A 288358-nucleotide genomic window follows, 5' to 3' on the forward strand; every position below is an offset into this window, starting at 1 on the left:
CGCTTGTGCAGCTGGCCCAGGGATTTCTCTCCATGGGCTCAGTTCTCACTTTCATTCTTCCTTGTTGTGACATGTCTGTGTACCCTTTCCTGATTTTGGCTACCCCAAGTCCTTATGTCATTTAAGGTCTAGTGGGTAGAAATTTCTCTGACCTTCCTATATCATCTCGGAATTTGGAAGTAAACACTTAACACTTTGCATAACTTAGCATTTTCTTTTTCAGAGCACAGGGACTGGTGTATGGGTGTGTGGGTGCGCATGCCATTTCTTGTCTTCTTAGGACTCCAGTGGCAGACACTGGGCTCCGTTCATCTTGTTCCTTCCTTATGACATGCACCGTAGGCACTAAAGTCCTTAATGGACACGGAGAAGGACACATAGAAGATCCAGGAAGGGAAAGACACAGAGAATACCATTACTGCAGACCAAAGTAGTGGTGCACAAGACAGAGATTAAATGGCTGAGATTAAATAGGGAATCCCAGTGGGCAGCAGATGCCAATGCTAATGAAAATGGCTGAAGGATGTGAGAGGCTTGAAAGGGTAGCAGCTTGTCCTGATGTTTGGTTCCTCCCTGTTCATCCTCGCTCCAGCTCACATTAGAATGCTTTGCTGCATTCTAACTCTGGGTAATTTGTTAGAAACATTTGTTTTTGAGTAATTTAAGTGGCATCCTTGTTTGGGGAGAAACCTATTTGTGCTAGAAAACTATTTTGCTTCAATCAACACCTCGAGTTCTTCTCTCAGGCTTCCCTATTTCTCTCTTTCACTCCTTCTCAATTGAAAATAACACTGACATGTCAGGGGGCATGAGGAGACTGCAGAATATGATCCCTTCTTCCTCCGCAACTGTTGTACTCACAGAAACATTTGTATCTTGGCATGCCTAGTGGTTTTTCTCTGTGAGAAGTCTTTGGCTTCCAACCCCAGGAGTCATGGCCTATGTGTCTCTAGCATAGAATGGATCTGTTTACCATGGTGACACAGTGGTTTGCCACTGTGTCAGAGTACACTCCACACTCTAGCCTGCATGAAATAAGGTTACTGCCATCATTCTCCGTCTGATTCAGCACTCAGTGTCTGCTCCACACTGTCCCATTAGATAACTGTGGATGGCTGGGTTGATAGCATAGTCCAGTGCTTTGTAAGCATGAGAAACTGAGTTTGATCCTTCAGAACCCAAATAAACACAAGCCAGGCATGGTGGCACATGCTTGGAATCACTGTGCTGGAGAGATGGGAATAGGTAGTTTCTGGGCTCACTAGTCAGCCAGGCTACACAGGTAAGTGAGCTGCATGTTCAGTGAACTCTCTGGCTCAAAGAACAAGATAGATGGTACCTGAGGAGAGATAGCTGATGTCTTCTGCTGCGTACACACACACACACACACACACACACACACACACACACACACACACACACAGAAAGAGAGAGTACAAGCATAAATGGATAAATAAATAAATTTATCACTCTATTTTAATTTGTTAGGAAACTCTTAGCATCTCTTGCTCTTTTTTTGACTCCTGAGAATTGTCAACAAATTCCACTAAAATGTTATGACTATTCTAAATAACAAACACAACTGGAGTTTTATGAATATTTAATGAGGCAGTGTCACTACCCGCTGGTTGTATTGCCAAGGGCATTCAAATTTGTTAACATCATCTTAATTTGCTTAAATATTTAGGATCTTTACTTCAGGGGGTCCATGTCTGGGGTTATTGCATGCCGTTCATTTTGGTGTGATTTCAACTGGTTGGTGGTTTGTCTTATTTTGTTAACTCTGCCAGAGCCATCTGTAAAAAAAATGTGTTCTGAATCCCAGTATCACTTGCTCCACCTTCCAGCACTCCAGATTAGATCAGAGTGTAAGCCACTGTGGAACTCATGTTGCAACATTCAGGCCTGCAGTCCGGATCACAACTCATCGTCTTCTGATATAGAATCCAGGTAATCTGTATCAACATAGAGGAGAAACCCGGAGAACAAGCTGTCTGCCCAGCCTGGATCTGAGAAGAGGCCATTCTGGTCATTGAAGAAAATCTCCAGCCAGACCTCATCTTCTGGCTGCAGGTAGATGACTGTGGACCCTGAAGCCACATCGTGGTTCCCTGTGTTGGCATCAAAGGTCCTTATCCGGTACTGCCCATTGTGCACCAGCCCGATGGCTAGGTGCTTATTGGCCAACGTGATATCATAAGAAAAATAATAGATCCCTGGGAAAGCACAAATGAACTTCCCTGTTGCAGGGTTGTAGTGCTCCCCCTCATTGAAGAGGACTTTGTTAAATATGATGGGTAGTCTTTCTTCTGGGTAGCTGGTTGTGATGCCAACTGAAAAGGCAGATTTGAGCACGATGCTTCCACATCTGCACACTCCAGGCAGTCCTGGGTCCCCTTGATCTCCTCGGTCTCCCTTTGGCCCAGGAGGCCCAGCTGGACCAACTTCTCCTTTCTCACCCTCTGGTCCTATGGGTCCTTTCTTCCCAGTCTCTCCTTGGTCTCCTTTCTCACCAGCAAGGCCCAGGGGTCCAGTCTTACCTTTTAGACCTTCAAAAATAATCAACAGCTAAATTAATAGTTCTTCCAGAGAGTCACAAACAACATACCTATCCATTGCTAACATACCTTAGCCATGTCTGAAAACAGTCAACTATCTATAGCATTATACTAATTAAAAAGCCTTTGAAAATCATTGATATTCTAAAAATGAAAATTAAAAAGTTCTCATAGATTTCCTCCAGTATTGGAGACCTTGATTAGACCCTAACTAATTAAACTAATTAGATGTTATTTTGAAGACAGATTAACTGGTGCATATTAGTCGTACCCTGGTACTTGTTACTACAGAATGAGTCCCGGGGCAGATAGAACTCGATGATGCTTTGGAGACAGCTTAGTCTTTGTCCTGCTCTATTCCTGTTAGACTTCACGATAAAGTAATTAATCAAAATCAAATCTGCTATTTGTCAACTATACCAGCGTCGATATTAAATGTTTTATTCAAATGCATTATCTTCTTTAAATCTCATAAGAATTTTACAAACTAAAAATTAACTCCATTGCAGAGAACAGAGCCAGTGAGTGATGGAGCTGCTATCTCAACCTGAGCTTGTCCAACTCTGTAGCCTGGGTACCCCACTTTCTAGGAGAATATGTTGGGTCGATCCTGGAAACTGTAAGTACACCTGAAACATTGGGCTTCTTATGTTGCTATAACTGAAAAATAATGGCTGCTTTCACCATGCTATAGGTTTACTTTTGGAAGGGGAAACTGAGTCCCAAGGGGATGAAAGCACTTGACTGTGTATCAGGATTAGAAGGATCCCAAGCCTTCCCAGCCTCATGGTTGTTTTCTCCCTTCCATCTAAATGCCTCTTTCTTTGTGGTTGATTGGCTCTGCCATTGAATGGATCACTTTAGATTTGTCTCCTAATTTCTCCGAGTCTCCTTAGATATAGAAAAAACAATGGATGCCAAAGAATTTCAATGAATTCTAAGCCACTGTGTGTTGAGTATGCATTATTTCTGTATGTTCAAATCTTTACATACATAGGTTAGCTAGAGGCTAGATATATAGAGAGAATGATCTTGATCTGAAACTATCAATAAAATTGACTTTTTAAAAAAAAACACACCAATTGTTATTAATTTTGTGACTGAATCCATGTCTTAAACACACTTACATAATAGTATTTCCACCCAAAGTATCCAAATTGTTATTATCTGTTATTATTATACTTTTTGTCATCTGGGAAAATGTATTGTTAATGCATGGTTTCACTTGCAGCCGTGGTTTTCTTCCCAGTAATTTTTACTCAGCTAAGCCTTTTATCTCTTGGTGCTTTGATATCAATTATTGGAGTGCTGTACATACTTCAATGCATACATGTGATAACCTGATTCCTTTTTTCCAGTTAATTGGCAAAATTAACAAGGAAATATCTTGGTAATGTAAATTTTAGGAGAATTAAAACTTTGCCCTCAAAATGTCAAGTATGCCCTTTAATCGTGAAAGTGGCTGTCTAACAATTCACAGCACAGAGAGGTTACTGCCAATGAATATCACCATTGTTTATGAGATGAGATCAGTGTTTTTATCAACAACAGTTGTGTCCCCTTAATGCAGTTGGTCCTTTTAAGTTGAAATTCTATTGGTCCAAGTGGAACACACATGATAGATGTTTCTTGAAACAAGGTCAAAACCTTAACTTTCAATGCTTGATTCATTGGTGTAGAAATGGCATATAAACTTTCTTTTGCTGGTAAGAAATCAAAGACTACCATGTCTGGAATTTGTATTTTAGCTTCAATAGTAGCTTAACCTTCTCTGCCTTTTCTGTATTGATCTTCAATACAGTAATAAAACTGTTCTTGTCTCAGTAACAATTTTAACTACAGGATCTTGTTACAAACACAAACCATGCTGCTTAGAAAATTCTGGATTAGTCATTCATTCTCTGGCTTCAAGGGCTCCATTTGTAACCCAGAGACATTGGATATTCGTCCACTCTGAGCTTAGTGGGTAACACAGTTAATTGTGACTCACCATGTCTCAGATAAAACCCACTTCAGCTGTGGACAGGGTAGTGAATCTGAAGGGGTAAGATCCTCCTAACTTAGGCTTCCCAAGCATTGAACAAAAGGTTTGAAGTAGGTTGCTTGAGGGCTCATTCCCTTGCAAATTTGTTGAGCACAACTTAAGTTGAGAAATTTAAATTGAAAATTTGTTGAGAACAAGTACTGAAATGCAAGTTATAAATACAAGGAGCTCTTTACAACCTCAGTGCTTTCTTTCTCTGTTGCAATACATGTAATACCCTGAGCTGCTGCACTCACTGGGGTAAATGTAATAATAATACAGAGGAATTTTTCCTTTTTATGTGCAGAGTTTTCCCATGTATCAGAAGACTACATACTCAGAAGAAAAATAAAAGAGGATAAATCATCATGCATTAAGGATTAAACTTTGTATTACTGAAGCTTAGTCATACAGAGTGGTTTGTTTCTTGTAGTTCTCTCTCAAAGGGGTCTACCTAGGTTTCCTCTTTAGAATCATTTCCATACATTATCCATCTAACAAACTTTCCTTCCTTCCTTCCTTCCTCCCTCCCTCCCTCCCTTCCTTCATTCCTTCCTTCCTTCCTTCCTTCCTTCCTTCCTTCCTTCCTTCCTCCCTTCCTTCCTTCTTCCTTCTTTCTTCATTCCTTCCTTCTTTTTTCCTTCCTTCCTTCCATCAATGCATTTATATACTCATTCAGCCATATATCTTATGTTAATTTCATTTATTATTGACTGACTATTCACTACATGTAAGCCTTCATGATAGAAGCTTGGTATGATAAGCTATGGATACTGTAATTCACATATCAAACTGGAATAAAGACTGTTCCATGAGGGCTTCAGAGATGGCTCAACTGTTAAATGACAGTCTCTCAACCAAAAATATTAAGAATGCTTTGTGAGGTAGTTCTAGCAATATTCAAATGAGCACACTCTCAGATTTAATTGAATGCTATATTATGATAATTGTTACAGACCAGTGAGATGTGTTTTTGCAAAGAATTGATGATTTGGTGTAATAATCTCCTCCTTTCTAAATTAGAATAGGACAGTTGAAAAAAGCACACTGTTAGTTCTGCCTAGACTTGGTTGAGGGCAAGGCAATCTGGTATCTAAGAAGGGAGCACATACAAAAAGACCCTGTGCAGCCTTGGACTCATCTGCAGCCACACTACAAACATGGTTTCTGAGGGATATGTGTGCCTTTTCACAACCAGTCAGGCTTATCTTTCCTTTCTGAGCTGTGTATAGCCTTCAGTGTGGCTGTTGGATTGATAAAACCTCAGATTGGAAAAGTCACTTATTTTTTTAATCCCAATAATTTCATTTGTAGCATTATTTTATTGCATATTACAGTTATGGCAGATTATAATGGTGAATATTAGCATAAATGAGTTCCTGACACATAGTGAGCTCTTCTTAATATATGGTCAGCATTTGGAGCTCCAGCAATGACGAGCTTAGATCATCTTTTTCCTTTACCTTCTGACAAATACCTGTGTTCCTGGAGACTAGAGCATATGTAGCAGTCGTGTCCTTTTTGACAGTTTGCAATGTCTAGAGCTGTTCTTGTTTGTCACAGTTAGGGAAAGTGTGCCACTGATATCCAGGGAGATGCTGTCAAATACCACACCAAACACTCTACCCTGCACATACCATACCTGACCCTAAAAATTATTCAGCACTAAATGACATTGGTGTGGAGGCTGGGGAGCACTCTCCAGAAAGTTGATAGTAATAGGTACACAAAAATGTTTCCAAGTAAATAGTTACTCAGAAATAGATGCATAGAGAGATGAATAGATTGTATACAGGACTAGCCCTAACCCTATAGGGATAAAATTGTAGCATTTAAGAATATTACATCTGATATGAAATAACGGTATTACTACCTCATAGATATATTAATCTTTTTTGTTTGTTTACTCTGTGACTTTGGATAGCCACAGATTTATTTTTTGATCTGTGGATCAAAATTTAATAATGAATAATACCTAACATTTCCCAGTACTTAGCACATGGCAATTAATGTATGGGATATTCTACATATATAACTATTCTTAAAATTCACAATTTCCCTTATTATTGAGATTTGCCCAGGGATGCTAAGTCTTAGCTGAGCCAAGATTTGAATCTGTTTTTCTTCTTGTGTGATTAGCCATTGCACTCTTCCTTCCAGACAGCGCAAGATGAAAGGGTCAGTATATAGAACTATAATTTGTGTGTCATAGAAATGTAAGGATATTCAAAATCATGGCTCTGTAATAATCTGATTCCACATGAGCTATTTTATAGACAGACACCTTTGAATAACTATGTTTAAGCTCCAAATTCAAGGTTGCTTTTTTGACATTGAATCTTTATGTAATGTCCTTTAATATTGAACAATGCTCTTGTATTTGACAGATATTGATTTGTCCAATGTTTTCTGCATGGAATATTTGGAAATGATGCATTAGCCAATAATCTGGATATATACCATGGCAGTGACTCACAGAACCCCAGTAAATCAGGTCTGGTGATTGGGGAGCGGCAGATTGTTTTAGATCTATGTATTTTTCCTTCTTATCTTTTTCACATGTGCACTCACAAGCTTGTTTTCAAAGATTGATTCCCAACCCCTTTCTCTTGTGGAGTTCACATAACTTCTGTAGAATTTCAATTTGGTTTCCTCTGAAGGACTGTGAAGCTTCCCAGGGTAATCTATCTGCAGAGGGGAAAGCCTAAACACCAGCGAAGGACTAGAGAGCAATTGTATTGTCTCAAAGAGCTAGGTGAAGTCTACATGGTAGCTGTTACAGGATAGCTGTGAGAGGGCTGTGAGAGGAAAGGCCACCCATAGGACACTCTTGTCCTTTTAGCTGTACACATAGAAAAATCTAGAAACCCTTGAGGAATACTTGTGTAGAAAATTAGCTCTGAGCAGGGTGGCAGCTGAGTTTCTGCATGGCAATTCATTCCCTTCTCTGTCCCATCTGCTTGTCTACCTAAGCTTCTGCGCATCCAGCTGTTGTCCAGCAGTCCCAGTCCCCAGTTGTTGGGGGTCCAGCTCTAGCAGTCATGCCCAGTACCTGCCCATCTGTGCTCATCTCCCACAGTGCCTTTAACCAGGACCAGTTTTCTTACTTTTCCAATGTCACAAACATCCACGAGAGAAAGTCGTCATTGTGGCCAGCTAAGGTTGGAAAGAGTTTGAAGCATAAGTGTCATGGTGGAGCGAATGGAAGTGGAGAGGTGATTGAAGGAATAGTTCCCACTGAGAAGAAGCAACAGAGGGAGCGGTTTAAGGAGGGTGGAGGAGAGTGTTGGCAGAACCTCCTGGTGATTCCTTACCTGCAGTGCCCTTTTCCCCCTTCTCTCCTTTTCTGCCATCTCTACCATCCCTTCCAGGAAGGCCAATGCGACCATGGGGTCCAGGGGAGCCATTTGCTCCAGGAGGACCTGGGGGCCCAGGTAAGCCAGGGATGCTGCAGATGTACCTTGGAGAGTAGCTCTCCCCCTTAGCCTGATTGCCCCGAGGTTGTCCACTTGCACAGATGGCAAGACTTGTCACGTAGAGCAGGACAATCATCTTGGGCTCTAGAAGAGAAGTACAGACATCAGTGTACTCTCCTGGGAAGGGCTTTGGTGCAATGGAGTTAGGGTGAGCAGAAGAATGGGCTGTGCTTAGCTGCCCTCCAGCATTTGCTTTTCCTCCCATTTAGAACCCAGCGCCCTCTTTTGATTTAAGAATCCATCAATCCACTGTTGACAGGATCCTGACTTCCCCACGGTCTAATGTAGATGAAGGGGGAAAAGATTCTAAACACATTTCTTCGCTGTATTTATTCTGAAAGAATGGATGGTCTTAGCAAAACATACTTTCCTTCTTGCAAGACTAATTTATTATAAAAGGAAAATGACATATTCAAATGACTTAGATAAATACCAGCACAGTTGCCGCTCTGCTGGGATAATTAATTGCCCTTGACAGGTTACTATATAATTATTTTCAGTCTTCTTGTATGTGTCTGTGTTGTGGAGAAAGGTGATATTGTGCCGATCCTGTGATTTAGAATTTTGCTTTTTTCACTTAACATTGATTTAAGCTCTTATAGGGACAGTTACTTATAAATTAACCTCTCTCTCTCTCTCTCTCTCTCTCTCTCTCTCTCTCTCTCTCTCTCTCTTCCTCTCTCCCTCCTCTCCTATGTGTATAAGTTGCTTTCAGAGTTGTGCCAATGTAACACACACTATGTCTCATCCCCCTCATCTTTGCAGGAATCCATCCGTTTCTCAGAATTCATGGGAGAAAAGACACATTTTTAGAAAACCCATGTTTTTCACTTGTTAATCATGTATAATGCCAATTAGTGTTAATTGAAGTACTGTTCGTATCCTAAGGGAGTCTGAAACTTTAATTTAAAATCTACAGGCTATAATGCCTCCATGTCCCATTAAGCTGTTAGCACTGGGGGTCAATTAAAGAGCTGTGTGAACTTAAACCAGGCACAGTGCCACATGTGCCCTGTGAAGCCGATACGGGTCTCTTTGACTCTAACCTCATAGGACTTGGCTTCTTACTCCACAGAGCCTGGATGCAGAGAGCAACAAATGATATATTAGCATGACAATCCTGGCATGTAGGCAGCATAAACTTGGGAGATCTGAATTTTCAGGCTATGTCATCCGGAGGGCTGAGCAGTTTCTTCAGTGGGAGAATTCACACAGTGTTTCTTTGGGTTGTGTCAATGAGCTTCTGGAGAGCTAGACCTGGGTTATCATATAGAATCTTCATAGTGCTTGATCTGGACAACATTCTCTTAAGGGGAATAATAATACAAAGAGGGAAGAGTGATCAAATGTTAGTTTTGATGGACATCTCAGAAAATTTAAAAGGTATACCGTACACCATACCACTTTTTATGGTGCTCATGCAAAGATTGTAACATCTTGGAATTATACCCAGAAGTTTGCCCCAGCTCAGGAATGTATGTGAGATTTTAGAATCATTTCAGGTCTTAGAAATCTTATCATCATCATAAAAAATTAGCTAAAATCATGTATTCAGTGTTACTAGACTCCTCTCCCATGAAAGGATAAAAACACTTTTGTCATGTTTTGTGTACTGGATCTGCCATACAATATTATATCAATCTGTGTTCTGCTACTATAATGAAACACCTGAGGCAAGGGGTTCAGAAAGGAAAGAGGTGTATTTAGTTAACAGTCTGGAGGCTGAAAAATCTGGAGACTGAAAATGCTGTGGCCCAGACTCTCCAAAAGCCTTGACTGCATCACAGCGTTGTGTATGACATCGAGGCAGGAGGACTAGGCCTACTGGAAGCTAGAACAATGGAGAGTGCCTATTATGTAACTTTGCTCTGGGGCCGGTTCCTTAAAGCTCACATTGCCTCTCACAAAGATCACAGTGAGACCAAACTTCTAACATTGGAACCCTCATGTTAAATCATACCTCCAGCAGGGCAAATACCAACCCTCAAGCAAATGATCCTAGTGTTCAAATGGGCCTAAGGCTATGGTTCTGATAGCAACATGAGCTCCTCAGGGAACTTCAAGGCAGAGGACTACTACAAAAGAGTTTCTGCTGGCAAGGCAGGGATGTTGTTCCCACAGACTCTCAACATCTATAGCTGCCTGCCAAGACCTGCACAAGAGCACACCAGTCAACATTCCAATGTGAATAGGGGCAAAACTCACAGCTTCCCTCCCCTCCTTGGTTGAGAAGCTACAGGCAGTCTATGGCTGCTGAGGGAGACAGAGTCTTTTTTTTTTTTTGGAGACAAGCCCCATGGTAAGTTGTCTAAGCCCTAGTGGTCAGCCTAAACTCATGTATGTATAGACAACACTAATTTATATATATATATATATACATATACATATACATATATATCACATGTGCACATTCATGTGCACACATGTGCATGTGCGTGCACACACACACGCGCACACACATACACACAGCATTACTTGGAAAAGGAGATATGGGGGATCATGGCAGGAATTGGAATACCTATGATCAGAATGCATTATGCTCATGTATGATTTTTTTTTTGCAAAAACAAGTATGAGTTGATCTGAAGAAAACTCGGATAAAAAATAATAGAATTGAGCATTGATTAAAAAACCAGTTCCTCTTCCTCATAGGAGGATGCTCAGGAGGAGGTTTTTAACTAAGCACACAGAGCGCCAAAGGCTGTGGACTGAGGCCAAGAGGTATTTCTATGAAAGGCTTGAGGATCTTGGGAGAAAGGGAGCTCAGGCACCAATGGTGGTGTGGAAGTCGTCATAGGAACATTAGGGAAGAAGAGTCAGTTGAGGATCTGGTATGTTGGAGTGTGTTTGGAAGAAGGAAGAAGTCACCACTATCAAGCAGTATGTACTCAAAGGGGGAACAAAATAAGCAGTTAAAACAGTCTTATCATTATATGAATGGACTGACTGTCATTGTCAAAAGCACTAGAGAACTGTCCAGTACATGAGCCTAAATACTGGCATGCAGATTCAGTTAGGACCTTTGAGCATTGCTCAAGATGCTTATTTACTAGCAGTCACCAGCAGGGAGGAACAATGTCTTGTCATACTCACTGCATGACATGGCATGATGTTGAGTGTTGAGTCAAGTCTTGGGACTCAGTTCATGCATGAAGATGATAGAATGTGAGTTACCATGGAAAACCACAGTGGTTTCTCACCAGGATGACCCTTAGTTTCCTTTACCAGTCAACATCGCATGTCTACAAGATCTATTTGATCCTCACAGCTCTCCTATGTCATGTGACATTATCTTTGATTTTCCTGCTCAGTCCCAGTTCTAGCTGTAATGGTGTCCATCAAAGGCACCTGGTACAACTTGTCCAAGGATCATTGTGGTTTCCTTCTTCTGGGTAAAATTCCTGCACCAACACATCCATGTGGCTTAACTTCTCACCTCTTTCTTGAGTTTTTTCTCACTTGCCATCTTGTTCAGTTCAACCACTGTCATCTTATTTAATATTGGGAAGTGTATTGATTATCTCCAACCCCTTCTTCCTGCTCTATGTTTTCTTCCCTCTCTTGCATTATCATCTCAACTCACTAGAGATGCCTATCTTTATTTTATGGTATGCATTTTTTTTTCCAGATAGGACCCATAGCATCTAAACTCCACAAGGGCAATGATCTTTCATTTGTTGATGGGTTCAATTGTCTAAAACAGCATTTAACATAAACCTCCAATTTGGGAGAAGAGACTTTGTGGAGAGTGAGGCATGATTTCTGTGGTGAAAAAACTATGATAAGTTATGAGAATATTATAAGACAAAGAAGGTTGAAAGGTTTTCCCTGCAACCATGGGCTCCTTTTGCGGTGTTTAAGACTACACATTAAGAACTTCAATGGTTTAGTTTATGTAGCCTACAGTGCTTAAATGTATTAAAATACTTTTGCATATATAGCTAGTGTATTTCCAAAAATGGAAAGGAAAAGGGTGCAAAGTTATAGGTAAATCTATTGTTGTTTGTCTGTCTCATAGATAACTGGTTTCTTCCCTAGTGATGAGTCCTGTTGCTTGTGTGTTCTTCCCCAGCTTGGCTTTATGAATACAGCATTCTCAGCTTGTTCACAAACCTCATGTGTGAGGGATTTATCCCAAGACCATCACCACACCATAGGTACTAAGATTTAAAGAGGCTCAAGGCCAAGATATGAGTTGTGTTGTTTTTGCATATAGAGTCACTTACCTCTAGATTATTTATAATGCCTAACATAATTTGAATTGTACTGTTCACAACATAGTAAGAAAAAGCCTGCACTCATGCAGTAGATAGATACTAAACAATCATTACTTAATGCTTGATCTGTGATTCATTGGTCGCAGTCATGTGGAACCTCTGGAGAGAGCGTCTGGGCATCTGGCTATATTGACATCTCTTCACAAAGAGGCACCACAATTCTTTTGTTTCAGGAACTCTAGGATGTCTGTCATAAATATTTGTTACATTAACTAGTGTCCCACTAATGGACACTTGGGAAGCTTCATTACTTCGTTATTATAATTGCTACTATAATGAATATTTATATTTACTGGTCTCAACATGCTTTTTGACAAATACAGGAACTATTTCCTAGGTTTTCTTACTTTATTTTTAATTATGTGTGTCTATGTGTAAGTGCACATGTGTGACTACAAGAGCCTGACAAGGCTAGGGATGTTAGATTCCGTGGAGCCAGAATTATAGACAGTTGTGAGCTTAACATGGATGGGTATGCTGTAAACTAAACCCAGGTTCTCTGAAAGATCAGAAAGACTCTTAAACACTGAGATACCTCTCCAGCTTCCTCCTATTTTTTTTACATACATTTAAAATATTTTTACCATTAAAGCACTTTCTAAAGTCTAATATTTTATGTTTAGGAAAATTTTCCAACTCTATGATACTAAAAATAATTTAACAATGATTTTATCCTCACATTTCATTTTATCATATACAAAAAATTGATCCACTGGCCTTTTTCTAATTAAAAAATGGTGAGGTAGTGATACAAATGCACAGTTCCAGCACCATTTCCTGAACAATCCATTTTCATCTAAGCCACAGTTTAAAGCATCACAAAGCATTTGGCTGTTTTGACTGAGAATAAACCACATGAGTCAAAACTTTACATTATAATGATTTTGGACAGCTTGAAAAGACATAATTTGCACAGCATAAAACTAATCAAAGTATACAACTCAATACACATTATAATCCAACCTTAGAATATGTTTTAAATCCTCAGGAGAAAACATCTCCATTAGCAGTCCCCTCTCCTGCAAGGTGCTTTCATGCATTGGCTTGAATTATGCAAATTTATGCAGAATATGTACTGACATGGTTTTTTCCCCCTCCTGCTTTTATGCTTCTTTGGTCTTAGAAAATCAAAGCTCTGCATATAATGCTAATCTCACACAGGTCCTGAATGCTAAATGTGAATGATTTCCTATCTTAGCTTTTTCTTTAGAGATAACGAAGTGACAGGCTTTTAGATTTTAAATCATGCATTTAAAAATATGGATATAACAAAATTTTCATGTAAATATGTACTTTGACGCCTTAAGGCAGGATATGGCTTATAGTAGCATGTGATTCTTTTAGTTATAAAATTCTTTCTCACCAAACTATCTGTAAGAAGTACCTGGAGAGACAGACCAAGTCCATGTAGACGCTGAGCCTCCAGAAAGTGTCTATGTAGCTTGAGATGTACTTATGAATAGTGTGATATTTTTGTTCTAAGAGTAGAGAATGTTATTCATGAGAACATAGATGCTGGAAAACAGTTCAAGGGTCACTTCTGGGGATAGACCACAAGGAATTAGACACAGAGTTGTAAACTGATATTTACACACTCATGTTTAAGACAGCGTCATTCCCAACTGCCCAAAAGAGCAGCCCAAGAATTCACTAACAGTTACATAAACTATAGCACACAAATGCAATAGCCGTAAAAATCAGAATGCACTTTGATGAATGCTACAACATGGATGGACTTTCAAGGCATTATGCTCATAAAATGCTCCAGTCGGAAAAAGGTCTGATACTAAAAACATTTCTTTTATTCGACTTCCCTAAACAAGTCATATTCACAGAGACAAAACTTTTATAATTCACAAAATGGCACAGCCAGGATTTGAACTGACATCTTGTTGGAAACAATGAATGTTCTTTTATTGCTTCACGACAGAAGACTGGATTTGATTAATTCAAGTTCAAACTGCGTTTTGCCTGGAATTCATTTAGACGATGAGAGGTGACTTAGGAGGGCCAAAACAGGACCTCTTCTTGGCTTCTGAGGTGGACATTGCTCAATATCAGGATCTGTTTTAGCTTTACTAGAAGGTGGCAGTGAGTTTAGGATTAGATCCGAACTTTCTACACTGCAGCTCCTTCTCTGGTGAGCCCCTCAGCTCCTTGTACCTCCCATTTTCCTGTCCAGGATTGATTTTCTATTTGGATGAGGTCCCCTCTTCTGGACCTATTCAGATCTCCTCAAGGTCACATAGCTGGTTTTAAACCTATTTACTTGCTCATTTCCCTAACAAAACATAAACTCCATATTCCTGACATGTATAGCAAGCTAATCTACAGTAGAAACTCAACAAAAGTTGAATGAAAAAAGTACGTACTCATCAGGGTTTTCTACATCAGTTCATGATTTATAGTTCTGGCTGCTCTGTGTAAAGTGCTGTGATGGCCGGACAGTGAAAAAAAGAAATTTGGACATTTGCAAATATTTTTATAATTTCCAGATTAACCCCTAGTCCATATCACCCACCCGAGGGTTCCTTTGTGATAGGCTGCAAGAAGAGAAATGGGCTACAAACCATTGTTCATGGCCAAGAAAGCTAGTGTCAGTCAGAAATTCGGAGGTAGGTCTTCACTTCCTGGATTCTTTCTATAGAGCTACCTGCTTACTAAGTCAAAACCTCCATCATAAATGAAGATGGGCCATGATATTGACATTTGCCAAAGTTCTGAAAAAGAGAATAAACACCATACCGTGCTCTGGGAGGGTAGGTTGCTGCAGGATTCCCAGTGTACAAAAGTCAGGATCTTTCCTGAGAGCTCGGTGAAAAACTTGCTTTGGTACCAGACAGAATAGCGGGTCCAAGTTCTCAAAGATTTCCAAATAGTTGAGCTAAAAATAATCTTCTCGTTTAGTCCCAAAGAGCCAGAGGCCCTGGAAGTCATTTATCCAGTGAAGCTCAACTCAGGGATCAGTTAAAATTATGGTTTTGTTTGGGACAAGCTGTAAGTGCCGGCTTTCCTTGACTGGTGAGGTTGGAAGATTACCATCTCTCTTGCTGTGGCCTCTTTTAAAGATTGCTTATTTAATTTTTTCCTTTTTTCATTGATTTTCCAATAAGATGGTTCCGGGAAAAAAATTACTCACTGACTGGAAATTGGTTGTTAGTGTTGAAAAACGAAGCATTTACTGCTTGGGGGATTTTAGATGGGGTCCAAAAACTATCATCCCTATTCTTGGTAAATATGGCAGCATGTTGGCCTTTCATTCTACTGCAAAAGAGAAGGGCTATGCAATTGTATTGAATCTTTGTTCTTTGCTGAATAGACAAATGATTGCATATTTTGCGAGATGGATATATCTTTGTTCCTATAGACATTTCCTAACATATCCAAAGGCATAATGTGTCTCCAAAGCCCAACTAGTTCATCGTTGCTGCAATCAATGTCCTTGTTACCATTTGATATGTATTTCTTATATCTCCTTGGCAACAGGAATACATGATGTCATTTATGGAAATTGTGTGATAAAAAAAAATCTTGTCTTTAATCTCATTTTCCTCCTAATTCTTCTTAAGAGTAGCAATTCTAAATGAAGGAATTTCCCCCCCCCCCCCTAGAGTCTTGGTAGTGGATACGGATCACAGATTTGACCAAGAACATGAGTGACTCTCACTCCGGTGCAATTTGTATTACCTTCAGCTGCCCATCCTCCAGGCCAAAGGGGAGGTTTCTTTAAATTTGTTGACTTTCAGAAAAGGAACATCATCATAGCATGTGCAAAGTCTTAAACCTCAAGCCAGCTATTTAATTTTCTAGATCAGTATAGAATCCTAGTCATAGAGTTTCTCTATGTTTGCTTCTCATCATCAAATAAAATGGTTGTTCTTAATTATTTGCAAGTTTTCTTACAGTCCTCAATATGTAATAAAGGGCATTGAGTGTCAGCCACAGAAAGCTTAATTTTAGGTAGCCCAGCCTCTTAATTAATTAGTAGTTAAAAAAAGTGATGACTTTAATGGACTTTTTTTTGCTGCCCATAAAGTAGAGTAATCTCTGCTGGGGAACCTGAACTAATCTGTTGACCAGTAACTGGTGTTGTGTGTTCTTTTCCATTTCGTTCCTTTGTTCACTCATTTCTCCTTCCTTTCCTTTCTTCCTTTTTCTTTTTCTTCATTCTTTTGTTTTGTCTTAATTTGAGACAAAGTGTCACTATGTAGTTCTGACTGTCCTACAAATCAGTATGTAGACAAGGCTAGTCTTGAACTCACAAAGATCTGGCTGGCTCTGCCTCCCAAGTGCTGGGATTAAGGGGGTGTGCCACTATACCCAGCTAGTATTTACCACACTTTATGTGCAAATATTTTTCATATCATTGAAGGATCATAGTATTTTTAATGCTCTCCCATATTTGATTTTTGCCCTTTCTAAAGTCACTTTTCATTTTAGGTAACTCAATACAATCTATATCTTTCTTCACTTACTTTTCTCTTCAGAGAGAATGAGCTTTTGAAATGCCCTCTTAGCATGTTCAGAACTCAGATGTGGATAATAGTTTTTAGGTATATTTCATGCAGTTATTGTCGCACTTATTTCAGAAGCACTGGCAAAAAATGTATGGGTAGAAAACAGGCTGAAGGGAGCCTTGGCTTAGATTAATGCCTAAGATTCCATTTTGCCTGCTATTTGCTGCAAGGCTAAGGTCTCACTCTGTTTTTTCCTAAGCATATATTTTGTTTTCCTCTCAGCTCATGCTATTACTTTCCTGAAGTTTTTACTTGGTTTTCAATTTAATTCAGTTCAACTCATTCAAGTCCACCCAATGTTCTGAGAATACACAATAGATTTCTGGGAACCCAAGCTCTCAAGAAAGAGAACATTAAAGTCCAGGACAGACTACAGTTTTCTCCATTCCACAGTCCAGTATAGCTAGTTAGAAGCTACCAACATGACATTTGAAACATACAAAATTGGGAAGCCATATGCAGAATTGGCCCTTAGTGGTGGGTTCATTACCACACTGGACACACACACACACACACACACACACACACACACACACACACACACACAGAGATGGACACACACATAGACACACACATATGCACAGTCACACACACACACAAACACATACATACATTTTATTAGTAACTAGAATTGCTTTTAATATATGGTTCTGGCTGGGATTAAGTGAGCTGATAACAAGCTGCAGGGCCCCCAGTCCTCACTGTATTCTCTTGCCCTACTTTTACAGGTACATGCCGAAGGGAGTGTGATCTGTAACTAAGATGCCCCGCCCACCATGATACAGATTTTTTTCCCTAGGGTGCTGCTAACTTTAGAAGAGCAAGTTTCTGTGCACACAGTTTGCAGTCTTGTGGGCTTCGTGGTTACATCCCCCACTTTCTCTCCACAGGTGCACTGAGATCAATCAATCTTAGAAATCAATCTTATCACTCTAGCCTCAGTCTTGTGCAAAATAGTCCCCATGGACAGTTTCCTGATCACTCAAGTCCTCTCCAGCCCCTTTCTCCATCTATTTGTCTTTGTTCTGCATCACTGCTTCCTTCAGAATCTCTCCCTGATACTCTGAAACTTCTACGAAACTCTCCCTTGATCTCTCCTCACATGCTTTTTGGACCTTTTGATGCACCAATGGTTCTAAACTAGGTCTACTGAACTAACAAACCTATGTATAAACTTTGTGTTTTTTTCTCCCCATAGTTCCCTGGGGTGATTCTGATGGGAATATAGGCTTTCAGAACCGTCGCCTGTCACTTATCTTCTTTTATTCATGACCTCATCTTGTTGTTCTGGTACCATATGGTAGGTACCAGGATCAGAATGCTTAATTTTATAAAAAACACAGAGAATGCTTATAGAGTTAAATTGAATGGAGAAGACAGCATCCCTCAAGTAGTCCCAGAACTGTGCTTGGCGAGATGTTAAGCATCCTGTTATCCTGGAATTTCAGTTGAAGAATTAAGACAGAGTAGAATGGACCACCAGTGAGTGTCCAACTACTTTCTGAGATCTGATTAAAAATGAGAATATTCTAACATTCACTCTCATTCATTTTCAATGTACAATTGACAAGAACCCAAAAGAAATCACTGAACAGGTTAGGGGTATGTGGGAAGAACGTTGCTGGGAGCTCTTTCCTTTGTCCTATTACCTGGGCCATGAGTGAGAGGCTTGTGGGTGTCTCATCATGGAAATGTACTAAAATAGCCATAGGAAGTTTGACTCCCAGTCTGAAAGTTTGGAAGGTAAAGGTTGAATTGAGAGAAGAGAGCAGAGCAGGGCCAGCTATGGAGCAATGAGTACTCTAGGAAATAGAGTCACTAGGAAGCTAGAGGGGACTGGGCCATCTATACCAGCCCTTTGGTTTTCACAGGGAGTTTCCTCCAGGACACAGAAGCTGATTTGCTTTGGGGGGCCTCACCAGACACCAGCTTGGGAGTGAGTTGTCCATGCCAGGATGTTGTAAAGCATGAGGGTCCCAAGGGACCCTGATGACTTTACTTGATAGAGTTGATATTTGAATACTTGGGACAGGTAGCAGGTGCTAACAGCAGGGGAAAAGGGGTGTACAGGTGTCACTTAGGTAGTTTGATTGTTTTTCTCTCACTCTCTTACCTTCTGAGCTGACTGTAAGCTGACACGAGTGAGTGAGAGTTGTGGTGGGGATGAGGTGATGGTAGCTGAGTATTCCACATCGTGAGCTGAAGCCATGGAGAAGGGGCAGGTTTTGTACTGGATGAGAAATAGATGTTTTTACATTATTTTCTTTAGAACCTGAAGATGATTCCTATAGACTGACCGAAGTATTTGTGTGTCTAGTACTACCAGAAATCTGAAAAATTTGCTTGCTAAGTCATGAAAACCTAGGGGAGAATCAAATAGCTGGTGGGAGAGAGATGAGCTTGTTTCTTATTTAATCTTTAATAGATTAAATAAGATCTTTAATCAACTTAATACATTTTGGAGAGTGTTCAAAAGAGACAGAGAAGGGATTAGTAGGTGTTTCATAGGTAATACAGTTGATGTATGGTTCAGAGTATGTCTGTCTAAAGGAATGATATGACCTAAATATGAAGCAAGAGGAAGAGTTAACAGCAGAGGAGCAGGAAAAGACTTCCAGACTGAGAGAACCCTACATCAGAGCAACCAACATAGGAGAGGATGAAGAGAGGGCACTGAACAGTAGTGAGTGTGATGGTGTGCCTGGACCATGTGCGGCTCTGCTCAACATGGGAGGTCTTGCTCTATATTTTGGGTTAGATAGAATCCCAGAGGGCGGCAAGCAGTCACTTTGGGCAGATGGTTGAGTTTTTCCCCTGCTGTTGCTGCTGCTGCTGTTGCTGCTGAGGGTGATGGAGGCAGAGCTGGTAGCTGCTGCCTCTTTCTGCCTTTACAAAGTGGCATAAAACAATGAAATCATTCAGCTTGGCCTCTGACCTGGAACTACTTTTATTATAGGGAAGAAGTAGATTCAGATGAGAAAAGGGGTTACATATTTTTTAAAAAGGGAACATGTCGGCTCATTGAAGGAACAAGTATGATTGGCCCCTCCTATGTGTCAGGCACTGTTCTAGGCCCAGGCATACAAACTTCAGAGGAGAAAGCAAGGCCCCAGTTTGAACCCAGTGGGGATTTTACATTCCCCCTGCCTTAGAAGATAGCTCCCTGCTTTTCTTAGACCAGACACAAATAAACAGCTTCCACAGACGTGAATTTTACATACTTTTGCTATGCTATTATTCTAAGCCAGAATGACAGCTTGGGTCTCTGCCTCATGGCCAAGCTTTGTCCACTAAGTAAAGCGTCACCAAGACCCTACTCCTCACTTTTCTTTCTTCTTTTCTTATCTTTCTTTCTTTCTTTCTTTCTTTCTTTCTTTCTTTCTTTCTTTCTCTCTTTCTTCCTTCCTTCCTTCCTTCCTCCCTTTCTTTCTTTCTTTCTTTCTCTTCCCTTCTTTCTTTCTTTCTTTCTTTCTTTCTTTCTTTCTTTCTTTCTTTCTTTCTTTCTCTTTCTTTCTTTCTTTCTTTCTTTCTTTCTTTCTCTCTCTCTCTTTCTCTTTCTTTCTTTTTTGAGATATAAGAACATTCATTATAGGAAATATAACATCTATCTAGGGCTATAATGATTATCTTTGTACAAAATATCACTTTTCATATTCAAAACATAAGGATTTTATTAAAAAAGTACAGGAAAATTCAAACACACTCAAAAGATGAAGGGTGTGTCCAGTGAGTTCATGCTTCCACCACCCGTCTTCAGTGGTTTCGAAGGTTGATGCTGTTGGCTTGACACCCTTATACTCCTAATTGCCTTCCCCCTTCCTGTCTTTTAGTTATTTCAAGCAAATGTCTGACATCATAGTATTTTGCCTGTAATTATTCATATGAAGCCCAGGAGCATTCATCATCTTGCATATCAGTAGACTGGTTGACACCACGTAGCTCTCTTGGCTCTTGAAACCCTTTAACCAAAATTGAGCATGTCCTAGTTAGGTTCAAAACATCTTAAAGGCACTTTCCCCCTTACAGCCCACTATTTGGTGCACTGAAAATTCTGAAGTGTGACTTTTATGTAGCTATCAAGATTTTTTCCATAAAATTTTCTGTGTGCTGGAAGAAGGAACTCTCTGATGACTTATTACAGAAATTTCAGGAAAACCTAGATTCACTGCAGGCCTTATTATGGGCTGTGGGTTCTGGAAAGGAAAATGGCTCCAAGATTTCCTTCAGTGACTTGACATGTTGACAGTGGGTTAGGCTTCAAACAAGTGTCCAAGTGTATACTTTACTAAGAAAAGATGTCACATTGTTTCAAGAGAATTTGGGAATCACTGGAAAACAAGTTGGGCTAGAATCTTGGAATGTAAAAGCCAACAGGGCAAGCAGCATCACTCTGGGAGCCTCAGGTGTAGATAGCTACAAACTTGAGCATGTCAGTTTGGGAGTGTGTCCTTTAGTGCATGTATGCACTTCCATGTTCAAGTGTATGTGCATGTGTGTGCAGGTATACATGGGAACAGCCTTAGATCATCAGGCATCATCCACCTTGTTTTTGCAGACAGGATCTTTCATTAACCTGGAGCTTCTGAGTACTATTGGCTAGCTGGCTGGCAAACCCCAGGACGGGTAAGGCAAGTGATAGAACCATTTGATGAAGTACCAGTCAACCATAGAGTGATAGAGCACAAGGGCAGTGCCATGGGAAGGAAGGCAGCTTCCAAAGCCCACACACTGAGGTGCTGTCAGTCTGCCGCCATTCCACCGAGGGCTGGAAGGGGCCAGAGAACTGGAGGAAGACATTTGTACATTGCCTGTCTGATTGAATTGGCTCATTGATCTGCTTCTGCCCTAGGCTCTGCTGGCTTTCAAACGTTGGGACTTGGTCTGGAATCTTCACTATCAACTCACCAGAGCTTTGTAATTCAAGCTCCCTGGCTTTCCAGAGTCTTCCACTTGAAGGTGGTAGACAAAGAGGCTTCTTATCCTCTCTCTATGGACATAAGCCCATCTAGGAAATCTTTGGAACTCAGTGTTAGGCACCGAGACATTATTTACTTGGATATGTACCTTGAGGTCTATGTCTACATAAGTCAAATTCTAATGTGGAGATTGAGTTTCTACTTGTTGAGAGATTCAACATTGCAGGGTACATGTTCAGCCAAATCAAACGGGATTATCAGTACAATGTTCTGGAAGTAACTAAATGCTTTTGTAAAAAACTGAATTTTAATTTTAATTGTATGTAGTGAGCTCATTTATGACAGTGAATGGGTACATGTACCTGAGTGCAGAGGCCAGAAGAAAGTGACAGATGCCCTGGGTGTGGGTGGGTGTAGGGAATCAAACTCAGGTCCTCTGGATGAGCAGCAAGCACTCTTAACCACTGAGGACTCTCTTTTTTTCTTCTTTTCCCTTGAATTTGCTATTAATTTCTTGTGAATTTCATATCACGTACTTTCCTAACATCATTGTTGTATACATAGACCAGTAGATTGCTCAACCCTTATCAGAGAGATTTCTTCTGAAAGTAGGTAGTAATTAATGCAGAGACCTACAACTAGAAAATGTGCAGAAAGTGGAACTCAGTCATAACTGGGGTGTCTTCATCAGTCCCCTCCCACCAAAGTTCAGGGATCTATGCAGAAGAGGAGGCAGAAAGACTGTAAGGTCCAGAGGTTGTGGATAACCTCAAAGAAATAGTGTGTTCCAGACACAGTAGGGCCTCTGCTAATATGGACTCACCAAAACTATGACAGCACACAATACCTGCAGAGATTCAAGCCAGACAACAGCCCCGCCCCACCATGGAGAACGGGAAAAGGACACAGTCCCACTCCTAACTAAGAAAGTACTGGCAATTGATACCTTCTTAGAAAGAAACAATCAAGTTTTCTCCGGTGCAGTTACACTGAGTTTATCAACCACACTGCAGGCAGGACCCATGCTCAGAAGTAGCTGATTAACACAAAATGGACTCAATGGTGTGTGTGTGTGTGTGTGTGTGTGTGTGTGTGTGTGTGTGTTCATGCTTTGTTATTGCTTTTGTTGCTTTTTTAAAAAAATATTTATTATATGTAAGTACACTGTAGCTGTTCAGACACACCAGAAGAGGGCATCAGATCCCATTACAAATGGTTGTGAGCCACCATGTGGTTGCTGGGATTTGAACTCAGGACCTCTGGAAGAGCAGTCAGTGCTCTTACACTGAGCCATCTCACCAGCCCTGTTTGTTGCTTTTTAACTTTTGACTTTTCTTTTTTTGAGAAAGAGAGAGTGAGAGTGAGAGAGAGGGAGAAAGAACATGAAGTTGGGTGGTGGGGAGGACTTGGGAGGACTTGGGGAAGAGTAAGAATATGATAAAAATATGTATTGCATGAAAACTTTCAAAACATAGTAAGTATTTAAAAGAACAAATAAAACTACTTGCATACAACTAAGCAAATCCAGAATTCGGACCTACAAACTTCTCAGGATCGTGACTCCTTCTCTACATTAACCAACCTAGAAAGGCAGCTCGCAATAAATGAGAGTTGCCCTCTAACCAGTCACACAAAACACTGCACAGCTTCTCCTCACTGCAGCCTCCCACCAGGGAGTCCTTGAAGTTAGGTTGTTCTTCATGACACCTTTCCACTCAGCTGTCACCTTAGAGAAGTCATAAGTAACACTGAGCTATCCGTGCGAAGCTCTGAAGACCCTCCACTTTTCCTCAGTCCTTTGTCTTCACTTGTCTTCCCATGACGTCAGTGTGTCTTTTACTTCATCTCTTAGTTTGTGTAAGTCTCTAGCAGGGATGCTGAAAACGATTTATTGGGAGGAGCCTCAGTACAAGTGAGACAACCACTCTCTGCTTCGAAAGGGCTTGAAGCTGAGTATGGGAAGCCAGATTTTTGGGCATAAGTTTAACTTGGTATAGATCCAGGTAAAAGAATATGCACTGTACAAAGTGGAGCCTTTTAAAAATATTTGTGTATGTGTGTGCCTGCCTCTGTGTGTGTGTGTGTGTGTGTGTGTGTGCATTTGTGTGTCTGCGTGTGTGTACAGGTGCAAAGGGAGGCCAGACTAGAACATTGGATCCCTAGATGGAATTACAGATGAGTATCCATCCAGATACGGGTGCTAGAAAATGAACTCTGGTCTTCTGTAAGACCATCAAGTACTCTTAAGTACCGAGCCATGTTTCCAGCCCTATCTTTGAAAAATAATCCTGATTTGTTCATCCTTACATAACCCATGATTCATTTCTAGCCAAGGACGGGAGTTCAGAAATTCTCAGCACATGTTGGCTGAGTTAATGACTAAGTCTAAGCAAATGTGATAATACAAGCAGAAAAATTAGTTGTTGATGCTGGCTGCAGTTTCTAGGAAACCACTGATGAACATGTATGAAGAATGAAGGAAATGACTTCCTTCCTATAGCCAACTGCCTGTTGTCTTTCACCTGATGCCTCTTCCCTGTCCTTTCTGTCTTGGCAAGATTCTGCCTTCCAGTCTGTGGCTAAATTGAAACCATGAGCAGTCTTTAGATGAATTAATTAGCAACATCACTTACCTGCTTAAAAACTGTCCCCATCATTCATTATACTTTTTGATCCAAAGAAAATGCAAATCTATGATGACGAAGACTACACAGTGAACAGAGGTGTTGAGAAGGTAGTATTGGCTAGGCACCTGTCTCCGTCATAAGTGGGTATAGCATTCACTAGGCAGTGGCTGTGTTGGAGTGCTGTTGAAATTAGGTACCTGATTTGGAAATATTTTGACTGAAGTTTTGGTTACATTCTAAGGCTATAAAGCACCTCACAGTGAGGATGATAACCGTAATGTGTTGATAATGAAGGCGAATGGTCTCTTGCATTTAGTGTTTGTTGTGTGCTGGACATTGTACCCAGGACTTTGTAGGGAACCAGGGCCTGATTTTCGTCTTGTTTTCCTAAAAGCTGGATAGGTCAGTGTAGCCCATTTCCACCTCCATGAGGACAAGGAAAGAGGACTTGTTTACCAGTTTAGTGCACAGATGAGAGGAGGCTGGCCTGGGATAACCCACAAGTGAATATTATTATTCCTATTGCCCATCCACGTAAGCTGCAGCTTCAGGAGGGTGACTGTTGGGCCAAGATGAAGAGTTGAGCTTCAAGTGAAACATCCTACGGCCCCAAGTTTCCATCATAATTACTTCTCCTAAGTGTCCAACTAGATGGTGGGTGGGACACAGACTGCCAAGAAACGCTTCTGGGATTTTCATTCCGGCCATGGCTCAGTAGCTACATTTAAGGTGAGGCAAAGAGGAGGGGGTGCCTCCCAGGCCAGCAGGAAAAGTCTGGCTTCAGAATGGCACCTGTGGGCAATGTCTCCCATTAAAAAAATGAGAGAAACCGAAAGGGATGAGGGACCTGGGATCTCACCTCAAGCTGGGCCAGGAAACCAGCAGCTCCTGGCATCCAGCTAACAAAAACCTTCAGCTTGTTAAGAATGAAAAGGAGTTGGCTGAAGAGCCTCTCATTATGCAAATATGGCCAAGGGGCCAATGCAAAGGGAAAGAACTAAAAGTGCAAATGGAAGAAGGGTTACTTTCCAGTGTGGAGGTGGCATTGGGCGGAATGTTAGACCCACTTTGCACTTGGCCTCCCAGAATACTTCAGCAGCCAGAAGTCGGCTTGCACTTCCAGTGGGTGAGGGACAGCTCCTCCACTCATAGGCAGACATAGTAGTCACTGCATTGCCCATAGGTGGCTTCCAGAGAAATATGTCTATGGGCCAGAATAGGATCTATCTGAAGGGGTTCAGCCACAACTCAGTTTTCAAGTGGATGAGTGAATATTTATTGGGGTTCCTAATATGAAGACACATAACACTCGTTTATGTAGCACTTCATTTATCCTAGCCACAGTGAATCCTGACCACTCAGAGAAGTAAGAAGTAGGCTTTATTATCATTTTGCCACAGTCTAGGAACTGAGGGTTCCAAATAAGAGAAGCAGTTCACTGCCTCGAAGCTCTGTAGGGATAGATGTGACACGGAATCCTCATCTTTTCAAAACCTGCTCTTTAGTTCAAGATGAAGGCAGTGATGACTTAAGACACTTCATGAAAAGTGGCTCACGTGATGTACAGCACACAGTGTGTTACCATTGTACTAAAGCTTTGGCTACTAGCCTTGGCTAAGTGCTATTTTCAGTCTGTGTTCTTTCTGCCTCTCTCACTCTTCTGAAAATCATTCAGAGGCCACTCTTCTGCTGCAGAGTTACTCAATGATAATACCTAGAGTCTAGATCCTATACGATGACAATTCATGACAGTATGCATAAAGAGAGTAGCAATAATGGTGATGGTTTAAGTGTATTGTATTGTTTTTGATAATAATAACAATAATATTTCACTAAACTCATTTCTTTCCATCAATCTCAGGTCTATTCAAATGCTTTTGTATTTCTACATGTCTGTCCCCATAGTGGGAGACACATGTTCTCTGCTTGGCTTCTTGCTAAAAACACGTGAGGTCTCTTGGCACATGGGCCTGTGAATAGCAGCCAAGCTGTCCTAGACCCAACACAGGCACATTTAGCAGCATGCGGTATCTCTTGCATGAACAACCTTTTTAGCCAAAACAATGTCCTCACAGACTATGTCATCATGGGGGAGAGCTGGGAAACCCAACAAGCACTCACAGTATGCCAGGGAAGATGACTGGACATCACAGTCTGGCAGAGACAAAACCAAGGAATGTTCTCTTAGAGTCTGGTTTAGCAGACTCTTCGTGCTTTGCTCCTGGACATCTCTTTGTGGCAACGGGTAATGGAGTAATACCACTTGGCCTTAGGCCAATGTTATTATCATCAGCCATGACACCTAGCACAAAGGATTCACGTTATGGCTCTCTCTTCTGGGAATAGTATTCTTTCCCATAAATTAAATGTTTAAAATACCCAAACCATAGTGGTTTGTGTGTGTGTGTGTGTGTGTGTGTGTGTGTGTGTGTGTTCAGCCATATAGAAGATTAAAGATACATTGTTTGTAAGAAAATCGATACAACTGTAGATAATCATATTAACTGAATTGAGCTAGTTTCTGAAAGACAAATACTTTCCCCTCTTTTGTGATCCTAGGTCCTATATAGATAAATAAAATCACGCATGCATCTGTGACGTGAAAGCAGAAATAAGCCTGTCCCAGGGCACAAAGGTGGCTAATACAGATAAAGAGAAAACGGAGTTACTGCTGGCTTGTGAACAGAAGATGCGAATGCTGGGAACTGAATTCCAGCCCTCAGGAAGAATATGTTCCCAATCACTGAGTCATCCCTTTAGTCCCCACTTAGAAAAATCTTAATCCATGCTGGGGATCCAACCCAGGGTCTTAGATAAGCTAGGCAAGCAATCTACCTCTGAGCTTGTTCAAACTTTAAGTCAGAGGCATCCCTCTATGCCCTTGGTAGAAATAGGGCATGCATAGCTTTGGAACATTCTGTATAGAAGTTAAATGTGTACTTTCATGTCTGTGTTCAAAAGTAAAACTTCCCAAGAGATAACCTCTTAATTTCTTGAGACCTGAAGGATAGTGTCTGGATGTGCCCAATGGTCTTTCCAGGTAGAACTAACAGCTTCAAGAGCCTGGGGCAGTCAAGGCACCCAGACAACCTGGCACATTGGCAAGAGTGAGGGGAACTGGGAAGGCTGGAAAAGAGTGGATGCAGGTAGTGAGAGACTGTGGCGCATGGGCAGTCTTTCCTGGAACTCAGTCTGTTTGTATTGAAAGGCTGTAGGGTGTCCTGGATTCGATCTTAGGGACTATAAGAAACCAGTAAAGAGTATGCCTGAAAGACAGAAGAGCATATCTATACATTAGAACCATCTGGGGCTGTATCGACTGTAGGAATTGGAAGAAGAAGGGGTGAAGGGGACAGAGCTCTTGGTAGGCAGTACTCAGGCAAGGATTGGCAACAAAACTACACAACTATCAGGTATGCTTCCAAAGTTACTGCATCCTGCTTGACAGGCTGCTTTGCAGACTGTGCTAATTTGATGATGATGATGATGATGATGATGATGATGATGATGATGATGATGATGATTATGTGTTTGTGTGTGTTTTATTCCTAAAACTTTTTATTAATATTTTACAAAGTTTTTGATAAAAAATACATGCATCGCCTTTTATCTCAATGCTTTATTTCATGTGCACACAGATCCAGCATAATTGCCATAGGGAACTAATCACATTTTAAAGACATCCTCTTTAAAGCCACTTACAGTTTTATCTTTCAGATAACCACTATTGTCATTTTGTATTTTTTGTCTATTTTTGTATGTGTCTCTCAGTGTGTGTATGTGTGTATGAACGTATGTATGGGTGTGAATGTGTATATCATTCATTCACAAACTTTTACTAGCATTGGCACACTGTGTTTTCCTACTCTTTAACCTAATCGGAAAAATCATAAGGATTCTTTCCTATTAGTTTCGGAGCCAACCAATATCCATACAATTGCCATTTTATAATTTATTTAATATTCTTTTCTATGATTGCACAGTGAAGCTGTTTCTTTCCTAGTCTGAATGAGATTGCAGTAAATGTTTTTGTGCACAAGACTTCATCCATATTTAGAATAGTTTCTTTGGGATAGTTTCCCAGAAGTTGAATTACTGGGTCAAAAGGTTCGCATGTTTTATGTCTGTCTTGGTACATGCTGCCAAATGGTGTTGCAAATAGCTTGTGAATTCACACTGCCCCATTCCTGCACAAAACCAAAACCCAGGAGATTGTCTGTCCACATCAGGTCCCCTTGGCCCTGAAGCACTGACAGAGCTGTAGCATGATTAGGAAATCACTACCACAGCGACACCAATCCTGACTGAGGTGGGCATCTAGACTTGTTCCATAGGACTCTGGCAATTGTGCCCTCTCTGGGTTAGCATCTCTTAAGTCATTTCTCCTGCATGTTTCCTATTCCACACAACCTCAGTAGAGGCCAGGCCCCATTCATCTGTAACCTCACACAGCTCATACAGTGCCTGTCTCTTGGCAGGTGTGTAGGAAGAATTGGACATAGGTGAGGATGGGACTCCCCACTTAGGGCAGTGGTTGTTGACATTCCTAATGCTGGAATCCCCAACCACAAAGTTATTTTTGTTGCTACTTCATAACTGTAATTTTGCTGCTGTTATGAATCGTGTTGTAAACATCTGTGTTTTCAGATGGTCTTAGATAGTCCCTGTGAAATGGTCATTTGACCCTGAAAGGGTTGCAAACTACAGATTGAGAACTCCTGGCTTAGGGGATATTACTGTGTTGTTCTTGGATCTGAGCCACAGCTTGACGGTTACATAGTACATTGAACACAGCTGGCCTTGTGTTATGTTATGTTATGTTATGTTATGTTATGTTATATTGTGTTATGTTGTGTTGTGCTGTGTTGTATAGCGTAGCATTGTGTTGTGATGTGTTATGTAGTAATGTTAGGTTATGGCATGCAACTTTGTGTTGGAACTCAGAAGATATCTAGAGAGGTCCTATCATAAGAGCATCAATGCACTTTAGCCCATGAGTTTTCATGTTTTTCTTTAATTTATCTTTATTTTATACACACAGATTGAGTGTGTGAAGGAGTTGGATCTCCTGGAACAGGAGTTACATGTAGTTGTGAGCTGCCACGTGGGTGCTGGGAATCGAACCTGGGTCCTCTGGAAGAACAGCCAGTGCTCTTAACTACTGAGTAATCTCTCGAGCCCCTATATGTTATTTTTTCCTTAAATAAAAATGATTTACTGAGATGAAAGTCATGGGAGTGTGTGTGAGGATGGGAGGGTGCAGGTTCCCATTGAGGCCACAGGTGATGGATTCTGATGGAGTTGAAGTTATAGGAGGTTGTGAGATGCCTGATATGGGTGCCAGGAAGTGAACCATAGTCCTCTGGGAGAGCAGTATGTGCTCTTAACTGCTGAGCCACCTTTCAAAGTAATAACCCCACACCATTCCTTGTGGTCCAGCAGTCACATGGTTGCTCATGATCTGATGTCATGCCCTCCCCACAATGATGGACTATATCCTCTCTGGAACTGTAAGCAAAAATAAGCCCTTTGTCTATTGTGTTGTTTTATCAGAGTATTTTAGCAAGTCAGTGTAGAGTTGTGCTTTGTTTATCAGCGTGGGTGCCATCTACTGTATTATACTGTAAATCCACGTGATATCATTTCCACTCTATCTCCCTTGTAAAGATGAAGAAACACAACATAACAAAACACAAAACAACACAACACTGCACAACATAAACATATTAATATATTACATAACACGACATAACACAACACTACATAACATAACCATAATATAACATTGCATTACATAACATAGTATAACATGACAGAACACAACATACTGCATACCATAGTATAACATTATATAACACAATACAACGCAATACTGCACAACATATTATATAACACAGCACAACATGATATGTAACATGATATAACACTATATAGCATTACACAATATAAGCTAACATAACATCATATAACACTACTGCATAACATATCACACCACAGTGGAACACAACACAACACAATACAACATAACAAAGCCAACTGTGTTCAATGTACTATGCAATGGGAGAGCCCTGGCTCAGGTCCAGGTATGCTGAAGACGAGCTCCTGTGTAAGCACCCGTACCTTCCTCTAGGCTTGAACACTATAGAAGCCAGATTGTTGCTTGTAGTGTCACAGGACTGGAGACAGTGCATGCGGCAATAGGCAGCATGTAGGTGTATGTGAACTTCAGCCAAAATTAATACATTTTTGTAGTAGAATATGATTGAGTCACAGAAAGGAACAGACTACTGACATATGCTGAACAGTGGATAAAACTTTTCCTATTATGTGACCATTCTAGTAAAATAATAAACCATTAAGAATGCATAGGAACAAAACACTTCAGTTTCAGATTAAAGGTTATCTCAGATCAGGGAGAGAGTACAAGGTGGACCATTTTCAGCAAATGCCAGTCTCTCCTTCCTGGCTCCTTTGCTTTCTTCTGCCCTCCCTTCCCCTTCTCTCCCCACCCTCCCCTCCTCTTTCTTCAGCTCCTCTTCTTTCCTATTCTCTTCCCTGCTCTATTTTGTTCTTTGTTTTGGTTTTTTGAGAAAAGTTCTTGGTATGGAGTCCAGGGTGGCCTGGCCTTGTGCCCTGGCTTTCTAGGTACTAGAATTAGAGGTAGTACCACCATGCCTGGATCAAAAGAAGTAATTTTAGCAACTTTTGCTTTGGTAAAAACCAAGAGTCTGAAAAGCATACAAGCCTACTATTTATACTCTTAGAACTTCATTTTAAGAACACATTAAAGAGGCATGGTAAATGCTGTGTGTACCAGTGTGTTGACCACACTGAAACCTGTTTGTGTTGTTTTTTTAACTGTTGTAAATGATTTCTGCTTCAATTCAGGATTAAGTCGAAGAAATGTCAATAAAAGAGTTATCTTGCGTCTATGAAAAGTATATTGTCAGGACATTTAATGACAAAAGCAGGTAATTATAATAAGCATTTAAGGAAAAGTGTTGGTTCCCACGGAATTGGGGGCATTCATTTTGGCCTAAAAATAATACGTCTGAGACATAAAGGTGAGAGGGACCAATGTCAGAATGTTAATGTTTCTCTATTGCTATGATGGGTGATGTCTATTTCTAGTTTCACTTCAATTGTATTTTTCTTGTTTCCTGCAAGGAATAATAAGCACACTCCTTTTAGTCTTAGAAGACCATCAATAAATGCTCTATAAAATGAGAACCAATTGTACCCACTCAGTAGACAATACTCCGAAGGAAGAAAAAAGTAAATACTAATAACACTAAAGACTTTGAAGTATTTTCCTAGTGCTTTCCTGTTCTTGACCTACCCCTAACCTTCCTCCCTGCTTTGATTCTTTTCTTTTCTTTTATATATATATCATATATATACATATATATATGATATATATATATTTATTAACTTAAGTATTTCTTATTTACATTTTGAGTGTTATTCCCTTTCCTGGTTTCCGGGCCAACATCCCCCTAACCCCTGCCCCTCCCCTTCTTTATGGGTGTTCCCCTCCCCATCCTCCCCCCATTGATGCCCTCCCTCCAACAGTCACATTCTCTTGTGGTTCAGTCTTAGCAGGACCCAGGGCTTCCCCTTCCACTGGTGCTCTTACTAGGATATTCATTGCTACCTATGAGGTCAGAGTCCAGGGTCAGTCCATGTATATTCTTTGGGTAGTGGCTTAGTCCCTGGAAGCTCTGGTTGCTTGGCATTGTTGTTCATATGGGGTCTCGAGCCCCTTCAAGCTCTTCCAGTTCTTTCTCTGATTCCTTCAACGGGGGTCCTATTCTCAGTTCAGTGGTTTGCTGCTGGCATTCGCCTCTGTATTTGCTGTATTCTGGCTGTGTCTCTCAGGAGCGATCTACATCCGGCTCCTGTCGGTCTGCACTTCTTTGCTTCATCCATCTTGTCTAATTGGATGGCTGTATATGTATGGGCCACATGTGGGGCAGGCTCTGAATGGGTGTTCCTTCAGTCTCTGTTTTAATCTTTGCCTCTCTCTTCCCTGCCAAGGGTATTCTTGTCCCCTTTTAAAGAAGGAGTGAAGCATTCACATTTTGATCATCTGTCTTGAGTTCCCTGCTTTGATTCTTAAATGCACAATTTTAGTGCCTTTTCTGACTGATGCCACACTTAAGCATTTGGTTCAAGACCAAATTCCCTCCTACACTTTCTCATTGAGGAATTTGAAAGCAATGAGTCTTGGATCATAGGCATCTTGGAATAGTCGAGAATTTAGACTTATTTTGTGAAAGGATGTATTTGTTCAGTTGAGCAAGTGTGAAACAATGCTTTCAGCACGTCAACTCATCTTAGTGGCCGGACTGATGTAAGGTTTCTCTTGTTCATGTTTTATGATGTTTGGTTTCAAGGCTTTGACCCCTGCTCTCTGTCAACTAGGAATCTGGAGTATGGAAAACATGTTGAATTTTATCCCAAGCCCAGTTTGTTTTTTAATCATCAGCTGGAATTCCAGGATGGTTATGTCTAAAGTATTTTGCGAGTTCATAAAAATATTTATGTTAGTAGAAAAAAACCAATCAGAACAGTAGACAAAGTGACTGACTGTGTTTTGTTAAAGAAGTCTTGGTAGAGCAATTTAATGGTGGCTATAAGACTCATCACAGCTCATCACAGTGAGGAAACAGGGGGGTTCTAAATTTAGGGCACAGGTTACAAAAATCTAAAGGAGGCAAAATGAAAGGGTTTTCCAGTCAAGTTGAGGAACTTCAGGCTGATTTATAACAGCTGGGATGTGGGCACAATTTTCTCCTAATCACTCCAGAGCTAGAGTTAAAACTACACTCACTGAAGGCCTGCTAAGATGTTCTTTGGCTTTAATCAAGCTTCGTGAGTACGGGATGTCATGGGCCAAAGATTATAGTATAATGTCCAGCACAAAACCACACACAGACACACACACACACACACACACACACACACACACACACACACACACACACACAAGAATGCATGCAACTTTATATGGAAGGTAAAACACAGGACAGAAAGAAATATAGCAATATTACTTATTATTTTGTTATGATTCTGGAAATGTGCTGGGGCTCTCCTCTGTTTGCTGAAATTAGTTTCGATTGTGATTTTTCTTCTAAAGGATTCACCCACTCATTCAACACATGGGTGCCAATAGCTCAACTTAGAGGCTGAAAAATAGCTAGAGCACTTGCCTGCCTAGAAATCTCCTGGTGCTCTAGGTGAGATCCACAAAACAGAAGTAAATTGGTGCCATGAGTGAGCTGAGGTCTAAGTACAAAGGGCAAAGGCAATGATGATCAACATTGTTGGCCGACGGTCAGAACTGAACAGCAAGTGGATGCTTATACTTACAGCATTACCTGCACATAAAGAGTATGGTGTCTTTCTGACTCTCTGTCATTTCTCATAATTAAATGTGTATTTGAGAATGGGCCTAAAATGTAGACAAATTGACTGTGAAGGTCAATCTCAACTGTCAATTTGTTAAGGTCTTGAGTTACCTGGAAGATGAATCTCTGGACTATTGGGAATTGTCTTAATTGTGTAAACGGAGGCGGGAAGATCTTCCCACTGTGTCACCATTTTCTAGCCTGTGTAAGTAGAGAAGGGTTCACTCTGCTAACTAACTGTGCTGCAACATGGCTGTTGGCCAGCTTTTTGAAGCTCCTGGTGTCTTGATCTTTTTGCCTTTGAACTGTAAGCTGGAATAGGTCCTTAACCCCTTGTGTTGCTTTTCTCAAGGCATTTTTTATAACAGTAATAGGAAAGGGAATTGAGATGCCCACTTTGCAGGGGCTAAGTAGGGAGGACATAACATTAGGGTTGTGGTTTTGCCGCTTGTCACACTGAGAAGTATGACCAATCTTCTTTGTGTCCTTATATCCATCCACAGAGCTCCTAAGAAGGTGCATCTTAGAATTCTGCTAAAATGGACCAGTGTTATGTTGTGCCACCATTTAAAATAAATAATCTCTCGAGACCCTTTTGGCTTTGGCTGATGTGTGTTTATCAGAGAGTAATGGAGCAGCAAAATGTTCACCACACAGGTTGGAAACCAGTTTTTAAAAAGTAAATGCAGGCTCTGGATTATGTCTGGAGGGCTTTTCCAAAAATTATGCATGCGCTTGGCCGTGTTGCTGTTTGGTTTGGCTGTTGAGGAAACTTTTTTTCTTTTCCCAAGCATTTATTCATTTTTAGCATCAGTCCTCCCCATGATGCAATGGTTGTGTCTGTTTGCATTGGTTATTTCTGGGACAAAGGAGTGTTTCTGATTTCTTACATAAACATTTATTTAGTTCTTTTGCAGTGCCTCTCCTATACTCACAGCTGGCATAGCAACAGATGAAATCTTTTCCTTTGTGGGAAGGAGCATGACAGACCAGACAAGTAGTCTGGAGATGACCAACAAGCTGGTACTTGCTGTAGTTCAAACACTGTGGATCTCTTGCTCCCTTGGCTTTGTGTGTTTCCCATGAGCCTACTGCTTCTACCTCCTGAGTGTTTGCATTACAGGCCTGACCTGGCTCCTCAGTGTCTTCAAGAAGTGTTCATTTTGATCAAGTTTGGTTTCTGTTTCCCTGGCAGGGTGGACAATGCCTGCACTTTCGAGTTAAAGCTTTGCGGGTCCTAGTCACAGGCCTGATGCAACCCCAGAGAGTCACTGAATGAATAGGAGCTCAGGCTTCCTCATCTCCGTTTTGGGAACAAGGCTGTTGTAACCTTGTTTGTGTTGTCATGACAATAAATAATGAGCTAAGGTAAATTATGCATGTGGAACCATCAAGAGTTTGAATGCTAAGGGTATTAACTCATGTCCTTTAAATGAGTCCTCTTTCCCCTGCTTCTGGCTAAGGTGAGAATCAGAATTCTAATTGTTGCATTGCTGTTTCTGTTGTGAACCGACTCTTTGGGAAAGTGGTCCTGCAGGGACACTCTTATAATTGCAGGTTGTTCTTTTAGCTATACTTGTTCCTCAGCTCTGAAAGACCAGGTAACAATGCCTCAAAGTTGTCTGCACAAAGCTGGCTTCATCCTAAAACACAGCCCTTGTAAATATATGATCTTATGGCAAAAGGGTCCTCACATGGACTGTCTGAGTTGGCCCAGTGATGTGGACACAGGGATCCTGCTAAAAGGGAGTAGATAAGAGAGTGTGATGGATGTGGAGAGAAGAGAGGAAAAATGCTTCACTGTGAACTTTGAAGATGAGGGAAGAGCCATGCATAAAAGAGTGCAGACAGCCTTATTTATAATAGCCAGAAGCTGGAAAGAACCCAGATGCCCTTCAACAGAGGAATGGATACAGAAAATGTGGTACATCTACACAATGGAATATTACTCAGCTATCAAAAACAACGAGTTTATGAAATTCGTAGGCAAATGGTTGGAATTGGAAAATATCATCCTGAGTGAGCTAACCCAATCACAGAAAGACATACATGGTATGCACTCATTGATAAGTGGCTATTAGCCCAAATGCTTGAATTACCCTAGATCCCTAGAACAAACGAAACTCAAGACGGATGATCAAAATGTGAATGCTTCACTCCTTCTTTAAATGAGGAAAAAGAATACCCTTGGCAGGGAAGGGAGAGGCAAAGATTAAAACAGAGACTGAAGGAACACCCATTCAGAGCCTGCCCCACATGTGGCCCATACATATACAGCCACCCAATTAGACAAGATGGATGAAGCAAAGAAGTGCAGACCGACAGGAGCCGGATGTAGATCGCTCCTGAGAGACACAGCCAGAATACAGCAAATATAGAGGCGAATGCCAGCAGCAAACCACTGAACTGAGAATAGGTCCCCTATTGAAGGAATCAGAGAAAGAACTGGAAGAGCTTGAAGGGGCTCGAGACCCCAAAAGTACAACAATGCCAAGCAACCAGAGCTTCCAGGGACTAAGCCACTACCTAAAGACTATACATGGACTGACCCTGGACTCTGACCCCATAGGTAGCAATGAATATCCTAGTAAGAGCAGCAGTGGAAGGGGAAGCCCTGGGTCCTGCTAAGACTGAACCCACAGTGAACTAGTCTATTGGGGGAGGGCGGCAATGGGGGGAGGGTTGGGAGGGGAACACCCATAAGGAAGGGGAGGGGGGAGGGGGATGTTTGCCCGGAAACCGGGAAAGGGAATAACACTCGAAATGTATATAAGAAATACTCAAGTTAATAATAAAAAAAAAAAAAAAAAAAAAAAAGAGTGCAGACAGCCTCTGGCAGACTGAGTAGGTCAGACATTGCCTTCTTCTCTAGAGCTCCCAACAGGAGCACAGAAAACCCATCAAGCATTGCACATTGACTGTAGTGCTTTAAGCTACTAAATTTGTAATTTTTTGAGCTTTGTAGGAATTAGGCTGGGTTAGAACTCATTATGGAGCCCAGGTTGGCACTGAACTTGCTATAATCATCCTGCCATATCCTCTCCAGTATTGAAATTATGTTTGTGAGTCACCACACCTAGCTACATTTGGTATAGTGGTGATAAAAACTGATATGCCATGTAAAACTTAGCCAACAGGAGACCTTGCCCGAGCTGTAGTCAGCAGCATGCTAGGGTTTACTAAGAATTTTGTTTTGTGCAAATGTGTCTATGTGTGGTGCAAGGGACTGGACTCAGGTCCTCAAGGGTTTTAGGTAAACATTCTACCACTGAACTAACTGCACCTAAAGGCAAGGTATTCACCAAATACCAATAGTCATCAATGTATGAACGTTCTTATGGAAATGAATTTACCATTTCCCTTGGATAATGGAAGACAAATAAATGATTGCTACTAAAGCATGGGTAGAAATTGCTGAATAGCCATCAAATGGCATCATGGGAGAATTTTAGATGTATACATATTCAATTTGCATTGTGGAGAGTTTCTTTCAGTGAGATTCAATGACAGTGTGTTGTCCTTCTGTTTATACATGGGATGAGAAATGCAATTTGTATGACAGAAAGAGATTGTTTCCCAAAACCAACTTTGTGTGTTGGTTATAATTAACCATAGGTAGAGAAGTTTTAGCAGCCAGATCAAGTGCTGACCTTTGAACCCTTGCAGTTCAGTGTGTCTCTGGCAAATTTTAGAGTGTGTATGACTGCTCTATGTAAATTACTTGGCTGATAGTTCTGAAGGAGAAAGCACTTTCACATGAAATATTTGCTGTTTCCCTTATGTAATTTTTAAATCAAACGTAAATCTAGACTAAGGGATTAATTCTTAATTACCTAGACACACAAATGTTGATTACAGGATTATTGAAAAATAATAGAAAAACATTGGAATAAATAGAGTACTGCTAGATAATTGGTCATTGGTTGTGGATCAGTTGAGTATTATGCAACTAGTCTAAAGTGTTGGTTAAAATGACTTTGCCACAATTAGGAAAATATTTGAAATATAATGTGAAGAGGAATGGTGGGACACAAGGTTGTAATATTGATGCCTATAGTTCACATATAAACAAAATATACCAAAATACTGACATCCACTTTGTTAAGGTAGCAGAGTTATGAATCATTGGTTTTCCTTTTCTTTGCCTGCCAAATATTTAGCAGTCTGGTTATTTACATCTGTGAGGGGAAATTAACTAAATGAAAACATAAAGTTGTAAGTCAAAGCTTCAAAACTATGTGGAAAGTATCCAGGAAAATTATAAATGTGCCCACTTGTAACTTTAAATTAAAATGCCTGCTCTAACTTACTTGATATATTGTGGTGATGGGAAGGCCAGGGGAGGAAGCCTGCCTTCAGCACTCTAATGTGGCATGTGGATGCTGTTCTGGTGCATAAGCTTTCTGCCTTTCAGTAGACTGATTTGGTTACATAAGACACGGAAGATTTTAGCATCCCCAAAGAGTTCTGTTCTGGTCATGCTCTTTTCCAGTAGAGGGATGAGGAGAAATCCTGTCAATGACTTACTGAATATTTGGTATGTGTCATGTTGTCTGTGATGCTCACGTACACCATCCCAATTGGCCATGGTCCATACATTGCTTCCTAGGTATTATGGTTTCAATCCAGAATGTTCTCTACAGGGTAACATTTTGATTGCTTGCTCCGCAGCTGGTGAAGCCAATTTTGAAGGTTGTGGAGAATTTGGGAGGTAGACCTTGTAAGAGATACTAGGTCTTGGTCACTGTCCCTGGAAGTATGCTGGCTTTGGCTTCTTTCTGTTTCACTGTTCACACCCTGGTTGGCTGCTGTGACATAACTAGCTCCTGTGGTGACAAAAGGAACTAATATAGAAATTGTGCTTTGGGAGCAAATCCTCAATGTGATAAAGATGACCAAGCAGTATTTAAGGCTTTGGAACTACTTTGTGGCAGAAATGTGGGAGATTTGATAATGTAGTCTAGGAAAGCACTTGTATGCTGTAAGCAGTGCTTAATGGGCCATCTTCATGAGAGCTTGGGATAGCAGAATGCCTGTAGATGAATGGGCAGAATGTACTCACAGGTTCCAGACAGTACCACGGACTCTATCAGAAGTATCCTTGGATCCTTCCTGCTTTACTTTCTGCTTCCTGATTGGCTATTACAATGTGATCTGCAGTAACCTCAGTGTTCTGCTGCTTCTGTGGATGGAGTCATTCCTCCATCCTCCTGGTGATGGTCTACATCCTTTAGAACTGAGGTCAGATAAGCCTCTGATCCTTTAAGTTGCTTCTGTCAAGTACTCTGTCACGGGGATGAGAAAAGAGATGACCACGGTGCATTTTATTTCATAGATCTCATGCATGAGATGTTTATGAAAGTGAACAAAACATGCACAAGGTCAAGGGCAGGCTCAAAAGGCATGTTGTCTGGTTCTGCAGCTCACTGTCTCATGCAGGATCTCTAGATGATTAGAGCGCCCCAAGTCCCATGTGGAATTTGTATGGTGCTGTGTTATTGAGAGGACCTAGAGGTCTTGCCAGAGTCATAGCTCCCTATCATGACTGTGCACATACACAATGATTTTTGTTGAACAAAATCTATGCCATGAAAGCATACACAGTCTGTTCACCTCATCTCTTGTTTTCTTACTGAAACTTACTGAAAGAATACTAGTGTAAATGGGGGCACCAAATAGATACAGGTAGATACCAGGGACTCATGCACAAGAGTTAAAGACTTGGACTCTATTGTCTTCCCAGCAAGGGGAGTTTTATTTTTATTTTTTAAAGCAAGTTTTCCAGATAATTTAGACCCAGAGCCTGATGCTGAGAACCACTGTGCCAGATGTCCCAGTGACTGAAACAGTCATGCCATGTCCATGAGCTGTATTTTAGGTGTATACAACCACTTAGGGATATATATGTTTGGTAAAAAGAGAGAATTTTCCCTTGGATTTGGCCAAATGTATAGTTTTAGAGTGGTACATTTTAACTGGAGTGACTGTGAGTGTGATCTGAGGAGTCTGTCTGGGAGGCATGCTGGAGAGAGATGACATCTCACTGGACTTAGGCTGCTGGGGTCAGTTGTCATAGTCAGGATCTAGGAGTCCAAGATTAAGGTGCTAAAAGAAAAAAACTCTATGTAATTGGCAGCACCTTTTGAGGATAGGGAGTTGGGTACTGGGTATTGCTCCAAGAGGCATTCTGACTGTGGATAACACTTCCTAGATCTATACTGTGTCTTTGTTCTTCATAGTAGAGGCTGTTTAGGCCTCATGACTGTTGTACTGTGGTGATACCCTTAGAGTATTTTTAGCCCATACCCCACTGAGCCTTTCAAATATTTGTGTATTCCTGGACAAATATGTAGTTTCATCCCTCTACTTACAAGGAAAGACTCTGATGTGTAGGATTTTGATCACACTAGAGAGATAGACTTTAACATGTGGGCCCCAATTTAGTTGTTTAAATTTGAAGAAATCTTGCCCAAATTAAAGCATTAATCAGGGAAAAATTATATAGATAACAAAAGGAAGATAACAGAAGCCAGCTGTCACCAGACCACCCCTGAATGGCCTCACTATCATTTGGGGATCTGCATCTAGATCGATATGTTATCTCCTGCACATATCACTTTTCTGGGTTCTGTCCCCTTTACAAATCTGATCAATTATGCAATAAGATATAGTTTGTAACATAATTTTAAAATCACATCAAATGAACATATTGGAATTGTTTTCACTAATCCCTGTTTGGGGATGTTCAGCTGTCTTTAATTTTTGACTTTTTACCAATAGCGTTGCACTGAGCATCCCTCTGGAGAGATGTACCACTTTCAATTAGGAAGCTGGAAGCTAGCAGCTCTCATGCTCAACCCCACCCTCTTTCTTCTAACTTCCCTTGCCCCTTAATTTGTTTTCCTAGATGGAAAGGCTCAGAGAATTGATGACAGTGAGCATCCATGGTTGTTTGTTTGTTTTTCATTTCCTTCTATGTGATGTCCAGGCCTGAGGAGGGCAAAGCTGTATGTTTGCATTCTGTTACTGTGCATTTGCATGGCTGTTACTGGTTCTGGGCTGATAATTTACATCTAGGATCTTAGCTCTGCTCCTTTCCCTCCCTCCCCCTCTCTCATTTAACTGAGCATCTGGCATATGAAAGCAGGTATCCAGGTGCTCGGAAAATAGTGGAAAATACAACAAGTAAAAGCATCTTCTTTAGAGAATAGCCTTCCATGGTGATAACAGATATAGATAAGAGAGCCAGATATAGATGCGAGAGTTCTGCAAAGACTAGATAGCTGCTTTGGTTACACAGGGCAGAAAGAGGATGAGCAGCTAGTGTGTCTATGGTGGGATGGGGTTAGAATCAAGTTTCTTTGAGATGGGAATCTGTGAGGAGACATCTACATCTGGCAAAGGTGTCACCAATGAACGTCTGAGTGTGAAGTCTCTGCAGAAACTTACAACTGGAGGTCACAGGGCAGGAATGATCACAGCAAGAAAGAGAGAAAATCAGAGAGAGAGTCAGGGAGAGGTTGTCAGAAAACAGTGGGCTGGATGGAGACAAAGTTGTATATGTCTTCAAGGCTGTGGGGGAAGTTCAGTTTTTATTAGATGTTTGATGGGATCATCTTGAATGACGCAAGAGAGGCCTGGGTCTGGGTTTTATTTTGAGGAAAAAACTGCCCAATTTTTATCTTCCACCTTTAACGGGTAAAGAACAACTCTTCAGGAGACACCTGTTAGCAGATTTGTAGACCAGGATGGCTTTGAACTCATAGAGGTCTACCTGCCTCTGTCCCCCCCAGAGCTGGAATTAAAGGCATGTGCCACTCTACCCAGCTGGTCAAGATTTCTTTTCGTGGCACATCCTCTATTAAATTGACATTCACTTCTTCGATCTTTGCCTGAATCCTGACTTTGTTGAGTCATAGCATATGCCTGTCTGTATCCTTACTTTGCAGAATCCTTTCTAGGAGACTGGATGCTATCTCTCAGACCAAAGTCCAGTCACTCCATAGGGGGTTCTGGGAGGCCTTTGTTTTCCTGATGAAAGGACCCGTGCCTCCTCCTCTGCCTGCCTTTGACACAGATACGCTGTTTGAGGAGCAGAGTCACCCTGCTAATATCTGATGATCATCATGAACATGAGACAGGACATTCGAAGGACAGACAATGGAAGAGAGAAGCAACCTACGTCTTTAGTGGCCTTAATGAGTATCTGATCCCATGTGGTGACCACTCACTCTGTGTCATGAAAAAAATGTCAATGCCAAATAGTGTCAGCCTCTGCTATTCACAGCAATGTCCTTTGGTAATTCTACAGAAAAGCATGTGAATCATTGGAGTTCTGAACACCTCAATATGTATTAAAATTGACATGTCTGGTGATCTCAATTTAAGGCACCGTGTGTTGTGGAATTAGGACTTTTGATCTCAGATGCTTTGGGGACATGCCATTAAAATGGCAGCTAACGTCAGACTGGTTTCTACAGACATCCTTTGCCAGAGATGAGCCATGCTTTGGTGCAGATAATTGGGACTTCTTTTTTCTCTTAGTTTGGTTTCCCATGATCTTGGTTCCCATTAAGATGGAAACGACTGTAGCCAGCCTCCTGCAACCTTCTCACCTTAAAGTCCCAAGCACATGTAAAAAGATCAAAGAATGTGTGATTTAAGTGGTCCTGGTCATGGAACCACGGAAAAAACCTTTAGATTTTCTCTTCTGCTTTCCCATGGTGAGCTCTCTGAAATATAGTCTGTACTAGCATGATGAATGTCTGCTGTGCTGCAGAAACTTTACGAAACCCCACCTTTAATCTACATCATGTTTTACACGCTAGAAATTATTTTCTTGATGAAAATCAAGACTCAAAAAAGTTAAGTGACTTGCTCACTATATCTAATTAAGAATTTAACACCCTATGGACTAGTTATTTAATTTTTAATCATTGTGATCATATTGCTGATAGAAGCAATATAAGGGATGAGAATATTTAATTTGGTTCATAGTTTGAAAGAATATAGCCCTCACAGTATGGAAAAAAGCAAGGCAGAATGAATGGGGTAATTACCCACATTTCGGTGAGCAGGAAACAGGTAGCTTAGGTTGGATTTGAAGCTGGCTGTAACTCTCAGGCCCAGTTCATATAACTCAGGATCTACCAGTTATACCACACATGTAAAAACTTCCACAACCGCCTAAAACAGAACTATACACTGGAGTCCAAGGGTTCAAACACATGAGTCTGTGGAGTAAATTTTGCATCCAAACCACGTCCCAGGCAGGCTTGGTTCCACACTATCTGTGCTCTCCTGAGATCCTTGGGCTCAGATGTTAGCTGAAACCTTCAGCTACTAAATGATTCTTTGCTTCCATGAACTTCTTCAAGGAAGCAGCTCACAGTTTGTGTTTACGTCATCCTGGAAGCTCCTGTACTGGGTCTTCCAATGCAAACATTAATCCCCCAAATGGTGAACTTGACCTTATTTGGAAGCAGAGCTTTTGTGAACACTGAGATAAGAAAGTCATGTATTAGTACGTACTCTAGATCTAAATATGTCTTCAGAACAAGGGGAAAGACAGGAAAGAAGGCAAAATGGAGTAGACAACCACAATCTAAGAACTCGATGACCCTTGCAGACATCCGAAGCTGAAAATATCAACTTCTTCATTCCCCCGCCCCTATATAAACTTCAGGCATTTCTCTTCCTCCTTGAAGACCCCTCCATTCCTGAAGGAAAGAGACTTCCCCTCACTGCACAGCCCCTCACTGTATGCATAATAAATGTATAATAAACTATAATCAGTTGAAGTCAGACTCTGGTCTTTTTCCTGCTTTTTGTCTCTATTCTACACTCTGAAATCTAACAGTGAGTCTAAGAGTCTAAAAGGGAACCAACATTGCCCAAACCTTGAGTTTGGACTTCTGACTTCAAGAACTTTTGTTGTGATCATGTTACAGCAGCAATGGGGCACTAATAAAGCATCCCTGAACTTGTAAGAGGATAGATATATTGAGAACAATATTTGAGGGTTGGAATGAGAAGCAGAAAGCTGAATATCTTGTTTACTACAGTAGGAGAGATGGGGCGGGAACAGATACATTTTTCTTGGAAATGCAGGGTACTGGCCCGGCCTGGGATTTTATGAAAGGGTGGAGCTCAGGCAATGGTGAGTTTCAGGGCTGGATCTTATATGTAGTAGCATGTTTATATCAATGGGATTGTGTTGATTGCATTTGTAGAAATGCAACTGCTTAGAAAAGTTTCATAGTTTCAGGAAAGAACATAGAAATGGAAACATAAAGGAAAAAACAAATTTGGAAATCCTTTTGCCAGCATTTGTGAATGTTGTTATAGATTCTCTTTAGGCAAGTTTTAGAGAAGATGAGTTTATAAGTAGGTTCATACTGTGCACACAGTGCTTCTATAAAAAGGATTTCCACTAAGTCTACTAGAGTTTATCAGAAGAATAAAAGAAGTAAGAATCAAACATAAGAAATTGCTAAACTTCAGGTTAATATTTAGGTATAACAAGAGTTATTGGTTTCTAAAAGGCTGTTCTCAGGTTCAAGCAGTTTCAATATGTTTTTACATTTATTTTATTATTTTATGTGTTTGAGTGTTTGCCTATGTATACGTTTGTGCATCATGTACGTGCCTGGTACCCAAGGACACCAAAAGAGAGATCGGATCCCCTGGAACTGAAATTAGAGACAGCTGTGAACAGCGGCGTGAGTGCTGGGAAGTGGATCCTGAATCTTTTGGGGGAGCAAAAAGTGTGCTCTATCAAGCTATCTCTCCAGCCCCCAAATTTCATCTTCAAACATTATATATTTCATCTTTAGCTAACATTTGCTCTCCTCCATGAAAGGAGAGCATGCATCCTTTCTGTCCTTTTACAGCTGCTCCCCCCCCCCTTTTTTTTTTGTTAATTACTCCATGTCTAGGACAACTCAGCAGTCACCCCTGCCTTTTTACAGTGGCTTCTCAGTTGCCGAGTGTTTAATTTTGATTCATGTTTGTTATGTTGCATTTCATTATCAAATTCTTTCAAAAGGGCGTTGGTAGTGCAGTACTTGGATTCTTGTGTGTTTGAGAATGCTGGCATGCTTCTTTTAGTAGTATCAGTTGGCTAAAAGGAAACCCTGGGTTATGTTTCCTTGCCTTTTGGGACTTCTTGGATGCTGCTTGTTGTGTTTGAGTGTTGAGGGTTGTAGAGGGGATGGTGAGGTCTGGTCAGTGCCTCTGTGGCTCATGTTGCTTCAACCTTCTTTGAATGTCAGAATCTCATGGAATAGATTAGTTCTACAGACTGTGCTTCATACAGTTCCTGCTGGACTCAAGCTCACTGTGTAGCCTAAGGATGACTTTGAACTTCTGAGTCTCCTGCTTGCACTTCCTGAACAGTGGGATCACAGGTATAAGCCACCAACCCCAGGTTGATGAGGTGTTAGAGATGAAACCCAGGGCTCTGCAAATGCTAGGTAAGCACTCTAGCCACAGAGGAACTTTCTCCACACTTGATCTTGACATTATCAGTTTGCCTAACTTTTACTGGGACAGGGTGTATGCTGCTGGAATCCCAGTCTCTCTTGGCTCGAGAAACTTTTGATATTAAGGATTTTTTTCTTCTTGCTCTCCTTTCTTTCTGTTCAGAATATTAATGTGAGCTCTGTACCTCCTCCCACTATCTTCAGTCTTCATTGCCTGCTCTCTTCAGCTCTCGTTTTCTCTGATTCACTGTGTGATTTTTTTCAGCATTCCTCAGACTCGGGGTGGCCTGTGTCTGCTCTCTGTTATTGCTGAGTTGTGAAGGAGCATTTCTCGAATTATTTTTCTTTCATTATCTACTGATTTCCTGAGCCTCTCCAGGCCACTTTTCGGTTGGTCATCTACTTTTTTTCTTTTGACCATTTCTGTTTCTTTTATGAATGGATTTTTTTCTGAGAACCTTTGTTGGTAACTCATTAAAGACTGTTGAAAACTAACCCCTTTCCTCATGGTGGTCAGTCACTGAAGAGAAACCACTTATTATTATTATTATTATTATTATTATTAATCATTTGCCTTCTGTATTTATTTCTTGCAATATCTTGGCTATATTCCTTTATATAGCATTGCTCACACATGAACAGATGAATCTACCTGTTTTATAGTTTGTGTGTGTGTGTGTGTGTGTGTGTGTGTGTGTGTGTGTGTGTGCATGCTTGCACGTGTGTATTGAAGGCATGGCTAACAAGAGTCCTGTGAGGTTGGTGGTCTTCTGTCCTTTCTACCTAACCTATGTGGGTAAAATGTGAGGTTCTGGCATTCAGAAGTCAGTGTAAATCACAAGGCATCACTTAGAGATACAGCTTACATCACCATGGTAGTTAGGATCCCGTCTCCCCATTCTCTTCAACACTTCCTATTCCAAGTAACCCAATAAGAGTTACTTTATAAATAGCACAAGCCCACATAATTTCCTGCTTCTTCCTTAGTCATCAGTCACTTCCTTCCCCATCACTAGTCTGCAATATGGGAATGGATTTTAATAGAAACAGTTTGACTGCTTCTGTACATGTTTTGCAGTCCGGGCTGCATGCCCTCCATTGCATCCAATTTTCTAGTCTTTGGAGGTACACAGAAGGGTCACCTTCTCTTATCCCTGAAGGCCAGGTCTAGTCTGGATTGAGGAGCTGCTTAGGTAGGGGAATGTAAACAGGAATAGCCTGAATCACACATGAACTCTACTCCTCTACCAGTGAGCTTTTGAAGCATATTGCCACACCAGTGACACTAGAGAATGGTAAAGGAAGTCAGTCAGTGAAAAACACAGGGCGCAGCTGGTTCTCCATGAGAATGTAACATCAATACACAAATGTATTCTGTTGGAACCCACTGAATTTTGGAATGTGTTGCTTTTTGCTGTTAAGCGTGGTCTCTGTAGCAAACACAAGGAAGCCAGAGAATAGAGGTAGTCATGAGAACTGGCTCCATGTGACTCAGAGGAGACAGTCCATTATGTATCTGGGATGGACACACTCCAGTTGTTTCTGCAAGTGTTTGGAGGGAAGTGGAGACGATCCAAAGACAGGGTTTCAGGTTGCAGAGATCTTCAGATTTTCTGTCTTCACCAGAAAAGAAAAGAAACCAATCCCTTTCTGCTTCTCCTCTGCTTCCTTGACCTTAAATACATCTTGTCAAGCTCTGAGCTGAATGCTGTTGACAGTGTTATTTAGCACCGTGAGCAAATGTGGCTGCTTTATGATAGATTACAATGATCGTCTATATCTCCCAAAGAGTCATGGGAACTGCTCTGTCCCCCCGTTGCAGTTTATAGTCTATAAATGTTTCCCCTTTTCTCAGTCAAGTTTAAAAAAATCTTTAACTGAAATGTGATTATAATCCAAGGCACTTTGTGTCTCTGAGAGATTGTCAGACCGAGTAACAATGGAAGCCATTTTAGCGTTGGTCTTGTTTTTTTCTCAAATGTAGCCCATATGTTAGAGCCACAGTGATGTCCCTTTCAGAACCATATAAGGTGGTTTAAATATTTGTCCTGCCATTCATAAATGGCATGACTTTATAAAATCACTGGAACTTGATCAACTATAAAAATATGAAAGAAACAGTCGCCATTTTGTTCCTATGGGGATAATGGCATGAAAAAATGAGTTAACAGAAGGGGAAGGTTCTGGGATGAGACCTGGTCTTGAGCCTCACTCAGTATACACTACTAGAAAGAGCCTTGTAAATTCTGAGTGACACCTCAGCTCTCTCTCTCAGGCCATTGGTATCAATACAGCAGGCTTTTTGTGTGACCGCTTGGTTTAGAGTTATACAAGGTAAGATGTGGTCAGTTCAACTAAACTATCAAAGAGAAGAATTTGAGTGTTACTTCTGGGATGTAGCTGCTGCTGTGACTTCACAGGGCTATTATCCGCTGATGACAAAGACTTTACATTCATTGTTATTGTCCCCATTCTAGGCAAGGGGGAAATAAGCCCCAGATCCAGGATGGAACTAACCCAAGACACAGGACCACAGAGTTGGAATAAGTACTATAGGGTCACCTGGAATTTGCACTTCCTCATTTTCTATATTGCTCATCTGACTGGCAAGGACACCCACTCAGGGCTAGACATACATAAGAGATAACAAAAGGCTTACCCAGGAACAGTTCCTTTTTGTGCAAATCTACCAACACTGTTTACCTTTGGCTGTCTCTTCTGCTGAACTTGGGACAAGTAAGCCAATACTCATTTTGTTTCCTCTTAGTCCAAGGCCAGAGTCAACTCAGGGCAGTTCTCATTCTCTGAGCCTGCTGCAATTATTTCGGTCACTCGACTTGGCTCTGTGTTCAGCAATAAAAATTCCGCCACATCCTTTTGCTCTCCTTGTCCTGTCCCCTCATCAAAACAGTGTGTGTTTAAGTGTAGCACCATGTGTCTATCCCCTATTCCAGGAGTGAGAGTACCTAAAACATTACATCAGCATTATGCTGTGAGAGTGGTCACTCCACACACTAAAATCTCCTGGGACATAGTTTCATTCCAGTCCTTCTGTAAAACACAGGGGTTAGGGGTGGGGGATTCAATTTGCTATTAATGACTAGAATCTTCTGGCATAGGGAGGTGTTACCTAAGGGACCTAGCTGATGTTGTTAGTAAGATGGTTCCAGAACCAGGATTTATGGTTCAAGATCCTCTGGGATTCTCATTGTCTCTACCATGATCCCCAGATGTTAAGAGTGTTAAGATGTTAAGAGTCTAGTTCATGGGTCCAGCATGTATTTTATACTTTTGTAAGTAATAGAATTTATTTCTCATGAAAGTCAGATGTTCCTCTGTAAATGTCATTTGTTGACACCCATTAGCTGCCTCGTGTGCACATTCCTCCACACTATTTCCACCCTGCACACACATTTATTTTCAAGATGGCATCCTCACATACCTTCTTTCTGTACAATGCTTCTGCACTAAGAAACACATGCTAGTTGGTCATCTCTGCCCTGACTCTTTAGTAAAAGTGGAATAGTTTATCCAGATATTTTCAACCAAAGGATGGTTAGGTTGTCTTTAATTCTAAAAAGTTCATTGATTCATTTTGAGCAGGGAATTTCTAGGTTGCCTAAGCAAATCTTGAGCTTCTAAGCCTCCTGATTCAATCTGCAGACTATGTGGCACAGTGCCTGTTATATGTTAGCTTAATTCTTATTTTTTGAAGCTGTATTCTGCAACCTTGGCTTATTCTGACTCCGCTGCATTAGCTGGAGGAAATCTCCAAATTTACTTGGTCTCTGCAGCATTCCTGCCGTGGGGCCTTAACGTAAGGCCTTCCCTCTGCCTGCAAGGCTTATGACCTACAACCTCTCAGGGGAGCTTTCTCAAGCACTTCAGAGCTCCATGGATCTGCCAGCATCCCTTCTCTAGCATTTGGTACAAAATGAGTCATCCAGTCTTGGCTCTACTTGTCCGTTTACTCTACTCTGCTTTTTCAGTAGTGCATATGACTCTCACTTCAGCAGAGGGAAAGGTAACGTAGCAGCGTTTTGGTCTTAGTGCTGTTTCCATTTCTAGACAAGTCTCAGAACATAATAGGCTCTCAATAAGCATGCACTGCATGAGTGAATTGCCTGTCTTGGCATAATGTCACCATTAGTGTTCATTGGGCATATTTACATATGTTATCTCATTTGATCTTAAATAACACTTAGGGATATGAGAACATGATAAAAAGCTATTATACCTCCCCAGAGAGGAAGAACAGCCAGGATAGATGGCTCCATGAGATTATCTTTTTCCATGCTTTGGTCTATGTGGCTCAAGCTGTTGCTTCTGGATGAAAGGCATTGGCATTTGTCAGTTCCTTTCATGCTTTTCTGGAAGAGTCTACCCTATTGTTCCTAGTGACTTTCCTTTTTCCTTTCCATAGACTCTAAGTTCTGTTACGGTCTCATATCCAGCAGCTCCAGGCTACTCCATTCTTGGGTCGCACTGGTGAATTTGGGGTGGGGAGATCAAGCGTGACAACCCCCTGAGGCACAGTCCTGGGGCTCTACTCAACCCTGAGAACCAATAGTCTTCTTTAGTGAGGTGGCTGAACTATAAGAATATAGACCTGAAACGGTAGGTGATTCTCCCTGTCTCTTACCGCTGAGAGAGATCTGGATAATAATGATGTTAGCCCAGGGACAAGCAGATCTAAGAGTTCTGGAGAGATGGTATTCAGAGAATGGATATAGAATGCTTGGGTTCACCAGAGCCTTCAGTCAGACCTACCCCACCATACAGACCTACCCACTAAGCGGTCCTCCTTTTGTCTTGATCTGAAGAATTTTGAATTGGGTCTCTTACTTCTTCCAATAGAAACATGCTAACTGGATTTCCTAGACCCACCCCTAAGAATGGGGTCATAATTATGAGCATTTTTTTCTCCCTATTTCCAAAAGAGGCATTGACTATGTGTTCATAAGTGTTTGCCAACTTCTAATTCATAATTTCAGTGGAAAACTAGCTAGGGGATCTTGATCCATTACTTAAATATCCTGACATGCTGGACAAATAATTTTTTGAGATGCACAGGGAAATTTAGAGTGACTCTTCTCTGGGGTTCTGCCCAACTTGCTTTATTTCCCATTGAGATCAGCTCGAATTCACATGGGTTTCTGATAAAGGAGGTCAGATTTTATTTTTACTAGTTCCTTCTATCCTTTTTTAAGAATGCTCAACACGCAAGCATGCAGATGTAATCGCTCCCCATTGTAAGGTAGAATTTCTCTTCCTTCTCCCCTCATGTGTCATAGATACTTCTCTGTCTGTGAAGAGAGTCTCCAGCAGAGCATCTACAGGGTTTAGAGAAATCTCTGATGTCATAGTTTGTTTTATAGACCCATTTTGGTAGGTTTCAGTCCTCAGCCATTCATTAAACCCTCATCTAAGTTTTACTGCGAAGACTACTTGTTCTTGTGATTGCATCCATAATCCACTCAGTTTGCATAATGTTTCAACATTCAATCAGTTGAAAGGCATTACGAATAGAGCTGTGGCCTGGCTTCCCCAAAAGGAGAAATTCTACTGGTTATCTTTGGTACCAGATTCTGCCTGACAATTCTAGTCAGTCCTCCTTCATGGAGGTCCTCTCTCTCAATTTCAGTTCTCTAAGCAGGCGCCACATTCACAGAGTCAAAGTCTTTGCAGTGGGTCTCTCAACGTCTCTCTCCTGTGGATTTTAGGTTTCTGCTTGAGTGCTATTGTAGATAACGTAGAAATTGTAAGCAGAGCAGACATAGGCAGAGGAAGGAAGTCCATAATCTTTATAGTGGCAGAGGAATTATAGCACATCACTAAAGTTCTAGTATGCTGGATACAAAGATATGACACACGGTTTTCTCCATCACCTGTTCCTGCTTCTTTTTCTCCCCCCTCAACATTCTTATATTTTACGATGAGACGCTACCAATATGCCTACCAAGGTTCTAGGGTGGCAGAGAGAACTCTGGTCATTTATATAATTTATATATAATTGCTCCAAACAAGACACCATTTCCCTGCTTCCAATCTTCCACGGACAGGAGTGAAGAGAAGCTGTGGACCTTCCATGGCTCCTGTGAGCCTGGCTTCACTCCTTCCTTTTATGTACTGGTTACCTGGCAGGCTTAACTATGGGCCAAAAGGGAATCTAGGCACACCTTGACCCTACTTTGTGACATTTATGCCCATCTAGGCTATTGCTGGGAAAATGGGCTATTATCTCTTTTGGCCATTTTCTTGACCTATCCTGCACCCTTCCTGACTTCTGGCCTCTTACTGATGTACTTTAGGCCATGAGGTAAATCACCAGAAAAGTCATCTCCATTCTGCTCTTCACGTTGAATATCCCCTGCCTCCCAGTTTTGCCTAGTGTCTGCCTTTCTTCCTTTAGTGGCATCTTTGTATTGTGAAGCCCACTGAGATGGCAGCTTTTTAATCCACACCTCTCTATTGCACGAAGTAGGTAGCCTCCTTTTTCTTTCTTGCCATTGTCAGACCACCATCCCCTAGTGTTGAATCCCATACATACAACTCACTGCCCATCCTGGTGGAAGTCACCCACTGATCCCTGCCACCCCTTATTATTTGTAGAATTCAGCTCTTTGTGCCTTGCCATTCTCTCATTAGCACAGTTCTTTGTGATTTTAGTGTCTAGTTGGAAGACATTTCCAAGTGCCCTGGTCTCAAAGTTCCACTATTTTTCTTCTAATGAATGTCTTCCATCAGCTGCACGTTTACAGTTACGTGATCACTCCTTTGACCTTTTCCTTACCAACACCTAGTCTCTTTATATATTCATGTTCAAGGTTTTCTTCTTTGTCTTTCACAAATTTCCTCTTCTTGAGAGGGTCATTTACGTATGTGTGTAGATACAACAGTGTGGAGAGTAATGTACTATATAAGCAATATATTTATTTATAGTAAACAGTGCCTATAGTAACATATATATTAATATTTTAAGATAATGTATAAATGTAATGTAGTAATGCATTATATTTTCTCTCTATATATACACATGTTATCATTTCTTCCTTGGTATTTAATTTGGTTGTTCCCGTGTATAGAGAAAAAAAATCCTTGAACATATGACCTTACGATTTAGTTTCATCCTTCCATTTTCTCTTAATTCTCTTCCATCTGTTTTCTGCTCCACCCTCCATTAGCATTGCTGCTGACTAGATCTCCAGTGAATGCCTGAGTTTAACTTCGCGCTCCATTCTCAGTCCTATGGCTCGACTATCATTCTTTCTCTCCTCACTATCTCTTAGCTTTCCTATGCAGCTAATCTCCTTCTTAGTCCTTTTTTCACTTTTTTTCTCTTCTCTACTGTTAAGTCTCTTCACTTCACTGTCTGCACCCTTCTTGTGCCTGTAACCTCAGTTGGTCATGGGGCTGGGAAGATTCATTTCCAGCCTAGCCCACCCTTGTAAATGTCACACTGACATTTACCCACCCACCAGTCATCTCCATGTGCTTCTCTAGTCAGCACACACCCCACATATATGCTGTGTGACCCTCGATCTTCCTCCACCTGTACCTCATATTTCCTAATCTTGTAGATGCTTAGGCTAAGCTCTCCAGAATCCCTTTGATTCCCTTTTTTGAAGTTCAGGTGTTAGCCATCTTCTTTTATTCTTCTTAAACATGATCTCAAATATTTTATTTTCCACCATCTCAGCTGTCGCCACCTTTGTCTCTCTCAATGTTGTCTCCTGCTTAGGTTACTGACCTAACAAAATCTTTCTGTTTCTGTCCTTGAAGAAGCCACTGAAAAGACAGCATTCTATTAAGGTCTCCAGTGGCTTCCCTGAGCTAATACTGCACCACTAGAATGAACCAGAGGATGCCCGAGGACCTTCTTTTCCTTTTGAGTCCTCTTACTCCACTTTCCTCTTCTCCTACTCTTCAACTCTGCATGCTGTCTGCACTGCTCCTCAAGCACACCAGGTACCTTCCTACCACCGGCTATCCACACGGTCTTCTTCTGGCATAGGTTCTCCTGATGTCTGTATCTAGTTTGTTCTGTGTCATAAGCTACATGCTATATTATATGCTGCCACTTCACCTATATATTCAAAGTTTAGGTTCCTAGTGAAGCTCCTTAGCTGCTCCTTATTTGGTTGCAAGCCCAGCCACTCAGCACTCTTCCTTTCTCTATCTCCCTAGCACACACATCATTACCCATCATGCTTCAAATTTGACTCATTTATTTTGCATCATTTGTATTTTTCCAAGAAAGAAGCTCTTCAAAGTCTAGTATTTTTGTTCACTCCGTTGTTGAGTTCTGAGTGTGGAGAATAGAATTGAGTCTTCTGAGACATGTGTTTACTAAATAGAACAACGAATGAAAGGCTGGGAATGACGATTCTTCAACGGTTGACTTGAGCTTTTGTCTTCACTACTCAATCTCCTAATAGTTTCAAGTCAGGGCCTCCACATTGTCATAAGATACCACAGGCTCAGTATCAGTAAGTACATACAGGGGAACATCTTTTAATAGTCAGTCACCTTTCTGTTCCAAATCCTACAGAAGCTGCTCTCCCCACCCCCGCCCATGTATAGAGTTCACTATCCTTCAAGGCTACAGATGACCTTCTTTTGCTTCCTTTGACCCCAAGTCTCTGCTTTGACTATAAACTCCTGAGTGGGACCTTAGAATACCGTTGAGCAAGACTGGGATGGGACACTCTCCCTGCTTTCTGTGCAAAAGCTTTGTGACTGGGGGAAGGGCATGTCCAAGGGGAAAAGGGCAAATGTCTGCTTTTCAATTCTGTTTTTGAAATGGCTTTCTGATATGTGAACTTTCCCGCTGAAATGAGATGTCACAAATAGAATGGTCCTTGGTCACATTAGTTTCATTTTATTAGCATACTGTGACACAGTATGTCAGTCATCAAACAGGACTGTGATTTCTATGGTTTCACCTTTCTAAATGGATTATCACTTGATTTGGTCCTGTGAATTTTCATCTTGAAGGGTGCTGTTGAATTGCCCAGTCAATCTGCTGAGTGTGAGGAAGATGGACCCACCTTGCCTGGCTTCCAAACAGCGGTCAGACTAGACTTTTAGACTCAAGTTGGTATCCACCTGCCATTCCTGTGCCTCCAACCCTGGAACAACTTTCCATCTCCTCACAGGTAGGGCTCAAAGTTACTCAAGATGACAGATGACCTCCTTCTGACCTTAAGTCTCTGCCTCAGGCAACTGGACTCTCTGATGCCCTTGCATCTGTCCCCGGTCAAGCACAAGCACAGCCCATGATGCCTAGTGACTCTGGGACCCAGAACACTATCCCAGATGCTGTTCTCACATCACTCTATGCTGCCAGCCAATGTTACCCTTCTGTAACTAGCCTTCTCAAGCCCATCTAACAGAACCCTTGCCTACTTCAAGGTCCTCTCATTTTTGTGCTCGTTGTTTTGTTCCTTTTAATCTACTCTTCAGCTGGACTCTGAGGCCCAGGAGAAAAATGATCCTGTTGTGACCCCAGCTCTGTCCTAGATAACCACAAGCATGCTGGCCCATGCACTTCTTAAGTACTTAATCCGGTGAATATTCTAATCTTGTGGGTCACTAATACTTTTGAAAGCCCAGCCAAAGAGGTCATGCTTGCTTATAAAAAGAAGAGGCTGGGAAGGAGGGGAGAGAACACAAATCAGTTCTAGAAACCCCAAGCTCTTAACCACTGTAATCTCCTGCAATCCTTGAGAAACTGGCTGAACCTGCATTCAGTCTAGGCACAGTCTTGTTTCTTCCTTTGCTCCATGGCTGAGAGGTGAAGGGGAGAAGGGTAGCAGACTCTCCTTGAGGTCACTACCTGCTGAGTTCTGTCTGTCAGCTGCCTGGGAACTTCCCTAAACAACCCCATGATTTCAAACAATCAAAGGAAGACAGTGTAAATCTGAAACATTTGAAGCCAACGACCTGATTTGGCTCATGCTTATTAAAATCTTCAAAGGCCAAACATGAAAATCACTCCTGTTTTAGATTATCTCCCTCCCACATGTCATGTCTGGAACCATTTTTATAGTACCGATACAAAAGCCCAAGATCTCAGTTCTCTTTCTACACACACCTCTTGCTGGCAAGGATCCAGGACTCTCTCTAGGCCTGTGGGTCACCAAAGAGTATGTGTGATCAGAGAGCTTCCCCAAGCGCCTCTGCATCTAAGCCAAGTGATTTTCAAAACTGAGATGAGTTGGAGAAGTTGTAACTAACGTTTAAGAAAGGCTCATGTGTTTCCCTTAGAAGACAAAACATGTGGGTGGTGTCCTGGACTATTTTTATGTGAAGTATTTTGTAGATAAACACTTGTTCTAAATCTCAGCCTTCCAAGGGAGGTGGGGTTGTGATGTTCTCTTCTCCTGCAGACTCTGGCACACCCCCGTGAGTTCCTTCAGTGCACAGAGTCAGCGCACTAGCCTAGTCTCAAGCAATGATTGTGATGTGAGCAACCTGAAGAAAACACTCTGTCATTCTGTCTCTATAGCTCCCTGCATCGGCAATTATACTTTGTCCTTAGTTGCTTCTCTCCTGGCCAGGGGACACAGGTATCCGGCAGAACCTGGGTACTCAATACTAAACCTCTCTCTCTCTCTCTCTCTCTCTCTCTCTCTCTCTCCCTCAGTGACTATTTTAACGCACTTTTGTATATGTATGTACCCTTATAGGTATGCATACAGAGGTCAAAAATTTCACTTAGTATTTTCTTCTATTCTCTATTGTTCTCTGCTTTGGTGGGTAGTTAAGGGGTAGGATCTCTTCCTAAACCCAGAGCTCACCCTTTAAGCTAGGCTGGCCGTCCAACTAGCCACAGCAATTCTCCCGTCTCTGTGCCCCTAGCCCTGGAGTAGCACATGTATACCACTGTTCCTGGCTTTAAGTGCAAGCTGAGGATCCGAACTCAGGTCCTCATGCTTGCACAACAAGGACTTTACCCACTTAGCCATCTCCCCAGCCCCTGACATAACTTTCATCTCTCCAAGGTCACCTGGAACACCGATCACCCCTCAGTCTCTGATATCTTTAAATTCTACTGTGAGTGATTGTTTTCAGCTAATATAAATGTTTGGGTGTCTGAAGCAGGCCTGACTTGGCTCCTTCGTCCATCTCTAGCCCACACACACATTCCTATTTACCCAAAGAAACGTAGACCTGGCGTGTTAAAAGCAGCCTCTAGCATAGTATGGGGTAAAGAAAGCAAGGTATCTCTTTTTAAGGATGCTGCAAAAGTTGGTACCAGAAAGCATTCAGATGTCCTCGCTCAACAATCTCTGCCTTCAAAGTAATGTGATTTAGAGATAATTTTTCATATCCTTCTTCCCATGAAGTAGGTTATAATGCTTATTTCTAAACAATATCAACTTAAAGGCATAAGGCTTTAAACCATTTCCAGATTTTCTTGGTTTCTGGAATATTCTACTTAAGGCAGGCTAGAGATAGTCTGTGAAAGTGAGACCTGTGAGGATGCAGGGTGCATAAGCCCTGAGTGAGGAGCTGCCAGTGAGGCTCTAAGTATTTCTGTTGTCCTCTAGTGATGGGCTTTGAGGACTGGGGGAGGCAGTTGTTCAGTCGGACGGTGCAAGCAATATTTTCAGAAAAACCTTTCAGTAACGGCTTGAGTTTCCACATACAACTTGTGCATGCGTATGTACTCATATGTATGAGTGGAGAAATCAGAGGAGAGCATGAGAGGGGAGTGCTATTGATTATGAGGGACAGCTGGTGTGCACTGTACGCCAATAGATGGGACGTGCCAATGTAAGTTCTACTGAATCATGTCATATCTACAATCATGTTTTGTAGGTGGAAATTATATCAATAATTCATATAGGCAGGCATATTACATCAGTACTTTCTCATATCAACCAGGAGAGGTGTGTGAGACACGAAACGTTAATTCTTGGTTGTAGATAGGAAAGGAGACAGGAAGGTCAAATGGTAGCTCACCGGAGGCAGAGTTCAGAAGAACACCTCGTGACTTTGAACTGTACTCTTGAACGTCTTCACCTTGCTATCTTTCACAAATGAGAGTGTAGCTGATAGGTAGAATTTTGAGTATGTAAATCCCGTGGGCTCTTATTTATTTATTGGTTTGTTTATTTGTTTTTCTTTTAGACTCCTCAGTCATGACATGAGGTGATAAGCTTTCAGCATCCATCTTTGAGTGGAACTATTCGAGTGACAAGGGAGATAATTAAAATGGAGAGAAACCCAATTGAAAAGCTGGCTTCATGGGCTGGGATGAGGACAATGCATTGCAATAGCCCAGTGGCTCTGTGAAGGCTGCATTTCACATCCCAGCAACATGGAACAAATTGCACAAATGCGAGGAATTAGATCCCTTGGTAACAAACATCGAAGTCACTTTTTAAAATGTCACCAAATGGCTCTGTTAACTCTGTTTTGTAACAAGTCAGAGGCAGATGGCACTTTGAAGTGACTGATGGATCTTGGAAAAGCAAAATTGCTCAGGCATTTTTGTCCTGTTTGCTAAGATGGGGTGACGGTGCCCCAGACGAAAGGCTCTTGCCTCACACAGAAGCCTGGGTACCACTGAGGCACTCACTGCAGCTGTAAGTTAGGTTTCCGGAAGGCTTACAAATTTGCAGACTAAAAGATACAAAGCAAGGGGGGTGGGGAGGAAAGGTCCCATTTCCTGAATGCTTCCTGTGTATTTCATGTGGCTTGTGACAATCATATGGCTTATTTAATCTTATTTTATTGTTTTGAGATAGCGTCTCATACAGTCTAGGCTGACCTCTGCTCCCTTTGTAGCTAAGAATGACTCTGACTTTAGGAAACTCTGACCTGCTGAAGTTACAGTGTGGACCACACCACTCCTAGTTTGTGTGGCTCAGGGAATGGAACCCAGGGTCTCTTTGTTCTGGACAAGCAGTCGTTAGCTGGGCCACAGACTCACAGCCTTCATCTTAAGTATTAAAAAAAATGAGTTTCGGAAGTACCCCCTACAGAGTGAGGTGGACATCAGACCTTGACCTGACACCCCAGATCTTTCAAGCTTATCTATTCCAGGTCAAATTCTGACCCTGTCTGCCTTTATTGCTTATTCTAAAACTATTCTCATTCTTGGAAGAATTGTTAAATGTTAAAATAGACGCAAAAAGTAAATATTGACATAACGTCTCATTTTTGTGTCAAATTCCGAATTTACTATTTTCAGAAGTAGGAATTTATAACATGCTTTGATAGTTTTTCAAAATCCACTTCAAAGCCTATTTCACTTGCCTTTCCTCCATATCAAGGACTGTAATGTAAAACCTGTAGACTTCAGAATTATTGTATAGCTGGGGAGGGGTACCCGTATTCCATACATTGTTGGGTAGACAATTAGCACATTCATGTCTTGAAAGAGGGTTCCTATCCCAAATTAAAAATCAGACGAAGAAGATAACTTTTACTTTCCTGAATGGAGTATGAACTCAACACTGGAGGAGCAGTGACTACAATTGCCATTATGAATATGGAAGCCATGCGGTGACATTGATGGGACAAGAACTTGCAGGGGGATTGGTTTACTGATGGCATCCTGAGCAGACACATACCCTGGACCACCTACATATGAACATCTTGTTACGTGATGAAATAAACTCCCTAGTTGCTAAAGGAACCGGGTTTATGATACCCACAGGAAGTCCAATGTTACGTGATCCTTCATAATAGAGTTTTAAGAGAATTCCAGTTTTCTAACATAGCGCTTTATCTATGCCAGTCTTTTAAATCAAGATTAGTGTCTACAAAATATTGGAAATTTAACAAGAGAGTTTTAGAGATGGTGCTTATTTTGTTGGGTACAGACTAGAGCAGAGTTGGGGGCGGGTGCACTTCCTGGTTGTGGGAAAACCGTCCCCAGAGTCACAAGCCAAGAGATTATCATCCTTTCTGGGTCTAGGAAATATGAGGGAGTGGGCACTGGACTCCACGTGACCCACCATTTTCTTTGTGTGGATACAGATGTGACCTTTGGAGAGCATGAAAGGATCCAGAGGGATCATTTCTTCTACGCTATTTTTTACCTCAGGGAAGGACCACACTGAAGCCACAGCAGACATATATGATAATCAATGTGGTTTTAATAGACCTCCAAAGAAGACACTTCCTCTTCCCTCAGGAGACCATATCAACCCTGAAAACCTTGCAGTAACTCTTGTTTTACGTAAATAGATGTGAAGAAAAAGCACTCTCTATTTGTCTAAGACAGAGTGAAGAGTTAGTGGGCTGTAAAAGGTGGAAGTCCTCGGTGAAGCTGGACTTCTGTTACTAGCTCGCTATCTGATCAACTTTCTTATGACTCCATTCAAATAAGCTTAATTCATAGTGCAATAGCTGCATTCCATCCCTGAAAGTCATAAGGAAGAGACAATGCATAGGATACACTGCTAGGGATATTGGTTTAAACCGTGCTTCGTAGCAGTACCAAGTCCGTTCCCACTCTGCAGCAGCACCGCATCCATTTCACAGCAAAGCTACCCAAGTGTGTACGTCTCCTGCACTGCGGGCTGACGAACCACAACTCCTCCCTAATTGCATCCTCTTTCCTTAGATTTTTTTTTCTGCCCTAAAATCTTATCTTTGAAACATTTCTAAAACAAAAGTTTGAAATATGGTTTGCGTTTCGGGAAGATTGCAATTGTTGTAACGTAGAAGCCAAATTAGAAAACAAAATCAACCATTGAAAATCCACCATTCATTCTGCATCTGTACTCATCTGGGCTGTGGGTCCACAGTTGAGATTTGTATTCTCGAAACAAAGGCAAAACGCAGCAGCGAGACAATTGTCTGGATCTTTACAGCTAAGCCTATTCTGGCTGCAATTGTTTGGGTAATTGAAAGACAATGACTCCTCTGGGGCACGTCGCTGCATGGGGACCTTCCCTTTGGGTAGATGCTGTTTCAGACCTATGAGGAAATATCCCAGACCAGTTGTTTCTAAAAGCTGTTACAGGACTCTTGGTCGGTAGAACTGGATTGGCTGATTGCCTGCAGTGCTGACTGTTGGCTTTATGAACATATGTATGCTTTCAGACTTGAAGCCACACAGGGAGTCACCATGAAGCCACACAATTCAACCATTCCAAAGTCTGCCATGTCTTGGCTCTCTGTTCTCTAATGATTTAATCCCTAGAAATGGTGATGATTAAAGCTTTAAAAAGAGAAGTGATCATTTAATCTTCATTTAGAACCTCCAAAGAAGCTCTGATGAGAGAGAACATTATTTTAGAAACCTGGAACATAGAATGAGGAAGCAAATGACCACTGTGGCAGAGACTGGTTTAGTTTTTGTGTGTTTGTTTGTCTGTTTTTATTAAATCTTCACATACTTACTCCTAGCATGATAGTAATCAAGAAAAGGAAACTCCAAAACAGGATTCCAAGGCTAAAAAGAAAACCTTTCAGATTTATCACAGCTCTGCAGTTCATGAGTGATAGATGAATCAGGTCTAAAATGTATTTCACGGGGGCTGGAGAGATAGTTCAATTAGTCAGGTACCTGCCTGGAAAAAGGCAGGCTCCAAGTTCAGTCCCCAGGACCCATGTAAAATTAGAGAGGCACAGACAGGTGGATTTCTGGGGCTCGCTGGTAGCCTGCCTAGCATAGTTGACAAGCTCCAAGCTAATGAAAGACCCCGTCTTAAAAAAATAATTGAAAAGTTGTACAGAGGCTGCAGAACATCTGAGTTTGTCTTTTGCCTTTCAGACACGCAAACATGGGTACCCATATGCACATGAATATAAACATGATAATATATTTTTAAAGGGTTCAGTGTATTCTGCTTCATCCTGGATTTAGTTCTGTGTATTTCCCTATGACCAAGTCTGTGCTAAATACCCCTTTATTAGCAAGGAGTCCCTAAGCATCTAGCCAAGAAGTGCCCCTTTCCTGTCTCTCCACTCCTTCTTCCAGCCCATTAACTTACTTGGTTCTTCACTTAGTCTCTGAAGGGATGTTTGGGTCTGTGGTTCTTTTGTTTGTAGTTTCTCCAAAGCAGAGTCCACAAGAGCAGGCACTTTGGTTCTTGCTTACTGCTATGTCTAGTGAAGCAGTCCTCAACCTGTGGGTCACTGTGCCTTTGGGGTTAGACAACGCTTTCACAGGGGTCATCTAAGACTATCAGAAGACACAGATACTCACATTACAATTCATAACGGGAGCACAACTGCAGTTATGAAGTAGCAATGAAGATTTTATGGTTGGAGAGTCACCACAAGGTGAGGAACTGCTTAAAGGGCCACAGCATTAGAAGAGTAGAGAACTACTGGACTAGCGTAATGATTGGCACATGTTGGGGGGCAGGACAAATGTGGGGCCGTGAAAGTACCCAGGATGTGGAATTAGAAAAGCTGTTTCCTAGTTCCTATTCCTGTTAACATGGAGCCAAGTAGTGCTGGGTAAGTTTCTTCATTCTCTTGAGCTTCAGTTCCTTTGCATGCATTCAAAGTCAACAGTGCTTTCTCAGAAGGCCACTACCAGAATTACTAAGGCAGCGGTTCTCAACCTGTGGATAGTGATCCATTTTGGTGTCACATATTGGATATCCTGAATGTCAGATATTTGCATTACAATTCATGACAGTAACAAAATTACAGTGATGAAGTAGCAATGAAGAGATTTTATGATTGGGGTCACCACAACACGAGGAACTATATTAACATGTCACAGCATCCGGAAGTTTGAGAACCACCGTACTCAGAGGGAAGTTATGTGAAGGATTCCAACCACAGGAAGAGATGAAATCTAGAATTTTTGCAATAATGAAAGCAGATCTTTTTCTTTCTAACCCCATGGCCTGCTGCCCATGTGACCCTGGCTGGCCACCTCACTAACCACGAGTTTCTTCTATATAAATGAACGGGTGAATAGACCCAAATAATATAAAGTACCTCGGTGTGACTTTAACCATGCAAGTAAAAGATTTGTACAATAAGAACTTTAAGACTCTGAAGAAAGAAATTGAAGAAGTCCTCAGAAGATGGAAAGATCTCCCATGCTCATGGATTGGCAGGATTAATATAGTATAAATGGCCATTTTACCAAAAGCGATCTACAGATTCAATGCAATCCCCATCAAAATACCAATCCAATTCTTCAAAGAGTTAGACAGAACAATTTGCAAATTCATCTGGAATAACAAAAAACCCAGGATAGCTAAAACTATCCTCAACAATAAAAGGACTTCAGGGGGAATCACTATCCCTGAACTCAAGCAGTATTACAGAGCAATAGTGATAAAAACTGCATGGTATTGGTACAGAGACAGACAGATAGACCAATGGAATAGAATTGAAGACCCAGAAATGAACCCACACACCTATGGTCACTTGATTTTTGACAAAGGAGCCAAAACCATCAAATGGAAAAAAGATAGCATTTTCAGCAAATGGTGCTGGTTCAACTGGAGGTCAACATGTAGAAGAATGCAGATCGATCCATGCTTATCACCCTGTACAAAGCTTAAGTCCAAGTGGATCAAGGACCTACACATCAAACCAGATACACTCAAACTAAGAGAAGAAAAACTAGGGAAGCATCTGGAACACATGGGCACTGGAAAAAATTTCCTGAACAAAACACCAATGGCTTATGCTCTAAGATCAAGAATGGACAAATGGGATCTCATAAAACTGCAAAGCTTCTGTAAGGCAAAGGACACTGTGGTTAGGACAAAATGGCAACCAACAGATTGGGAAAAGATCTTTACCAATCCTACAACAGATAGAGGCCTTATATCCAAAATATACAAAGAACTCAAGAAGTTAGACCACAGGGAGACAAATAACCTTATTAAAAAATGGGGTTCAGAGCTAAACAAAGAATTCACAGCTGAGGAATGCCGAATGGCTGAAAAACACCTAAAGAAATGTTCAACATCTTTAGTCATAAGGGAAATGCAAATCAAAACAACCCTGAGATTTCTCCTCACACCAGTGAGAATGGCTAAGATCAAAAACTCAGGTGACAGCAGATGCTGGCGAGGATGTGGAGAAAGAGAAACACTCCTCCATTGTTGGTGGGATTGCAGACTGGTACAACCATTCTGGAAATCAGTCTGGAGGATCCTCAGAAAATTGGACATTGAACTGCCTGAGGATCCAGCTATACCTCTCTTGGGCATATACCCAAAAGATGCCCCAACATATAAAAAAGACACGTGCTCCACTATGTTCATAGCAGCCTTATTTATAATAGCCAGAAGCTGGAAAGAACCCAGATGCCCTTCAACAGAGGAATGGATACAGAAAATGTGGTACATCTACACAGCTATCAAAAACAATGACTTTATGAAATTCGTAGGCAAATGGTCGGAACTGGAACATATCATCCTTAGTGAGCTAACCCAATCACAGAAAGACATACATGGTATGCACCCATTGATAAGTGGCTATTAGCCCAAATGCTTGAATTACCCTAGATGCCTAGAACAAATGAAACTCAAGATGGATGATCAAAATGTGAATGCTTCACTCCTTCTTTAAAAGGGGAACAAGAATATCCTTGGCAGGGAATAGAGAGGCAAAGGTTCAAAGAGACACAGAAGGAACACCCATTCAGAGCCTGCCCCACATGTGGCCCATGCATATACAGTCATCCAATTAGACAAGATGGATGAAGCAAAGAAGTGCAGACCGACAGGAGCCGGATGTAGATCTCTCCCGAGAGACACAGCCAGAATACAGCAAACACAGAGGCGAATGCCAGCAGCAAACCACTGAATTGAGAACAGGACCCCCGTTGAAGGAATCAGAGAAAGAACTGGAAGAGCTTGAAGGGGCTCGAGACCCCATATGTACAACAATGCCAAGCAACCAGAGCTTCCAGGGACTAAGCCACTACCTAAAGACTATACATGGACTGACCCTGGACTCTGACCTCATAGGTAGCAATGCATATCCTAGTAAGAGCACCAGTGGAAGGGGAAGCCCTGGGTCCTGCTAAGACTGAACCCCCAGTGAACTAGACTGTTGGGGGGAGGGCGGCAATGGGGGGATGGTTGGGAGGGGAACACCCATAAGGAAGAGGAGTGGGAAGGGGATGTTTGCCCGGAAACCAAAGAATTATTATTACGTATTAAATAAATTAAAAAAAAAAAAGAAGGGGAGGGGGGAGGGGGATGTTTGTCCGGAAACCGGGAAAGGAAATAACACTCGAAATGTATATAAGAAATACTCAAGTTAATAAAAAAAAATGAACGGGTGGGGGGATTTGTAATATGAACTCTAGTCTTTATCTGAATGCTGCTGATATATTACAGACAGTAAGCTGAGGTGCAGGGGCATTACATAAACACACATTCACACAGAAGCCCGTTTGTTCACTTCCCTGGTCCTTTTAGCTTCACATCCTGTAACCCTTGGCAGCCACCAACCTTCTCTATGGAGCAGGGGAGATAAGCCAAAACCATTCTAAGTGCTCAGTAATATTTCTCCCTGAATTATCTCCTTTTACATTCTGAGTTCAGCTTCCTCCGTCTTATGACACGGCACAGCAGACATGTCAGACTGCAAGCATCCAGCACGGTTAGCTACCGCCCGTGAAATGCAAGCTGGCTCGTGCTGTGTTACGACCACTCACGTGCTTGTCCTAACTGGGTTGACATTTGTTGTGTCTTTCAGTCAATATAGTAGACAGATGACACCTATGTAGGTGAGGGGCTCGAGATCACCTCACTTTCAAAGTCAAGATGGTTTGTTCACTAGAGGGGTGAGTATGGACTGGACTATTAGGAAGTTTTGATAACTTCTAGAATCTCATTAACTTTTATAATCTCTTAAGTGTGTGCTGACAATTACTGTTTGCTAACAGTGAGACCATGTTCTCTCACCATCATCCTCGTTGGATGCTAAGCCCAAATTAGACGAAGGGAAAAAGGAAGACATATTTTATCAGCTAGCATTAAGAGTGCTTATTCTTGTGAGTTTGGGAACATTCCAGGGAGTCTGGAACACATACTTTAAACAAGGGTGGGGTACCTTACAGATTTAAATAAAAACATGGTGGGACACTTCTGGTAATGGGGCAGGTGGTAAGATCTTGGGACAAAAGTCCCATATAGCCTCCAAACCATGATGAGGACCCTATAAAAGGACACTGGATTCTTGAAGCTGTCTAGTCTTCTGGCAAAAACCATCTGTTGGAAACAAAATGATTCCTTTGAAGTTTGTTATTCTCTCTCCATTTTTCCAAAGTCACAAACCACAATCCAACTTAAAATACTGGTAAAAAGAAATGCATGCTGTCACTGCATGTCATTTATGAGAGCATACATTCTATTCTCAGAATTGCTATTAACAAGAATCCATCGTTTCTCCTACAGATGCTTATGCTCCTGTCCTGAATTATACCCCCTCGCCACGTGGAGTGGCACATTTGTTTAATCATAAAATGGACAATAAATAAATCAGCGCTCTTAACAAAATATAAATCAAGCACACGATCTATCTACTACAAAGTACTCTAGATGGAGCAGCGTTGGCTCAGAGGTTTTCTTTCTCCTCTATTAGATTCTAACAGCAAATCAAAGGAAGCATTTTCACCCTGGGTTCAGCAGGAGCTGACTCACAGGCGATCCTGTCATTCAAGGGAGGTCAGAGGGCTGCTTTGCTTGTTCCCAAGGTTTCTGAGTGATGCTCCCTCTAAGAACTGATCTGAAGTAGGAGGAAGGGAAGCCCGGGGGGCTTTTCAAAACTAACCCAGGCAAAGCTGAGCCCCACTTTCACTTTCTCTCTTCGGTTTGGCAACAAGTGTCTCGCAGAAATGTTTAATTGACTAAGCCCCAGTCAGTAAACACCCTGAAGCACCAGAGAAGCACACAGAGTGTAAGACAACAGAAGCCAAGAGTCTTCTCCAGGGTGGAAATAGCCTGAAGATGTCTGCATGGATGAGGAAGAGGGCTGTTTACTTACAGTGTTTGCAAGAATGTCCAACAGCTGGATGCTTGGAACTCTGCACAGATGTGAACTTTAGCTCAAAGCCCCTTTTCTCTGGCAGCAAGAAACACTCACTCCTCCCAACCCCCGCACACACACACCCGCTTGGCTCCAGATTAAAATGTACTTTCCTGATTTGCTTTTAAAAGCATACTCCTAGGCTTCAAAGGGTGGCACATAGAGGGAACCTAAAAGGTTAGGGTGTCCCCTGTGCAGGGGTCTCTGCAGAGTGACTGACTCTTTTGAAGGGGCTTCACAAGCACAAACAAAAAATAAAACAAATATCCTTCTCTATCTGATGACTTGCTCCCTAAATCATATTTAGGAAAGAGTGCCAAGTTTTCATAATATCTAAAGTTCAGCTGAATGTCTCATGCTTCATATGTGGGAAATCAGGGATCTCTGACAGATCTTTCAAGACCGGCTGCTATTGTTTCTTAATTGCTGCTAGAGAGAATATTTGTGATGGCCATCAATGTCATCACCTTCAGTTGGCCGTGGAAAGATGTGAAGCCAGGGTTTGCAAAACTCCACAAGGACCACATAGGCAGTCGAAGATCTGGAGCCAAGGGCTTCCCCAGCACCCACTAATCTTTATCACTATGCCTATAAGGGGAGGCAGAAGCAGATGCATAATTTTGAAACTGGAATTAGACCTTTAGGAATTATATCACTGATCAAGGTTCTTTATGTCTCTGAGTTATGCTCCTGAAAGCTCTAAAATGGGATGGTAATATTAGTGTCCTTTGCTTGGGTGTATAATATGTTGATCCTTGAGAAAAATGTTTCATCAAGGATACAGACAGTTGCACCATGGGATGGACCCCATGCTTATGTCTCTGTTCTCCTGTGCTCTCTCACATTCTGTATGGTGTTATTGGAAAGAGGCACAGAGATACTCTCATGTGGGAAAAAGGTGAGTTTTGGTCGTAGAGTCAGATAAGATGTAGAGAAAGCATGCCATGCTAGACAAAGAGGCATAGCCTGTCTAGACACTTGCTCAGAGAGTACTGGATATGGGAAGAGAAAACTCAAGATGAGCCACTACCTAGAATGTTTATCAGTAAAGGGCAGCCTAGGGAGTCACTTAAATATTCCAAACCAGTTTCCTCACTGGAGATATGATTCCTTTTTCTGCTGTGGTGATGATTTTAAGGGATGAGTAAGTCTTGGGATGGAGTCCATACTAATCAGATTAGTGACCCTATGAAGTGACCTGGGAAGTCCTTTTTACCCCTCTTCCATATGACTATATAACCATTGACCTCTCTGGAGGATGCAATGACATCTCATAAACAAAGGTTGGGTCCTTACCAGATGCTAAACTGCCTTTCATTTTGATCTTGGACCTACCAAATTTCCAGATCTGTAAGGAATAAATTGTTTATAAGTTACCTGGTCTGTGGCATTTTCCCAGAGCTTGAATACTGAGCTAAGACAGTAATGTCTCCAGCATAAAACACAGAGAAAGTCTTGTTAATGAGCTGGAAGTGCTTCTGTTTTCCCACTCCATCCATGGCACTGGATCAAGTCCTGATGCTAGGACTCCTGTCCTGCCCCTCCTCGTCTAAGGAGTGCATCTGACTCCATCTTCTCATCCACCTCTTAGTAATTGTCTCTCCATGATTGCTACTGTTTTTTCCTTCAGTTAAGTCCAAATTGTCTTTCCATTTATCTTTATCCTTATAATAGGCACAGATGCCAAATAACAGGAGACCTGTTTTCCTCTTGCAAATGTACACTGCCCAGACCTAACTCATATGTAATTATGTCATTGGCTCCTAACGCCCTTTTACAAACTCATTTTTAAAATGTCATTTGAGTTAAGACTCATGCCTTGTCTTTTGCAAGAGCAGTTTTCTAATTAAACCTCGTCTCACAGTGTGCTGAACTTGACATGGGAATGTTGGCAGTATTTAACTGAGCCTGAGTGAGGCTGGAGAGAGGCAGAACAGAGATAATTTTGAGGATGCTAACTTATGTTCTTCCCATTATATCCTTGAAACAACTTTTTGAAGTTGGTAGTGAGTCAAGAAGATAGTTAAGTGGCCACCAATAACCAATGATGGCCTGTGACATCTGTCTGCCTGCCTGACAGGAGAGATGTGCTCTTATTGAGGATCTCTCCATCCACTATACTGACACATGAGAGTCTGTAAGGGGGGAAGAGAGGGCTGTGTGAGGGCTAGCTAACAAAGAAGATAAACAGTAGAAAGGTACCACAGGGTTCACTGCATCACTGGGACTAGCCAAAAATATACCTGTCAGAACAATCTAATAGATCCCTCTAAGTTCTCTGTGTACTACTTAATGCATTTTTCCATCTTGCTTTGCATAAAGCTGTTAATTTGGCTATTCAAGGATAGTCCTTAGAGTGAAAAGAGGCAACCAAGGACCTGACCTCTGGCTTCCTCTTTCAATATTCTCAGCAGCTTACAGATTCCTGAGAGGGCAGTTTAGTCCAGGTTCTCCATGGGAAGAAGGGGGTACCTGTGTAACATTGCCAAAGGTTTCTTTCTAGAAAGGGAGGGGTTAGGACTTTGAGGGAACAAGATGTGAAGAGGTGTAGGAGCATGAAAGAAGGAATTTTAACAGGGAAAGATGTTCCAGCCCAAGTGACTACACATATAAAGAGTTAGATTGCACAATGTCAAGCCCAGAGAGCTACGGAACAGTTTTATTTGGTTGGCTTCGGGGAAGACAGATTATAGCAGTGAAAGTATCATACGTATGAAATGTTTTATTAATATCTGATTTCTAGTGTCTAGAGAACCAATGAGAATGCACATATTGGACTGTTTAATGAACTGAAAAGATCTTTTAAAAATATTTTTATTACAAATTCTTTTTGGATGAAGATAACCAGATTACTAGACTAAGGTATCAGTCTTAGAAATCAAATTATTTATGTGATTCTTTAATTTGTAGTCTGAAAAGATTGGTTAATTTTCTTTTGATCTCTCTTCAAAGCTTATATCATAAACTCTGAGGATATTAAATATCAGTGAATTGGAATGTTACTCCTGCTTGGTTCCCCCTCTCCTTTTGTACTTTCCTCCCTCCCTCCCTCCCTCCCTCCCTCCCTCCCTCCCTCTCTTCCTCTCTCCCTTCCTCCTCCTCCTCCATTTCTTCTCCTCTTTGCCTTCTGTTCTTTTGCTTCCTCATTGCTTTCTACTCTTTTTCTTTCTCCTTCTTCCTCTCCCTCCTTTCCCTCTCCTTCCCTATTGTTCCAGGAACTGGCAACCTGGAGCCATGAAGCAAATTCCCAGTCTCTAACCAGTAAGAGGCCCAGAAAGATGTGGGAACAGAAGAGATGTACATGACATTTTAAGAGCAGTCCCCAACGCAGAAATTTCTGTCACCTCATATGATCTTTGGGGAGTTTCAATGTGGGGTTCTCTTTTGGACCATGTTAGTGTGGGTGCCCAGTTAACTTGTGCCTCTGGGATTACAGCCAAACAACACCAGTTTTTTTCAGTTGTTCTTTCACAGCCCCTTCAGTTACAATGCTTTATTTAGAACCAGTTACACACTCCTAGGAAGCTAGAGTAACAATTTTAAATACTAACAAATAAACCAAGCTAACTTCCCTACCAATGACATCCTTTATTATCTGCAAAACCAAAAATGGTTATGAGCATAAGGATTAACGGGGCTGTGGGCCTTATTGAATTTGGGATAGATTCACTTGTGTGTTGTTCTAGTCAGTAGAATTTAATACATGCATAGATTTGCTGTTCTTTCAATGTATTTTTTAAGACTTTGATTCCTTGTATTAATCCCTTCCTAGAGTGATACTTATTTTTTTCTGATTGGATGCTAATAGACAGGATTAATAGTTTTTTGGCATATCTCACAGTTCAAGCCTTTTAGGCATTTTGTTGCTTATATCCAAATGTGTTTGTTAATTTTCTCAAATAAAATATTTCTCATTGGTATTTTTCATCTCCATTCCTTTCTTTGCCATTGCATTCTATATAAATGGCTTCAGTAGAGTATAGCATTTGTTCAGCTTTAATTGCTCCATTCCTGAAGCCCTATGTGAAGGTTTAAAGATGGTTTGTTTTCTCCGAAGTTCATGCTGAACTTTTATAGCTGTTGTGGCAAGGTTGGGAGGAGGAGTTTTTATGAGGTGGCTATAAAATAAAGAAGGGGCAGCCCACTTCTTGTTGGATTATAATAGGTACCCCCTTTAGTCCGGCTCTTCCTGTATCAACCCGCTCATTCCCGTGTCTTCTGTGGATTATAAGGAAGGCTAAATTTCCAACAAAATGTGACCATTTTTCACTATGCTGTAGAACTTTTAATCAAAATGTAATTATTTCTCTCATAAGTGACTTAGTTTTAGATATTTTGTTGCAGCAATGGGAAATGAAGAAAGATAACTCTTAAAAAGTGGAGACCAAATATTTACAGTTGACAAGGGAGGAAGCAAAAGTAACAGGTCTTGTTATTGGGTTAGAGAAGGCAAAATTATCACTGTTATAAAATAAAAATTTATACATTTATATTTTAATCCAAGAACTGTTTGGGGGGGATCAAACCCTAGGTCTTACAGATGCACACTATCATGGAGTCTAATATAAGCAAATTAAAAAAATAGTATATCTTTGAGAAGAAACAAAAGCAATCTCACTGCCATTGGGTGAAACCCTATTAGCTCTGCAAAACAAACACACAAAAGTTATTTTCTCATAAACAACAACACAAAGAATCTTAAAAAGTAACAAGTAACATCTAAAGTCCCAAATGCTTCTGTTTTCTCTGAAGAAGGAAATTACGATTACCTTGTCTGTTTTTCTGTTTTGTTTTGTTTTTATTTTTTCCACTGACACTGAATCAGCTCAACTTGTGTGCAGAGACTCACAAAATCTTCACGAACAATTATTTTCTTTTCTCATTTTCCCTCTAAGTCTCTGGCCACAAGTAATCCTTTGTCCCTTTCTAATTGGGACACATTTCCTTTCAAGTATCCCAGTCTCCAGAAAGGAAATCACAACCCTGTCAGGTTTAATTTTTTCACATTATTTTCATCAATGCAGTATAACCACTTAAAATCATGTATTTCAGAAGGTGACCTTGAATGCACATTCATGATGTGGTTGGCTTTTCAAGGATAAATAGACTCCTCCTTGAAGAACTATGAAAATCTCTCTTGTAGCCAGTGGGCTTAAGAAGGAAATCATTGCCAATGCTGGAATGTACTAGCTCAGTTCCCTTATTCTTCTGGAATCACTTTAATTACTCTTTACTGTTGTACTAGTAAAAAATTTAGGTCACTTTTTATAAAATCGTAAGTATATCAAAGGCGGAAACAAGATGGAAAACACACAGTGTGACTAAGCCTTTCCTCAATGCCACTCAAGAACACTGCTGTCATTGTGGGGCTACATTAAATTTATTTTAATTAAGTTTCAAAAAGTTTAGGGTCTAAAAATCAGCACAGACCATCTAGGCTCTGCTAGGAATGTGCCTCAGTAAGCTGCACTAGCTGACTCAACTAAATTGCCTGTTTAAACATGTGTAAACCAAGAGAGAGTGAATGGTGTAGTGGTGCTGGGTAAGGACAAAAATCATGAGTTGTTGAAAATTATGTCCTAGGGGTCATTAGAATTTGGAGTTAATTTGAATAGAGCAATGTCATTCATATTACTACTATCTTAAACGTTTACTTATATGTGCATCTCTCTCTCTCTCTCTCTGTCTCTCTCTCTGTCTCTCTCTCTGTCTCTCTCTCTCTCTCTCTGTGTGTGTGTGTGTGCATGTGAATGTACCATGGAGAATGTACACAGATTAAATTATAGCTTGATTCAGTTAGTTTTCTCTTTCTGCCACATGGATTTAGGGGTTTTGAACCCAGGCCCTCAGGCTTGGTGGCAAGTGCCTTTAGCTGCTGAGCCATCTCACTGGTCCCATATTATTCTTTAGATTATAAATTAGAAAGCTGTTTTCTCCACTGAGAGCTCTTCTTTTATAGACTATAAATTGTTTTCTCTCTAATGTTAAGATTTTGATCGAGAAATTTCAAAGACAGGCTTAGCTTCAAAGCATAGTTTGTAACCAAAAAACATTTCCTGGTTTACTTTATAAATGATGACTTAAGGTCCCAAGTCTCAACATTTAACTTTATTAATAATTTGTTTCCTTTTCAACAATAAAACTAAGAATGCCTTAAAAATCTGGTTTCAAGTCCTTCCATTTCTCCTCATCCTAAACCATCAGTATCTTCTCTTTCCTCTCCTTTCTTATTTTTCATTGTCACATCCAACACTGTGAGCACACTGTCTCAGCAAGCCCAGCACATGCATTTTTTTGCCTTAATCAACAATTAAGATCCCACTTATTTCTCAAATGATTTTGGATTCTTGTGTTTATTGAGACCTGGCTTAGTTTTACAAACAACGCATAAGAACTACTTTGCAGAATCCAAACAAAATTCAAATCACATGTTACTTGAAAGGTAAATATGTGTGCCAAAAAAGAAAATGCAAGAAATGATTTACCCAGGACTGAGGGGTTTCCCAGAGCATGGACTTTCAGTGATAAAAACCAGGGAACTCTCAGGCAAAGTTTGTTATTTGATCTTTGAGTCAGTTAATCTAGTGTGTGTACCATTCCCTCTGAGCTTTGTGCAGGATCCTCTGTAATGTGAGCCCATGTTTCATGTGGCTGGGCATGCATGGTGTTGTCCTCACTGTAGGGAATACATTTTTTTCTGCCTGCACAGGTCCTCCTTTTCTATGTGTCTCATGCAGTGTTCTTTACAGTCTTCTCCTAGGTGAGCAGGTCAGACAGGTTGAGCCATGAAGAACACAGGTGACACATCTGGCCTCAAAGGCATGACTCAAGAGACATAGTCCTTGGAAACATATGTCCTTTTAGTTATTAGTCACACACACACACAAACACACACATACACACATGCACACACACATGGGGGATGCGTATCCTGCCACACCTCAAGTTAAGACTATTCAATTACATGGAGACAACACACTCCCATTTTTCTTAAGCTACTTTGAGTTAGGTAGCTGTTGTGTGCAAACAGAAGAGTTGAAATGGATAGACAGATGTGTCATTTTCCCCTGGACTCAATTCAGCAAGAGACATTGCAGACTGAACCATATGAAATCACTAACTTCCTTTAAGTATAGGATGTACATTTTGCTCAATGGAAGTGTTGGTATTTCTATTTCACACACAAAGATCTGGGGCAATAAGCACTTACACATGGACACTTACACACTTACCACTGGAAGACCTGGGTACCAAACTCACTTTCTAATTCTAGGCTCACAAGTAAATTTCTAATGTTTATAGTTCTGGAAAAAGAAAAGAAAGAGAAATCTCTTGTGTTATCCTAGTTAGCATGAGATTTTGACATACATCCCATGTGCAGGCATTGATGATGCCAAACACCTGCTGTTTGCTTCCAAAATTCTTGTTTCACTGGATGCTTCATAGAAAGAAGACAGATATATCAGTGTAAAGATAGAATGTGATATCCTGCTTTGTAGCAAATTTACATTTTGCAGCGAGGAAGCTTCAGGCAATGCTGTCAGGTTGCCAAACTTGCTTTGGTGTTCACTGACAATCAGAAGCAGCCTCACAAAGGAGAGATTCTTCACCAGCCCCACTGACAGCACAGAGACACTTTAACTGCTCTCCATAACTCAAACCTAACATATTTACAACACCCTGGGTCAGTGAGATAAGCAGTCTGGGAATTTTCCTTTATCACGTCCTCCCGTATGCTTGGCTACTGATGCACCTGAAAGATGCTTGCCTGGAAAGTATTTCTTTTCTGTGGTGGTATTTTCCGCACACTATAAAAGTCAGAGTCTGATTCTGGGAAGTTCGTGGGTCATTTTTGTTTTCAGTGTATTTTTAAGTGTGAGGTTATTACAATTCAGGATGGTTTGTTGATTATAATTAAAAACCAGAAAAATAACATATCTCTTATAGTATACATTACTCTGTAATAAATGCATTTGAACCAGGCTTGGTGGGATAGGCCTGTAACTTCATCCACTCAAAAGAGTGAGGCAGGAGAATCACATGTTCAAGGCCAACCTGGCCTACTTAGTGAGACTGAATCTCTAGACAGTGAAGAGGGAGCTATGGATATATAGTTCAGTAGTTGACCTCTTGCCCAGCATGACGGTGTGTGACCCTGGGTTAAATCCTTAGCATTACACACACACACACACACACACACACACACACACACACACACACACACACACACACATTCATGTGCACCCTGCCTTGACATAATTTCATGCACATCTCTTTTCCCCAGTACATGGTAGGTAGTTCGATCTTCAGCAGTTGCTGCTATCATTCTGCGGCAGAATGGACAACTGTAAATGTTTACAAGCTCATACATTTCTTTTCTCATCTGTTGGAGATGTGACACTTGCCCAGGATTGTACCACTGGTAAACAATGGTAAAGCTGAGATTCACTGGTTCACTTCATATCCACACATTTTTAAGGAAGAAAACTATTTAGACAGGCCACAGGGGTTGATATCTTTCCCTTTCCCCCCATGAACTCAGAGACAAGTGTTAAGCATAATGAATAGATTGATAAACCAACAATGATAGGTTAACTGAACATGAATACAATGTCCCAAGAGTTCTAGAATAAACAGAAAGACACAACCTAGGAGGCAAAAGAGATTTGGCTGCCTCAGTGCATCAACAGTGCTGTGCTTGGTGGGTTGGGGGTTATGGACAACATCAACCAGAATGGCAGCCATAGCGAGATCTCGAGAGATTAATTAGATGGAGACCATTTAAAGCTACTCCAAGTGGAAATCATCATGGCATCTCTAATTTCATTTAGGAGACAAAAGTGGAAGGAAGATTCTCAATCAGTTTTTAAAGTGTGTGCTGGGTCAGTCACTCATTGTCTTACAATAAAATAAAATAAAATCCACAGAAAGATCTTCTAAGAAAAGTACATCTTCCTTCACATTTTACAACTCTCTGGATTTCACTTCTGGAAACCTAATGCAAGAAGAATATTCTTTCTTCTTGGGACAATTTTGGCTTGTACCCATCACATGGCAGACCTTCAGTGAATGCCAGGTTCCTATATGTTGTTCAATGTCTACTTCCTCTTTCTTTCACACTACAGAGATCTTGTTTAGGGAGGCAGTATAAACAGCTCATACATACTTCCCCACACTGCCCTGTGGCCAGCAGAGGCCATTTGACCCTCCCACTAGGGAGCTTGACACATGAATAGAGTTTACTGGGAAAGAAGCAAGGCTCAGCCTGTACTATCTGCTCAGATTTGTTTCTTTGTAGTTTGGAGTAACAGGAAACTGCTAGCTAAGATAGAAGTGTAGAAAGGTAGACATTTGTGGCCTTTCCCCCACAGTTCATGTGTTGTAGTCTTATCCTCCCGTTTCATGATTGAAGATTGGACTTTGGCATGCAATTAAGTCATGAAGATGGAGCCCTCATGAATGAGATTACTGCCCTTTATAAAAAGAGACCTGAGAGCAACAATCTTTCCCTCCCTGCCAAAAAAGAGAATTTCAAGAATGAAGGGTAGATGTGGCCATCAATGGATGTGAGATCTGCCTATTCTTAGGTCATTAACTAAGTCTCCAAAGCTGATGGTCAAATGTCTCTTAGGCTACCCAGTCAATGTTATGTTGCTATAGGAGGTCAAACCAAGATAGACACCATTGCATCAACTCTTGACTACATATCCACAATTTCTTTTTAAGCAGGAAAACCATTTGGCCAGCCTACGGAGGTTGGTTTTGTTTGCACAAAGTCAGACACTCTCTCTCACTACTTATCGCTCCTTCCCCTTTCCATCCTAAACTCATTAAGGAATACTTTCAGAGTTGTGTATAATAGTTCATTGTTGCAAAAGATTTGGCTCCTTTGTGAACACATTCTCTGGAATAGTTCATTTTTCTTTTTAGATGAGGCATCATTTGGCTATTAGAGCAAAACTGTGCTCTAACAAAACACCAATCAAACATGTCTCTCTGTCTGTCTTTGCTTGACACTCTCTCTCTCTCTCTCTCTCTCTCTCTCTCTCTCTCTCTCTCTCTCTCTCTCTCTCTCTCTCTCTCTTTCTCTGTCCAGGTCACAGATACAGCCTGCAGGGACAGCTCCACCTGGCTGAAGGACTAGGCTATGCCTGCGCTTGCTCTTGTCAATCATGGGAACATCAGACAAAAACTAGAACCTCAAATAAACAAAGACCATGCAGAGAGGAGGTGCAGCAGAAGAGTCCCTCAGATTACTTTAAGTGTTACAGTTGGTAGTCCTATAATTTGATCAGTGAGGTTTAATGGAGGGGAGAAAATGCACAAATTTAAAGGCAAGGAAATCAGATTCCATTCCTACTAAATTTCTTACCGGCTTTTGACTTGGGACAAGGATTCTCAATTTCCCAGATTTCTGTTTTATATATTGCCATGTGGTAAGATAGTGATGATGGTAATAGTGATGTTGTTGTTGTTGATGATGATGCCAAAACCTACTCACACAGAGTTGGTGGGTGTAAGCAAGGGCTTGCATGTGAAAGCAGTGTGTAAACTCTGAGTTTGTGCACACTTTGTTACTATTCAGAGGTGAAAGGCAAGCCAAGCATGAACAAGCATGGGGCTTGTGCTGTTGCCATCTGGCATCCACTCATGCTCTGGAGGTGTGAACCGAGCTGTTGAAGGATCTACTGGCTGCAAATGCTCTGTTAAGGGTCAGTAATGATGACCTTTCATAGTTGTAATTGTTCCTTGTAAACACTGATGCCAATTACTGATAAGGTCACAGGGTTAAGAAAGAAGACAATGACCAACTGTTGAGCATCTTGGAAGTTCATAGACTTGATCTTTAAGTTAATCAGAGGTGAAAGCCACCCCCACAAACTGTCTGAGGGCAGAGCATTTGTGGGGTTGCTTCTGCACATCTGACATTGGGTAGAATGACATGGTTCAAGCACACAGATCAAGAATACTATGTCCAAAGGAGCCAAAACCATCCAATGGAAAAAAGATAGCATTTCCAGCAAATGGTGCTGGTTCAACTGGAGGTCAACATGTAGAAGAATGCAGATCGATCCATGCTTATCACCCTGAACAAAGCTTAAGTCCAAGTGGATCAAGGACCTACACATCAAACCAGACACACTCAAACTAATAGAAGAAAAACTAGGGAAGCATCTGGAATACATGGGCACTGGAAAAAATTTCCTGAACAAAACACCAATGGCTTATGCTCTAAGATCAAGAATTGACAAATGGGATCTCATAAAACTGCAAAGCTTCTGTAAGGCAAAGGACACTGTGGTTAGGACAAAACAGCAACCAACAGATTGGGAAAAGATCTTTACCAATCCTACAACAGATAGAGGCCTTATATCCAAAATATACAAAGAACTCAAGAAGTTAGACCGCAGGGAGACAAATAACCCTATTAAAAAATGGGGTTCAGAGCTAAACAAAGAATTCACAGCTGAGGAATGCCAAATGGCTGAGAAACACCTAAAGAAATGTTCAACATCGTTAGTCATAAGGGAAATGCAAATCAAAACAACCCTGAGATTTCACCTCACACCAGTGAGAATGGCTAAGATCAAAAACTAAGGTGACAGCAGATGCTGGCGAGGATGCAGAGAAAGAGGAACACTCCTCCATTGTTGGTGGGATTGCAAACTGGTACAACCATTCTGGAAATCAGTCTGGAGGATCCTCAGAAAATTGGACATTGCCTGAGGATCCAGCTATACCTCTCTTGGGCATATACCCAAAAGATGCCCCAACATATAAAAAAGACACGTGCTCCACTATGTTCATCGCAGCCTTATTTATAATAGCCAGAAGCTGGAAAGAACCCAGATGCCCTTCAACAGAGGAATGGATACAGAAAATGTGGTACATCTACACAATGGAATATTACTCAGCTATCAAAAACAACGACTTTATGAAATTCGTAGGCAAATGGTTGGAACTGGAAAATATCATCCTGAGTGAGCTAACCCAATCACAGAAAGACATACATGGTATGCACTCATTGATAAGTGGCTATTTGCCCAAATGCTTGAATTACCCTAGATACCTAGAACAAATGAAACTCAAGACGGATGATCAAAATGTGAATGCTTCACTCCTTCTTTAAAAGGGGAACAAGAACACCCTTGGCAAGGAAGAGAGAGGCAAAGATTAAAACAGAGACTGAAGGAACACCCATTCAGAGCCTGTCCCACATGTGGCCCATACATACACAGCCACCCAATTAGACAAGATGGATGAAGCAAAGAAGTGTAGGCCGACAGGAGCCGGATGTAGATCGCTCCTGAGAGACACAGCCAGAATACAGCAAATACAGAGGCAAATGCCAGCAGCAAACCACTGATCTGAGAATAGGACCCCCGTTGAAGGAATCAGAGAAAGAACTGGAAGAGCTTGTAGGGGCTCGAGACCCCATATGTACAACAATGCCAAGCAACCAGAGCTTCCAGGGACTAAGCCACTACCTAAAGACTATACATGGACTGACCCTGGACTCTGACCTCATAGATAGCAATGAATATCCTAGTAAGAGCACCAGTGGAAGGGGAAGCCCTGGGTCCTGCTAAGACTGAACCCCCAGTGAACTAGACTGTTGGGGGGAGGGCGGCAATGGGGGGAGGGTTGGGAGGGGAACACCCATAGGGAAGGGGAGGGGGGAGGGGGATGTTTGCCCGGAAACCGGGAAAGGGAATAACACTCGAAATGTATATAAGAAATACTCAAGTTAATAAAAAAAAAAGAGTAATTGTGACTTCATAAAAGGAAAAAAAAAAGAATACTATGTCCAGTAGGGGAACTCAGGGGTTGGCCAGGTTTAGAACTGTCTATGATCAGAAGGTAGCTCATTAGTCTTTCTCAAAAGCAGACTCTGCAATCAAACGTTAAAGGCTGTTCATCTGAACTTTCCCTGCCCTGGAGGACCTCCCTTTCCATGTATTTTTTTTAATTTATATTCGGTTTATTGTATACTTAAGGAAAGTAGACTCTGATCTGTCAATTACAATATGACTTCTTTTTTTTTTTTTATTAACTTGAGTATTTCTTATATACATTTCGAGTGTTATTCCCTTTCCCGGTATCCAGGCAAACATCCCCCTCCCCCCTCCCCTTCATTATGGGTGTTCCCCTCCCAACCCTCCCCCCATTGCCGCCCTCCCCCCACCAGTCTAGTTCACTGGGGGTTCAGTCTTAGCAGGACCCAGGGCTTCTCCTTCCACTGGTGCTCTTACTAGGATATTCATTGCTACCTATGGGGTCAGAGTCCAGGGTCAGTCCATGTATAGTCTTTAGGTAGTGGCTTAGTCCCTGGAAGCTCTGGTTGCTTAGCATTGTTGTACATATGGGGTCTCGAGCCCCTACAAGCTCTTCCAGTTCTTTCTCTAATTCCTTCAACGGGGGTCCTATTCTCAGTTCAGTGGTTTGCTGCTGGCATTCGCCTCTGTATTTGCTGTATTCTGGCTGTGTCTCTCAGGAGCGATCTACATCCGGCTCCTGTCGGTCTGCACTTCTTTGCTTCATCCATCTTGTCTAATTGGGTGGCTGTGTATGTATGGGCCACATGTGGGGCAGGCTCTGAATGGGTGTTCCTTCAGTCTCTGTTTTAATCTTTGCCTCTCTATTCCCTGCCAAGGGTATTCTTGTTCCCCTTTTAAAGAAGGAGTGAAGCATTCACATTTTGATCATCCGTCTTGAGTTTCGTTTGTTCTAGGTATCTAGGGTAATTCAAGCATTTGGGCTAATAGCCACTTATCAATGAGTGCATACCATGTATGTCTTTCTGTGATTGGGTTAGCTCACTCAGGATGATATTTTCCAGTTCCAACCATTTGCCTATGAATTTCATAAAGTCGTTGTTTTTGATAGCTGAGTAATATTCCATTGTGTAGATGTACCACATTTTCTGTATCCATTCCTCTGTTGAAGGGCATCTGGGTTCTTTCCAGCTTCTGGCTATTATAAACAAGGCTGCGATGAACATAGTGGAGCACGTGTCTTTTTTATATGTTGGGGCATCTTTTGGGTATATGCCCAAGAGAGGTATAGCTGGATCCTCAGGCAGTTCAATGTCCAATTTTCTGAGGATCCTCCAGACTGATTTCCAGAATGGTTGTACCAGTTTGCAATCCCACCAACAATGGAGGAGTGTTCCTCTTTCTCCGCATCCTCGCCAGCATCTGTTGTCCCCTGAGTTTTTGATCATAGCCATTCTCACTGGTGTGAGGTGAAATCTCAGGGTTGTTTTGATTTGCATTTCCCTTATGACTAACGATGTTGAACATTTCTTTAGGTGTTTCTCAGCCATTTGGCATTCCTCAGCTGTGAATTCTTTGTTTAGCTCTGAACCCCATTTTTTAATAGGGTTATTTGTTTCCCTGCGGTCTAACTTCTTGAGTTCTTTGTATATTTTGGATATAAGGCCTCTATCTGTTGTAGGATTGGTAAAGATCTTTTCCCAATCTGTTGGTTGCTGTTTTGTCCTAACCACAGTGTCCTTTGCCTTACAGAAGCTTTGCAGTTTTATGAGATCCCATTTGTCAATTCTTGATCTTAGAGCATAAGCCATTGGTGTTTTGTTCAGGAAATTTTTTCCAGTGCCCATGTGTTCCAGATGCTTCCCTAGTTTTTCTTCTATTAGTTTGAGTGTGTCTGCTTTGATGTGTAGGTCCTTGATCCACTTGGACTTAAGCTTTGTACAGGGTGATAAGCATGGATCGATCTGCATTCTTCTACATGTTGACCTCCAGTTGAACCAGCACCATTTGCTGAAAATGCTATCTTTTTTCCATTGGATGGTTTTGGCTCCTTTGTCAAAAATCAAGTGACCATAGGTGTGTGGGTTCATTTCTGGGTCTTCAATTCTATTCCATTGGTCTATCTGTCTGTCTCTGTACCAATACCATGCAGTTTTTATCACTATTCCTCTGTAATACTGCTTGAGTTCAGGGATAGTGATTCCCCCTGAAGTCCGTTTATTGTTGAGGATAGTTTTAGCTATCCTGGCTTTTTTGTTATTCCAGATGAATTTGCAAATTGTTCTGTCTAACTCTTTGAAGAATTGGATTGGTATTTTGATGGGGATTGCATTGAATCTGTAGATTGCTTTTGGTAAAATGGTCATTTATACTATATTAATCCTGCCAATCCATGAGCATGGGAGATCTTTCCATCTTCTGAGGTCTTCTTCAATTTCCTTCTTCAGTGTCTTGAAGTTCTTATTGTACAGATCTTTTACTTGCTTGGTTAAAGTCACACCGAGGTACTTTATATTATTTGGGTCTATTATGAAGGGTGTCGTTTCCCTAATTTCTTTCTCGGCTTGTTTCTCTTTTGTGTAGAGGAAGGCAACTGATTTATTTGAGTTAATTTAATACCCAGCCATTTTGCTGAAGTTGTCTATCAGCTTTAGTAGTTCTCTGGTGGAACGTTTGGGATCACTTAAATATACTATCATATCATCTGCAAATAGTGATATTTTGACTTCTTCTTTTCCGATCTGTATCCCCTTGACATCCTTTTGTTGTCTGATTGCTCTGGCTAGAACTTCAAGAACTATATTGAATAAGTAGGGAGAGAGTGGGCAGCCTTGTCTAGTCCCTGATTTTAGTGGGATTGCTTCAAGTTTCTCTCCATTTAGTTTAATGTTAGCAACTGGTTTGCTGTATATGGCTTTTACTATGTTCAGGTATGGGCCTTGAATTCCTATTCTTTCCAGGACTTTTATCATGAAGGGGTGTTGAATTTTGTCAAATGCTTTCTCAGGGTCTAATGAAATGATCATGTGGTTTTGTTCTTTCAGTTTGTTTATATAATGGATCAGGTCGATGGTTTTCCGTATATTAAACCATCCCTGCATGCCTGGGATGAAGCCTACTTGGTCATGGTGGATGATTGTTTTGGTGTGCTCTTGGATTCGGTTTGCCAGAATTTTGTTGAGTATTTTTGTGTCGATATTCATAAGGGAAATTGGTCTGAAGTTCTCTTTCTTTGTTGTGTCTTTGTGTGGTTTAGGTATAAGAGTAATTGTGGCTTCGTAGAAGGTATTCGGTAGTGATCCATCTGTTTCAATTTTGTGGAGTAGTTTGGATAATATTGGTATGAGGTCTTCTATGAAGGTTTGATAGAATTCTGCACTAAACCCGTCTGGACCTGGGCTCTTTTTGGTTGGGAGACCTTTAATGACTGCTTCTATTTCCTTAGGAGTTATGGGGTTGTTTAACTGGTTTATCTGTTCCTGATTTAACTTCGGTACCTGGTATCTGTCTAGGAAATTGTCCATTTCCTGAAGATTTTCAAGTTTTGTTGAATATAGGTTTTTATAGTAAGATCTGATGATTTTTTGAATTTCCTCTGAATCTGTTGTTATGTCTCCCTTTTCATTTCTGATTTTGTTAATTTGGACGCACTCTCTGTGTCCTCTCATTAGTCTGGCTAAGGGTTTATCTATCTTGTTGATTTTCTCAAAGAACCAACTTTTGGTTCTGTTGATTCTTTCTATGGTCCTTTTTGTTTCTACTTGGTTGATTTCAGCTCTGAGTTTGATTATTTCCTGCCTTCTACTTCTCCTGGGTGTATTTGCTTCTTTTTGTTCTAGAGCTTTTAGGTGTGCTGTCAAGCTGCTGACATATGCTCTTTCCTGTTTCTTTCTGCAGGCACTCAGCGCTATGAGTTTTCCTCTTAGCACAGCTTTCATTGTGTCCCATAAGTTTGGGTATGTTGTACCTTCATTTTCATTAAATCCTAAAAAGTTTTTAATTTCTTTCTTTATTTCTTCCTTGACCAGGTTATCATTGAGTAGAGCATTGTTCAATTTCCAAGTATATGTGGGCATTCTTCCTTGATTGTTATTGAAGACCAGTTTTAGGCCGTGGTGGTCCGATAGCACGCATGGGATTATTTCTATCTTTCTGTACCTGTTGAGGCCCGTTTTTTGACCAATTATATGGTCAATTTTGGAGAAAGTACCATGAGGAGCTGAGAAGAAGGTATATCTTTTTGCTTTAGGATAGAATGTTCTATAAATATCCGTTAAGTCCATTTGGCTCATGACTTCTCTTAGTCTGTCTACATCTCTGTTTAATTTCTGTTTCCATGATCTGTCCATTGATGAGAGTGGGGTGTTGAAATCTCCCAGTATTATTGTGTGAGGTGCAATGTGTGTTTTGAGCTTTAGTAAGGTTTCTTTTACGTATGTAGGTGCCCTTGTATTTGGGGCATAGATATTTAGGATTGAGAGTTCATCTTGGTGGATTTTTCCTTTGATGAATATGAAGTGTCCTTCCTTATCTTTTTTGATGACTTTTAGTTGAAAATTGATTTTATTTGATATTAGAATGGCTACTCCAGCTTGTTTCTTCTGACCATTTGCTTGGAAAATTGTTTTCCAGCCTTTCACTCTGAGGTAATGTCTGTCTTTGTCTCTGAGGTGTGTTTCCTGTAGGCAGCAGAATGCAGGGTCCTCGTTGCGTATCCAGTTTGTTAATCTATGTCTTTTTATTGGGGAGTTGAGGCCATTGATGTTGAGAGATATTAAGGAATAGTGATTATTGCTTCCCGTTATATTCATATTTGTATGTGAGGTTATTGTGTGCTTTCATTCTCTTTGTTTTGTTGCCAAGACGATTAGTTTCTTGCTTCTTCTAGGTTATAGCTTGCCTCCTTATGTTGGGCTTTACCATTTATTATCCTTTGTAGTGCTGGATTTGTAGAAAGATATTGTGTAAATTTGGTTTTGTCATGGAATATCTTGGTTTCTCCATCTATGTTAATTGAGAGTTTTGCAGGATACAGTAACCTGGGCTGGCATTTGTGTTCTCTTAGGGTCTGTATGACATCAGTCCAGGATCTTCTGGCCTTCATAGTTTCTGGCGAGAAGTCTGGTGTGAATCTGATAGGTCTCCCTTTATATGTTACTTGACCTTTTTCCCTTACTGCTTTTAATATTCTTTCTTTATTTTGTGCGTTTGGTGTTTTGACTATTATGTGATGGGAGGTGTTTCTTTTCTGGTCCAATCTATTTGGAGTTCTGTAGGCTTCTTGTATGCCTATGGGTATCTCTTTTTTTTAGGTTAGGGAAGTTTTCTTCTATGATTTTGTTGAAGATATTTACTGGTCCTTTGAGCTGGGAGTCTTCACTCTCTTCTATACCTATTATCCTTAGGTTTGATCTTCTCATTGAGTCCTGGATTTCCTGTATGTTTTGGACCAGTAGCTTTTTCCGCTTTACATTATCTTTGACAGTTGAGTCAATGATTTCTATGGAATCTTCTGCTCCTGAGATTCTCTCTTCCATCTCTTGTATTCTGTTGGTGATGCTTGTATCTACGGCTCCTTGTCTCTTCCTTTGGTTTTCTATATCCAGGGTTGTTTCCATGTGTTCTTTCTTGATTGCTTCTATTTCCATTTTTAATTCCTTCAACTGTTTGATTGTGTTTTCCTGGAATTCTTTCAGGGATTTTTGCGATTCCTCTCTGTAGGCTTCTACTTGTTCTCTAAGGGAGTTCTTCACGTCTTTCTTGAAGTCCTCCAGCATCATGATCAAATATGATTTTGAAACTAGATCTTGCTTTTCTGGTGTGTTTGGATATTCCATGTTTGTTTTGGTGGGAGAATTGGGCTCCGATGATGGCATGTAGTCTTGGTTTCTGTTGCTTGGGTTCCTGTGCTTGCCTCTCGCCATCAGATTATCTCTAGTGTTACTTTGTTCTGCTATTTCTGACAGTGGCTAGACTGTCCTATAACCTGTGTGTCAGGAGTGCTGTAGACCTGTTTTCCTCTCTTTCAGTCAGTTATGGAGACAGAGTGTTCTGCTTTCGGGCGTGTAGTTTTTCCTCTCTACAGGTCTTCAGCTGTTCCTGTGGGCCTGTGTCTTGAGTTCACCAGGCAGCTTTCTTGCAGCAGAAAAGTTGGTCTTACCTGTGGTCCCGAGGCTCAAGTTCGCTCGTGGGGTGCTGCCCACGGGCTCTCTGCAGCGGCAACAACCAGGAAGACCTGTGCCGCCCCTTCCGGGAGCTTCAGTGCACCAGGGTTCCAGATGGTCTTTGGCTTTTTCCTCTGGCGTCCGAGATGTGTGCACAGAGAGCAGTCTCTTCTGGTTTCCCAGGCTTGTCTGCCTCTCTGAAGGTTTAGCTCTCCCTCCCACGGGATTTGGGTGCAGAGAACTGTTTATCCAGTCTGTTTCCTTCAGGTTCTGGCGGTGTCTCAGATGCAGTGGATCTGCTGCTCCTGGGCCCTCCCCCACGGGAGCCCAGAGGCCTTATACAGTTTCCTCTTGGGCCAGGGATGTGGGCAGGGGTGGGCAGTGTTGGTGGTCTCTTCCGCTCTGCAGCCTCAGGAGTGCCCACCTGACCAGGCGGTGAGGTCTCTTTCCCACGGGGTCTGGGAGCAGAGAGCTGCTGCGGGCCGGGATCCGCGGGCGTGGGACCTCCGGCAAACACAGGACGTGCCCGGTCCTAGATGAACTCTGCCTCTGTGTCCCATGTATTTTTTAGTAATAAGTACAGCTGCTTTGCTGTGTGGCCAGCACCGTAGTAAGGAGTGCCATGAAGTGTGGGCACTGTGTTCATTATCACGTGACAAATGAGGAGACAGAGCTCTTCCCCAAAGCTAGCCCACTGTAGGGGAACCCAGGCAGCCTGGATCCTACTCTCTGTACTTTGCCATGGTGATTGTCTCTCATGGGGAAAAAGAAAGGCAGTGCACATGTCAGACAGCTGGGCTGTGAATCTCAAGAGCTCAAGAGTTCAAATATTTTTTGGGGGGGAGAAGCCTGAGGAAAGGCTGAGGACCTTTGGGGCTTTTCAGGGAACTAAACGTAACCATTCATACACAGCGATGTCTCTTTCTAGTCTAGTGTGAGATTTAGGGATTTGAGAGGACATCTGGAATTTATTTATGCCATTTGGGTTTTGTAATTCAATATTAAATTCTTATAATGAAACACAGTAGACTGTATTCGTGATTCTGACTATGCTGGGCATATGTTTGCAAACTGGACTTTAATATATGGCTACACTGTTGCTCTGAAGAGCCAGGGTCATTCTCTCAAAGGGAAGACACATATCTGGAATCATTTTTACTATTTGTAGACATGGCAGGAGTGACTATAGTTCAGACTATTTTCACCCAGATAATGTTGTAAACAATGTACGTGATTTGCCTTTGCTATGGTCATAGCACAAAGATAGAAACATTGTGTTGTACAATCCTGATCCTGGGGAGACAGAGACTTATATCAGACACGCAAAGCCTTGGATTGGTATTGCCTTCTTGCTAGTCATGTGATTGAGAGCAGTTTCTCTGGTGTAATTTGTTTTTGTTTGCATGTGTGTGCTATACCTGTTAGCATGTGTGTGTGTGTATTCTTGTGTTGATGTAGGGGCAAAGGGCTGATGTTGGGTTTCTTTCTTGGTTGATCCCTGCTTTCAGTGAATGGGGCAGGTTCTCCCACTGAACCTGGAGATCCCTGAGTTGGCTGGTCTGGTTATATAGCTTGCCGTGGGCTTTCCCTTCTCAGCCTGAAGAGTGCTGAGGTTGCAGATATCTGCCATGCCTGCCAACTTTTTAAATGTGGGTGCTGGGATCAGACGCGGGTTCCTGTGCCTGTGTGACAAAAGCTTTATTTAGTGGGCCATCTCCCCAGTCTCCAAGCTAGCTTCTTAACCTTGTTCTAGAGGACAAATTCATCAGCATGTGCCAGGTGAACAGCAGGGGTAGAGAGTTGGGGGTTTGGGGTGATGTGTCGGGATAAAGTGCAAAGTGGTGGTGTAAGAAGAAGTGAAGTCATGGGCAGTGCCAAGCTCCATGTCAGGGTTCTGCTCTCTATCCTTAGAGCAATAGAAAACTAACACAGGTTACTTTTCTTATTATGAATAACGTTGCTTATTGAAGAAAAAAGAAACAAAGAGAAATAATTTAGATTAAATAAACCATAGAGAATGTATGATATGAATATGAAGTGTCCCCCACCAGCTTATGGTTTGGAGGGTGGCACCCATTGTGGTGCTACTTTGGCACCTATTTGGCAGATGACAAATAAAAGGAGTTAGAGCTTACTTGGAGGAAGTAGGTCCCCGAGACAATCCCCGAAAGATGTCTCCAACTTCTCTCTGTCTCTCTGTTTCTGGACACTCTGAGCCACTTGGTACTGCCATACCCTGCCACTGTGTCATTCAACTTTACCACTTCAGAGACAAAACATTGGGGCCTGTCTACCAGGGACTAAATTGACCCTCTGATACTGTGAGCTAAAACGAGTCTCTACTGTTTGAACCTGTTTTATTTTTATTTTGAGTATTTGTCACAGCAATAAAGGGGGCTAATACAGAGAGCTACTATTAGGCTGTGGGGAATATTTTTCTCTGTATATTATGAATAGTTGGCTATTTTAATTAAAATATAACCGGCTTGTACTCATTATTCTATATAGTTCTCCATGATTCTACAGATACCTATGTAGCTCAATACAGGCTTTCTGACACCATCTTTCATGGCTAAAATGTAATTAGTGGTTATATTGATGTGGCATAAATTCTTTAGTATTATAATTTTTGATGTCTTAAGCATATCCACATGTTGGAGCAGCAAAAATCTCCATAATGAACATTCTTGTAACAAATTAGTGCATGCATGTGTATTATTGTTTCACAGATTTATTTATTTATTTATTTTAGTTAATGTGAGCATGCATGCGTGCATGCATTTGAGCACGCCTGTGTGTGTGTGTGTGTGCATGCGTGCGTGTGCACATATGTTTGCATAGATGCATACATGCCATGGTGTGCTTGTGAATGTCAGTAAACAAGCTGTGAGAGTCTCTCTTTCCACCAGGTGGTTCCTAAAGACTGAACTGAGGTAGTCAGGCTTGGGAGCAGGTGTCATTACTTTCTGAATCATCTTATCACTTCTCTTCAGGGTTCACTATGAGACATGGAAAGAGTCTCCTTTTAAAAAGTAGTCTCATAGATGTTGAGAAATCTGTCCTCAAGAAAGTCCTGTGGATTAATTTGCCTTGCACAGAGAGTTTGATGTTACTAATGGTATTCTAGAGCCCAGTCATGAGATGACCATTAATTTTGATGGATTAGAACATGCCCGAAGAAAGTGACCAAGATGTTGAAATTGGGGAGGTTGTGAGGAGAGATTAGAGTAGGATGCTGGCTGTGGAAAGCTGTTGTCTTAGAAGACAGCTCCAGACTATCTGATTTACATGTTCTGGAGGACAATATGCTATATAAAATAAGCCAAAAGCAGAAAGACAACTGTGGCTTGTTCTTCCTCACATGTGGAAGATAAATCATTGGTCCAATGAGATAGAGATTGGAATGGTGGTTATGGAAGCTGGGAAGGGTAAAGAGATAGGACAGAAGTAGGAGGCACTGGCTATGTGGTAAAACATATTCTGGTCAGAGAGTTACATTATAGGAGTCTGTAGTTACATTAGGGCAACTGTAAATAATAGTTATGTTTCAAAAAAGCTAAAAAAGAAAGTTTTGAATGTCCCTAACACAAAGAAATGGCAAGTGTTTGAAGTAATATACCTGCTTGTGACTCTGTTGTTTTCAGTGTGTGTTGTCTACCTATTTGAAAATACCAAATTAACACACACCATTCCTTACTGTCCCCTGGTCAGTGTGCAGAATTTTCAGATTATTGTGTATCAATTAAAAAAAAAACAGGGCTGGTGTGTGACTCAGGGTAGCATGCTTGCAAAGCATGTAGGAAGCTCTGGGTTCTATCCTGAGTAGAGTATTAACTGGCTGTGGAGGCATGTGCCTATAATTCCACCATTAAGACGATAGAAGCAGCAGGGTCAGAAGTTCAAAGTCATCCTTGGTTACATGAGGAGTTCTCAAAACAAAATGAACCAAAGCAAAATCAAGCAAAAAATTGACATTCAGAGTTGTAGAAAAGGTTGTAAAGAAAGAAGGTCATTAAGAAAGAGCACTGACTGCTCTTCCAAAGAACCCTGGTTCAAATTCTAGCACCTACATGTCAGCTCATGACTACCTGTAACTGCAAAACTTGGCACCCTCACACAGACATACATGTAGGCAAAACACCCAAATGCACATAAAAATAAACAAAAAGAAGTTAAAGTTCAATTAGAAAAGGAATTTGCCTTCACTGGAAAAAATGATTTCTCAATTTAATGCTGAAGTATACAAATGGTTTGTGTGGTATATTGGAAAGGTTTGAAGACTTGAGGTCTTCATCTTTTCAAAGCAAAATAGTATGTTGTAATGGAGTGCTGTGCTTCCCTTTAGGCTAGCTAGTAGTACACCTTAGGTAGAAGCCTACCTGTGAGTTCACTGCAGACCTGCTAAGATGAGTTAAAGAGAATGACTTTTAGATGTAGATAACCACTCCTCATCATTTGCAGATTCTGGTAGCTTGAATTCACACTTGGATAACAAGTCTGTAATTCCCACATGAATGTTCTCAGCACTTGTAGTTATCTTATTTGCAGGTGTGCATGGCAGAAGCTAAAGACAACATGTTGCCTTCTCCTCTCAGCCCTTTTGTTGTGAAATGCCTATTTTCCCTGCTTCTGCCCCTCCTCCTCTTTTTCTTCTTCTTCTGTGAGTCTATTAATATAGTGTTAAATTTCTTTCATTTTATGGTCCCACTATTTACAATGAAAATGGAGGGGTTAGAGAGATTGCTCATCAATTAAGAGCACAGGCTTCTCTTCCAGAGAACCTGAGTTCAATTCCCAGCACTCACATGATATCTCACAACTGTCTCTAATTTCAGTCCCAAGGAATCAGATAATCTCTTCTGGCCTCCAATGACACTGTATGCATATTTTGTGTGTGTGTGTGTGTGTGTGTGTGTGTGTGTGTGTGTGTGTGTGTGTGTATGCATGCAGGCAAACCCTCATAAACTTAAAATAAAAATAAATAGGATCAACACAATAATGAACATGGCCAGCTTCCTCTCTAGTATTTCTAGTTGCAGAAGGCTGTGCTTTACAGAGCAAGTTGTATGAAAGAAAAACCTTGCTCATGCACAAGCTTTAGTGTTTTTGGCAAGAAGTTCAATGTTAATGATTCAACAGTACATGAAAAAGACAATCTGAATCCTGAGAGTTCCAGGGAGACAAACACTTCTGGTCGCATTCCTGGCCCAAGAGGAACTAACCTAGAACCCTGTAGACACAGGAACCTAGGAGTAGTCACAGTCAGGATCCTTCCGATCTCTGCCTGCACCCAGAGCTGAAAGCCAGGCCTCAGGAGCCCTGACACACCTGAGAGAAGAGGTAAAGCCACCACTTCTGCTTCAAGGGACCCTGGAGCCCTCAGGACACAGGAACCCAGGAGCATTCTGGGACAAGATCCTTCTGGATTCTCCCTGTTCCAGGAGCTGACCCAGTCCCATGTCGCTCTGAACCCAGACCCTGCTAGGAGAAAGCTAGTCTCCAGCAGTGCTGGCACATAGGCTTACAGGATGGTCAGAGACAGCAAGACCAGCTCACACCATGAAGCAAGCACAGGAATGTAAGCTACAGGAACTCGGCATCATCAGAGCCCAGCTCTCCCAGCAAAGCAAACACTAGATATCCAAACACACTGGAAAATCAAGACTTGGACTTAAAATCTATGATGATGATAGAGGACTTTAAGAAGGACATAAATAACTCCCTTAAGAAATATAGGACAACACAGGTAAACAAGTAGAACCGCTTAAAGAGGAAACACAAAAATCACTTAAAGAATTAAAGGGAAACACAACCAAACAGGTGGAGGAACTGAATAAAACTATCCAGGATTTAAAAATCAAAATAGAAACAATAAAGAAAGCACAAAGGGAGACAACCCTGGAGATACAAACCTAGGAAAGAGATCAGGAGTCATAGACACAAGCATCATCAACAGAATACAAGAGATAGAAGAGAGAATCTCAGGGGCAGAAGATTCCATAAAAAACATTGACACAACCATCAAAGATAATGTAAAATGCAAAAAGCTCCTAACCCAAAGCATCCAGAAAATCCAGGACACAATGAGAAGATCAAACCTAAGGATAATAGGTATAGAAGAGAGGGAAGACTCCCAACTTAAAGGGCCAGTAAATATCTTCAACAAAATTATAGAAAAAAAGCTTCCCTAACCCACAGAAAGAGATGCCCATAAACATACAAGAAGCCTACAGAACTCCAAAGAGATTGGACCAGAAAAGAAACTCCTCCCATCACATAATAGTCAAAACACCAAATGCACAAAACAAAGAAAGAACATTAAAAGCAGTAAGGGAAAAAGGTCAAGTAACATATAAAGGCAGACCTATCAGAATTACACCAGACTTCTCAGCAGAGACTATCAAAGCCAGAAGATCCTGGGCAGATGTCATACAGATCCAAAGAGAACACAAATTCCAGCCCGGGCTACTCTATCCAGCAAAAACTCTCAACATAGATGGAGAAACCAAGATATTCCATGACAAAACCAAATTTACACAATATCTTTCCACAAATCCAGCGCTACAAAGGATAATAGATGGAAAATTCCAACACGAGGGAAACTACACCCTAGAAAAAGCAAGAAAGTAAGTTCTTCCAACAAACCCAAAAGAAGAGCACCATACAAACATGATTTCACCTCTAACAACAAAAATAACAGGAAACAACAATCACTATTCCTTAAAATCTCTTAACATCAATGAAATGAATTCCCCAATAAAAAGACATAGACTAATGGACTGGATATGAAAAGAGACCCAGCATTTTGCTGCATACAGAAAACACACCTCAGTGCCAAAGACAGAAACTACCTCAGAGTAAAGGGCTGGAAAACAATTTTCCAAGCAAATGGTCCCAAGAAACAAGCTGGAATAGCCATTCTAATATCGAATAAAATTGACTTTCAACCAAAAGTTATCAAAAAAGATAAGGAAGAACACTTCATATTCATCAAAGGAAAAATTCACCAAGATGAACTCTCAATCCTGAATATCTATGCTCCAAATGCAAGGGGATTTACATTCATAAAAGAAACAGTAAAGCTCAAAGCACACATTGCACCTCACACAATAATAGTGAGAGACTTCAACACTCTACTCTCAGCAATGGACAGATCATGGAAACAGAAATTAAAGGAGACACAGACAAACAAACAGAAGTTATGAACCAAATGGATTTAACAGATATCTATAGGACATTTGATCCTAAAACAAAAGAATATACCTTCTTTTCAGTACTTCATGGTATCTTCTCCAAAACTGATCATATGATCTGTCACAAAACAGGCCTCAGCCATAATCCCATGCATCCTATCAGATCACCATGGACTAAGGCTGGTCTTCACTAACAACAAAAATGGCAGAAAGCTGCATACACATGAAAGTTGGATAGCACTCTACTCAATATGACTTGGTCAAGGAAGAAATAAAGGAATGAAAGACTTTTTAGAATATAATGAAAATGAAGGCACAACACACCCAAACTTATGGGACACAATGAAAGCAGTGCTAAGAGGAAAACTTAAAGTTCTGAGTGCCTCCAAAAAGAAGCTGGACAAAACATGCATTAGTAGCTTGACAGCACATCTGAAATCACTAGAACAAAAAGAAGCAAATACAGCCAAGAGGAGTAGAAGGCAGGAAATAATCACTCAGGGCTGAAATTAACAAAGTAGAAACAAAGAGAACTATACAAACAATCAACAAAACCAGGAGATGATTCTTTAAGAAAATCAACAAGATAGATAAACCCTTAGACAGACTAATCAGAGGGCACAGAGAGTGTGTCCAAATTAACAAAATCAGAAATGGAAAGGTAGACATAACAGCAGAATCTGAGGAAATTCAAAAACATCATCAGCTCCTACTACAAAAGCCTATATTCAACAAAACTGGATTATCTGGATGAAATGGACAATTTTCTAGAGAGATACCAGGTACTAAAATTAAGTTAGGATCAGATAAACCATCTAAACAGTCCCATAACTTCTAAAGAAATAGAAGCAGTTATTAAAAGTCTCACAACAACAACAACAACAACAACAACAACAACAACAACAACAACAACAAAAGCCCAGGACCAGACGGGTTTCGTGGAGAATTCTATCAGACCTTCCTAGAAGACCCAATACCAATACTGTTCAAACTACTCCACAAAATAGAAACAGAAGGAAAACTACCGAATTCCTTCTATGAAGCCAAAATTACATTTACATCTAAACCACAGTAAGACCTAACAAACAAAGAGAACTTTAGACCAATTTCCCTTATGAGTATTGATGCAAAAATACTCAATAAAATTCTCACAAACTGAATCCAAGAACACATCAAAATGATCATCCATCATGATCAAGTCAGCTTCATCCCAGGGAAGTAGGGATGGTTCAATATACTGAAATCCATCAATGAAATCCACTATATAAACAAACTCAAAAAAAAAATAACACATATCTCATTAGAGGCTGAGAAAGCATTTGACAAAATTCAATATCCCTTCATGTTAAAAGTCTTGAAAAGATCAGGAATTCAAAGCCCATACCTAAACATAGTAAAAGCAATATACAGCAAACCACTAGCCAACATCAAACTAAATGGAGAGAAACTTGAAGCAATCCCACTAAAATCAGGGACTAGACAAGGCTGCCCACTCTCTCCTTACTCATTCAATATAGTACTCAAAGTCCTAGTCAGAGCAATCAGACAACAAAAGGTGGTCAAAGGGATACAAATTGGAAAGGAAGAAGGCAAAATATCACTATTTGTAGATGATATGATAGTATACTTAAGTGACCCCAAAAGTTCCACCAGAGAATTTCTAAACCGGATAAACAACTTCAGCAAAGTGTCTGGATATAAAATTAATTCAGACAAATCATAGCCCTCCTCTACACAAAGATAAACAGGCTGAGAAAGAAATTGGGGAAATGACACCCTTCACAATCATCACAAATAATATAAAATACCTTGGTGTGACTCTAACCAAGGAAGTGAAAGATCTGTATGACAAGAACTTGAAGTCTTGGAAGAAAGAAATTGAAGAAGATCTCAGAAGATGGAAAGACCTCCCATGCTCATGGATTGGCAAGATTAATATTGTAAAAATTGCCATCTTGGCAAAAGCAATCTACAGATTCAATGCATTCCTCATTAAATTTCCAACTCAATTTTTCATACAGTTTGAAGTACAATTTGCACATTCATTTGGAATAACAAAAAATCAAAGATAGCAAAAACTTTCCTCAACAATAAAAGAACATCTGGACCCCCAGTGAACTAGATTGTTGGGGGGAGGGCGGCAATGGGGGGAGGATGGGGAGGGGAACACCGATAAGAAAGGGGAGGTAGGAGGGGGAGTTTTGCCCGGAAACCGGGAAAGGGAATAACACTCGAAATGTATATAAGAAATACTCAAGTTAATAAAAAAAAAAGAACATCTGGGGGAATCATCATCCCCGATCTCAAGCTGTATTACAGAGCAATAGTGATAAAAACTGTATGGCATTGGTACAGAGATAGGCAGGTAGATCAATGGAATAGAATAGAAGACCCAGAAATGAACCCACACATCTATGGCCACTTTATCATTGACAAAGGAGCTAAATTCATCCAGTGGAAGAAAGACAGCATTTTCAACAAATGGTGCTGGTTTAACTGGAAGTCAGCTTGTAGAAGAATGTAAATCAATCCATTCTTATCATCCTGTACATCCACATAAAACCAGATAAACTCAAATTTATAGAAGAAAAAGTGGGGAAGAACCTTGAACACATGCGCACTGGGGAAAATGTCCTAAACAGAAGACCAATGGCTTATGCTCTAAGATCAAGAATTGACAAATGGGACTTCATGAAATTGCAAAGCTTCCGTAAGTCAAAGGACACTGCCAATAAGACAAAATGGAAACCAACAGATTGAGAAAAGATCTTAACCAATCCTACAGGGCTAATATCCAATATATAAGAAGAACTCAAGAAGCTGACTCCAGAGAATCAAATAATCCTATTTAAAAATGGTGTATAGATCTAAACAAAGAATTTTCAGCTAAGGAATATTGAATGACTGAGAAGTACCTAAAGAAATGTTCAATGTCCTTAGGCATCAGGAGAGTCAGACCAGTAAGAATGGCTTAGATTAAAAAAACTGAGGTGACAACAGATGTTGGCCAGGATGTGGAGAAAGAGGAACACTCCACCATGGGATTGCAGGCTGGTACAACCATTTTTGAAATCAGTCTGGAGGTTTCTCAGAAAATTGGACATAGTTCTACGTGAGTACTCAGCTATACCACTCCTGGGCATATACCCAGAAGATGCTCCAACATATAACAAGGATATACGCTCCACTATGTTCATAGCAGCCTTATTTATAATAGCCAGAAGCTGGAAATTACCCAGATGTCCCTCAACAGAATGGATACAGAAAATGTGGAACATTTACATAATTGAGTACTACTCAGCTATTAAAAACATCGACTTCATGAAATTCATAGGCAAATGGATGGAACTGGAAAATATCATCCTGAGTGAGGTAACCCAATCACAAATAAACACACATGGTATGCACTCACTGATAAGTGGTTCTTATCCCAAAAGCTCAAATTACCCAAGATACAATCAAAAGACTACATGAAGCTGAAGAAGAAAGGATGACTAAAGTGAGGATGCTTCAGTCCTTCTTAGAAGGGCAAACAAAAACATTCATAGGAGGAAATATTGAGACAAAGTTTGGTGCAGAGACTGAAAAAATGGTCATTCAGAGTCTGCCCCATGGATCAGGCCCATATACATGCAGCCACCAAATCCAGACAATATTGCTGATGCCAAGAAGTGCATGCTGACAGGAGCCTGATATAGCTGTTTCCTGAGAGGCTCTGCTAAAGCATGAGAAATACAGAGGTGAATGCTCGCAGTCAACCATGGAACTTAGAACAGGGTCCCCATTGGAGGAGTCAGAGAAAGGATTGAAGGAGCTCAAGGTGTTTGGAACCCCATAAGAACAACAATACCAACCAACCAGAGCTCCCAGCGACTAAACCACCACCCAAAGACTGACTACACATGGACAGACCCATGGCTCCAGCTGCATATGTAGCAGAAGATGATGGCCTTTTTGGGCACCAATGGGAGGAGAAACCCTTGGTCCTGCCAAGTCTGGACCCCCAGTATAAGGGAATGTTAGGGCAGGAATGAGGGGAAGCAGAAAGGGGTGGGTGGGTGGGTGGGGGAACACCCTCATAGAAGAAGGGGGAGGGTGATGAGATACTGGGTTTATGGATGGGAAACCAGGACAGGGGATAACATTTGAAATATATCTAATAAATATATATAAATAAAAATATCTAATAAAAATGATCTAAACATAAACACTGGCAAGATGAGGTTTTAGAGTGATCAATTACCGAGACCGTTGTGAAGTCTTTCAGGAACAGAGCCCTAGACTTCCCACCAGCAGTAGTTCATCAGTGGCTCAGTGCGGCTAATTCAGCATCACCGATAATTTTGGATACACACCTGGATTGGGCCGGGAGTACTGACTGTTTCTGAATAGTCCTCATTATTTACAGATTCTACAACGGCAAATTCACGTAACAGTTTAAAAGACTTATGAGTTACCCTTGCCCTCAGAAAGGAACTCTCAGTGCCTGACTCTCCACTGCACCTCAAAACCTTGGTTACTCAGATTATCCAAGTGGAAGCCTCCTCAGGCCTGTTTCCATGGTCAGGCCATTATTATCAGGCCTGCCAGAACTTTGACAGATTAGGCCAAACCTGAGGACAATATCCTGTTGTAACCGAGGACATTAGGGCTGCTAGAATGGGGGAGGATACTGCCAGCCGATATCTGCCCCTGCCTGAATAGAGGTGGGACTGTCACCTGGCCTCCCAGCTTCATGTAGGGTAGGGTGTCTATCTGGTTCTTTTCTCTTGCCTTCAGCGTCTGGGAGTGGGTACTGCCTCTTGCTTGGCCTTGCTGTGCTCTTTGAGGATTTTCCTGGGCAGACTCATTCTTTGGAAGGGACAAAAGCCTGCATTAACAGGATATCTGGACCTGGGTAGCAGACTTGATGATGAGCCACCAAGAATTCTCAAGGAGGTGCCAGATATTCTGTCAGTGCTTTCCGAAGTCTGAATGACAACCTGCAATTTATCTTCCATGCTGAACTTTATTGTTTAATTCCACAATTCAGTTTCTTCCACTAACATTTCTTTTAGCAGTCTAGTATTCTTTGTATGTAGTATTCTTTGTGGTAAAGCACTTTCTTAGAGGTTTCTGAGATTGTCCCATTTAGTTGGGAGGCAGGAAGGAGCTGCGCTTCACAATGCCCTATGGAGTTCTCTGTGAGCCTCATTTCTACCCATCGTATTGGCAGAAATTCCTCCTCAGCTTCACTTCTAGGGATCAGCAACATAATATGGCCCTGGGAATAATTAAAATATGGAGTTCGTTGTTTGATAAGCCACAGTAAATCTTCCTTCTTTTCATACTCTGGTCTCTCTCAGCTGGTCTAGGTGTTTATGAATTATCCAATGTGGCTACCTTGTTCATGAGAATACCAAGTAAGGCAAGTACATAATGAGCTCTGAATTCTCGGGAATCCTACAAGATTCATTTGCTTTTCCTGCCTGGCTCTGCCTACATTGATATCTGACTTGGCTCATTCCTAGGCCACCTCCTTGTTTTGAGTGAGATGTTGTCATCATTGCAGCATCACTGGACCCTTGTCTTGCTATCACTATTCAGTGGTGAGCAAACTTGTTCAAGGTCAAATGGCTAAGAGTGATTGCAGGTTCAATTCTTGTTCCCTAGCATAGCATTCTTGAATTTTTATAAGCTCTACCCAATGTGAAAGAACCTTTTGCTTCCAAATTGGAGTCCTAGTTAGGATGCCCCTGGTGCACTGGGCTCTGTGGATTGCTCTGTAGAATTCACAAAGCCTCACGTGCATGTATGAGTACGCAGAGGGTAAGGCAGAATGTCTGCGGAAAACCATTCCTCAAACACTAGCAGCATTCAAGTGAGATAAATATTGTTTCTGCACTGGGACTCATAATTTAAATGTATGTCCTACTGCATTGGGAGAGAGATCTCATGTTTTCTCCAGTCTGGTTTTTCTCTCATTAGTATCCCTCTGCTTGTCGAGGTCCACATGTGTGTTGTGCGTGGCCTCTTGTATTGCATTTTCTCCCCCGGAAGACCTTCTGGAATCCACTCAATGTCCCGATGATATTTCCACATCAAAGGCCAAGGGTACTTAGAGCCTTCAGCATGAAGCACATTAGGCCAAGCTCTGGGCCACTGGCTCATCCTCTCTGGGTTTTCCTGTGCCCAGGGCATGGATCAGCAGAGCTGAAAGAACTCAGAGCCTCACATAGCTTTGACCTTCAGAGAGCCTTGGAGTGACAGGAAAGGCCCCCATCTGGCCTCAGACTGCAATCCCTCCCCTCCCGCACTGCAGTGGCTTAATCTTCTCAAATTCTGCTTCCCACATGTCTCTCCCTCACACCAGAGCCTTTGATGGCTTCCAATTCCTTTCAGAAGAAAGTCAGAATCACCTCCCCTCCATTTCCATCCTTTCACAGTCCAAATCCTTTTCTAATCTCTTTCTTTCATCTTACAATTTTTCTTCTAGAACATTCTTTACTGACTGAACAGAGCTAGTTGGCCTTCAGGGAAGATACCATAGGCAAGTCTCCCCTTTCCTGTTCCTGAAGATGTATGTGGGTTTTTACATTCCTTTAGAACCCTGTGCATCCTTTTCTCCTGTGACTGCTTTGCCTCATTTTTTTTTCTACCTGCAAGTTGGGCTTTGATGGTGATTAAATACACACATCAGTCTTCCACAAAAGCTTCACTTACAACCAACTGTGGACAAGGCCATTGAAACCTGTTATCTTGGCTGCGAACACTAGGATGTGCCTTCTGAAAGCTTTATACTCCAGAAAGTTTGCCTCCAGATTTGGAGCCTAGAGATTGTCTCTCCCTTGGTTTTTGTTACCTTCCAAGGCATATTTAGGTATGGATTCTAACACAGTTTGCAAAACTAGAGAAGTGCAGCTCATATGCTAATCTCAAGCACGTATTGGTCGTGCTGTCTATTTCATCTCCCTCAGCTTCTTTTTAGGTAAGAAGTGATGATAAACGACTATGGGAGGCCAATAGTGGGGGATGATACTAGTCCCACACCCAGTTAGAGCTGAAGTCCCACTGCAGGCAGAATGCTGAGCCAGTACCCACTTTCCACTTCTCCTTATAACTGTTGCAATAAACTGTGGATGTCCTGGACAGCAGCCATGACCAAATTGCCATAAACTCCCTGAACCAATTTGGTCTGAGTCATGTGTTCTATCAGAGACGGTTGTATTTATGGATGTACAACGTGACTTCTTTCAAAATCTTGTTAGAATAATATTTGAAAAGAAATTGAAAATGCAAGCTGTAAAAGAAGTAAATGCTTAGTTAGTTGATCTTTGCTTTATTGGACATTGTGGCATTTTTTTTTTTCTATCCAAACTGAATAAGCCAAACTACAGTCTTATTAAAATTTATTCTCGAGGAACTTAAATTTGTTCTGGAATGAAGTTGCAAACCAGTTTCCCCCTTTAAATGTATCATTAAAGTATATTTGTTTTTATTAAGGCAATATAAAGTGCCATTTACTCCTTCAAGGGGATATTGCATCAGCCTTTCTTATGAGGAGGAAGTGACATTTTGCTCATTCCCCTCATTGCAGAGGGGAACTCACAGAAATCTCCGTCCGCATTCTGCAGACCAAAGGAGAGCATCTCGCTGCCCTGCATTACGCGGCTATTTAGAGCTAATGCTATATTTTTATTAGGTTTAATTCTCTTCTAAGTTAATAGACCAGAAATCAAAGCTCTGTGGATCACAGACACCTGGAGGCATGAGCAGGAGACTGTGGCTTACAAATGGGCACTAATCAGTTTTTGGAGCAATCAAAGGCTGTGGAGATTCGGTCTCCTCAAGAGGAGATGGCCAAATGAGTTGGCACACATGATGCTTTGGCAGACAGAGGTCAGCAGGGAGTCCTTGTCCATGGAGGAGGAAGGAGCAGATGGTAGAGATGAATGGTGTTTGGAGCAATCATTCCTGTCGAACCCTGACTGTCAAGAGCTGAGGGAGTGACGTTTCCTGATTAGTGGCAGTTATGGGCAATTTCTATTCTGGCTTTTCCTCTACCAACATTCTGGGCATCTGTGTCAATGAAAGCAGAGACCTCACACCCTTCCACTTTTCTTTGAAATGATTTGGACCTGAAAAGAGAGTTACAGCCTTGGGCATATTTTTTTTCCTTTTATTCTGAGACTCTTTGCCCCTTTGGGGCAAAGTTGTCTTTTTTTTTTTCAGGTAATAAAATGGACACCCAGTTTTGCAGGAGTTGAGGCTGTGTTTTACATCCAGACTATCAGGGTCAAAGACAGTGGGCTTTAGAGGCTCATAACGACCCAGGCTTGAGTCTTAGCTTGGCTCCTTACTGCCTTTAGGCGAACTCTTGTGCTCCGTGAGTTCTGTTTACTCATGTGAAGATTGTTCCTTGTGGGTAAAATGGAGGGTAGACACTTTGTGAAATAATTGAGAAGATAAGAGAGGTAATGAAGTGACACACATCTGGCCAGTTCCACAAGCAGCAATTAAGAAGGAAAATACAATGAGGTGTGGTGGAGGGAAGCCACTTGGTCAAGACTCTCTGATAAATCTGTTGGATGAAGGCAAACGATGTCTCACTATTTAAAAAAAGTTTAACTGATAAACTTAATGTGATTTGGTGAGACTTAGCCTGGCCCAAAAATGCTTAGGCCTTGCATATTCTAAAAATCAATTGTATTCTGAAACTGAATTGTGTTATTTTTGCTAATTCCTCTAGCCCCATTCCCTCCCGCCCACCATTTTGTTGTTGCTGTTGTTGTTGTTATTGAAAAACCAGTATACTTGCTGTAGACATTTCGTAGCCATCTTTCCACAGCCTGGCTTCCCTTTCTTCAAAGTTCCTAGAAGGGTTTTGCAGGCGCTAAAGAATGATCAGTGCCTTCAAATCAAGGGAGAGACACAAAGCCCTGGGAACTCAGCAGATTTCCACACCATTGGTTAACACAGTCCTTAAATTGGCGATTCTTCATAAGGATTGCACTTTACAGTCACTGGGGGAGCTCTAAAAATTATGCATGCCTCACTTCCACCCTCCCCACCCCCCCCCAGAGCTCTGATGTAAATGGCTGTGGGTAAAGCCTGCACTTTAGGGACTTTTTGAGGCTCCCTTACTAATAGTTAAGGTGCAGCCAGGTTTGAGGCTATGGCTGTAATGCCCACATTCTTAAGATACATGACACCATCACGCATGCTTTCTTCTCTCACCAGGCACCTCAACAAACCTAAGTCAGGCTCAGAATATTGCCTCATCTAGAAGAGAGTTCAGGTTTCACAATGAAGTCAGTTTACAGTTGGAACTGTTGCCGTGAAATCTACAGACTGTGTTAAATTAGGATGCTCATTAAATGTGTGTTCACACTGGGGGCATTAAAAGGAGAGGAAAGAAGGAAAGGGAAAAAAGAGAAGGACAAAGGAAGGGAGGGAAGAGAACACGATGTACCAAGATTCAGTCCATACCCTGCTTGCTAATAGTTTCTATTCTAGTCCACTCCCAAGAGTGAGGACAGGATTTTAACAGTAGCTGTGGTTTATTTAAATAGCACCTTACTATTTCATTGAAACCCTGTTACCAATGGTTTCTGTCTGGACTGGGTGTTAGCAGGTCCTTGGCATCTTGTTGAAGAACCAATAAGTAGCACAGGATGGAGGGGTTTTATTCCAAAGTGAGGTGGAAGTACAGACAGACAGAGAACAAGAGAGCTTCAAGCACAAGTCCTTCCTCAATGCCCATGGTTACTGCCAGGAGTTTCTTTGTGTGGCTTTGGAAGGAAGAGTTAGTGGTAGGGGCAGAGTATGGGTGATTTCTATTTTAATTGATAGGTTTGAGTTATGTAAGCCATCGGATATGTTTTGCCTATGATGCATATGATTTTAATATTGTATAATTATGCATATGTAATCACATGCTGATTATGCATAGGCTTAAGATGGTAGTAGGGTTTTTTTCCTCTCCAAATGTTTATGTTGAGGATAGAGTCTTCCTTCCTGTAGATGCAGCCTAAACCAATCTAGGCTTAGTATCAGGATATGTTTTGGCCACTAAAGGAGTTAGTTTTACTAAGAGTCATTGGGGGTGGAATATAAAATGACTAAATTGCTTTGGAGAAGGGAGGCTTGCAGGTGCCGTCCCGTGTGGCTAGAATATTGTTGGGAGAGTGATGTGCATATGGCTTGAACCAAGCAGGGGTCTGGGTTGCTTGTTTGCTTCAACCCTATAGTGAGTCTAATGGATACCCCTAGCCTATTTTTTTTAAACAAAGAGATGCCGATGAAAAACCAAGTGACCAATGATACCAGCTAGAAAATGCAAGAACTGAGTTCACCTCTGGAGCCAGTCATCACCTTGATGACTTTTTGGATTAAATAACAAGGCATTGGCAGTAAAGTTTGAGATTCTCACTGGAATAAGATATTTAACCTGAAATGGGTCTCAGAGAGAGGGTGATAGGCAAGAGGCAAGGAAGGGAGAAGCACTAGGTGCCTTTGAAGAAAAACGGAAGAATCTGAAATGCTGTCGTCCCTTCATTTATATTTTTCTTTACCCCTTAAACCAACACCCTGCACCTGGAACCTGCATCCAGGAAGTTCATTAACCAAGACTTACAGGTCTCCTTTCAGAAGACCATAGCGACAGCATCTATAAAAATGGCCTTCATCAGAAGCCTTGTATTTTACCATATAGAACATCCTTCCAAACAGGATGTGAATGAGGCTTTAACACGACGGAGCTCTGGGTGTACAGTGAAAGATTAATGGATTGCTGAAAACAAAATGGAGTTATGGGGAATAATATGTGCTCCAAAAGCAGGGCTGGGTCAAGGCAAAAGGAGAATTCATTTCCTCTCCTTTGGCCCTTCACCTCCATACGCCAAAGATTTCATGGGTCTAAAAATTCGCTGGTGGGCTGCCAGGAAGCAGGATTTCATGGTCAATCATTCTAACCAGGCTGAGTCTTTCGGGTCACATATTTTATTTCTCCTCCTTTTCATGGCTCTGATTTTATGTTTCCACTTCAGTTTATTTTGCATATTTCTTTCCCTTCACTTAAAATCACACACAAAAGGACTGACTGGCATTTATGGAATGTTTGCTAAAAATCCGGGTACTGTGCTGGAAACCTCAGTTACCTAGGGACATAGAAACTGAAGGAGACAGATGCACAAACAAAAACGAAGAGAAAGACTCCAGATAAGAGCCGGTGTGAGGAAATGCAAGAGGAGTGGACTTGGAGAGAAAGGAATGGGAAGGGCAGAGACTGAGGGATGACAAAATGGATAAACAGAAAGCAGAAAATGAAAGACAGGCATGGTTCAAAGAAGAGAGCAGGAAGAAAGCAATGGAGGAGGCAGCCGTCAGACAGGGACCTGGTTAAGGATCAGAAAAGAGGGGGATGAAGGGGAAGCTGAGTCGCTGCAGAGGAGCGAAGGAGTATAGAGCCTGACGCTGCCAAGAGCACATGACAGAATTATCTGATTGTTGGCTCCACTGTCTACCCTTTTGGGAACGGGCAGTAGAACATATTTTACATGTAACCCTCTGAGACTTCTGACTGAGATGTGAAGATACTAGCTCTCTTGGACAACACATTATGTATCACTTATATTGCTTCTGATGGTCATAAGGCTTTAGGTCCTACAGGGGCGGATGTACAGTGTGAGCTGTGTAGTGTGTGGAACATGAAGGGGCTTCACGGGCTGTTGCAACTTCTGTAGGGTGAGTGTTCGCTGCAACATATGCTGCTACTGGGAACATCTGCATATATTTAGATTTCTTAATGAAATTTTCCTGAGCAGGGAAAATGGCTCTTCCAGCAAAATGCTTGATAAAGAAGCATGAGAAACTCAGTCCAACGGCACAACTCACAAAAACAAACAAACAAACAAACAAACAAACAAACAAACAAACACAGAAACAGACATGGTAGCATGTGTTTGTAAATCCAGCCCTAAAAACTTGCTGAGTGGCATGTGCTCCTGAGATTTCACATGACAATAAAATAGGACTTTAAAATATTTCTATATAATAATGAGTTGAACCATATGAAAGTGCCGTTTCTGTAGGTCAGACACATCACAAGTATTTGTGTGTGTGTGTGTGTGTGTGTGTGTGTGTGCATGTGTTGTATACATTTTTGTGTGCATTTGTGTGTGTGTGTGTGTGTGTGTGTGTGTGTGTGTGGTCAGAAGTATGACTGTTAGTCCTCAGGAGCTACTCACCTTGTTTTTGAAGTGGTGTGCCTCTGACCTGAAACTCAGACATGTATTAGACTAGGCAGGCTGGCCAGTGGAGCCCCAGGGATCTCCTTTTGTTTGTTTTTGTGAATTGTGTCGTTGGACTGAGGTACTCATGCTTCTTTTCATTAAGAAACCTAAACATGAAGGTTTCATTAAAACATTCTGAAGATCTGGTACTGATAGGCCACATTTTCCTTGGATACCATCCCCAGAGCATCTGCTTCAGCTAAAGATGCCCTGGGGGGGTCTTCCCTGTACATATGCATTTGTGTGTAGCCCCTGCTTATGCCTGTAGGTATATAACTGTGGCCTCTAACTCAGAGTATTGCTGGTGTCCCACTGATATGTATTTTTGAGAAGCAGTTATATTTTCTTTCATTGATAGAAACCAGGAAGGAGTTGATTTATGTATGCAAGTAGCAAGCACAAGTCATCCCAAACCAGACATTCATATGCTCTTTTCTCTACAGAGATAACATTGGAAAATCCAGTGGATATTCAAAACCTCACATAGAACTGACTTCCATTTACCATGGATTTTAAAATCTGCAATACATATATATGATAGTGTTTAATTGATACATCTGAGAAGACTCAGTTTGATCACTGGAAAAGCTACCAAGTGACTAGGACATAGGTGGTACACACAGAAGGGACAGAGGACAGATCCATGTTCCTGGGAGGAGAGTGCAGCATGCTGTGAGGTTTACTATAGTTCTCTGAATGATGTATAACTTAAAACATGAGTTATTTACTTATGGAACTTTCTCTTTCATCTTCTCAGGCCATGGATGACTACAGAAGGGGGCTGATCTACAATGAAACCATAGAAAATGAGACTGTGGATACCTGCCCATGACATAACGGAAGCAAGTCAAGGCCAGCCCACAACGTCATGGAAACATGTCCAGCTTGGCTGCAGTTATCTTCCTCTACATGTTTACACTCCCACAAGTCTCTTCTCGAGTTCCTGGTATGCTTAGGTTTCTCACTTGTATTTTGTTTGCATTCATTAAATTAGGTGTTCATTTGTTCAGCGGGAAGAAATCCAACATAGTAAAGGAGTAAAAGGGGAGGTTATCAAGTTGGCCTTAAGGATGAGGCTCCGGGAAAGAACTCGTTTGTGGTTTACCTCCCAGCCTCCACACTTTCCCTTATGTAATGTATCAATGCATCCACTGAGCCAGGGCAATACAGGTAGACATTCGTCCCATTTTCAAGGAGGAACAGAAACTCTGACAGGTCAAATAGAGTTATGCATTGTCACAAAGCAGGGAAAAGTCAGGGCTGAGACTGGCATATAAAAAGATCATAATTACAAGCTCTTAATTTATGATTAATTTTAGTTAACTAGGAAAAGGAAAAACCAGAACTCTAATAAATCCATGAAAACAAGCTTTGTTAGAAACATTTTAAGATGCAGACTATCTTAGTTGTTTTTTTTTGTAATAGGATTTTGGGTACAAATTTAGAATTAATAGAAATTGGATCTTTGAGTCCCATTAACAGCTCCCCTGTTCTGGGAGTGCCAGACAGTATCCTGAGTGGTAGTTAGGGATACCCTGAGAAACATCTGATTTTCCATTTGAGATCACTAATTGATTGTCATGCTCTTTCTTCTAACTCAAGATTAGGGGTAAAGTTCTGGAGGCTGAATCAAAGAGCCCTTATCTCATAAGGGAGGGCCTTGATGTTTTATCTTGTTAGAAAGCAACAGGACACAAGCACAAGTGTACAATGGAACTCATCACAAGGAATCCCTGTGCAGAGGGCATCGATATGCTCAAGACAGTGGAGTCCACATGACCTAAATGCCTCCCACTAAACTCTGCCTCCCAGCACTGTCGAATGGGACTTCTGCTTTCAATACCCACATTTGGGGAACACATTGAAAACATAACATCCCCTAAATTCACACACAGAAACATGATCTTTATTGTAGAGTGTACAAGGAAATGGCAGTGATCCCGGAAACTGATGGAACGCCTGGTAAACAAGTCGATACCAGGTTAATGCCAAACTAGAGTTTAGAATGGTACAAAATAGAAATTACTTCATAAAGTCTTATGTAAATAGGTTAATGTAGAAAAAAGCCACAATACTCTAAAAAAATTCTCAAATTTAAAGGGATAAGCTGTTTGGAGGATGTTGGCCATTAGCTAGCAAATAGTGTTTTAATGTTTGCTCTCGAATTTTGTCTGAGACCATCTGGTAGCAATGTGTTTCAGGGCGACAGTATCAGCTTTGGCTTTACATTATTGATAGAATGCAGAGGCTCAAAGCTGAACCAGTCTGATGCTTTTCTGTAAGTTAGCCATTCATTAATTAGGAGGTATTTTCTTCTCATGAGTATGCAGGCAGAAGACAGAAAAATGGATGAGAATTTGGTCTCTTTTTCAACTCTGCATGGAACAATATCATTTATTTTATCACACTCTCTTCAACAGGAATGCATCATCCATCGGCCTTCATTCCTGTGAGTTAGGAGGCAGGGTAATAAGCCATTTTAGATGTTTCTTACCACACCAAGTAGAAACTATATATCGACAGAAGAGTTCCATTTAAATTGTGTTTCAGAAACTATGGAGATGGCTCAGTGGTAAAGAACACTGACTGCTCTTCTAGAGGACAAGTGTTCCATTTATAGCTGCTTATACCTATCTGAAAGTCCAATACCAGGGCACTCAGTGGTTCCTGAGGCACCAGGCATGCCCCTGGTACACAGACATACATCTGGGCAAAACATCTATATACATAAAGCAAAATGATAAAACATTTCATTTTAATTGGAGGTAGTTACTGAGGGATTAGCCAAGATCAGAGTTCTGCATTGCTGAACAAAAAACAAGGCATTTCTTCTGGAATTCTGTGGGACAGAGTAGAAAGTATGTGGCTGGTTTTTTGAGATAGACCTGAGTGGAAATACCTACTTCATGGGCTGGAGAGATGGTTTAGTTGGTAATGTGTCTGCCATACAGACACAAGGACCTGGGTTCTAACTCTAGCACCCGCTCATGTTTAAAAATCTGGAAATAGTACTCGGTGAACATGGTAGTGTGCTCGTGAAGTCCCAGTGTTGAGGAGGCAGACACAGATCCTTGGAGCACAGTGGGCAGTCTCTCTAGCCTACTTAGGCCAGTGAGAGACCCTTTCTCAAAGGAAATAAAAGTGGATGTTTCCTGAGGAACAATATCTAAGTTGTCCTCTGGCTTCCATAGGCATATGCACATGTGCATGCAAACACATGCACACACATACATACCTAGAGGTCCTTAGGCAAGTCTCTCACCTTCCCTTACCTAAAAACAAGGCTAGTGTTGACACAGTATGGGTGCAGTGCTGGCTATGTAGCAGGCACTTAAGAAAAGAGTACTATTAATGTGAACACAGTAAACACTTCCTTGGTGAAAGCTTGTAACTTTGAAGAATTTGTTTTATTAACTAGTGAGGTGCCCATTTCCTGGTGGTTATTTAATATCTAAAAGTCGCACGACAGAATCACGTCCTGAAGTGTTCATTTATGTGCTGTTCTCCACACGTCAAGGGTGCTGACAGACCGTTTGCGCTTCCTTGTTTCAAGGAAAGAGAAAAAAATTTTGCCTTTCTTTTCAGAGAGTTCTGGCTTCACAAGGACGACACCAAGCAACAGTCTAAACTGCAAAGGGAAAGGGGCCCCTGTGGGGCTCTAAGCCTATACAGAGAACTCCAGGCAACTGAGAAAGATGGCAGCAGGAGAGGTGGGCCTCCCCAGGGAAGAGGCCCTCTTAGTTGTCCAGTGTCAAATGGTCAGCCTTGAAAACACACATGCAAGTAATAGTATTATATAAAAGTCAACTGGTTTTATTTAGGAATATATATGTGTGCATATACAAATGCATGATGTTGCATACAGTAACAGTTAATGAAAGAAAGAGGCCATTGAAGGAGAGTAGGGAGGGGCATATGGGAGGGCTTGAAGGGAGGAAATTAAACCACAATCTCAAAAATTTTTTAAAAAAATGTATGCATGGGGGTGGAGGAAGTGAATAGGTTTAGATGAAAGGTTTTCCCAGATGTGCCAGACTTGGGTTGAAGAGTCTATGAGGAATCAATATGTCATCCATCACAGTTTGTCATAGCTCAGTGGACAGGGCCGATTAGTAATGCTCACATACTAGGCTTCCCCATCTTTTCAATGAATCCTAGTCTCCAGCCAGGGTTTGGAAGTGAGATTCAAAGGCCCAAGGGACATGCAGTCAATGAGAGCTGTCTTAACTGGTGTGAACAAGGTTTGCCCAAGGTCATTGCCTGATCCTGGTGCTGCAGATGGTGCAGCTGGCAGCATCAGTCATACTCCAAGTTCAGGCCCTGCTCGTGTGGATTTTTGGGATCAGATTTCAGTTGATTAAGACAGTACAGGAATGTGACATTTCTTGCAGACCCCCACTTGTAAATTAAGATTCTGGTCTGTTCCATTTGTAAGGCATTGGGAAATCAAGGGGAGTTGAATCCTGATCTCTGAATGCCATCACCTGGGGTATTGGACATTGTAGACGCTCATAAAGCAACCCGGTGCATATCATTCAAAACTCAGAGAGTGTGGCACAAACTGCTGTCAAAATCCTCAGACACGGGAGAGTTTATTTTTGCAAATGGCAGACAGCCAGGAGGAGGGACTTTAGTCCTTCCTGAAGGGATATATTAAAACAAGCACCCCCACCATTGCTTGCCAATATTATTATTATGTAATGGCTATAGCTGTAAACTCCTAAAACTTTTGTAGAGTCAAAAGTTGTTTTGGAATTGTGCCTGCTTGATATGAGGTAAATGTCTGGAACCCAGTGATGAAATAGGGAACTGTATAGTTCACGATTTCCATGACTGCTGAAAATGTCATCTTCATGAATGTGGACTGGGGGTGGGGGGGACTCTCCTGGGTCAACTTCTCATTCTTTACCCCAGTTCACTGCACTGGATTTGAGAAGGACCGCAGGGGATGTGGATCAGTGAGGCCTGAGGGTTGCCATTTCAAAGGCCACGGTGATGGTTTGGACTCTGTAGACTGAGCCTAGTGTACCCTTCTCCACATAATGTCTGCAAGAGCCTCCTTCAGCCACTGGTGTCTCACTGTCTAGTTTCTAGCAAGGTTTCCCCTTTGTTACCATCACATTATTTTCTTATTTGCAAACATTTGATGGTTATTTCATGAAACAAAACAAAACAACAATACCCAAACCTTGTGTTCTGGCCTTCAAGGTTTGCTGTGATTGCAATGGATGTTCGCAGTTTATCTTCCCTGGTACTCCACTCTGTGGCTGCACTCCCATTCTGTCAGGACTGCTCTCTGACACTCTCCAGTTCTCTCCTGCACTCTGTTGGTGTCCAGTGCCCCACCCACCGGTCTGTACTAGTTCTTTAGGGATCATATTACATGTTACCTGATTTGTGGACTCCCTTTGCAGACACCCCATCCCCCACTCCTTTAGCACGTAGACTCTGAAAGATTAGGAAGTTTTCTAAGTTCCTCTGGGTCTCTCTCAATTTTCTCATGTGTGGAATGAATTCCTTCTGCCATCCGAGGGGTGTAAGTTATGCATGTTGTGTAGGATCAAGCGGGATTAAGGAACATGACTGGCCCATCTGATTACTGGGATCTTCTCTTTTGAAGTTTCATTTGCTTGGAATCTCTGCTACATTCTCTATTACAGCGATTGAAATTGGCATTTCCGATCTGTACAGCACATTGTCTTCTGTCCCTTTGGTTGGGAAGTCCCTGGATGTTAGACAGAGCTTTCTTAGCGTGGACATGCTGCACAGTGGGGTCCTTGGCCAGGAGGTGGAGGCTGAAGCTCCCAGTTTTCACTCACTGACAGCATTTTTACTTTTCTGCCCCCCTTCTATCTAAAAATTGAAAAAGGGATATTCTAAGTCAGTCCTCTAGGACATGAGTTGGATCTCAGGTGGGCTTCTGAAGAGGGCAACCTGTGAAGTGGCCATTGAAAATCAGTACATTTCTAGTAAGCCTGGGGAAATCTCATACTCATGCATACGCGTTCCCAGCTCATTAGGTTTCCAGTTGCATCTTTTAAGTTCGGACAACACTAGATTCTAATGATTGCACTCCTGGAGAGCCAGATAACTTCCTAGTCAGCTGAAATAGACAGGTCCGGCAGGAAACCCAAGTCGGAATTGCTGATCATAGCTGATATTATCAAGTGTCACGCCTAGGCCCTCATGTGGACTCTCTAAGGCCATCCTCAGAATGCCCTCAGAAGATGAATATATTTGCTATTCTAATCTAACAAGTGAAGACCCCCATATTTGAATGGATCCAAGTTCATACACAGGTGCATGCTGGGATTTGATGTCCAACATCTGGGAAGTTGAAACCAAATGCCCTGCTTCACTGTGGTCCATAGCTTTCGGCATTCCGGAAGTTGTCCGGCCAAGCAATGCTCTGGACTGTCCTCTCGCTAGTGGCCCTAAAATCCGGGAACAGATTCACCACCCACATATTTCCCCATTGGAAAACCGGGGTGACCTTTATACCTCTGTGCCCGGGTGCAGCACCCTTTGGCTTTATCGTGGTAAAGGGCTCAGCCTCCGAAGTCTTATCCGGAGGTTCCAAAGGCCGTGCTGAACGATTCTCTCTTTGACCCAAGTGGACTGTTGTACGAGACATTTCTTGGTGTCCTCATATTATCTGCACTGCTGCTGATGTTAAGATTGCTTTTAAAGCACATTGGTAAAGTGCCTGGCACACAGTGGGGCCTCTACAAAGGCTTGTCGAAGAACATGGAGTTACTTTTCTAGCCCTTTGGTGGCCTCTGATACCCTAAGCCTCTTTTGTCAAGTTTGGACTACTAACTTGAGGCCAATTCTATATCCCCACAAACTTGCTAAGCCTGCTTCCCACCAAAGCAGGTCAGACAGGTAGCTGGTCTTCTCCTGGCAGTTCAGCAGTTAACTTTATCCCCATCCATACCCCAGTTCCTGGAAGAGGCTGTTTCTCTCTCCCAGATTCTGTAACAAGGACACAGTTAGGTCACCTTGGGTTTCTCTCATCAAGACCCTTTCGGAGACAACCCTGACTGGTTGCTTCCAAAGCCCCTGTGGCCGAGTCTCAGATGAGTCAGTTGGCTTGGGGGAATTTTGTTAGCAACCCTGATTGCCTTTGTTTTCATCTTCATGGTGTGTGCGCTAGGGTGGGGGTGTGCTTCTTGGGCTCTGGGGTGGGGTCTGGCAAGTTTGGCTTCTAGAAACGCTGCCAGCCTCCATGGGAGCCCGTGATGGGAAGCCACGTCATGCCATACTGCGCATTTTTAGGCCACACCCATCCCCAGGGCCCACTCAGGCGCCATGCAAGCCCTAGCCATCCAGCTCTCTAAGCTGCCTGCGATGAGGTCATGGGTGGGGTACTGGAGACCCCCTCCAGATAGGGTGGGGGCTTCCTCTACAGTCCAGGGGTGGACCAGAAGGACTTGGAGAGAGGCTATGGTGATAGTCCAACCCCCTGCTCCCTCGTAGTGGTCTGTAGGCTGGTGTGGGTAGAATGGAGGCAGAAAAAGAAAGCAGGGAATAGCTGGAAGGGAGGTGTTTATGAATTAGCCATCCCACTAGTTACGGGTGGAGGGATGGAGCTCACAAATGTTGTCTCTTTACTACTTCACCAGGAACTAATAATAGTCACCTCCTTGCTTTTTATAAAGTTTCACCTTTACTCTGAACTTAATCACCAAGATCTCAACACAAGGGAAGCTACAGCCATCATCATTATGTAACTAGACTTTGGTGCAGAAAGAAAAACATAACAAGACGGTAAAGTGCTTTCTTAGCTGGAGACAGCGACTGTAGCAAGACCTCCCATTCCCTCCCAGACCTAACTGCCTTAATTGCTAATATTTCCACACCAGTGGGCCTTGCAGACTGAGGTCACCCCCATGTCCCAACCACTCCAGCTCAGTCGAACCTACACTTCTTTAACCTCTGCCTGCAAGCACATATGTGTGCACATAAAGCAATGGGTGCAGGGCTCGGCTAAAGATTTTAGCCTGCAGGATCCATCTTCTGATCGCAGTGAATATCTGGCGATTTTTCTTTTTTTGCACCTGGAATTCTGCCTTGAGAAAATAGGAGCTCGCTGATAACGGAGTTTCTCCCGGAAATAGAAAGCAACACAGAATGTTCACATGTCCCTCCACCCCAAGATGTAGATGACCGATGCATAGAAGAAACACAAGAGCTATCTGAAGGCATAATTGACAAGGCAGTCACCCTACTCAGATAAAGACACCCTCGGCCGACTTTGACTTCAGCTAAAAATGTCCTGTTCGACTGTTTTGTTTTGTTTTACCCTCCAGGGAGACAAAAATAATATAAGTAACATTTTCATAGGATCTTACGAGAAAGAGTCAAATCGTTTACTTAATTATAACAGAACATATTCCACAAAACAGTAAGTCACAGGAGCCACAACTGAGAGACATTTTAGGATGTTAATATAATCTATGAGAAAGTTTTCAGAGTTCTAAGACTCTCAGCTTTGGAAGTCAAGTTTTGTAGGAAAAAATAAATACTGAAAGTAGACCATACATCATCCCACTGCCCACTGGACAGCTTATGCTCAAAGACTGGGGTTGTTTTTAGAGAGCCCTCCGACCTTTCCTAAGAGAAACAGCATTTCCATACATAGACGTTTACTACATCAAGCGGAACAGAAAGCAGGAGAGACTGCTGTTGAGTCCATCCTCTGATTTATCATTTGTTGACTTTCTATCCACACGTCCCTCCATCTCCTTACAAGTAGCTGTCTGTAGTTCTTCCTGCAAATATTTTGATAAAGCTGAAACAGGAGGGGGAAATGAGGAAGGCTGTAGTGAAAACGATATCTTACCTTTCCTGGGCATTGCTGGGTTCAGACGTCCTCCCCAAACATCAGACTTCCTTGCTTTGGTTCTCCCATGAATTTAGAAACCATTAAAAATTATTCAGAGCAGAAATATGTTTATTACCCAAGCTGCTCCACAACAATGCAGAGAAGTGTCTTGAAGAAAAGTGAAGGATGTGTGTGGAGCGCGAGCTCATGCTGTCGTACGAAGTTCTGCAACCGTCTTTCTCAGTTTAAACAACCTCCCACTCCTTCTCCCAGGCACTTGCCAACTTCTATAATTTAAAGCAACTGCGATCCTTCCCATAATACTCACATTTCAAAGAGTTTACTATATACACTCGTTACGAATGAGGAGGAGTGGGCAAGGTTCTTCTGCAAACCGCAGACAGAGGCAGACGCAAAGCAAGAGCCTCAGGTATCTGGAGGATTTTCCGTCTCTCTGCAGCCATCGCTGGGTGCACTGTGTGGATTTGAGTCCCCGTGGCCTTATAAAGTAGTATATAGAGATTGACGGGCATCATTTCCTGAAGCACTTAGGAAAGTTTATTCAGCAAGTTAGGAAAGGGGCTAAACCTGTGGTGTCAGCAGGATTGTTTTTGTGTCATTTCGCCTTCATCTATCACCACTGTTTTCACGAAACAGAAAAATACTTAAGGTGATGTAATTTGCATTAGTTGTATTTAAGCACCAGTCCACATGTGTATTATATATCTAGGAAGGACACGTACTTTGGACATTATGTCTATGTAATTGAATAAATCTTCTGAGATTTTAGCCTGTAACCAGGATAAATCTTCTGGCATTTTGCTTGGTGACTATATTTTACATTTTACTACCCAGTTCTTCCCACTGTCTAAACACGCACGCACGCACGCACGCACGCACACATGCACACCTGAATTAAAACTATAACAAACTTTTAAATATTGATTTAAAAGTATTTTATGGTATATATCAAAACAGGTCCTGCTTAATGTCTGCCAACTAACCTGTGCTTGGTAAATACTAATGGAGTGATGTTTATCTTTATATCAATAAACAATTTTTTCCATTTTGATTTACATAGACAGCCCCCTTCAAAATGTTCTATATTTCATAATTCGTGTAGGAATCAACACAGGGCAATGTGTGACTTTGACAAACTTAATGACGATCTGTGCGATAAAACTCCCTCAATGAAGAGAAAGCATCTGTTAGACCAATAGACCATTCAAGAATGAACTGAAACATTGACGCAGACACATTCCATTACGTATGCTCACTGCCCAGCATTACGGAAACTAGTTCATGGATAGAACCTCATTAATTCGAAAGCTATTGATCCCTCCCTTGTGTTTTAGAGTCCTGTCAAGTAACTATTACACAATAGTTAGCATTTAAAGTATTTCATAGTATATAAATAATAAGTACAAACAGAAATGATCTAAGCCTACAGAGAAATGAACAGGCTTTAAGTTTTCTGTACTGAGAATCAGAGGAATGATAGGGCCTCCTTTGCTTGCGTTTCTTCTGGGGAGTGATCTGCAGGCACAGAGCACAGTGTGGGGAACTGAGCTCACAAGCTGGATCCACGTTTCTTGTAATCCTAAATGTGTTGCTTTAGTTAAAAAAATGAAATTAGGAAAGTATAAGTACCAATGTGTCAAACAGTGGGTTTTTTGTATATATGTATACATCAAATAATTATTTAATAAATGCTAATTAGATGCCGTTAAATGTATTAGGGATTTAGTAAGTAATCTTATGGTGTTTATCATAGAAACTAGCATGAACATCCTGACCAATGCCAAGATAGACGATAGACACGGATGCTGCTCTATCAAAACTCTTAACTCAGGGCCATTAGGTGGCAATAGATGAATGTGGCAGACTGGATTCAGGGGTGAAAAGTCAACAGTCCATGGCTTAAAGTGGAAAGGCTTTGGTGACCTTGAAGAACAGTAACTTGGAAGGCAACGTGTGGTAAATAATCTTTTAGCTCTAGAGAAAAGGGATGGGAGAAGACACATATTGTGTGACTGGCCAGTGCTAGGTGCAGTGGGCAAAGTGTTTTGAGAATGAGACCATGCCAGGGAAGAAATGGTCAAGATATAAACCCAAATGAAAGGGGAAAGGGAATCTAGGGAGGGAACACCATTTTATGGTTTAAAGGAGCCTACCAATATCTTGATGGTCTAACATGCCTATGTTACAAATTACGTTGCTGTCAGTTCCGTAATTCTATATTCACAATATCTTTCATGTCAGAAAACAACTTCTGCAAGCTGGATATGAAATTCAGGCTTATAGAGAAAAGGGGCAATTGAGGGTGTTAACAAAAGGAAGTGACGTCAGCAGCAGAAAGCAATGTAGGCAGCAATAGACTTCTGAATGTCCCAGTGCCAGGTCAACAACTGTCTTTTGTCCATGAAGAGTCTGGTCCTTTACTAGCTGACTGGTCAGCTGGGTATCACTGTTGCCTTCGATCTCACCTTTTGTGAGTGAGAATTTTTCTAGTGGTTATACAGTTACTCCTGTACCTTTTGTGTTGTGTGTGTGTGTGTGTAAGAGACAGAGACAGAGACAAAGAGACAGAGAGGCAGAGATAGGCAGAGACAGAGACAGTTTTGCCTATAGACTTCTGTTTAAGTTTCTAGATCACTAGATTAGGACCTGTACGTGCGGGAAGTAAAGCCTTTGATCTAAATGTAGTGATCAGATGAAATTCTAGGCATATTTAAGATATGCACCTTAGTAAGCTTGGAAGAAAATATAGAACCATGAAACCATCACCACAATTTATACAACGTCAACAACAATAATAACTAAGCATCTTTTTCAAAAGTTTTCTTTTGTCTAATATATCATCTATTATCTAGCAATCTATTAGCTTTCTATTATGCCTCTTTATTGATATCTACTTATTTATTATGTCCATAATCTACCCATCTTTAATTTCATTAACTTGTTTTATTCTCTTGACAGTCTTGTGAGGCAAATGCTAACATAATCTTTGTATGGATGGACAACTTGAAGCCAGAGAGGTTAAGCAATTAGTTCATGGTCACAGGGCTAGTAAGAAGTCGGGCTTCAGGGGTTGGGGATTTAGCTCAGTGGTAGAGCGCTTGCCTAGGAAGCACAAGGCCCTGGGTTCGGTCCCCAGCTCCGGAAAAAAAAAAGAAGTTGGGCTTCGACTTTTGTCTAGACTGTCTGGTTCCCCCAGTCCATCCAAACTCTTGAATGCTGTCTAAAATTTCTCCAGGGCAAGTGAAGAGAACCTTTGTAGGGCCTTCGTTTCCCTTAGCCTGGTTGCTGGGAAGATATTTGAGATAAGTTCTGGTTCCTTCTGAAAGCTTTAATAAAACACTGAAGGTTGTTTTTACTCAGAAAGCACATCTGCCCTTCCCTGAATGTGATTATAGCACTCAGACATTTTTCATGTCTTAAGTTTTGAGCTCTCATGGTTAACTTTGATTACCCTTGGCTCACATGCTGCAGCCAGCCAAGTTTCCAATTATGTCTTGAAACCCAGGTGGCTTCACCTGGATTTTCTAATAAATCTCTGCCAAGTCCTATCAATTACCCACAGACATGAAGAAAGAGGCTAGGAGAAGGTACATATCTTGTCAAGAAACCCCAACTTCCCTTTGGAAGACATTGTTAAGTTTGGAGATCAGAGATGAACTACATGATCTGTGTTTAGAGTGGTAGAGAAAGACTTGTCCTAGTGTCAAGAGAGGGCACTCAGGAGATGCAGCCTCTTCTTCATGTCTGTCCAGACACAGATGATGATGTAAGGCTTGACCACTGAGGACACGGAGGGACCAAAGTCATTTCTGGGTCTGTGGACTCTCCCTTTCCCATCATGGATTTTAATCTTGATGGGTGTTGTAGTTAGGATCTGGAATGATCCCGCCAAAATCTCATTACCTAATTTTGTCCTCACAGGGTGGTGGCTGGACCTTTAAGGAGTGGACACTCAAGTGAGAGCTTTATGAATGCTACCCCAAGAGAATTGTGGAATCCAGAAATTCTTCTCTCATGCCACTTCTTAGCTATGAAGTGGACAGTTCTGCTCTACTATATGTGCCTCCCCTACATTCTGTCAATCAGGCATAGCATGAAACTTTCTAAACTATAACGCAAAATAACCTATTCTTTTTGTAAGTTTATTAACTCGGGTATTTTATTATAGTAATGGAAAACTGACTGGCAGAGAACTAATGAAGGTAACTTTTTCACTATCATGGTGATCAAGGGTAACTGATTAACTTATTGTAGAGTCAAAACTATAGAGCAAGATTAGAAAAAAAATGGACTGTAGCCTACAAGACTACGTATTTGGAAGAAATCTTGAGGATATTCTAATTTATCCCTTCACTAATCTCACGGTCATTAGCAAAGTCTTGGCAGGTGTCCATACTATTTCTGCTTAACGTTTCTCAGGGGAAGTCGGTGGAGGGAGCACACAATGTCACAATGCCTCAAAACATCTCTGAGCAACACCAAATATGCCTGCCCCTTTCTCCACATATACATGACTTTCAAACACTCACAAGTAACTCTTTGCTGTCTCTCCCGACCAACTACATCTTTCCTCAAGTCCAATGAGTCTGGCTTTGCCATCTGTTCTTCAAGAAACATGATTTCAATTAGGCTGCCAGTTTGGTTGGCTGCACTCCACTGAGTCGATATCCAATTAATGGCTAAATGTCTCTTGAGGAGTATGGAAAAGTGATCAAAGAGTCAACATTGGAGCTACAGTTCAAGTCTGTTCTCATCCTTGAGAAGGCACCTTCTCATCCTTGACCTCTGGGTATGTGGTCATGTAGATTCATCGCTCTGAGGCACCCATATGCCAAATCATTTTTCCAGCCAATTATCTGTGATTTAGAATAGATAGGACCACCCTACCCTCTGTGTGGCATGACTCCTTTCTGTTGTCTATTGGCACTCACTTCCTGAAAATAGTTCAATCCCTCGGGTTTAATATTCAAGGCTGAACTATTGCCCCAAAAGGGACTCTTCCAGAATGTCACTGATATGTCATTAATAACATCCTCCCAAGTGCTTAAGTCTTTAACATCCATTTCTGGTTTTGTTTCCTTTTTATCAAAACACCCCACTACCAAATCTTGGTTGTACTTTTTTTGTTGTATTTCTAAAGCCCGTGTCCTTGTGGGACTTGCATTATCATAATTTTTATTATCCCAGTGTTTCCTCGGGTTATTGTCTGTGAAACCAAACTTTGAAATGTTCCATGATAAGGGATATATAGTAAAATAAATACAGGAATTTCCAAGGAGGGTACATCAATTAACTATTCCTAACAATAACTTCTTCAAAAACTTATGTCACAATGCCTCATAGGTAACTTGGGGTTACCTATGGATTATTCTTCATAAATCTGCAGATTATCTGGGCTAGTCTGGTGATTTTGTCTATCACAGCTTAGGCGATTCCTCTGGAATTTGATGAGTCCCACCTATAGCTGTTCTGCTGTAACTGAATTCACAACGTTGTGGTAACTGACTCTGCCTCATCTGTTGCTGCCATCAGACACTTACATGTACTCTACCCCCGGGCAAATGTACAAGTCTGAGAAGATTCCTAGGTAGAAATAAACAAATGTCTCTGTGAGACTGCTTATGTAAGATTGTTGATGACTGGTTCAGATCACTCTTCTGCTCAGAGTCAATGTAAAAAGGATACTAAAGACATGGTCTAGGAGTCTTTTTTTTTTTATTGTCGTTATTGCAATAACACAGTGAAGAAGGTTGGGTACTTTATAAATAGATTTATCTGGTTTGTGATTCCCGTGACTAGAGGGCTCATATTAATATTCTTTCCTTGCCACAATATGGTAGATAATCAAAAGCGGGCAGGTAAATGCAAAAGCGATCAATTATGTGGGGTGGGCTTGACTTCCAATAAATTACTATCATGAGACATAACTGGGATCTCATGGGAGATCGTTTTCCCAGATAGTGCTATCGTCAGTGAAATAGTGAGTCGTTTATCACTTCTTCCACTAGGCCTCACAAAGCTTCCAGTACCTGCAGAATTATCACACCAGGAACAAGGTTCTAGCACATGGTCCTTTGCTGGGGTTCCATTCAAATGACACAGATGCAGGAGGGATGCGTTTAATCTACTGATAGGGTAAAATGCTCCAAGTATTTCAACAAACCCTTGATTGACAGAATGCAGTTCCGAGAAGCTCTTCTTTATAGAAAGACCATGAAAAGCATACTCAGAAAGAGGTTGTGCTATAGGAAGAGGGAGGGCAGTTTTGTGTCTCTTCTCACAGCTCATCTTCAGCTCATTGAGAGGAAGCTAGGCTACCTACTGTCCTACTGTCTTCTCTTTGCATTATATTCTTGCTCTTGTCCAGTTGTCCTCTAACAGAGGAGCATTGTGAGTGATGTCAATGGGGAATCCATAGTTCCTTTAGAGGAACTCTCTTTCTGTATGGGCACGCCAGGCAACAGTGTATCGTTCTTGTCATGTTTATTCCAGAATTGGTGGGTTTTAACTTTATATTTTCTTATTAGTACAAGAAAGTCATCTTTGCAGAGGAGGACCCCATCATCCTTTCATTCAGTTTTATATCTCTGGTGTTCCTAGCTTATTACAAAACTAGGCTTGGCATCTGTACACACTTTGGAATGTGTACTAGGGACAGACAATGCTTATTTCTAAGTCAAAGCACAGGTCCTGTGTTTCAACTCTGTCTCCAGAACAGCTCTGCTCTCCAGCCCAAAGGTGGTATTAATGGGCACCATCTCAGTTAGTAATAGAAACCTGACTTTCCTTCTTATTTTGATACTAACTCTTGCTTGCATAGCTCTCTTGGCAGAATAAGCAATTGCTTACAAGGACACTCCATTCTTTCAAGCTGTGGTCATTTGTCTCGTACAGAGGGTTCTTACACTTCCTGCTTCAGGTCGTAGCTCTCCGTGTGTGTGTGTGTGTGTGTGTGTGTGTGTGTGTGTGTGTGTGTGTGTGTTTGCAGTGCTAAAGCATGTGTTTTTCAGGGACTAGGCTCATTTTTAAACTTTCTTATAACTTCTGATATCTATGATGCCTCACATAATACCTAGAATTTACTGATTACATGTATCCCCCAAAAGGAGAGTGTTTGGAAGGTTATGCTACAAAAAATGTGGTCAAACTTAGGAAACAGAGTTTATGTATGAGGGCGTGTTTTTATATGTTTTTCAGACGATTTCCAAGTGCTACCAGATAAGATGTTTGGGACAGGAAGTTGGTGGGTTATGAATACTGACAAGGCAAGAGATAGATGATGAGAAAATGAGATGCTTGTGTTCTGATGGCAGCCTGCTGCCAGAGTGAAGGCGGAAATGGGAAGAAAGCCAAGAAAACATTTTTTTCCTTGGATTTAGTTTTAGGGATGGACAGAATCTTTGGCTCAACTCTTATTTTGTACTCACGAACAAAATTATTCCTGATTATGAAGTGTGAATCCTTGAGTTCATAAGGGGCCAAGACATAAGGTTATATAAACCTGTGAGAGGATAAATTTCCAAATTTGTTTTGGAATAAGCCAAAACTTGACATAATACATTTTCATTGATAACAGTGGCTCTTTAAGTTTACATCATATTTTGTGAGGTAAGCTTGATTCTTTAATCCAAAGCACTAAACTGCATTTGGAAGAAAACTTAGCAGCCCCAAAACATGAGGTATACAATAATGTATAATTTTGAATGTCATCAAAACTTACAATAGCATGAATATTGTGAAGCCTTCTCTGGTAACTTTTGCTCTTGGGACTTGTCAACATAAATTCAGCCTCCAACACTGATGAGAGGGGTAGCTTTCTAGAAGGTTTTGTGAGGAGATGGAGGTGATGAACACCACGGAGAGCTCTGGGAAGGACATGGATTGTGTCTCAGTTATGTATCTATGTATGGTAAGCTTTCTCCTAAGGCTGATGATAGCATTTGGAGGGGATAGAAATGAAAGAGAATCTGAGTCTCTCAGAGCTCCTTCACTCAACAAAGATTGCTCCAGTAGTATGGGCTGCTTTGACTCAACAGAAAATGGATTAAAGGAGTTTTATGTAACACCTTGGTGTTTCTCAAAAGAGGAGAATTGCTATACATACATACACTATGTATACACATACATACATACATACATACATACATACATACATACGTATACTAATTAACAATATGATTTGCTATGATGAAACTATTATATTTTGAATTATATTTTATCTCAAACTCTGATGTTGAAGCCTTAATTCTCAATGGGAGAGAATTTAGAGATTGGTTCTCTGTGAGATAATTAGGTTTAGATGGGGCCATGAGAATAGGCCTTCGGGTAGGGTTAGTGCCCTCATAGGAAGAAGTTCTTCATATCCAAACCATAACATTACCCAAAACAATTGAAAGAATATGAATTTAAGAAAGTAACTAAAGATATTATTAACAGCCCAATTAATAATAGAAAAATCTTGAAATAATATCCATCCACAACAGACTATATTATATCTATCTATGTTAACTATTCAGCTAGAACACTGTCAAAAGCCCAAATTCAGTAATGGATGAATGAATAAAGAAATTGTGTCAAGCCTCTGCAATTAATACTCCAGAAAGAAGTCAGATAACTGCCATATGTTACACAGATAAATGAAAACACTAAGAAGACAGATACAAAGGAGACTTTGCTGGAATGATCCAATGACATGAAATCCTAGGAAAGGCAAGATTGGTCAGTCTTACATAATGGATCAGTGACTGACTGGACTTAGGGTAGGGGAGAAGCTGGGAGCCTCCAGGGAAAGTGTGGAACTCCTGGGACATTCTATGTTTTGATTGTCGTTAGGGTTACAATGATAGAGACTTGTCACAACCCTGATCCATCCATGTGACAGGATTGTGTCTTTTGTTATAATGCATGCTGGTTTGAATATGATTGGTCCAGTGCCGGGAGCCTGCCTGGCCTGGAATGGGCTTGAAGTGGGGCACAGCATTGAGGACTGATGATCTCTGGCCATCTAGCTCTCTAACTATACTGAAAGCTTGCTGATAACTTCTAAAAGATTCTAAAAACTTTCTTGCTTATTCTATGGGTAAAAATTGCTGGCTTCTTGTCTCTTAAACTCTGTACTTTATTAAGCATTATAACTCTCTGTGCTTTATTTAACCCTTTATGCTTAAATAAGCACTAAGGAAACTTAACTCTTATTGTTCTGGGCTAAGAACTTACTGTTCTCATATACAGCCATCCAATTAGACAAGATGGATGAAGCAAAGAAGTGCAGGCCGACAGGAGCCGGATGTAGATTGCTCCTGAGAGACACAGCCAGAATACAGCAAATACATAGGCGAATGCCAGCAGCAAACCACTGAAGTGAGAATAGGACCCCCGTTGAAGGAATCAGAGAAAGAACTGGAAGAGCTTGAAGGGGCTCGAGACCCCATATGTACAACAATGCCAAGCAACCAGAGCTTCCAGGGACTAAGCCACTACCTAAAGACTATACATGGACTGACCCTGGACTCTGACCTCATAGGTAGCAATGAATAGCCTAGTAAGAGCACCAGTGGAAGGGGAAGCCCTGGGTCCTGCTAAGACTGAACCCCCAGTGAACTAGACTGTTGGGGGGAGGGCGGCAATGGGGGGAGGGTGGGGAGGGGAACACCCATAAAGAAGGGGAGGGGGAGGGATTAGGGGGATGTTTGCCTGGAAACTGGGAAAGGGAATAACACTCAAAATGTAATAAGAAATACTCAAGTTAATTAAAAAAAAAAAGAACTTACTGTTCTGTGCTTCATAATGCACTAAAAACTTAACTCTTTCTTAACTCTTTCTTACTTGTGCTTTAATAAGCACTAATATCTGGTAATTAACACATACTGTTTAACAGTAGGGAATTAAGTGAAAGAATTTATTGCTAGTGCATCTTTCTCTGGTAAATCAGGCAGAAGCCCTGTCTAAGCTTGTTAACTCTTTGTGAACCAAAGAGGAAGGAAAGGAAAAGAATTAAGATGCTTTATATAGTTAAATATTCACAGACACATATACATTCAAACATTCATACACCCATACTGGCTGGACCTGACTGTCCTGTCTGTCACAATCAACTCCACAAGTATTCATGCATGTATATGTATATGTATATGTATATGTATATGTATATGTATATGTATATGTATATGTATATGTATATATATATATTCTACCTATGCACAAACATACATACACATTTGGATGGATGGATTGATGGAAAGATGGGCAAAGCTCCCCAAGCCATACCATTCAACCAACAATGTTATTTCTTTTCCGTGGTCTTGTATACCTTCTTAGACAAAAAGTTCTTTAGAAAACTACCTCAGAGACAAAACGTTACATAGAATGGGAGTTACAGAAGGATGGTGATATTAAGTTCAAAGCAGTGCTTCATTATGACATTCTCATTGTAAGATCAAAGCAACAGTTTTTACATGGCTTTGCCTTCTCATAGGGCACACCTGAGACTTTATCCTTGGACCTAAACATTTTTCTTCGAACACAAAATTGTTACAAATCCTTTTATCTTTTTAGTGTAATTATGAAAGCTCATTGTATTTCTTATTATGCAGCCTTTACTTACTATTCTGAGGAGTGGGCACATACTAGTCTTGAGTCTAACTTTATTACACCTTTCAAGCAACTAAGACCATCGTTAAAAACTTTCTTTCTAAAGTTATTTGAATCAATTCTATAAAATCACTTTGTCTATATAGCATCACTACAAGATAATACATCTTCTCAGGACTGTAGAAATCTGCTCAAAAGGGTGGGTCAATACTCAGTAATTGTATACATTTAATAATAACAGGAAAATCATATTAATAACAGAAATCTTTCCTCAGATTTAATCTTTTCAGCTTTGCCTAGAGAAGCAAATTCATTGTAGATTTTAGTTCATGACAGAAAGATCCCAGGAAGATCATGTGCTAAATTTTAGCTTCTCTTTGATGGCTTTTGGCGGCCCAAGGAGTGGCACTGTTAGGAATGCTTGTCCCTGGGATTGGCACTATTAGGAAGTGTGGCCTTTTTGGAATAGGCATGGCCTTGTTGCAGGAAGTGTGTCACTGTAAGAATGGGCTTTGACCCTCCTCCTGGCCATGTGGGAGCCAGTCTTCTCATTTGTCTTTGAAACAAGATGTAGAACGCTCAGCTTCTCCAGCACTATGCCTGCTTGGATGCTGCCATGCTTCCTTCCACGATGATAATGGACTGAACCTCTGAACCTATAAGCCAGCCACAATTTAATGTCCTTTATAAGAGTTGCCTTGGCCATGATATCTCTTCACAACAATGGAAAACCTAACTAAGATATAATGTGAAACAAAGTTAATTTAAAATGGCTATGCTCTCAAAAACAATTTCTGCAATTAGCTTTAGGATTTGGATTCTTTCATTCAGTTTATATGTGCTCTTCAAAATAATGCATGCTGCAATAGTTGGCAAATATCAGACTCAATTGATTTACAAGCATCAACTGGGATGAGTTCAACTCAATTGCATGCAAATATGTTTCTGATAAATTCTAAAAGTCCTAAAATGGGCTGCAATTTGGTAGTTGTTATAAATTATTACTTGTAAGATGGTCTTATTTTATATACTTATTTTAATTTATTTACTCTAGGAACAGTGTTTTAAATAAAAAATTATAAAGTTTTGTTGGCTGCAATCACTTGGCCCTCAGGAAAGTCTCTGGCCTCACCTTTACCTTAAGGCTTCCATCGTCCTACATTTAAATGTCACATAACAGTTCAAGTTCAGCCTAGAAGTTGCAAAGAGCCAACTTCAGTGAGGATTGGTCATTAAATTACCCCCAGGCTAAACTGCCAATGTGATTCAGAGAGTGGAGACTGGCATCTGGTGGCCAGATGCTCACACTCCAAAAAAAGAAAAAAAAATAGAAAAAGAAAAAAGACTGGAAAAGAGCTCCAGATGAAATGAAGTATGCAGGTGGCATCACTTAGCTTGATGACTTGTCTTGCCAGGCTTTAGGAGTTGGGTCCCCAAGAATTTTCCATTTGAACTGTTAAAATGTCCAAGAGAAAGTGGCTCACCAGAGACTCAGATCTGGTTCAGGGTCTAAGTCCTGTGGCTTGCATGGGTCACATCATTACCAAACCCAACTGGCCTCCAGGCATGAGGTGGGACTCAGCAAAAAGTTGGCAGCATGGAATTCCTCCAGGCTAGCTCTTCTTGGCCCATTCTGAGGTCACCTGCTTTCCTAGATTTTTCTCAGTGAGCTGACAACAGAACCTGGGGTCATGAGAGAGAATTTAAGATTATTTCTGCACAATGGCTTGCAGGTATCTGGTTTCTCCTTTCCTGAGGTCATCCTTCTGGTGTCTTGGTGTTACTTGATCCTTGAGTAGAAGCATCTAGAAAGTACCTTATTCCAGTTGAGGCTCCCCAAAACCAAGCTCAGGGTTGGTGTGTGATGTTTCCTGTGACGTGGTGGCTAGGTCTAGAATCTGTGTTTCCTGCTGTTGAACTTCCAGGGTTAGATTGAGACGTTTCAGAGAAAAGGCCCTTGATCTACGACTTTCTCCATAAAAGTGATTTAAAAGTTACTTGGCTGTATTTGGGCTGCAAATTGCAAAGAGTTCTACAGAGATTTCCTAAATCTTCAGACCATACACTGTCACCCTGGGCTGCCAGATTTTGGGTGCTGAGCTGCATCTGACTACTGACGTGCCTCTCAAGCAGGGAGAGCAGTTTCTTTGGTCTCAGCCACTGAAGAGCAAGCCTGTCACTGAGCAGCAGCGAGTTCCCCCTTGAATAATTACTGAATAAATTAATGAATCATTCTATTAGACCACTGTACTTCAGCAAAAATGTACTTAGTGACAGAGTTGCTTTTCTAATAATCTACCCAAGATTGGTCTCTCAGAAATACTTAGACAGATCATTTAGCAGAAAGAGAAGGAGAAAGTGTGTTTGCTTTTAATTAGAGGTCTGGGTTTGAATATTAAATTTGTTTTTTGTTTGTTTGTTTTGGTTTTGGTGCTTGTACATTTTCTATCTGACAGCTGCATCCTTTACCAACACTAATTTGGAGAATTTAATGAGACAAAGTACACAGAAGTGGAAAAAAAAAGTCAAATGAAATTATTCCTGATGACATTCTGCTATACTTCTAGACTGAGCCTAGAAAATTTGTCATCAGAGAGGCTTCATGTAGCAAGTGAAAAGAGCAAATTCAGAGACCCACAGCTAAGCAATAGGTGGAACTCAAGGAACTCCACGGAAGAGAGAGAGGGAGGATTGTGGGAGCCTGAGAGTCAAGGACACCACAAGAACACAGCCTACAGAATCAACTAATCAGGACTCATAGGGGCTCACAGAGACTGAACCAACAATCAGGGGGCCTGTATGGTCTGACCTAGGTCCTCTCATATATGTTATGATTGTGTAGCTTCTTGTGGAACTCCTAACAGTGGGAGTTGAGACTGTCTCTGACTCTGGCTGGCTTTTGGGACTCTTTCCTCCTACTTGTCTTGTCCATCCTTGATGTGGGTATATGCCTAATCTTATTGTAACTTCTTATGCCACGTTTGGTTGATATCCCCTGGAGGGCTTCTCTTTTCTGAAGTGAAAGAGAGGAGGAGTGGATCTGGGGGAGTGGGAGGATAGGTGGACAGGAGGGAAGGAAAACTGTGGTAGGATGCTATGATGAGAGAAAAACAAACTAATTTATTTAAACTAATAAATAAAAGTGTGATCTAAATATACTATATTAACCAACTTTGAAGAGCGTCTTGTGTCACATGACTTGTGTTACATTGACTGTGTGCCAACCCACAATTATACTGTAAAATGTGCTTAATGGAACCACTGGTAAGGAGCAGAGAATTTGCCATTGGTAGTGATGGCTGATCTTGAATGATAGCTTGACAGGATTTAGAATCACCACACAAACTCTGGGCACATTCTTTTAGATTCGGTTATCTGAGGTGGAAAGAGCCACCTTAAATGTAGGCAACACCTTTCCATGGACTAAAGTCCTGGGTGAGGAGTCACCTCAAGCTCCTAACATCTTGACTCCCCTGGGACAGTACTTCCAGATAGGAAAGTAAACCCTTCCTTCCTTAAGTTACCTTTTAAAAGTATTTTTTTCTCCATCTTTATCAATTTAGGTATTTCTTATTTACATTTCAATTGTTATTCCCTTTCCGGGTTTCCGGGCCAACATCCCCCTAACCCCTCCCCTCCCCTTAAATGTATTTTGTCATAGCAACTAGTAAAGTGTTTATACAATAATCTTCTGGAATCCCAAATATGCACAGCTTTAATCATAGGAGCCTGTGAAGATGGTGTCTGTCTTACAATTGACACAGTCAGTTTCCAAAGGTAACTGATCTGGGGTGGGGATGATCTCATCATGTAAGTCCTTCAAAATAGAGCGCTTCCTCCAGGTAGTGGCAGAGACTGGAAACAGATGAAAGTTTACAGCACTGTGCTAAATTTGAATTGCTATTTGTGACTGGAGACAACATCCTAAGAGGGAGTATGGGCAGCCTCCAAGAGCAGGTCAGCTTACGATAGACGAAGAAAGAAAGATCTCATTTCAACAACGTCAATGAAAAAAAGCTGAACGGACAGCCACGCTGGTAAGCTTGAAATGCCTTCTTCTACCAGGCCTTCAAACAAGAGCCTCACTAGTTTCATACCATGTCAGAGTTGTTAGAGTGTAGAATCCAGCTGTCTCCCACTCTATCCTTCCTCCAATTCTTACCTACAGAGGTGTGAGCTCAGGACTTGGTTTGATTTGTGTGTTTATGATAACTCATTCCACAGATTTAGAAAATGGGTTCACTGGAGATTCCCACTAGAATGACTCCCACTTAGCAACTGTAGGTGGAATCTGGGGCCCTACCTTTCTAATAAAACCCCAAATAATGGCAGCATTACTGGCTAAGGATTACATTTTCTGTAATAAGACCAATCATGTCCATTGCAAGGAAATCGGTTGCTATGATTTAAATCTTGGTCCTGAGGGTGGGAATTTGGGGATGTGATGGAACCTTTAGGAGGTGGAATTTAGTATGAGGGTGGGAGGGTCTTGAGATCATTGGAGGCAAATCCTTAACAGGAACTAGGTCCCTGGTCTCCTTCCTTTTATTTCTCTCTTGCTTCCTGAGGCACAAGGTGAGTTGTCTTGTTTTGCCCTCATAGCTTTCTCCCAGTGGTGTCCTATCTTGCCACAGTTCCAAAAGAATGGAACCATGGGATCCTGCAATAGAAGCTTCAAGGCCAGGAGCCAAAAGAAACACTGTATTTTATAAATTAGTCATCTCAAGTATTTTTTTAGCGTGATGAAAGCCAATTAATACATCAAGTTCTCATCACACCCACCAATGATACGGCATTTAAGAAACAAGGGAACTCTCTTTAACCAGGCTTGCCCTGAATTGTGTGTGTGTGTGTGTGTGTGTGTGTGTGTGTGTGTGCGCGTGCATGTGTATGTGTGTGTGTGTGTGTGTGTGTGTGTGTACTTTTATTACTTTAACAAAAGATTCTGTCTATCCATAGCATAGTGAGCAAGAATGCTAAAAACAACTTCAGTGTCCCTCCTTGGGGCAAAAGGCTCAGTTTACACACTGGTAGGTCTATGAAGACTTTACCCACAGGACGTGGTAATCTTCCTATGTCAATCTGGCTGAGCTGCAGTACCTCTCATTTGACCAAGTCCCCATCTCAATTCTGGTAAAGTACTTTATAGACAGAATCAGCATTTATATAAGTTCACTATATCAGTGAACCTTATCAGTAGCCTTTACTCCATCAATTAAAGGCCTTGACTGGAGAAACAGATCTCCCCAGGAAAAAAGGAAGTCTGTCTCAGGAAAAGAAGGAAGTCTTGCTCAAGCTGATAGTCCACAGGCCTGCTAAGCAAAATTTGAGCTCATTTGTCCAAATTATATGAACCAATCTCTTAAAATAAGTATTTGATGGTCTCTTTCTTCTCACCTCTCTCCATTTATTTGGTTCTGTTTCTCTGGAGAACTCTGACTGGAACACAACAGTGAAAAGGAAGTGTAGACTGAGTGGCCTGGAATGACCAGAAGTATCTTGATTATGGAATATTTGTGTATATAATGAAATAACCTGGAATGAACTCCATATCTAGACATAATTTGGCATCTACCTTATGAAAGTAATTTTATACAACACTCTGTGTGTGTGTGTATGTGTGTGTGTGTGTGTGTGTGTGTGTGCCTGCTACATGTAGAAGCCAGAGGAGGAGGATGTCAGGTATCCTGCCTTATTATTTTCTATTTTATTTTCTCAAAACAGGGTCCCTTACTGACCCCAGAGCTGACTATTTTGGCTAGACTGACTAGCCAGCAAGGCCCAACTATTGTGAATCTAGCTGCACCAATCTCCAGGATACGAGTTGAAGTTCTGCCTTTGGTCCTTCTGGCCCTTTCACATGGGTGGCTGGGATCCACACTCAGGTTTCATGCTTGCACAGCAAGCCTTTCTTACCCATGCAGCCATCCCTCCGGCTCCCATCCCACATGTTGACCTTTGTTTGGAATGTGGTCTGCCACATGAGGTCAGACCAGGTGTGGAATTTTCCACTTGAAACATCACGACTGTGTCAAAGTGTCCAGCTTTTAAGCATTTTTGCTTTTGGATATTTGGGTTTTGAATGTTCATCTTGCGTTAATAAATGCTCATTTTATATTGTAATGTTGCTCTGTGTCATAGTAGAATGGATTAATAGATATATTAAGCAAGTGTTCCTTTTGCAGCCTAGCCCTTTTATCCCCCTGTGTGATAATATGAGCCAGCAAAGTGTTTCATTCTTCCGTGTGTTTTGTATGTATATATTCATGTGGGTGTATGAATGTGTGGGGTAGAACAAGGAGTTGCTTGCAGATATATGTGGAATCTAGAAATCAACACTGGGTATCTTCCTTTATTATTTATTATTTATTTGGACAAGGTCTAACATTGAAATTGGCATGAACACTTAGCTAGAACAACTGACCAGTAAAGTAGCCATGTGTTTCCTCGAGCACTACCATGCTGGAGTTCCAGGAGAACCCCTTGGGGTCTGCAGGCCTGAGCTCAGGCCTACATGGTTTCACAGTCAGTACACACTACCCACTGAACCATCTACCAAGCCCTGGTGTCTTTTATTCCTTTTCTTACTTTGAAGATTCAGTTCTGATGTGTATAACATGCGCCTGCCTGGATATATGAGCAGCCGAGGAGCTCAGAAAAGGGCGTCAGATCCCTTGGAACTGTAGTTCCAGTTAGTTGCGAGCCAGCATGCGAGTGTTCTGGAAAGACAGCAAGAACTCTTAACTGCTGCACAATTCTCAAGCCCCTCCCATCAGAGGAGTGGGTGGTGCTAGGGTTTGATCAAGTTTCAATGATTACAGATGGCCGAGGGAATTATCTTTGATACAAGCAGCCAAGTGAGGGATCATTTTGGACTTGAACCTGAAGGCGCTTGCTGGAGGGGGTAGGCAGGAAGGATGTGCTCTTCCTGAAATACCACCATGCAGTATGATAGTGATGCTGCTGCTCTGCCTTTGAAGTCACCATTGCTCACTGTCCACACCTGCCTTCCAGTGTGCTGTCAACAGCTTCCAGACCAAAGAGGCCAAGGACTGTGTGGAAGTTTGAGTGAAGAGGGAATAATCATTTTCCTGTGCAAGTGTCCAGTGGAAGAGCAGCAGCAATCCATGCATTTGTATAGTTTCTGCAGAATAATTTCATTCCCGTCTTTCCATCTAACGTCTATGAATAAAACGTGGCTGTCTTCATTGGCGCACGAGTACGTGGAAATGCCTTGGGCTTCTCTGTGCAAGTTTACTCAGCTTGACAGACAGAGAACCTAACTTTGTCTGGCCTCGGGAATGGCCTCTTTTCCTTTGCCACAGCCACATGGCCAGGTTATCAGTGTGCTCTAGCGAGTTGCCCAAATCACTAGCACCTGCAGGTATCAGAGACTTTTCTTTGATCTTCTTTTCTGAGGCAGGGGAGAGATGCAGTGATTGGACAGAAACTTCTAGGATGATGGGAGTGTCTTCAGATGTATCTGATCAGAACAAGAAAGAGGGGTGGGTTTGATGAGGAAGATAGAGACTGGTAAGCACATTGTAAAAGAGATGTTCTTAGTGTTTTGAAAATTAAGTCAATTGTGTTAAGAAGATTATGCATTTTTAATATAAATCAGAGGATTTTTTTTTATAATGAAACGATTCTCTTGGTGAAATATATTAACATACCCAGGAAAAGATCAAATTATCGTGTTTGGGGCAGGAGAACGAATAATAAGATAGACGAACCCACTTGCTGTGTACAGATTGGTGGAGAGTCAATGACAGGCTAGACAGCTGGTGGCCAAACAAAGCACCAGTAAGTCAAGTTCTGTAGGATAGTAGTTCATTTGCTTAATTTTCGGACAAAGTAGTGATGTCTTCCTCTGTCAGAAGACAGGGATTGATGTCCCCCATATATAGGGAAGTTGTAAGGTAGAGACTGGTTGAAAGAAGCTAAGCCAGCAATACTCTACGGATGCTCATTGTTATAAAAGTTTGCCCAATGCATGGTGGGGTGGTGGGACTGAAGTGGACTGAGCTTTTGTTCCAAAGAGAGAACTGGAAAGTTTTGCTCTTAATAGCATTGTTGACTGGATTTTCGTAACTGAGTTCTTCACCTGTTTCTTTCCCCTCTGAAAATAGCATCCTTCCATTTGCCTGAAGTCATGTGGGTGGTGATTAAGAGAGGATGACTATGTGTAAAGTGTTGATTAGTGGAGTGGGGCACTGATGCACGAGTGAGGTAGGCTCCATTTTTATATGCCAGGAGAAATCCCACCTTCATTAATCAAGAGGCCACTGTATGCCAGCCACTGCGCTAGGAACTGGAGATTTGTCAGGGTTCATAAACTCCCTGGATTTGCCTGCTTAGGGTGGTTGAGAGGGGAGTTGGGAGAAGGCAGCCTGTATGTTGAATGACCTCACACAGGGTTCTGTTTACACATTGGAGAGAGCAGTCCGTTAAATTCAGGTTTGACCAGAAGTTAGGATCCTTTGCTTGCCTCATCCTAACACCATTGCTAAATAAGGAACCTTTGAACAGTTCAACCAGGATGGTTAGTCATTTATTTCTTTTGTTGTCATTGCTGCTATTTGGCAAGTTATCATCCCGGCACTTTATAGAAGACTCTATTCTAGTCAGTAGATTCAGTGAGACAAGAAATAAGAACGTCTTGCTCTTCTTCCCCTCCCTACAGAGAATGTTCCAGAAGATAGAGCAGACAAGCCAGAAAGACGTGAACCAAGACCACATCCCAAAAATTCTTAGACATTTCTCTTCAAAGCTCTGCATTTTGACCTGCCCAGTTATTGCCTAAGCCCACTGGTATGACACTGGGAACTCTGAGCTCTGTGAGAAGAGACAACACTGTGGTTGTAGGGTTAGGAGAGGATGTGATGCAACAGACAAAGTTCCTGAATTGGGGTGGGGGTGGGGTCTGTGATTTACTGTTCTTTGCCTGCTGTAAGTTCATCTTCAATAAGGTATGGTGCAAAGGCAAAATCCCTGAAATTCAGGGTTCCAAACAGGAATATTCTCACTTGTGATTTGCTGACTGTGAATGTTAGGGCATTCCAATAAAATACAAGACACCAGTTAAAGGCCAGCAGACCAGCAGATAGCCATCATTTTTAGTCTGAGTACATCTAAAATTCTGTATATAGCATTTTATATGGAAATGGTTTTTTTCGTGTGTGTATGTGTGTGTGTTTGCCATTTCTATAAAATATGGACATGCATGGTCATGTACACCCAGTGACATTTTGCATGCTACAGCATGCATGAACCTTGAAGATAAGATAAATGAAAAAGCTTGAGTCAAAAGAATGAATACTGAATGGAGTTCCTTTTTATTTGTTACTCAAGATAGTCACAGTTATAGAGACAGAAAGTGGAAAAGTGGCTTTCAGAAGCTGGGGCAGGAATATGAGGTTATGGTTGAGAAGACCTGAGTCTGGTAGGGACGACAAGTAGTTCTGGAGACGGATGGTGGTGAATGGTGACACAGTTACTTGATCCATCTAAGGACACTGACCTCTTAATCCGTGAATAGTTGAAAACAGTGAGATTCTATGTTGCATATTCACAATAAAAATTCTAATTCCTGGCTTGATTTGACACTTTCCCTATGTTTCACTTTCACATCCAAGTGAGAGCAGGGGCTTTCGCTGAACTGGCAGATCAGCAAGCCAAGGTGGAATTATGGCTTCTGGCCAGCTACAGAGTGCCTGCGGTCTATTTGCAAACCTAAGCTTTCCCCCATACATATCTGTACCTCCACTTCTAATTCAGTAGGAGCATGAGATGGTGAGGTGCCTCCAGCTTTAATTAACTTCCTGAGTGGATTTCCAAGTGCAGCAAAGATTCATGAGAAGAACATAGAAACTTCCACCAGGCTACAACTGAAATAATTAATGAATCTCTTGCAACCTCACTGTTTTTCCCTGCTCCCTCCTTCTGTAAGAAAGCTTCAGAAGTCGTAAAGACAAAAAATCCGAAGCCATTGAAATTCAGCTCAAACAAGAGAGTCAAGAGGCTTAAATAAAATATGTCGAGGTTGATTTCCTGCCCTGGCATAGACTTTATTAATCCATTTTTTTCTCTTTGTAATCTTTTAGCTTTCTTCTTGTGTACTTTGCATATTTTCTCCCTGAAGTTTTCAGCCTTTACTTTGAACTTAGCTCTTTGAGAAATTCCGCCACACACAATATTGATCGTCGTCTTACTTGTCCCTTTTATTGGGGTAAAGAATGCAATTTCCCACTAGGTGTTAATCTGTAGATTAAAGGGGATTTCAAATAGTCTTCGGGGAGATGGTTTAGAAATTCATTACTGGCAGGAAGTATGCAAAGCAAACTTGTAGACTTTCAAAAGTCATTTTAAGGAAACAAGACAAAATTATGTCTACGTGCATTTCAGAACAACGGAATGTCTCATTGTTTGGCATTAAAATATACAGTGAATGTCAGTGCTAAGGACTTGAATCCTGGTAGGGTAATCAAAGTACACTGCCTACCATAGAAGGTCTTCCTTTGTTTTATTCAGCGTTGTTCTGGGCTCTATGCAGGGCTCATGAGGTCATCCTGGGAGTAAAAATTCCAGAGATACTGCTAGTTCACCCATTCATCACTGCAAATGCAGGAAAGCCCATTTATTAAGAGCTTAGATGAGTCTGGGAGAACAAGCCTATCATATAACTGTTGATGCTAGTCAGTGCCCGGAAAATAAATTTTTCTCTAGGGTATGTAGTGAAGGAACTGGGGAACATGTGGAGAAAGTTAGAGTGTCAAATTTGGGCACAGATTTTGTTTAAATTCTGCTCTGCCTTTATTAAGTGTAAAAGCACTCTCCTAGGTGATTTTAATAGAACTCCCAAGCCTCTTTATAAAAGTCTGAGGTTCTTTACAGTGTGCTCTGTAGCTATGTCCATAAGAACAGAAGGTTGTTTGTACCCTAAAATGACACTAATAGTAACAACACTAATAATAATGATAGAGTGATGACACATCTATTTTTAATAAGTTCTTATGTATTCCATTCTCTGTGCCAGGTAGCCTTTGCCAAGATTTATTGATGACATTATTGTTATTATTATTATTATTATTATTATTATTATTATTATTATTATTATATCCCTGTACAGTTCTTATCACTTTATTACAGGTAGGGAAACCCAGGCACATTATGAGAGTTAAATAAATTCATTAAAATAGAATATCCTCGAAAGCACAAGTTTTTGTTCATATTCTGTTTTCTTCAATGCTTGGTTTTTTTTTTTTTTTTGCTATTTTTTTTTATTTTTTTATTTTTTTTTTATTTTATTTTATTTTTTTTTTAGTTTCTTTGATACTTTACTTACACACGACTTAGGCCATTTCTGACACTTCACTACTATAGTTGCAGCTCAAGATCTGGAAAAACTACCTTATTAGTGAAACGTGTGATATTTAGTCTTGTAATGCGTTTGCAGTAAAGCTCAGAGCTTACCCCCTTCTGGAACAGAACAGACAGACTGGAGCAAGGTATGAAGGTGAGCCAGGGATCTGCGAGAAAAGTCTATGTGGATGACTGGAATCAAGGGGTTTAGTCAAAAGTACAAGGCAATGCTGTCTGGCTATGTCTACCAGTATATATAGAGTCAGAGCTGCAGTGATGTGCGTGCATGCGTGTGTGTGTGTATGTCTATCGGTATATATAGAGTCAGAGCTGCAGTGGTGTGTGTGTGTGTGTGTGTGTGTGTGTGTGTGTGTGTGTGTCTATCGGTATATATAGAGCCAGAGCTGCAGTGGTGTGCGTGCATGCGTGTGTGTGTGTATGTCTATCGGTATATATAGAGTCAGAGCTGCAGTGGTGTGTGTGTGTGTGTGTGTGTGTGTGTGTGTGTGTGTGTGTACAGTCTTGATATGAATTCAGAGCCTTGTATATGTTAAGCAAGTACAATATTACTGAGTCAATACTTCCAATCTGATAATACTGTTTTCTTTTCTCTTTTCTTTCTTTCTTCCTTTTTCTTTCTTTCTTTCTTTCTTTCTTTCTTTCTTTCTTTCTTTCTTTCTTTCTTTCTTTTTCTTTCTTTCCTACTTTCCTTTTTTCTTTTTTTTTTTTTTTTATTAACTTGAGTATTTCTTATATACATTTCGAGTGTTATTCCCTTTCCCGGTTTCCGGGCAAACATCCCCCTCCCCCCTCCCCTTTCTTATGGGTGTTCCCCTCCCAACCCTCCCCCCATTGCCGCCCTCCCCCCATAGACTAGTTCACTGGGGGTTCAGTCTTAGCAGGACCCAGGGCTTCCCCTTCCACTGGTGCTCTTACTAGGATATTCATTGCTACCTATGGGGTCAGAGTCCAGGGTCAGTCCATGTATAGTCTTTAGGTAGTGGCTTAGTCCCTGGAAGCTCTGGTTGCTTGGCATTGTTGTACTTTTGGGGTCTCGAGCCCCTTCAAGCTCTTCCAGTTCTTTCTCTAATGCTTGGTTTTTAAATATAACTTTTGTTCTTCTCAGTGATCAGAATAGATGTCAGTCCACACAGTAGTGTGTAGATCATTGGGCAAATACATGCTTCAGTATCCAGTAAAGCACGTGCCTCAAATTAGATGGAAAACCATTGGCTAGCCCCATCAATGTATCCCATGCTAATTTCATCTCACTGAGCAATCAACTGAAGTAACATCATGCCAAGCACAGAACTGAATGTTATACATTTATTAATTCATTTAGTCTTTACTACAGTTCTGTGCAAGTAGTACCATGGTGTACTGGTTGGTTTTGTGTGTCAACTTGAGTTAGAGGAAGGAGCCTCAGTTGAGAAAATGTCTCCATGAGATCTAGATGCAAGGCTGTCCCTGACTGTTAGTCTTGGGCTCTGTAAGAAAGCTAAACAAGTTATGGGAAACAAGCCAGTAAGCAGCACCCCTCCATGGCCTCTGCACTGGCTCCTGCCTCCAGGTTCCTGCCCTAGTTGAGTTCCTGTCCTGATTTCCTCCAATGATTTCTATTATCTGAAAGTATAAATCAAATAAACCCTTTCCTTCCCAACTTGCTTTTTGGTCCTACTGTTTTGTCAAAGCAATAGAAACCCTAGGGAACATAGGGAATCTGGCTTTGCATATATGGACACAGAGACCCAGAGAGATTTTTTCTTGTCTAATCAGAGTGCATCTAGCACTCAAAATCATATCTGTGCATTGTCAACATCCATGTTCCTTGTCTTGTACTAATGAACACGCCTATATTTGAGATTTCAGCCCAAACAGAACTCAACAAACTCAAGCATAGCCAAGCATTTGTAGAAAAAGACTATGTAGATACTTTTCAATTTAATAGCAATCTCTCTCTCTCTATCTCTCTCTCTCTCCTCCTTCCTCTCTCCCTCTCTCCCTCCCTCCCTGTCTCCCCTCTCTCCCAGCAATTGAGTTTTTGTGAACTGAGCTCTGACTTCACCCTCTAAAATAATGGCTAAAATTCTTAGCATCATGTTTTTCTCACTGCTGTGATAAAATACTTGACAAAAGCAACTTAAGAAGGGCAGGGTTTGTTTGGACTCACAGTCATCAGGCACAATCCATCATTATGAGGAAGGCATGTTGGCAAGAGCGTGAGACACCTTGTCACACTGTGTCCATAGCCAGGAAGCCAGAGAGTGGAGGACTCTGACGCCTAGCTAGAGTCCTTTTTCATTTGATGCCCAGCCCAAGGAATGGTACCACTCCCACTCTGGGTGGGGCTTCCTTCTTCAGTTAAACTTCTCTCATATGTCCTCATAGGCATGCCCAGGGGATGTTTCCTTGGCGATTCTAAGTTCAGTGAAGTTGACAGTGAATGCTGTCATATACAGTTATTCAAAGACCTTCACACAGGAGCCACAACTCACTAACCCCTTGTCACTGACCATTAGCTACTCTGAGTGAATAGACTTCTGATCTCCCAGTTCCCCCCAAATGGCCAAAGTGAAATTGTGACTATCTCACACCTCTTGCTTCCTTCACGGTGATAAAATTAAGGCATGGGGACCAGGGTCTTTGTTAGCTTCTACTAAGAGATGGCAAACTCCTAAGCTCTCAGTATTCATGTATTCTGGTAGCAATCAAGTTCATTCGCTTCCTCCACAGTAACTCAAACAGTCTGTGATGTAGATTCTGTGCCACACAGTACAAAAAAGAGAAGGCTAAAATATTATCCTTGCAGTCTGTGTGTTTAGAGCTACTGTGGGAAACAGCTCAGTAACAGATTTTTAAAAATTTACTTGTAAAAAAGCTGAACCTTTAATAAAAAAAATGCTCAAAAGCTACAGCAGAGTGACCTTTACACACCACAGTAGAATTCACACACTGGAATTCAGTTGCTAATTCATAACCTTCATTTTAGGACTGTAGTTTTAAAGCATGTTCTAAGCAAGAACCCATTAGTTCCCAGAATGGTGGTGTCCAAATCACCCAGGGAAGCTTTCTTACACTCACTCTGCTGACTGTATCTGCAATTACAACAAGAGGGCAAATTGTAACCAGAGTCTTCCTCTTTTTTTGTGAGAAACATTGTAGACATTAAGATATATTCTCTCCCTTCTATCAAAAGCACCGATGCAAACTTTGCCCACCCGTCTGCTCACACATGGGCACATGCCCTTCCACCACGGTCCTGTCCATTCATTCATCTAGTATTTTATAATGCAGGAGATTAGGGACAGCAGAGGGTGAAATGGCAGAGCCAGACCTATAAGCAGCATTTGATCTCATTGTGTTTCATTTATTCGAAGTCTTGGTGAACTCAGACTGCAATCAGTATGGAGACCAGGTAGCTTACAAATGACACAAATCTCCCGTGGACTGAGAGATGGAGAAGCACAGGCTCAAAGTGCCAGCAGCAGATCCAGTGTGTGGGGAAGGCTCACATTTTGGTCATGGCAACTTGCTGCAGCCTCTGGTCCTGCTAGAAAGCAGCATTTCTTCCCAGAGCAGAAGCACAGACTATGCTCCCTCAAACTCCTTCACAAGGACACTGAGTGCGTCTTCCAAAGCAGAGCCCTTGTGATTAAATCACTTCCTGGAAACCTCACTCAATTTATTGATATAAATTTTGGGCTGACTGCAGCCCTCAGAACACAGTATCCTGTCCACCTTTCATGCAGTGCTGGTAACTGTGTTAAGCCTTGGTGGTGCAGAATGGCCCTCAGGCCTGAGAGGACAACTGGACAGTTTATTGCTAACACAGTAATAAATGTGACCGGAAACTCTTTATACCTCACTGAAGAGCCTTTAGAACCAAGGTCTGGCTGCTCCTAAGAGATAGCACACTTGTTTGTTTTTAATAATCAGATTAAAGGAAAAAGTTTTAATAGAAAGGATTTAGGGTTTGGGACCAGGAAGATTGTGTGATTGTGCTAACATTTATTGCCTGCGTGATCTTTGGCTTATTCTCTGGAATAGAGATGATATCTGAACATGAATGGAATTGGACTCTCCATTAGGTTACTGTCAAGGTCAAGTACACAAAGGTTATAAACACAGCCTTGCACAAAACATCTCAACTGTGAACCGTGACCTCAAATTCACCCACATAACTGAATGGCTGGGGTTGTGAAACATTTGGCAACAGAGAGAGTTTCTGAATATACTATGATGAAAAATTAATTCACAATCAAATGCATAAGAGATCTGAGATGTTTCTGACTTATGTACCTGTAATTCAGTATAGTGTCTCTGAAACCTTAGTTCTGTGCACTTTGACCCGTGCGTGCTCTCGTGTCACTGAATGCTATTGAACTGTGCCTGGCTTTCCTCAGCTTAGACTCAAGTCTATTGGATTGCAGTGTTTTTACTGTACACACCAAGTTTCTGCTCTAATAGAAACATAATGGTTTAATTAGAACAAAGATAATATTTTTCTGCCATCATTCTTCAGAATAAAGTATCAAATTACCATTTCCTCCGATCCCATTGCATTAGAATGTTTGGTTTAAAGATTCCTGTTTGACTTGAACTTCATAAACATCATTAAATGAATTTTGGCATGGGATTAGAACAGAATTTCTGGTTATTTCTGAAAGGGCCTCAAATACATACCTACCACTTTGTATTAAGTATTTGGAACAAAGATATAGATTAAGTCTGAAGATGCTGAAGATAGTTTGTATCCTGTAGGATCAAATATTTATTCCAAAATTAAGTTCTTCAGAAATGTACTTTATTTTAAATTATATGTATGTTTTCTGCATAGGATGTGCATGTGTGTGCAGTGCGCATACTCTATGTTTATGGGGTTCACAACTGCCTGTAACTTCAGCTCCTGGGTATCTGACTCCCTCTCCTTGCCTCTGTGGGAACTGCACACACACATACATAAAACATTCTTGGAGCAAAATGAACTGTGAGTGGGTGAAGATCAAGAGTAGAAACTCATTACCTCATTGTCAGTGAAGGCTGCCTCCATCTTGTTAGCGAGCCCACCAGAAAGCAGCTCATCTCTGGAGATAATGGTTACCCCTGATATTTAGTAGACTGGAGGATTAGATTCTGTTAACAACGGAGTTGAGTTCTCTGAATTTAGCAGTGAATGAATGGTTTTCATTTCTTCCAAAGCCAATAAGCCTTTTCTGCCCTTGTCAAATCCAAGCTTTTCTGTGAATGTCTGTCCCCTCCGCTTGCCATGTGTAAGCTCTTCTGTGAATGTCAGACCCAGCAGGCTGTGCAGCCCACTGGTCTCTGTGGTTGTTAGGAACATTTAGCTGGATAAATGAATTCGGAAGAACCAAACAGCTGATCCTGGCCACTGGTGGCTACAGAGGCCTTCTCAGTGGACTCTGCAGCACCAGCAGGATCTCTGGTGTGGTTGGCACGAACCTGGTGAATTATGAACACAATCTCAAAGAGAAATGTCTGGGCTTCTAGACTCACTCACCTTTGCTGAATAATTGTGCCAGAAATATGAACAAATTTCTTTTCTTATAGTTTCTTTTCCATACACCACGAAGAATTTAGTCAAAAATCTGCTTCCAAATGGTAAGTTAGACCCTTAAAAGGCTAATAGGTGGTGGGAGAGGGGAGTGTATGGACCTTCCCTTCTCCATTTCCATCTTTCCATATTCTGAGCTTCCGATCTGTGAACTAATTTGAAAGCTATCAGGTGAAATTATATTAAGTTGCTGTCTAGTCTTGGCTTAAGGAATTCTGTTCCCAGAGCCAAGTGATGTTGACTGACTGACAGAAAGCAATCAAATCAATGCAAGTATTTTTAGGCTCACTTTTAGATGTAGAGAATGCACATCAGACTGAAGTGTGCAGTGATGTTATCTGTGGAACTTAATAACATGCAGATTGCAAGTGAACAGGCTTCTCCTTCCTTTTTCTAACGAGATCCTGGATGCTGGAAAAGCCGTGGGGGGCAGGCACTGTACCTTACAAGAACGCAGAGTTAGAGAACAGATACTTACCTCAGGAAGTTAGACCAAGAAAGCTCTTGCATTATGATTTTTGTCTATTTTGTTTGTTTGGGTTTTGAGGAATTCCATTTTACCGAGGCTGAATTTTAAAATCTTTATGAATATGTACTGAGGGACCTTAGTGTTTTTCTAGAGTCAGAAGAAACGAGTGGTCCCAGAATGTAAGGAAAAGGTCACAGTCTGTCACCTGTGTGTGCTGAGTTACATGCCAAAAATTTGATAAGCTCTCTATGTGCCTAAAAATAGCCGCTGTGAATGGGCTGTCTTAAGCACAGTGGCTTAGACAACATAAAGCTGCTCTATATATCTGTAGTCAGCATTTACACTGGCCTCTGTGGGATGAAAATCAGGATGTCCCCAGAGCATTTTCTATCCTGTAGGCACTTGGTGAGCTGGCTCCTTTGTCTTTTCCTGGTTTCTAGAGCTCATCTGCCTGTGACCCCTCTCTTCCTTCACCCCCAGTAGTTCTCCCACATACGTCTCTAGGACCCCCTGATTACATCAGACCAACCACAAACATCTGTCTTTTGGAGCTGTCCAGAATGGTGAGAAAGGCTAAGCTAGGAGGCAGGATGCTGGATTTCCCAGGGTGGAAGAAATGGGGGTGTAGAGCACCAGAATGACAAACTACACAGAAGGAGATAAGGAAATTGTGAGAGGAGAGAAAACACCTCGTGAGGGACACACTTATTTAGTTTAATACTGTGTTTCAATAGATTTTTTTCAAGAAAGGGGGAACTTGAGGGCTTGGGGATTTAGCTCAGTGGTAGATGCTTGCCTAGCAAGCACAAGGCCTTGGGTTCGGTCCTCAGCTCTGAAAAGAAAAAGAAAGAGGGAACTCCACCCTTTCACCAAGTGCAGGGAGCCCCCAGCTAGTAAATCATATCAATCAAAATGCAAATAAAAGAGGAGTCTCATTGGCAAGGGAAACTTTAAATTGGAAAACTAATGACAAATATTGAGGGTGAAATTGGAAAACAAAAGCCAAACAAACAGAAAACAGAGTATGTGGAAACAAAATTCATTTGACATGCAACTACAGATGGGAGGCTAACTAAGCCAGACCTCCCTTTGAGCTGACAGAGGAGGAAGAATAGCTCTAAGTTGGGGCTGCATGAGGCCCTTTAAAGAACCGAGCCCCTTGCTGTTGTCCTCTTGTTGCTATTGTGGTTACCATGTGGCTGTTGTGCCACGAGACAACCTGTGCAGCCAAGTGCCACAGAGTGAGTACTGACTTGAACTTCATTTTTGTTCCTCACCAGCTGTGTGACCCCTCTCAAGTCATGCAATCTTTCAGAACCTAGGATTTCAGTTATTTCTGACTCACAAACCCTTCATCTGTGAGGATTAATGAAGTTAAGTGTGAGAACACAATTAAAGAGGTTGGCGAGTTTTTGGCTCGAGATGGAGCACAAGTAAATTGATGGTCGTCACACTGTGGCCCTTTGTTCTTGTGTGTTGTGACCAGACTCTCATTTCTTCCACATCTCTCCATCTTGCATTAGTTCTGGTTACAAGACCCTGGTAGCAGGCTCCCTTAACCTAGGGAAATTTATCTGATGCTCTTTAGGACTATTCTCTCTACCACACTATATCACACAGAATCATTTGAAAAGTCTACCAAGTTTTCCCACTTTCTCGAGGACCGATCTTGTCAGCCTATCACTCGATGTTGTTTCTGTTTGACTCTAGCTTTGCTTTCCTACTCATAATTCCCCAACATGAACTTTTGACATTAGTCCAATGAACATATTCCTTTTCCATTTCTTGGTTCTTTGTGGGGTTGTTGTTGTTGTTGTTGTTGTTGTTTGGGGGAGGGGTGTTGTTGTTTAATTCCTTTTTTTCTTTTTTTCGGAGCTGGGGACCGAACCCAGGGCCTTGCACTTGCTAGGAAAGCGCTCTACCCCTGAGCTAAATCTCCACCCCAATGCACATATTCCTGATGGGGTCATTGCTGGCTCACAGCTGCTTCCTGCCTTTCAGTTGGGTGGTTCTCACCTTCCATTGTATCCAGTCTTCTAAAGGAACTTCTACGAGTTGTTCCCTTTCTAGTGCTGTGGCCTCTAACAAGGAGAAAAGATTAAAAAACAAACAAACAAAAAAAACAAAAAAAAAAACCCCAAAAACTAATGGAGAAGCTACTGCTGGCCAGCAGACTCCATCTATATAGCAAGGTGTACCTGTGGGAGCTGGGGTGGGGCAGACTGACAGAGAAGGAAAGATGGTCAGAAAGCAGGAGACTCTTACCCAAAGACAGCCTGGAAACCTTTTCAGAAAGAGAAATTGAGTGGAGCTTTAGAGATTAGGGAGTGGGTATGAGGTGAGCCTAGGAAGGCAGATGTGTGTAGAACCATGTACTTTGGACAGCTAAAGGTGATGGGAGGCAAACCGAGCAATCGTCACTGTAAAATCCTTCCATCTGATTCTCTGTCTACTACTTCAATCGTGTTGGAAGTCCATCTTTGACACAAATGGGAAATATTGAGTTAGCACATGGAGGGTAGTCAACCCAGACAGTCATCCAGATCCCAGTGCAGCTGGTATGAGAGATAAGAAATCTTTGTTGTTTCAAGCTGTTGAGTTTTGGTGGTGGTGGGGATATTTATTATTGCAGCATTTCTGATCTCCCACAGATACACATACAAGTAAAAATACTTAGGGCTCTACATCCTTGGAGAAGGGTAACTGCTTAAAGGAGATCACCAAGAGCCATGGCTGATCGTGATGTAGTCAAGGCACTCTTAAACCCACAGTGCGTATGATTGCTTATACAAGATTGGGCCCATCCACAGCCATGGGAATGCGGTGGGGAGAGGTTGGGCTCCGGCGAGTGTACACTGCCTTGAAACAGTTAATTTTATGGTTGCTGGGAGAAGAAAACAATTTCCTCCTGCAACTAACTTCTCATCAAGCTTCTGTAAGCAACCTAAATGAAACTTAGCTAGTGAAAAAGACCAAAGAGTTCAACTGGGACCACTAGTGAAGAGGAAATGAGAGAACCAGAGAGGGGAATGGGAGGCAAACATGATTAAAATACGTTATATAGATATATGAGAACATTATAATGAAACTTATTGTATTACATAATTAAAACTGTCATCTGGCCTTTTCCTCTTCCTCCCCATGTTTTCTTGCATCTGACTCTGAGGGACTCAGCTTGTGTTGGTCTCCATGTTCAGCAGAGAGATAGGCAATGTTTGCAGAGATATATGACTACTTGGTTGAATCTGTGGAGGCCGGAGTCTGAGGACTGACGTTGTTTCCTGGGTCATTAGGTACAGAACACTTTGTGTTGTTTTTAGTGGCGACATAAACATTGCAGAAGAACTGGCCTATCCACTGTAGTGGGTGACTGAGAAATGGAACTGGTTTTGGCACTGTGGCTTTTCTTGGTCTTGGGGCAAGGCTGCCAGAACTTTTTATGTGTGTTGCTAATTCCTTAGGCGGAATCTCTGCTGACCTTTCTGCTGTGTGTCCTAGCTAAGCTAGTTTGGTTTTGAGAGGCAGCATAGAGCTGTATGGGATAATTCAAATTGGGACCATTCAGGATCAGCTCTGCCAAGTAGGGGACTATTTCATGTCAAATTGCAAATTGAATACAGGTGGAAGGGAGAATGATGCTCAAGGGACAACTTCCCCCCTTACCCTGAAGTTCCAGTGCTGTAAACGAATCTGGAGCCTTTAACTCCATGTGTGCAGTTAGACTGCTCTCTTGTGGGCAATTAACTCAAGTCAACTTTTGAACTTCAAGGTGATTGAACTTCCTTTAACCTGACCTGGGGTGTAGAGTAGTTTTAACCTGCAGGTACCCCTGGGGGAGAAACTTTCTAGAAAACCTCACTATAGCACATTTCTTGGCTAGCATGGTTTTTCTCCTTACAATGTTCTTGAGAATTGTAGCTAGCCAGCCTTCAACAGTTGTTTACCCTTGTCCAGAAAGCACCCTAGATGACACGAAACGTCTTGGGTCTCTTGCTCCTGAGCCATTTGTTACAAGTCAGTATAAGGATGTAGATGGAGCCATTAGCATATCAATTTGTGTTATATCCTTTTCCAGAACTTTTGTGCATCATCTTTCACCCTAGGCCCACACCAACCCAGAAAGGTGGGTGCTATTTGTCCAAGGTCAGTGTCAAGTTTGTACTCAAGGTCATATAGCAGATGGCACTTTAGAGTCAAAGGAAGGTGCTTTCAGCCAGGTGGATCTCCGAGTGATGCTGTGACCCCATGTAGTTAGAGCCCATTCTATGCCTTTCTTTGTTCCTTGAGTACTCATAATCACCCATGTGATGTGTAGTCCAGAGCAGTCTAGTAGATCTACCAACAATGTAATCTGCACGCAGGCCATCTCTTGTGAGGCTAAACTTTGTGCAAGAGTAGGGTCCATGATTTTATGTAACTATCTTAGAAAAGTGCAATTCACAGACAGTTGAAAGAATGACCACAGCGTGAGGATGCTCACCACGTGCCAGGCTTCCTTAGATGCATGTTATAAGCATCAAAGCTGATGATAGTCATTACGAACGCCATGAGACAATTTCTTGTGCATCTATTTCACATGGTAAGACATTGAGACACATTTTTGTTAGGAAACTTGTGCAAGTCCACATGCAAGAAAGTATAGATCAGATTTGTGATCCTACCTAGTCTGGAAACAGTAAATGTATATCATGACTGTCATGGTGAATGAAATAACCAATGTGTGGCTTCAGATATTTGGCTCGCTACCAGCATACCTTCCTCCGTAGGAAGGACCCTAGTGCTAAAAACCAGCTGACATGTGATGTAGCGTCTGGGGTCCTTTCCCATTCAGCCAGCATGAAAGACTGACTGGTGTGGACGGTGGCACCAGGGACCCTTTTTCATTCTGCCAGCTATGGTTTCTATAGGACCTCAGTGTGGCTTTTGTGCTTTCCAATGTGTTAAACCAGCTTGGTTCACAGACGCTGCAGAAGTTATCCTTCTCTACCACCTGCTAATGGAGGAGAGAACTGACTTCTAGACATCACACAAACCACTGAGATACCTCACAAGAGGCATAGTCTTCAGAGCAGTGTGAGAAAATGGCTTTGGTACATAGCCATCATTCATCTCTCTCATCATCAGGACAAGACAGCTGAGAAAATGAACTCAAAGGAGGACACAGTTCAATTCAGTTTGTACTTTCAGAGGCTGTGGTTCCTGCTCTGTTAACCGAATTCTTCTTAAGGTGATGGCAAGGCAGAAGCAACATGGTGGAAGGGCAGGGTGTAGGAGAGCTGTTTGTTCACATCCCTGTAGCTAGGAAGCAGAAATAGATAGATAGGACAGGAGACACGACACGCCTTCAGAGACACACCCCCAAATGAGCTACTCCTTCTGGTCCCACCTCTTCCTTTCTACAATAATGCCATCTGCTTATGAATCTACCAATGTCTTCCTCATCCCTTAACTGCTCAAAGGCTCCACTATCTAGGAACCAAGTCAGCTAGTGCAGACCCATTGGTTTTAGGGAGACATTTCATATCCAAGTCATAGCAGCAGTGAAAAAAAAGAGGCAGCTTTTCTTGGGCCCTTTGTATGTGCCAAACATTGCAGAGGCCTGTGCATATCTGTTTCCCTTCATTCTCAAGCCTAGAAGAGCTAAAGATCTCATTTCAGATAAAGCAGCGTCGACTTAGATTCATTTGCCTGGGCTTGAGCAGTCAATACAGATCTGAAGCAAAGATTTTTGAGAATCTCTGCGTTATCAGGCAGCTGGCTCTTAAATTTCCAGCGTGGAATAATTATTTGGTTTGAGACAAATGGCTTAAGATCGTGTTTGCTATAATTAGGGACACCTCACAATATGACCAAGTCAGTGCTTCTGGTGTCTTTTTCTGTCTTGGTATTACTATGAGGAACTAAATACACCATGAGCTAAATACTCTTAAAAATCATGAATTGCCATTTTTCACTTAATCTGGATACTGATTTCATCTCAAATCCTGGTGGGAGGAAGTGATTTCCTTCCTAATGGACAACAGCACATAGTTCAGGAGAGCTCATCCTGTGATGTAATGCTCTCTCTCTCTCTCTCTCTCTCTCTCTCTCTCTCTCTCTGAAGAATCTCTCTCTGAGTCTGAAGTTGCTCAGAGTCCTTGGGGATCCAGCAGCACTTTGAGGGTGTGATTTCAGCCGCATTTCCTCCTTGGAGGCCCCCTTCAGTTGTCTGGCAAAGATGGTGACAGTTGGATACTGGCACGCAGTAACTTTCTTTGCAGAGCCCATGACTCTTTCCCTGTGATTGTTTAGGACTCTCCTTGTAGAGAAAAAGAGAAATCCATATTTCTAGAATGGACTGATGGGCTCTGGCATTTACCCAGAATGAAAAGAATTTGCAAAGCCAAGAATTCACTGTAAATTCCTATTTAAGAGAGCATTTTCTCAAGAGAACAACAGTCTGAAGAGAAGGTACATTTAGCCATGTGAGAAGCGAGTTATCCTGGATCCTATCCTTAACCTGCAACCCAAAAGATTAGTTGGGGTTCACCCTGGTGCTGGAAGGCTGGGTCATGTCTCCATTTAGGGGGCTGATGAATCACTGAGAAGAGAGCGCTCCCTGGAAAGGAAGCAGAGAACTGGAGATAAGTTTCTTCTCCACATCACCCATGATTTATTGGTTAAATGTTATCTTTCCAAATCACTTAAGGTCTTCTTCCTATCTATGCTTCCTATGCTGTTAAAGAGAGAGTATTTCTCAATTCTCTCAAGCACCTGCAGGATGTTCCTAAAGATCAATTAGTTTAAGACTGGAAACATTCTGTAGTTTGGGGAGACCAAAATATCTTAAAAAATATATTGCTAAGTCTTTGTTTAAATAATGAATACACCATACCTGCCAGATACAAGATCTTAGTCTAGGCACTGAATCATTACCACAATGATATTTTATGCATTTAAATCATTATGAAATCTCTAAACATGTCTAGTTCAATCTTCTGTTTGGTACTCACTTGCTGATGGGAATTCAAGGCTCAGAATGACGTCATCTCCATCCTTTGCTCTTATTTAATTACAAGGCTAACCTGGATAATAGAAAATCCCTTCTAAGCCATCGTTCATACATGACAGCCTGCACTGGCTCCCTCAACCTCAGGTTTCCATTTCAATGAAGTTGGGGTCACACCAGATTGCTGCCATAAAAGGCCTCATGAGAAAGTTAATCTTGTCACCAATGACAAAGCTACAACCTCTCTCTCTCTCTCTCTCTCTCTCTCTCTCTCTCTCTCTCTCTCTCTCTCGTGCACGCGCGCGGGCACACACACACACACACACACACACACACACACACACACAGTCCCTCCTCCCTGTCCTGATTTTTTTTTCTGAGAAACTGGTCTCAGAACTTCATCTGCACACATGCATGCTATTACTGGGGACCTCTCCTACTGACACTGTCCCTCCTCAAACTCAATATAGCACAGTTGTGAGCATGCTCATTGATAACAGTGCTCCACTGGCTCAAAGGGGCCACTGTGAGGTATAACCTGCCTCATCTCAGACCTGCTGCAGAAGGTTCAGTACTAAAGAGAGTTCCCTAGAACCCCACTTGTCCCTCCTGCCCCCGCCCCTGTTAGCATCATAACTTGCTATTTCCCAAGGGAAGATGCCTGAGGGAATCTCATCACTTCCCTAATAGGCTATATATAACTTCTTGAAATCTAGGCACCATAAATTTGGTAACATCTTTATCCATCCAGATCCAATTACACTTTCAGCCCCGGTCTGAATAGCGTGGTGACTGACTTCAGAGTTCTGGGTAAAGCTTTGCCTCTGAGACTGAATCTCCTGAACACAGCATCCCAAAATCCCAGTGCTGGCTGCAGCACTTACTCAGCCCCTCGAGAGGATAGCAGGGAGGCAGTTGCTCATTCACTTAAGTCTGTCAGGAAGGAAACAGCTCTTGAGAGGATGAGAACCATTTTGTGCATTTCCATAAAACTGCAAGCCAGGACTGTAGCACGTGACCAGCTCTGCAAACATTGAGGAAAAGAAAACAGTACTCCCAGATCTTTGAAGAAACTATAAGCATCTACTTAGAAAACACAGGGCTACCAAGCAACACATGTCTATGGGGTTGTATGTCCCCCTGCCCTGTGGGCACAGAGCTCAAAGTGCTCGCAGCTGTTTTACTCACCCCCAAGTTGGTGTCTGAAGTGTTCAGGAAACACATGAAAACCTCATTAGGAAAGAAACTTATTTGTGAGCGGGTATCCTGTGGTCCTTTTTTCTTTGCCCCATATGTTCACTCTCTGAGCTCTGTATCATACTGCACAAAATTCATGACTGGAAACATAATTGTCACACTCTGTAGGTATACTAATAAGAACATAGTTTGACGATCCAAAATAAGACTGACTTACTGGGAATTTTATCACACTGATGGCTGTCTGGTGGCATTATCAGATTGCCTTGGCTTCTCGGTCAAGGTCAAATCAAATGATGGGCTTTGATACTAGACAGATGTTAGGCCACATTTTTGGTCTAGTACTAATCACTGTTTGTCTGTACTCCTGTTTGGATATTAACGTGTTCATCTGTGAACCAAGGCTACTCAACTGCCTTTAAACAGTGGTTCTCCACCTTCCCAATGCTGTGACCCTTTAATACAGTTCCTCACGGTGCAGTGACCCCCACCATAAAATGATTTTTGTTGCTACTTCATAATGGCAATTATTACTGTTTTGGATCATAATGTAAATATCTGTGTTTTCCAGTGGTCTTAGATGACCCCCGTGAAAGGGTTTTTCAATCTCAAAAGGGGTCATGACCCACAGAATGAGAAGTGCTGCTTTAAAGGGTTGAAGGGGGATTCCAACAAGAGAGCCTTGGGAGTCATGAATGTAGGATATGCTGTGGTGCTGTAGACTGAATCATTTCCAATATTTGACTGCCGACACTTGAAGCTTTGTCTTTTTTACTGTTTGCTTTCATCTGTGTAGGCTGAGGAGAAACATCAGGCCATCCTTCTTTTGGAGATAGAAGGAAATATGAACCATAAAGCTACAGTGAAATTTTCTGGTCCATTCTTGTTCTGTTCCATGCTCTTGACCTTCAATTCAGACCAGCTTGGAGACTGTGTGCTCTCATACTTTATGGTGTGTTTTGTGTGAGTATGTGTGTGTGTGAGTGTGTGTGTATGTGTGTCTGTCTGTCTGTATTATGTGTGTATCATGGTTTTTGATATAAAAATACACTTTTGATGTGTGGGACCCCTTATTTCTGTAAAACAAATATTCTAGCTATCCTTATCATTATAATCACCATTTAGAAGATGAAACTTTTGGCTCTTAAATTTCATGCAAGATCTTCTCAGATAATATTGGATCTGAGCTCATATATTCATAGCCCCACGGAACGGAAGGAGTAAGAGGCCAAACAGATGGAAACATTTTCAAAATAAGAGGGTTGGGGGGCATTGATGAAGAACAGGGCTTATTCCAGCCAAAGCATCTATCCTAAGCTGTTCATTAAATTAATCTGAAAATTGGAGATCACATAAAAAGTATACTCAGTCCAGTGTGGAACCACATGCTACATACACTCTGTGCGTGGTAGGGGAGACCTCTGTTTTTCCAAGAAGTACCCATATAGATACAAAAGAAATGCATTATGCTGACTTGCAAACCACAGCTCCTTGGTTTAAACACACGCGCGCGCGCACACACACACACACACACACACACACACACACACACACACAAACCCCATAATTCCATGATGTAATGGATGGCCCTTCCCTTAGACATGTTCTATTTATTAATGTGGAGATGGTGCCTAGATTGCTGGGGACCTCCATGCTTGGGGGTCATGTCAGACACGGCACCAAGATTCTTTTCCTCCTTTCTGGGCAGATTCTTTTTTCTATGTGTAGAAGGTAAAAGTAGACATGTCCAGTGTAGAGGTCATGTTTACCGCAAACCACAAAGCCCAAACTTTCTTCTTTCTTTTCACTGGGTTGTGTCTGCTGTCTCTCTTCTCCATATATATGTGTGTGTGTGTGTGTGTGTGTGTGTGTGTGTGTGTGTGTGTGTGTGTGTGTGTGTGTTTGTGTGTAGTGTGTATCTCCAGTGTTGAAGGGGGAAGTAGATTTTCTTGCACTAAGTGAGTGCAAGTGTAGTTTGACAATTGCCTTGGGTAGTCATGTTTAAGTTGTTTAGTTTAAGTAGGAAACAATGAAATTTAGAAATGGACAGTGAGTGGTTCTAGTTCTGTATCTAAGGGAATTGAAATCTTGTAGTAAGGGATGTGATAGGAGATGAAGGATCAAGAGGAAGCATAGATTGGGAACCAGGGGGAAGCAATCTGAAGGAGAGAAGTAATGTGAAGGCTGTGATCAAGGTCAACTGCTGGAAGGTTGCTAAATTCACATTTCACATGCTCTCCTCGCTGCATACTACCTGCTTTTCTTCTGTTTAAAGAAAGACAACTGGGCAATTTGCGTTGTGTTTTCTCAGACAGTTGATCAATAGCAAGGGCGTATTGACAACTTAGAAGGAGCAATCTCAGAAGGGGGTGAGAACCAGATGCACTGGTTCTTACAAAGTTGCCAGGAGAGCAATTCTGATTTTTTTTTGTTTCTTCTCCAGAAATTGGACATTTGAAACATTCTATGATTGTTTTTAATTTGCTCCACATGATCCAAACACACAGTGAATACAATTCTGCTTGCCAGACAATGTTTTCCCAATTCATTTGTTGTTGAAACAAAAGGAATATAATTTATGATTTTTGCTAATTCATCCCAGTTACGAGGCGCTTTTATAAGCTCGCATACACAGAGGTAAGGTGACAGGGCTCCCAAGAGATGAGCCAAAGAGTCTGAAAGTTGGCTCATGTATGCTCTTGTTTGTGTGCAGACTCATGACTTTGGAAACGATGAGATAAGAGATGGAGTGTTCCAAACAGGCAAGTGCACTCTGCAGGGACCTTCCAGAGTGAGTCAACGTTCTCTGCAAACAATGATGACCTGTTAGTCCAGAGGGATCTGGAGACAGGTGCAAGGGGAAAGGCTGGAGTGGCTTAAGTGCAGCAATCAAGCCCTCTGGGGCATTAAAGATGGAGCTTTGTTTTGGTAATGACAAAAATGACACTATTTGGTCACCTAGCACCTTTGCAAGAACTTGTGAAGACCTTGGCTTCTATACAAAATTCTTTCTGTTGTAAGTAACTAATTGAGTGAGTAAGTAAGTAAGTGAGTAAGACTGTGGTCCATTTTGGAGGACTTTATTTTCTGTTGTGTGTTATCATAACAATAGTTGTTAATAAGACAGTTAGGTTCTTTTTTCCCAAAAAAATATTTTGCCCTTACCAGTGAGAGAAATCCATAGGAAGGAGATAGCAATGCATACGATTTATGCAGTGAGCAGCTTAGAGTTTGTTTTTCACAGTTGCTGTCTAAGCATTTCTTCACCACTCAGAAGAGGTCTGTGTGCACAGCTTCTGTATCTTCTCCCTGAACTGCCTTCCTTCCTCCTTCTCTTGGTGTCATATTTAACAGCTAACTGAGGGTCTACTACAAATTAAACTATGATCCGAAACCAAAGGTTTTTAGTCAAAGATGATTGAGGACCCAGTGCTGTTTATCAAGTAGCTGGAAGAGGAAAGAAAGGTGCCAGTACAAAATATAAGACACCTCCATTGGTCAAAGAGTGGGGCTTGCTCAGGTCAGCATTGATGGCTAAACCGAGAACCACAAAATGTTGAAAGATTTATTTTATTTTCTATTTGTATGTATGTAGGTTCATGTGAAAGGAGGTACCTATGAAGAGAGGGCTCTTCAATCTTCTGGGGCAACATAGGTCCTCTACAGGAGCAGTAAAGTGCTTTTAGCTGCAAAGCAATCTCTCCAATCCTGAGCCTTTAGTCTTCCTGACAAGTTTATTTTATTTCTGTCAAATGTAGACAGGTTTTTTTATTGTTTGCTAGGTTTTTTCTCCTTTTTTAAAAAATTTATTTAATACTTAATAATAATTCTTTGGTTTCCGGGCAAACATCCCCCTCTCACCTCCCCTTCCTTATGGGTGTTCCCCTCCCAACCCTCCCCCCATTGCCGGCCTCCCCCCAACAGTCTAGTTCACTGGGGGTTCAGTCTTAGCAGGACCCAGGGCTTCCCCTTCCACTGGTGCTCTTACTAGGATATTCATTGCTACCTATGAGGTCAGAGTCCAGGGTCAGTCCATGTATAGTCTTTAGGTAGTGGCTTAGTCCCTGGAAGCTCTGGTTGCTTGGCATTGTTGTACATATGGGGTCTCGAGCCCCTTCAAGCTCTTCCAGTTCTTTCTCTGATTCCTTCAACGGGGGACCTATTCTCAGTTCAGTGGTTTGCTGCTGGCATTCGGCTCTGTATTTGCTGTATTCTGGCTGTGTCTCTCAGGAGCTATCTACATCCAGCTCCTGTCGGTTTGCACTACTTTGCTTCATCCATCTTGTCTAATTGGGTGGCTGTATATGTATGGGCCACATGTGGGGCAGGCTCTGAATGGGTGTTCCTTCAGTCTCTGTTTTAATCTTTGCCTCTCTCTTCCCTGTCAAGGGTATTCTTGTTCCCCTTTTAGTGAAGGAGTGAAGCATTCACATTTTGATCATCTGTCTTGAGGTTCATTTGTTCAAGGCATCTAGGGTAATTCAAGCATTTGGGCTAATAGCCACTTATCAGTGAGTGCATACCATGTATGTCTTTCTGTGATTGGGTTAGCTCACTCAGGATGATATTTTCCAGTTCCAACCATTTGCCTACGAATTTCATAAAGCCGTTGTTTTTGATAGCTGAGTAATATTCCATTGTGTAGATGTACCACATTTTCTGTATCCATTCCTCTGTTGAAGGGCATCTGGGTTCTTTCCAGTTTCTGGCTATTATAAATAAGGCTGCGATGAACATAGTGGAGCATGTGTCTTTTTTATATGTTGGGGCATCTTTTGGGTATATGCCCAAGAGAAGTATAGCTGGATCCTCAGGCAGTTCAATGTCCAATTTTCTGAGGAACCTCCAGACTGATTTCCAGAATGGTTTTACCAGTCTGCAATCCCACCAACAATGGAGGAGTGTTCCTCTTTCTCCACATCCTCGCCAGCATCTGCTGTCACCTGAGTTTTTGATCTTAGCCATTCTCACTGGTGTGAGGTGAAATCTCAGAGTTGTTTTGATTTGCATTTCCCTTATGACTAAAGATGTTTAACATTTCTTTAGGTGTTTCTCAGCCATTCGGCATTCCTCAGCTGTGAATTCTTTGTTTAGCTCTAAACCCCATTTTTTAATAGGGTTATTTGTTTCCCTGCGGTCTAACTTCTTGAGTTCTTTGTATGTTTTGGATATAAGGCCTCTATCCGTTGTAGAATTGGTAAAGATCTTTTCCCAATCTGTTGGTTGCCGATTTGTCCTAACAACAGTGTCCTTTGCCTTACAGAAGCTTTGCAGTTTTATGAGATCCCATTTGTCGATTCTTGATCTTAGAGCATAAGCCATTGGTGTTTTGTTCAGGAAATTTTTTCCAGTGCCCATGTGTTCCAGATGCTTCCCTAGTTTTTCTTCTATTAGTTTGAGTGTGTCTGGTTTGATGTGGAGGTCCTTGATCCACTTGGACTTAAGCTTTGCACAGGGTGATAAGGATGGATCGATCTGCATTCTTCTACATGTTGCCCTCCAGTTGAACCAGCACCATTTGCTGAAAATGCTATCTTTTTTCCATTGGATGGTTTTGGCTCCTTTGTCAAAAATCAAGTGACCATAGGTGTGTGGGTTCATTTCTGGGTCTTCAATTCTATTCCATTGGTCTATCTGTCTGTCTCTGTACCAATACCATGCAGTTTTTATCACTATTGCTCTGTAATACTGCTTGAGTTCAGGGATAGTGATTCCCCCTGAAGTCCTTTTATTGTTGAGGATAGCTTTAGCTATCCTGGGTTTTTTGTTATTCCAGATGAATTTGCAAATTGTTCTGTCTAACTCTTTGAAGAATTGGATTGGTATTTTGATGGGGATTGCATTGAATCTGTAGATCGCTTTTGGTAAAATGTCCATTTTTACTATATTAATCCTGCCAATCCATGAGCATGGGAGATCTTTCCATCTTCTGAGGTCTTCTGCAATTTCCTTCTTCAGTGTCTTGAAGTTCTTATTGTACAGATCTTTTACTTGCTTGGTTAAAGTCACACCGAGGTACTTTATATTATTTGGGTCTATTATGAAGGGTGTCGTTTCCCTAATTTCTTTCTCGGCTTGTTTCTCTTTTGTGTAGAGGAAGGCTACTGATTTATTTGAGTTAATTTTATACCCAGCCACTTTGCTGAAGTTGTTTATCAGCTTTAGTAGTTCTCTGGTGGAACTTTTGGGATCACTTAAATAAACTATCATGTCATCTGCAAATAGTGATATTTTGACTTCTTCTTTTCTGATCTGTATCCCCTTGATCTCCTTTTGTTGTCTGATTGCTCTGGCTAGAACTTCAAGAACTATATTGAATAAGTAGGGAGAGAGTGGGCAGCCTTGTCTAGTCCCTGATTTTAGTGGGATTGCTTCAAGTTTCTCTCCATTTAGTTTAACGTTAGCAACTGGTTTGCTGTATATGGCTTTTACTATGTTTAGGTATGGGCCTTGAATTCCTATTCTTTCCAGGACTTTTATCATGAAGGGGTGTTGAATTTTGTCAAATGCTTTCTCAGCATCTAATGAAATGATCATGTGGTTTTGTTCTTTCAGTTTGTTTATATAATGGATCACGTTGATGGTTTTCCGTATATTAAACCATCCCTGCATGCCTGGGATGAAGCCTACTTGATCATGGTGGATGATTGTTTTGATGTGCTCTTGGATTCGGTTTGCCAGAATTTTATTGAGTATTTTTGTGTCGATATTCATAAGGGAAATTGGTCTGAAGTTCTCTTTCTTTGTTGTGTCTTTGTGTGGTTTAGGTATAAGAGTAATTGTGGCTTCATAGAAGGAATTCGGGAGTGCTTCATCTGTTTCAATTTTGTGGAATAGTTTGGATAATATTGGTATGAGGTCTTCTATGAAGGTCTGATAGAATTCTGCACTAAACCCGTCTGGACCTGGGCTCTTTTTGGTTGGGAGACCTTTAATGACTGCTTCTATTTCTTTAGGAGTTATGGGGTTGTTTAACTGGTTTATCTGTTCCTGATTTAACTTCGGTACCTGGTATTTGTCTAGGAAATTGTCCATTTCCTGTAGATTTTCAAGTTTTGTTGAATATAGGCTTTTATAGTAAGATCTGATGATTTTTTGAATTTCCTCTGAATCTGTAGTTATGTCTCCCTTTTCATTTCTGATTTCGTTAATTTGGACACACTCTCTGGGTCCTCTCGTTAGTCTGGCTAAGGGTTTATCTATCTTGTTGATTTTCTCAAAGAACCAACTTTTGGTTCTGTTGATTCTTTCTATGGTCCTTTTTGTTTCTACTTGGTTGATTTCAGCTCTGAGTTTGATTATTTCCTGCCTTCTACTCCTCCTGGGTGTATTTGCTTCTTTTTGTTCTAGAGCTTTTAGGTGTGCTGTCAAGCTGCTGACATATGCTCTTTCCTGTTTCTTTCTGCAGGCACTTAGAGCTATGAGTTTTCCTCTTAGCACAGCTTTCATTGTGTCCCATAAGTTTGGGTATGTTGTACTTTCATTTTCATTAAATTCTAAAAAGTTTTTAATTCCTTTCTTTATTTCTTCCTTGACTAGGTTATCATTGAGTAGAGCATTGTTCAATTTCCACGTATATGTGGGCATTCTTCCCTTATTGTTATTGAAGACCAGTTTTAGGCCGTGGTGGTCTGGGATTATTTCTATCTTTCTGTACCTGTTGAGGCCCGTTTTTTGACCAACTATATGGTCAATTTTGGAGAAAGTACCGTGAGGAGCTGAGAAGAAGGTATATCCTTTTGCTTTAGGATAGAATGTTCTATAAATATCCGTTAAGTCCATTTGGCTCATGACGTCTCTTAGTCTGTCTACATCTCTGTTTAATTTCTGTTTCCATGATCTGTCCATTGATGAGAGTGGGGTGTTGAAATCTCCCACTATTATTGTGTGAGGTGCAATGTGTGTTTTGAGCTTTAGTAAGGTTTCTTTTACGTATGTAGGTGCCCTTGTATTTGGGGCATAGTTATTTAGGATTGAGAGTTCATCTTGGTGGATTTTTCCTTTGATGAATATGAAGTGTCCTTCCTTATCTTTTTTGATGACTTTTAGTTGAAAATTGATTTTATTTGATATTAGAATGGCTACCCCAGCTTGCTTCTTCTGACCATTTGCTTGGAAAGTTGTTTTCCAGCCTTTACTCTGAGGTAGTGTCTGTCTTTGTCTCTGAGGTGTGTTTCCTGTAGGCAGCAGAATGCAGGGTCCTCGTTGCGGATCCAGTTTGTTAATCTATGTCTTTTTATTGGGAAGTTGAGGCCATTGATGTTGAGAGATATTAAGGAATAGTGATTATTGCTTCCCGCTATATTCATATTTGGATGTGAGGTTATGTTTGTGTGCTTTCATTCTCTTTGTTTTGTTGCCAAGACGATTAGTTTCTTGCTTCTTCTAGGTTATAGCTTGCCTCCTTATGTTGCGCTTTACCCTTCATTATCCTTTGTAGTGCTGGATTTGTAGAAAGATATTGTGTAAATTTGGTTTTGTCATGGAATATCTTGGTTTCTCCATCTATGTTAATTGAGAGTTTTGCAGGATACAGTAACCTGGGCTGGCATTTGTGTTCTCTTAGGGTCTGTATGACATCAGTCCAGGATCTTCTGGCCTTCATAGTTTCTGGCAAAAAGTCTGGTGTGATTCTGATAGGTCTGCCTTTATATGTTACTTGACCTTTTTCCCTTACTGCTTTTAATATTCTTTCTTTATTTTGTGCGTTTGGTGTTTTGACTATTATGTGACGGGAGGTGTTTCTTTTCTGGTCCAATCTATTTGGAGTTCTGTAGGCTTCTTGTATGCCTATGGGTATCTCTTTTTTTAGGTTAGGGAAGTTTTCTTCTATGATTTTGTTGAAGATATTTACTGGTCCTTTCAGCTGGGAGTCTTCACTCTCTTCTATACCTATTATCCTTAGGTTTGATCTTCTCATTGAGTCCTGGATTTCCTGTATGTTTTGGACCAGTAGCTTTTTCTGCTTTACATTATCTTTGACAGTTGAGTCAATGATTTCTATGGAATCTTCTGCTCCCGAGATTCTCTCTTCCATCTCTTGTATTCTGTTGGTGAAGCTTGTATCTACAGCTCCTTGTCTCTTCTTTTGGTTTTCTATATCCAGGGTTGTTTACCTGTGTTCTTTCTTGATTGCTTCTATTTCCATTTTTAATTCCTTCAACTGTTTGATTGTGTTTTCCTGGAATTCTTTGAGGGATTTTGTGTCTCCTCTCTATGGGTTTCTACTTGTTTATTTATGTTTTCCTGGAATTCTTTCAGGCATTTTTGCGATTCCTCTCTGTAGGCTTCTACTTGTTCTCTAAGGCAGTTCTTCACGTCTTTCTTGAACTCCTCCGGCATCATGATCAAATATGATTTTGAAACTAGATCTTGCTTTTCTGGTGTGTTTGGATATTCCTTGGTTATTTTGGTGGGAGAATTGGGCTCCGACGATGCCATGTAGTCTTGGTTTCTGTTGCTTGGGTTCCTGCACTTGGCTCTTGCCATCAGATAATCTCTATTGTTACTTTGTTCTGCTATTTTTGACAGTGGCTAGACTGTCCTATAAGCCTGTGTGTCAGGAGTGCTGTAGACCTGTTTTCCTGTTTTCTTTCAGCCAGTTATGGGGACAGAGTGTTCTGCTTTCGGGCGTGTAGTTTTTCCTCTCTACAGGTGTTCAGCTGTTCCTGTGGGCCTGTGTCTTGAGTTCACCAGGCAGGTCACTTGCAGCAGAAAAGTTGGTCTTACCTGTGGTCCCGAGGCTCAAATTTGCTCTCGGGGTGCTGCCCATGAGCCCTCTGCGGCGGCAGCAACCAGGAAGATATGCGCCGCCCTTTCCGGGAGCTTCCGTGCACTAGGGTTCCAGATGGCGTTTGGTGTTTTCCTCTGGCGTCCGAGATGTGTGTGCAGAGTGCAGTCTCTTCTGGTTTCCCAGGCTTGTCTGCCTCTCTGAAGGTTTAGCTCTCCCTCCCACAGGATTTGGGTGCAGAGAACTGTTCATCCGGTCTGTTTCCTTCAGGTTCCGGCGGTGTCTCAGGTGCAGGGGTCCTGCGGCTCCTGGGCCCTCCCCTACGGGAACCCAGAGGCCTTATACAGTTTCCTCTTGGGCCAGGGATGTAGGCAGGGGTGGGCAGTGTTGGTGGTCTCCTCCGCTCTGCAGCCTCGGGAGTGCCCACCTGACCAGGCGGTGAGGTCTCTCTCCCACGGGGTTTGGGAGCAGAGAGCTGCTGCGGGCCGGGATCCGCAGGTGTGGAACTTCTGGTAAACACCTCTCCTTGATATATCCTTAAACAAGAGCATTATCCCCACTGCTTCAGCTGTATGGTCTGCATATTGATAGCTTAGATGTTTATACCAAGCAGTTTCTTTTCCAATTTTTCATAAGAGTTATTCAAAGACACCTTATTCTCACTGTGTGCAAAGTCAAATATCATGATTTCTCTCCTGTATTTCCAATCTAAGCCTCCCCTGCGGTCATGTTCTCTTTCAGAAGAGCATTCCGCCCACATGGAGGCAGGAGGATTTTCTGGTACAATATCTTATTGTTCTCACTCTGTGAAATATTTATTAGTGTGATGATGTTGTCAAGAAATGTCTGCCTTCTCCACATAAAAAATATGAAAATGTTAACAAATGGAGTAAGTTTTGTGGCTGATAAGAGGGACAAAATGGTTTATGACTTGGAAACTTTATGTGAAAATCAAATAAATAAAAGGTTTGTTTTTTGAAATATGCTGTTGTGCCTCTAAAAATAACTCAGAGAAATTATCGGCCAGATGAAAGAACTCTAGCAGGAATGGCTGAAGAGCAGTCACTGAAAATGTCTGGGTCCTGCTAACATTTCTTTATTATTTATTTTTAATTCAATTTTTGAGAATTTCATATGTACTGTAGTACCTCATCACTACTCCTCCTCCAACTCCTCCCATGCCTCCCACTCTCTTTCAAAGTTATGTCAATGTCTATATGTAGGTGAGGGCTGGCACAAGTTAGGTCAAGGCCATGACTGGGCAGTTAAAAAAAAATAAGGTGGAGACAAAGCTTTTGTAAGGCGGGAGAGAAGAAGGAAGGAAGAATTAAGATGGAGATGGAGAAGGGTGAACCAGATCCGGGTGGTCTTGAATGGCTCTAGGTAGTTATGTTTGTTTCTTAAGGGATGGGTTTCTATAGGCAAATTTGTCTTATCTAGGTGGGTGGTTTATATCCTTATCAATTGTTGAGAGTTCATTGTGAAGATATATTGTGGACTGAGAATTTAACATATAAATCTGATTGATAAATTGCAGCTTATTGAGTCCTGATTTCACTGGGTTGTTGGGAGTGTGAGCAGAGTCTCTGGCAGGGAGCCATGATAGGGCAGCTTATGCTGGACTACTAGGGCCCTGATTTTACTGGGTAGCTGGAACTAGAGAGTTAGCGGCTATTAGAGAGCCATGGGGAGAGATACTAATCAGAGATAAATTATGATTAGTTCCATATGGCCCCATGGGTGCTGGAACAAACTCTAGAGACCAGTGGCGTGGCAAGGTGCCATGCTGGAATGGCCCATGAACTGCCTGGGTTAGAGAGTACTTGGGGGCAGTGTGGAGCCGCTCAGATAAAGATACCCCACAGTGCCATGTGGCTTCACAGGTGCCAGTGCTAGCATGGGATAAAAGGTTTAGCCAGTTTTTAATATTTACCACAACATTATACCTTCTTCTTTAATTACTATGATTAACGCACACACACACACACACACACACACACACACACACACACACGTGCACACACACATCTCATTGAGACCTTTTTATGTTGTTCATATGTATATGTGATTAGGATTGATCATTTGGGATGGATACTCTATCATTCCTCATCCCTGAAGGAGACTGAGTCTCTTGTTCTCAGCAGGCATTAATAGTCTATAGCTTTTCATCTATGGGTGGGGCTTTGTGACACTGTTTCCCAGTCACACTGGCATGTTATCTGGTGTTGACATTGTACAGATCTTGTTTAGGTCGCCATATTACCCCAGTTTCATGTGTTTCATAGCTTTCCTGTCTCACGTTAAGAAGACATATCTCACAGCAGACATCCTAGTTCTCTGGTATCTTACAGTCTTTTACTCTTACAAGCCCTCTTCCTTGATGTTCCCTGACACTTACATGCAGGGATCGCTTTATCCATTATCAGTTAGGATTGGACATCCCCTGGCCAGTTGCTCTCTGTGTTTTGTCAGTTTGGGGTTTGTGCAATGGTTTTTATCTACTGCAAAAGAAGCCTCTTTAATGAGGGGTAAGAGCTAGACTTCTCTACAGGCAGAAGGATAAATCTTTAGAGAAGTCGACGTCCATACCGGTTTAGGAAAATGGCAGTAGTAGCTTCTCCTCTAGGGTTCATGACCTCACAAGCCATGGGTAGGTTTACATAAGTAGGAACAAGTTCCCTCCTATTGATTGATTGCATCTCAAGTCCAATTAGATAATTATTGGTTACTCCCAAAATGTAAGTGCAATCATTGTACCCTATGGTAGTTTACCATGTTGGTCGTGTGGTTCATAGGCTTTAAATTTCCTCACTACCATTGCTCACCTTCCAGTATTGTGAGACTAGCCAGGAGGAGGAAGTTTCCAGGCCAACTCCAGTCTGATTCCTCCAGATCCAGTATATAAAGTGTGTGAAACCTTCAGCAATATGGCCTTACCTTCAAGTTTGGGTAGTGGCAATAGACTAAATTGTTCTGGAAATCTCTTGGACTTCTCTAACCAACAGCTCAAAGGATGGTTTCCCATGCCTGCCATTGTAGTTTTTGTTGATCTATGACATTGGTGGAAGCATTATCATTCCAACTTTTTATATATGTATATGTATCATATAAACAATCCTTATATATTATATATGCATTTTAAAGTAATCGCAATATAATGTTTTCTTATAGCTTTTTCAATTGCAGAACTTGATCTTGAATGAGATTTGCATAAAACTCAAGGTACACTGAGGTTACTTTGCATATTTACAGTACTTCATAGCTTTTGACTGAATAATAGGGTACTAACACTTGCTCTAATAATGCTACTAATCGTGACAGAACCTCTTGAGTCATGATTGGCAACTCTATGAAGTCACAGGTACTGAGGGTATCACAACTCCACCTGGAAACATACCATGCTGATTCTTCCTCAAAGACTTTATTCCTATGCACAACACGTACTTTATGCTTTGTTATTAAATGGGTCTTGTGTGCTGGTTCTGTTGCCTTCTGTTCGTATTGCTTATAATGCGAGGTACACAAAAGTATGATTATAATCTTCTGCATTGTAAGATTAAGTGTCATAGATCCAAGTCATAAATTAGAGAGACAGTGAATGAGGAATATCAGAAAAATAGTATTTATAGGAAACATTCGTTTTAAAGGATAAATTAGAAAGCAAATTTTGGGGGTTGGTGATTTAGCTCAGTGGTAGAGCACTTGCCTAGCAAGCGCAAGGCCCTGGGTTCGGTCTCCAGCTCTGAAAAAAAGAAAAAAAAAAGAAAGAAAGCAAATTTTGTGCCAGATGAGGAAGGGCTCTAAATTTTTGTCTGGGAAAAATCTCTTATTTCTTTATTTTCTTTAGTCCATATAGAGATAAGGGAGACTTTTAAACAGATTACTGCCAAAATAGCTTATGTTTAACCAGACTGAGTCAATATAGTGTAGAAGCTAATAGCTCATTTGGAATTAGAAGACATGAATTCACATCCATGTTCTACTATTTGTTCACTGTAAGACATTATTTATTTAGGGTGGGTGGCTTTGCGTGTGCATGTTCCACGGGGTGTCATATGAAGGTTAACATCACTTATCTTCCTCAGTTGTCTTGAGGCAAGGTTTCTCACTGAACCATTTCAGGTAGACTGGCTGACCAGAGTCCTACTTCTGTTTCCCCAGTGCTGGGGGTGCATATGTACTGTTTCTATCAAGTAGAGTAAAAGAGAGCAATTAGAGACCAAAAAAGACGGACCTCCTCATGGAGGACCTCATGGAGGTCCATAGGGGCATTTCAGCGGGAGGAGAAATACCTCCTGTTATTGTGGCTGTTATAAGTCCACATAGTCACAGGCTGAAAAAAGGCCAGTAGGTTTGGTGGCTGTGAAGACAACACTTTCAGTTAAGGCAGAAGTCAAAAGATCAGTGCCGAAGTGGGTGGAGGGTGTGCAAACTACTCTTCAAAGGAGTCTTATGGTAAAGAATGGGAGAAAGCAAGGATTCAGGAAAATGGAAAAATTGTCAAAAGGGAGAAAAAGGATTTTTGAAAGATTTTAGTTTTTTTAATTCTATGTTTCTACAGAGGAAGGTATTGACTCTCCCGGAGCTGAAATTACAGGAGTGTGCAGCTTGATATGAGTGCTGACATCCCAACTAGGGAACTCTGGTAGAGCCACAAGCACTCTTACCCAACATTGAGCCCTCTATCTAGACCCATGATTTATTTTTAATAGTTCAGTGTCCTGGAGACTATGTTCTTCATCCCTCTGCTTTCCAAGTTCTGGCATTCTAAGGCAGTATACCATAATGTCTGGCTGAAAATGAATTTCATTAAGAAAAGAAAAATATAGGAGCTAGATGAAAGTGACATAAGATGACTCTGTTCTACACAGAAAGCTCCAAGTGTCTGGGGAGAATGGAGTGAAGGCAGATCGGATTTTGAGTATAGATTTGGAAAGTCTTCAGGTACTGCAGCATGGGCCAGACATAGAGGTGTGGCAGCAATGATATGCTAACTAACATTTGGCTAGGGTGATATTTTCCACTGAGGTTCCATTAAAATGTGTCTGGGGAATGATGGTTATTCCTAAATCCAGGAAAATGGTTCTTGGATGCTATAGGGATAGACTTGGGCTGAAATGGATGGGAAAGTTTTCTAAGATAAAATCCCAAAAAGCAACGGCATAATCTCTCTTCTCAAGAAGTTTGGCTTAAGACAAACTATAGACATTTACCCCAGTAATACCATGAGCTTAGCAAAGGTTGCATCAGAGACACACTGTATCATCAGTCTTAAATGGCCCTTTCACAGCCATTCACAACTATGCAGAGAGCAGCAAAGTACAACTGGAATCACTTGTTCCCAGCACTCTGCCTTCTAGTTTCAGCTCTCACACTAGGAATAAATATCCTTCCCTCCCCACACTCAGCGCCATGTTTTTCCCATTAGTTAATTTATTTATACAGGCTACACCAGGATGTCCCTGCCTTCCTCTCCTCCCACCCTCACAAATCCCTCCCCTCCTTACCCCCTCTCCTTCCCTGCAGGACTGTGTTTTTTATTGATGTTTTTGTGTCTTGCATACTCAGCATGATTTTAAAGTTTTTACAAAGGTGCACAGGCGCTGGAAGATGACTCAGCAGTCAAGAGTCCTTCTCTGGCAGAGGGCTCCGATTCTGTTCCCAGCTCCCACATCAGGAGGTTCACAGCTCCAGTTGTGACTTTCGTAACTGTGGTTTCAGGTCTTCATGGGAATCTGCATGCATGTGGTATACCAACAGCTATGAGGGCAAACACTCATACACAGAAACTGAGGAATAAAAAAAATCTTTCAAATTGTCATTAAGTTCAGTTGTGAAGTACCACCTGGAATTCCTATCCTTAAGAAAAGAGAAGGCTGTGATCCCTCTCTCCCAGTAACTATGTTCTGTAGTGAAGCTTCACTCACACAGGATGCTGTTGGTCGGAGTTCCATGTTAATGAAACCCAACATACACTAGATGACTTTAAGAATAAGCACACATAAAACAAGGCTGTGTTTGGCTGCTTGACAGAAAGACAGAAATGCAGGAACACACCCTTTCTCCTGACTAGGAGCAGAGACTTGGAATTTGTCAGTTCAGGGTTTTGTGGTGACTTTACCGAGGATAATAATAAGAGTGAAAAGACTTGATTAAGTACTGAGGCCAGGAAGCTGACACTTCTCTCAGGGAAAGGGAAAGGTCCTAGGGTGCCAAGGTCCAGCCTCAGCTAAGTCTGGGTTCTGAGAGAAGAGGTGTTTGAGAGAAGTGAAACAAAAGACTTGAAGTTAAATCATGGGTCCAAGCTGCTGAGATGGCTTTCCAGACTGCTCTCGCGCTCTCTCTCTCTCTCTCTCTCTCTCTCTCTCTCTCTCTCTCTCTCGTGTGTGTGTGTGTGTGTGTGTGTGTGTGTGTGTGTGTGTGTGTGTGTGTGTGTGGTCTGTAGTCTGCTCTGCTCTAGACTGCTTTTTCTTGCCTTTGCTATTCTAAAAACTCTCTGGATGAGACAGCTAACTTTCTGCTCAAGATAACTTTCTGTGCTAGTAAAGATTCTATAAACTCTCTGGATAGCTCAAGGGTTTTCTGACCAAAGTCAGAAAAGCTGCTATAAAAAAATTCATGGATCTTCTAACCAAGTCAGAAATTCTGTTAGAAAAATTCTAGAAGTAATTCTTGGGTTTTCTCATCAAAATCAGAAAGCCAAAAAAATCTAAGAGCTGTATTCACTCTTCAGACAGCCTTCTCTGCATAGCTGCTAGAAAACATCTAAAAGAGCTGTGTCAGCTCTCTAAATAATTCTTCATATTTCTGACCTGGAAATCTTGTTAAAAAAATTTCTCAAAGAGCCGTGTTTGCTCTCCAGTAATGTTTAGACAGCTCAGCTCTTGTTAGAGAAAATTGTAAAAAAGAACTGCTATCTGCTATTGCTTTCTGCAAACCAAAAGCCCAATTTTTTATTTACATATCAATTCAGTTATTTATTCCAGATTCCCTCTTGACCAACCAGCATTTTATAACGTTAGCCTCTATACTTTTAAGAGACAACAAGCACTTTTTAAAAAACATTGCAAAAGGGCTGGAGAAATGGCTCAGTGGTTAAGGGCACTGACTGTTCTTCCAGAGGTCCTGAGTTTAATTCACAGCAACCACATAGTGACTCACAACCATCTGTAATGGGATCTGATGTCCTCTTCATGAAATAAATGAAATCTTAAAAAAAGAAAAAGATTTATTAAAAAAAATTGCACAAGAATTCAGAGATCTCCCTGCCTCAGGAAAGTAGGACCCCACCCTGAAATTACCATTTCTTTTTTTTGGGGGGGGGGGAATGAAATCTTTTTTTTTAACTTGAGTATTTCTTATATACATTTCGAGTGTTATTTCCTTTCCCGGTTTCCGGGCAAACATCCCCCTCCCCCCTCCCCTTCTTTATGAGTGTTCCCCTCCCCATCCTCCCCCCTTGTCGCCCTGCCCCCAACAATTTAGTTCACTGGGGGTTCAGTCTTAGCAGGACCTATTTCTACCAGGTCTGGGCCTAACCTTGCTCTGTTCCAGGCTGACCTTGAACTCAGGAATCTGTCTGCTTTTGTATATGTCGGCCTTTGTATCTTTCTGACAAGCTGGCTCATAATACATAATGCCTTTGCTCCTTTAGGTTCATGAAGCCCTTCATACAATTCATATTGCATCCTGATTTTTTGCATAGTTGACATATTTTCAAACTCATGTTTTTAGAGTTTTTTTTCCACAGCCTTAAGAGCTGTCTTGAAGTTCTCAGAGTTTACCATTTTGCCTCCTGAACTCATGCTGTCTCTGATTATTGTAAGAATCCATCGAAGACCCCCCCCCAATAAGGCCACAGAGACCGGAATCGCTGCAATCCGCAAGAGGTTTATTATTCCAACATACATTGGGGTGCCCCAGCATGCAGGCAAGAGGAGACCCTGAGCTCACAAAGCACACACTTTTTATAAACATTTTGGCGGGGAATTCAGCGGTTGCCTGAGTTGGATGACTGAAAATGGTTACCCTGAGCAACATTTAAAATTATTGGTCAACTCCAATGGGAAGGTTGTCTCCTACATTTGGCCCTGTCCTGCCCATCTTGTGGAATTGGTGGTATTTACTGTCATTGTCTTTTTTCCAAGTCACTTCCTTCTCTGTCCTCATTCTAGGCAGAGTGGTTCCCTGTTTAGGCCATTTCCTTATGTCCTCTCCGCAGGCAGGGTGGTGACCTGCTATTTCTGACAGGGTTCTCACATTATCATGGAGTCATTTACATTAACTGGGAGGACATTCCTTAAAGGAACTTGAAAATATGTACAATATTATACACACAGGCCTTATGCCCACAGCAGCTATCAACACTGGTGGAAGCTCACACCTGATTACCCTGTCCCAGGGATGGGAACCATGTTATTCCACCCCCACCAAGGCCATGCTGGACTCAAAACTAATGAAATACATTTTCTAAAAGATTTTTAGAGTACCTCTAATGTGCTACAGGCAGCAGAGGGGAGAAGATCTGACTGATAGCCAAATATTCCATTTCAAATTGAACTCTTTGCTACATTCGAACTGTTTGTTACAGCATGGAAGTCGCATGACATTGAAAACACACGTGTCACTCAATCGCAGGGAGAGTGTCAGCATTTTAAGAACATGCTGAGAAGCTGGGTGGCTTGGGAATTCTATCCCTGTCTTATTGACAGTTCAACTTCCCAGGAAAACTCTGTTCTGTCTAAAGAAACAGCTTTTTCAACTCTGTTAGTTCCAACCTTTGTTGGTCAGATTGATTGACTCCCAAAAAGTGTTTCTGAATGACCAGGTTCTATGCAAGAGAACGTTTCTTGGTGCATCTCACCTAGCCTTCACTGGAATCTGTAGTCTTAGCACCGATTCATTCATGCTGATTTATATAATCTGTATAGTGGTTGACATGTTTTCAAAATAGTTTGCATCCTAGCTATGAGGAACTAGGTATAAGTTCTAATATTCTCTGGCGAGAATTCAAAGCTCAAAGATGTTCACTCAATATGGTGGCTGGTGTTTAAATGCAGTCTGGCTTTAGGGTTTGTGCTATTCCTTGGTGTGGCTTGAATGTGAGATATCCACCCCCTCCAGGCTCATGTTTTTAAGTATTTAATCCCCTTTCATGGCACTTTTTGATATTTTCAGAAGCTAGAGACTTGTCCTTGGGATGGACTTATGGCCTGGCTGCAGTTCAGCACTTGCTTTGCCTCTAGACTGCCAGATGGTTGCACAGTTCTGTTGCTATGCCTTCCACACCATGATGGACTATGTCCCTCTGGAACCATAAGGCTAAATAAGCCCTTTCTTCCTTAAGAGGCCTTTCACCAAGGCATTCTGTCATGGCAACAGAAAAGTAACTAAAACATTCTGAAATCACTAAAATACTCCAGTGATTTTTGAGTGAACTTTTGGGCTGCTTCTGAGATGTGCTGAGACGCCTCCAAATCATATGATAGTGATGACAGTCAAAAGCACTTTATAAAGATTTTCATTGGCCATTTATTATGTTTTTATTTTTATGAATTATTAATGCACAGTTTTAAAGTTTATTCACATTCATGAATAATGTTTTGTTTTAAAAAAGAATGTTACCCCCCCTTTTTTTTCCTGGAGTTTAAAGTAGGAACTCACAACACTGAGCAAGAATTAGTATGAAATGAAGAAAAGTGACATAGAATTCCATCACTATTTTGTGTGTTTTGAGGGTTGGTTCTAGACCCTTACAAATTAGAATTACAAATCTACCACTGAGCTATGCCCCCCCCCCCAAGCCTCTGACCTTTGATTTTTTTGGACATACTCATTCTTGATCTTTTAATCCAAGCTCTTTTTTTTTTGTAGATGTAAAATCCAAGAGCAAAAAGAGGAAGTTACAGCTTCTCACTGCACTGTGTGGAGAAAGTTGGAAGTCCATATTCACTCTGAATGGCAGTCTAGGATAGACATTTGGCCAAACTTATAGTCCTAATGGTCAATGCAACCCTTGTGGTTCACTCTGTCTACTTCCCTAGGCAATGTACTTAATGTTCACAAGTTTCAGGTTCTTTGTACAGTAAAATGGGAATGAAAATGTCTATTGTTGGGCTTAAGGGGACCATTCTTAACATTTGCCATGTCTAATATACACAGAGGAATGCATGCGGAGATGAGGACACTTGCTTTTAGTCATAGGCTGAACTGAACAAGAATGATGTGCTTCCTTAGCCACCCAGGTCTCCTAATGACTCTCACAGAATCCTACCCCTTTCCCGGCCTCAGAACCACTTATTGTGAGGAAGTAGCAAAGGGCTACAATGTTAGCTTACCAAAGTGAGGATCAAAGAGACCAGTGCCCATTAGTGGAAGTGGAAACACAACCCTGCTGCTGAGTTCTTTCTCTTAATACCATCAATTAGTGAAGCCTTTCTGACTTCCCAGGGGTGGAAGGTGTAGCATGATTTCCCTTCCTTTTGGTATACGGAAGGAGATGCTTAATGGAAGTCCTCAGTTGGTACCCACAGCACTTCCTGTTCTCCATGTACAGGTCATACAACATTGGCAGAGGCAAATTCATAAACCCTGACTCCTATTAGATTATTCTTTCATCTATGATGAAGCAAATGAGTACATTGCATAGGACAAGCTGTCTTCAGTGTGGCTTAGAGCTTTCTTTTCAAGTTTCTTCTGTATTTTGTTTCATAAGATTTAGTAGCAACTCAAAAGACAAAACAGTTAATATATGTATGATGTTTCTTTAATGTCTATCAATGTATACTGGAGTGTGTGTGTGTGGGGGGGGGGGGGGAGAGGCACCTGGTGCCTCTAGTAGCACTGTACCCAGAACATTGTGCACATGATTTAAGATCTGTAGCAATTGTAGAGTGGGCATTGTTCTTCCTTTGCAAATAAAGGGCCATTGGAAACAAGTCTTCTTATCAGGTCTTGTTTCAATACTGCTGGTTGAATTAAGAGCTCAACCTTCTCCTGTGTGGATGGATAGATGTGGAGAGAGTAGATCATTCTCTTAGTTTAGAAATCCTGGTAGGAACTCCACATGCTAGAAAGCAAAGTGAGGTGACACATACCCTGTGTGACAACACGCCTTGGACAAAAAGTGAGTCCTAGATGGAAGGGCAGTGAAGCCAAGTGGCCACTTACAGATGCTGTCCTCATTTCCATAAACGGAAAGCACCATCCCACATTTAATGACTTGTTGAGGAAAGTTAGGATCATGTGGAAAATTATATACAACCAAATTTTCAGAGTGACCCAAATGACCACTGTTAACATTGCCTGGGCTCACCTTGATTGTGAGGCCAGAACATTAGCTGAGCCAGCAGGCCATCCTTGTTTTTAAAGTCTGGCTCTGGAATGAGCTGATTCTTGTCATTGCACACGTTTCCTGGTAATTTGTCTTCAAATAGACGCATCTGATCCAGGATTCAGACGTTCTCCTCTCCTTTTCAAGCTCCCTTTGCTTTCTTCTCCCAGCATCTAGCAGCTACCAATATCAAAATGCCCCAAATCAGGGAGAGCGAATCAAGCTGCATTAGAACAGAGGTTTGAGCTGAGTCCTGTCCGAATCAAAATCCTTATGCACCAAAACCATCCACTCTCACAGCAGGGCACATTTTAAAATCCTTTCTTTCAAACGTCAGGCTTTTAATGAGCCCTGCTTACAAAACCACTATTTTACCGACATGCTTGTTAATAGTGTTAATGGGAGTGCTTGTGCAATCTGTCCTTAGGTTCCCATATATACAAGTGGCCAGGCAGTTGTATGCTCATTTAGATATATTTCCAGGGTCATGAAACTGAAATTCAAGTCATATTGTAATTTTTTGGAGTCTCTTGAACCCCCGGTGAGAACACACTCAGTCCCGGTTGTCTGGCCAAATGCTATGTTGTCTCCCACCCACTGCCAGCTGCTTCTTATCCTGTGTCAAAACTACTGAGCTAGGGATGCTGGGAAAACAGTTTTATCTGGGACTGGGAAGACGGTTTTCTCTCTATTGCTAATTAAAGTCTATCGGGAGTGAATTCAGCTTTTGGAGGGGGTGTTGGGAAAAAGCCACTTTTCCAGCTGTTGCTATGAGGCAGGCCAGACCATGACATCAGACGGTGCTCTGCTTTATGTCGGGGCTGTCTTCTGTGTGCCTACGTCTGCTCCTCATCTCCTACTCCAGAATTTACTGGAATGACAGGCAAAGAAAAGCCCGGGAAGATCTTGTAGGAAACTCGAAATCTTTACTTCTTCCCAAAGATATTATATACCTTTTTATTGTTTCACAGTCCTTCCTCTTGGGTTTAAATCTCTTCCTAATGAGTGAATGTTCCTCACATAGCCTGACCAATCTTGCCCCTAACCCAGCCCATTCACCATGACCTCTCACACGGGTTGTAAGGACAGAGTGAACGTTCTCCCCGTCATCCTTGGCACTAGAATAAAATAACTTGACCCATTACCAGCAATGCAAAACAAGTTGAGATCTGCAGAATTTACTGTGCACTTTACTTTTCTTCTCCTTTAAATGATGTTTTGATGTCTACATCTAAAGCCATTACTTCATCCTCTTGAAATGACAGACACAGAAGACCAAGAAGGTTTTAAAAGATCTACATAGAGTTAACTTGTTTTGCCCATCAGGTTTTGATTGTTTGTTTACTCACCAGTATATTTTTACCATTTGTTAACACACATACACACACGAACACACACACACACACACACAGGCACATGTGTGTGTGTTGCACATGCCTAAATACACACATGTACCATAGCAAAACACTCTTTTGATCATCAGAAAGTTATCAGTAAACAAACTAGATCAAGATTCCTCTTATTCATCTTATAATTTACCAAAGGCAGACCTTAGTCAATAGATATAATAAAATATTATAATTTTACAGAAACTGTGGGTGTTTGAATGAAAATGACCCCCATATGTTTGAAGACTTTGTCCCCAATTTGGTGGAAATGTGGCCTTGTCGGACTGGGTGTGTCAGGAGAAGTGGGCTTTGACGTTTCAAAGCCCACACCAGAGTAGCCAACCAGTATCTGATTGGATTTACTTCATGGGATGGAACTCATGCCTGATGAGCTTGGGTGACCAAGAACCTGACACTAGAGAGGATGTGGACCTTACTGAAAACAAAACCCTGCTGTTCTGCTGAAGGAACATAGCTATAAAGCGATTCCTGATGACATTGTGCTCTACTCATAGATCAGTGTCTCGCTCAGCTATTATGAGAAAAGTAAGTCAGAGTACAGAGACCCACAACTGGACAATGTGCAGAGGGTGAGAGACCTTGGAATACAGAGTCCTAAATGGGATGTTCCCATCAAATTCCTTCCCTCCCGGTTTAGAGAACTCTGCAGAAAAGGGAGTGGAAAGATTGTAAGAGCGAGTGGGAAACCACAAAAACAAGCCAAGAAAACACAGCCTTCTAGATACCAAAGGACTGACACACATAAGAACTGCCAGAGACTGTGGCAGCATGCAGAGGGTCTGTACAAGTCTACACCAGATCGGGTCCGAACTCAGAGGAGAAGTGGATACGAGCCCAACACCAATTCTCCAATTGATAACCACTTGCAGAGAAAAAAAAATTTCTCCAATGAAGTCTCATTGGGTAAACAAATCACACCTAAGAGAAGACCCCATGACCAGCAGTAGATAACCAACAAAAAACAAACTCAGTGGTATATTTGAAGGGTTTTTTTTAATGTTTTATCTCGGCTTTTAGGAAATTTCTATGTGTGTCTTCGCATCAATACATGGTGTGTGTGTGTGTGTGTGTGTGTGTGTGTGTGTGTGTGCATTTTTTCCTTTGGCTCTTTTTTTCTGTTTATTTTCTCCTATTATGGTTATGGTTTGTTTGTTTTGATTTGGTCATTTAAAAAAATAATTTATTTATTCACTTTACATTCCAATATCAGCCCTCCTCCTCCTAGTCACCCCCTCTCACAGCTCCTCCCACCACTTCTCCCTCCCATTCTCCTATGAGAAGAGGGAACCCACACTGGGTACCGACTCCCCCCACCCGCACATAGTCATTGCTGGACTAGGCTCATCTTTTCCCACTGAGGCCACTCAAGGTGGCCTAATTAGGGGAACAGGACCCATAGGCAGGCAACGAATTCAGGCTCCAGTTTTTTGGGGGATCTGCATGAACACTAAGCTGCACATCTGCTACATGGGTGGTGGTGGGGGGTTGGTTCAGCCATGCTCACTTGGTTGGTGGTTCAGTTTCTAGGAACACCAAGGGTCCAGGTTAGTTGACTCTATTGGTCTTCCTGTGGAGTCCTTATCCTCTTCAAGTCCTCAATGTTTTCCTGACTCTTCCACAAGATCCCTACCCCCACTAAGAGCTCCATTTAATATTTGGCTGTGGGTCTCTGCATCTGGTTTGGACAGCTGTTGGGTGGAGCCTCTTAGAGGACAGTTATGCCATGCTTCTGTCTGTAAGCATAACCGCATATCATTAATAGTGTCAGGGAGGTCGCTTCTTGCCCATGGGAGGATCTCAATTTAGGCCAATCACTGGTTGACCATTGCCTCAGACTCTGCTGTATCTTTGTCCCTGTACATCTTGTAGGCAGGACTCATTTTGGGTCAAAAGTTTTGTGAGTAGGTTGTGGTCCTTATCCTTCCATTGGAAGTCCTTCCTCACTATAGGAGGCAGCCACTTCAAGATCCATATCCCCTCTGCTAGGAGTCTTAGCTAGATTGCCCCCATGGGCTTCTCCCACCCCAGCTCTCTGGTCTATCCTAGAGATGCTCTCCCATCCACATCCTCCACTGATTTCCATTCTCTTTCCCCTGATCTCCCTACACTTGATTCCCCCACTCCCTCCCCTATTTTCCCCCTCCCTTCTTCTACCCTATTCCCTCCCTCCAAGAACCTCCAATATGTATTTTATTTCTTCTCCAGAGAAAAATTCAACCATCCTCCCTAATCCTTATTATTTGGCTTCTTTGGATTTGTAGGTTATAGTATAGTTATCCTGTACTTTATGGCTAATATCCACATATAAATGGGTACACACCATGCATGTAATTTTGGGTCTGGATTGCTTCAGGACATTTTCTAGTTCCACCCATTTGCCTGCAAAATTCATGACATCTTTCATTTTAATAGCTGAGTAGTATTCCATTGTGTAAATGAACCACATTTTCTGAATGAAGGACATTTAGTTTGTTTCCAGATTCTAGCTATTACGAATAAATCTGCTATGAACATAACTGAGCAAGCGTCCTTGTGGGATAGTGCAATGTCTTTTGGGTATATGTCCAGAAGTAGTATAGCTGAGGTCATTCTTTTCTGAGACACCGACAAAATGATGTCCAGAGTGAGTGTACAAGTTTATACTCCCAGAAACAATGTAGAAGTATTCTTTTTGCTCCACATACTCACCAGCATTTGCTCTCTTGAGTGTTTGATCTTAGCCATTCTGATGGATGTAACATGGAATCTCAAAGTTGTTTTGATTTGCATTTCCCTGATGACTAATGACTTTGAACATTTCCTTAAGTGCTTCTCGGTTATTAGAGATTCCTCTGTTGAGAATTCTCCATTTAGTTCTGTATCCCATTCATTAATTGTGTTATTTGTGTTATTGGTGTCTAACTTCAGTAGTTCTTTGTATATTAAGAATATTAGCTCTCTATATAAGAGGTAAGGTTAGTGAAAATATTTTCCCCATCTGTAGGCTGTTGTTTTGTCCTGTTGACAGTGTCCTTTGATTTACAGAATCTTTTCAGTTTCATGAGGTCCCATGTATTAATTATTGACCTTAGTGCCTGAGCCATTGGTGTTTTGTTCAGGAAGTTGTCTCCTGTATCAATGAGTTCAAGGTTATTCCCCACTTTCCATTCTATTAGATTTAGTGTATCTGGTTTTATGTTGAGGTCTTTGATCCGCTTAGACTTGAATTTTGTACAGGGTGATAAATATGGATCTATTCGCTTTTTTCCACATGCAGACATCCAGTTAGACCAACACCACTTGTTGAAGATGCTCTCCCTTTTCTATTGTGTGGTTTAGGCTTCTTTGTCAAAAATCAAATTAATGTAGATGTGTGAATTTATTTCTGCTTTGATTTCATTCCATTGATCAAGCTGTCCATCCCTATACTAATACCATGCTGTTCTTATCATCATTGCTCTGTAGTACAGTTTGAGGTCAAGGATAGTAATTCCTCCAGAAGTTCTTATAATGTTCAGGATTGTTTTGGCTATCCTAGATTTTTTTGAGTACAGAAGTAGAGAATTGTGCTTTCAAGAGTTGTAAAGAGTTATGTTGGAATTTCGATGGGGACTGCATTAAATTTGTACATTGCTTTAGGTAAGATGGTCATTTTACTATCTTTCCATCTTCTGATATCTTCCTCAGTTTTTTCCTTCAGACTTGAGTTCTTGTCATATAGGTCTTTCACTTTCTTGGTAAGAGTTATATCAAAATATTCTTTGTGGCTATTGAGGGTTGTGTAGGCATAACATTTTTAAAACCTGTTTTAATAAGGATTCAACCTCTCCTCTAGCCCACCACCCAGCTGAGGCAGTGGAAGAGAAAAGCTATTAGGATATGGGGGAAGTGGATCTGTTTAGCAATAGCTCTTTGGGGGCGAGCTTGATCTTCTTTGGCAGCAGTTCAGTCCTGTAGCAAACACCAAATATGCTTCAGCTGCTGCAAGCCAGTCCTCTAGGCAGGCAGACACCACACATGAACTGGCAACTACAGTCCGGTCCTTTCAGCAAGCAGACTGGTACTTCTCGATATCACCCCTATGTTCTAGATCCCCAAAAGCAAGACGCACCTATACAGCCTTATAATTTAAATACACTAAGCAGGTCAATGGCTGGGCCACAACCTAACTCAATGTGACTAACACACACTCCTCTCTGATATTCCTGAGTTAATACTAAATCTGTATTTTATCTTTGCTGCCCTGGACCCTTCTGGGCAGCCCTCCTGGGGCTGCTTTCCCCCTGTACCTGAGAGACCTAAGTGGAGGCCCAAAAACATAAGCTTAAACATAGAATCAAGTCCCAGGGTGAAGCACATCTGGCCAGCTACTGGAAGTCACCGGTCCCATTGTATTCCTTTCCACACTCAGGAGATACAGTTTAGATAACATTTCCTAACAACTTCAGCAATCCTTCCACCCAAATGGTCCCTGAAAGTCATATAACACTGTTCCTCCACCTTTTGAGCCCTTGGCACCTAAAACAGACCCGTCACTTCAAAAGTCAACTTCCCCTTGAACCTCTTACCCAATTGTGTAATGCCAAGACTTAGAAACCCCTGCTTGTGGTTCTTTTCCTTTAAAAATCCCTTCCCCTAGACCTCGAGGTCAACCACCTATCCTGTTGTGGGGCTTTCCACAAAGATCTCTAGTCCGGCTAGGTGCACGAATGCACAAATTCAGGTGAAGGGGACAGAACTCAGGCAGGATAGGGGGACTGCTTTCAACCGCCTCTGCTACTGCTGCTGCTGCTGCTGCTGTGCTGCTGCTGCTGCTGCTGCTGCTGCTGCTGCTGCTGCTGCTGCTGCTGCTCCTTCTCCGCCTCCATTTCTAAAGAGGCCACTTGGGCCGGCTGAGCCAGCAGGAGTCTGACTAGCCATGGAGAGGAGCTCCTGGTGGCAATTTCAGGAGAGCAGATCTCTTCCCTAAACGTTGGTGTTACAGCTCTTATGACAGACGCTCTCAGATGATTGAGTAATTCCTGCACACCTTTAATCCTTCTGAATATGATTCTTTTTTTTTATTTTTTTTTTATTAACTTGAGTATTTCTTATATACATTTCAAGTGTTATTCCCTTTCCCGGTTTCCGGGCAAACATCCCCCTCCCCCCTCCCTTTCCTTATGGGTGTTCCCCTCCCAACCCTCCCCCCATTGCCACCCTCCCCCCATAGTCTAGTTCACTGGGGGTTCAGTCTTAGCAGGACCCAGGGCTTCCCCTTCCACTGGTGCTCTTACTAGGATATTCATTGCTACCTATGAGGTCAGAGTCCAGGGTCAGACCATGCATAGTCTTTAGGTAGTGGCTTAGTCCCTGGAAGCTCTGGTTGCTTGACATTGTTGTACTTTTGGGGTCTCGAGCCCCTTCAAGCTCTTCCAGTTCTTTCTCTGATTCCTTCAACGGGGGACCTATTCTCAGTTCAGTGGTTTGCTGCTGGCATTCGCCTCTGTATTTGCTGTACTCTGGCTGTGTCTCTCAGGAGCGATCTACATCCGGTTCCTGTAGGCCTGCACTTCTTTGCTTCGTCCATCTTCTCTAATTGGGTGGCTGTATATGTATGGGTCATATGTGGGGCAGGCTCTGAATGGGTGTTCCTTCAGTCTTTGTTTTAATCTTTGCCTCTCCCTTCCCTGCCAAGGGTATTCTTTTTCCTCATTTAAAGAAGGAGTGAAGCATTCACATTTTGATAATCCGTCTTGAGTTTCGTTTGTTCTAGGGATCTAGGGTAATTCAAGCATTTGGGCTAATAGCCACTTATCAATGAGTGCATACCATGTATGTCTTTCTGTGAATGGGTGAGGTCACTCAGGATAATATTTTCCAGTTCCAACCATTTGCCTACGAATTTCATAAACTCGTTGTTTTTGATAGCTGAGTAATATTCCATTGTGTAGATGTACCATATTTTCTGTATCGATTGCTCTGTTGAAGGGCATCTGGGTTCTTTCCAGTTTCTGGCTATTATAAATAAGGCTGCGATGAACATAGTGGAGCACGTGTCTCTTTTGTATGTTGAGGAATCTTTTGGGTATATGCCCAAGAGAGGTATAGCTGGATCCTCAGGCAGTTCAATGTCCAATTTTCTGAGGAACCTCCAGACTGATTTCCAGAATGGTTTTACCAGTCTGCAATCCCACCAACAATGGAGGAGTGTTTCTCTTTCTCCACATCCTCGCCAGCATCTGCTGTCACCTGAGTTTTTGATCTTAGCCATTCTCACTGGTGTGAGGTGAAATCTCAGGGTTGTTTTGATTTGCATTTCCCTTATGACTAAAGATGTTGAACATTTCTTTAGGTGTTTCTCAGCCATTCGGCATTCCTCAGCTGTGAATTCTTTGTTTAGCTCTGAACCCCATTTTTTAATAGGGTTATTTGTTTCCCTGCGGTCTAACTTCTTGAGTTCTTTGTATATTTTGGATATAAGGCCTCTATCTGTTGTAGGATTGGTAAAGATCTTTTCCCAATCTGTTGGTTGCCGTTTTGTCCTAACCACAGTGTCCTTTGCCTTACAGAAGCTTTGCAGTTTTATGAGATCCCATTTGTCGATTCTTGATCTTAGAGCATAAGCCATTGGTGTTTTGTTCAGGAAATTTTTTCCAGTGCCCATGTGGTCCAGATGCTTCCCTAGTTTTTCTTCTATTAGTTTGAGTATGTCTGGTTTGATGTGGAGGTCCTTGATCCACTTGGACTTAAGCTTTGTACAGGGTGATAAGGATGGATCGATCTGCATTCTTCTACATGTTGACCTCCAGTTGAACCAGCACCATTTGCTGAAAATGCTATCTTTTTTCCATTGGATGGTTTTGGCTGCTTTGTCAAAAATCAAATGACCATAGGTGTGTGGGTTCATTTCTGGGTTGTCAGTTCTATTCCATTGGTCTATCTGTCTGTCTCTGTACCAATACCATGCAGTTTTTATCACGATTGCTCTGTAATACTGCTTGAGTTCAGGGATAGCGATTCCCCCTGAAGTCCTTTTATTGTTGAGGATAGCTTTAGCTATCCTGGGTTTTTTGTTATTCCAGATGAATTTGCAAATTGTTCTGTCTAACTCTTTGAAGAATTGGATTGGTATTTTGATGGGGATTGCATTGAATCTGTAGATTGCTTTTGGTAAAATGGCCATTTTTACTATATTAATCCTGCCAATCCATGAGCATGGGAGATCTTTCCATCTTCTGAGGTCTTCTTCAATTTCTTTCCTCAGTGTCTTGAAGTTCTTATTGTACAGATCTTTTACTTGCTTGGTTAAAGTCACACCGAGGTACTTTATATTATTTGGGTCTATTATGAAGGGTGTCGTTTCCCTAATTTTTTCTCGGCTTGTTTCTCTTTTGTGTAGAGGAAGGCAACTGATTTATTTGAGTTAATTTTATACCCAGCCACTTTGCTGAAGTTGTTTATCAGCTTTAGTAGTTCTCTGGTGGAACTTTTGGGATCACTTAAATATACTATCATGTCATCTGCAAATAGTGATATTTTGACCTCTTCTTTTCCGATCTGTATCCCCTTGATCTCCTTTTGTTGTCTGATTGCTCTGGCTAGAACTTCAAGAACTATATTGAATAAGTAGGGAGAGAGTGGGCAGGCAGCCTTGTCTAGTCCCTGATTTTAGTGGGATTGCTTCAAGTTTCTCTCCATTTAGTTTAATGTTAGCAACTGGTTTGCTGTATATGGCTTTTACTATGTTTAGGTATGGGCCTTGAATTCCTATTCTTTCCAGGACTTTTATCATGAAGGGGTGTTGAATTTTGTCAAATGCTTTCTCAGCATCTAATGAAATGATCATGTGGTTCTGTTCTTTCAGTTTGTTTATATAATGGATCAGGTTGATGGTTTTCCGTATATTAAACCATCCCTGCATGCCTGGGATGAAGCCTACTTGATCATGGTGGATGATTGTTTTGATGTGCTCTTGAATTCGGTTTGCCAGAATTTTATTGAGTATTTTTGCGTCGATATTCATAAGGGAAATTGGTCTGAAGTTCTCTTTCTTTGTTGTGTCTTTGTGTGGTTTAGGTATAAGAGTAATTGTGGCTTCGTAGAAGGAATTCGGTAGTGCTCCATCTGTTTCAATTTTGTGGAATAGTTTGGATAATATTGGTATGAGGTCTTCTATGAAGGTCTGATAGAATTCTGCACTAAACCCTTCTGGACCTGGGCTCTTTTTGGTTGGGAGACCTTTAATGACTGCTTCTATTTCCTTAGGAGTTATGGGGTTGTTTAACTGGTTTATCTGTTCCTGATTTAACTTCGATACCTGGTATCTGTCTAGGAAATTGTCCATTTCCTGAAGATTTTCAAATTTTGTTGAATATAGGTTTTTATAGTAAGATCTGATGATTTTTTGAATTTCCTCTGAATCTGTAGTTATGTCTCCCTTTTCATTTCTGATTTTGTTAATTTGGACGCACTCTCTGTGTCCTCTCGTTAGTCTGGCTAAGGGTTTATCTATCTTGTTGATTTTCTCAAAGAACCAACTTTTGGTTCTGTTGATTCTTTCTATGGTCCTTTTTGTTTCTACTTGGTTGATTTCAGCTCTGAGTTTGATTATTTCCTGCCTTCTACTAGTCCTGGGTGTATTTGCTTCTTTTTGTTCTAGAGCTTTTAGGTGTGCTGTCAAGCTGCTGACATATGCTCTTTCCTGTTTCTTTCTGCAGGCACTCAGCGCTATGAGTTTTCCTCTTAGCACAGCTTTCATTGTGTCCCATAAGTTTGAGTATGTTGTATTTTCATTTTCATTAAATTCTAAAAAGTTTTTAATTTCTTTCTTTATTTCTTCCTTGACCAGGTTATCATTGAGTAGAGCATTGTTCAATTTCCACGTATATGTGGGCATTCTTCCCTTATTGTTATTGAAGACCAGTTTTAGGCCGTGGTGGTCCGATAGCACGCATGGGATTATTTCTATCTTTCTGTACCTGTTGAGGCCCGTTTTTTGACCAATTATATGGTCAATTTTGGAGAAAGTACCATGAGGAGCTGAGAAGAAGGTATATCATTTTGCTTTAGGATAGAATGTTCTATAAATATCCGTTAAGTCCATTTGGCTCATGACTTCTCTTAGTCTGTCGACATCACTGTTTAATTTCTGTTTCCATGATCTGTCCATTGATGAGAGTGGGGTGTTGAAATCTCCCACTATTATTGTGTGAGGTGCAATGTGTGTTTTGAGATTTAGTAAGGTTTCTTTTACGTATGTAGGTGCCCTTGTATTTGGGGCATAGATATTTAGGATTGAGAGTTCATCTTGGTGGATTTTTCCTTTGATGAATATGAAGTGTCCTTCCTTATCTTTTTTGATGACTTTTAGTTGGAAATTGATTTTATTTGATATTAGAATGGCTACTCCAGCTTGCTTCTTCTGACCATTTGCTTGGAAAGTTGTTTTCCAGCCTTTCACTCTGAGGTAGTGTCTGTCTTTGTCTCTGAGGTGTGTTTCCTGTAGGCAGCAGAATGCAGGGTCCTCGTTGCGTATCCAGTTTGTTAATCTATGTCTTTTTATTGGGGAGTTGAGGCCATTGATATTGAGAGATATTAAGGAATAGTGATTATTGCTTCCCGTTATATTCATATTTGGATGTGAGGTTATGTTTGTGTGCTTTCATTCTCTTTGTTTTGTTGCCAAGACGATTAGTTTCTTGCTTCTTCTAGGGTATAGCTTGCCTCCTTATGTTGGGCTTTACCATGTATTATCCTTTGTAGTGCTGGATTTGTAGAAAGATATTGTGTAAATTTGGTTTTGTCATGGAATATCTTGGTTTCTCCATCAATGTAAATTTTGAGTTTTGCTGGATACAGTAAACTGGGCTGGCATTTGTGTTCTCTTAGGGTCTGTATGACATCAGTCCAGGATCTTCTGGCCTTCATAGTTTCTGGCGAGAAGTCTGGTGTGATTCTGATAGGTCTCCCTTTATATGTTACTTGACCTTTTTCCCTTACTGCTTTTAATATTCTTTCTTTATTTTGTGCGTTTGGTGTTTTGACAATTATGTGACGGGAGGTGTTTCTTTTCTGGTCCAATCTATTTGGAGTTCTGTAGGCTTCTTGTATGTCTATGGGTATCTCTTTTTTTAGGTTAGGGAAGTTTTCTTCTATGATTTTGTTGAAGATATTTACTGGTCCTTTGAGCTGGGAGTCTTCACTCTCTTCTATACCTATTATCCTTAGGTTTGATCTTCTCATTGAGTCCTGGATTTCCTGTATGTTTTGGACCAGTAGCTTTTTCCGCTTTACATTATCTTTGACAGTTGAGTCAATGATTTCTATGGAATCTTCTGCTCCCGAGATTCTCTCTTCCATCTCTTGTATTCTGTTGGTGAAGCTTGTATCTACAGCTCCTTGTCTCTTCTTTTGGTTTTCTATATCCAGGGTTGTTTCCATGTGTTCTTTCTTGATTGCTTCTATTTCCATTTTTAATTCCTTCAACTGTTTGATTGTGTTTTCCTGGAATTCTTTCAGGGATTTTTGCGATTCCTCTCTGTAGGCTTCTACTTGTTTATTAATGTTTTCCTGTGTTTCCCTAAGTGTGTTCATGTCTTTCTTGAAGTCCTCCAGCATCATGATCAAATATGATTTTGAAACTAGATCTTGCTTTTCTGGTGTGTTTGGATATTCCATGTTTGTTTTGGTGGGAGAATTGGGCTCCGATGATGGCATGTAGTCTTGGTTTCTGTTGCTTGGGTTCCTGCGCTTGCCTCTCGCCATCAGATTATCTCTAGTGTTACTTTGTTCTGCTATTTCTGACAGTGGCTAGACTGTCCTATAAGCCTGTGTGTCAGGAGTGCTGTAGACCTGTTTTCCTCTCTTTCAGTCAGTTCTGGGGACAGAGTGTTCTGCTTTCGGGCGTGTAGTTTTTCCTCTCTACAGGTCTTCAGCTGTTCCTGTGGGCCTGTGTCTTGAGTTCACCAGGCAGCTTCCTTGCAGCAGAAAAGTTGGTCTTACCTGTGGTCCCGAGGCTCAGGTTCGCTCTTGGGGTGCTGCCCAGGGGCTCTCTGCAGCGGCAGCAACCAGGAAGACCTGTGCCGCCCCTTCCGGGAGCTTCAGTGCACCAGGGTTCCAGATGGTCTTTGGCTTTTTCCTCTGGCGTCCGAGATGTGTGTGCAGGGAGCAGTCTCTTCTGGTTTCCCAGGCTTGTCTGCCTCTCTGAAGGTTTAGCTCTCCCTCCCACGGGATTTGGGTGCAGAGAACTGTTTATCCGGTCTGTTTCTTTCAGGTTCCGGCGGTGTCTCAGGTAGGTGTCCTGCCGCTCCTGGGCCCTCCCCCACGGGAGCCCAGAGGCCTTATACAGTTTCCTCTTGGGCCAGGGATGTGGGCAGGGGTGAGCAGTGTTGGTGGTCTCTTCCGCTCTGCAGCCTCAGGAGTGCCCACCTGACCAGGTGGTTGGGTCTCTCTCTCACCGGGTCTGGGAGCAGAGAGCTGCTGCGGGCCCGGGATCCGCGGGTGTGGGACTTCCGGTAAACACAGAACGTGCCCGGTCCTAGAGAAATTCTGCTTCCGTGTGTCCCAAGCTCACCAGGCAGCTTTCTTGCAGCAGAAAATTTGGTCTTACCTGTGGTCCCGAGGCTCAGGTTCGCTCGTGGGGTGCTGCCCAGGGGCTCTCTGCAGTGGCAGCAACCCATGGTCCTGTTTCTAATCTGTCTTGAGCCTGAGTGACCTGTGGTCAGGTACTCACCTGTGGAGGAGGGGCTTGGGGTATTGACCCACATGACTGTTTTGTCTCAAACCTCTCTAGAGAGGGGGTGGTGGAGTTGGGGGGGGCTATAGCTACATGAGAAGGGCCTGATCACTTGGGAGACTGGAAATGCTGCCCCTTAGGACCTCAAGGAATTTGACCTATCTTGACTAGAAAACAGGGTATCTTTCATAGCCTGCTGTCCCACATCCTGTTACATCAGGAAGGTTTGTGGCCCAAGCTTGAGCTTGAATAAAAGACCTTCATGTGTTTGCATCAGAATTGTGGTTCCTGGTGGTCTCCTTGGGGTTTTTGCAATCTGGGCATAACATAACTACATTTCAGCTGCCTCTCCCTCCTTCACCTTTCTGGTGAGATCTATCTCCTATGCCCTCCTCATGGAGGTCTCCCTTCTTCCTCCTACCTCAACTCCTTCCTAAAAGTCCTGCCTCTGTCTCCCTGCCCAGCCGTTAGCCTCCGGCAACTTTATTCACCAATCAAAAGCCAACTGGGGACAGGCTTCCTTTAGTCCTATGTGTGGGATACTATTAACAGGTTTTTGGGTAAAATAATTAGCTTAAGAACACAGCTGCTACATAGTTTAATCCTGAAGAAAATGCTAGGTTCGCCAATGGGCCTGAGGTGAGGCCACAGATTCAGTAAATTGCTGATGGAACTTCACAAACAATTCTTGGAGAGTTTCTTTCAATGGCCGCTTTACAAGTTGAGCACAACAGTGCTATGTAAGGCAAACCAATACATGCATGTCTTTAGCAAAGAATAGTGAAGCAGAGCAAACCAAACCAATGCTCAGTGCTCATCTTCAACTGTCTATGGGGTCATATTTATACTCCTTTATCAAGCATCCTTTCCCATGTTTGCTTTATCAAAACAACCTTTCACTTGTGTCTGCTTCAGGAAAGCAGTCTTTCACGAGTTTGCTTTAGCAAGACATCCTTTCACCTGTGTGCCCCGCAAAACATCATTTGACATAATTAATTTTCCAAAGAAACTGGTTTCCACTTCAGGGTTGGTTTTTTTCCCAGTTGTTTATCATTTGTATGAATGAGGGGTGCTAATTTCTTGGAATTAATTTTGTATCCACCCACTTTGCTGATGGTGTTTTTCAGCTGTAGGAGGTCTCTGGTCAAATTTTAGGGGCTATTCATGTATACTATCATATCATCTGCACTGAATTCTCCCTTTCCAATTTGTATCCCCTTGATTTCCTTTAGTTGTCTTATTGTTCTAGCTAGGGCTTCAAGTACTACATTGGATAGATAGGGAGAGAGTGGACAGCTCTTTCCTTCCCCTGATTTTAGTGGAATTGCTTTAAGTTCCTTTATATTTAATTTGATGTTGGCTATTGGCTTGTTGTATATTGCCTTTATTGTGCTTATGCACAATATTATTTTATCTATGTATCCATCCATTTGTTTATTATGCACAATATTATTTTATTTATTTATTTTATTTATGTATCCATGATCTCTCCAAGACATTTAGCATGAAGGGGTATTCTTTTTTGTCAAAGGATTTTTTAGCATTTAAGGAGAATTTTTGTTGTAAAAATATAAAAAATAAAAAAAGTATCACTGTTTTTTATCCCTCACTATGTCTGGCACCTCAGTGCCCCAAGATATTCGATAGATATCTTAAAACTCAGTCATCAAAGCCTCTCACCCACTTTGCTCCATTTCATATCATACTGCCGAAGGCCTCTCTTTGAGCCTGGCAGCAATCTCTCTACCTATCTAGTTTCCAAGGCAGGTTTCCATGCCAGAAACACACATCCCAATTCAGTGGTGGCCACTCTGCCGCCACACACTCTCCCAAACTCAATTCTCCACATGAAAAACCACACAACACAATAACCTTTGACCCAATTAATAAGATATAATAGCCCATCTAAACATACAAAGCTCAGTACACATTCATCCCTTAAGAACATTAATAACAACCTGTAAATACACAGAGCAGAATCTTTATGTTAGCTTCCATTTTCTCTTCACTGTGGCTACCCTGTCTGTCCCTCCTGTCTCTCCTCTTTCCATTCCAGTTTCCTCCTCTTTCTTCAAACTTTTCTCCTGCCCATCCTTCCTTCTCGTCCAATGACAGGCCTTCTTCTATCCTGTACCTGCCCTCACCTGTATTTTACAAATTAAATGGGGAGAAGGTTCTGGTAAAGTCACCTGAGTCCTGAGTACTGACTAAGCAGCTGTCCTTGGGCAATGGAATTAGCATCAAAATACAAATAACTCCAGGGCAAACCACAACAGAGAATATCAGAGAGGTTTTTTTAATTTTGGTTTGTTTATATGGTGGATTATGTTGATGGATTTTTTTATATATGGAACCATGCCTGAAACACTAGGATGAAGTTTAGTTGACCATGTTGGATGACATATTTGATGTGTTCTTGAATTCAGTTTGTGCAAATTGTATTGACTATTTTGCATCAATGTTTACAAGGGAAATTGTTTTCAATTTCTCTTTCTTTGTTGAATCTTCATTTGGTTTAGGTATCAGAGTTACTGTGGCCTCATAGAATGAGTTTGGCCATGTTCTTTCTGTTTCTATTTTTGTGAAGTAGTTTGAGGAGTATTGGCATCAGCTCTTTGAAAGTGGTAGAATTCTGTGCTTAAGCCATCTGACCCTGAACTTTTGTTGTTGTTGTTTTTGTTTTGTATTTGTTTTTTGGGTTTTTTTTTTGTTTGTTTTTTGGGTTTTTTTGTTTTTTTGTTTTGTTTTGTTTTGTTTTTGGTTGGGAGAATTTCAATGACTATTTCTGTTTCATTAGGGGGTATAGGATTATTTAGATAGTGAACCTGATCTAGACTTAATTTTGGTAAGTGGTATTTGTCTAAAAAATCATCCATTTGATTTAGAGTTTCCAATTGTGTGGAGTAAAGGCTTCTGAAGTAAGACCTAATGATTCTGTGAATTTCTTCAGTTTCTGTTGTTATGTTTCACTTCTCATTTATTTTGTTAATTTGGGTTCTGTCTCTCTGACTTTTAGTTAGTTTGGTTAAAGGTTTGTTTGTCTTGTTGATTTTCTCAAAGAGCCAGCTCTTTGTTTTCTTGATTTGTGTGTGTGTGTGTGTGTGTGTGTGTGTGTGTGTGTGTGTGTGTGTTTCTCTTTGTTTCTAATTGATTGATTTCAGTCCTGAGTTTGAATATTTCTGGCCATTAACTCCTCTTAAGTGTGTTTGCTTCTTTTTTCTCTTTTTTTTTCTTTTAGATCTTTTTGGGATACTTTTCAGTTGTTAGCATGAGAACTTTCTAAAAAAAATTTTTAGTTCTTTTTTTAGATTTTTTTTATTTACATTTTAAATGTTATCCCCTTTCCCAGTTTCACCTCCAGAAATTCGCCATCCCATTCCCCCTCCCCATGCTTCTATGATGGTGCTCCCTCACCACCCACCCACTCCCTCCCACCTACCCACCCTAACATTCCCCTGCACTGGCAGGGTCCAGCCTTGGCAGGACCAAGGGCCTCTCCTCCCACTGATGCCTGACAAAGCCATCCTCTGCTACATATGCGATTGGAGCCATAGGTCCAACCCTGTGTACTCTTGGGATGGTCGTTTAGTCTTTGGGAGCTCTGGGGAGTCTGGTTGGTTGTTATTGTTGGAGAACTTTCTAATTTTTTATGATGGCAGTTAGCACACTTTTCTAGTAGCATTGTTTTCAGTGTATCCCATAAGTATGGATATATTGTGTCTTCATTTTCATTGAATTTTAGAAATCTTTAATTTATTTCTTTATTTCTCCCCTGATTTTGATGATTAAAATAGAGAGTTGTTCAATTTCCAGGAGTATGTGAGTTCTTTTTGCTGTTTCTGTTGTTGTTTAAGTCCAACATTAATCAATGTTATCCTGATAAGATACAAGGAGTTATTTCAATTTTCTTGTATCTGTTGAGGCTTGCTTTATGACTGATTATTGGTCAATTTTTGAGAAGATTCCATGAGGTGCTGAGAAATGTATAATCTTTTGTGTTAGGCTGAAATGTTCTGTAGATTAGATATCTGTTAGGTCCATTTGATTCATAATATCTTTTAGTGTCATTATTTCTCTGTTCAGTTTCTGTCTTAATGACCTGTCAATTTGTGGGAATGGGGTGTTGAAGTCTCCCAGTATTTATGTGAGGGGTTTGGTGTGATTTTAAAGCTTTACTAATGTTTCTTGAACAATGTGGATGCCTTTGCATTTGGAACATAGATGTTCAGAATTGAGGTGTCATCTTGGTAGATTCTTCCTTTGATGAGTGTGAAGTGCCCTTCCCCTTCTCTTTTGATTACTTTTGGTTGAAAGTCTATTTTCTTAGCTATTAGAATGGCTACTCCAGTTTGTTTCTATGTTTATTTGCTAGGAAAACTTTTTACTACCCCTTTACTTTGAGGTAATGTATATTTTTGTTGCTGAGGTGTGTTTCTTATATGCAGCAGAATGATGGATTCTATTTAAACACCCACTTTATTAGCCTGTGTCTTCTTATTTGGGAATTCAGACCATTGATGCTGAGAGATATTAATAAGCAATGATAGTTTCTGTTATTTCGATGTTGGTGGTGGTAAAGTGTGTGTGTGTGTGTGTGTGTGTGTGTGTGTGTGTGTGTGTTTCTCTTTTGGACTTTTTGGTGTGGAATTATCTATTTCTTGTGTTTTCTTAGGTGTAGTTGCCCTCCTTGTATTGTAGTTTTCCTTGTAAATGCTAGTAGGGCTGGCTTAGTGGAAAGATATTGCTTAAACTTGATTTTGTCATGGAAAATTTTGTTTTCTCCATCTATGGTGATTAAAAGTTTTGCTAGGTTTAGAAACCTGGGTTAGTATCTGTGATCTCTTAGAGACTATTAGACATATTTCCAGGCCTTTCTGGATTTTAAAGACTCTGTTTAAATGTCTGGCATAATTCTGGTAGGTTTGCCTTTATATGCTACTTGGCTTTTATTCCTTGTGGCTTCTAATATTCTTTTGTGTTCTGCACATTTAGTGCTATTATTAGTTTGTGGTGTAAAGATTTTCTTTTTTGGTCCACTCTATTTGGTGTTCTGTAAGCTTTTTGTGTATTTATAGACATCTCTTTCTTTAGGTTAGGGAAGTTTTCTTCTATAATTTTGTTAAAGATATTTTCTAGGCTTTTGAGTTGGGAGTCTTTTCCTTCTTCTATTCTTATTTTTCTAAAGATAGGTCTTTTCATAGTGTCCTCAATTTAGTGGATGTCTTATGTTAGAAACTTTTTAGCTTTAGTATTTTCTTTCACTGAGGTATCAATTTCTTCTATAGTATCTTCTATGCCTCAGATTTTCTCTTTTATCTCTTGTTTCACGTTGATGATGCTTGTGTCTGTAGTTCCTGTTCTCTTTGATAGGTTTTCCATATCTAGGATTGCCTTAGATTGTGTTTTCTTTATTGATTTTATTTCCATTTTCATGTCCTGAACAGTTTTATTCATTTCTTTCACCTGATTGATTGCATTTCCCTGTATTTCTTTATATTTATTCATTTCCTCTTTAAGGGCCTTTACCTGTTTAATTGTATTTTCTTGTATATTTTAGAGGATTTATTTATTTCTTCTTTAAAGGCCTCTATCATCTTCATAAGATTAGATTTAAGGTCATTTTCTTGCAATTTATGTGTGTTAGCTGTAGTAGGATTCTGGTGGTATCATATTGCTCTGACTTTTTTTTTCTTAATTATACTAATCATTTCTTTTTTTTTGATTTTATGAAAGTGTTTTCTTTTCTTTCTTTCTTTCTTTTTTTATTAACTTGAGTATTTCTTATATACATTTCGAGTGTTATTCCCTTTCCCTGTTTCCGGGCAAACATCACCCTCCCCCCTCCCCTTTCTTATGGGTGTTCCCCTCCCCACCCTCCCCCCATTGCCACCCTCCCCCCAACAATCTAGTTCACTGTGGGTTCAGTCTTAGCAGGACCCAGGGCTTCCCCTTCCACTGGTGCTCTTACTAGGATATTCATTGCTACCTACCTATGAGGTCAGAGTCCAAGGTCAGTCCATGTATAGTCTTTAGGTAGTGGCTTAGTACCTGGAAGGTCTGGTTGCTTGGCATTGTTGTACATATGGGGTCTCGAGCCCCTTCAAGCTCTTCCAGTTCTTTCTCTGATTCCTTCAACAGGGGTCCTAATCTCAGTTCAGTGGTTTGCTGCTGGCATTCGCCTCTGTATTTGCTGTATTCTGGCTGTGTCTCTCAGGAGCGATCTACATCCAGCTCCTGTCGGTCTGCACTTCTTTGCTTCATCCATCTTGTCTAATTGGGTGGCTGTATATGTATGAGCCACATGTGGGGCAGGCTCTGAACGGGTGTTCCTTCAGTCTCTGTTTTAATCTTTGCCTCTCTATTCCCTGCCAAGGGTATTCATTTTCCCCTTTTAAAGAAGGAGTGAAGCATTCACATTTTGATCATCCGTCTTGAGTTTCATTTGTTCAAGGCATCTAGGGTTATTCAAGCATTTGGGCTAATAGCCACTTATCAATGAGTGCATACCATGTGTGTCTTTCTGTCATTGGGTTAGCTCACTCAGGATGATATTTTCCAGTTCCAACCATTTGCCTACGAATTTCATAAAGTCGTTGTTTTTGATAGCTGAGTAATATTCCATTGTGTAGATGTACCACATTTTCTGTATCCATTCCTCTGTTGAGGGGCATCTGGGTTCTTTCCAGCTTCTGGCTATTATAAATAAGGCTGCGATGAACATAGTGGAGCACTATGTGTCTTTTTTATATGTTGGGGCATCTTTTGGGTATATGCCCAAGAGACTTATAGCTGGATCCTCAGGCAGTTCAATGTCCAATTTTCTGAGGAACCTCCAGACTGATTTCTAGAATGTTTGTACCAGTCTGTAACCCCACCAACAATGGAGGAGTGTACCTCTTTCTCCACATCCTCGCCAGCATTTTCTCTCATTTGAGTTTTTGATCTTAGCCATTCTCACTGGTGTGAGGTGAAATCTCAGAGTTCTTTTGATTTGCATTTCCCTTATGACTAAAGATGTTGAACATTTCCTTAGGTGTTTCTCAGCCATTCGGCATTCCTCAGCTGTGAATTCTTTGTTTAGCTCTGAACCCCATTTTTTAATAGGGTTATTTGTCTCCCTGCGGTCTAACTTCTTGAGATCTTTGTATATTTTGGATATAAGGCCTCTATCTGTTGTAGGATTGGTGAAGATCTTTTCCCAATCTGTTCGTTGCCGTTTTGTCCTAACCACAGTGTCCTTTGCCTTACAGAAGCTTTGCAGTTTTATGAGATCCCATTTGTCGATTCTTGATCTTAGAGCATAAGCCATTCGTGTTTTGTTCAGGAAATTTTTTCCAGTGTCCATGTGTTCCAGATGCTTCCCTAGTTTTTCTCCTATTAGTTTGAGTGTGTCTGGTTTGATGTGGAGGTCCTTGATCCACTTGGACTTAAGCTTTGTACAGGGTGATAAGCATGGATCGATCTGCATTCTTCTACATGTTGACCTCCAGTTGAACCAGCACCATTTGCTGAAAATGCTATCTTTTTTCCATTGGATGGTTTTGGCACCTTTGTCAAAAATCAAGTGACCATAGGTGTGTGGGTTCATTTCTGGGTCTTCAGTTCTATTCCATTGGTCTATCTGTCTGTCTCTGTACCAATACCATGCAGTTTTTATCACTATTGCTTTGTAATACTGCTTGAGTTCAGGGATAGTGATTCCCCCTGAAGTCCTTTTATTGTTGAGGATAGTTTTAGCTATCCTGGGTTTTTTGTTATTCCAGATGAATTTGCAAATTGTTCTGTCTAACTCTTTGAAGAATTGAATTGGTATTTTGATGGGGATTGCATTGAATCTGTAGATCGCTTTTGGTAAAATGTCCATTTTTACTATATTAATCCTGCCAATCCATGAGCATGGGAGATCTTTCCATCTTCTGAGGTCTTCTTCAATTTCTTTCTTCAGTGTCTTGAAGTTCTTATTGTACAAATCTTTTACTTGCTTGGTTAAAGTCACACCGAGGTACTTTATATTATTTGGGTCTATCATGAAGGGTGTCGTTTCCCTAATTTCTTTCTCGGCTTGTTTCTCTTTTGTGTAGAGGAAGGCTACTGATTTATTTGAGTTAATTTTATACCCAGCCACTTTGCTGAAGTTGTTTATCAGCTTTAGTAGTTCTCTGGTGGAACTTTTGGGATCACTTAAATATACTATCATATCATCTGCAAATAGTGATATTTTGACTTCTTCTTTTCCGATCTGTATCCCCTTGACCTCCTTTTGTTGTCTGATTGCTCTGGCTAGAACTTCAAGAACTATATTGAATAAGTAGGGAGAGAGTGGGCAGCCTTGTTTAGTCCCTGATTTTAGTGGGATTGCTTCAAGTTTCTCTCCATTTAGTTTAATGTTAGCAACTGGTTTGCTGTATATGGCTTTTACTATGTTTAGGTATGGGCCTTGAATTCCTATTCTTTCCAGGACTTTTATCATGAAGGGGTGTTGAATTTTGTCAAATGCTTTCTCAGCATCTAATGAAATGATCATGTGGTTTTGTTCTTTTAGTTTGTTTATATAATGGATCATGTTGATGGTTTTCCGTATATTAAACCATCCCTGCATGCCTGGGATGAAGCCTACTTGATCATGGTGGATGATTGTTTTGATGTGCTCTTGGATTCGGTTTGCCAGAATTTTATTGAGTATTTTTGCGTCGATATTCATAAGGGAAATTGTCTGAAGCTCTCTTTCTTTGTTGGGTCTTTGTGTGGTTTAGGTATAAGAGTAATTGTGGCTTCATAGAAGGAATTCAGTAGTGCTCGATCTGTTTCAATTTTGTGGAATAGTTTGGATAATATTCGTATGAGGTCTTCTATGAAGGTTTGATAGAATTCTGCACTAAACTCGTCTGGACCTGGGTTCTTTTTGGTTGGGAGGCCTTTAATGACTGCTTCGATTTCCTTAGGAGTTATGGGGTTGTTTAACTGGTTTATCTGTTCCTGATTTAACGTCGGTACCTGGTATCTGTCTAGGAAATTGTCCATTTACTGCAGATTTTCAAGTTTTGTTGAATATAGGCTTTTATAGTAAGATCTGATAATTTTTTGAATTTCCTCTGAATCTGTAGTTATGTCTCCCTTTTCATTTCTGATTTTGTTAATTTGGACACACTCTCTGGGTCCTCTCGTTAGTCTGGCTAAGGGTTTATCTATCTTGTTGATTTTCTCAAAGAACCAACTTTTGGTTCTGTTGATTCTTTCTATGGTCCTTTTTGTTTCTACTTGGTTGATTTCAGCTCTGAGTTTGATTATTTCCTGCCTTCTACTAGTCCTGGGTGTATTTGCTTCTTTTTGTTCTAGAGCTTTTAGGTGTGCTGTCAAGCTGCTGACATATGCTCTTTCCTGTTTCTTTCTGCAGGCACTCAGCGCTATGAGTTTTCCTCTTAGCACAGCTTTCATTGTGTCCCATAAGTTTGGGTATGTTGTACGTTCATTTTCATTAAATTCTAAAACATCTTTAATTTCTTTCTTTATTTCTTATTTGACCAGGTTATTATTGAGTAGAGCATTGTTCAATTTCCATGTATATGTGGGCATTCTTCCCTTATTGTTATTGAAGACCAGTTTTAGGCCGTGGTGGTCCGATAGCACGCATGGGATTATTTCTATCTTTCTGTACCTGTTGAGGCCCGTTCTTTGACCAATTATATGGTCAATTTTGGAGAAAGTACCATGAGGAGCTGAGAAGAAGGTATATCATTTTGCTTTAGGATAGAATGTTCTATAAATATCCGTTAAGTCCATTTGGCTCATGACTTCTCTTAGTCTGTCTACATCTCTGTTTAATTTCTGTTTCCATGATCTGTCCATTGATGAGAGTGGGGTGTTGAAATCTCCCACTATTATTGTGTGAGGTGCAATGTGTGTTTTGAGCTTTAGTAAGGTTTCTTTTACGTATGTAGGTGCCCTTGTATTTGGGGCGTAGATATTTAGGATTGAGAGTTCATCTTGGTGGATTTTTCCTTTGATGAATATGAAGTGTCCTTCCTTATCTTTTTTGATGACTTTTAGTTGAAAATTGATTTTATTTGATATTAGAATGGCTACTCCAGCTTGCTTCTTTCGACCATTTGCTTGGAAAGTTGTTTTCCAGCTTTTCACTCTGAGGTAGTGTCTGTCTTTGTCTCTGAGGTGTGTTTCCTGTAGGCAGCAGAATGCAGGGTCCTCATTGCGTATCCAGTTTGTTAATCTATGTCTTTTTATTGGGGAGTTGAGGCCATTGATGTTGAGAGATATTAAGGAATAGTGATTATTGCTTCCCGCTATATTCATATTTGGATGTGAGGTTATGTTTGTGTGCTTTTCTTCTCTTTGTTTTGTTGCCAAGACGATTAGTTTCTTGCTTCTTCTAGGTATAGCTTGCCTCCTTATGATGGGCTTTACCATTTATTATCCTTTGTAGTGCTGGATTTGCAGAAAGATATTGTGTAAATTTGGTTTTGTCATGGAATATCTTGGTTTCTCCATCTATGTTAATTGAGAGTTTTGCTGGATACAGTAACCTGGGCTGGCATTTGTGTTCTCTTAGGGTCTGTATGACATCTGTCCAGGATCTTCTGGCCTTCATAGTTTCTGGCAAAAAGTCTGGTGTGATTCTGATAGGTCTGCCTTTATATGTTACTTGACCTTTTTCCCTTACTGCTTTTAATATTCTTTCTTTATTTTGTGCGTTTAGTGTTTTGACTATTATGTGACGGGAGGTGTTTCTTTTCTGGTCCAATCTATTTGGAGTTCTGTAGGCTTCTTGTATGCCTATGAGTATCTCTTTTTTTAGGTTAGGGAAGTTTTCTTCTATGATTTTGTTGAAGATATTTACTGGTCCTTTGAGCTGGGAGTCTTCACTCTCTTCTATACCTATTATCCTTAGGTTTGATCTTCTCATTGAGTCCTGGATTTCCTGTATGTTTTGGACCAGTAGCTTTTTCTGCTTTACATTATCTTTGACAGTTGAGTCAATGATTTCTATGGAATCTTCTGCTCCTGAGATTCTCTCTTCCATCTCTTGTATTCTGTTGGTGAAGCTTGTATCTACAGCTCCTTGTCTCTTCTTTTGGTTTTCTATATCCATGGTTGTTTCCATGTGTTCTTTCTTGATTGCTTCTATTTCCATTTTTAATTCCATTCTTTAGCCATCTAGTTGTTGCTAGTGTTGGCAGGGCTAATCCCTGATAGGAGTAGACATCTGGGGCTGTAGATAGATCTGTTAGTCTCTGATGTCATCAGGCTTCTGGAATCGAAGGTAGAGCTGGTTGTCCCTGGTGGTAGCAGGCTTCTTGGGATGTAGGCAGTTCTGGTAGATCCTGATGGCTTCAGACTGCTCCAGGGTCAGGGCAGGTCCACAGAGATGCAGGTAGAGCTAGTGGTCCTGATGGTTTTCAGACCTATGTTTGAACTGGGCAGAAGCAGGCCTTCCAGGATGTAGGTAGAGCTGTGGCCCCTGAAATGGACTGCAGAAGAAGCAGAGCAGAGATGGCTGCTGCTGTGTTTGCCCAGAGGAAGAATCAAACATGGGGTCTCATCTAATGGTTGCAGGTTGTTGTGGGTATCTGGGGTTATGGTTAGAGGTATGGGACCAGAACGTGGAGCCCAAAAAAGTCAGGGCAGACCTCACAGCTGCTGGGCTTTCCCTAGACCCAGAAGGTAGGAGTTTGAGCTTATTTGATATTTTATTATTTTTTTTATATATTTTGTACATTTGTTTTAAAATGGGAAAGAGCAAGAAAGGGAGTGAATTTGAGTTGGTGGAAGATGAGGAGGATCTGGGAAAAGTTTGGTAGGGGGATAAATGAAAATCAGAATATGCTGTATGAAAAAAAATCTGTTTTAAAAAGCCCATACCACATTTTGAGTTAACTCTCTCTTTCTCTGTCTTGTGTTTGTGGATCAAATGTAAGCTCTAAGCTACTGTTCTAATGCTGTGCCGCCTGCCTCCTGTTGTGCTCTTCACCACGATGATCATAGACTCAACCTCTGAAACTGTAAGCTTCCATTAAACACTTTCTTCTATACAATGCCTTCATCGTGGTGCTTAGCTGCAGCAGTAGAAAAGTAACTAAGACAGAAATAGATACCACGATAGAAAAGGAGGAACTCGGGTCACTTAAGCATCTTATGCATCCTTTCAGAATCTCTAACCAATCTCTAGATGCTATCTATGCTGAATATGATGCAATCACTGTTTACAGTTGTCATACGATATTTCTTATTTAATGATGGCAATAAAAGCTGGTGTGTGATCAGCATAAATACAATTTTTTTCAAATGTTTTAGATTTTGAACAAACATAGAATAACAGGTGTATAGAAAATAAGGTGGGCTGTAATTATTCAATTTTAGATTGTCTTATCTTAAAGTTTTTTTCTCTGTTCTTCAAAAATGCTACCTTATGTTGATAACTTAATTTATTTGGGCTAAAATACTTCCATAATTCACAAAACATGCCATATTGATCTTTTATTGCAACCAGGAACTGATACCTTATTAATAACAACATCTCAGATCATGTAAAATTTATGATTCATGTTAATTTATAATCTTTTTCTTAATAAGGAAAATATACACTTTAATATTGTGAACTAAACTAATAATGAACTTCCAAAACAGTTATTTTTAATTGTTTTCTGTTAAATTTTATATAAGGTTGTTGTTACTTACCATCAGGGGAATCTTTGATTCCTCAGAACACTAATCTCTAGAGAGGATTGCAGAGCAAACAACTAAAGGTTTGGTTGGACTGGAATTATCTGAATTTATAGCTCAATTGTGACCAATTATTGGAAGCTCCGAGAATACTATTGAGACTAATCAATGGGAACAATAACATTCCTCGAAGGAAACTGTTCTGAAGAAGAATTGACATGAGCCAACTACACTCACCCAGTTGCTTATACCCTAAGTTCTCATAGAAATATCTACTAAGCACCTCTGTGTGAGGCACTGCGCTGGGGTCTGGGAGGAAACAAATGATCATGTGCGTCCACTGCAAATTAAGCTTGGAAATTCTGTAAGCACCATGTTCTTTAAACAAATGGTTCCTATTTGTGATTCTGGGAAGAGGACACTAAATGGATAGCCACTCTGATTGATGAGCTGCTGGTAGGGTTGCAGTCGAATGCAATCTGTTTCCTGAGTCTCAAGGATGTTCTTATTCACTTTCCAGGCATCCCCTGGGAGGTATGGAAGAGATGAAAAATCCCCACATCACATGCAAGCTGCTATTCAATCCGTGTTCTGTGTTCCTTGAAGGAGAAGACACATTCTAATAACTCTGAAGCAACTGCTTTTTTTTTTTTAGGATGGTGAGAGAATGTGAATAAACATTTAGCTTCTTCTACCCCAAACCTTATATGGCTTGGCATGAAGAATAAACCTTGATTTTTATACTTAGCCAAGCATGGGACAGTGTATACATGTTTGCTGAATAAAGGACTACATACCACCATTATAATGTTCCCAACTGGAGTGGAGAAGCCTGCCCTGGTAGTGATGAGAATGTGTTTACAGACTCCCAACCACATAGAGGAGACCCTGATGGGACTCCAGATGCTCGTCTTTAGGTCCATGGTAGTGTATTTACCAAGGCTGTATATTCCATAGGCAGCTTCTGACAAGGACTGAGCACAGTGGGAGCAGTAAGTACTCTAAATGTCCTAGTTAACTATGACTATTTACTTGAAACAAGACATTCATATTATGACTAGTAACAGTAGCAAGATTACAGTTCTGAAGTAGGAACAAAAATAATTTTATGTTTGGGAAGGTCACAGCATTTAAAAGGTTGAGAACCACTGACCTAGAGTCACCTGAGAATGAAGTTTCAATTGAGGGAATACCCACATCAGATTGGCCTGTGGGCAGGTCTTTGGGAGATTGTCTTGAATGTTTATTGATATAGCAGAGCCTAGATCACTGTGTCTAGTACCATTCCCTGTGCTGGTAGTCCTGGGATGTACAGAAAGTTAGTGGAGCATGGGTCTGTGACAGAGTCAGCAAGCAGTGTTCCTCCATGGTTTGTGGTTCAAGTTCCTCCTTAAGTGCCGCACTGAGTTCCATCAGTGATGGGCTGATTTCCATCAGTGATGGGCTATGACCTACAAGGTGAAATGAATCATCTCTCTTGAGCAGCTTTTGATCTTAATTTTTTTTGTCATAGCAACAGAATGAAGCTAGAACATGAAAGACCTCTCTAACAGTGCATTGTATAAAGACTCACCAAGATCTTTGCCAAGTCTACATGGCAGGTACTCTATGGACTTTTCACTGAACTTACTACCCAGTATTCCTTTCTCGTTTCTTATAATATCCTTGTGTGTGTAGTACAAGCCCCACATCTGAAAGGAAAGAAACACACAATTAGCCATGAAAGAAAGAGAATAGAATCAAATGACTCTGAAGACTAAGAATCACGGCTTACTATGGTGACCTAAAGCACACAGGTGAGCTTATTTTTTAGTCCATGACGAGGGAATCTAAAACATATTTGGCATGCAGAGTTTACTACACAGTAGTGGTCAAGATTAAAGGGAGCCAGAACAGCCATGGGAACCAGACTATGGATCTGCAGAACACGACCCTTGAGGAGGTACTAGCTATAAGAAGACAAGTGTTCAATAGCTGTTCACTGGGGAAGATAGTGTAGGGATCCAGACAAATGACAGTGATACTTATGACTGGTCACACCTGTACCCAAAGGTCAGCATTGGCTGTTACTATGCAGGAGGTGTTGGAAGTATTTATGAATGCTGCTTCACTGCACTTGCCTCATCTGTAAATCATGGACAGTCATCTAAGCACCAGGGTCACAGAGAAATGAAAACAAAGTAAAGGTAGAGCCTTATGCATAGTGGATATTCACAAGCACACAGGCCTCTGCTATAGAAGAAAAGCTCAAATTGAAATGTCTGTCTTAATTCCAGAAAGTAGGGGGGGGGGGAGTCTGTGGGAGCATATCTGGGAAGCTCTAGAATGTTGATAATTTTGATAATGCGTCAGTTTGAAGTCTCTAGAAGCTTTTCTACCTTTCAAGTTCAAGTGGAGTAAGATGTCTTCTATATCCGGGATTCTGTTATTTGTGAGCTACTCCTTCTGGCATTCAAAATGAACTTGAATGGCTTTCATCCAAAGAAGGAATATACTGTTTCTGATTCCTTGAAAGTTTCAGGCTGCTTGATCCCTGTGGCTGGACTAAGTGCCCCCACACAGCACTTCTCCTCTAGGTTACTTTACTCCAGATTAGGTTTCCATATGAAGAGATGGGGTGGCTTATTGACCTCTCTAGATCTATAGTGTCTTTCTGGGGAAGACAGGACATCAATTTCCAAGTAATTTCAACTAAACACTTTAGGAGAGCCTTGGTCTGTCCTAGTTCAAATGTCTGTCCATGAACCAATCCCTCTACCAGGGACCTGAAAGATCCGTGATTAGTGAAGCCTGGTTCTATGTTTGTTTCTAGAGCTCAGAATAAGAATAGGGAAAAAATGTTTCTAGACACTTGTGTAACTTGAATTATATGTTTCATAAATCCGTCCACCGTGCATTCCATGACAGTTTATATTTTAGTTCTATAATAGAATTTGTATTAAAATTTACTGTTTTAAAATTTTCAGAAAACTATACACAGATAAAACTTAAAGTTATTTATATATTAATACATTAAACTTATAGGATTTGGAGAAGTGGGATTTAGGCTTCATTTTTCTTTGAATAAAAAGTAATTTCCCATTACTGAACAGACAACATTATTTCATTGCAAGAGGGCCGCATCTATTTCCAAAATTAGAAATGTGCTTACTAGGAATAATCTGTCTTGTTCAGAGTCATAGGCCACTCAGGAATGCTCATGGAATATGTGAGAGAGAAGGATGGTTTAGCCTGCACGTTAGATATGCATGTGGGGTTGGAAGTTTTGAGCATGGAGTCATCTTCAATGGACAACTTAGAGAACCTTCATTAAGGTACAGGAATAGTCATGTACCCTTAAACACACTGGGACTTGAGTGTACAAAGGGAGTCAGTCATGTTACTTCTTAGCTCCTATGGCTGAAAGGGCACAAAGATCATGGGGTGACTCTCTGCCCTCCCTCTCCTCTCTCCCCTGCCTTAGAGGACTTTTAAGTGGGGGGTCAGTGTTTTGGGAGCCAACTACTCCTCGGGGTGATGAAATTCTTTCCACCAAGGAGGATGAGGGGGCACATCTGTGCTCTGTCAGATAGTAACACATTGGCATGACAGAAATGTTCCCAATGATGCAAATGTACTTGGCTGCCACGGTTCACTGCCTCTGGCTCCAGGTCTTTCTTAAAAAACAGATTATGCAACACTTCTTTCATTTATTTACAGTTAGGAAGCACCCCTTTAAAACAATGAAAAACATGTACTTAATACCATGAAGAGAGAAGAAAGTGCTCATAACTCTACTGCTCACGGTCTTCCCCTGCCACAAAACATCTTGTGTGCCTTGCTGGTATTGCCTCATCTTCTTTGTGTGATTCCATTTCATTTGAGGGATGAATTCCTAAAACGGGCTCTTCTCACTTAATGCTGGTAGATATCAAAGCTTTTTAATTTTCACAGGAGGCTAGTATAAAGAACCCAAGACTATCTTTCTAAGAACACAGGACCCTCCAATTCTTTAGCTGAAGGACACCTTCACCAAGTGTATCCGCCTTACAGTGCCAACAGCAGGGTCTCTACATTAAGGTTTTGATTATCTTTTTTTGGATTGTAGGAAATCATTGTTTCCTTTCATTTCTTCCCTACTTCATTGTTTACACCCTCGTGTATCATTCCAGAGTTTGATGGTTTTCTTTAAACCACTTACAAATAAACAGACTGGTGTTTGATCACATCCATTACTTAGTTCCAAAGTTATTGATTCTCAGAAAGGTTTTTCTCATTTTAGTATCATGATTTAATGGATTCTTGGTTGCTTGGGGGGTGCTTATAACAATGATAACAACTAAACAAACAAACAAACAAACAAACAAACAAACAAAAAAGAGTAAATCTGAGACCAACAGTCAGATTGATTTGAAATTACCCACCTTGAGCCTATGTATACATTTGTGTGGCTCTGGAGACAAGGAGTATTCCTGACTGTTAGCCATGGGGCCCCCAGAAACAGCATTAATATCAGTGAACTTTAGGGTACACATTTGTGTGTAAAGTTCTTTGAATCTTGAATGCTTTAATGATGTTATTTTGATTTTAGGGTGAATTTCTGAAGGTTTCTGTTTCTCTTACCGAGGAGATGTTGCCTCCTTCCTTTGTCTTTGTGGAAGTCTCTCTCTGTGTGTGTGTGTGTGTGTGTGTGTGTGTGTCTGTGTGTGTGTGTCTGTGTATGTGTATGTATGTGTGTGTGTGTGTGTATGTGTGTGTGTTGCATACTACATGCTATTCAGCGCCTTGCTCTTTTGAGTTAACAATATATTCTGCTTCCCACTTTATCATACAGACAAGAACAGACTCAGCCAGAACAGAGACCACAGATCTCATGTCTAGAATGTCTTCCGGCAACAAGAGGACAGGTGGCTGCAGACACCTATACCTTTGAGGGGTCATTTGTTTATATTTCTAAGGTTTTTGTTCATGTGTATGAACTCCATGATTCTTATCCAAACCCATGTCTCTCCCAAGTCCCACAATTCAGAGGAAATTAAACAAATACCCACCTCTGCTCTGGATGCTGAGTTAGTGCATCCTGGGGTCTCCAATCCATTGGCAATGAAGCTTCATGAGATAGAAAATGAGGCAGAAGCAGTGTTAGTAACCAGTACAGAACAGACAAAAAATCAGGAGAATTTAGTTTGATTCTGGGAGTTTTGGAAAACCACCCCACAGAATGGATGTATCTATGGAGGTCTAAAGTATCCTTCTGCAATGAGAGATGCTTGTGGTGGGAATGAGAGAAAGAGGGCAGGAAGGCAAAACAGAACAATCAAGCATCTGGAGAGGAAGGAGCACAACAATCAAAACTCAGACACTCCAGCTCTCTAGACCCCAACCAGAAATAACGAGGAATCAGACAGATCAGTCAAAGCACGAGGCTTCAAACTAATGCAGGGAGACATTTAGTGAGGGCAGAGGTGACCAGTGTCAATCAGGAGGATCTCTGAGTGTTTATTCCCAGGAGAATGAAGGGAAATCGGAAGAAAACTAGGGTTTTAGAAGGATGAAAGACTTAATTGGATCAAATACACGGATACTCAAATCTATAGCCAATCTCCAGAGTCTCTTTCCTTATTTTTACAACTGTGTGTTTTCCCTTTGTCCAAGCACTAAAGAGTATTGTATGTCCCTGTGGAGCCCTGCATGCGGTCTAGCTTATGCTTAGTGCGGATTTCATTCAACTGCCACTCAGCTGGAGGCCCGATGAATATTTAATTGGCACTTTTGCATTCATTTACCAGAAAATAGAAAGGTGTAAAAGTATGTGAAAATATTAAAAGAATAAAAATACCTTAATAAAATACAAATAACCATACCAGGATATACAGCACAAAGGAATGCTAGGTACCAAGTCTAAATCTTTGTTTTTCAGATAAAATATTACAAAGTGAAAGTTACCCTATGGCTTTGGTATCATCTTCCACCATTGGGGTTCTAGGCCGAGTAAGTGAGCAGATAGGCTAGCTCTACTTATTTTCTTCTCTAGAACGTCTAGGAGCATTCCCTAGGATGTGGCATATGCATATCTCAGTTAGGATTAAGTGGTCCTCCAGTCTGGGTTGCACCAGTGCTCACTGAACACTGATTGGCTCCCTCTTAGCTTTCAAGCATCACCCTGCATGCCACATTCACAAAAGGATTATGAATAGCATGTATAGAGGTGATCCTTATTATCACTTGTTTAGTGCTCTGCCTTTCCTTCATATTCTTAGGAAATCTCATTAGTAAAGGGCACTGGCTTTCACTAAATTCACTGCCCTGTGAATTCTATAATGCTAAAGACCAAGGATATCTTAGTGACTATTTCACTGATGACAAAAAGAAGCTCCTCTGAGGAGAGTTGAGATGCACTACTCTGCATACAAGGATAAGAAAAGAGGGCATGTTTATTACTGTTTCTACTTAGCAGAATAATAATATAAGGTTCTCAACTATGGCCTGGGATGTGTATACTCATGCATTGTTGACCTAGTTATCAGTAACTATACTGTGCATCTTAAATCCAATCAGAAAGTGGCCAACAATGATTTTAAAATTGAAGTATCAACCAACTCGGAAGAACATTAGGAATGTTCTAATGAATATCAAGCCAGGATCGAATCCTTTATGTAAATGTGAACATGGATATCTATGTCATTAGTATGCAAATTCATCTTTTATTTTAGCAAGTGTTCAACTTCTTTACTAAAAAACATTTTATTTTATCATGCTTTCTTATCAGTAAAGGTTTAATTTTTATAGTTTTTATGTACAGATATACTGAAAGTTGAAATAATTTCTTGGGTAAAATGTTTCCCAAGTGAGAAAAGTCCAAGAAGCTCCTCCCTAAGGTGATAGGGGGTAGCTGCTCACCCTTGGTTAAGACCCACACTGTATTTTATTGTAATCCTATAAGAACCTTTAGAAATAACTTCATCTTTATTGAATTTTTCTCAATAACTCTAGCCAAATGTGTGCTCTTTGTCTTTCTGAGACTTGTTTAACACTGCCACTTGTTTAACAAATGTCGCTTAAGCATATAAAAATGGAGGAAGGATTCCATGCATTCTGACAGAGCTCCTTGGGGGAGAACCCAGACCACCTAGGGAAAGAGTAAAGGAGAAATGTTGGCATGAGAGAGATATGAGGCCGATTATGGAGGGCAGTGAGTGGCTCCTATAAGAGGTAGATGCTGCAGAGATTTTCCACTCTGCAGAGCACGCACATCAAGGCTTGAGGCAGAAGTACATGTGAGGGTTCATTACACATTGTCCTATGGGAGTTGCTGCCTCACCGACATCCCTTCCACTGTGGAAAAGAAGAAAGGTCACGCTAAGTGATGTGTAAAGCATCTGTCAACACTGGAGTTTCCCAGTTCATGTTTCTGTGATATGGTCTGACTATGGAGCAAGTATGAGGTTTTTTAAAAAAAGAAAAGCAAGAAGTCAACATTGGAAGGAGTATATGTCTCATATGGGTGGAGGCATCTTAGCAACCTTGAAAAACCTCTGCCTCTCCCTTTGACCGTGGACTTTTAGGTCATCCATACCCACCCACACACCAGTGGTCAGTTCATGCCAAGAGGCTATCAAGCCTATTGGTGGCAAAGATGGAGTTTCCTTCATTGCCTGATTCTCCAGTGTGGAACCTGGCACAGCAGCGATGCTGAGTAACACGGATTGTTGAGGAAATGGCTTTGTGGTGAAACTTCTGACTTTCCCTAGTCACCGGCTTTATGCTTATTTACATTCTCCGTTTTCCTGGCTCCTGATTACTTTTGACTAAGTACTGTGTTCCTGGCTCCATAGTTTTTGCTTGGAGCTCAAGGCTGTTTGGACTTCTCCAGCTGGGGATTGATTCTGCCCTGTGGGTAGTTTGCACTCACACACTCTTCTGTCCTTCTCAGAAAACTCCATCCTCAAACATGCCTTTTCGATGCTGGACTTCATAAATCACAGACTCCACAAAATCTCTAAGTGTGAGTGTAATGAGTCCCCTTTGTGAGCCTCTTCTGATTTCTGATTGGTGTTTTATCCCTCATGCCTGTTTCTTTAACTCCTATTTGTAGAAACAATGGTTTTTCTGAGAAATTAATGTGCTTTAAATGTCAAAGAATGGTTTTTGTGTACCAGTAAAATAATCCAGAACATTTTAACAAAGAGGGAAGTATTTTCAGTGGTTTAGTTAAGATTAAAAGAGAACCACCCTGTGCTACAATATCCATTTTTAGTCAAAGAGGGCCACTACCATCTCTAACACCTTAGTGCAGGGCTTCTTATACTTTATCCGCTTGTGATCTAATTCACCCATGATTCCATGTATGTAGATAAATGAAAGGAGGAAGTTTGTAGTTACTATGAATTGAGAGATCGTGAGTCTGTGGCAGGCTTTTGTCAGTTCTTATTTCCTTTGTTTCTCGGCTATTTTTTCTATCACACTCTCATACCAATGGTGAGGTTTCCAACAGATTCCTAACAACAAATGAGTGTCCTAGATGTTACCAACAGGACTCCTCTCTAAAATCTTTGCTATACTCTACCTTTCCTTTTCCTTTGTCTGTTGCTGGGATATAATGCATCTTTTCTGGGTGACACCGTTGAATACGATGAATCCAGTACATAAAGTCGTCTGAAGACTCCAAATAATAGCACAGTGTCCGGAAGCAAGAGCCTGGGATCTTGAATGAGATGAGCATCTTGTACTGGTTGACTGTCATGGAATGTGGGATTAAGAAAAAATAAGCTCAAGTTTTGCAATTACTTATATATTCTGGATATTGAGAACTTGTCTGAACGACAGCTGGCAACGATTTTTCTCCTATTCTATAATCTGACTGTTGGCTCTGTTGATAGTTTCTTTTGCTGTGCAGAAGCTTATCCATGTTCATTGCTCCTCCTCTCATAATTGCAAGGAAATGGAGTAGGCCTCGATGTCCATCAGCAGATGGTGGGATAGTAAAGATGTAGTAATACATATATTTCTTCATTTATTTATTTAGCTTTAAAAAACGTGAAATGAATGAATTCACATGAAAATAGATGGGGGCTGGGAAGTGATTGCAAGGTTAACACTTCCTGCTGTTGTTCTAGAGGACTTGGGTTTAGTTCCCAGCACCACATCAGCGGCTCATAACAATCTGTTCCTCCAGCTCATGAGAATCAAATGTCTTCGGCTTCAAGGAGCATTTGCACTTATACACACATACCCGCATGCACACGCATTTACACATAATTAAAAGTGATAAACATATATCTTAAAAGGGAAAATAGATGGAGCTAGAAAACATTAGCAACATGACCCAGGCTCAGAAAGACAAACATATGCTCTCTTTCCAGTGCAGATCCAACACTCTAACTGTAAATGTGTGTATCAAGAGGGTGGGTGAAGATCGGGAGACTAGAAGAGGCTCATGGCCTATTTATAAAAAGGCATTCTGTGAGAAGGAGCAGGGAAGGCAGTAGAGTGAAAAGAAAGGGGGGATATTGGGCTGAGAGGACACAGTGGGGAAGCAGGGCTAGGGAGATGAGGGAGAGCAGGTAGATTGTGGGAATCATCTGAGTGAAAAATGTGTGAAAAATCCCGTGTGGACTCTCAGTGTACAGAGCACACATTGCTCCAGAGAATCATGGATTTTAAGAGCTCCATGCTTTAAAAGAAAAATAGCATCTTAAGAAGCAGGAGAGAAATTGTCATCATCATCTAGTGCCCAATGATAATTGCGCCAAGGTAATTGTCCTTTCTCTGAGGCAGTGCTATCTTTGGCAAAGTCTTCAACACATGACCTTTCTAAATTAAGTTTTCCCTCAGTGAGGGATTTTATGGGAGGAACTTAACAGTTAGGAATGGACAGATAGATTTCTTCCCCACCGAGTGGATCAGATATATCACATTCCAAACACAAGATGTGGACTGCTCCCTTGGTTAGCCAATAACCACATACATTTTAACATCTTAGTTCTCTTCAACCACTCCCTGTTGCCCAGGGAATGTGAAAAAGCAGGTTGTTTCTTAGTTGGTTTTGGTCATGTCTCCAAGAACCATCATCACAAATAGAATGGGCTAAAGGCCAAGGCCAGGGGCGCTTCATCTTACCATTGGCTTTGTTTGTTCCTGTTGATATCTGCTGTTCCCTCTGCCATATTCAATGAGCTTGCAGGTGTTGCTACAGCTGGGACAATCAACCGAAATATGGAAAACCCGTCATATCTGGGGAGACTTCCAAAGGCTATTTGGAATTATTTACAGAAGGGTGTATTCTTAAATGATTTATTGCTCTATAAAAGCAATATGGCTAAGCTGGGTAAATTGGTCCATTGGTGAAGGCTGGAAGTCCCCTTTTCATTTGTTTCCCACTTGAACACCAGCAGTGGAATTGAGAAAATGTTTGATTACTTTCAGTAGAAGTCCCCGCTGTGAAGTTTTCATGGACCGAAGGTTCTTGACCTTGTAGAAAAAGAATTTGTTCAGTGTTTTGGGATCATCAGGATTAGGTGGAGCTCAGACAGGTGAAGGTAAGTATGCCACTGTTGATGACCGTGAGTTGGAGAAAGTAAAACACACACACACACACACACACACACACACACACACACACACACACACACCACCCGACAAAAATTCTTCCCAGACTCGTTTTCACATGAGTGTTTAAAAATTATTATTTTTTATCATTAGAGATGGGTGGTTGAGACACTGTGGTTGCTGTGATTTCCTTTCTCAGATTCCAAGAGAAAAATTTGTGTTCCCCATGGGACAGCCACTGTAGAATGGTTAGAGATTTTTGCAGAGGGTCATATTTGGTCTTAAATTCTCCTGAGGAGGAATGCCATGCTGCCAGAGGGAAAGATGTTCAAGGCATCTAACTACCAGAGCACAGAGCCAGGCCTAAGATCTTCTGTCACCTTTACACCATGGCAGTCCTCCTTCGTGATACGTGATCTGGTTTACTAAACACCTCTGCTCTCCCTGAGAGATGACTTGTTGGAGATTAGTTCCAATGCTTTGTCTTAATTCAGGTCCCAAAAGAGGCCTTCCAGATGGTGAGGGTCCCTGCCCCCAGATGGCTTTGGTTGATAATAAAGAATTGGCTGGGCAGGGAAATGGAGGCAGGTTTTTTAAATTGTGTGGGCAAGGGACCTTGGAAGAGAGGAAGAGCAGAATCACCACAAGGGGGAAGCAAAAAGATCAGACAAAAAGGCCCTGCCTTCACGTAAGAATCAGGGTAAGTGGCCACAGGGGCCACTCCCCCTGATTGGGTTTGGGGTAGTAAAGATGAAATATAGATTTTAAAAAGATGTTAATTCAGGAATACTGGCTGGGAGTGTGCGCTAGCTTTGGGGAGGTTTAGAAGTATCCAACCTTTGAGCTAGTTAAGGCATATCAAAATTGGCTTGTGTGTGTGTGTGTGTGTGTGTGTGTGTGTGTGTGTGTTTCATTTGTGAATCCAGAGCTCTTGGGTGATACAGTGCATACATGCTTGACCTGGGAGCCAGAGCAGTTAACTCATTCACCAATATAGGGTCTATATGTTCCCATGTATAGATGAAGACACTGAACCTCAGAGGAGCAGTATCCTTTCTGCAGTATCACATGGCCGGTATGTCTGGTTACGGGGACTGTGGCCTTTCTTCAACACTCTATTGTATGTTATAGAGTGGCCCTTTAAGTGACTAGTGTGTACAAGATTCAGAGGTGAGAACATGTGTGTTTGCACTCAGGGCATGAGATTATCAAGTCAAGCCTTTCTGGGGATCCGTTTCATTCCAGATGTAAGAGTTCAGTCAATAGAAGCACCTCCAGCCAGTACAAGAACCACTTCCTGTCTGCCTTTTGGACTGTCTTCTCTTGGTGACTACAGGGCCTTGGAGCCCAGGTCTGTTTGACAGAGTAAGAGTGGAAGCTAGCCCATTTTCATCAGTGCCATTTCCTAAGCACTCTGAGGTAACTTCCCTTGGCTTTCCTGTTTAGACTGAGATGGCCATGTTCCAGTGTGTCCTCCACACCCACAGCAAGCCATAGCATCTCCGGGCCCAGACTGAAGGGTGGAGCAGGAAGTCCCACCCATGCATCTGATGGCCATAGCTTTTCCAGTGAATGGGCCTCTTAAAGCACTCAGCTGCTGGACCTTGGAAAGAGACAATGGATGACACAGAATGGGAGAAAAATGGGAGGAAGCACTGCTTGCAAGCCTGGAAGTGTTTGCATTCTAGCCCCCCCCCCCAACCCCCTCTGCTGTGAATTCCTGATAGGGTTTCCTGGTCCAAACCTGCAGCTTGATCTTGTTAAAATAAATGTAGTAAATGGAATCAGTGTGTACACTCCCTGTGACCTTGCCCCAGGGGCTCTCCAGCTTTGGCCTGGGTTTTATATGTGCAAATAGAGCAAATGATTGGAATCCATTCCTAGTGGCTTTCCTATTTCCTGGTGATTTGATGATGGATAAGCCTCTTACCCTCTCCTCACCTCAGTGTCCACATCTCTAACAGGATATCATGAAAGTCCCCAGGAACTGGCACAAGAATAAACACACTAAGAAGCACCAAGCTTCCCAGAAACAAACTGAATCCAGCTAAGTGCCCTGCAGTTACAGTTGGTGCTATGGCTACATTTTTCTTTGGTGAGACAGGAATAACAATTGCATTGACATAGGACTGTGGTGAAGAGCAAATGACTAGATAGCCCAAAGGGATTACCACAGGGAAGGTGCTGGGAAGGGAGAGTAGAAAGGATGGCCAGAGAGACTCCCCAACAGTGCTATGGGGCAACTCAATACAAGATGGCCAAATTTTACCCTTGCTAATTACCAAGTGAGCAGAACTAGTTAACTTATGCAGTTTACTCATCTAGGAAGCAATATTTGGGGAAAAGGGGAGAGTTGGGAGGCAGTAGGATGTGTGCAAATCACAGTGGCTGGGGTCAGAAGCCCTGGCCCGTACTCCTGGCTCTGCCATTAAGGTCTTTGTAGCTGGGTTTTTCCTCTCCTTGAGCTGCTGCTGCTTCTGCTGCTCCTTCTCCTTCTCCTTTTCCTTGTCCTTGTCCTTGTCCTTGTCCTTGTCCTTGTCCTTGTCCTTCTCCTTCTTCATCTTCATCTTCTTCTTCCTCCTCCTCCTCCTCCTCCTCCTCCTCCTCCTCCTCCTCCTCCTCCTCCTCCTCCTCCTCCTCCTCCTCCTCCTCCTCCTCCTCCTCCTCCTTCTCTTTTTCTGTAAAGAGGGACTCTAAGTGAGATCCTAAGTGATTTTTTTTGTGGTTTTTGGACATCACTCCCATCCCCTGGTAGTTATAGATGGTAAAATTATTGAAACAACTAATGTAGTGTCTTCTAGTTGAGATGATGCCAATCTCCATCATGACATTTCTTGACAAGTCTATGCTCATTTGCATGACAGACAGTTATCGATCTATGGTGCCATCTATCAGTTGGAGGTACATCAATGAACCAAACGTAAATTCCAACTCTCAAGGAAGAGGGTAGACAAACCAAAAATGTAGTGTAAATATGTATAAAAGAAGTGCTTCAAACTTTCAGTATGAGCACTGAGGTTTTAGGTAGCCCTGTGCGGTGCATCTGGTCCCCACTGACTACTATTTGTGCTTGCCCCAGGGCAGCGCCTGATATGGTGAACGGACTATGGAATCCAAATCTTGACAACATTGACTCAGATGCACCTGTGCGTCGGCAGGATGCTCCCATCTGAAATGAGCTATTTCTGTCAGGTCCCAGAGCAGACCGGAAGTGATCTTGTTAACATTATTTTAATTCTGAAACACAAGGAAGCCGAGACACAGCTTCCTGTCAGACCAACATAGCAGGTCCCGGAGAGGAGTTATTTGCACATTGCTGCCCTCTGGTGGTCCTATGAAATGTAGGCATGACTTCACACTTGAGGGTAAACTGTTACCTCAGAAGTCACAGAGCTCGTGGACACATCTTTCAGCCCCCGGAGTCTGAACAGCGCAGCTTTAAAAGGCTTATAGCCCCGCTAGGAGGATGATTTCAGGCAAGCTAACCACGACAAGGAGACTTTTCTCTCTGGTAGGAAAGATCTCAGATGTTCCTCTTCAGGAGTGTATGGCCGAACCAGGGGTGTATAAAAGATGTCCCTGTTGTGAGATCCCAGGAGTGATGCGAAGGGAGTCTATGTGTGAACTGTAGGCAGTCTTTTAGCTTTAGTAATAAAAGATCAGTAGTCCGCCAAATGCCTAGGAGGTGTTAGATCCAGATGTCCAGGGAACTCTGGACCAGTGCCTCAGGTGAGTCTGTAAAGGGACCCTGGTGTTTGCTTACTTATTCACAGATTTCATATTTTGAATCATCCTACGTGGCTGATCACCAGGTAGGCCATTGTTTTTAGACATAGCAGATGGGACAAGGTGGTTTCTGGAGCTCGGAGGGTTAGAACACTTGTTGTGTGTGCAAGCATGAAGCCCTCAGTTCAAATCCCCAGCACCCCTGTAAGAAGCTGGGTATGACTGGGCACAAATCTGAAACTCCAGTGCTGTGAAGGATTCTTAGGCTGGTTATTGTGACATTTCTCAACCACCTTTTAAACACCTATTTCCTCTTCTTCAGAAGGGAAAACAGCAACATGGTAGGAAAAGAAACTGATAATGTCCAATGCTGACTAGATGCCTTCTATACACAAGCTTGTCACAAGCTTTGACCTCTGTCAGTCATATAAAGTTACAAAGCATCTCAGGATTCATGGTGACGTGAAGTCCTCTCTGTTGTGGTCTTAGAACTAGGCTACTGGGAGCAATCCTCAAAATAATGAGAAATTATAAATACAAACTATGACTATTTTGTACACTTATTTCTGTCAGAAAGTGCTTTGGCGGTCACTATGAGGACATTTCTGTCATTTGGGGACTTAAAAAATAACACAATTGACCCTATTTCTCACCCTTATTTGTGATTGAGGATATAATTTTACTATAGAGGCTAATAATTCTGATGTGTATTGGAAAAACTGGCCTGTATCTTGCTATATTTGTGCTTGAATATTTGTGTCCCTATGTTGGCTTGTATATGCATGGCCCAGGGAGTAGCACTATTAGGAAGTGTAGCTTTGTTGAATTGGATGTGTCACTGTGAGTGTGGGCTTTAATACCCTTGTGCTAGCTGCCTGGAAGTCAGTATTCTGCTAGGAGACTTCAGATGAATATGTAGAACTCTCAGCTCCTCCTGCACCATGCCTGTCTGGATGCTGCCATGTTCCTGCCTTGATAATGGACTGAACCTCTGAACCTGTAAGCCAGCCCCAAATAAATGTTGTTCTTTTAAGAGTTGCCTTGGTCATGGTATCTGTTCACTGCAGCAAAACCCTAATGAAGATGCCTAACAATCTGCCTTTCCCCAATTAATGCAATGAAACTTAATCACCAGTGTGGTGTAGGAAATGAGGCTGAGGAAGGTGGTTACATCATGAGGGCAAAGTCCCATGAATTGGGTTTATTTTATGTTTATTCACATACACGCATATGCCTATATATGTATATTTCTGTGTGTGTGTGTGTGTGTGTCTGTGGTGCACAAATGTGTACAGTGGTGAGAAAGGGGCATTAGGCGTCCAGCTCTACTCTTTGCCTTAATCCCTTGAGACAGGGTCTCACACTAAATATAGAGCTAGGTACCCACCAAGTTCCAGCAATCATCCTGTCTCCACCTCTCACAGCACCGGGGTTCCTACCTTGTGCTTGGCATGCCCAGATTTTACACAGGTGTGAGGTCCTCATGTCTGCACACCAAGTGTTCTTACTTACTGAGCCTCCTGCCCCCAGCTATGGATTAATGCCCTTTTTAAAGGCTCCCCACAACTCTATTTACACCCACTTAAACTGACATGAATATGGTACCTATTTGCTAATATTCTTTATTTTACAGTTAGAAAAACATCTAAGCCTTGAGGACACCATGTGACTTAGCTAGAGTCATACAACCAGAACACAGGGACAGCATATGACTCAAGACTGTCTGACTCCTAAATCTGTAAGTTTAAGTTTTTAGTTTTTATAAAATTATGCACACATTGTTTATTAATCAAGTTTTAATTTTGACTAGATTGGGCATATTCAGGGTGGTCTGGTTTTAGACTCAAACTTCTATTTGGACTATCTATGTATTTCTAAATGAATAGGTTATCTTGTTATTTCTTGATCTATTCCAACCATCAACTTATTTCCAAACCCCGAATATGGGCACTTACCTATATTTTCAGCTTCCTTTCATGCTATTATCAGTCTCCTCACCTACAAAAACAATTACAATTCTTTTGCAACTTTGCTGAGAAATGAATACCAACACTCAATGGATAGTTCATAATGACCACCTAAAATACTGAAGCTAAGTGTGAGGCAGATAATAATAATTGTTTCTGCTGAACATAATTTCCTTCTTGTGGTTGGCATTAGAAATGGAATTAGCTCATTACTTTGGTAATATGTGCAGCATTCTTGGTTTGTTAATATTGTTTTAGTAACTCCAATAGCCTATTCATAGCACACTTTAGCTTCCCCACATTTATAAATCATCAGAACTTTTAAATGATAGATTTCTACTCACTTCCAATCCTTGTTTCTTTCCTTCTTGGAATACATTGTATCAAGTCAATATAATCCATAGATAGTAAAATTGTTAAGACTTAGCTGTGTAGTTAGATGACTTTAGCCAGATGTGTGTACTCAGGCAAACACTGCAACAACCATAATCAAGAATTCTCCCTTGAGTTTCTGCCTACTCACATCCCACAGTTTTGGCTTCAGGCAACCTCTGATCCTATCATTTATTTTTTTTTCATTTTTTCTTTTTTAGGCTTTGGTTCCTTCTTTTCATTTCTGATGTTGGTTATTTGACTTTGTATTCACAGTTTTTCCCCAGGGTTTTATAAATCATGTTAGTTTCTTTGAATAGCAAACTATTTCACTAGTTTTTCGTAAATATAGATTTAATTTATAGCCATTAAAAAATCTTTGCAGCTGTGTGGAACTATTGATTGCTTTTGTTCTCTTAGCAGCTTGCATCCTCAGACAGTGTGAGAGTTAGTGTTTATGGAGGAGGGCTTCCAAGTTACTTCTAGCTCAGTTCCTGTAAGTCCATGTCCCAAATGTGTGGTGTTTTCAACAACAGGCAAGACTATATCTACTAAATTAATATCAACTGTTTTCATTTTATTTCTCTTTATTAAGATATAACTGTATATATCAAAATTCATCCTTTATAAATGAGTTTTATGAGTTTTGACAAATGTACACACTTATGTAAGCAATGCAATGAGCCAGATATGGGCTGGTTTTCTTGCCCCACAGTGATCCTTCTGTCTTGTGTTAATGCTATCTAACTCTTTACCCACAATGCCTTGCAGTTTCTTTGCCACCTTTCTTCTTCTTATGTTCACCACCACCCTCTTATATTCTGATTGTTTTGTTTTACATTTCGATATATTGTTCATGGTATAGTTTCTATAAAACATACATAACAAAAATGCCAAAATTATTATTACAGTTTTTAAATCTTACACAGCTTAGGCAACTTTGAACTCACTAGGTAGCCAGACATGACCTTGGACTCCTGATTGCTCTGACTCCCAAGTTTCAGATGCTAGTATTTTGACAATGGGCATTCTCGACTGCACACATTTTCCTGAATTAGTAAGTTCATTGACTTTGTTTGAATCCTTCCAAAAGTGCTGGGATCTTTAAATTACATTCACCTACATTTCACAGACCTAGTGCTGTTTTGTTTTGTTTTGTTTTGTTTTGTTTTGTTTTGTTCTAGGTCCTTCTTGTGTTTCTTACTCTATAAGGATTTTTGCACTGTGGCATCAGTACTGACTTTCCTTCAGTATAACATTGAGAGCTTTCATCTGATATCGTCTTCTTCTCCTCAGTATTCACTTTAGTCTCCTGAGAAAAATTCTTTCATTTTTTTGGTAAATATCTTTATTTTAAAGTGTGTTCTTTATGAGTTAACAGAAAGTTTTCCAAACTATTTGACAGTAGTCCATGGGTTTTTGTTCCCAATGTTTCTGGTAAGAGTCAACTAATCATAGGGCACACTGATCTGTGAATTTTAATCCACCCATTCTCTATTTTTATTTGCTCTTCATCCATTTTATTATGATGGTCTGGTTGGAATTCATGTTTTTATTTGTTTGTTGTTTCTGTATCTGTGCCCATACATCTTTTTATACCTTTAATTTAATTACTAGGTTTTCAGCTATAATCTCTCCATTCCTTAGCTGCAGTCCCAGGATCTTGGTGACATCCCTGTAGACTCTTTAATGTCATCCTGCCTTTTTTGTCATCATTTTTCTCACTCTCCTTCCTTTTGATCTCCCAGTTACCATTTTCCTGTTGTCTCTTCACAAATTTCCCCTCAAGGCCCTAATCTGTAGTCTGTCTATTGTTCTTAATTTTACAGTACTTGTTGGTACTACAGTTTCAACTCAGATTTTTAAAGATTGTTTCAGTGTTCATATTCTACCCATGTTTTCAGTTGTTTCTTTACATTACAGATCCAGACTTGGCATGTCTGCCTTGTTGAAGCTTATTGGTAGCAAGAGATTTGATACTGCAGAGTTTAACATGAATGTGGGCCCCTGGTGGACCTGGGCGTAAGAACTGTACCAATTACAGGACTTCTATGTTTAGAAATTTAAACTGGCAGGTCACTGGAGTTTATTGGTCATTTCACTTAAACCACAGAAGTATTCTCTGTAGTTAACTGTACAAATTGTTTTAGATCTTGTTTCTCTGACTCCTCATGGGAGCAGGTAAAGATGGTTAGCAATGTGTTTGTGATTACCAATGGCTTGGGGGCTTGTGTCTTGTGTGTGCTCAGCAGTGACAAATTATATGCCTTCTCCTAGTCTTGTGAGAGGTCCTGCATGCACGTGCACATACAGTAATTCTAGAAAAAGTTCACTGCTCTCTTGTTTCATACAATATATACTGAGCACTTTAACTTTATTCTCATTATTGAACACAACCATATCAATTTAATTACATTTTATTTTATTTTATCTTGACCTTATGGGTGTACGTGCAATTGTAGATGAAAGACATAAGGTCCGATGTGTGTTTTATTGACTGACTACCCTCTAAGTTGGTTTTGTGCCTCAGTAATGTCGTGCAGTCTTCAGTCTACAAATAGGTGACAGAATTGCTAACAGGTGCTGGTTCTCAGTATTTGTTTAACAAATCCAGTGCGAGAAGTTTGATTCCTTATAAGTAGTATTCATATGTAAAGTACTTTTTGAAACTTTAAAATGTTCAATTGAGAGATAAAGATTGAATGCACTCAAGGTGTACAATGTCCTGATTAGACATACATATTCATTGCATAGTGAGAGCCACAATCAAGCTAACTGACGCATCCCCTCCTCTGGTGGGGATGTTCATCTTTCAAGTGCACGGTTGTACCTTTGCAAACATTTCCATTTCCTCTATCTCAGCCACTACTGCACACCATAACAGCAAACCCTCTGAGTGTCTATGCATCTCTTAGTTTGCTATCTTAGGTTCTATGCATAAGTAAGACTGCGCTTCCTGAATATTTCACTTGCATAATGAATCCAGATTCATCCACACCACTAGGGGCAGGATTTCTTCCTGATGGTGTCACCTGCATAGGATAGTTTTTTCTTTTGAAACAAGGATTCTAGTAGTTCCAGTTTATAGCTGACATTCGTTGAAGCTTGAGGATAAAGCATTTTTTTATATCTTTAAGAAGTGTTCCTTTAAAGAGATAAAGGAGAAATGAGAATGAAAAAGTTAAATGAAGAGGAGGATGAGAAGACAGAGTAAACGGGACAAATATAAGGAGGGTTAACTAACACTAATGACCTTCTGAAAAGCCTTATGGAGACCTAATAATGTACAGACTTCCTAAAATATATACATGTACAAAACATGTTTAGGTGGATTTATAATATAACAAGGGAGACAATATCCCAAGTATACATCATATGCTACCAAGTAAATCCCTCAGTACCATGAATGGGTTACATGGGTTACATATGGTTGAGTCTTTGGTCAAATAGGACAGAGACTCACCCTAACATTACACTCCATTGCCAATGCTATTGGTTACCATAGACAACCTGATAATATGATGCTGTTGCTGAAGACATCACTTCTGTTATCAAACTGATGACCTACTAGAATTTTAACTCCTACTGTTCATGGTGCTGGAAAGTACTTTGTACACTAGGAGAGGAGGGAATTCATCATCAGTATCACTCAGCTATGAACCCTGCAGCCTCCCTGCTGGTACAATAGCGGCACACAAAGTCTGGGAGTAACCAACCTCATGTTTTTATTAAATTTAGGGCCCATTCAATGAGATGGAATCTCCATCTGACACTGCTAAAATGAACAAAAACCTGAGGTTAGACAGGTCATGGACCTAGGAGAAAATCTACTACTATTATTCTGCTAAAGAAACACAGTATAAAACAGTTCTTAATCTATTTCTATAACTAATGACTTGAGAGAGTATGAGGCATGTTATTCTAATCTCCTGTTAGATAATCTGTAATTTATGTGCTGGACACATTATTTAGAATTAGTCATACAGAGAAACTTCTTTTTATCTTACCAAAGCCTGTCTCTCCCTAAAACAATAACAAATACCTTTGAATGGAAATTCTGAAATTGTAAATATTCTATCTTAATATTTAACTATGAAAGGATTTGAAATATATGTAAGTATTTTCAGTAAGTTTTACTAAGTATGTTTTTGTAAATTTACTCTTAATGGCATATTGCTATACCCATATACCAGTGTATTACTCAATCCTCCTCAGAGAAGTTTCTTGAAGTAGATGATAATTAACACAAAGGCACTAAACTGGACAATGTACAGACATTAAAAGTCTTTGGAATACTCAACCCTCAGTGGGATGTCTTCCCTCAAAGCTCAGAGATCGATGTGGAAGAGGAAGTAAAACAACTAAGATTCAGAGGTGGTGGATGACTCCAAGAAAACAGCACCTTGCAAATACAACAAAGCTGATGCGCATGAACTCACAGAGATTGTGACAACATGTACAAGTCTGGCACAAGTTCAAGGTAGACAAAATCCCAGCATGGAGAAAGGGAGCTAGGCACAAAGACCCACCCCTAACCTAGAATTGATTTACAATAGATACCTGCTTGAAGAAAAATAAAATCAGTTTTCTCCAATAGAGAAAACTATTGGGTAGATCAATTCTCAGCAGGCCCCATGCTCAGGAGTAGTTGGCAGTGGTGTGTGTGTGTGTGTGTGTGTGTGTGTGTGTGTGTGTGTGTGTGTGTGTGTTCTATTGTTTGTTGGTTTGGTATATTTTTTTGACTTTTTGGTTTATTAAAATTTTTGAGGGAAAGAGCATGAAATTGAGTGGGTAGGAAAATTGGGAGGTCCTATGGGAGGGAAAGACCATAATAAAATATATAGCATAAATAAACCGATTCAGATGTGGATGTTTGGAGCCAACCATCAGATGGAGCCCAGGGAGCCTGGTAGGGGAGCTGGTGGAAGGATTTGAGGAGGGGAGGGGGATTGTAACCCAATGAGAACAACATAGGTTGACCTGACACCCAGTTCTCCCAGAGTCTAGACCACCAACCTGGAGGGATCCATGGCTCCAGATACATTTACAATAGATACCTGCTTGAAGAAAAATAAAATCAGTTTTCTCCAATAGAGAAAACAATGACAGCAATGGGAGGGTAGGCCCTTGATCCCAGGGAGGCTTGATACTCCAGTGTAGGGACATACTGGAGCATTAGGACAGGAGAGTGTTGGGTGGGTGGGAGCACTCTCATACACGCAAAGGGTAGGGGGGATGGTGGATGTGGGATGGGGGGCTCATGGAGGGGTAATGAGGAGGTCAGATATCATGGGGTGGAGAGGGTAACCGGGAAGTGGGATATCATTTGAAATGTAAATGAATGGAATGATTAATAAAAAAAGTAAAATAAAGAAATAAAAACAAAAGTGTTCCTTATGCAGGAGGATGGCAAAGACTGTTGTGAAACTCTGCTGTCAGGCTGTGCTGATGGAACGTGGATGTGCTATAGCTGTGCATCTCGGCAGAAGCCTGCATGGGATTGGACCTTTCTGTATTCATTATACTGAGTGGGTGTAGGGGTGGTGGTGCAGAAAGGAATTCCACCCTTCCTGAGGGGCCATTAGCAGAAGGCAGTTGTCAGAGGTAGCTAGTCTTTTCTTCAGTGATGTGGACTCGGATGAGTGTTCATACTTTAGCATATGCCGCCATAAGTGTGCAAGCAAGCCCAGCTAACCTCAGTGACTGAATGAAGCGAAGTAAGAGAGAGGTGGGAGTAAAGGCGGAAGACTTCAGAAAGAGAGGGTAATGGAGGGAGGGTGCATGTCAGCACAATGCATTAGATGTATGTGTGAAATTGACAATGAATAAATAGAGAATAAAAGGAATTTAAACATAAAATGAAATGCCCCTTTAAAACCAGATTTCCCAGTGTTCACATGGTGGCTCACAACTGTAGTCCCAGGGAATCTGGCACCTTCTTATGGTGTCTGTGGGTACTGCTTCATACATGTGATGCACAGACATACATGTAGGCAAGACTCCCATACACATAAAAAATATAAAATAAAATGGGTAGGGGGCACCCATTTTAACATGGCTGCTCAGGATATAAGAACAGAGGGGAAGCTCAGAGGAGAGCCTAGTAGGCTTCTCTTTCTTAATCTTTCCATAATGGCTTTAAACATGACGGTGGGTCCCAAGACCATGATTCTGAGTTAGAAGACACTGGGAAAAAATGCTATTTGTTGAAAATATTTCCTGGGCCTTTGAGCTGGGGTTCTTCTCCTCCTTCTTTTCCCATCATTCTTAGGTTTCATCTTTTCATAGTGTCCCAGGTTTCTTGGATGTTTTGTGTCTCACATTTTTTTAATTTAGCATTTTCTTTGACTGGTGTATCTATTTCTTTATTATATTTTCTATGACTCAGACTTTCTCTTTCATCTCTTGTATTCTTTTGGCGATCCTTACATCTGTAGGTCCCATTCACTTACTTAACAATTTCACTTCCAGGATTCCCTCAGTTTGTGCTTTCTTTATTGCTTCTATTTTCTTTTCTGTTTTGCAATAATTAAACAATGTTTATGTAGAGACCGTTAAGTGGAAACACCAAAAGTTTACAGACAAAAAATACCATTAAATACAAGCTTATAAGACAGTAGCCATTTTATGAACCCAGAGAAAACCTTCAATTTCCAGATATGAGGGAAAAGTCATAATTTTTGATAGGTTCCAATGTTTGGAAATACATGTAAATGCCTCATCTGTTGCCCCTTAGTCTTTCTTGGCTTCCATCCCCTGTCCTACAAATCTCCCAACATCCTCTCCCCCTTCACTGTGATCAACATGTCTATTAGGTATGGCCCAAAGAAATTTAAACTCAAGTCACCTGACTCTTCTTCTGACATTTCTCCCAGGCTTCTGATTTCCAACCTCTTCCAGATGGTGGGATTCTTCTTCACTTTGTTTGGAGACCTTCCCACCTTTTTGTTTGTTTGGTTGGTTTTTGTTGTTGTTTTGTCTTTCTCCACAATGAGATCCAGTATGACCTATTTGACTTTGGATGCCATTACTCCTAGGTCTATCCTTGTCTTCTTCTCTTCATAGAGACGCTCACCCCTAGGTGAGCTGTGAAGCTTCTGCTCCTCAGACCTGCTCTGCTCTTCCTCTTCCTCCTGCTTTCTGTGCAGCTAGGCCTGCATGCTCTGTGCCACTTGGAGCTGCACCACCACCAGAAACAGGTGCCTCCGTTAGGGATGGCGGGCTGAAGAGCTACTGCTTCTACTTTCAAGTTCAAGTCTGGAATAGTTTTATTCATTTTCCTTCAACTAGTCCTCCATCTTGAATTTCTCCACTTTCTTTAAGATATTTATCTATTTTCTCTTTAAAGACATCTATCATTTTCTTAAAGTTGTCTGTAATTTCATTTTCTTATGCTTTAGTTGTGTTGGGTACTCTGGGATTGCTATAGTAGGATAGCTGGGCTCTGGTGGTGATGTATGTATGGCCTTGGCTGCTGTTGATTTTGTTCTTCCACTGGCATCAGGGTTTGGGGGTGATTATAGGTCTAGGTGACAGTTTCTGAGTTTGTCTTTGTTGGATGGATATTTTGTTCCTTAGTTTCTGTTTTCTGTCTTGTCTTGTGGTCTGAGGTCGAATAGATGGTCTCCACTCAAGTTGTGGTCTAGAGTTCTGATGGCCAGGGTGGCTTCTGGTTGAGCAAGGGATCTCTGCCTTGAGTTCTGGTGGCCAGAGAGACCTATGGTGGAACAAGAGACTTCTGTCAGGGTTGTGGGCCAGGATACAGTGATGAGGAGGGGAAGGGGGCAGTTGGGGGTAGGCTGGTAAGACACAGAGAGTTGAGTGGGTGGTACATGGGTAGGCAGCTTGCCTGGAGTTCTAGCGGCTGGCTGGGACTCTGGTGGGTCAGGGAGCTTCTGTATAGTTGTAGGACAAAATATGGTGACACAAAGGAGTAAAACAGATATTATCTAATAAACATGCAAAAAATATGAAAAAGAAAAAGCTACTGTCCATGTCATGACAATGACAATGTCAGCTAACAGATACCAAGTAAATGGGACATGCCATGATGCCAGCTAGGCATGTGAGATGTTATAAATCACTCCATCCTTCTATCAAATTTTGTAAACTGGGAGCTATAGTTAGTTCTCTGAACAGTTGACACTATTGAGACACATGAACTCATGATTTTCCTCTTTCTTGTGTCGGAATGACTGACAAACCAATGAAAAGAAGGGTTTCTTTAGACTCACATTTTGGTGGTACCAGCCTTCATGCTTGGAAAAGTATGGCAGTCAGAACAGGTTACCTCCAGGTCAAGAGTGTGAGGTAACTGGTCACAGCATGTACAGTCAGGGAGCAGAGAGAGACAAATGTTGGTGTCAGTAAATGGTCAGTAACAACAAAATGAACTTCTCATTCAGTTTAGGACCCAAGCCCATGAGATGATGTCTACTTTCTTCAAAATGGTTAATCTTTCCTCAATTAAACCTCTCCTCAAATATCCTGACAGACATTCACAAAGGTTTATCCATAAATCCTATCAGGTAGACAAGATTTTAGCCTTGTAGATACGGGAAGCAAGGTTTTCAGGATGACCTATCTCATATCTGCAGAACTATGGTTTGTGCCCATCCCCAAACCCTGGAAGTTTTCACTTGCATTTTCTGAGAAAGAAGTGCTAGAAAGGAATTGGCCAAAGAGAGCACTCTTAAAAAGATTGATTTTTTTATGAGACTGATGAAAAGGAGACCCCACAAGGAGAGCAAACCAAGCCTTGAAGAGAAGATTCAGCAAATTAACTTCCATCTTCTCTAGCAAGCACTCTCCCACACAGAGTTTTTTTTCTCCATATACTAGAAGCACATTCACTGCTCTACATTACTCTTCTTGACAGCAGAAGATTACATGCTGGACTTGACTGAGCTTCTGTCAAGGAGAATTTATTGCAATTTTGAAGATGGCTCTTAAAAGAGATGGCTGCTTTGCATTTTTTATACGGGTCCTAAAAATATGTCAGATTTGATCTTCTATAAAATCACCTTGTATAAACTTGCCTCTCTTCACTATCTCCCCACTCTCAGCCTCTCCAATCCTTTGCCAGGCTTCTCCCCAGAGAGCTTAGCTTCCATGGGACCTGCCCCACATCTGGCAGGGCTTTATTTTTCTGTTTCATGTGTATTCTCTACTTCATGTTAAACATCTATTGGGAACCTTTCTCCATAAATGCTTGTCAAGTGTCTGACTGGTAATGCCCAAATAGATCTAAAGCCACAGGGACCCAATGATCAGTCACTGTGGGGAGATGAAAGCCAAGAGTTCCTGATCAGGATTGCATTTATTGGAAACCTTTCTCCATAAATGCTTGTCAAGTGTCTGACTAGTAATGCCCAAATAGATCACATGCCACAGGAACCCAATGATCAGTCACTGTGGGAAGATGAAAGCCAAGAGGTCCAGACTAGGGTTGCATATTAATCAAAGAGACAAACTAATGTCCTGCTCATGAGTTGTTACCATTTACTAAGCTGGCCCTTGGCTAAGTGACCACCAAACCATCATCTCTTTTACCTGCGTGGCCATATTATGGCATCTCAGGTTCTACTGATAGAATTCAGGGAGTAGCCCTTCTCATGAAGTCTTCCACCCCCAATTCCTAGGATCTAACCTTGCTGTTTCCTTTACTTGAGGTGACTAGGGACATGGCCACCTTCTGGGAAGGGCCCGTAACATCTTGTTTTTTAGCACTTGGTCTCATGTTGGCAGTTCTTTTTAGTTTTCCATCAAAGTAGGGGTCAGGACCACAATGGACGCTGAGAGTGGGCTGTGAGATAGCACTGCATTGAGATTCATGAGTAAGGAAAGGAGTGGGCTATGTGGGTGATGATTACAGTTGGCCATGATTGGTTCCCCATCTAGGGGCTTTATTAGACACTTCCCTCCTCATCTAGTGGCCTTTTCTTCACATGACTGGTGTCTGTCAGCTAACTGTCCTTCAGCACAAACACTCTAGGCATCTGCCAAGCTCAGCTCTAGCAAAGTTCATCCTCATTTACTATGAGATTAGGTCTGGTCTTTTTTTCCTTTTGCAGCATCAACATCTTTCCAGGACTACCAAAAGTAGGTGTTAGATCTTTGGAAGCGAACAACTATCTATGGGGCTAATAACACCAAAGAGAGAATTTTACATATTGAACATCAGTATATTAGCCAAGTATGTAGTTATTCAATAGGAAAATAATGCAAGAATGTAAGGGATGAGGTGCGATGGCTGCCTTCCTCTGCTTTTATGCCGCCATATAGAGTGTATTTCAACAGAGCACAGCTCTCAACTCTGCCCCATATCCATATCAGTGAAGGAAAATAGCATATCCAGCTAGATAAAGACATCAGTCTGCCTCTACTTACCATGTCTTATTTGCACAAGTAAACACTGGAGAGCAACCCTTCATTAAGAAGACCATTGTAGGCATCCAGCCCTGAAAATTTCTGAGAGATGGTAAGTTTGCTTAAGTCAGTGTTGAAATAATGAATATTTCTATTTTTATTTGCCTGATAGCCAGGTGATTTTCAAATACAAGTAGAGGTAGGGAAGTGGTTTTAGCTCCTTAAACCTAAGCTTGAGTACCAAGGCTGCTGTCACGCCTATTCAGTCCTCTGAGGTCTAATATGGATGTGTCCCCTTATATTAGCCTTTCTTCACAGGTGTTGACAAAGGCTTAGTATAGTTCCAGGCTCAGAAAACATATTATTCAGATTGAGCAGGTCCTCCATTTTGTTTCTGTACCATTCCAGAAAACAAAATCATCTTCATTTCAAGAATGCACCAAAGCTTCAGGGTGGCACAGTATAGGGCTGTCTCTGCGCTCAGCTGAGAATTCCACGGTGGTTCATCACTTTCTAGTTTAGAAGTAGCTGCCGTGTGGGCCAGTGGCTTCTTATCATCTACTCAGCTCTGTCATTATTGTGAAATGTTTCCCATAGACAGTGCCTGAAGAAACTGAACTGTGTTGGAATAAAGCTTTATTTACAAAGAATAGAAGATGAGATTTTGCTCCCAGCCCTAGTTTGCCACCAGTTGTCTGAATCTTGAAGTCCAATGTCCTCACATTAGCATTCAAGACATTCTGTCCACTCAGTGTCGTGTACACATGCTGTCTACCTTTGCCTCTTCTGCTGTTCTCAGCACAAACTCATCTGAACCTCCATCTAAGGCTGCTTTATGATTTTTCATTTGCTGTTTCTTCTGCCTGAAAATGTTTGTAACCTTCTTTACTTAGAAATGTCTTGTCATTGTTTACTCAGTTATACAGTGACTGTCACCTCTGGCCGCTTTTCTAAGTTTTCAGTGACTGTCCTGGGTACCCCTCCTCTTTGTTTCATGTTCTGAATCTGTCTTCTCTGAACAGTTAAGGACCTCTTGGGGTCAGTGGCTGTCTCATTGTCTAAATGTTTGTGGGGTGAAGCACAATACCCAGAATGGGTCAGTTGCTACATTTGTTCATGGTAGAACCCAGGAAGCCAGAATGATCAAGAGAGAAAGAACCAGGTCATTGTGCAGATATTGAAGATGAGGAGAACTGAAAGCAATGGGTCTGTGAATGTGTAGGACAAGTGTAGAGAAGCCCATAGCTGAGGGCTATGGTATTGCGTGGAGATACTGACTCTACATAAAGACCTCTGAGAACTCAATTGGTGGATTTTCTACTCTTTGTTATCTGCATGAGTCCATGGCTTTCCTACTTAGGCTCTCAGCCAAAGAAAAGGAGAATCATGGCAAGATAGTACATAATCAGGGCTGGGTTATGTTGGTCAGAACATATTAAGAAAAGAGAATGGTTAACAGAAATGATAAGAGATATTGGAAAACAGCTTAGGGTGTGGTGTTAGGGAAATAATATGATGGTATCATGAAATTCATTCCTTTTAACTTTCATTTAAAAATGCTCTGTCGGGTATAAGATATCCACAGATTACACATATTGTAAGCATCCAGATCGATTAATGTCACAAGCCACTCTTCTGTAACTAGCACCAAGATTAAGAAGCAGACTCTCACCATCCAGTTACTGCCCGCTTCCCTGGTTACAGTTGGCCCTCTCCAAGGAGACCGCAGCTCACGTATGGGAACCTTATATAAATGAAAACCCATCACACGTAATCTTTGTGTTTAGCTTCTTTTACTCAAGCAATATTAAGAACTTCATCCCAGCTGTGCTGCAGACTTTGTTCATCTCGGTTGCTGTTCAGAGTTCCATTGTGTGCATTGACCACAGGTATTTATTCTTCTAGTGTTGGAAGCCTCAGCTCGTTCCAGTTTTAGCTACTAGTAAATAGTATGCTTTCTTGAATATTTATGATGCGTGTGTGCATGAGTCCATGTGTGCGTGCGTGTGTGTGTGTGTGTGTGTGTGTGTGTGTGGTATGTTGAGTATATAATTGAAAAATAAAATTGCCAATGTATAATAAATTATATTCACATTCTTCCCATCTTACAATAGATTTACATCCCAACAAATCCATTGCAAGTTGAAAAGATTGTAAGAAGAAATTGCATTTAACACATCTAAATTTATTAAACATCGTAGTTTACTACATCCACGCCAACTGTGCTCAGAATACTCCTTCAGCAAACACTTGGGCAGGAGCTTCTGATGTAATCCTTTATAACAAAGTGACGTTCCAGTGTAATTTTGCCAAATACCAAATTGAAAATGGTAATCAGAATGAAGGTGGGGTGTGTTCTCCCTACCAGAGGAGGAGCCATAAGCCGAGCCAGAGAAGGTGAGATTACTTGTGTCTATTCAGTTCTTGTACATAAATTCAAACCATTTTTTAAAAATGATTTTGCGAGTTTATCCTCTCATCTGTGACATGAAAAAATTCCACTTGCTCCACACCATCAACTTTTTCCTCATCAATCTGTGTGCATACGCTTGCATGCATATGGTGTGTGCACACATGTACATATTTACATACGTGCCTAATTGTGCACATGTGTTCAGGCCAGAGTTGGATGTCATGTGTTTACCATCTTTCTCCACCTCAGTTCTTAAGGTTGGGTCTCTCTCTGAACACAAAGCCTGTCCATTTGGCCAGACTAGCTAGTCAGAAAGCCCTTGGTGTCTTCCTGTCTCTGCCTCTCAGCACTGAAGTTACAGACAGTTGCTGACATTCCCACCATTTACATGTGTTCCTGGGATCCAAGCACAGATCTTTATGCTCGAACAGCAAGAGCTTTACCCACAGATTCTCTCTAGCATCCTCATGATGTTTTTTTTTTTAAATTAACTTGAGTATTTCTTATATACATTTCGAGTGTTATTCCCTTCCCCGGTTTCTGGGCAAACATCCCCCTCCCCCCTCCCCTTCCTTATGGGTGTTCCCCTCCCAACCCTCCCCCCATTGCTGCCCTCCCCCCCACAGTCTAGTTCACTGGGGGTTCAGTCTTAGCAGGACCCAGGGCTTCCCCTTCCACTGGTGCTCTTACTAGGATATTCATTGCTACCTATGGGGTCAGAGTCCACGGTCAGTCCATGTATAGTCTTTAGGTAGTGGCTTAGTCCCTGGAAGCTCTGGTTGCTTGGCATTGTTGTACATATGGGGTCTCGAGCCCCTTCAAGCTCTTCCAGGTCTTTCTCTGATTCCTTCAACAGGGGTCCTATTCTCAGTTCAGTGGTTTGCTGCTGGCATTCGCCTCTGTATTTGCTGTATTCTGGCTGTGTCTCTCAGGAGCGATCTACATCCGGCTCCTGTCAGTCTGCACTTCTTTGCTTCATCTATCTTGTCTAATTGGGTGGCTGTATATGTATGGGCCACCTGTGGGGCAGGCTCTGAATGGGTGTTCCTTCAGTCTCTGTTTTAATCTTTGCCTCTCCCTTCCCTGCCAAGGGTATTCTTTTTCCGCATTTAAAGAAGGAGTGAAGCATTCACATTTTGATCATCCGTCTTGAGTTTCGTTTGTTCTAGGGATCTAGGGTAATTCAAGCATTTGGGCTAATAGCCACTTATCAATGAGTGCATACCATGGATGTCTTTCTGTGATTGGGTTAGCTCACTTAGGATGATATTTTCCAGTTCCAACCATTTGCCTACGAATTTCATAAACTCGTTGTTTTTGATAACTGAGTAATATTCCATTGTGTAGATGTACCACATTTTCTGTATCCATTCCTCTGTTGAAGGGCATCTGGGTTCTTTCCATTTTCTGGCTATTATAAATAAGGCTGCGATGAACATAGTGGAGCACTATGTGTCTCTTTTATATGTTGAGGCATCTTTTGGGTATATGCCCAAGAGAGGTATAGCTGGATCCTCAGGCAGTTCAATGTCCAATTTTCTGAGGAACCTCCAGACTGATTTCCAGAATGGTTTTACCAGTCTGCAATCCCACCAACAATGGAGGAGTGTTCCTTTTTCTCCACATCCTCGCCAGCATCTGCTGTCCCCTGAGTTTTTGATCTTAGCCATTCTCACTGGTGTGAGGTGAAATCTCAGGGTTGTTTTGATTTGCATTTCCCTTATGACTAAAGATGTTGAACATTTCTTTAGGTGTTTCTCAGCCATTTGGCATTCCTCAGCTGTGAATTGTTTGTTTAGCTCTGAACCCCATTTTTTAATAGGGTTATTTGTTTCCCTGCGGTCTAACTTCTTGAGTTCTTTGTATATTTTGGATATAAGGCCTCTATCTGTTGTAGGATTGGTAAAGATCTTTTCCCAATTTGTTGGTTGCCGTTTTGTCCTAACCACAGTGTCCTTTGCCTTACAGAAGCTTTGCAGTTTTATGAGATCCCATTTGTCGATTCTTGATCTTAGAGCATAAGCCATTGGTGTTTTGTTCAGGAAATTTTTTCCAGTGCCCATGTGTTCCAGATGCTTCCTTAGTTTTTCTTCTATTAGTTTGAGTGTGTCTGGTTTGATGTGGAGCTCCTTGATCCACTTGGACTTAAGCTTTGTACAGGGTGATAAGCATGGATCGATCTGCATTCTTCTACATGTTGACCTCCAGTTGAACCAGCACCATTTGCTGAAAATGCTATCTTTTTTCCTTTGGATGGTTTTGGCTCCTTTGTCAAAAATCAAGTGACCATAGGTGTGTGGGTTCATTTCTGGGTCTTCAATTCTATTCCATTGGTCTATCTGTCTGTCTCTGTACCAATACCATGCAGTTTTTATCACTATTGCTCTGTAATACTGCTTGAGTTCAGGGATAGTGATTCCCCCTGAAGTCCTTTTATTGTTGAGGATAGCTTTAGCTATCCTGGGTTTTTTGTTATTCCAGATGAATTTGCAAATTGTTCTGTCTAACTCTTTGAAGAATTGGATTGGTATTTTGATGGGGATTGCATTGAATCTGTAGATTGCTTTTGGTAAAATGGCCATTTTTACTATATTAATCCTGCCAATCCATGAGCATGGGAGATGTTTCCATCTTCTGAGGTCTTCTTCAATTTCTTTCTTCAGTGTCTTGAAGTTCTTATTGTACAGATCTTTTACTTGCTTGGTTAAAGTCACACCGAGGTACTTTATATTATTTGGGTCTATTATGAAGGGTGTCGTTTCCCTAATTTCTTTCTCGGCTTGTTTCTCTTTTGTATAGAGGAAGGCAACTGATTTATTTGAGTTAATTTTATACCCAGCCACTTTGCTGAAGATGTTTATCAGCTTTAGTAGTTCTCTGGTGGAACTTTTGGGATCACTTAAATAGACTATCATATCATCTGCAAATAGTGATATTTTGAGCTCTTCTTTTCTGATCTGTATCCCATTGATCTCCTTTTGTTGTCTGATTGCCCTGGCTAGAACTTCAAGAACTATATTGAATAAGTAAGGAGAGAGTGGGCAGCCTTGTCTAGTCCCTGATTTTAGTGGGATTGCTTCAAGTTTCTCTCCATTTAGTTTAATGTTAGCAACTGGTTTGCTGTATATGGCTTTTACTATGTTTAGGTATGGGCCTTGAATTCCTATTCTTTCCAGGACTTTTATGATGAAGGGGTGTTGAATTTTGTCAAATGCTTTCTCAGCATCTAATGAAATGATCATGTGGTTTTGTTCTTTCAGTTTGTTTATATAATGGATCAGGTTGATGGTTTTCCGTATATTAAACCATCCCTGCATGCCTGGGATGAAGCCTACTTGATCATGGTGGATGATTGTTTTGATGTGCTCTTGAATTCGGTTTGCCAGAATTTTATTGAGTATTTTTGCGTCGATATTCATAAGGGAAATTGGTCTGAAGTTCTCTTTCTTTGTTGTGTCTTTGTGTGGTTTAGGTATAAGAGTAATTGTGGCTTCGTAAAAGGTAGTCGGGAGTGATCCATCTGTTTCAATTTTGTGGAATAGTTTGGATAATATTGGTATGAGGTCTTCTATGAAGATTTGATAGAATTCTGCACTAAACCCGTCTGGACCTGGGCTCTTTTTGGTTGGGAGACCTTTAATGACTGCTTCTATTTCCTTAGGAGTTATGGGGTTGTTTAATTGGTTTATCTGTTCCTGATTTAACTTTGGTACCTGGTATCTGTCTAGGAAATTGTCCATTTCCTGAAGATTTTCAAGTTTTGTTGAATATAGGTTTTTATAGTAAGATCTGATGATTTTTTGAATTTCCTCTGAATCTGTAGTTATGTCTCCCTTTTCATTTCTGATTTTGTTAATTTGGACGCACTCTCTGTGTCCTCTCGTTAGTCTGGCTAAGGGTTTATCTATCTTGTTGATTTTCTCAAAGAACCAACTTTTGGTTCTGTTGATTCTTTCTATGGTCCTTTTTGTTTCTACTTGGTTGATTTCAGCTCTGAGTTTGATTATTTCCTGCCTTCTACTCCTCCTGGGTGTATTTGCTTCTTTTTGTTCTAGAGCTTTTAGGTGTGCTGTCAAGCTGCTGTCATATGCTCTTTCCTGTTTCTTTCTGCAGGCACTTAGAGCTATGAGTTTTCCTCTTAGCACAGCTTTCATTGTGTCCCATAAGTTTGGGTATGTTGTACCTTCATTTTCATTAAGTTCTAAAAAGTCTTTAATTTCTTTCTTTATTTCTTCCTTGACCAGGTTATCATTGAGTAGAGCATTGTTCAATTTCCACGTATATGTGGGCATTCTTCCCTTATTGTTATTGAAGACCAGTTTTAGGCCGTGGTGGTCCGATAGCACACATGGGATTATTTCTATCTTTCTGTACCTGTTGAGGCCCGTTTTTTGACCAATTATATGGTCAATTTTGGAGAAAGTACCATGAGGAGCTGAGAAGAAGGTATATCCTTTTGCTTTAGGATAGAATGTTCTATAAATATCCGTTAAGTCCATTTGGCTCATGACTTCTCTTAGTCTGTCTACATCTCTGTTTAATTTCTGTTTCCATGATCTGTCCATTGATGAGAGTGGGGTGTTGAAATCTCCCACTATTATTGTGTGAGGTGCAATGTGTGTTTTGAGGGTTAGTAAGGTTTCTTTTACGTATGTAGGTGCCCTTGTATTTGGGGCATAGATATTTAGGATTGAGAGTTCATCTTGGTGGATTTTTCCTTTGATGAATATGAAGTGTCCTTCCTTATCTTTTTTGATGACTTTTAGTTGAAAATTGATTTTATTTGATATTAGAATGGCTACTCCAGCTTGCTTCTTTCGACCATTTGCTTGGAAAGTTGTTTTCCAGCCTTTCACTCTGAGGTAGTGTCTGTCTTTGTCTCTGAGGTGTGTTTCCTGTAGGCATAGAATGCAGGGTCCTCGTTGCGTATCCAGTTTGTTAATCTATTTCTTTTTATTGGGGAGTTGAGGCCATTGATATTGAGAGATATTAAGGAATAGTGATTATTGCTTCCCGTTATATTCATATTTGGATGTGAGGTTATGTTTGTGTGCTTTCATTCTCTTTGTTTTGTTGCCAATACGATTAGTTTCTTGCTTCTTCTAGGGTATAGCTTGCCTCCTTATGTTGGGCTTTATCATTTATTATCCTTTGTAGTGCTGGATTTGTAGAAAGACATTGTGTAAATTTGATTTTGTCATGGAATATCTTGGTTTCTCCATCTATGTTAATGGAGAGTTTTGCAGGATACAGTAAACTGGGTTGGCATTTGTGTTCTCTTAGGGTCTGTATGACATCAGTCCAGGATCTTCTGGCCTTCATAGTTTCTGACGAGAAGTCTGGTGTGATTCTGATAGGTCTGCCTTTATATGTTACTTGACCTTTTTCCCTTACTGCTTTTAATATTCTTTCTTTATTTTGTGCGTTTGGTGTTTTGACAATTATGTGACGGGAGGTGTTTCTTTTCTGGTCCAATCTATTTGAAGTACTGTAGGCTTCTTGTATGCCTATGGGTATCTCTTTTTTTAGGTTAGGGAAGTTTTCTTCTATGATTTTGTTGAAGATATTTACTGGTCCTTTGAGCTGGGAGTCTTCACTCACTTCTATACCTATTATCCTTAGGTTTGATCTTCTCATTGAGTCCTGGATTTCCTGTATGTTTTGGACCAGTAGCTTTTTCCGCTTTACATTATCTTTGACAGTTGAGTCAATGATTTCTATGGAATCTTCTGCTCCTGAGATTCTCTCTTCCATCTCTTGTATTCTGTTGGTGAAGCTTGTATCTACAGCTCCTTGTCTCTTCTTTTGGTTTTCTATATCCAGGGTTGTTTCCATGTGTTCTTTCTTGATTGCTTCTATTTCCATTTTTAATTCCTTCAACTGTTTGATTGTGTTTTCCTGGAATTCTTTCAGGGATTTTTGTGTCTCCTCTCTATGGGCTTCTACTTGTTTATTTATGTTTTCCTGGAATTCTTTCAGGGATTTTTGAGATTCCTTTATGTAGGCTTCTACTTGTTTATTAATGTTTTCCTGTGTTTCTCTAAGGGAGTTCTTCACGTCTTTCTTGAAGTCCTCCAGCATCATGATCAAATATGATTTTGAAACTAGATCTTGCTTTTCTGGGGTGTTTGGATATTCCATGTTTGTTTTGGTGGGAGAATTGGGCTCCGATGATTCCATGTAGTCTTGGTTTCTGTTGCTTGGGTTCCTGTGCTTGGCTCTCGCCATCAGATTATCTCTAGTGTTACTTTGTTCTGCTATTTCTGACAGTGGCTAGACTGTCCTATAAGCCTGTGTGTCAGTAGTGCTGTAGACCTGTTTTCCTCTCTTTCAGTCAGTTATGGGGACATAGTGTTCTGCTTTCGGGCGTGTAGTTTTTCCTCTCTACAGGTCTTCAGCTGTTCCTGTGGGCCTGTGTCTTGACTTCAACAGGCAGGTCACTTGCAGCAGAAAAGTTGGTCTTACCTGTGGTCCTGAGGCTCAGGTTCGCTCGCGGGGTGCTGCACTCGGGCTCCCTCTGGCTGCAGCAACCAGGAAGATCTCCGCCGCCCCCTCCGGGAGCCTCAGTGCATCAGGGTTCCAGATGGCCTTTGGTGTTTTCCTCTGGCGTCCGAGATGTATGTGCAGAGAGCAGTCTCTTCTGGTTTCCCAGGCTTGTCTGCCTCTCTGAAGGGTTAGCTCTCCCTCCCACGGGATTTGGGTGCAGAGAACTCCCTCATCATGTTTTTAATGTTAGCTATTCTGCTCTCTATGATAGGGGCCACCTCTTCAGAGTTTTATTTCTTATTTTTATAACTAAAGAAGTAAAATTGATCACATGACTTGAAATCGTTTTCCTTTTCTTGATGGGTTGTGTTATCTTTTGTTCCTTGATATGTAGGAGTTCTTTACGTACGTTGGGTATATGTAGTCTGCCAGATACATATACTACAATCTCATTAGCATTCTAGTTTTATTTGTGTGGTTGTTTTGCCTGCATGTATGCCTGGGGACCATGTATATGCCTGGGCCCATGGAGGCCAGAGGAAGATGTAGGATCCTCTGGAACTGGAATTACAGATGGTTTTGAGATGCCACATGGATGCTGAGAATTGAGTCCAGATTTTCTGGAAGAACAGACAGTGCTCTTAACCATTGAGCACTCAAGCACAATGATATTAATACTCCCAATGAACAACTTTTTAAGTTTCCCTTAGACACTTGATCTCTTGCATGCTTGTTACCTCTTAGTCCAGAACTCACTGAACCAGAAGTTTACTTTTCTAGCTATCTATTGTTCCCATTAGGAGATCGATAAGAAAAATAAATGTAGAGACTATCTGATTTAATCTCCTTGCCTTTTCTTTGGGGCAACTACAGATCAGAGATGGTGAATGATTTTCTCTTGGTCATGAATCCAGGATTCAAGGCCAGCCCTGCTGTCTTCCACTCCAGTGCTCTTTGTATAGGTGCAGTAACAATCCCATGAACTCTGAGTGTTAGGAACCATTGTGACCCAGTGTCTATGTGAGGGTTTATCTGCCCAGGGCTAGAAGATTAAAATGAGGATGGATCGTTCTGGCCCTGTTTCCTCTTCCTCCTTACACGGAGAGGAGCATGACACATTTAGTAGGTTCTCAATATGCTCCACAGTGCCCTGGGAGGCCGTGCACAGCATGGTATCTACTTTTCTATTCCAAAAATAGGAAGGGGCTATTTATGTTGGCGAAAAGCTTGGGCCAACAGAAAGATGGTAGGTTGAACGTCCCCATGATTTTACTCTAGTGAGTAATTGTGCGCTAGCCCAAAACCCTGATTACACAAAGTGGTTGGGAAATTATAACGTCAAAGTAACCACTCTTCTCATCATAAGGATCTGGTGAAATTATCTGTGAACTCCAACTCTCCGCCAGGCAGGTCCAAGAGTATGTACTGAGACAGCAATGTGCCTTCGTAGACAGACAGGAACACGGTCTGAAGGGCAGACTCCTGGTGTCAGAAGAGTCTTTTGGGGACAGAACAGGACATATGAGAGTGAATTGGATAGTAAGGTAGTGAGTTGTTGGTAAGCTGTGGTTATCATCCTGATACCTCTGAGATGCTGTGACCTGCACTTTACAGCCTGCAAATAGAGAATGCTCTTAAGAAACATGTCCCCCAAAGGCCCAAAATCATATTTTCATTTAAAGTTATCATCAAGTATTTACATATATCCAATGTATCAGAAGGACCAACCCAAATATATAGTATTGATGTGAAGAATTTTTTATATAAAACCTTGAGTTCCATTACATTGTGAACCAATAGATCAGCATTTATACTGGGGACACTGCATGAAAACTTGCTGGCTCTGGGCAGCCAACATTGCCCAGATATGCCCAGCTGGAGGCAAGTGGCCTGGGGTTGTAGAAAAAGCATCAATGGCAAAATAATAAATACTGGCAAATGTTTGTTCTATTTTAGAATTAAAATGATGCTAACATCCTCCACTTATTACCTTCATTTTATTATTACACCTCACCTCCAGTTATTTCATAATGTGTTGTTTAATCCTCAGGACAATGATATAGGTGGGTCATCTCTGTGAAGTTTAAAACTCTCTCTCTCTCTCTCTCTCTCTCTCTCTCTCTCTCTCTCTCTCTCTCTGTCTCTCTCTGTCTGTCTGTCTTTCCTGTCTTCCTCTCTGTCTGTCTGTCTGCTGTCTGTGTCTCTGTCTGTGTCTCTCTGTGTCTCTCTGTCTGTCTGTCTCTGTCTGTCTGTCTGTGTGTGTGTGTGTGTGTGTGTGTGTGTCTGTGTGTGTGTATGTGCATGTGTGTAACTTAAGAACCCAGCCACATTATTCCTTGATTTAAAAAAGAGCGCTGGTCTCAGAACCTACAGACCTCACTGGTAAATATTAATCAGTATCCAGATCTCTGTCCCCGAAGCTTAGTTGTCTCAGTTGGGATGAATCAAACTTCCTGAAAGAAACATCCAATTTTAAGAAGAGAAGGGGATTTTCTTGCATGATGTCTCCTTAGCACATGCTTAGAAAGGGCTAACACAGCACATGCTTAGAGAGGGCTAGCTCAGCACCTGTAATGGTTGAAGTATGAAGAAGAAGCAAGGCTTCCCTGTCCCCAGCTGGTTCAGAGTTAGCTTAGGACCCACCATGTCACCTTTAGCTCTCCATCTTCTGATTCTGAGCCCCTTTCCTTTCCCCAAGAACCAGCCACCACTCCCTGGAAACAGAACAAAGAGCAAGCGAGTGCTCTACATGGCCAGCAGAGGGAGAGCGAACATCAGCCTCCTCCCTTCAGAAAGTGTTTGCTTCACTCTGGCCAGGCCCTGTACTGTGTCCTGTTTCCATCAGAATAAAGCCCGATTTGGCTCACTGAGCACCTACTATGGCCTGCCATTGCCAGATTCGGCTCATCTAGCACCAATACTGAAAACCAATGGAACAGATAAGTGTTTAACCCTGGTCTGTGAATACTTGCAAAATGGTACCTAGTGTGTGTGTGTGTGTGTGTGTGTGTGTGTGTGTGTGTGTGTGTGTCTGTGCAAATGTCTTGAGCAAGTGTGGGTCTATGTGCACAGTTGTGTATGCATATGCCTTAAATGTCTTTATTTTTATTTACTTCTGAGGAGGGAGAAGGCAGTTTCCAGAGAGTCTCAAAGAGGAGAATGACCCAGCAGACCCAGGAGTTTCCTGGGAAAGAACGGGTTAAGAAAAAGCTGCCTTGACTCCTGGGAGCCCAAAGACCATTGATCTTAAGCCTCTGGTTTTACAAATGAAAAGGACTAGGTTCAGGCAAGTGTTGAACATTCAAGAGCATGGATCAATGAAGGATGAATTACAGACTCTTAAATCTCTCTTATCTAACCTCTGTTGGAAGACAAGGAAACATCCCATGCTGGGGACCAGTTTTGTAATCAGAGTAGGACTTCTGCGACACCACAGGTGGAGGGGTGGAGAGGAGAATGCATGCATTTGTTTTAGCAGAGAGCAGAGCATGGAGGCAGGTACAACCCTGGAGGATATCCAAGCAGTGCTGTGCATTCTGCCTGGAGAACATGTAGCAGTTTACACTCTAAAGGTTACCAGAATAGTCCTGGAAGGTCAACAATGATATGCTTTTATTGACTTTTGACCTAGGAAGAAACTGAGAGGCACAGAGACAGGAAGTGATCAATCCAGGGTGTCACAGTTCATAAGTGTGTCAGAGTGTCATGGTCATAAATAAGCTAGCTGTTAGTATAGAATAGTAAGTGTAGTAAGAGATGAGACTTTCAAATTGGGACAAAATAGTAATTCATGGGAATGATGCTGCCTTCAAACTTAAGCTTTCAAATGTTGTAATAAGTATAGAGGGTGTGGATTAATGAATAATTAAAACACTCAGGTTGGACTGCCTGTTCCAGTCTCAGTGTCTTGCCTGGGTTTGGTCACTGCCCCTAGAGTAACCCTCACCCTACCAGAGACAGGAGTTTTAGCTAAGTACTCTAGGTCTTGTGCTCCTTCCTGCTCTGAGTTTCTGTACAGTCTTACAGGTCACTAACACTGTCAGCTCCTTTTCTTCCCTTCTTTCTCCCTGCTCATCCACTGTGCTGCCTTGGATCCCTTTCGGTGTTCCTTTATGTCTTCCAAGAAGAAGATGCTAAGGCTTCATCAGCCATGCAAGGAAAATATTCAGGGACAACAGGAGGCTTCTGGAGTAACCAATTAGATGGATTCAAACATGGTTTCTGGTCCGACCCTTGGGAAAGAGAAAGAGAGATATAAGATGTAAGATGGAGTTCCAAGAGGCTTGGGATTTTCAGTTCTGTCTTGTCTGGTGGAGAACCACAAGTCAGTCATATGGTTGAGGTATTCTGTGTCACAGAATGTGAGATGACTGGCCCTGAAGGAGCCACTGTGCTTGCTAAGATATGACCCGAAGAGCAGAAGCTGGGATAAGTCCTGAATTGTTCATCAGAGCTGATCTCTGGGTCTGGATACACCAAAGGAAGGCAAGGCTTGATAAGGAATTTCATGTGGCTCAACTAGGGCTGCATCGTTGCCTCTGTGGCCAGCGTTATTGTCCTATTGCTATGAAAACATACAATGACCAAGGCAACTTCTAAAAGAAAAAACACTGACACTTGCTTACAGTTTTAGTGGGTTAGTCCATGATCATCATGGCAGGGATCCACTGGAGCAAAAGCTGAGAATTTATAGTCTGATTCACAAACGACAATCAGAGAGAGAGAGAGAGAGAGAGAGAAAGGGAGAGGGCGAGGGAGAGAGGAAAGTCGAGAAGGGGAGGGGAAGGGATGAGAGAGATACTGAGTTAGGCATGGACTATTATTATTATTATTATTATTATTATTATTATTATTATTAATTCACTTTACATCATGCTCGCTGCCCCTTGCCCTCTCACTCCTTCCCACAATCCTTCTCCCATCCCTCCTTCTCCTCTGAGTAGGTTGAGGTCCCTCTGAATATCCCCCCTTACTGGCACATCAACTCTCTGTGAGGCTAGGCATATATCCTCTCTGACTGAGGCCAGACACAGCAGCCCAGTTAGAAGAATATATCACACATAGAAGCAACAGCTTTTGGGATAGCCACCTCCCACCCCCACCCCACTCCAGTTGTTTGGGACCCACATGAAAACCAAGCTGCACATTTGCTATGTGTGTGCGTGTATCCAGCCCATGTATGCTCTTTGGTTGGTGGTTCAGTCTCTGAGAGATCCAAGAGTCCAGGTTAGTTGACTCTGTTAATTTTCCTGTGGCGTTTCTGTCCTCTTTGAGGCCAGCAATCTTTCCTCCTATTCTTTCCTAAGAGTCCCCAAGCTCCATCCACCTTTTGGTTGTGGGTCTCTTGCATCAGTCCGAGACAGCTGCTGGGTGGAGCCTGTCAGAGTTCAGCCAGGGCATGGGATTTTTAAAGCAAACTTCAACGCCCACCCCCAGTGACACATTTCCTCCAACAAGGCCATGGCTCTTAATCCTTCCTAAACACTTTCACCAACTGGGAGCTCAACATTCAAATATATGACCTATATGGGTCATTCTCATTTAAATCATCACATAGAGCAATTCCTACTCAGCATATGAATGTAGTTTCTTTGAGAGATCATAAAATGTTTGTCCAGAGCCCAGAGCCTTAACAGCATCTTGGGCAGGGAGAAAACAAGACGGATTGGGGAAAAGATGGAGAAATAACTGGGGGCAGCAGAAAGCAATGGAAAGAGACTAGTCACAGCAATGGGAGCTCAAAGCCTGAAACACACACTTTGCTTCCAGCTCCATCAGTGGCTGCCTTTTGACCTTGAATAAGTCCTCTCAAGTTTCCATAAACTAATGCAGATCTGTTGACCCTGTCTTGAGTTACCAGCAGGACCAGGTGAGAGGTCAGAAGAAGGTTTCAAACCCCAGACCAAACTATGATAACATCACCCACCTCCTTCACACAAATCCTTACAGGTGACTCAGTGAGAGCATCTCGAAAGTCATCAAACCTAAAATTACTAGTCCAACTGAAATATTCAGGGTTACTCTAAAGTCCATTTTTTCCCCCTCAGGGGAAGTCAAGCCTGGGAGATTGTAAATCTCAGAGGAAGCAGTGCTCAGTAAAGCAGATGTGTGATTTGTGTTTTTAAACGCCATGGATAGAAGCAGCAAGGGGACAGGAGTCACTGGGAGTCACTGGGAAGAAAGTCTGGGTTGAGCTGCCCAGTCTAGCCAGTAGTTGCCTCCTGTCAGCCAGTAGCAGTGCTGGGCAGGGGCTAGTGTGCACCAAGCAGCTGGAGAGCCAGGTAGCTGGAACACAGACAATGCATCAAGTGACTGTTCCCATCATGCCTTGCAGGTGTCTATCTGATAAGAGAACAAGTAGCCAGGATTAGGTTTTAGAGAGTGAAGAAAATGTGAAAGCGCTTCTCTTGTGTTTTCCAAAGACTGCCTTGCTTTCTGGGGAACTGCTTTAGGAGAAAACTATCTCAGAAAATTAAAAGCCTGTGTTCTGGGACTAATGGAATAGGAGTCCTGTACACAGATGTAAAAAGAAAAAAATGCTGATCAAGGGGAATGGAAAGGTTTCTTGGTTGGTAAGCAGTTAAGCCCTTGCTTTGCAAGCATTCAGGTGTGAGTTCAATTCTCAGTACAAACAGGAAAAAAACTAATCTACTTGAGAGATTCAGGCCAGTGAGAAGCCCTTGTCTCAAAAATCAAAGTGTATAGCACCTGAGGAATGATCCCTGAGGTTGACTCCTGGCTTCTATGCACTTGTATATCCATGTACCTGCACACATATGTGAGTACACATGTTGGAAACCCTGCTAACATCAAAGTTTACCATGCCTGGATAGCTCCCCTGAGCTTGGTGCAGAATGGAGGACTTCCTTTCCCATCTGAATAAAGAGCACAAACCGCTTCGTTGAATGCTGTCTGAAAGAGATATAACACTGAATTCTTCAGAGATGATCTCCCCCTAGCTCTCACCTCTGGACCTGTATCCCGTTGACCCGCCCTTCCTGACTTCACTTCATCTTCTCCAGCCGGGTATGTACTGGGATCTACACACTCCAAAGGAAGACAGGGATAGTGGAACTTGGTTCTATTTTATCCTTCCCAGCCTGGTGTATACCTACCCTGTATTTATAAGGGAAGAAGCAAAAATGGAAACACACACACACATACACACACACACACACACACACACACACACACACACACACACACACACTATTGCTGATTAGACAATCTAAGGGATTTAAGCATTGGATTACTGGGCTTGGCAAATGAATTACCTCCACACCCAGATAAATTTGAATATCATGTTTCCATGTAATTAGTATTTATATATCTCATGCAATTAAGGACATTTGAATTAAGAAGTAACATAGATTTTAGTATAGACATTCCCATGCCACAAAATAAAAATTAAAAAATAAAATTTAAAAATTGCCACCTTTTGTTGTTTGTTTCACCAAAGTACAAATTTAATTGGGAGATCTTTAATACCCTTTACCCCATGAACTCCTACTGTGATAGGAACATGTAAACCCAAGATATTCAAGTTATAAGGCTTTCTAATATAGCAAAATGATTCCCAAAAATGAATGTGTGAATGAAGTATGGATAATTTTATGGCATATATTTTGTGCTTTCACATTATATCATATATTCTTTGACAAATTCAATTGTTTACCTACTAAAGCTTGTTTCAGACTCTTATTCTAGGGACCAGCACTGGCACAGTAAATGACCAAGGTACTCTGATTCAGAACAAACCCCCAATGTTGAATGAAAAGCTAATAGTCTCCAGAAGGACATATATGCCATCTTTCAGCCTATCAGTGGAGACAGAGCAACATGGGCATGATCTCCTTTCATAAGCAACCCACGAGGCTTCAAGCAGTGCATGTAGCATATGTCTTTGTGCTGAGGGGACCAAAATTCTGTGGCTACATTTTTCTTAGCTGTGTGGCCTCCTCTAGATTTAGTTGTCTGACTTCTCTAAAGAACTGTCCTAGCTGATATATTTTGCATCCGTTTGTTTCTTGTACAGGCTAAGTAGCACTAGCTTGTGTGAAGAACGGTAATGTATTGCCAATAACAACGGGGATGGTTTGCAGTAGCAGGCTCTCAGCAAACAGGTAAAATGCAGCCTCGTCCTGTGACCTGGTTAGGGCTAGAGGGAGTGAAAATCCGTTTAAATTAAAGGAAGGTTTCTAAGGACCTGAGCCAGAGAGCTGGCCAAACAGTTAATCGACACATCCCACATAACCAATGGTAAGAAACCTTTGACTATATGAGCGGGTGATGGCTTCTGATAGCGGAAGATGGCTTAAAGAAAGAACAAACTGCACACAAAGTCCTACATTCCAGACTTAAGTGGAAGTTCTAAAGCAGACTTTCATTGGCCACAGACTCACTGCTCTTTGGGGACTTCAGGGCTGAGACAGTCATTAACTAGACCCTGACACCTTTACATAATGGCTTATGTCAGGAAAGTCTTCTCCAGATTTTGAGACTGCCAATTACATATTTTAAGCAACTACTCAGTGGGCTGCCCATTCACATCCGTGCCCATCACTTTCCTCAACATCGTGAAACACAACTGGAAGAAATAGTCCAAGGGAGGAAAGGTGTCTCAGAATGGCTATCAGTTCCTCACAGAGGGTGGCTTGAACACGCAACTGTTGTCTGTGCCTCCTGGCTGACCAGTGACCAGAGACTCTGCTGGGAGCAGATCTAGACTCCAGTGCCCAAAGTTGGTCTTTACTGGCCTACACCAGCCAGCTAGGTAACAAGTTCCAAAGTTCTACCGCCTCCTGAAGCAGTGTCACCAGTTGGGAACCAAAATATTTAAACACGTGAACCATCAGGGATGCTTTATAAGTCAAACAACAGTAATAATGACCTTTCTTGGAATCCCAGAATAAGCAGTCAGATGTCTCTGCACTTGGGATGGTTTTGACTGACATCATGGGCTGATGTGGAGAGCAATTGGGTAATCTCCCTGTGTTTGCATATGTATAAGAAGAACCGATGTCGGTCCCACACCACTGCTGGCTTTGTTCCAATATTTGAGTCATTCCACCCACAATCTGATCCAATAATCTGGATCCTTCCCCAAGTAAAGAAAGTAGTAAAACCAAGTTCAGCAGATCTCTCTGAGATACACTTCCCTCTGAGGGTTATGCAGTCATAGCATCTGTTGCTGGGACACATCATTAAGAGGCAGGGCAGAGGAATGTCACATCTAAAAACATGTGCCAAAACCAAAGATGAAGTCAAAGTGACTTCAAAACTATTTCTCTCAACTGTCATTGAAGTTCTTCTCACAAGCCACCATAGAGTTTTCACGGGCCCTTTTCTTCTTAACTGCCCCCTCCACCCTCCCGCCTTTCAGCTTTGATTTCTTCCTCAGTCCTGTCTCTATCACAGCAATCCACACACAGCACTCATCTCTTATGCCTGTCTGAAAATCATAGCTTTTCAAGGGGTGGATGGCTCATCTCAGTTCTTCTCTTCTCCCAGAAGCTGTCAAAGAAGAACAATACTAAATTTTATATGAACTATCCTCTAAATTAGAATCTTGCATTAAAGGCCTGGTCACCAGAGAGCAGACAGCTGTGGGGGCCAATAGAAGTTGGAAGTATTAAGAAGTAAAGCCTACTGAAGGAGAGTTGGGTTGGATTAGTTGAGGCTTGCTTTTAAGAGGGGACCTTGGGATGTTGGTATCTTCCTCCCTGCTTGGTTTCCTATTATGTGGGGTGAGAAGAACTCTCTGAGATGCAGTGCCAGCATGTATATATGAGGTACCACAGTGACCTTGGACTTCAACCTCTGAAAGTCGAGGGTCAAAATAAAGCTTTCTTCCTTGAAAGTTGATTCTCACCCAAATGTCATCACAGAAACAGAAATCTGACTAAGGTGGGGTAGGGGTGGGGAGCAAAACAAGAGGGACGCATTCCCAGTGAGTGTTGGCCACACTTCCCCATGTAAAAAATGGGGTGTGCAGAAGGCAACCCTCATTAGCTCAATCTACACATAGTGTAAGAATGGGGCTTATCGCTTATCGAGAAGGAATATAGTCAAGATATAACTTAACGAAGTCCTAGGTTTAAGTTCATAATCCCTAAGCTTCTGAATGCTGGCTGAAAACAGAGTATTCATGAAAGCACTTAGCACAAGATCAGCAGGTGGGAACTACAGGTTGCTCCACCTCTTCCCAAGCTGTAATTCCTGCCAGCTCTGATGGAGAACATTGTCTCATTTTTCAACATTTATTAAAAATATTTTTAAAAATGAATTTTTTCCTAAAAGCATCCCAGCAAAGATCCAGTGTACTTACTCTACAGAGGCTAATATTCACATTTCACCGTGTCTATTCCCTTGTCTGTCACTCCATCCATCCTTTACCCATTTAACCATCAATCCAGCTTGTTTGTAACACATTCCAAAGTCAGTTGCTGACATCGGTAACTTCCTTTCCAAGCAAGTCTCTGTGCACACTTTTATTTTTAAGCAATCCCCGTGAAGGACGTTGTAAAATAACCTTTTATACATGATACAAATGCTGGTAGGTCTCCATCCCTGACAAAATGTAGGTCAGTCTCTCTCTCTCTCTCTCTCTCTCTCTCTCTCTCTCTCTCTCTCTCTCTCTCTCTCTCACACACACACACACACACACACACACACACACTTTCCTCAACTTAAAAGCACCATTTGTGACAGTGTATGTAACAGAAGCCTGAGCTGCAGCTATGTGGGAGAGAGAAGTTTCTGTGGACAAAATGCTTGAAAGACTCTGGATTAGGTAGTTTTGAAACTTTTTGTAGCTGAGGCCTTTATTTATTTTTATAGGGTACAACACACATAAACAGAGGAAACACTTTTAACTGACTTGGTCCAAAGACTCTATTTACTTAGAAGAAGTTGTAATAGAATGAATTTCTCACTGAGCAGATATGTCTATCCCTAAGCCCCACCCTCTTCTTTCTTGTCCTTTTAGCTTACACATTGTATAACTTCCAGTTCTTAGTCCTGTCTATGATTGTCTGGAAAGTGTCTCTGAGTTACTCAAGTCACTTATGCCTTCGATTGTCCTGCTTCTTGCCACTGATTATGTCTCTGAAACATATCTCTTGTTAATGGTGATGTCATGAGATTGGGAATGTGGAGAACACATGTGGGACCCTCATGGAGTCATCTTTAATATTAAGGATAGAAGGACAGATCACATATTGTTTGATATCTCACATCTCCCATGAGAAATTTCACTTAACCTTGAGGTTCGCCTGGGAGAATACTTGGTCATTTAAGCTTCGTCTTCTCCACCAGCTGTCGGGGGAAGGAAACACAAGTGGAGGATTCTGGAAATTGTGTGAGCTATCATTAGAGAAGCAGAATAATAGGATCTGAAACAACCTTAATGTTTTCACTGGCCTTGAGTCCCATCCTCCAGCAGGGACAGTCATGGATTGTTGACCTGGCTCTCCGACTTTTCCCATGAAGGAAATTGCTTTCAGTTCCCCCTTACGAATTTGTCAGGATGTTTCAAATACATCTGCTACCCTCAAAAGACATCAAATATGTTCTAAACATCAGTTTTCCTTTATCACTTAAGAAATGCCTTTATCATATAAAATGAAGGAGAGAAGAGGTACAGTCAGTATTCATACCTAGGTATGTTTCGTAGAGTCTGGAAGCCTTATGTGTGAAACCACAACCGGAGCTGAACAAATGTGGTCTGACTCTCTAGAAAGAAGGCCATGTGGTGGCCAACCGATAGAATGAAAGTAAACCCCAGGGGCAGTGCTCCTGGAGAACTCCATCCAAAACACAGAGAAATGAGGGAAGCTTTAACATGGCTAGTAGCTCTTGTTGTGTCACCCTTTCTGGTCTACACCTATTTCCTTGCTTACTTTTTAAACCTGGCCAAACTCCACACATTCTCTCACTTGTTTGAGAGTCTGAATGGACTTGCCTTGACCTGTAGCTCCTCAGCCATCCTGTAACAGCCAAGTGCATAATAATATACTAGAGGTGCAATGTAATAATATAAGAAGAGAGAATACCCTACATGTGCATTAGTACTCAACACAACAGCTTCAGTCTTTGCCATAGACACTGGAAGAAACTAGTATAAAGTGGGAGTTGAGATCATTTCAAACATGAAGTTTGAAGAGATTGGAACCTGCTCATTATTGCCTGATAAGGATTTATAAGCAGTGTAGATATTTCATAACACAATGTGTCACTCTTCCTTTGTGAAAACTATTGCCGAGTTCTTCCTAACATACCTGTTTCAAATGATTCTCTTGGGAGCTTAGTGGTGTAGGCGCTAGTAGTCCTAATTAAGTATGCCTGTTAGATGGTTGTACATACTGCTGTTTCTCAAGTTCATTCATATGTACATGGGTGATGGGTTGAGAACCAATGGGCACACTTTTTCAAAAAAAAAAATCAAGAAATATAATCTCACACAGAGGAAAGTACTTAAACAGGCACAAGATAATTCAGTGTGTGCTGAGATGCAGATTCTGAATGAGAAACTGCATGCTCGCCACTGTACAAAGTGTCTTAAAAATGATAACACCAGGGAAAGTTCTAAATAGTTAACATCGACAGGTGCATGTTGATTCTAAGCATCTTGACGGCAGCATGATATGAGCAGAATAAGCTTTTCTTAGTCCATTTTTATTGTTCCACCATTTACACTGATGGCACTTGGTGTAATTTCTTAACCATTTGTGTTTTGTATTCTGTAAAAGTGGAGTGGGGGGAATTCCTATCATATAGGTTTCTTTGATACTTGAGTTTATCTATCTATATATATGCATACTTTTTGGCAAAATATACTAAGTGCATGCTAACTTAACTTTTTTCAAGTGTGCTTAAGCATTTATAGGTTATTGGTGGCTGCCCTTTAGAATAGTGAGCACATTGGGTTGAAGTCATGACAGGGAAATTAACATGACTTAGGGAACAATGGGAAACCTTTCTCCTTAATCAACAAGGATATGCCTGAAACAGGCTTATCTTTAAAGCGAGCTAATAATTAGGCATTTTCTCCATCTTTTTCCTGCTTAGTTTCTCTGTACAGTGCTATCTCCTGCTGGATGAGAGCCATGACATTTAAAAGAACCAGATTTGGCACTAACACACTGAGCTGCTGGGTAGCTTTTTTTCTTCCAGCTGCAGTTATAAAAAGGCCACTTAAAACTTGAGATCTATGTGTGCACTACAAAAAAATAGTGATACACTCAAACAAACTTTAAAGAGATATATACAGAAAGAAGTGCTTTTCTTAGTTTTTTTTTTTTTTTTTTTAATGTGGGAAGAGAATCCAGTAAGTCAGGCTGTGAAAAGTGCCTAAAAACTGCTAGCTTCATTTAAGCTTTGACTTTGTAGAATTTTTTTTTCTAGGTGACCTGATTTCAAAGCGCTCCATTTCCCCAGTGTGGTTTCTCTGTCAAACCATCCAACATCAACCTTGATATTTCCATATACATTTCTATGGGAACAAAGGCTCTCTACAAATGTCCCCTGAGCAAGGCCCGGATGGAGCAACACTGAAAGCTCATCAGATCATTTTCTCCTGTCTCAACTCTTTGAGGAATGAGATCATATCTTTTGAGTTGTTCTTGACTGGGTCTAATCAGGTTACCCAGAATGACCTGGAATTTGCTCTGTAGCCTGAATTGGCCTCAAACTTGCAATCCTTCTGTCTCATCTTTTAGAGTGCTGGGGTTATGGGTGCGTTCCACACACAGACCTAAGATCTTATCTTTTAGCACAATTCCTTGCATATCCTAACCTTGTCATTATTAAGGAATGCATTGGCTAAGGATGTACTGAAAGCTATAGCAAACAGATCTCTTCCTGTACCATGGACAGGGCATGGTAGGAGCCTCTGTCTCTTTGATGTTCCAAAATGAGCATCAGCTGGTGCCTCTGTTCCATGCACTGATTTCAATACCCGGGCTCTGTTCATCTGGTGCTTTCTGAATCTTGGCTGATGGCTTCTGGGTTCAATTCCTCCAGTCAGCTGGTTAGAAGAAAGAGCCTGGAAAATCAAGTGTAGCATTGGCATCTTCCTTCACAGTCCACTGGTTAGAATTCAGTCATGTAGTCAACTCCACCTGCCGGGGGCTGGCAATGCAACTTAATGCCCAGAGAAAAAGGTAATCAGGCTTAGTTCTTTCTATAGAACTTAGGATTCGTCCAAGGCTGTTTGACAGGTGTCTAGGCTATATTGCAGAGGAAATGGTGGTGAGTATCATTGTATGATGATGCGGAACCCTGCTTTTTCATCTGAAATGAAAAGTTGGACTAAATGAACTTTTATGTTTCTTTCACTGCTGGCTTGAGACACTCGGTTATGCTTACTGGACTGCGGGGGTTGCGGGGGGAGAGGTTGTCAATCATTTACTTAGAAAACTCAGCTTTCTAAAGCATCTCATTCTCCTCACAATTTGTTGAGTGATTTATGCACTTTGTGTGAATTATGTATTTTGTGCTACACCAGTACTTACTCCACACCTGAACTTCACCCTCCCCCCAGTGACAAGAGACCTGGGCCATGAACTCCAACTACAAGAGCTCTAAAACCAGTGTGGTGTGTGTGTGTGTGTGTGTGTGTGTGTGTGTGTGTGTGTACCTCTCTGTGTATATGCATGTTTGTGTGTGTATGTGTATATACATATATGCGTGTGTTTGTGTGCACTTGTGTGCGTATCTATATGTGTATTTATGTCTGTGTGTGTTTTTCTGTCTCTTTTGAGACAAAAAAGGAGGGGGAGGGGAGAAAGAGGTGGGAGAAAGGGATGGATGGAGGGAGGGAGAGAGGGCACAATGCACAGTATGGCGTTGATGACCTCCAAAGCCCTTATAGCTATAATGTTTCAGAGATCTAAGTATCAGTCTGCATAACAATGCACAAAATCTGCACCTATGGTCAGGGCCATTACTTAATCTCTTTTTTAGTAATGCAACAGTCTGTAAATCAAAATAAGAAGACTGTATTAGGTGAAATCCCACATAGGTAGAGTTTATGTGGCAAAGTTTAGATTCAAATTTTAACTATATTCTGGGAAAAATAAACAGAGATAAATATGTCTATGCTGCTGTCCAATAATGTAGAAAAATGCTTGTAGTTCATGGGAAAAAATCTAGTGTGTTTCAGCCAGTGAAAGACTTGATTTCTTCTTAGAGTAACAGCAATGACAAGAGTAAGAATCATATTTTTGAAGGCTTAGTGTGCATTCTCAGTAGGTAGACTTTAACTAAATAAAAAAAGCTTTGTAGGAGAGGTATTTTTTTTATATTTTAAAGATAGAAAACTAAAGCTTGAGGCCACTCGCTGGGGAAAAAAAACAGATCTAATATTGAATATGGGAGCTCTGTCTCTATAGCTATTTCTAGAGCAAGGATGTTGGCCCCTGAGAAGCCTTTGCCTTAGTTGAGGGCAACATTCAAGGTCTGCCTCTCCTTCAAAATGTGCCTACTCTGGGAATCCTGTGGGGGGCCATCTTTCTCACATTCAATCACCTGTGCAGCCTGTGCTGCTGGCACTGTGAGTTTTATTGATGACATAGTTTGGTGATAAATGTTCTGCAAAGATTAGTTTATTGACAGAGATCTTGCTCAGCTAATTGCTATAATAAAAAATCCCAAAGCTCAGTGGCATAAGCTACAAAGCCCTATTAGTTCACACTGTGGGCCACGATAAGTTAGTGGCAGCCTGGGAAGAATATTGAAAACTGAGGGATCCTATTCTAAACATCTTGGCCTTTTCCACAGGTTCTGGAGTCCTCCAGTGGGTCCTCTAAATCTAGTCAAACAATGAAGGAAAAGTCAATGGATAAGGCCCATCCATGTTTAAACACAGGCTAGAAAGTTGTAAATATATGGGTCTGTCAGTATAATGGCTGCCATGCAAGAACAAGGATCTGCATTTGAATCCCAAGCGCCTGCTTCAACCCCAGGGGCGAAAGTGTAACCTCAGTCCTGGAGGGGTAAGAAACACAGATTCTCAGAGATCTCTAACAAGCTTGTATAGTCAACTGTGAGCACTAGGTTCATGAAAGACCCTGTCTCAAAACACAGTGGAGAGTAAGGAAGGAGGCCATTCTGTCCTCATTGTACACACATACATTACACACAAAAATAAAATAAAATAATAAAAAAAAGTGGGTGACATGTGATCCATCACTTCCATTTACTTTCAATTGGTGAAATTTGGTCATGTGTCCTATCCCAAAGAAGGGGACAGTAATAAGCAGAATGCCCATTATTTCCCAAAAAATCACTTCCTTTAATTTAATTTTAATTTCTATTAAATGGAAATGACAGAGGAGTTCTGTCAATTGTGAGTTGGAAGTACTTAATAGTACTTTATTGCTTCTGCATCTCAGGAAACCATTGCTTCTCTGTATCATACTAACGGGATTAATCAAAAGGAGACATAGAAAGAAGGGGGGTAAAATGGAAGAAGGAAAAATGGATGAAAGAACAAGGAGGAGAGAAGGCATCTTGGTGGCACCTACTGCCTCTACCTTGCCTGTCCTGATGCCTCATCTGAGAGAGGGCTGCACAGTGACAAAGACTTGCTACTCAGAATTCCCACAATGAGTCACAAAGTAAGGTGGAGATAGAAATCAAGTTGGTGCCCGCGTCTTCTGCAGCTAATTAAATAAGAGACTGAGTTGGGAACATGTGCCAGGCCTTCGGAAGACAGTCGCACTATTAATTTTTTTTTTTTTACAAGAGTAGGAACACAGAGAACACCATTAATCCTCACCTTTCCCAGACGCAGCTCTAAGCTGCTTTCCCACATGAATCATTGTCTTTGAAGGCAGACCCAGCCCACTGGAAACTAAGGGCTCGCTTGCTGTTGCTCCAGCTTTTGGTTTTGTCTTTCACCACACTTTTTCTTCCCTGTGTAGGGCTTTGGTTCCCTGCAAGGGCCTATTCTCCCTCCCACCATGGCTATGCCATATGCCATTCCCTGAACCTGTGAAGTTATTCATTGTCTCCTCTCATTCTTGATGTTCTCTTTGAGATCTAGCACAGACATCATTACTTCCACAGAGCATTCCTGGCTTACATGAATGTTCACTCTGTTTTCACGGTAGCTTGTTCTCGCCTCTCTTGCAGTCCCTGTCACAGTGAGCTAGTGCTCCTGTGGTGTGTGACAGATGTCATTGTGATCTGCACTGTACCGTTTGATGTCAGTTTGGGGCCAGGTAATACACATTCATCAAATGGTGATTATCATTTCACAGCTTTGAAAATGTATGTAAATGTTTTGCCTGACTGTATGTGAATCATGTTTCATGCCTGGTGCCCGGGGAAGGTAGAGGAGGGCATTTGGTTCCCTGAAAATGGAGTTAAACATGGTTGTAAAAAGTCATGTGGGTGCTAAGAATCAAACCTGAGCCCTCTGGGAGAGCAGCAAGTCTTCTTCACTGTCGAGCCATCTCTCCAGCCCATCATTTTCAGAGCCTTAAAATATCTTGATTTGTTTAATATTCACAGTAATCCAATGACCTAAAGACTACAATAACAATATATGCACTGTATGCTACATTTTAGACATAAAATATGTTTAAATATACTTTGTAAATCTTTTGTACATGTTCTGTTTTCATGTACACATGTATTTACATTTATATATATGATCATTACTACAATTAAAAGGTGGAAGCCCTGAATAGTTGGCAGCTGCTTATTTGGAGATGTGAAATTTAGGTATCAGAGTGGCATTTGTTTACTTCCAAGGCCTAACTCTAAATCCTAATAGATAGGAGTCAGGCAAACTGCAAGAACATTGCATTCAAGGTTCTCCAACGACAAACACCAGCCGGATATGGTGATCTCAGCTCTGATCCCAGTACTGATGAAGCTAAGGGAGGAGAATCAGCCATTTGATAACAGCCTGGGCTATATAGTGACCCTGTGTCAATAAAATAAAGAGCACACAATGTTTAACAGTTGGTTAATGTCATTAATAATGTAATCAATACAGCAAGAGCAAAGCAAAAGAGGACTGTAAGAGAATGCTGTTTTAAGGAAAGATATTTTTTCTGTCTGGGATCACCCAAGGTCAGATTAATGATTTCTGGATAAATGTGTGTTATCATGTGGTTTGTGAAGCAGATAAAGGCTCATTGAGAATTCTAGGAACTAAACCCATGAAGGTTGAACATCCTTTGTGAAGACTAGGGGAATCCATGATCATACCAGAATCTACTGTGTTGTCAGGCAAATAAATAGACTACATTGGAATATTTATTGATTAACATACTGAAAGTACTGTAGAGGCCATGCTGAGTGCAGCAGTGTCTTTTGTCCCTTCCTTTTACCTGTTCTGCTTGGACACCAGGGTGCCGGGAACACCATGGACTGTGTTGTTCTCGAAATACAGGTCATTTCAGAAGGGAATGTATACTGGTGTTTTTGTAAACACAGCTTCATGGAGGAGGCTGTTGCGCCCACCTCGGCCAGCAAGGAAGACGCAACACAGTCGGATTCTTCTCAACAGCCTTTATTGCAGGACCACCTCTTTGCTGATATGGGGACCTCGAGTGGCACAGCAGGCTGTGGGTATGCTAATTGTCCTTGAGGGATTGGCGGAGCATGAATCACCCACTCTCACCCCTGCTACTTGTCCTCCAGGGATTGGCGGAGCGTGAATCACCCCATTAGCATGGTACCGCCCCGGCCAGATTGACGCCAGGTGCAAACCCGCGCATGCGCAGTACTGTTGTTCACCACAGGGGGTGCCGGATCACCTCATTATCCTACGGCCGCCCTGGCAAGGGGATGAGCCTGCACATGCACAATAAGTTGCTTACTACCAGACGGGACTGGATGTCGGCGCCATCTTTATTTTACTGCGCCGCTCCCTACAGGAGGCCACTCTGTGTTTACTGTTCCTTCACCGTTTTTAAGTTACATCTAGATGAAGTAAGCTTCTTTGTTTGTTTGATTGATCCAGGGTCTCACTGTGTAGACCTGTTTAGTTTGGAACATACTAAACCAAGCTGGACTTGAACTCACAAAGATCCTGTCAAAGTGCTGGCTCTAAAGGTGTGCTCTACTCTACCTGGATTCAGATGGAGAAGGTTACCATTTACAAGTTCAGAATGTTTCTAAATACAGGTAGCTATAAATATCCTTTCCAAGAAAAGCCCAAGAATGCTGTGCTTTCTTGGTATTTTTCCATCATTTTAATTGTAGCACTGCTTAAAGATATTCAGAAAGATTGTATATATACACATCCTTATGTACACTGTTTCATGCAGCTATGCATCAAGAGCTCACTTGCAAGTTAAATATAGAACAGGGTATGATATTAAGAAGATAAATGGAGCATCTGCTAAAATTCCCTACTCCAAACACATGGACTAAAATTATTCATGACCAGGATGGAAAATGAGAAGGGCTACTCTACATAGACCAGACATAATAAAGGATTCTGTAGAGCTTTGCAGCAGATGGTAGATGTATAATTGATGGGAGTTCTATGCATACCCAGGAGGCTGTTGCTTCACTTGGGAGTGTCTTTGAATACAGAATTTCAGGCTCAGGACTGGAATCTCAGCAGGGAGATGAAGCTCTAGGGAACACACCACAGCCAAGGTGATTTCTTAAATACCACGGTGGCTAGAATGGATGGCCTACACTCCCCTAATCTCAGAATCATCACTCCCATGTCTGTTTGTGAAGGCCAGAAGCATATTGCCTTTACTCAAGAGTCAAAAGTTGAGGCACTAAGAGTTAGAATAACTGTCTGAGTGGCTGGTGATACTCAAGAAAACAAGAAGTAGCTATGACCAGAATGCTACAGAGCATTGCAGTTTACTGTGCATTGTGCCTCAGATGCCTCATCACTAGCAATAGGCAGTGTATTGTAGCTCTCAAGCAGACATGACTTTCCGCTGTATTGTTTTGTTTGGTTGCTCTTTTGAGAGAGGTTCTCTCTACATAATGTTGGGTATCCTGTAACCCAATATGTAGAACCATGCTGGCCTTGAATTCACAGAGATCTACCTTTCTTTCCTTCCTGATGGCTGGAAGTAAAGGTATGTGCCTTTAAACTAAGAATCATTAAACTTTTCAGACCATCAGTTTCAGCACCAGTTGAAAACTCAACCAAAGTTTGAGTTTATTCTTAAAGAACTAAGAAATTCAAATTGTGGCCCAGGCTAAGGTGGGGATTTAGACCATGCTAGGGGCGGAGCTTACGGAATAAGATGGCGGCCGCCAGGGCCTTGTCCCTAACTGTTGAGGCGTTCGGGGCCCCCATTCCTAGGCGCCAGGGAAGGCTCCTCGCCGCCTTTCCCAGGCTTTTGACCCGCTGGGAAACAACGTCCTCCATTCCAGAGGCTGGCGAGGGACAGATCCGCCTCACAGACAGCTGCGTCCAGAGGCTTCTGGAAATCACCGAAGGGTCAGAATTCCTCAGGCTGCAAGTAGAGGGAGGTGGATGCTCCGGATTCCAATACAAATTTTCACTGGACACAGTTATTAACCCCGACGACAGGGTATTTGAACAGGGTGGGGCAAGAGTGGTGGTTGACTCTGATAACTTGGCCTACGTTAAGGGGGCCCAGGTGGACTTCAGCCAAGAACTAATCCGAAGCTCATTCCAGGTGTTGAATAATCCTCAAGCCCAGCAAGGCTGCTCCTGTGGGTCATCCTTCTCTATCAAAATCTGACACAATGGCAGATGACTCTGGGATTGCCACCATTGTGCCAGTGTGAAAAACCCGGGAATAGTAGAATTCTAGAGATCGATTTCTCATCATGTCCCCCTCTCATTTAATTTAATCCAGCGGTGTCCTATTTTACCACTATTAATTATGGAATGTGAAGCTTTTACTCTTGACAGAAATACTCTCCCCTCCCCCAGCACAATGTTAAGACCAAATCCAAATGCCGTTACCTCAACCTTAATCACTGGTTGGAACCCTAGCACTTAGTACCTCTAGGACTCCAAAATTTGGAGTTAACTTCTCTAGCCTTCAAAATTGTTTATATGTGTGTGTATAGTTATATATAAAGCATCATTATAAACTAAAAAAAAAAAAAGAAATTCAAATTGTTAGACATTGCCTTCAGATAGGAAGAATTAAGACAGGAACTATGGAACTGATGGTATAAAAGAGAAGCTGTCATTCTGATGAACACCAGAATGTAAGAACTAGCAGAGAGAATGTGTTGCTGGAAGACTCTGGAATATGTTGCCAAGAATTCAAAGTAAAATGGCAAGTGTTTAAGGGTCTAGAGGTCCTAAGAAGTGTGTGTGTGTGTGTGTGTGTGTGTGTGTGTGTGTGTGTGTACATATATGTGTGTTTGTGAGTGGGGAGAAGAATATAAAATAAGTGTAATAAGCAGTTAAAAACAGAATAAATTGTAGATTTACAAAGAAATTGGCTTTCAGATCTAAAGAGATCATTAGATACCAGCAGGAGGGATATGAGTGGCTGACACCTACACGGATTGTAGAAAATTTCAGACCAACAAAGGAAAAGAATAAATACAAAGACACTTTAGACAAGAAAATAGGTGTTGTTTTTTTTTTTTAACTTGGCTGGGTAGATGGCTCAGTGGTTCAGTTAGAATCCCCAGAACTCACCTAAAGTCTACATGAGCGAGCATGCTTCTGCAATTGCAGTGCTCCTGTAGTAAGAACAAAGGTAAGGGCAGAAGACAATCTGCAAGATCAAGGCCAGCTACCCTGATCTGACAGCAGTGGAGAACCAAAGAGAAATCCTGATGTCAAGGTGAGAGGCATGGACCAATCACTGAAGCTATTCTCTGACTTCTACATATGCCACAGCAAGTGTGTACACACACTCACACATGAACATACATGCACCAGTACACACATCACATGCACACATGCTCATACAAAATAAACACATGCACATTCATCACACATAAATAAAATAAATTTAAATGTTTGTCTACAAAGGAGTAGGTATAAATCCTTGTCATTCATCACCTGAGATGCATGAAAAATTTGCATTTTAATGAAAACTCTAAACCCAGGCAAACTGTTGTTCAATCTATATATATATATATATATATATATATATATATATATATATATATATATATATATCAGCAATTTGGACAAATAAAACTATTATTAGAAAAGGTACTTAGGAGAACAAACCCAAGGAAATCTAAATGAAAAATTTACATTAAAAGGAGAATATATATATTATATATATGTATAAAGTACATATCAGTAATGACAGTGGTGTTAAGTTTGCTAAGATATGTAAATCATGAATCTCCAATAAAATAGTGGAGTAGCTGAAAATGGATCAAAGGGAAGGGAGAAATTAAAATATACTAATGTTTGTCTAATTTTGGAAGAAGCTATGAACAGACATTAACCTAAATATTTATCTTAAACAGACCACGAACACAAAGCACTTGTTACACAACGTACACAAAGGACCTGGCCAACTCTATAACTTTACCAAGCACTTGTCCAGGCTTCTACCTGCCCCAGTCCATTCCCTGAGAGGTGACATAAGTTCCAGGAAACAATTCCTCCGAGTTGCAAAATGTGCACTGTCTCAACACACACCACCAAAGCATCTCCATTATTCTCTGCTTCTGTCCTCTGTAATTTTCCATTTCTCCACACCCTACTGCGTGACTCCGATGTCATCTACACATCTCCAGTCACGCTTTGTTCCTTCACTGTTCTCCCTTTAAAACTCTAGCCACTTTCGCCTTAACTACAGTTGGATTCAGCTTGCAGTGGGATTTCTCTCCTTTGCGGCAATAGGTAGAATCTTGCTGCCTTCAACAAATATCTGGCTCTGTTTCTCCCTGGCCATACTAAAAAATATGTGTCTACAGATTAAGTGGGATAATAGAAGTAAAAATAAGGTGACCCACTTCAGAGAGTATAGTCAAGGGCTGAGGAAAGAAAGCGAAGTAGCCTTCCCTGGAGTGTCACAAGTAGTTTGCAGGTAGAGGCAACGCGACTTTTTGGAGCTGCTGTTTTGAGAAACAACTAGGAGACTTGTGTGGAAAAGCACCGAAAGGGGAACAAATGGTGGAAAGCTTGAGCTGTGGCTCAGGAGGTAGCTGGGGGCTTACACTGGGCTATACTTAGCCATCCTTATCTCTACCTGGAACCCTGCAGTCATCCCGATAATTTATAATCGCTGTTCATGAGTATCTAACTCCCTTCCTAGGTATAACCTTGAAGAAGGCAAAGGCGGCCATACCACCACTATCTCCCTGTGTTCTCCACATAGCCCATTCTTAGTAAGCGCTCTCTAGGTAACTATTGTTATGAGTGTTTTCTTATTCGGTTTCTTCCACAAACTTGATGTTTAAGACATACCTGAGATGTAGCAGATGTCCTCCTGTAATTCTTTGAGGGTTCTTAGGTGGTATGGGAAGAAAGGCTGAAACTGCAGACAAGTTCACAACACAAGGCCAGGCTTTGGAGCGAAGGGTCTCCTGTTATCACATCCTCTGTCCCTAGCACCAGTGTTCCTCCACCTAAATGTTCAGAGAGCTTAGACTCAAGAACCTGGACGGAATGGCTCCTGAGCCTAAAACACCACAGACTCCTAGAACCCCAGGCCTATTTCAGAGATGAGCTCATACCATTGGTGCTGCTCAACATACTCACTGATAACCTTAAGTTTCTCATCCAAGCATAATTAGATGACATGGGAAAGAGGGGACAGAGGACAGTTTTTACCAGACTCCCTCTTCCCATCAATAAACAAAGTGGGATAAAACAACATTGAACTCAATAGGGATTTTACATTCTTAGAATGAGAAGAATGAGGCATGAGGGTCTGAAACTTGCTGTTTTTCCTACCATTGAATTAGTGTGCTGACCAGAATCACAAGACAGAGAACTGGGAATTAGGTTTCTCCCCAAGCACAGAAGATAAACTGAAGTCTTTGTCTATCTTAGCCCAGAAATTAGGTGTTGTGACAGATGTAGCTTTTCACTTTGTACATAAAGTAGAATATACATACATATATGCATTTTGTATATATGTATTTTGTATATAAAATAGCATACACACAAATTCAATATATATTTTATCAGATATCAATATATTTAAATTTATAAATAAATATATTTATAATATATTTGCTATATTAAACATATTTATAATATATTTGGTATATATTAATAACTGATAAGATATATTCAGTTTCAAGGATTGAACCCAGGCCTTGCACATCCTAGGCAAGTACTTTACCACTGGCCTATACCTCCCAACCTTGCTTTGGCAATTTTCCAAAGGAACAAAATTGTCCTTAGCAGACTGTTACTTCCCCATGGTTAAAACTATCATTTGAAAACAAACAGAATGTATGTTGATGATTTCTTTTTATTGTTTTCTTTTCTCTAAATACTGAAATAAATTGATTGACAAATGCCCAAACTCATCCATTTAAAAACTGGTTGGTTATGTCTGTCATGAAGCTTCTTCTGATTTATCCAAGAAGATTTAACCTTTCTTTCTTTTGACCTCACTGGGTTCAATCCTCAAAACTGAATATATCTTATCAGTTATCAATATATATATCAAATGGATTATAAATATACTTAATATATAAAATATTTGTTAAATCTCCTCAGTCAATAAAGACCTTTCTTATGGAGTGGCTTAGAGCACTTCTCTGTAAGTTCAACTAAGCCATTCATACTTGTTTGGTGATTAACTGATGTTGAATGGCCTGAGTAATCTTTCCCAAGGATCTCTGATATGTCATATAGAGGAAAGGATAGTAACTGGGATTCATAAGCAATGATGATCTTCATTAACATTAGTCAATACTGTGCATCTGCTCCCAAGAGTTTGGCTCTAGTTGGGAGAAATTTCTTCTTGCATCATAGTTATTGTCCCATTGATACTGATGCTGCTGTCAAATGAGACATCAATGGCTACCATGGAATCAACAATGAAACTATTAGTTGATAAGCTTTCTATAAGACAAAAATCATTGAAAATATTATGCCTTGTGTGGGAAATAAAAACAACAGTACAATTTAGATAGCTGGAATGATTATTTTCTCACTAACTTTGTAGCTGATTCCAAGACAGAACTGGTAGGAATACTTGGCTGTGTCATATAGAGTAAGCTGGGGGTGGGGAGAAGACCTCTCAGTTTAAAAAAATGAAATCTTCTGGATTCCAGTTTTATTCCGTACATTCTCAAAAGAAAATACATAGAATCATCCATAGAACAAAGAAACATACACGTGGTTGTTTTTGTGTTGCAGGAAACAGGGCTATCACAGCCTTTAATTTCGTTATAAGTAGGAGAAAGAGGAATTTCCTGCATAGCCCTCACCTATGCTTAAGACAGTGAAATAGAAGAGGCTCATGAGTCCTGGAGAAGAGAAGAGGGTGGCAGAAAACTTAGATAAAGTATAAGCATAAGAAACGCAGGACGAACAACCCAATACAGTGTAGGGGAAATGGTATCCTTCTCTTCAGTGGCAGAGGCACTGGTGAGTTGCCTCATGCTCATGCAAGCAACTAAAATTAAATTCAGTGAGTTTAAATACATTGAAATAGAAAGAGACTTGTTGGTAAGACAATGCTTAGTGCAAGAGAGAAGGAGATAAGAGAGAAAATGTTGGTAACTATGATCAAAAATTGTAACACACACACACACACACACACACACACACACACACACGGCACTGTTAAGGAGTGGACCTCCCAAAAATACCTAGCAAGAAAATCAATAAACAAGAACCAATTGGAAAGCAAATACAGCGCGGACAATATTGTATACATATTAAACACCAAACTATCAAGTACCCCTGAAAAGGGAATCAAATGAAAATTTAATGAAGATCACTGACAAAAACTATCAGAATTCAAAAGCTTTAAAATGACAGGAAGCACAAATTAAACAGGCTCAGAAGGAAAGTGATTGAAGTACAAAGCAACTGTCAAGCAAGGTCGAACACCCCTACAATTGTCATCCCTGAGGAAAAGTATTGAATGGACAGATAGTACTCTTCTTCAATTCTTTTCCCACCACGCTGATAATGTATTCTGATGAGAACAGCCTAAGAGAGGGAGGGTTTATTTGGCTCATTAAAGTCTATCATGGCAGGGAGGTCATAGCAATGGGAGCTTGGGACAGCTGGTCACATTGATCCCTAATCAAGAATAGGACCCAGGCCATGGGAAATGTGCCACTATAGTGAGTGGCTCTTTCTACCCAAATTAACACAATCAATATAATTCCTCATAGGAATGCCATGTTTTATGCAATTCTAGATTATGTCAAGTTGACGATTGATAACAACTCCACGGAATTAATATTGAAAAGCTCCAGAAGTAAAAAAATAAGTTTGAATGTAAACATGATGGGATCTGGAAGAAGAGTTCTACATCTTCTTCTGAAGGCAGCTAGTAGAAGACTGACTTCCAGGCGGTTAGGGTGAGTGAGGGTCTTTTTTTTAAGGTTTATTTATTATATGTAAGTAGCTGTTAGAGCAGGGCATCGGATCCTGTTACAGATAGTTGTGAGCCACCATGTGGTTGCTGGGATTTGAACTCAGGACCTCTAGAACAGTCAGTACTCTTAACCACGGAGCCATCTTTCCAGTCCCTAGGGTGAGGATCTTAAGTTCACACCCACAGTGACACACTTACTCCAACAAGGCCACACCTCCTAATAGGGCCACTCCCTGGGCCAAGCATATACAAACCATCACAGGTAGTGATGACTCTTTACAGCTCCCCACACTGAGGTCTCTTACTTAAACCCAGACCTCACAGATTCAGCTTGTCTAGCTACCAGCCTGCTCCAGGGATCTTGTGTCACTTCCTCCTGTGAGCTAGGATTACAGGTTGGCCTGGAGGCTTGCCAGACATTCACATGAGTGTTTGGGATCAGAATTTAGTCTTCACCCTTGTGTTGTAAGTGCTTTACTTGATGACATATCCCCCCAAGCACAGTAAAACAGGTCTCTCAAGAGTGAATATAGAAATGTCTTTCAAATCTGATATAGAAAAAAGTTAAGTAAAAAAAATAGAATATTAGTGAAAAAGGAAAATAATTAATGCTAGCAGAACTATTATGCTGTAACGTTTCCCCAATTTTTCAGAAAAAAGACATTGCTCATAGAGATGAAAGTATAATCAATATAATAATACAAATATATTTTAATTATGTAAATATATACACAATGTATAACAATAAGACAAAATTGAGCCCAAGAACATCACTCATGTCAATGGTATGAATGGACTTTTTATTTAAAGAGAAATATTTCAAATTGATTTATAAAGCCAAGCTCAACTCTATACTGTATGTGAGAGAAGCTTTTTAAATGAGTGTGTAAATAAAACCATACTTGTAAAGGTATAGGTAAGATTGATCAGGCCAAATGAAAGTACTCAAATACAGCCCCTCGTAGGAGAACCATTTAATGGGCGAGGCTCCAGCATAGGCTGATTTCATCTTTTGCTACTTTATCATTCACTCTGTTCTAGTCATGCCAGTTGTCTCCCTGTTGTTTTGAGATGTTTACTATTCCTTTATTGCTTTCTCCTCCAAGTACCTACTTGTTTTCTATTCCTCCCCTTAGAGAGACACGCCAACCATGTATAGTGAGATGGCCATCCCTATCACTGCAATATCTATGGCTCTTGTCACCATGTGTCATACATTGTGTATTGGTCAGTTCTGGTTGTAACAACATTCCTCAGACTGAGTGACATAAACAATAGAAACTTATCCATTGCGTTTTTGGAGGTTAGAAGTTTCAGATCATGGTCACCTAGTACTGGAATATTGAGAAATACTGTTGTCCTGCCGTGTGCACTGCCACCATCTTGTAGCTCATGTGACCTTTCCTTTGACTGTGCCTCAAAGGAATTTCTTCTCCTGTAAGGTCATCATTCCTTATCAGTTGAGGATTATGACCATGCCTATGACCTCGTTTAATCTTAATGTCCTAAGCGTCTGTGATAATTAATCTTAAATGCCAGCCTGATTGGAAGGAGGAATGCTTAGATGATTAGTAGAGCTCACCTCGAGGTGTATCTGTGAGGAATTTTCCAAGCATGACTAGGTCATGAGGACTCTGATCCAATATTAGGAGTTTAGCAATACGATGGTATTATTGGGAAATGGTGTACAAAACTGTCTGATGCTTGTACAAAAATGATATAAAGAACATGTTCCTATGGCCATATTATTCTTCCCAAATAATAAACAACCAGGATCTGAACCATCTGAAAACAGGAGCCCGAGTAAGCAATTATTCCCCCTAGTTCTTTCTGTTAGGCAATGTGGTCAAAGCTTTCAGAACTAACTTGCGCAAGACCTGTTTCCAGGTGCACTCACATCATGGGCTATGGCTTCCTCACTGGCCTTTTGGTAGAAAACAACTTGGTTTCTGTCATGACTTATTTGTTTACCATCTACCTGGTGTGGGCTCTACAGCTGCAAGACTCTTCATTCTGTTCACTGCTTTTGTCTCTGCTTCCTCAAACATAGCCCAACATAAAAAACGCTTCCTAAAAATGGTTCTATGTCAAAATTACTCCCCGAGTATTGTGTGTCCTTGTCCTTGATCCTTTCTCTCTTATCTCTAAAGCACAGACAATATATAAATCTGATTCACAACTTCGTTTGGGAATTAAATGCGACAATTCAGGTACAAGGCTCCATACTTAATCTGACATATTGTAAGGTCACAAGATACCCTTGGTATCATCACTAATATCACAATTATATTAGGGTTGATCCTTACCAACATTCTGCATTATGAGCAAGCTGGACAATTAATATAGTATAGATTTGAACTGGCTCCACATGATCTAAAGGGACAATCATTGGTTCTACAAGGTGCCACACACAACATTTTCGTTTTCCTTTGTCTGCACTTTTAAACACTTTTAAGTGAAATTTGAGATGCTTATGTGGCTTCAGAACAAAGCGATCCATGCCTTTTGTTTTATAGCTTGTGTGGGTAGTTAACATCCTGTTCTGACATCCTGTTTCAAGTTTTATAATGGGACTGCTTTCTGACCCACACACGGCTCAGTTTCCTTGTTATGTGGGAAAACTCTTAAGTTGACAAGGGAGGGAGATAGGACTTTTTGTTTAGTTCTCCACACAGACCCACCTCCTCTGGAATGACCTTGCAAGTTCTAGACTTAGCCATAGCTAGAGGTAGGCACCCCCTTGGGAACCCCTGAGAATAAGAAACCCACCAATCTACTTCTCAGAATTCTCTCTATTTCATTTTTACCTCCAGGAAAAGAAAGCATTAGACCACCATCCTCTTATCACCACTTCTCTGGTCTCCATCCTTACTAACACAACAATGCCTGCAGAATTCTTGGTCCAAATTGAAACTCCCATTGAATCTTGACTCTGTGAGCTTCCCTTTTGGGTAACAACTAATTGCCACATGAGACACAGTCAGGCCTGTAGACACTAGCATTCCAGCCAAGTTTGAGCTGAGTCACTCATTTGTGGTGGGGTCAGAAAGAGGAGGCTGTCCAACACCAGCTGACAAAACAACTTTATTGAACATTCAGGTCCATGGCATCTCTTCCAATCACCTAACCCAAGAGGGAGAGCCTACTTCTCTACAGAGAAGGCAGCTGCAGACGCATGGGCTGCCTACACAGATACACATGTAATATGCTTGACGAGAGAACTTGAAGCTTCTGGATCCCCATCTGATTTGTGTCTCTTGTTCTTCCTTTGAGAAACAAAGGAATCGAGAGCAATATAATTCTTATGACGAAAATCCAGAGAAAAGACAAACCTTGAGCTATATCTTTAAAAAGAAAAATGAATGAAGCATGCTTGGAAAACATCAGATAGGCACCGCTATTGCTTACGTCTGCCAGAAGATGGGGCCACGTGCACTTGTCTAAAGTCCTTTGCAAACTGCAGAGGTTGGAAGGGAAAAGGGACATATGTGAAATTCATACCACAGGATGCATTTATGGTAGGTTTTCTTTTTTTACTCTCTCTCTCTCTCTCTCTCTCTCTCTCTCTCTCCTTCCTTCCTTCCTTCCTTCCTCTCTCTTTTCTTTCTTCCAATCACTGTGCATTCTTGGGAAACTATCAGAGAGTCCCCACTTTCCTTTTATTTTTAAGTATATGTAATAACAACCTCTCAAGTTTGGCTTTGAAAATGAATAAAGCAAAAGCCATGGCCCTTCCTCTAGGCTGTCATTTCAGTTTTTTAATCCATAAAAATAGAAGTTTAATGACATCTACTATACGCATTTGGTGGAGCCTTATTTTAAGCCATAGAAAGCCTCAGAAGAAAGGTAAAACACCAGCCAACAAAGAGGTATTATCTATCTTCAGGGACTGGCTTGAGAGATTTCATTATCACATCACTCCCACATCAGGGAGGTAAAACAACAAAAGGCAGGAAGCAAGGACCATTTGTGAATGGGTAGAGGAGGGCTTTGAAAGGATGAGCTAGAGGCAGGGGGAAGTAAGGAGGAACAGGAAAATGGTACGCCTTATTTTCTCCAGCTTTGTAATTTACTGTATTCAACCTTTGATATGCTCTATTAAGTATCTGTTTTCTTCCTTTATTAAAGGACTAATTTCCCCCTCTTACTCAACTTCTCTGCTTTAGTCTAAAGAAAAAATTGATTGCAATAAAATACAACGATAATTTCCATGACAATATCGAGAGTTTCAAAATCAAGCTCACAACTTCTGAGCGCAATTATGTCACAGCTCCTGGAAAATTGGCCTCACAGAACAGATTGTGCTAAATCCTAAGCTTGTTCCTAATCAGGGCACAGCATACAGAGTGCCTTTGTCAGCAAAGGGGGTGATTTTGATGAGCTCCATTGAGGGTTGGACCATCTTCTCTCAGACATCTTGTCAGTCCTGAATACCAGGAATTTACAGATTTCTGTAGTACACTTTAGCATCTGGTTAAGGTTCAAAAGCAAGTGGTTTGACCATGACTAATCTTACTTATTTTAGAACCATTGTCTGGAGAGAATCTGATATACTGTCTCTGGTGGAAGTTGTCACCCAGTTCACATGCATGTACACACCAGACAGACAGACAGACAGACAGACAGACAGACAGACAGACAGACACACACACACACACACACACACACACACACACAGAGAGAGAGAGAGAGAGAGAGAGAGAGAGAGAGAGAGAGAGAGAGAGAGAGATTTGTACAGTTGTATATAGGATATCTACTGGCTAGAGACACTTGTCTTTTGTCTTAGTATGTGGCTGCCTGAAAGAAGGATTTTTTGGGGGGCTCAATTCAATGCCAAGTTCTGAGTCATGCTGTAGTCTGGTGGTGAGAGCAGTAGTGTTGTCAAAGATGCTAAAGCCTGGGATGACCTAGTGAGGTCCCCATAAAGCCCAACATCCTGCTAGCTTACTGACAACATAGTCACAGTGATAAGAGCAGCCACTCAGCCAGGAATGTTTCAGATGAAATCCTTGCTCAAGATTTCAGATGAGATAAAGGTCAGCTGGCTTGCTGAGCCACTGTCACCAACCAGTTATAAAAAAGACTGCAATCGCTTTCATTGTCTTCTTTCTACCAAAGGGTACAGAAATGAAAAATGTTCCAGTTATTAACAATCGTCCCTCGAGAATGCAGGGCACGGTGCTATGTTGGTTATAAATAACCTCATCCCACCTTTTGGTTTCATTTGGGACATCCCGATGGGGTGTCATTAGTATAAGCCTGTATACTTTCCTAAAATGGCAGTGACCTGAGTACCTGTAGCTAGCACAGTGCCAAGCACAAGGCGAAGACACTCAATACAGGTGAATCATTATTATTCTCCTCATCTCCTTCAACAGATTAAAGCATGGAGAAGCTCCGGGACACAATGGAATCAATCAACTCCAGTAATTTTCAAGTGTTTTAAAGTCATGAATAACAATGAACAGAAACCAAAGTGTGATCAGAAGCCCAAACTTGTAGAATAGACGCAAGAGAGATGTTTCTGGATAACATAACAGGGACATAAAAGGTAAAGGATCTTTGCCTTCGAGGTCTTTGTTCCCTTTCTTTTGCCCTGGAATGCTGCTGAAGGGGTTTCTAGAACCTTAAAAATCCCAACATTGGCATTCTGATAACCATTCATTTTAAACCTAGCCCAGATCTTGAATCAACAGGCTCTGAGAAAGAAAGATTCATACAGGAAGGAAGAGGCCATCATCTGCTCTATTTTTGTGGTAACAACACCGAGGTGTATATGATCACAAGGCTTGGTCGCAGGCAATGTAAGTCCCTCAGAATGTATTAAGCCGGTAGCAGAGACAGACATCTTCATAGATATAATGACTAAGGCATTCTTGGCTTAGACTCAGATGTGTGGTCTAGAGAGTCTTACAGGGCTCAGAAAGTGCTAAGAATCTAGACAGGTTTGTGGGGCAGCTTGAGGGAGACATGGGAAATCATGACCTTTCACTCAGAGGGACCTCTTAGGGAAAAAGTGTAGATCCAAGAATTTGTAGAAAGATAAGAAAACTGTATCTCTACCAATTTGCCAAGGCATTATTAGTCTAGTAGAGACATCATGGGAAGAGCATTGACACTGCAGGGCAGGGGAAGAGATGGACTTCTTCAAATGAGATACTCTTGGAGACTTAGCATAGAGAAAGCAATGCTAAGAGCCATAGAGACAGGTTCTGGGAAGAGTAATCAAGTTCTAAGCATAAAATGAAGGGCCTAGTGCGAGGAAGCAATTGAGAGATGATTAATGTAGTTCAGCAGGACATGACAAAGCCTCAGGATAGATAGGTGTTGCAGCGGAGTGGGAAGGAAGGAAAAGCTGTGGAAGCAACAACAACTTGATTCAGAGAATAGAGTGGGAGAGACAGAAGACCTGAGGGTGAGGGCAAGATGAGAAGCTCACTCCGCAGGCCAGCAGGTATTACTGACATTCACAGAGAAGCATGGAGGTGGATTGGGTTTTGATCTGTATGAATGTGTGGGGATCTTGGGATACTAAGTAGGTAGATGCAGAAGATTCTAGCTTCAGGTTGATTCCAGGGTCTATCAATCCCGCCACTCCTAGCTTGGTGACTTTGAAAAGATCATTTAATTTTTCTTCCGACTCTTCTGACAGTTGTGCAGCTGAACTCAGCAAGATAAGACTTATCAAATGTTTAGGTCAGTGAGCAGTACGCAGCAACTGGATATTTTCTGTCTCATAGACCCACTAAGTTTGGAAGGATGGAATCATTCAAATTAAGGAGTTAAGATGAACATATTTAGGTCACCTTGCAGATGATAATTGATGGTATTATGTTGAAAAGGACAGAGATGACAAATCTTTAAATTATACAGAGCTGTTTATTGCTGCCAGCAGTTACCCATGGGACTCAGGAGAGATTCAGAGCCAAACCACACAGTTTACTAACGCAAGAGGTGTGAAGAACAATATGAAGAAAGAAATAGAAATAGAAAACTTCGGCGATTATATATCTGGGTTTCAATTCCCATGAGGACTCCACAGATGATGAAGCACGACAGGCAGGAGTTTGACTTCTCCTATATCAAAAACAAGGGAGTTGACAATTAAATCAGTTGAATGCTTTCCCTTTGATAGTATTCTATGATCCTGAGCCTCTGTTTCAGTCCTTATCTTACTACACAAATGGTAATTAATATAGAGTAAGGTAATTTGGACCTAAGAACAGAGCTGCCTGAAATACCCAACTCTGTACTGGAAGCTAATGGTCATGCTATCACCAATGTCATTAAGAATTCAGGGGATGGACAAATATGGAAGAAAGGAGAAATGGGGTCATTTATGTAGTTAAGATGCTGAGGCTTTAGTTGTTGTTGTTGTTGTTGTTGTTGAATGTCCTTGTATTCAAGTGATACTGACAAATTATGTCCTTGGAAAAAAATCATTTCCAACTTCATCTTGGCAAGGTGGGCAGCAGAAGTATCTTATAGTAGCTTAGGTCACTAGGCATTGGGTCACTGCTGCAGAAGAGCAAGCATACCATATAGCACAATGATAGACATGGGAAAGGAAGTGGCAAGAGGTGGCCAGCATGGACAGCATGAGAGGACTGTAAGAGACCCCAGGGAAATAAGAACAAAGAAATGGTTGTTGGAGAACAATCATTGTTACCAAGTGCCCCCACTTTGCACTTTTACATGTATTAGGGGTTATCACCCTTGGTTTTCTTTTTAAACCCTTGAGCTCTATTGTTCTAGGACTATGGCCTTGAAGGCAGATTCCTGTGACACCACCCCCACCACGCACCCCAAATTTGGATGTGAGCATTATATATCAAGTGTAACTGGAAGCCAATTTGAATCCTATCACCCTCTTAAAGCACTACACACCATTTCTGATTTTCTACTTACAGCCCATCATGGTTTTGACCATTTTAGTATTTCCCGGAAAATTTGAATAAAAATGCAATAATTATAACAAAAGAATTACAGCAAAAAAACTTATTGAGTTTTAGACAAACTTTTACTCAGCTTAATCATAATTTTACTTTATAGGTCATATGATTTAAAACATAATGTATCTGGAGATTTGGCCCAGGGGGAAGACTTCTAAGCTAGGATTCAGAAAATCAACTCTAGAGTCCTATACATCGTTCTTGCTTTGTGACCTTGAACAGGTAAGAACTTCTTTGGGTCAGAGATTTCTCCATGATCAGCGAAGTGGAGAATCTTTCTCCTGCATCTGGTCTGAAATGTGGTGAGGGACAAAAGAGATAAAAGCATTGAATATGATATAATGCAAAGATTTACTATTAGAAATATACAGAATGTAAACAGGGCTGTTTCTAAGTTATGATTAAACTTTGGGAGTTCTTGAGTTTGGGGAGATGGTATGGTGATTAAGAATACTGGCTATTCTTCTTGAGGACCCAGGTCCCATACTTAGCACCCACATAGCAGTTCATAGCTCTCTGTAACTCCATTTTGTTGGGAACCAACATCCTCTTCTGCTAGCACAGGCTCATATAAGGAAAACAGTCAAAATATATGCAACCAAAATAAAAATAAATGAATTAAATTAAATAAAAACGAAAATAAACATTGGTAGTCCTTACTAGTGTAAGCAGGCATTCAGTTTCTTGATAGATCACTTTTAGTAAAACTTAAAATACTAATTTCTGTGGTTAGCAACAGATCTACCAAAAATTATTTTAGATAGATTTTTCTAAGAAACAAATATAGGGTCTTCAAAAAAAAGTTGATTTCCTGTGGTGTTGGATGTTCATGGGTTCAACTCATCACTCAGGTGTCTAGACTGATAGAGTACTTAGAATTTATGATGTGTTGGTCAGAATATGCGAGTAAACATTACTCTGAGGCTCTTCACTTTTCAGTAGGATTCCCAATTTGAAATGACATTTCTTACTTCTATCCATAGAACCAGGGAATGCTGTTCTAGGGAGCTAGAGAACTGAAAACCTTTAGACATCTATAGCTAAAGGTGCCTTTCATTAACTTGGTGTAACGTTGGACTCCGATTATGTTGATGGAGTCATCCTGCTTTGTGTTGTAAAACTGACGTTCATTGAACACTGTCCTGGTATTAAGAATGATGACCAATGTAGATGCAAACAAAGTCTTAGCAAGCTCTTTGCTTTTGAATACCACCAGAAATATACACTTGATATTCTATGAGCTTCAACTGATGTGGGGGAAATAGATCCCTGGAAGTAGCATGATCTTTGGAGCTGTTGCCCGTGAAGAGCCAGAGGAGGAGAGATATGCTAGGCTATGAAGACAGGCCGGTATGCAGCAGAACTAGGCAAGAGCTAACCAGCTAAAGGTGTGTGCCCTCCCAGGCATTATTGACTATACTGCAGAACCAAATATGAGGTAAGATGGTTGGGAAGACAGCATCTAGGTAGACAGACAACCAGTTACAAAGTACTGGTAGGGAAGGTTGCTATTGGACAAAGAAGGCATCAGAGGAGAAGAGTTAGGCTCAGGAACTCTTCAATGCTGGCCTTCAGCTCTGAGATTCTCAGAGCAGTAGAGAACCAGAGAATAAGGGGGTCACCTACAGCTAGTGAGAAAGATCTGTTACTCTGTCTACCTGCTCAGGCCTGGATTCAGCCTAACCCCTACCCCACAATGACTGGGTCACCATGGACAAGGTTTTTACCTTCTGTGTACATGAGAAAAGCTTTGGCCAATCACCTTTGTCTACTTGATTGGATTTAGAATCACCTAGATGACGTATGTTTTCGTGTACCTAGAAGGATGTATACAGAGATTTAGCTGAGGAATGAAGACCTACCCTGAATGTGGGTGGCACTGTGCCATCCTCTCAAGTCCTGACCTGAGAAAAAGGAGAAAACCTTAATTACTCACATTAGCTGTCTGCTTCTTGACTAGTCCATTGTGACTGCTGCTTTGTGACCCTGGCTCTATGTCTTCCTAATGACAGATTTTAGTTTAAATTCTGAGTTCTCCAAAAAAAAAATTCTTTAAGTTGATTTTGTCATATAGTTTGCCACAGAACCTGAAAGGTTACTAGGAGGAGGAACAGCAATAGACAATTACTGTCTGAAGTACACGGAGTTAACTTGCACAGAGAACTTGATGCTGGGTCAGCGGTATCCTGCCAGGGCTACAGAATATGGGGCCATGCTGGATTCTGGGGTGTGGGGAGGGGCCTTCTGACCTTCCTAGTTCAGCCTAGCCTACCCTGCAATGTCACCTAGGCAGCCTCTGATAGAAGCTTTTGCAGACAAAGGACTCCGTGCACCCAGGGGACCTGAGCAGTGTCCTTTTTTTGTTTGCTTCACACAGCTTCCTTTTCTGGCCACAGCTGGCTGGAGGGTAGGCGGGCTCTGAGTAGTGAAGCTCCCCCAACCCCCACCTCTTTTTACTGCTGAGTCATCCTGCCAACCTCCCCTGGCTGGTGTGACTGAGTTCCAGGAGGAGGAGCCAGTTCGGCAGCAGTGGAAAGTTAGACTGGGTGCTGCCTTTTTATTTAGCAGGGGATCAAAACTCCTCTGATGTAACAATAGAGGTGGGTTTATGGGGAGGGTGGGCCTTTTGCCAAAGCTTGTTCTGACAGAGCATGCCGGGAGAGGAGGGGCTGTTGTCGCTGGGGCCTTTTGCCAAGAACTCACCTCAGCAGTTCTGAGCAGGAGGCAACAGACTAAGGAGGGCTGTGGTGGTGATTTTATAAGGATGACCCCCGTGGGTGGTTGAGATTCTGTCTCTCTGCCTCAACTCCCCAGCTCTGCAAGCTGATGCAAATAACTTCAGACTTCTCCAAACATTTGGTTCGATCCAGGCTCCATATAAACAAGCTTTCAAAATGCCCTGCCATTTGATGCCGACCAATTTAGACCCGGGTTTCTTTTTCTTCCTATTTAACCTGTGTGGACACTGAATCTCACTGAGGTCATAAGAGGGCACATTACAGAGTTGGGGGACAGTTAGCAACACAAGGGGTAGTTCTCTGGAGGTTGCCGTGACAGGGTTGTATCTGACAGTGAATCTCACAGGCAGTTGTGTGCAAAGTCACAGGGCTTACGTACCGCATCTCCCCATTGGTGCTATTCCTGTGATTTAGTCTTTCAAGTCAAATAGCACAGCAACACAATCTAACATTAGCCAACTGGACTGGTATAAGTGATCAGAGATTCCAGACATTATCCTGGCTGTTCTTGCTTCTGAACTTCCTTAGGCTGACCCTGTTTTGTAACAGAATGACCACCAGTCTCTGTTGCCTTATTTCGTGGTTTAGAAAGCCAGTGCAGCCAGTGCATAGGGCAGATGTTTCACAAATTCCAGAAAGGCTTACCTCATTTAAAGTAAGGCTTTCAAGTGTTTTAACACCTACAGTTTTTAACTCCATGTGGGTCAATCACTTGTAATTCCCGGAAAGAATCTTCTCTAAGGCAACCCAGAGCTGGGCCAATTTGCTTGCCCAACTGGTGCCCTGGTTCTGTGAATGTTCCTTGGTGTAGCAACTTAAGAGTTTCCAAAATGACCTTTTTCCTTCTCTCACTCATGAGAACCCGATCAAGCTGTGGAAACCCAGTGTGTGTGTGTGTGTGTGTGTATGTGTGTGTGTGTGTGTGTGTTTCCTTGCTCACCATCACAATCAAATTACAGGGAAAGCAGGTGTTGACAAACACTGGCACTATACAAAATTAATTATTTAAAAAAAAAAAGTGACCCAGTTTCCTGTGGCATGTCATTTCGGGACTCCCAGTCAGCCCTTCCCCCCTACAGAGTGAATCTGAGACTCCAGGGGTGATGTCAGTTCATTCTGCAAGCGACAGGGAGATGGGTTGGCAAGATCCGCAGTGTGCGGTCAGGTCTCCCGCTGCCATTTGGGCTCCTATCAGCGACACCGTCGAGACCATTAATCTTCAACTTGGAGCCTTCTTGGGGCTTTTGAGTTTTCTTGTTTTGTTTTGTTCGGGGTGTCATTCAAGATTCCTTCAGAGAAACCTGTGTTGGAGCAGGAAAATGCTACGTGAATTATGTCCTCGTGAAGTCACCATCTGGACAATATTCATCTTGCTTAACGAAATACCAAGGATATCTTGCAGACCAGCTGCTGCAGGGCCAGAATGCAGCACACTAGTGACCGCAGCCATAAACCAACATGCAATCAAGTGTAATTAACGCGCCTGGTGCCATTTCAGAGGCCAACCCCCACAGTCCACTCACACCTCAGCTGGCTTTTCTTTTTATCGGATGTGACTAGGCTTTCTGTTTTTGTTTTACTTTGTCTTCTCACTTTTCAGGTTGGGGGATCCTGCTCTTTGGCTTTTATCGGCCCAGCATCTAAGCCGTAAGTACTATCACGGGGCTGGTGGAAATGGGCGTGGTTGTGTGCTGAAGGCACACAAACAATACATCACTGAGCTGCATTCTGTGGCCAGAAAGGGCCTATTGTCCTGGACAACCGAGTCTGCTCTGCAGATGCCTCTCACTGGCTGGGCAAGGCCAGACCAAGGAACTGGACTGCATCGTGTCTTGTAGCAGATGAAAGAAATGGAGGGACCCCAGCACCAAGCCTAGTAAAAAATAGACCCCCCCCCAAACAACCTTGACATTTTCATCAGCAGAATTTCCCAGCTCTTGCTTCTCCTGGACACGCCCACCTGCCCTTGAAGTGGTGAGAGAGAGGGCATTAAAGACACCTGCCCCTGAAACTGAGATTCTGAGAGCTGTAAGTACTTCTTTGGACAACGGTCAGTTAGTGCTATGGGCTAGGAGGTGGAAGTGCTGATGAGCTAGAAGTAGCAGTGGTGGTTACCTGCCCCGCCCCAGAGCCTCCTTGGAGCTCAGTAAACCCTGGAGCCCTGTAAGGCATTGAGAAGAAGAAATAGAAAGCCTTACTTAGCCTGAGTTCAGGGACACCAGGGAAAGACACACCTACTCCTCCAGAGCTTTACAGCTATGTGCACGAGGGAAGCACATGCTGCCCTAGTGACCTTGCTGTGGTCACAGCAGCCTGAGGCATATGGCTGTGAGAGCTTATCCACTCTGTCACTTCTACTCAGAAGTAGATTGGAGGCAGCAGCAATTAAAGGTTTCCAAGGCCCCTGAGTGTCGTTAGGGGCTTGTCACTGCCTTTCTCCAGCTCCACGATGAATGGCTCCCAATTGTCTCCTATCAAATTAAAGCTCCTTATCATAGGCTGTAGCATCCTCTGCTAATTGGTTCCTTCTTCCCTAATTCATCTTTTATTCCAAAGCACCTTGTCCCTTCATCCAAGAGCTGGGTCTCCAAAGCCTTCTAATTGCTAACCCTCTTCAAATCAATTCTATTCAACAGATGTGCCTTGGATTTCCTCTGCAGAGTTAGGCCCTGAAAATGGGAAGGTAGTTAGGTAAGTGAGTCAGATGTCACAGGCTTTATAACCAAGACATTTTTATATTGATGGAAGCAGGAGACTTAGGTTTGAGTCGTGGTCTGTCTTTAGAAGCTGATTCCTGAATTTTTGTTCAGGAAGCTTGGGCCTAATGATGTAGACTTGCTGTAAAAATTCAAGATTTTATGTATGCATGTATGTATGTCTATATTTACCATCTCAACTGTGTTTTATACCAATTTTATGTTTCACCTGCATATTTTACTAATACATCATGAGTGAGTATGTGTGTGTGTCCCATAAGAGCCTATCATCACTTTAGGAAGGGCTAGTCATTACTATCTACAGAAATCGATTAAGCCTTCTTAGAGGAGGAGAGAGTGAGTGGACTTTTCCTGCTCCTTCGTGAACCAAGGAGGCAGAAAACAGACAGGCGGGCCAGTGAGCTGGCTCAGTGAGTAAAGGCACTTGCTGCGAAGCCTGAGAATCTGAGTTTAATACTGGCCTCGAAGTTGTAAGAGAGAAATAGCAAACTCCTGAAAGTTGTCCTGACCGCCATATACTTATTCCCAATAACTAAATGCAATATAATTCTTTTTGGGGGTGGGCCAAGGTCTCCTGTGTAGTCCTAGACAACCTGAAACTTGGTATGTAGATCAAGCTGGTCTTACCCTCACATAGAGCTGTCTGCCTCTGCCTCCCAAGTGCTGTGATTAAAGGCCTGCACTGCTAAGTGTTACCTGTCTCCTTGTCTTTGTTCAGCATGACCCAGGATTTGAACCTTTCCCTTTCAACAACCTTTCAGCAGCCCTTGGCCTGTGGAGCAAATTCTGTACAATTACTTGATGCCCAGTTGGATACATCATTAGCAGAGGATCTAGGGATGGGGACAGGAAGCAACAGTCTTAGAGCAGCTTAACACAGGCAGAAACCTGACACCTTTTTTCCAGGTGACCTCAAATGAGTCATCAGGACTTTTGATCCTCCTCATATATCACAGCACAAAGGCCTCCTGTTCCTTGGGAGATTCTGAGAACTAGGGAGGTGGAAACACAAGAACTTTCAGGGAAGGGTGCAGCCAAGAGAGAACCTTTACTTCTCCAACTGGAAGAGCCTGTCCCGTTTATATTGGCTTGTTTGCCTGGAAGGGTCTGGAGCCTCTAGAGCTGTACACCTTCCTTCTTCCTGAGCAAATAAAACCTAGCTAGGCCATTGCCACATGCCACATGCCACAAATGTCACCGTTCCCATTCTGGATAGCAAGAGGTGGTGTGGATAGCAGTCAGGAGCACAACTCTAATATAATGCCTGAGAGCTCCTGGGAGGACAGAAAATACACTCGGAACATGGACACCTGCCAAAATCCCCCTGACACTGGTAATTAGGATCGAAGTTGAGCTTGCCTGCTTGCTTGCTTTCTCTGTCTGTCTCTGTCTCTGCCTGTCTCTGTCTGTCTTTCTCAGTCTCTGTCTGTCTCTTTCTCTAAGCTCTAAGTCTCTGTCTTTCAGTCTCTCTCTCTCTCTCTCTCTCTCTCTCTCTCTCTCTCTCTCTCCCTCCCTCCCTCCCTCCCTCCCTCCCCCCTCCCTCCCTCCCTCCCTTTGCACTGAGTACACTTATCTCACCCAACTAAGATATGCTCTGCACTCCCAAGCCTGAAGCATTCTGGTGAGAGATGGGAACCAGACACAGCAGGGGAAAATTCATGGAGAACTGATTCTTGCAAGGCACCATAGGGAACAGAGAGAACTGAGATCACAGTGGTGACCCTTTGGGTGAGAGAAGACTGTGTGTGTAGTTCAGCACTGGGTGTTTCATGTTAAAATTGAGACTACTGTCAAGATGAAATTCAGGGACACTGGAGATGAAGGGAGGCTATGTTCAAGGCTATAAGTCATCAGAAAATAGGCGTAACCAGTGAGTATGTACATGAAAGGCATATATGGAGCGTGTAGTGTGTGAGAAGTAAGGAGGGAGGCAAAGCAAGAGGTCTTGGCTGTAGAGAATGTGCTCTCTCACTAAGGACTCTCATGTGTCTGGGAGGGACATGAGCTTGGAAGTCTGATTCTAGAATGTTTCGCAGGTCACACTCTCACCAGATCCAAGTGGCATGAGATGTCTTCATCTTCCATCCTGTGCCTGTCACCCATGAACAACTAACTGACCCAAGAAGGCTGCTGGATGTTGTCCCTTCTTTCAGCCTTCCTTTCCCCCTCCTCTTTCACCCCCTCTGTGTTCATATCCCAGAAGGGGCTGCAGCAGAGCCTGAATGCTTGCTCCTGTCTGCTCTCTAGCTGCTGCTGTGGTGTGCGGCATCTGAGGTGAGATCTTTTGGTTCATCACAGAGGAGCAAATACCACGGTCTGAGACTTCTCTTGAGTTCAGTCTTTCTCCTCTTCTTCCCCCTTCTCCTGTCCCCGCCTCCTCTGTATTGTCTCTCTAACTTCATCATGCTATTGCAGTCAAAGTCTCCTCCTGCCCGTTTAATTCCTCGATTTATTGAACACTTCTGCCCACAGGATAGGAAGAGGTCAAAGCATTTCAGAAGAAAAAGATGATTTAGAAAGTCAAATTTTGCAATGGAAGACATGTGACACCTCATTCATGAAGGGGCCTCTGACTTCTGACTTTCTGACCTCGTGACCATCAACTCTGCTTATGTGAACCTTCAGTTGGCTCCTGTTCGTTTTTCCCTCTCTTACCAAAGCAGCTCTATAAGATGAGCCCTAGCCTGGTTTGTGTTTGAACCTGTGCACACAGAACAAAGGATAGGGCTTTTAGAGTGCTTGCCATGTTAAATATGTTGTAGAAGGCAATCTAAGATAATTTGCTTTTCTGTTGCTGTGATAAAACACTATCTGAGAGCAACTTATGGAAGAGAAGGTTTATTTCTTTGTTTGACTTACAGTTCCTCATTAAGGAAAGTCGGGTCAGGAACTCAAGGCAGGAACCTGGAGGCAGAAAACTGGAGCAGAGACCATGGAGGAATGCAGCTCACTGGCTTGCGCCTCATGACTTACTCAGCCTGATTCTCCTGCCTGGGAGGTCATACCATCCCTGGGTTTCCACATCAGTCACTAACCAATAAAACACCCCACAGCTTTGCCTACAGGCCCATCTGATAGGGGCATTCTCATGACTGAGGTTTTCTTCTTCCAGTTGACTAACTTGTGTGAAGTAAACAAACAAAAAAAAAAAAGAAACAGGAAAACTAAGAATATTTAGTTGTTTTCAAAACTAACACAAATCTGGCACAATATTTCACAAAAATGTCCTGTCAGAATACAAACATTTCACATTTCACAACATGGACCTTTCAGCAAAGCTGAAAATACACACTCTCCCACTTAGCCACTTGACCCCATGGTGTCATCTCTAATCTTAATCTCTAAGTACAAAATATAGGGAATAAGCTTACTTCATAAGTTTGTGATTCATATTAGATCAAACTGTCTATGTTTATAGTATCAGGCCCATAGGAAATGCTCAATAACTCAACAATTATCTTGTTTCTATGAGGCAGAGTGGGAATACAGGGAAATAACGTCTACTCCTAATGGTTAGGGACATGAAAACAGCTAGTGTTGACTGACCTTAGCAGTTGTGGGAAAATAATACTAAACACTTGGTGTAAAAGTTTTCCATCACTGTAGCAAAGTCTCCAAGAGAATCATCTTATGAGCAAGAACAATTTCTGTTGACTTGCATTTTGGGGGATTTCTGTCAATGGTCAGTTGGTTCCACTGCTTTTGGAACTATGGTAGGGCAGCACACAATACTGGAGCACATGGAGTGAGGAAACTGCTCACTCCCTGGCAGCCAAGAAAGAACAAGGGAGAGGGGGAGGGGACTGGGGTCTCAAAATTACTTTTGAAGGCATATCAGCTATGACCTAACTTCTTACCACTGGAAAGGAAGGTTCTATCTAAATGCTCAAACTACCTCCTAAGGGTTCTAGTGCCATGTTCTGAGGACAGCATGGACCTTTAGGAGTTATTCGGACCATAACACTTGTCACATTCTAGTACACAGAATATGCCTTTTCTTTGAATTCTCAGCAGAAGTCTTCAAGGAAGTAATTGCTATTTCACATGTCAAGTTGAAGAGATCAAGGCTCAGGGAACTTACACAAATCTGACAAAGGACACATAACCAATAAGTCACAGAGCTTATTTTCCAAACCCAAATTTACTTGACTGATCAGTCTAGCACGGACAAAGGAACAGGAGCAGGAGTGTCGTGCAGCTCGAAATAGAATGAATGTGAAAGGTAACGTGGAAAATGATGGGAAGAAAAGGCAATGGCCTGGGAAGATTAGTGTAGGCTGAGGAATGAGGGTTTCTTCCCACAAATACTAGAATATTCCTTCTGGAATCAGTATAGAGAGGTGTGGGAAGATGCAAATTATATCCTGTTTCTTGTCCCAGGTAGTTAAATGCTCAATAGGGTCCCACTGCAGGGAGCAGGGATAAGCAAGAAAGGGACTGGTGCTGGCTGGCTGTTGTCTGTGATCATTGGTGTTGAGGTTTGGTCTTGCTGTATATTGTAATGTTAAGTGTGGACTCCTATGACCTGGAATATGATTGCAGACTCAAGTGACTCTGCCCCCTCCCCCAAGTTTCTGATTGGTAAATAAAGATGCCAACAGCTAATACTGGGAAGAAGACACATAGGTGAGGTTTAGGTTTCCAAGGTTTGGGGTCAGAAGAGAACCATGAAGAGAAGAAGAAGGGGCAGGAGGAAGGAGAAGCCACCAAGGCCTAGGTGAGTCATGAAATGTGGCCCTGAGGACTGGCAAATTGGAATTAAGAGCAGCCCAGATGAAACATAGTAGGTAGTACGTAATAATTCAGGGTTATCAATAGGAAGATAGATTCTAATAGCTTAGAGGTAGGTATCTGCCCAGCTCTTGTGCTGTTTAAGACTTATTGTAAATATAAAAGCTGTGTGTATCTTTTGTCCTGGAACTAAATGGTCAAAGGCAATGTAGAAACTCCAGGATGGGATTAAATAATTTCTACAAAATATTGGAAATATTTTTTTGTCTTTTGTTCATGACTGGTGTTTGTAGGATTCCCAGCTCAAATATTAGTGTCTGGGCTCTCTGCAAACAGTAGGTGGGCTCTGCTGGGAGGCAAATTCTGCCCAAGAGAATGGTACTGACAGTGTTTGATACTTCTCTGAGAGAGTGTCCTGGGCTTGCTTCAGACAGCTGCTCTGGGCTATGAACTACTGCTGGGCTTAGTACTCCCATCCTAAGAGTCTGTGTCCTGAGGTTCAGGGGGGCTCTCCCAGAGTTGAGATACCTTACACAATTATCTGGCCTTTCAGAACTTCCATTTCCCTTTGCAAAGTGGGAAGAATTCAGAGGGATTTGCACAAACTGTTTGGAAAGATTGAGGCAGCACCTGTTTGTGAACAGCTTGAGATGGCTTTCAAAGCCTTCCTCTTCACCATCTCAATAAACCTCTTCCTTCTACTGCTACCCCAAAGTAAACACAATTACAACAGTAATTAAGTTTAATTGGGGAAACACATGTAGGATACAGAAGTAGGCACCGGGCTTATGGAAGTAAGTTTTACTCTTATCTCTCTCTTTTCCGGAGAGGAATTCCAGATGAAAACTAAAACGACTACTAGCAATTCAGGTCCCTCCACGCATCCACCTCAATAAAGCTTCTATGGTGGCACGTTACGCATGCAGAGCACTGGTGTCTTCTACTCTTGTTATTTTTACTAATCTTTAGAACGATCCTGTGTCAGAAAAATGCTTCCAAGGCCGCCTAGTCACTGATGTGGAACAGGCAGAAGTCTACTTACAGCCCCCAACTTTGAAGTAGTCCCTCTGAGAGCTAATCTAATTGTTAAGTTCAGTATTCACTCCTTCCAGACATGCTGTTTATGCAAGGTCAACCCCATGTCAAGGCCTTTATCACGGTGACTTTTTTTAAGTAGTCAGTGTCCTGGGCTCCTGCAGCCGTCTTGCTGTTTCCTAACTCACAGCCATCCATCCTTTTATGGCCACCAGAGAAAATGTTCTTAATGTCCCCCTCCATTTTTATGCCCTACCTATACCGTTCGATTGAGAAAACAACAACGTTGGTAATGCCTTCCTTGGATCTCTGAATAAAGATTCTATTCTCTCTTTCATTAAGGGAAATTCATACTCATGCCTTGAAATCTGTGGCTCCTACATAAAGCCTCTTAAAGCCATTACAAACCCGTCATTAGTAGTGTCTTCTACAGCTGTAGTCACAGTAACAGAAAGAGAACATGGTGATCCATGACACCTAAGCGTTCCTGGCATGAAAAGGTGGATTTTTAGCCATGTGGTTAATACTGAGGTCATCTGAGCTGGATTTTAGAGGAAGAATTGAATGCGTACAGTTCACAGTACCCAAGATTCACAAATGTCACCAAGAGAATGCCAATACTAATATCTGACGAAGTAGAAGAAACATCGTCTGAATAAACAAGGCAAGGTGGTATCTTTTGTTTCTGCAGACTGGGTTGCTGTCTGCTAGTTCATCTGGCAGTGATCCAGGCATCCTTCTGCACAGTGACATTTACTTATTATGTTAAAAAAGCTTTTATTTTAAGTGTGTATGCCACAGGTATGTGCATGTGAGTGCAGGTGCTTTTGGATACCAGATGTACCTGTTCTCTCTGGAACTGAACTTATAGGTAACATGGATGCTGGGACGAAAGTGGGTCCTCTAGAAGAGCAACATATGCTCTTCCTGCTATTTCTCCAACCCCCATTTCTTTCTCCCTCTTCTCTTTCCCTTTGAAGAGTGCATTGATATTTTTAGAGACCTCGAGGCCTAATCAATGAACTCCAGGTTTCAGTGAGAGACTGAGAAAAACGACAAGGACAGCTCCTTAGGATTGACACCAGAGGCTGACCTCTGGCTTCCATGGACATCACACACATCATGCAGAAACACCCACTATCAGACCAAAACTAAACTATCCATTCCCTGTTTGTGCCTTGAGCAGCCCAGGGCTCCCAGAAAAAAGACATTATCAGGGCATTCCCGCTGGGCCACTACAGTTGAATTCTGTGAGCCTCTGCCAGTCAGAGCCAAGGAGAACAAAGGAGCCATCACTATCATGACTGGCACATTGTCTTCTAACAGCCTCTCTAAGGATACTGGACACCATCTTCTTTTTGGTCCTGTCCAACTTCTAATTGTGCCACCAGACAAGCTGTGTCAGGAATCAAGAGTCTCCATTTGTGCAATTCTTCCTTCAACCTCATTATTACCCTTCTTTGGACCTCACCCACCTGAAACCTTCCAGCACACACCTTTCATTCCAACCCTTTCCTTCAGATGAAGGACTACTAGCTTTGGGCACTCTTTCTGTAGTTTGCATATGTTGAGACTCTATTTGCTCTGCCTAAAACATGCCTTTGGGTCGGGGAGGTTTATTTCTTTTCATTAACCTGAGTTTTCTCATTTTATTCACAGTGCTCTGTCCTTTTTAGACTGTGGCTTTTGCTAGAAGGCTTATTAATTCCCCGCTGCTAAGAGTGGATTAGGCCATCTGTCATGGATGTTCACCTGATAGAGACAACACGAACAGCAGCAAGGGACACTCTTGATCTGCCTACTATTACTGTCCTGACACTAAATCCCATTCCAGACCCAAAGTGTCTGCTTCATTTCCTGTTGGAAAGATCCAGAAGGTTTAGTGGTTGCTATTGTTACCAGCTCACAGGTATGAGGAGGATGAGGCTCCAAGAGCCTGGAGGGCATATTCAAGGTCAGTTAATAAATGAGAGAACCTGCCTACCTCTGACCCAACATGCGGTATTCGTAGCAATAATTTACTTTTTTGCCAAAGGATTTTTTTTATTTTTCCTTCTTTATAAAAAGCACAATAAATTTTCATAAGCACAGGAAAAAAATGCGACCCCCCCACCTCAAAAAAAAAAAAAAGAACCGAAACAACTGAATAAACAAACAATAACAACCACCACAACCACCCTAGTTATTCTCTAGCTTTCCTAATACCTCTCAGGGATGTTTTCTTATTTGGATCCATTCACATTCATTTTTAGAAGCTACACTTTGACAGGCATCTCTACAACACATTTTCGTGGTTGGTTGGAACTGCAGCCGCCTACCAGGTCTGCCATGGCCTGACTCTGCTCCTCTCAGCTTTCCTGGCATGATTGTCCTTATAAAGCAGCCTCGTCTGGGAATGGTGTGCATTTGTTAATTACCTTTGCAGAGCCAGCAGATGGTGCAGAAAGCTCTGTATTGTCGAAGGACCCGAGCCAGAAAAAGAGACGAGGGAGCGAGGGTGGCATCTGTTTATTTGTTTAATTTCTTTGCAAGAAAATGGTGGGTATAAAAATAAAACCAGTCATCACCAGGCATTTCAAAATGAGGAACATTCCCTGGTGGTTCCAAGTAAACTTCTATTTCAGTCCCTGAAGTCTTGGTGACCCAAAGAAATATTTGAAACTGAGAACTGGCCATGCTGGAGTCAGCGTGGAGCTATTAGCCAGTCTTAGAAGCGGGCCAGGTTTACCTGTCAGATGGGAACAGAACTGCTCCATCACATTCCTGACCCTCCTTCCATGTGGAAACCACTCAGCAAAACAGGCCCACGGATAAGCCCCACTCCCAAGGCCAAGTTAGCTTCAAATGAAAAGAAGAGTGCCCTATCTTCTGTGAGTTTTTCAATGGACCAATCTGTAGTTTTAACTTTTTAATCACTGTCCCTTGAAACAGAAGATTCCAGGTGGAGGGATCCTTAAGATCATCTCCCTTAGACCATCTTCATTTTAGAGACTAGGAATCTGGGACCAAGAGCAGCAGGAAGTAGACTTTACTCAATTTATTGAGACTTTCAGTGACTAGTTCCCACCCCCAACCTTTTTAGCTGCTGTAATATCTGACATGAGGTAATGTATTTCTTTATTAAGAATATTTTTTATTTATTTTCCGATGATTGCATACATGTAGACAGTGTATTCTGATGATATCTACTCCAATTTCTTTCTCCTATTCCCATAGGAAAATCTTCAACATATCTTGCTATTCATGTCTTCCACTTTTTTTTCTTTTAAACCCCTGGAGTTTCAGTTAGTGCTGCTCACTGGAATGTTGGCTGATCTTGTTGATTTGACTTGTGGAGGTAACTATAGCTGTGAGGGACCCATGGGTGCTATGACCCTGCCATGTTCAGAAGACGTTTTATTTTACAACACTTTACCCCTAACATTTTGCCCTTATGTTCTTTCCTTTCTCTAGTCCAAATCGTACCCCAAACCTTGTGGGGATTGATAAAGATGTATCATTTAACACTAGCCATAAGTATAGTTATTTATTCCAGCCACTTTGACTGTATGATTCAGTCTTCCTGTCAGCTGTTACCCACTGCTGAGAGAAGCTTTTCTGGCCAAGGTTAAGAGCAGTATTAATCTATGGCCAGGAAATAGCATAATTTTTATTCTAAGACGGTTTCTTTGTGTAGCCTTGGCTGTCTTGGAACTTGCACTGTAGACCACTTGACCTTGAACTCATAGAGATCCACCTCCCTTTGCCTCTCAAATACTGGTATTGAAGGCATGCCATCACCACCCAACTGAGATAGGATAACCCATAAAGACATTTTGTAAAGAAAATTCTGGAGGCTGGAAAGCCTTAGAGTTTAGAACCCATGGCTGGAGAGAAGCTTTGTACTGTGTCTTAATATAGAAGGACAAGAGCACACTTGAGAGAGCTGGAGTGAATTTGGATAGTAATCCCACATGTGAGATCATGTTATCAGTCCACGAAGGGATATGGGGCCCAGGTAACATATGCATTTTTCAGGTAAAACCACCTCCAACACACTTGGGATGAAATTTCCAATGCATGAAAGGCGAGGGATACACTCAAACTTTACCAGTGGTAAACAGAACTAGAAAGGGCTTTCTCTGGTATAGATGTTATCCCAGACCCACAGTGCCAGGTAAGTGAAAAATAAAGAGATCCAGTACAGTTTCAGAAGATGCTAGCAACATGCAGGAATAAAATGTCTGAAAATCTGCCTGTTGGAGGAAAGAAAAAAATGACCCAGTACCTGGAGATGATAGCCCCATGACTTGAGAAAGTGGAGATAAGCTGGAGTGGAGTGGTAAGATCTGGGAATAGGAAAAAAGGTTGTTTGGGACTTGACTCAGAAGAACCTTGTCTTCAGAAGTGTGGCATCAACAGAACTAAGTGGGAAAGAGTTATGGCTAAGTCTTGTATTGATCACGACGGTGATGTAGGGTACAGTTGGCAAAGGACAGTAAGTTGGGTATGTCACAGATGAGAATCATTAGTCAAGGGAATAGTAGGCAATTCCATAGGATCTTCTTTAACTCAGTGTCACCAATGGTCTTGGGCTTGTCAAATCCAGCAATTATTTTTCGATCTCATCTTCTGTGGCACAGTTGTCATGACTGTCTTCATGACCTCTGTTCCCTTAGCTTCCAAGTTGCTGCTTTATTTTTCTGCTTTCATTCCTTCTTCCCTAGCCAATTACCCTCCATTGTTTCACTTTCCTCTGCTATCTCTAAACATTGGAGACCACAGGACTCTTGTTTTGGCTCCTGATCGTCATTTAAACTCATCCTAGAGCTTACACATCATCATTTTGGGGGCACCTCCAAAAGTCGAAATTTTATCTCTCTAACATTAGTATCTGCCATATAAATTTATAATATATACAATTATGTATAAAACTACACCTATAACTTAATACATATACAAGATGTATGTGCATTTATATCATTTGCACATATGCACATACACATGCATACATACATATGAACCCCTTTGGAAATGAAGTGGATCTCTAAAGCTTAGAGCTGAATGAGCTAGAAGACGAAGCTCATGCCACATGGCCACAGTTGACTGGTGTGATGAATACTTCAGGGATGATTCATTTGGTATGTTCTCTCCGGCAGAAAGGGCTGCCTTTCTGACATATCTCATTAAAGACATGAAATCCATCCATGAGGATGTGCTCTCATTTCCTAAGCAGACCCTAAAGTCTATTCTTCTAATGTCATCTCAATGGAGGTTAGGCTTAGCTATTAATTATATATTAATTGTATTACTCTGCTATGGCCACAGTCATTCAGGCAACAACAGTGGCTACACCACCTCCTACCTCTTCTAGCTGTGTACATGAATTCTCTTTGTTGCATGTCCTTGCCAATATTTGACATAGTTTGACTTTTAATAAACTGTACACCTAATTAAATATAAGAAGCACATGTACTTATGTGCTGTGTATAACCAACACATTATATTACAATGCATTAGATCTTCATTTGTACTTTCCTAATTAATGATGAAATTGACCAACACTTGAAAAGATTGATGATTTTGAGTGTTTTTCACTAGGCATACATTTTTATGTCTTTTACCTGTTTGTCTTTCGTTTTGCTTATCATAGTGTCATTACATTTCAAACATTTTGATTTTATATGTTAATTATTTGTTGCATATATGTATATATAGTTCAGTGCACAGCTGACATAATTTTCTTTAAGTATTCTTTGCATCAACAAAATTTAATTACAGCATACTTTGGGTTTATCAATATGCTATACCTAGTGGTTTTTGTGTCTTAAAAATATTCTAGCTTGCCTTAACATAAGAAATATATATTCTTTATTATATCACAAGAAGATGGAGAGCTTTTATTACAACCCTGGGTGTCAAATGCACCTGAAATTTATTCTTGGCCTTCTTCAGAGTCTGAGTAGTAGTTTTGTTGTCAATCCTTAATGAGTGCCTTTTCATTCTCCTCTAATTGCCCATGCCTTCTCATTCATGTATTAAGTTCAATGCATTTGTATCTCGTTCTGGGAGGTGGGGATGTCTCTGTACTGTCCAATTGGAAGTACACATTTAATTGTCTTGCCTTATCCGATCTACTTTTCCTTTCATTCTGGTGCCAGATTCTTTCTCTTCTCAGATGTTTCCTATCTTTCATTGCTGTAACTCAAATGTGTCTCGTGCACATATTGAAAAAAAACTTACTCTTCTTGGGTAGTACTAAGAGAAGGGCTCTTCTGGTAATGGTACCATTCTCATAGACAGAGGCATGCCTTATGAAAAGACTGTAGGAAACTATTCCTCAAACTTTTTCACATGTCTAACTTTCACCCAGTGAGGATACAGCATCTGTCCCTTCTGAAGCAACCAACAGCAGGGTGCCATCTTGGACATCCAAACTGCTCTCACCATTTCCTTGAACTTTCAGAGTCTATAGCTATGAGGAATATATTTCCTTTTCAGTGAATTACTCAGTCTCAGGTATTTTGGTATAGTAGCAGAAATGGATTACACGTCTGCCATAAGCTAGGCTCATTAGGGTGCATTCTTCATTCTTTCAATGAGGGGATGAATTGAGTTGAAAAGTGGTTACCTGGCCTTGAATAACCAGGAAGCCAATGGAAGATGCAACATGGCTGAATGGGAATAGAGGGTAATTCTTTGATGTGAACATTGGGTCCAGCCATACGTGGGGCAGATGATCCTTTGAACTGCTTAGTGACCTAAACCAGTGAATGGCCCTCTTTGTTAAGCATGCTGGGGAGGGCTTTAACCTTTTGCAGTGAACAAACACAGATGGTCAAGATAGGTCTAGCTGGCAGTGAATCAAGGGACTATCCATGGCCAGAGTCAATATTTTCCTCAGATAGTCGGTTTTTCTTTGCTCCCACCCAAGGACATGTGGCTGCCATGATACATAATCATAAGCTTGGAGACCTAAAGCAATACAAATGTATTCTTAGTTCAGTCACCCGGCATCAAGGTGCGGATGGGGAAATACTCTCTATGGAGAATCTTGAGAGCCTCTTTCAGCTCTTGTGGCTGTTGGAACTCCTTGACTTACGGCTCTGTTTTCTTCTTCAATTAACTTTCAGATCCATGTATCTTTTGTTATTGGATTTGAGGTCCATGAGGGATAATTTAAAAGTATATAAGACTTTAATTATATCTGCAAAGATTCTATCGAAAATAAGATAACATTTACAGATTCTAAGGGTCAAGGTATGTACATATCTTTTGGAATGCTACCATTTGACCTGTGATAGAGTCTAATTTTGCCTTCTTTATACTGAATCTCAGAAAGAATAAGATGAGCTTTAAACTCTTATAACCAATCATTAGTGAAGCTGGGATTCACATCCTGGTCAGCCTGCCTCAGTGCAAGCACATAGCCATCACTTTGTTGTTTTAAGACAAGGCCTTGCTATGCAGCCATGGCTAACCTGGAACTTGTTATATAGACTAGGTTGGCCTTGAACTCACACTAATATATTTGCCTCCCTATGTCTTTCAAGGGCTGGATCAAAGGCATGCTCCACCATACTTAGACAAATATATATATATATATATATATATATATATATATATATATATATATATATATATATATATAGAGAGAGAGAGAGAGAGAGAGAGAATTTCATACATGCGTTCAGTGTGTTTTAATTAAATCTATGCCTATTACTTCCCATCCAACTCTTCTCATTTCCTCCCGTCTCTCTCAACTTCATGTACTGTTTTTTCCTTAAACCACTGAGCACCATGTGGATTAAAGCTACTCACATTCTTGTTTCCCTCTTTTGTCTTCATTCATTTCTAAATAGTATTTTTAAATTTTATATTAATGCATTTATTGGGTGTGTACATATGCCCTCATGTATGCAGTCACATGTGCGACCACATGCTGACACCTAAATGCGGAGGCCAGAGGACAGCTCATGAATGCCACCTCTCTCCTTCCATTGTATGAGTCCTGAAGATCAAACTCAGGTCATCAGGCTTGGTAGGAAGTACCTTTACTTGCTGAACCACCTTGACAGCTGTGCCTGCATTCCTTACCATGACGTGGTGGGACCATTGGACTTACTGAGGTTAGACTTTGTCTTAACAGGTAGTCCAGTATTGAGTTAAAGGCTCTGTCGAGAATGTTTACCACAATCTCATCCTTTCTAAGACATGTATGTCTTCCACTTCTGCCTTTTGTTGTCCTTAAACCATCTATTCTTATCTCTAGGACCTTGCCTTGAGCCATTTGTGGTATCCATGATACTCTGGTCGCAAAAATCGAATGACGCTGACCTTAGAATTCACGATTTTACTGTAGATCAGTTTTCTACAAAATACTAGAATCATAGGCACCTCTCTCCCTCCTCTTCCTCTTTCTTCTACGGGATGGTGTCCTCAGTTTGCCTAGGTGGATCTCAATCGACTCTCCTGTCTCTTGAGGAGTGGCTATGATCAACACTGTTTTAGGCTGACATTGGCATGACTCTCCAAGTCAAACGAGCCCTAGCCAGGCCTGGTCCTACTTGATCCTTGGCTTGGGTGGCATTTCCTCTGTCACTTGTACCTGACTCTTCTTTCCACTTGGGATCTCTGTTTAAATTCTAACTCATCGGATTTGGGTGAACTAACGATTAACATTTTTGTTGAGAAGGTAAGATGAATTTTGGATACAGTTTTCAACTTTGAATAGTATTAAGGGATGCTTATTTTAAAGAGGTTTTGAGGAGATCATTACTTTGGATACTTTTTTCTTATTTTTTAAATAACGTAGTGCTGCCCATGTATAAACAAGTGTGACATCATCTGCTGGAGCATAGACAACTTACCAGGAACTGTATTTTAATATTTTTTTATTTTTTGTTAGACATACTGGTGATGACAGAAATAAAGTGATAGATTTTCTATAAAATAAACTAATGACAACATGAAATGTATAGGAAATATAAGAGAGGTAATAAAGCAAGGTTGCAAAATGTTAATGACTATGGAGGATGAGATACTTGAGGGGGATATACATGTATATGCATGTGCATGTACATGTATATTCCTGACTTTTGTGGGTTTATTTAAATATATGAGGATAAAGCCATGAGTGTGTATGAAAAACTAAATATTACATTCTCCAAACCATTTATAACCACTAAGTTTCAGGTGTGTACTTAGCCATTCATAAATACCTTTCTAAATTCTCCCAGAACCCTCCCTGCTCCATATTCCAGTGTTTTCCTACTGATCTGGGTAAATGTGTAAGTCAAACTGTAGTATTTTCTTACATTAGTGCTGCTGTAATGTAAGCACTGTCTTCTTCACGTGGAGGGTTCACATTATGAGCGCACAGACTATTTTAACTGCTACTCATGGATACAGAGAAGCAGCTCTAAGGAAGGAGCAGCGCATGCTCAAAGACCAGAGGTAACACTGAATCTACACCTTAAACACCCAGGGACCGAGCCCACATACCATACATCAGCATGATACTTAACATAGCCTAAGTGCCTTGAACTGTGTGTTTAGGAGCAGGTTATTAAGTGGCTTCTCATGTGCTCTGGGCTACACTTTATAGAAGGCTCACTCGTGTGTCCTGCTTAATAAATGCTGTATGTGAAAGCAATTTGGAAATCATGAAGGAAATCCTGGCATCAGGGTTGCACTGTAAAAACACTTTTAGGAATTCCTAAAGTATTCCTTAACTATTTTTCTTATTCGATTTTAGCTCCTACCCAAAGCAACGCATGCTTTTAAGGTTTTAAAGATTGAATTTCAACACAGTTGAGACCACCAATGAGTAACGCAGCCAGATTGGGTTACTTCAGAGGACTTCCAATAAAAATTTCCTGATATTTGATGTGTGTATTCAATTCTTTCTTAAAATGTACTTTGATGTGGAAGGCCTCCTTTTTTGTTTGATTTTTTTTTCCCAATTCAGGTGCACTCTGATCCTGTTGCATAGGATTGAATGTGCATATGTAATGCACACAGTGTTTATCATGAACCAGTTAGGGAAGGTTGACATGTAAGACATTATATCATGACAATAATCCCAACACAGCCAGTTTCTTAGCCAAGAGTATATTTTTTGAAGGGCCACCTATCTGACTTGGCTACTTAAGTTTATGGTAAGGAAAATGGAGGGGTAGTTAAATATTAAGAGCAAGCCAACTTTACAACATTTGGACTAGTTTTCCTAGGAACACGTGCATGTGCAGACTCTGAGATGAACTACTGAGGACCTGCCAATCCTTGGCAGCTATTTATCTGCATCAAAAATAAGTTTCAGTTCTGTGCAATAGTAACA

At 41.4% G+C, this 288358-nt stretch overlaps 1 protein-coding gene, 1 long non-coding RNA gene and 2 pseudogenes across 6 annotated transcripts; 2 read left to right on the top strand and 2 right to left on the bottom strand.

The window, feature by feature from the left end:
* Positions 1–1520: 1520 nt before the first annotated feature.
* Positions 1521–114037, bottom strand: C1qtnf7 (C1q and TNF related 7). Of its 5 annotated transcripts, none has more exons than NM_001107221.1 (3): positions 15080–15140; positions 7896–8141; positions 1521–2549 (listed from the first exon to the last, which is right to left on the bottom strand). In NM_001107221.1, the coding sequence occupies exons 2-3, from the start codon at positions 8131–8133 to the stop codon at positions 1918–1920; spliced, it is 870 nt and encodes a 289-aa protein (NP_001100691.1). In that variant the 5' UTR covers positions 8134–8141; positions 15080–15140; the 3' UTR covers positions 1521–1917. The 5 variants fall into 5 exon arrangements, with proteins under 5 accessions (NP_001100691.1, XP_038947870.1, XP_006251135.1 ...); XM_039091942.2 differs by lacking the exon at positions 15080–15140 and adding an exon at positions 113833–114037 and having other exon boundaries at positions 1584–2549; XM_006251073.5 differs by lacking the exon at positions 15080–15140 and adding an exon at positions 113523–114035 and having other exon boundaries at positions 1584–2549.
* Positions 114038–219781: 105744 nt separating this feature from the next.
* On the bottom strand, positions 219782–220163 carry LOC134481689 (protein BEX4-like; annotated as a pseudogene).
* On the top strand, positions 252640–253438 carry Isca2-ps1 (iron-sulfur cluster assembly 2, pseudogene 1; annotated as a pseudogene).
* LOC134481850 (uncharacterized) lies at positions 269459–278702 on the top strand. Its single transcript, XR_010057710.1, has 3 exons — positions 269459–271585; positions 272194–272248; positions 274311–278702. It is a non-coding gene; the product is annotated as an uncharacterized LOC134481850 (long non-coding RNA).
* Positions 278703–288358: the final 9656 nt, after the last annotated feature.

Source organism: Rattus norvegicus, chromosome 14, assembly GCF_036323735.1.
Source record: "Rattus norvegicus strain BN/NHsdMcwi chromosome 14, GRCr8, whole genome shotgun sequence".
In the NCBI taxonomy this organism is placed as follows: domain Eukaryota; kingdom Metazoa; phylum Chordata; class Mammalia; order Rodentia; family Muridae; genus Rattus; species Rattus norvegicus.

Excerpts from the sequence above, each read along its gene's own strand:
- C1qtnf7 (XM_006251073.5), bottom strand. Across the intron at positions 2,550-7,895 it reads GGGGGAAAAGGGCACTGCAG|GTCTAAAAGGTAAGACTGGA; the intron begins GTAAGGAATCAC and ends TTATTTTTGAAG.